The sequence below is a fragment of the Carassius gibelio genome, chromosome B16 (genome assembly GCF_023724105.1).
Source record: "Carassius gibelio isolate Cgi1373 ecotype wild population from Czech Republic chromosome B16, carGib1.2-hapl.c, whole genome shotgun sequence".
In the NCBI taxonomy this organism is placed as follows: domain Eukaryota; kingdom Metazoa; phylum Chordata; class Actinopteri; order Cypriniformes; family Cyprinidae; genus Carassius; species Carassius gibelio.
The window spans coordinates 14,828,055-15,063,607 of NC_068411.1; the positions used below are offsets into that span (position 1 = coordinate 14,828,055).

Consider the following 235,553-nt stretch of genomic DNA (forward strand, 5'->3'; position numbering starts at 1 on the left):
ATTAAACCCCATGTTGATGTGATTTCTAAGTCTTTGATTGGATCATGTATTGAAACAACACTTGTCCTGCCTTTGGGAGGGTATGAGTTATTCAAACGCACCTATTACCAAAGAGCATTTTTCGCATTCTCCACTTTCTGTGGTCCGTGAGGGTTCCAAGGTATACTACGTCAGCGTAACCCAAGCTTCTGATTGGCCATAGTGATTTAATTGTTGAGCACGTGCAATGCTTCTCAGACTCTGATTGGTTACTCCTCTTTCGAACCGCTTCTTAGACGAATTGTATTTTTGTTCCTGTGTCAAAAAGACAAGCTAGCTGGTAACAGTCTACGGCAGCTATCGAGCAAACTAACTTTATCAGACGAAACAGACAACACATTGGACTTTAAAACTTTTAGACTGCACGTTTCATCTGAAAACAACCTCGGATAGTAGTTTCTTAAAGGAAAGCTCTGGAGAGTAGTTAGATATTTTCATTTCTCGGGAAGCCCGTCGTTAGCTTAGCCTGGTTTGGTAGCCACAGCAAACCGACCGACATTACAGTGAGAAAGTGGTTTTGATAACTTGTAAATTCTTTAAACCTCTTGGTATATTTCGCTGTCTTGATTGATTTGCAAATTTTAGATCCGTTTCCGGTGGTTTCCGTCGGTTGTCGTTGTGGTGGATCACCGGATCGGTTGGGTAACGTTAGCAGTTAGCCAAGTTTTCTGATTTAAGACAAATTTGCTGGCTATTATAAAACCCAACACAACTGGAAATGGTACGTTTAATCTGAATGGTGCTTCTAACCGTTTGATTTAATGTAATTTTTTTCATTACTTTTTAGCAGTTTAGGTTTTAACTGTTATATTATTAGAAGGTACAAGCTGTAACTTAATTAACGACTAAAACTTTATCATTCACATAAAGTTGATTACATTTTTTCGTTCTGTTTTAACTCAGATTTTTACCTTTTTTTCTGTCTTGAGTTAATAGAACAGATTGTACTTCTGATGTTTGAACTAGCAGTCATGTGCCATTCGTTCAAGTAAATGGTATTAAATAACTCTGTTGATGAAAATAAGTGTATTTTCAGGATTATTGCTTTCCTAAACCTGCCATGAAACAAGACAGAAATTGATTTTTAGTAAAGTTTTTTTTTTTTTTTTTTTTTTTGTCATGAACATGCGCAGATTCACCAGCAAATGTCACTTTGTAGCTACTAATGCTGTTCGTGCTTGTGACTTTTTTTTTTTTTTATTTTTTTTTTTAGAATTCAAACGTGGAGAACTTGCCGCCTCAAGTGTTGAGACTCGTGTATAAAGAGGTTTCAGCCTTGGCAGCAGACCCTCCAGAGGGGATCAAGATCTACCCCAGTGAAGAGGACATCACAGAGCTACACACTGCTATTGAGGGCCCAGGTAAATAGTGCATATTAGTTCTCCTTTTAAAGGACCTTAGCGAAGTTAACAATTAACCTTTTCCCCTGTTTCTCAACAGAAGGAACTCCGTATGCGGGAGGGGTATTCCGGATGCGTTTGGTCCTTGGGAAGGATTTTCCTGCTGCACCTCCCAGAGGCTATTTCCTCACAAAGATTTTCCATCCTAATGTTGGGCACAAGGGTGAGATCTGTGTCAATGTGCTGAAAAGAGACTGGAAGGCAGAGCTGGGCCTGAGACATGTATTGCTAGTAAGTAATATTTTTACTTGTATTTAGTTTTTTTTTTTTTTTACTGTCCTGGTAAACCTAGAGTTAAATGCAGGTAAAAACGCCCTAAATATATATACATTTGTACACTTTTTTTTTTTTTTCATTACTGTAAAACAATAAATCACCTATTTTGTTTAAAACAGTTTTTAGTTGAGTAATTGAATAACCATTACCAAGCAGAATCCCTGTAAAAGATAATGAACTCAAAGGCAAACATATTCTATTATGTATGCTAATATGCCTGTCCTATCATATTTAAATGACCATATTTTAGTTTTTTAGTTTTCATAGTAACACTGATTTTAATTGTTAGTCTATAGGTTTTAAACTGAGAAAAAATTTAAATGTGCATTTCATTGAAGCTACTGTAACGCCATGAGTTACAGTAAGGATTTAAATGATACTAGTAACAATTTGCTACAAGACAACAAAAATAAAAATTGGCCAATTCTAATGAAGCATCTTACTCCAAGGGTTTACATGAATTTTTTTTTAACCTAATGTATATATATGTGTGTGTGTATGTATGCAGGGATGGGTAGTATTTAGGCCTGGGCGAAAAATCGATTGAATGAATTCGAATTTTTTGTTACAGGAGATTTAAAAAATAAGTAAATCGAGTTTTTGTGTAATGGCGCATTTTGGGCTCCCTGGAGCTTCCGTAGCGTTAGTTTCACATGGCAATGGCAAGCGACAACAACAACATAGCACACACGAAACAGCAAGCGATAACATGGCTACCGGTCAGAGTTGGAAGTTTGTTCCAAAGAAAGGAATAAAATCATCTGTTGTTTGGAACTGGTATGGGTTTGCTGCGACTAGGGGTGTGATGGTTAGTATTTAACCGTGAGACCGGCGGTTATAGTTGAACACCGTCATTAGAACTCTATAACCGCCAAAACCGTGTCATTAAAATATTTTTTACAAACATTTTTTATCAAATTATTTTCATTTTTTAGATAGGATCATAAGATATATATATCGGGAGACATGGTTTTTACCACTTAATGAAGTTTTGTAAATCGTCAGACATGATATTTACCACTTCATAAATTTTGCTTTGTAGAAAACCTTTCTTAAAAACGAATTTCGTTTTGTACTAATTTTATCTTAATTTTAATAAATGTTTCATCAACCAATTGCATGTATTTTAATAAATAAAAAGCAAATATAGCAGACAATGATAACCGTGACATGTAAGCACCAGCGCGCGTCGCGTTCACTTGCACTGCACTGTAAACTAGAGTACATCTCATCGTAAATGAAACTCAGCGTAGGCCTATGCCTCATACATTAGCATTAAATATCTTTGCTGCATCCTTTCTAGAACAGACAAGGGCTTTTTTTTTTGTGGCTCGTATCAGCAAAGCATTGCATTGCCATAGACCGCAAAACAATCAGCGGATGGTGGGCGGGTGCGGCTTTGAAATTTGCTCAAAAAACGTTGGCGTGGATGAGTTTTGTGACAGATCTCCTTAATAATAAACGGAGGTCTGAAATCTCTGCCCCTTTACAGATCAGAGCGCGCGCTGACACGTAGTTAACCCGCTATCTCCAAGAACAACCAATTGACTCTACGGCAGATCCACTGCCCCCCCACCCCCTCTCGACGGTTATGTTATGAACCGTCACATTAGACTCACGTCATAACCGTCATCACCAATTCTAAAACCGGCACACCACTAGCTGCGACAGACGTGCGTGATTTCACATCGAGCAGCTGTTACTTCACAGAGCCATTGTTAACTGAGAAGATGCGCAAATCCACTTCATTTTCAGCGTTTATTTGCGCATCTTCTCTATTAACAAACGGCTCTATGTGAACTGTAACAGCTGCTCTATGTGAAATCACGCACCTGAGGGAATTTACCGCAGATTAGAAAACCGGCTTTTACTGACAAGATGCGCATAACGATCGGCCGATCGTGATCGGAGCAGCCCTACTTTTGATTAAATTAAAGCAAAATTTGCTTTAAGTTGTCTGCTGTTTGTACTTGTTGCTTTCCTTAAGTAGGGGGGAAATCGGAAAGAAATCGAATTTAAAAAAATTAAATCGGAGATTTTCATATAAAATACTATTTTGTATTTAAATACCTTTTGAAAAAAAATCGAATGTATTTTGAATTTAAACATTTTAATCTGAGTTTTTTTTTTTTTTATCTTCAAAATACATAAGGTATCTGTCTCCTTATTAGACTGCTGATTTCCTGCAGGGATGGGCATTATTTAAAATACTATTTTGTATCTAAATACATTTAATCTTAGTATTTCTGGATTTAGTATTTTTGACTATACATGTTAATACAGGAAATCGGCAGTCTAATTAAAAGGTTGGATGGCAAAAAGTATTAGGTATTTTGAAACCACAAAAATACTACGATTAAATTTATTTAAATGCAAAGTAGTATTATACTGCCCATCCCTGTATGTGTTAATATATATATTAGACCTGCAACTAACGACTATTTTTTTCTTTCGATTAATCTAACGATTATTTTTATAACAATAAATAATTAGTTCTTTTTTTTATTAGCTAATGAATCCTTTGGATAACTTTACCAAAAAAAAAAGTAAAACTTCTAATATAATATTTCAATCTTTTATTAATTTTCAACTTATGTGGTTGAAGTTTTTACAGTATAAAATAAATAAGAGGCAAAGAAAATTATTTTACTATGGTAAATATGAGCTTATGTTAGCATTTATAATTAAACCACAGTAGCCATAAATTTACTGTTGTCTGAGACGTCATGAAATGTTCTTTAGCATCACAAACCATAAAATGTAGTCAGGGTTTGCTATGGTTTAGCATGGTTTCCAGAGATCTAGAGCTGATGCGGGGTGGCTCGGTGGTTTGTGACTGTTGTCTCGCGGCGCGCTGTCTTTTAGGGGGCCGTTCACATATCACGTCTATTGCGCGCTCAAGTTCGTTATTTCCAATGTAGGCACGCGATAAGCGCGCTCATAATGGAAGCGACGCGCACGCGATGCGACGCGCTCGTTTTTTCCAGGCGAGTCCGCACCGCATCGAGTTATTAAAAACATCTTAACTTTTCAGAATGCCGCAAGCGCAAGAATATCAGACCTGAACCAGGAAGTTGGTCACCAGATCACACGGTAACCAGTTAAACCTTAACACCGGAGAGCGCCAAGATGTTTTCCTCTGAGGTGCTCGCGCATCGCAGTTGTGCTGCCGTGGTACACCATATCGGTTTTACAAAGGGAACAAACAAAGGGCCATTTTATTTGTGCTGTGTTTAAAGTATTCACATACTTTTGTGATAGAATGCAACTTTCTCCATTCACATTAAGCCATTACGCGAGATGTAAACAAACAGTGTGACGCGTCGACGCATTTCACGCACGTCGACGTATTTTTGTAGTCGACGTAATCGATGACGTCGACGCGTTGTTGCAGCACTATATATATATATATATATATATAACAGTGCTGTCAAATGATTAATCGTATCCAAAATTTTGTTTACATGTGTACTGTGTATATTATATATGTATGAAGAGTTTCATTTTACTCAATGCGATATTCACAGAGTAATTAAGTCATGTTTTCTCCCCTTTTTTTCTAAATTGCGTCAAACACCAGTCTCCCTTTTTAATAGAATGTTATATCGGCTCAATCAATCACAGTGCACCATTCTACACACTCTAGACAGTAATGGCGGCGCTCTGAATATATCCGGTATCATAATTTCATCAGCTCATTTGTACTCTGTGATCAACAGACAAGGGGTGCTTGATAAATCGTAAATTTTTACTTCAATTAATCTATCTATTGCATTTTAGAACAAAGTATGTGTAATTTATTTTAAATAATGAAACCATTCATTTTCATTCCAAAAATCTGAAAACCTTGTGGCCACAAATTTATTTTTTGCACTAACAAACACACATAAACCTTATGCAACACATCCATTTTGATTGGAGTAAAAATGTTTTCTTTATTAAGAAAATGGGAAGATGAAAACCACTATTTGTTTCAAACTTTCACATAGCATCTTTAGATTATTATAACAAAAAATTCTAATCCAGGTTTTGACATTCGAAGATTTATTATAATATAGTTTTTTTTTTTTTTTTTTTTATAAATCCATTGAATCAATATGAAAGTTATTTTTCATAGTGAAAATTATGAAAATACACAACATAGTAAGTTGATCCACATATCACAGCCTCTGAACTTGGTCAATACTAATCTTGTATACAGGGACTGGACTAAAGATACATCCATCAGTCATCGCCTCCAAAATGAATTCAACAGGTCATCTTAATAATGCTATTAATTAATTACAGCAGTAAAATAAAATTTCCTCATGAACAATATCACGTTAGATGACAGAAATTCCAAAATAACATTTCCCTTACATATAACTTGTGTATGTGTACATTCATTTAGTTAATTAAGTGCTATGTGCTGTATTACCAAAAACATAAATGGCATTAATAAAAACACTAACACTGACAAGCTACACTATCACATTCATAATCGAAAGTGATTGATCTAATGAATGCGATTATAGTGCAGCTTGTCAGTGATCTACTGCTCTGTGTATTAAATGCATCTGAATAACTTCTGAATAATTTACCGGTGTTATTGATCACAGAAGCAGCTTTACTGATGAGCTGTGCATGGGAAACTATAATGCCTGGTGTATTTAGAGCACCACCATTACGGTCTACGCTGCGTGGAATGGTGTGCTGTGATTGGTTTAGCGAATAGATTGCATTTTGCAAAAAAGGGAGACTGGTGTTTGTCATGGTTTTGGAAAAAAAGGGAGAAAATATGACCTAATGAATCTGCGAATATCGCATTTTGCATAAAAGTGTTTTGTACTTTTTTAATACCGACCAGATATAATACTGATTTTGGCGCAAAAAAAAGGCGTTTATCGCATTTTGGTACCAAACTATTCATATTTGTCTGTGTGTGTGTGTATATATGTGTGTGTGTGTGAGCATAAAACAATATATTGTCATGGATCACAATGCCCTACTTCCCCACTTTTTTTTTTTTCTCTTAGGGCTGCACGATAAAGCGCATGCGCTATTTAATGCGCATCTTGTCAATAAATGCGCATTAATATCGCATGCGCTTTATTGTGGAGTAAATGTGGTTACAACTAGGCATGGGCCGATTACCGGTTTCAAGGTATACCGCGATTTTGAAAATGTCACCCTATCAAAACCACTAGTTTTCAGTTATACCGTTCCTGGGGAATGCGCTGTTTTCCATTTCTCCTCAAAGACTGAAAGAGTAGGAATCCCTCAGGCTGGGTGCAGAGTAACACTGACCCCCTCCTCCTCCTGTTGGTGCCCATGCCTAGTTGCAACAGAGCTTGTACCTCATGACTGGTGTATGTATTTTAAAAAAAGTATCTATTTCAAGTGTACCTGTATTGTACAACTATGACCAGGGGTGCATAAGTGGTCCGCATGCGCAACCAAAATAAAAAATGCGTAATGTAAATGTTCTTATGGCGCATTTGCGCACCGACATGGTTGACCGCTGTTAATGCACAAATACCATTTTAGATCACAAACTGTACTATGTTTTATTTTCAACCTGAAAGCATTGGGGATTACATAAAGCGATTCTCCTTAAAGAGGCAAACAAACAAAGTACCGGTAGTAGTAAATATTAGCATTTTATTTTTACGTTTATTTACTATAAAATAAATGCATTTGTATTTTATACTAGGACTGATTTTTATTTTTAATATAATATTTTATATATTTAATAAAAATTAATATATTTAATAAAAAAAAAACTAAATAGTGTAATAATATTATAACTATTATTAATTCATTTTTTTTATATAGTTGCATTTAATGGGTCATGCTATATGCAGTGTGAGGACCAAACCAAATCTCCAGATTCTCTTCTGAGAACCAGGCTGTAAAAATTATTATTATAATTCTTGACTTGCAAAATGGTACCTTTTTCTGTACTGTATTATGTAATTCACATTTATAATCCAAATCCTTCTAAATCTTTCTTTCACAGACTATCAAGTGCCTTCTGATCCATCCTAACCCAGAGTCGGCCTTGAACGAAGAGGCTGGGAAGTTACTTTTGGAGGACTATAAGGAGTATGCATCCCGTGCTCACCTTCTAACAGAGATCCATGCTATGGGAGGCACATCAGGGGCCCCTCAAGAGCCTGCTGATGGACCCCAACCCAAAAAGCATGCAGGAGACCCAAACAAACGTGTAGTCGGTGCTGCTTTGGTAACAAATGGGGTTGCCACCAACAATTTAAGTAACAGCAGCTCCAGTGGCAATACTAATATAGTTGCAAAGAAGAAAACTGATAAAAAACGAGCTCTGAGGCGGCTATAAAAGTGAATGAGTCTGTGCTTTTTGTGTACATAATATAAATATTGAAGTGTGCAGACCACCTTTTCTCCTTCTTAATCTGTCTTACCATTTTAGGATAACACATTCATTTTGTCATGCTCCTACCAGATCACTCATCTCCTTTTTGTTTCCTTGTCTCTTTCACCTTGTTCTCAGGACTTGAACTGTCTTTGTGACAATTCTCTCTGTTTCATTCACGTAAGGGGTTTTCATCTGTGTTTTACAATTGGTTGGAGTATGAAAACGTTAGTCAAATTTTTTACAGTTCATTTGTGGCCTCAAGAGTTATCATGACCATAAGCAGGAGTTTGGTGTGTAATGTCAGAACAGAATTTATAATATATTTAGATTACAGGTGTGATGGGACAGTTACTGTAATGCTGTCCCGTTGTAGTTGGACTGAACGCAGTAAGTTTTTGTTTTTTCGGGGGTTTAATGACGAATAATACACTGCACAGAATATGACCGTTGTGTGTTTGTGGTGAAAGAGATGCAGGATCAGGAATAACAGAGGGGGAGTTAAAATGTGGTCTAAACATTAGTTATATGAATATTAGTTTTTTTTTTTTTTTTTTTTTTTTTTTTTTTTTTTTATGTGTGGTGGTATTTTAATTGTTTCCAGTTTTTAATAAATTTGTCAGTTTATTTCTATTTTGTACTTCACTTTTCAAAAGGCCTATATTTTTTTTTTTTTTTTTTTTGTGCGTGTGAACCGCTATATTTCCCCGACAGTGATTGAGTCCTTAAAGCCTTTAGGCCAGTCAGGGTCGAGCAAAGGGGCTGATAGTTAATCATGAAATATGAGCCAAAAGTGCTGTTCAGTCTCATCTTTGAAATGAAGTAGTTTGGTTATACTTTTCAATAAGAACATTAATCCCTGTTTATATGACCATACAGCTGCAATTTTCACTGTCTCTACTGGTCTCTCAATCAAAAGGCTGTTGAGGAATCTTCTCTGGTAGGCTGTTGATGCCCATTGTTACATTTATATGGGGCCTTCAGTTCCCAAAGATCCTCTCTTAACAAAGTGATATGAACTTTGGACAAGATGTGTTTGGAGAAACAATTTACCCATATTTAAAAGTTTGTGGATGAACAATAGGGTATTTTGTGGCCATTATTTAAGTTATTTAAATTAATAAGAAATAAAGGAATTTTAGGGAGCAATTTGATTCTATCTTTTATTTATTAAAGAAAAACTGTGTTTGTCTATATTCTGTTCTTGGCTGTGTTTGTTGGAAAATTGAACTGGGCAACGGAATTATTTTAGCTTTTAATATTGTGTGTTGGGGGTTTTTTTTGGGGGGGGTTTTTTTTTTTTTTTTTTTTTAATTAATTTGCCAGTTAAGGGAATAGTTCGCACAGAAATGAAAATGAACTCTGTATGGTTTTATTTCTTCAAAATTATTTTTAGATTTTTAGCATTACATCACTTCGCTAATGATTCCAATGGAGTGAATGGGTGCCGAGTGAATAGCTAATTAAAAACAAAACCATTATTCCAAAAAATTTAAAAGCTGTGTTTGTAAAAAAAAAAAAAAAAAAAAGCAAAATTGTTTCTTGCTAAAATGTGCGTTCTTTATGCATGACATTACTTTCTCCAGTTAAAGTTGCCTTGTCTGAATCAGGAGAGAAATATGCACTAGTCAAGTGGAAATGGTTCTGAACAAATTTGCTGGTTGTTTTTGGTGGGAGCGGATATCCATGATAGACTTTTTCCACTGGAGGAAGTGTTATTATGGATTGTGTCCAGAAGCGATGGTTTAATGGTAAAAAAAAAAAAACTGATAGATTTGTTTTATTGCTTCACAAGATGTTAGTTGATAGACTGGCATTGCGTGGAGTATTGTGATGCTTTTATCAGCTGTTTGACTAATTCTGATGGAACCCATTAACAGCAGATGATCTGTTGGGGAGCAAAAGATGCTGAAATGCTACATTTCTCCAAATCTGTTCTGATAAATAAATCTAGGACGGCCTGAAGGTATGTACTTTTTCAACAAATCTTCAAGTATGGGTGAGCTATTCCATTAAGTGATCTGTACATGTTCTCCAAGTCTGTATTTACATCTGCCCAGTAGTGGCATCTTACTAAACAGGCTGCTTTCACCCAGCACTCGCCGGTATTTCCTTTTGTAACATTGCATAATGATGGACAGTGCAGATGACTAAAAAGAAGCTGTTCAGTCCCCCCCCCCCCCCCCCCCGTAATTTGTGCGGGTTATGAACGGATGATCGGTTCTCGTCGCAGGTTTCCTGAGTGCCCAAAACAGCGGCCCACCTACCTGTATAGGAATGGCTAAGTGCATACCGCCTAATTGCTGTCTGTAGGAAAGAAAGCAGATGAGGGGGAAGATATGAGTCTGAAGTACATATACGTTAATGAAAAAAAAATACACAATAGGCCTAAACTAGTCTGCAGAACGGCTTGCACTTTTCACCTGTGAGAATCACAGTATCAAGAAAAACAAATGAATTGTTCCACTAGCACAGATTGGTTAATATTTGATGCCCTCGGTGCACTGTGTGCTGATTGCATCGCTCTCCATGGTGCTGAAATGGCGAGTGACGGCTGTCGGTTAGCCGGAGGCGCCGGTACGGGCTGCTCGTCTCCATCGCCACAGAGGACATGCGATGATTAACCCGAGCTCATGTGTTTGATATTAGATGAGGTGCAGATTAATTAAAAGAAATGTTTAGCACCGATTTAATCAAGCATGCAATTGCCTAGATGATTAACCTTGGATAACTAAGGACTTATTTTAATGCAAGTTGTATTTATTGCAAAGAAGAGTATTTTAATGCAGATTAAATCAATGAAAATGTACATCGTGCAGTACCTAATTCGTTATGCGCGTACTTACACAAGTACTTATGTGAATGTAAGCCTTTTTTTATAGGCTGTGCCAAATAATAGGCAATGGCTGTGTCATCATGCAGGGTTGTTGTTTTCTTCCTTTTTTCGTATTCTTATTCATTTTGTTTACTAAACTCCTCGCTGCCACATCGAGCAACCGCTATACGTCTTTATTTCGATGCCTTGTTGTTTTTCTGCAACCCATTCTTGTTCTTTAAGGAATCAAGATTATTAGAGTCACAAACAAAATGACATCGTTGCCATGGCAACCGATCAGTGTGTCTCCCTTCAGCACACACACACACACACTCACTCACTCACTCACGCACCATATTGCTTAGCCAGCCATAATCGTGGCAAGGATGAGAAGTAGTTTGAGAATCGAAGCACTTGAAGCGGTCTGGAATCGACGTATCAAGCCCTCATCAGCACCGTCTCGCGAAACCAATAAACGCACTATTCAGCGCAGCGGACCTCTGTGAGAACACGCGCCTCATTCCACCGGTGTTTCGTGACAGAGTCGGAATGTTCCCGTGCGCACACTTTGCAGGCGGCGTCGATTAACGGCAACACAGATAAAAAACGCATGGCATCGGTGCCGTCCGTTTTTCTGAGCGGTGTTAAAAATATAGGAGGGACTTAGGAAAAGGTTCTCTCACCTGGAATACTTTCACAGTACAGAACGTTTACACGCAAATAAGTTGTACACGATCTGTTGCCTATCGCTAACAATCGATGCTTTATCTGTAGTACGAACATGGAAACAACTGGGGTAGGTGAGAGAAAATCCTGGAAGGCAATTAGTGACTATAACTGTTGTTCTGTTAGCACAAGACGAGACTGCCAGCAGTAGGAAAGTGCTGCAACAGTTTGTGGAAATAACTGCATTTCTCAGCCATCGTCGTCGCTCAGGGTTGTCCTGAGGAGCGGCAGAAATCAGCACAGGTAAGTCGCTCAACTGTGTTTCTGCAAGTCATCTAATTAACTGATCAGACGTCTATGTTTGGTTCTCTAAGTTTCGTGATTTGCGCTAAAAAATAAAATAAATAAATAAATGTTACTAGTTCGACATGCTCATGTCACAATTTATGTTTGTAATCTATTGCAAGCGACCGGAGCAAGATGTTCACAGGTATGAAAGTGTAAGGTGGCTCCACATCACCTTTCGTGCAAACATGCATTCACGCCTACGCAGACGGCCATTCAATGCGCTCGCGCTGCTTGTTATGTCCACCTACTCACCCGCGTGCGAATTACAGGTCCACAATCCGCAAGAGACACGGCGATGTACGATAGTTTCACCTACAGCTATCAGAAATGTATCAAACCCTGTTATTATTGGGGAATATGACTATAGCGAGAGCAACAAAAGTCCGATTTGTCAGGTGGGTTGCGCAGAGGACTTTTCATGCGTTATAACTCTCTACAGGTATGACGTTCGGTGATTTTTATTTTATTTTTTATTTATTTATGTCAACTTATGTTATGCCAAGTTGACAAAATGAACAGAACAGAAATAACAGGCATTTATTTCTTCTTATTTTTTATTTTTATTATATAACCTTTTAGTTAAATAACTGCAGGTGAAAAGCAAATACTGCATCACTATTGGAAATTAGCCTACTACAAATCTGAGGCTTCTGAAATAGGATTTTGAATTGGGCTACATTTATATACAACATCATCTGGTTTTGTTTAGTTTCAAAGAAAACAAAAAATGCCAAAGCCCTGCAAATAGAGTTCAGTAGCTTATTTGAACTGGTTTCATTATCCCAGCTCTTGAATAAAGCGGTTTTTCGAGTTTGAAAGTAAAAAAACATCCTGTCAAGAAGCACCAAGCAGAATCTGTGCTTGCCAAATGGCACATTTTGGTGCTTTGCAACACATTGTACTGATTTTTTGGGGGGGTCTGCACATATGACAGAAGCCTTACTCACTCTCATTCTGTCCTATGTGAAAATGACTCATGTCATTCCTTCAGATCTAATGACGCTTTTTTTTGTCTTTCACTTCTCATTGCATTTATTTAACAGACCAGCCCTTTCCAGAACAAGGCAGTGCATTTATAAATATGCATTTTTAATATGAGTGTATGTTATAGGATGTGATGGACTGCTATAGTCAAGTCCAAGAGTAGCCTGGAGTGGCACGGTGGGGGGTATGAAGGAAAAGGGCAAACTGTTTGTCTTTCATGAGAACAGCAGTTTTAGAGGAGAGAAAAAGGTCTATTCATCCCATCTATCATTCTCTTTATCCTTCTCTCCTTCTATACAAGTCTGAACTACTGCAGTGCTATTCTGAGGGAGAGTGAGCTGCCTCAACCCACGCACTGAATATCACCGAGAGAGAGAGGGAAATGCAGGGAGGGAGATAAAAAGAAGTCAAGAGAACATCCAAAACAGACATGTTTTGCAACAGAAATACAATTAAATACAAGGAGAATGGCACGATTTCCCAAAATCAGATTAAAAGCGGACGAATCGTCCGTGATTCCTCTGTGAACTCACGTTCTAGAAACTGTTTGTGAATGCGCCACATCTTCAGTGTCACATCTCTCAGAAGTCGCCCACAGAGCCTTGCTGATTGGGTGCCGTGTTCAGGAAAAGCTAATCCAGTTTGTAGAGGCGCATACTGTTTGACATAGACGAGAAGGTGTCGAAATGGCCTACGCTTTATTACAGATATGCAAATGAGAGGTTACTGTTTTTAATGTTATGGGCTGTTCTTAGGTTTGCTTCTGTGGAAACTGTGAATGGCCCACATGAATCACTCAATGCCACACCTGTTCAGATCAGTGATCCGTGACTAAAATGTCTTCTCTTGCTGCTTAGTGCTTGCAGCTGAACTTCTCATGGGTGTGCGCAAAATACAATGGTGAAAAAAGGAAAAACATTTTTCCCACGTAGGCTGCTTGTATGTGCAAAATCCGTTATTGCATCTGTAAATGCAAAGTCTTTTCTAAAAGCACTTTGGCCATTTAATGCTTCTATATTAATTATGCACAAAATGGGGGCAAAACCACAAGCAGGTTATGTTCTGCTAATTATTAAAGCGTTATTAGCAGAAGTGTTGAAGTCATTTTGCAGCATTCATCAAGTTCCCACCATTACTTAAATAAGTGAATATATTCTGACCATTCAAATAATTATTTTGTAATATATCGAAATGTTGTATAATATTTCAATCATTACTTTTATTGTGGAATATATTATCAAATTCAGCCATGGTAATTTTAAACATTTGCCAAACATCTTTATTGCATCATAATATAATATAATGTAATGTAAAGTAATACACTGAAATACACTTTCTCAGAAACTGCCTATACATTTAATAAACAATTACAAAGAAATGGCAAATAACACATTGAATGTGAAAAAAGTAAATGATTCTAATTATGTAATTGTGTACATTACTGAATCGGTATATAATCAGTCTGTAATATTAATAGTATATTCTTTTAAAAAAATAATCATTGTTTTATTTACAATTAAAAAAAACATTGATAGTGTATATAATATAACATACCTTTTTCTTTACATTATTTGCTTGAACTTTATTACAAGCAGTCATTGTCCCCAGATTTATTATACCTGATTTTGTTGTAGTATTTTCTTTTAAAACATACTCAAATAAAAAATGGTTTATTTACAGCTTTTTGTTTATTAAGACTAAGACTAAGGCTTGTAAACAAATGTATGGCTTTTATATTATGCTCATGACTTTTAAAATACTTAAAAGAATAATTAGCCTATATTTGTTTTTTATTTAGCATTGAAATATTTAATATATATAGAATATATATAATATAATATTTATTTATTTTTTGTGTGTGTGAATTTGAGCCGGTGCACTTTTTGTATTTTCTTTGTATTTCTATCCTTAATTATTTAAAAGTGTGTATATAATATATATTTTTTTATTTCTAAGATCAGACAATATTCCATAGTTCATTATGTTAGCTGATGTACAGAACCAGCTTGATGGCACGACGCCACTGTAGACGTGCTGTATAGCTGCTATACCTCAGATGAGAGCACAGCCTGCAGCAGAGACTCAAGTATTATTTTCCTGGTCAATGCTGTATTTCCTGCAGACTTGTGTGGCTCCTCTCTGAGCAGTTTTCCTTAGTGGTATCTGTGTCTCATTACATCAAAGCCGTGCTGTTTTGTTGTCCCTTATGGCATTAACCTGTTGATCTGCGACAACAGATTTTGAATATTCACTCTTTTTCGGAAGACTATACGCAGTTTTTATACCTGTAAAAAGTGCATTTTGTGAGCCAGGATACTGTCTGCATGTGTTGCAGTCTCTACGTCTGGTGTTAGCACTGTATGTTCCCGGTGTTGTGTACACTGTGTGCGTATGTGTGTTAGTAAGTGGTGTCACTGAACGCTCTCCATTCTCTTCCACCCACACACTGAACTCCCACATACACACACACACACACACTAACAAACACACAAAGCACCTCTCCTCTGTCATACCTCTGGCTCTGTGCACTTCTGCTATGCTGTGCTCATATTTAAACCTCTACCCTGCATTTATCTCGTTTTTCTTTCGTACTTTACCCAACCTCCTTTTATCTGCTCAACGGTTTTCCACAGGCCCCTACAATTGTGACAAATAATGCATATAGGTATTGATTACAGAATAACACTGACTGTTTCACTTCCTCCCAAACATTCTGACACACAGACCTACAGTGTCAGGAAAGCAGCATCTCTCTCTTGCTTTACCCCCTCCTTCGTGTCATGCATCATGCTATGCTCTCTGAAAAGCACTGATCACTATTTGTTCAGATCATTGCTACTATTCACTTCTTTCAATGCTTCTGATTCATAGTGACTTTTTGTAACACATTAGACAAACGGTCATCACATCAGCCCTTCTTTTCAGCGTCATGAGCTGGAATCTGCAGCTGTACTGCACGTACTTAGTATAAATTTTAGATTAAGGTTTAAGGACAGATTTAAAGGATAAATATTAAATCTGTATAAAAAGGCTAAAATGTTGCTGTAGTTAAGTTTGTTTTTCCAAGTATCAGTTCTATCTTTATCTATCTATCTATCTATCTATCTATCTATCTATCTATCTATCTATCTATCTATCTATCTATCTATCTATCTATCTATCTATCTATCTAACTATCTAACTATCTATCTATCTATCTATCTATCTATCATTATTGTCATTTTTGCAGAAACAATATTACACACAATAAGTTAACGCACAAAAAAAAATAAAAAATGTTTTGATTTCTATAGACTTTCTATTTGGCTTTTAAAAATTTTTGAAGAATCACAACTAGTACAATTATCAGAGCATGCACGTCGATTTTACCGTAGGGCTAAAGCAAGTTAGCTATTGTAATGATGAGTTTTGCTTAGTTTATTGCAAATGGAAATCATACATAGATTATACACGACTATACAATGCTTATTTGATAAAATAATAATTCAATGAGCAAGTTATTAAGAGTTCATGTTAATGTTCAAGAGTCATTTCATGGTCATATTTTGCATTTGTTTCCATTTTTCACATACTTCTCAGCAGCATTGATTGAAAAAGTTTAATGTTTTGAATGTGTGCAGCAATTTGTTAAATGTTTGCTTAATTTTAGATATGTGTATTTAATGTCTGCATTTACTAATATTTCTTATGAACAAGCTCCAGCTAGTAATGCATGGTCTCCTTGAATAAACCTTTTTCTTGTTTTTATTGTAGACAATGTGTATAGACATACAGTCCAACCCCATAAAAAACTCTTTTGTGTTGAAATCTGTGGATTCTATATTGATCGCATTATTTGCTGCATACCTTATTTGCCTGTCACATGCCATACGTGTCACAATGAAAATAATAGGCTGCCATGCAGATGACAAGCTAACTATGATCTTTCAAAAACTTTCACAGATGTCTGTGTGTGTGTGTGTGAGCGCATGTAGGATGTAACATCAATGTGTTAATTTCTTTTCAGAGGCACATCGCTTGATAACCGAACACTTCATAACTGCCAGTGGATTCCAAGATCAACCCTGCTAAATTAATGAGGAGACAGCCATGTCCACACCATGGGATTATTAACAGTTTCACTGAGAGCTTCAACAAACCATTTCAAATGTTTCTCGGTGGGCTTATCTGGGCTTATCTTAAAAGCAAATCTGCTGCGTGAACCATAAGAAACTGGAAAGCGGCTGCAAGGTTTACACACAGTCCCTCTCCTTGGAAACTTCTATTGTGAAGACAATCAGCCTTGAAAACGTTTTACGTCTTTTCTGCCACCATCATCATTTTTTGTGTGTCTGTGTCAACGGTTTATTATACATTTTCAATACACACTTAAAATAGGTGTAGATAGGGCGTACATTTTATATCCAACATGACAGATGACTCGATTCATATCTGATCTCTTTTAACTATTTTAAATTTACACCGGTTTATCCATTTGGTAATTCTGCACATGCTGAGTGAGGAAACACAAATTCATTTTAGTTGAGTAACGTATAGGCCATGAATGAAATACTGCACAGAATCTAAATGATCCCTCACATTACTGCCCTTAAACCAAGTTCAACATTTGGAGTAGTCCTGTTCACACGTAAACAAGTGCAGTCGAAAAAGATTCATTTCTGAGGTTATTATTTATTATTTCACCAAGTGTATGGAAATTGATTATATTTGTTCTAACTAGTAAACATTCAGGGAGCATTACAGGTCAGGGAAATCTGCTTGAAGACTAAGTGCCATTGCTGAATGTAAGGAGTGCCCAAAAAAAGTAAAACATTAATTGTGGCGAGAAGCAAAACATTAGTTTACATTTTAAAGATGTTTACAGTTGCCCCTTTCTCTTAAATGAATAATTAATTCTGATAAGTGCCAAAACGGGGAATTAAACCTAAATACTTTTAATGTACACAGTTGTACTACAACATAATTGCCTTCATGTGTCATTAAAACACTAGCTACTGAAGTAAAGGACAGTAACGAGAAGCCATTTGTTTGTCTGCGGAAATCCACAAAAGGGAATATTTGCCTTGTTAATACATTCAAAACTGACAATTTGTTATATAGTCTTTCATTTTCTGTTCATACATGAACTAGCAAATTGTATTGTTACCTGCACAGAATATTGTCAGAGTTTGGATTGTTTTACATATTGTTCAGGTTTTTCAGCTATAAGTTGGACAGAAGCGCCGCATGATGAGCAAATATGTGTTGTGTAACTCACCTTGAAGCTCAAAGCACTTCAAAATAGTTCTTTTTCTCTCACACCAACTCAGATTGTGACCGTTCACAGCACACACTTTAACAGACTTTGAGAACAGAATTTTCTTTCGAGACTGTTTTGGTATATACTCAGATTTCATACGTCGGAGGGCTGCTACAAGTATATTTTACATACAGTGCAATCAGGCTGTTTTTACAAAAGTCGTATTGTGCGGTGGGTTGAGTCAGCGAGAGAAAATAGCAGCGTTAGTCATGTAAAGATGATGCCCACCTTGGAAGCTCGAATGCGTGTCATCATTCTCTTCCTGCTAATCGCTGTCCCACTTAACGCTTCCTCTGCGAGCGTCCCGGGCCCTACCAGAAACACACCAAATGGGCCTATCACCATTACCCCAACGCCCAACCCCAGATCTCAGGGTAGGGGCTTTCTGTATCCCCTTTCTAAAAACGTTGGGGGTATGCGAGGGAAGTCCATGAATCGTCGGCCAAAGCAGCCAGCTGGAGCGGCAGAAATGCCCCCCAGGCCGCTGCCTCAGATAATGCTGCCAAAGAATGTAACGACTGATGCACTGAAGGCCCCTTTCGGAGCAGCGCAGGTAGCTCCGCCCCCTCGCAAACTGGTGGAAGTGGACGTGTGTCGGGGCTATTATGATGTCATGGGGCAGTATGACCTCACCTTTAACTGCTCCAAGGATGACTTCATCTACTGCTGTGGCACCTGCCACTATCGGTTTTGTTGTCCGGACCGCTCTCAAAGGTTGGATCAGAACATCTGCCACAACTACCATTCCCCTGTGTGGGCCAATACGGCCCCTCCTGCGACCAGATCAACACTGCCTGACCATCCGGACCTCAGCCGCATCGAACAAAGCAACAACACGGTCTATGTCATCGGCGGAGTCATCTCGTTTACAGTGGCAGTGGCAGTGGCCATTAAAGTGGCATTCCACAAGGCTTCACGACAGCCTCGGAACAGAGAACTCAATATGCCCAGGTGAGAGTTCATGAGTCTTGTTTAAAAGGGATGTTTGATCTACCTTAAATTGTATTCTATTGACTAATGATTCCTACTTGCTCCCCTGTCAGGGCTCTTGTGGAAATGTTGCGTCACCAGTCGAGTCCAGTTCAAGAGGGAGAGAGGAACAACAGTGTAGCCTTGGGTACTGGAGGAGGAGAGGGTACTCTTGGACGACCCCCGAAAAATCACTATCCAACGCTACAGAATAAAGATAACCGACGTAAGTGGAAAGCTCCATAATCTCCATATGCAAGGGTGATTCCCCCCTTAAAGGGTTAGTTTACCCAAAAATGAAAATTAGTCCATGTTTTACTCACCCTCAAGATATTCTAAGTTTATATGACTTTCTTCTTTCAGACGAATCCAATCAAAGTGAAAAAAAGCCATACTCAGAATTCGTGCTCTGCATTTAACCCATCCAAAGTACACACACACAGCAGTGAACACACACCCGGAGCAGTGGGCAGCCATTTATGCTGACTGAATATGCCTTGCTCAAGGGCACTTCAGTCATGGTATTGCCAGCCCGAGACTCGAACCCACAACCTTAGGGTTAGGAGTCTTTAAGTCTTTAAACACTAGGTCACAACTTCCCCCTCTCATCAATCAAGAGTTATATTAAAAATGTTCCTGGGTCTTTCAAGCTTTATAATGGGATGGGCGGGTGTTTTTGTTCAACAATTTAAAATTAGTAAAATAAAGCGCATCCATCCATATTAAAACATGCATCACACGACTCCGGGAGGTGAAAAAAAGCCTCCTGTAGTGAATCAATGCATTTTTTAAAGAAAAATATTCATATTTAAAACTATATAAACAGTTTTGTGTAATTTCCGCTGACTGTCGCATTCATGAGAGACTGCCTTTCAGGCAGATGATGTAGGTGCAGCACATGCACATGTGAGTCTCGTGAAAACCAACGTTTGTTTACAGGAGCAAAGGAAGCAAAGTTTTTCTTTACCAAAGGACAACCAGTCTCTGGCCAATTCTCCAAAATTTTCCTTTACAAATTAGAAGCACTTTGTTTTGTGCTTCTAATTTTTGACTGGCATTTTGGTTTGTTCTCTCTCTGTTGCACTTCTGCGTTCGTCACTAATAACCAATGCTTATGCCATGCATATGTCCTATGTTATCTGCTGGAATGGCTTATGCCTACGACAGTTAACAGATATGAGAAAAAGGTGTTTATACGGTTTCAAATATGGATATTTGTCTAAAAAAACACATTGATTCAATAGAGGAAGCCTTTTTTCACCCCCTGGAGCTGTGTTTTATTATGGATGCGTGCACTTCATTTGACTACTTTCAGACTGTCGAAAAAAAAAAAAAAAAAAAAAAAAACTGCCCACTGCCATTATTAAACTTGAAAGAGCCAAGACAATTTTTAATATAACTCCAAATGGTTTAATCTGAAAGAAGAAAGTCAAATACACCAAGGATGCCTTGAGGGTGCATAATACATGGACTAATTTTCATTTTTGGGTGAACTAACCCTTTAAGAACAGTGTGCATTTAGTTTAGCAAGATGAGTTTATAATGTTAAAGATAGTATCACTATTTAATATATCATTAAACATTTTATTATAATTTATTATTATTAGAAATTAATAGAAACATTAATTGGTAGCACAAAATTAATAGGGGACAATCTTGCGTCACTGGAGTGAAATGATCCCTTCCCTTGGGCTATTTTTTCGAAAGTTTTTATTTATTTGTTGTCGAAAATGTAAAAATATTAAATTAATGTGATGATAGCAATAATCTATGGATGCAGTTTATTTAGCCTATATAAGGAATAATGAAGATATTTGAAATGTACATACAATACTACACTAATTATGATATTATTAAAAGATATTAATAATTATTATTATTAATCAATCAAAATAATACTAATTATTGAAGAAGCCACAACATTCCACTGGGGACCTTCTGCCCCATTTCTGATGGGGGCATCTCTTTAACTTTTTATTTTAAAGAAAAAAAGAAAATTAATATTTGTTATCATACAAATCATAATAATATTTGTTTTGGGTCCACAGATCCTCCATTAACAAAAAGACATAGAAGGCTTTAATATGAAACTTAAATTCAGCTCACTGTAATCTAATGACAAAAATGTTATGTTCTAACCTCAAAACTGTTCAAATGGAATAAATATCACAAATGTTAATGTGTAGATGAAAAGTCAAGATTAATGATTGTGTAGCCATCCACTAAATGTACTGAGATTTATTGACATCATGGTCAAGAAGAAAATTAAAAGTCCATTATTTCCTTATAAAATTTTCATATATTAAAATCCATTATTTCAACATCGACAAAGTGTCATGGGTCAAATATTCATGAATATTAAATTATTTTTTAACTGTGAACTAATGTTATCCTCATGGACCAGGTTGCAGTTGGCTGGTATTATTGCATTATATGTCATACAGAGTTCCTTTCATGTTTCCATCTCAGCTTGAGCCTTGTGAACGGCCAACTGTATAAATTCAGGACAAAGAAGGAACCCAGGGAAAAAGCAATAGCCAAATGATGAAAGGGCATTTGTGAATTATTTAGCACAGAGCTGTATATGATGGCGTTAGAATGAACAGACGGTGTAAAATTTTCAACACATTGTGGAGCTAGAAAGAGCTTAATAGGGCAACATTTACAGTAGATGGATAAATGTACTTTTTGAATTCATACTAAGTGTAATTTGTCACAAAGACAAGAAGGCAGAAATCTCTAAAGCACATGTCTTTGTTCTGTTTCACAGTGGGGAATCTACAGCATAACTTCATCCACACCACAGGCTCCAGTCCCAAACATACAGCTACCATTGGTAGGTAAAGCCCACAGCTCTACAATTGTTTGTTCTGAGTTTGAAATGACCTCAATGTCCATCACTGTGTTTAAAGAGCGTGCACAGCGTATGAACAACATGCAGCTGGCCACTGGTGGAACATTGAAGCCCAGTAAACATACTAACGCCATGAAGCCCCAGCCGTCCTTCCATCAATCTCTACATAACCTGGCTCAGCTGCCGCCCTCGTATGAAGCTGCCATGAAGCCTGAGATCAACAGATACTCCTCTCTCAAACGTCTGGGTGAGTGCTTTATTACCAGTAGAGAGGAAGATTCTAATCTTAAGTAAATTATGTTTTGTAGGAATTGCATAAAAGGTGAGTGGTTGATTGCTTTCTAATTATAACCCTCATCATTTCAAAGACATTCAGCAAATGTATAAGCAACAAGGAGAAATAGATGGACGAACATCAATAACAGCGTGACTTTTAGTACATTTGTGTTTTGAAGGAGAAATTACCTGCTTGATGATGAGGACACAAGTCTCATATGGAGCTTGGAGCGTTGCATAAAAATATCTGTACGCTTGGATTTTTATTTAAAGTTTCAGATTTAGTGTTTCACTGGAATGCTTGGGAGATATAAATGTTTTGTGAAGGTCATTTTAATGAGGGCAAACCATTGCAAAGCGCCCACAATCTTGTACAGACGTATACAGCCTTAAGGCCTCTCTCTCAGCTAGACATCAAACCTCCTGGGAAGTGTGAGTTACAGTTGGAGGACAAGAAAGTTCTGCACAGGCGAAGGTTATACAGGCTGATACAATGACTCAGACTTAATCAGCCAAAATATGAAATGGCTCAGGGTTGAGGATAAAACAGGATTGTAATAATATTTCTGTAGTAATGAAATAAAGTTTAAAGCATTAATGAAATCAAGTGTTAAGCATGCAGTCCATAGTTGGAGGTTAAAGAATTTATATTATGAGTTAAATTTATATTAAAATTTTGATTGAATTTCTAGCTTGTATATTGACGTATTAACATATTGGTTATTGCCTGATATTAGAGATGACTTATTTAAAAGTGTTAGTAATTGCTAATTTTCCATCTAGATAACATTTGCTATCATCTAATTCTTACCTAAAGATACATTTAAAAACACTTATAATTTAATAACACCATTATATTTAATCTGATGAATCCCATTAAATGTGATGTGAAATGTAAATTCACTTTTTACATTTTTTATCATTTTTTGGTTTTAGTGTTTTATTGTTAACTTTTGTAGTCCAAATTTTATAGAATCGTAATGTCATCTATTAATTGTTATTCATTGGCCATAGATAGATAGATTGAACAGAATTTGGATTTGGTAAAATAAATATCTATATTTATTTATTTTATTATTATTTTTTTCATAGCGGGCAGATTTTTTATATCGGTGTATCCCTAAATGGTTTTTTTTTCTCACCCAATTTTCTGATCTTTTCAAACATATTTTCCTCCACCTACAGAGAAAGGAGGATTGGAGGAATATTCAGGTTACTGTACCACCAAACGGAGACCCAACAACGCTCCTCCCACCTTTCATTCCTCCCAGCATCACCTTCCCTGGGGTGGAGACTACACGATGGGGGGAAGAGGCACGCTTCCCAACCGTGGAACTCGTCCTCGAATACCTCATCCACAGTCTGCTCCAAGCCACACCCCAAATCCTTACCCTCTGGATCCACCGGAGTCGAAGCAAAACCAGAACTATGATACGCTTTCCAAACCGCCACGCCGCGTCAAATCCACGGACCAGCTCCTTGCCCTTGTTGACGGCAGCACCTTGTCAAGGATGTCGAAGAACCAGCAGCACCAGTACCACAAAGCCATGGCCACTTCCTCAAAGAACTCCAATACGAACACCCTGAAGAAGTCCAAGGACAGGCTGTTGATGTCCCCAGAACACCTAGAGGAGGAGGAGGTAGACAGGGTTGAGTACGATGGAAGCAGGATGGGTATGGGAATGGTCGACTACACATCTGGAGGGGGAGGTGGAATGGTACCCACCCTGCCCCGCGTTAGCCACCAGAAAGCTCAATCGCAACAGAATGTTTGCGCCACGCCGTCGCTCGACCGTCACCACATGATCAAGATGAACTCGCACCCGACCTCGGGGCGAGAGCAGGAGCGCAATTCAGCGGCTATGTCAGGTCACCTGGGAGGAGGCGGGGCTGGAGGAGTGGGATGGGGCGACATGCCAGGAACCGGAGTTGTCATGGGAACAGGGACTCTTGGTGGACACAGTGCCAGGAGGCTTGCATTTGCAGCTAAAAGGCAAAATACCATTGAACAACTTCACTTCATCCCCGGTGGAGGGGGAAGTGGAGGAGTGGCATCCAACCAAGGGGTTAGAACAGGAAGCAAGACTGAGGTTACTGTGTGAGCAAGAGGCTGGAACGGGTATGAAGGGAATGAAGAAGATGGGAATGGATAGACTGTGTGAAGAGCTGGAGGATGGTAGAGGGACTGTGGGAGAGAGAGAGAGTGGGCGGAAGAGGGAGAGAAATAACAAGAGAAGAGAGAAAAGGAGTAGGAGGATGGTAAAGGAATAAGAGAAGCAGATTTTGAAGTAGGGGGCCACGAAAAGGGAGAAACTCGACACAAGAGTAAAGTGGCACCATCTTTTTACAGATATACAATGTACATAGTGGCAAATTCACAAGATTAGATTAGATAACAGTTATAAGCAAGGTTTAATAGAGCTTCAGAGTTGTCCTGCTTTTTATGTTCATGAAATTGCCGCTATAATTATGATCGAAGCTGCCATATACAACCATTTATTTGCGTACAGTTTGCCTATAAACCTATTGCATAGAATTTCAGTAGAGTGTAATATAAATTCCACATGATGTGAAAGATGAACTGAGACATTTTTCATATCTTTGTCATGTTTTTATCCTCAGATATTTTACATTGTTACACATGACAGATATAGCTGCTATGGAGCCATATATTTCAGAGAACGGCTTTCATCTTATAACTATGATGGAACTACTGGGAGACTAATATAGTAATTAATGTCTGCATTAAGAGGAACCAGTTGAATATGAGTTGAGTGCTTATCCCAAATGATGAATTGTTAAGCTACTTACAGATGGACAAACGTAATGCTGGATCTTATCTCTTTTTAAACCCTAATCCACTTCAGCATAATGAAGAAGTGCGCTAGGGTTTTTACAACGTATTACAAAATGAATGAAGGTGGAACAATTTGAGGAGCATGTCCATAAACTCTTAAGAATCTGATGGACTCTTTTGAATACTGCGAGACAGAGAAAGCAAACCTTACCATTGTTTTGCCTGCATCTTATTCTTATTCAGTGTGAATTTAACATGGATGTACCAAGTGAGTTTCTGTTCAATTTGTTTTTATTTAGGAATCCTGAAAATAGTACACAATTTTTAAATTCTCAAGTCTACCCTTCAGTACATAACTGGAGATCGTTTTGAACTATCGATGAAAGCCATTCTGGGACACAATTGGGCAGAAAAGCCCAGACGAAAACCAAGAGAAATGTCTGACAATCATCTTTTATCTCCATTTAAAAAGACTCATAAATGATCAATGGCACTTTGTTTGGATTCTGAGCCACCACTTTCTACAATGTCCAAGTGCTGGGATTTGTAAGGAAGATTGACCATAAGGGACGCTGGACTACCAAAAGCACAAGAATAATACATTAGATCCCTGTAATGCTGGGTACTTACCCGTCAATGTTCCTCTTAGGTATAAGGTGTAGACAAATGGTTCACCTTAAGCTATTAAATATGGATCTGAGACGAAGAAAACGACTCAAGAGTAAGGGCACTCATCAACACATGTATATGTTTTGATATTCTGGCATTAAAATTAGCGTGTAACATGGCAGTATCATTATCTCGCTCAGGTGTGGGTTGCCATTCGCATAAAGACGAACCTTCTGGACTGCTTTTTAAATCTCCATGTTGAAGCCATGTGTTTATGCTGTTAAAACCGAGACTCTACGAACAGTCTGAGTATATGGGCATGCCAAAACAGCTTACCTGTATTTTGAATCTGCTGTTACTGAGATATGAACACAAGAAGTCATACCTGATATCTTCATAACCAATAACGCTTATCAATATTAAGGGCTATACAACACACATGCGTTAGTGGTACAGATGTTACCCACAGCTTACTCATTATTCAGTGATAGTAATCTCATTATTTACAAAAAAGATATTAATGTAATAAGTAAATATTACAACGAAAAATGTAAATGTGAGATTGTTTGCAAACAAGCCAGAATCATTTAGGCTACTGTATGGTTCTGATCTCTGAGAAATAGCACAGGTGTCAGGAACTCATTTTACCAATGAAAACTAATGAATTTATATTGTAAAACCACCAAATGGTCTTTTTTTTTTTTTGGTAATAGTCAGTGTAATGAAATGGAATGTTATAAGTTACGGACTATTTGAATATATATGCCTCCCAGTAAAAGTGTTAAGGAGTAGTTTATATCACATCAGCATCAGGAGGATTGGTGGTAACACATTCATTTAACTTTTCACTGGAACTAGTGTGTATCTTAATGAATTATGAATACAACTTAAAGACAATCTTCCTAACAGCTCTGTAATACATTGGTGTTTGTTATTGTCATTACTATGACAGTTAATATTATGGTTATTGGTGAAATTTCTTCTTGTTGTTATGGTTATATTATGATTATGATGGTGATTTTTTTCCTCTGTGGTTTTAGTGTTAACTTGTTTTAGATATCTTTCTCATGAAATTCTTTTGAAATTATGAGTAGAAAATAGAAGCACAAACTTCAAAGCCACTCATTGTTTGCCAATCCTTCATGCATTCCTAATGATGAGGAGTGCCTTCGAAAATCTCTCAGTGTGATGTCACGTAGTAATTGTTCTAGGCCTGCAAATGCCATTACTTGTTGCAGAGACATCACAATGGGTTTATAAATGATGTCATAGGATGTATGTTGTATGTATGTAACAGAATGTCTTCTTTTTGTTATCAAGTGAAATTTCAACTTTTTAATGTTTCTTTCAGGGACAATTAGAGCAGTTGAATCTATTTAGTATTTTCTTTGTCATAAAAAGTCTGTAGCAATGTCTGTTTTGTATCCACAAGCCATAATTCTGAAAATGTTTATGGAATTTATTAACAAGGCATATTACTGCAGAAAATAACGAACATTGGATGTGCAAATAAAGCCCTGAAGCATTTTAAAAAGTTGGTAGCCTACAATGGAATGTGCATTGGTTGCACGCAAGCAAATCAGGACAATGAAGACTGAAACCCTGGGAATAATGAGCTCATGTCTTGAAATATTTAAACACAGAAGCAGAATGAATGTTTGGGTAAATCAAGCATTACCCCAATTATGTTTACATATATTTTACTATCATAACTTATGATATATATATATATAGCTCTCATCCTTCCATACAGGTTAAAATTCACCTTTGTAAAATAAAGTAAACTGATGAAACTGTTGCCTCGAATGTCTGGTGACACAAATAGAGGGAGGAGAGAAAGAAAATGTAAATAACGTTAATTCGTGTCGGCATTTACTATACAATGTTTACAATATTATTTTCCATTAAGCATCAGACTGGGAATAAGACTAGAAATTCCAAGGCAGCCATTTTGATAAGGACCAGCCTTTGAATTTGAGCTGTCAGAATGTAATAAAATGGCCACTACACGAGCTTCTAAGATACAGACATAGTGCTAAAGGAATCATATAATAAATGAATAACACATCTCGTATATTACATCTGATTCATAGTCGCCGAGTTGTAATTCGGATTTACCTCAGAATTACCTATTGAGAGCTCGCTAACATGTCAAATTCGACTGCACAACAACAACACTTGGAAGCTAACCGTAATACAGCTAAAAAGCAAACGAACCCTATCGTTTAGTAACTTTATAATAAAACCGCTAACATTCGAAGTACACAACACAAACGCCTTCTTGGCCACAAATAATAATAATAATAAACCATAACGGACAGATAACGGAGTAGCCGGAAGTGTTCCAAGGTCCGGAAACGACCGATGTTAAAATCTCACACGTCACTCGTTCTTTCTAAAACACCAACATAGACCGTCCAAAATATTTTAGCCGACAAAAAAAAAACAAAAAAAAACAAACGCAAAATAAAAAGTCTTCGGTCGTAATACCGTTTGATGCTTTTTCCACGGGAAATAATTGCGAAAAGTGCATCTGTGCCACAGTCTGTTCTGCATAAGAGACGTGCGGTCTCATGCTATCGCTGCTCGGGTGCAGTGGAAACAAGAGTCTGCTAACTAGCTGTAGCTAGAAGGCTAACCACTGGAAAACAGCGCAGAGCTGCTGGGGTACATGAACGAGGGGGCAGGGTGGGAGAGAGTAAAGCAGGCCCTGTTCATCTTGACCAGGCTAAAAGATGGATGCGTAGGTAAAAAAGGCCTATTTTATTGTCTCGACTGTGATTTAATTATGATTAATTTACTTGCACAATAAGAGCGTTTTGCTCCTGCATTATCTGGCTTGCTGTTAGGTCGCGCATCATGACTGCAAGCTAAGCGGTCCCTTTGCTGATTGTGTAGTATTAGCCAGCTGTTTTGCATGCTAACATGTTACACATAGTCCCAACGCTAAAATATTTCGCGACCATTAATACTTTGAAGACCATTTTAGAAGCACTATTGCAAATAGAAGTGCATTTTCCCCATCGTATACTATTTTTCCATTACTCCCAGGGAGTCTGTCGAAATTGACATTTTCTTTTCTTTAGCGATACCCGATGCATTCGAAAGATGTAATAATTACATGAAATTCACCTCTAGCCCTGACGATTCACTCCGCACTCAGCATCTTTTCAGCACAATGCCAACTGCTCAGAATGTAAGACAAAGTGATTGAAAACAGTCGCGACGTTTAAATATAAGAACATTTTGTACATATTTGAAAATGTGTTATCTCACTGTTTATATCCCGCTTATCGTCTGAGAACGTATTTCACACTACTTTTGTTTTGTATCGCGTTGTGATTGTAAAATGACATTCGTTAAATGCATCTGCGACATATCAGTTAAATGTCTGTTAATTTCTGTGATTTTGATGATGCTAATAATAGATAAGACGAACCAATGTAATACATTTATTATGTAGTATTTCAGAGTGAATTATGAATGTTATTGTAATAATTTGTTTTAAGATATATTGATCAATAAAAGATACTCAGTTTTTGTTATTGTTTTGTTATTCTAAGTTATTTAATTTCGTTAAGAATACAACTGAGCAAAAATTAAATCATTTCTCGGATATGTGTCCATACTCCCATAATCATTTACACACATAAGTTACATTTTCTATGTATTTAAATAAACAAACATTAAAATGCCTGCTGTAATAAACAGTCTGTCTGTTGTTCTTTCTTTCTTTCATTCTTTCTTTCTTTCTTTTTCTTTCTTACAATCAAATTATTTTGTTGTCATTGGGGTTTTAATGGTTCATATATGTAATTTTTAGAATTGTATTAGAGTGTTTGTATAAATTCAATTGTTTAATATGTTCCTCCCTTTTTTTCCTCTCACCAGTGAGAAGAGTGGCATTACAACATCACAGCCCCCAAGAATGATATTAGAGGATTTTTCTTCCAGCTATGGAAAAAAGAAAAATATATTAATTGAAACTTGGAAATGGAGATGTAAGCCACTTTTGTCAGAGTGGATTACAAATGAATAGATACTGAATGTAATGAAACCAACCCATGGGATTTGGAGGGATCCATCCGACTGTGGGGTGGCCTTGAACTAAAAAAATGTAACAAAGGAAGTGGACATTTTTTAATGAACTCAGACAAAATTAAGCACTTATAGTGCACCTCCCAAAATATGAAAACGTAAATGCATCTAGTTCTTTTACCAGTCTTTGCACTCTTATGGAACATTCAGACTGAAATACTGATATCAAAGTTGAACTATCCAAAATAACTGTGATTACATGGAATCCAATGTGAAGCAAAAATTTTGATCACGTCATAAGTGACAAATCCCATTGAAAAACAGCTTTTTGCAAAGACAACAAATCCATGTTACAGTCGATAAAAAATTGCCTAAAGAGACAGTATGTGGCTTCCAACTTTTAATGAAACCACACAAGTAGCATAAGGAAAATGTGAGGTATCGCTCTTTGCTTTTTCTGACTACAATTTAGTAGAAAAGCATCATAGAGATTTTGTTGCTGCTCAAAGAGCAGAAGGTGTTGCCACTGCGCACCATGTTTCAGTAACTGGGAGATGTTCCAGTTTGGAAAATACAATGTGGACATCATAGAGATGCTGAGTGGACACCAATCCCACCAGTTCAAAGGTCTTGGATTAGAGCGACAACTTCAACACCAACAGCAAGTGCAGCTTCACCAACACCAGTTACAGCAGCAGCAACAGCAGCAAGGTGAGACATCAGGGTCAATTTTGTCTGGACTTGGCTTAGGCCCACTACAAGCATCTAGAGGCAGTGCCTTTACAGATTCTGCATCGATTTTTGCAAAAATGAGTGCACCTCCCCCACCTCTGCAACAACAATCCCTCTCTTCATCATCTCAAAGTTTGAGGAAATCCAGCAAAATGTCTGGAAGCAGTAGCAGTGGTGGAAGTCATGTGAGTGGATACCCCCAGTTTTTGCGCTCATTCCACCCAACTGAGGCAACTCTTGCACAAGAGCAGTTACATTCAGGAGTAGGGCGATTTGATCATTTTGCCAGCAGTAGTGGAAGTGGAGGAACTGTAGGGGCAATTGGAGGTCTAGTCTCATCTGTTCCACCACCACCCCCGTTGCATCCTGGCCTGTCAGTACCTCAGGCTTCTCCTGGTCCGTCGTCCTCCTCCCCATCTCCTTCAAGTTCTGTTTCAACTTCCAATAACCCTCCCAGCAGTAGTGCAGTAACTACCTTTAGTCATCAGTTGGCAGGATCTCAGTCTGACGCCCGAAGCCTACATCAACAGTTTAGCTGCATGTTAGCTGCAAATCAGTATTTTCTTTCTGGAGTTCCAGCCAATTCCAGTCTAGAACAATTTTTAGTTCAGCAAGGCAGTCATAACCATCTTGGTCTTGGTTTGGGCCAAGCTGCAGGAGAAACAAGTTCAGCCCTTGCGCCACCCCCTGCTCTCCATTCTTCACACACTCATGGTCACTTAACTACATTATCACAGCCTCAACAGCCACAATCACAACAGCAGCAACTACCACCTCATACTTTGTCTCACCCTCACGCACATCCACACCATCCACTGCACTCCTCATCGCAACCTTCTTCGCTTGGAGGTTTTGATTTTCAAGGAATCCCAGTACTCTCCTCCAACCAGCTAGCATCTCTGATGCAGCAGGAAGCCGGTTTGCCACTTCCTCTTCCTCTACATCTGTCTTTATCAAAAGATGATGGAAAAGGGGACAGTGCTGTCGGAGGAAGTGGTGGAGGTGGTGGTAGGAGAAAGAAAGCCATGGCTGGCTACCTGCCACAGAGAAAGTCTGAAAGCAGCAACAACAATAGCAGCAATCCTACAAACCCCAACAGTAGCACTTCAGGGGGACTCAACCAGGAGAACACACCAGGCTTAGATGGAGGTGGGGGTGTTAGTTTGTCTGGTATTGGTGGAGACCCTTCTTCCCTTCTAACCTCATCATCCTCTACTTCTGTTGTCTCATCATCTTCTTCTGCACCTTCTTCTACATCAGCATCAGTTTTGGTGACAAATGGCTCTAAAACAGACAGCCATGTTTCCATGCAACCTCAGTCTCATCCTGAACAAGAACCCCTTTATCATTGTGGTGAGTGTGGCAAAACTTTCACACATCTCTCTAGTCTGCGCAGGCACCTACGTAGCCATGAATTAACTACAGCTGGCACAAGCGGCACGAGAAGTAGCATTATAAACCCTGTTCTGCATCCTTCTGATCCAAGTATTCCCCACTCTCCACAAGAGAGTGCAGCCTCATCTTCGTGTGGCAGTCCTGACAAGACTTTTCATTGTTCTGAGTGTGGAAAAGGTTTCAAGAAAAAGGGGCACCTACTTCAACATGGTGTCATCCACTCTGGCGCACGACCCTATGCCTGCAGTACTTGTAGTCGTGCTTTCAATCGTCGTGAGTCACTCACCCGCCATGAAAAAATACATGAAGAGAAACCTTTTCGCTGTCCAGCCTGTGGTCGTTGTTTTCGGGAAAGTACATCCCTTTTGAACCATGCAGCCTCTGGCACCTGTGGCAAGTCAGGCCGTACACCAAGATCTAAGCATGAAAGTAATATAGAAAGCAAGAGCAATAAAGCTGGGAGCTCCCAAGGTGGAATAGCGACTAATACAGCGGGTGAGTAACGTCTAGTGTAGTGCATATTTTTACTAAACCCACTGAAAAGTCAAAAATGTTTCATAGGCACTGTGAAATTTGTGTGCATAGCATTATTACTGTTTAGTCTGTTGTGCAGGTTCTTACCGGAGTGATGATTTCACTGATGACTACAAGGACCAGCGCTCTCAAAGTAACTTGTATTCTGGAACAACAACATGTGGTGGTGGCAGCATGACAGGGACTGCACTTCGGAAGGCACCATTAGCTCCTACTTTGCATCCACACCCACAAAACCAAAGCCAGCAGCATCATCAACAGCCACATTTTCCACTTTCATCTCTGTTAGAGGAATCTGAAGATGATGTCACCAGCTCTGTCAACAGTGCCATTTCTGCTATCACTGCTGCAGCTGCTAATTGTATGAGTGGTGATCTTGCCCATAACGGAGGTAGAGGGGATGATCGAAGGGATATCATTGGTGGATTGCTTGGAGGTCTGGGTCTAGGACCTCTTGCCACACCTAGTGGTCCATTGTCAACATCTGTCATGGAAAAGTCCTTTAGAGGAACTATTAACCCAAGTGCATTGGCCCTCAACCAGCAACCAAATCAGCAGACACCTGGTGGAAAGCCCAAGCGCCCTCGTAAGCCCCGCAAGAAGAAGGAGCCTGGTGTGGTTGGTGTTGAGCCCCCTAAAAGAAGGCAGTCCACTCACAGACCAGGAGGACCAGGTGGTGATGTTAGACCTTATTTGTGCAGCGTCTGTGGTCGAGGATTTGCAAGAAGAGAGACCTTGCGGAGGCATGACAGAATACACACTGGAGAAAAGCCTCACCATTGTACTGTGTGTGGCAAGTACTTCAGAGAGGCATTTCATCTTAGCAAGCACCACACGGTGCATTCTGGAGAGAAAAACTACAAATGCATCCTGTGTGGAAAGGACTTTGGATACGCTCAGAGCCTTAAAAGACATGGCAAGCTACACCAGAAAGGAGAAATGGAAGAAGTGCCAACCACGCCAGGTGGGGAAAACCTTAACAGCTATCCATCCTCTGGTGGCAGCTTGATTCAAGGGGGTCAAAGCAGCTCTTCTTCATTCTATTCGTATGCTCAAGATGTCAAACCACAGACATCAACCACTCAGCCCCCTCCTAGACTGTACACATGTGCGATATGCTGGAAATCGTTCCGCCATCACTTTCACTTGACGGCACATCATCAAACTGTTCATGAGGGTGGTGGAGAAAAGCTGTTCTCTTGTGAAGTGTGTGGTAAGGCATTTGCATACTCCAACAGCCTTACACGACACAGGCTTTCTCAGCATGGCTTAACACGGACTGGACAGCCAGTTGCTCAAAGGAGCACAGGGGAAGATAACAGTGTAGGTGTTTCGATATCGGAAAGCGAAGCTGCTACAAATGCTTTGCTTCAGCTCGCACCATCTAGTGGCACACATGCTGAACAACATGGAATTCTTCATAGCCAGCAGGGTCCTCTCCAAACACAAGCTGGCTACTCCCCTCTGTTCTATATACCTGATACCAATGCTGCACACCCTTCTTCATCTAATGCCTCCTCTTATTCTCATTCTCTGCCGTCAACTTCCTCAGGACCTCTTCTTTTTAACCATCAGCAACAACACACTGGGATAAAGGGTGAACCCATTTATCACACTGGTCATGTGCATACTCTTACTCCAAACATACCAGTGCATTCCCTCGCATTGCCTCCATCAGAGCCACATCAGCAACACCACAATTCCCAGCAGCATTCAGCCGAGTTCCAATCTACACAACACCATGCTTTTCAAAGCCAAGAGGAGTTGAGGAGACGGAAGAAAAAAAAAAAAAGACGGCAAGAGAGAGAGGAGATAGGCTACAATTGGACCCCGGCTGCAAAAGTAGAGAGAGAACAGGTGGAGGCCTCCCTTGGGGAAAAGCAGAGAAATGAGAGAAGAAAACTTGTTAAAAGAAAAAGGAGAGCAATTCACAGGACGCAACATAAAATTAAAAAGCGCATGGCTGTGCTCGTGAGAATCAGACGTGGAAGTGGAGGAAGTGCTGTGTATGAACTGGGCCTTCCAGGTGGACTGAAGCTTAACAGGCTTCGTTCTCTCAAAGTTCCTCTGAAACGAAAGTCCTGTCCCCTTTGCCTTGGTGCTACCTTCTCCCAACAGGTAGCCCTTAAAGTTCACATAGCAGCTAGACATTGTCCCAAAGTGAGAGGCCTTCAGCATCGTTTGAAATGTCCCGTTTGTGGAAAACAGTCTCGCAAGTTCCTCTCAGCTCTCATTCACAGAAGCTCTCATTTAGCCAACAGAGCATTTTCTTGTAAACATTGTCCCTGTCGTTTCTGGAATGCAATGCTCCTCACACGTCATAAGAAGGTGTGTCGTGGGACGTTGGCTAAGTTTCAACGAGATAGGGCTCTTTGTGTTAAATTAGTCATGGGATCAACATACAGGAGGTTTGAGTGTAAAGGGAACTCTTCATCCTTGCATATGGAATATAGTCACTAAGTTTCAGCATTCAACTAATTTTCATATGCACTTTTAGAAGAGAAGTGTTGCGATTTTCATGAGAAGAACTGAGATATCTGACTGAATACATCTTGTGCTTATGTAGGCATTGACTTTGTTATGAGAGATTTTTCTTTTCACTCTCATTCATATTAAATGTCCTCTTGTAACTTGGACCCCTAAAAATGAACACCTTCAACAAACTCACAAATGTATCAAAGACATTTGTTTCAATGAAATGCTTAGCCTACCCATATATTCAATACCACACCAGTCTTCTAAGAGGAAACTCTTGTTCATATTGAAATTATCCTTAGCTGGCAATAGATGAAGTTTCAGTGATTTGGCGAATATTGTATTGTGCCCTAACAGTAGGTTATTGCTCACCTCAACAGATGCTCTGTAGAATTATTCTGTCTCTGATATATATTGTGTTGTTGGTGTTCACTTAGAGCAAGTGTGGAGATGTGATTTTGTTAATGTAAAAAGTGCATTCAGTATCAGGAGAAAAAAGGGTCCTGCTAGGAAGATGAGTATTTTATTTTAAGGAGTATTTAAATTACTGCATGTTGGACATTTCTGTCCATGTGTTGAAAGGTAAATGCGAGTAATGAGACTTTGCACTTCTGATGGTGTCATGACAAATCCAACTGAAAATGTATCTTAACTCTTAATAGAGGAACCATAACAAAATGAATGCATACTAATACATGCTGATTAACAATTCTTAAAATCAATTGTGAGCCCTGTTTTGATTTATTTACTTAAAGAAAACTATACCATGAAGATGGTAATGCCAGCACTTAAAATGGAAAAATATGATTTTTCACATAACCATAAAGGACAAAAAATTTAATACCCACAGATTATTGCCCTAAAGGCAAAAGCCTTACCAAATTGATACTGTTAAAACAACACATTTTATGGTTAATACAATGTAGCGTCTATGTATAGAGCTTACTGGAGGAATGGAAAGAAACATGTGTACTGTAATGTAAATTGTGTCAATATTTTATTATGTTTTTTAAGCAAAAGTCAATCTTTTTATCATAGCTACACTTCAGTTAGTTGGAAGAGTGATTGTAAGTTAACACTTTAGATCAGGTCTTGATTAAGTGTATTAATGTGTGACACAGTCTGTCCACTTGCCAACTATGAACGTATCCCATGTACTTTTCTCACCTTTCATGTAGTGATCCCATACTACTTCTAGCCTCTTTTTCTTTAAAAGAAGAAAAGTAATAAGTATGTTTCTATCACTTTATTTACTTATGATAAGCTGGTTGTTGATGATACCCAAGCATTTAATAAAATTTTAAAAGGTTATATCCTCATTAATTCCATGTAAACATTTCTTGTCACCACAGTATTTCATATTTATTGCATTTGTATTAAAATATGCCAAATATGCATTTTGCATACAACTGTATTTTCTATGGTTTAATCAATTCCTGAAATTGTTTTATTGTTAATTAACATTTGTTATTTATTTATTGCCTCTGTTATGTCTTTGTCACAAAGTTTAAACATTTATCATTACATTATTATGTTGCTATAAGATCACTTTGGTACCTATATTTTATATATATAATTTTTTTATTTATTTTCATTTTTTTGTAGAATTATAGTTGACTGATAGGTGTTGAGGCGGTGAAACGGACTAAAAAGGTTTTAGAACATTTGAGAGTGCTATTTTCCATGTTGATCAGTTGGTGGCAGCAAGGATCCTACAACCTATGATATGAAGCGAAGCTGGGAGCACAGCTGTCACATGGATTTAAACGCCGATAGTGGGTGGAAAACAAGTACCCTGAGCCCTCGGGTGTGTATGAGTGTGTGTGTGTGCTCACGAGGTAGACTTCAAATGAATGCGTGTCTAAGAGAAAAAAAGAAGGAATGTGAGGGGAAATTATTTATTTTCGCAGTCTTTTCGCAGAAAACATTCTGTTCTCTCTTTTGTATGTCGACCATGTCTTTGCATTCTCATTATTTAGTTTAATTATATCTTTCAAAGCAGATACAGTAGTTTAAATTGTGAAATCGTAAGAACTGCATTGAGAATCACAATAATTTGATACGCTCGTGAGGTTGGGTTCATCAGGTTCAACCCCAGCAAATCTATTTCCTTTATTTCTGAATCTTTTGTGGGTGTGCACTACTCTTCCCCTGGATTCGTGCAGTTTCTGTATTCTCACGCGGCTGTGGCATGGGTGGGATGAATGGGCGGGGCGCAGTTCTCCACGGTAGCCAGTTACTGTGCGCGCGGGGAGGAGCCTCTTTTCTCTCAGCCAATGGCAGAAAAAGGACAGACAGGCTCAGCCGCGTCTCCGCGTGCGGACACCATGTGCACTGGAGAGCGCGTCTGTGTTTCTGAGACGCAACGTGTATTTGCCATCTCCTCTCACATGATGCTCACGTTTCCCGCGGATTACTAGTGAACTGAAAAAGTGTGTCCATTCGCTTGACAGTTTTTTTTCTTTTGGATTTTGGCGAAAGGTAGCGCCCTGATAGGACTGAGTGTAAAAACTTGACAGATTGTTAAATAAATAATTATATTGTTAATAAATCATAATTCTGATGCACTTTAAAACTGTTCACTTTCCAGCTTAGTAAGTGGCCACGTGTTTATGCGTTTTCTATGTGCCAAACATAGGCGTTATCGGGACAGCTGGGAGAGAAATTATCGACCAATTTGTTTTTAATCAGTGCTACTAACCCCCGAGGAGCGTGCCTGTCACGAGGGGGCGTGCCTCATTAATAATAAACAGCGCTGAGCTTTCTCTCTGGGAGGTGTGACGTCACGCGAGCGGCCCGTGTTCGTTCCAGCTGAGCGAAAAGCTCGGAGGGCTCAGCTCAAAGTGTGCGGTAACACACATGCAGAGAGAACTGAACAGAAGGGCTGACCACAAGGGGAAAAGGCGATTGAGCGACTGAACGAAAAAAACGTCAACATCCCTCCAATCGCACTACGCAGCAGTCTCGGCAATACTTTCTTCGTGCTGTTTTCATTTGTTATTTTGGAGACGACGCACGTTTCGCGCATTGAAGAGTTGAGCGCGCATTCACGTTATCGTTTGCACTATTGGATTTCCTAATCTCCGAGATTTTTCTATTCAGTGCTGTTTTCTACTCAAACCGTTGTATCCGGTTAATTTTTCTTTTTTCTTTCTACGTTGTTCTTGGACATAACATCGCAATTTTTGACATTGGCCTGTATTAATAAAAGTTCAGCAGAAGATAAACTGTCAACATTTTCTGGAATTACTGGGAAAGCATATTTTTATCCACTCGACTAATCTACAATCAAATGCAAGCAGAATGGCTCTCTTTGTTTAAAACCTTTTTTTCCAAATACAGGTAAATTCACGTTAATCTTCTTTGATCTCAGATGCTGTGGTGCACGTGAGCTGCGCAGGTCGTTCCTCCTCCTCTGTCTAAAGTAAACGCGGTCTCGTGTTGCAGCACTAAACAACTTTGTTTACTTGAATGCTACTCTGAGGATTCGAATTTAATTCACATACATCATATGTTATTATATGTGCTTTTTATTACGAATTAATGCTTATATTTTGTTGTTTTTCCACTATGAATCGTCATGTGATTGATTTCTCGGCTACACAACAGTATTGAATCAACGAAACATCTAGCGGTCAAGGGAGCTCGATCCGGCTGACGTTGGATGATGGCCAGGCCGCTTTCACAGCTCCTTCCCCCGGACCTTCCCTCCGCCGGAGCCAGTCCTCAGTTTGGCAACAGTAGCCAGGCGGGAGGCTCACTTAACGGAGGACACTTAAACTCCACTGCGAACTTAAAGTCGCTCCTGCAGCTCCCAGTGAAGGGCGACCAGCGCGTCAAAGACTGTAGTGAAATGAAGGGTGAGGAAACGCACCTGCTTCCCTGACACTCAGTGTTTATTATAACGAGCTCCCTCTCAACCTTTTCTTTGTTCCCCTTTGGAATGCGTAAATAATGTGTTAACAGTCACAAGGACAGTTGTTTCCTGATTAGTGTGATTTACTGGTGATTTAAAAAGTGTGGTTGAACATGTCAAATGACAGGGTCATGTGCGACTATGCATATATCACGGTGAGCTTCAAGACAGGACATCACATGGGACTTAGTTGAAGAGATAAACAAGGCCAGGCCTTTCAGCCACTTAGCTTTCTACCCAGGTACTTTGAGGTCAGCTGTTGGCTAAGCCATTTTGTTTACAGGTTTGTGCAATGCACAGCATAATCACACCAACCGACGACGTCCATTGCCTGTGAATACAACCGTGTGAATATTAGAAAAGCTTATTTATGGATTGCTGTCAGTAGCATTGTTTTGTAATGATTATCTGGTTAACATTAATAGAAACTGACCCTAAATAGGTGAGGGAAAAACTCTTAAACCAGAGTCAGTCCAGTTTTCATGCACACAGCTTTTGAAAACTCTTTTATTGATAAAGCACTTTTGGTGTAGTTAATTGTTTTTAAGCTTGAGTATTTATTCAGTGACACTACTGTGTTATTGTTTTGTAAAGAAAATAATTTAAAATGTGTTGCAGTTACATTTTTATGGTTCGTTTTTATACAATATAGCTAAACCAGAAAAGTCTCAATTCAATCTCTGCACCGCAAAATGCCTAATTTAGCCTAACTAGTGTTGTTAAGATTTTAGACCCCACCCTAGAGTGTCCCAGACCCCACCTAAATGCTTTAAGATGGAAAGCTTCAGATTTAAGACCTTCAGATGCCATGTCCACTTTCACATTGTTTTTATTTTTTATAGTTTTTTATTGCATTGCTCCTGTAGATTAGAAGTGGTTTAATACCAAATAAATATAACCAGTAACCACTTAGCTCAATATACTCTACACTAAACTAGAGCACCATTGTAGTATTGCTATGTTACACTACTGTAATATTGTGTTAAACAATACACGTCTGACTTTGTGTTTCACCTGTTGCCTTTTGCGTCATGGTTTTGGCTCGGCCATAATACCATATATCTGTAACATGTAGCCATTGTTCAACTGTATTGTTGCTGAGCCACAGAGTTAAGCAGTGTCACTGCGGTGTGACATTGTAATCGCTTTACCATGTATTTTTCTGGAATGTCAAAACGCATTAATCTTTTGCCAGTTTAAAGGAAAGTATTTCAAAGGCTCTTCATTTTGCATTGATGCACCGGCTTTTCACGTGTTGACATTGCAGAGGTAGTTTTCCCAGAGGGATGTGAAAGTTGCTGGGAAGTGTTATTCTAACTACGTAATCTGAGCACCATCAGAAATACTGCTCTCTTGAAATCTACAAAAGTCAATATATGTGTTCCTAAGAATAGTTAGAATGGTTTGAGAGAGTTTAGCCCCATTCACACCAAGAACGATAACCATAATGGCATCCAATATCGTCTGCTTATTCGAAGGGCACACTCATCTGCCGCTTTAAATTCTCGAGCTCGTTATAGCAAGATGGATTCTGATTGGGTGTCAATGTTAGTATCGTTCTATCTTTTCTTTAGTATTGAGAATGATATTTAGAACTATATCTTTCTTTTCATAGGTAAGGACAGGTTGGACATCGATGAAGACTCTCTCGGTCGTTGTCCTCTGCGCAATGGCTGCAGCAATGGACTTGTCGCTGACAGCAACGGTGCAGGCACGGGCAGCTTTTCTAACAGCAATAACAGTTCCTTCCTGGGCCCATTGCTATGGGAACGAACATTGCCATGTGATGGCGGGCTGTTCCAGTTGCAGTACATGGACCTCGAGGAGTTTCTGACAGAGAACGGGATGAGCAGCATGCACAGTACCTCCAACTCCACCTCGGCTCAGATACCTTCCCAAAGCTCTCAGTCTGCCGTCCCCAACCAGGGCTCCCAGTGCCTCCCCACCTCGCCCCCACACTGCTCCTCATCCTCCTCACCGACATCCACCACCGCCTCGTCCTCGCCCTCTCTGCTCGGGCTGGACATGCACACGCCGCAAAGCATGCTGGGAGCTGCAGACTGCTTGCACGGTGAGTTTGCCTTCGCAGTTCCGAGTTTTAACTAGTAGTGAAAGATAAGCTAGAGAGGATGTTAGGAACTGTCTGGAGGCAAGCCGTGGAGATGAAGAAAGGAAGCTCTGAGGGCCGAAAATGAAGTCTACACTTCCCCCGTTTTGCTTACAAGAAATTCCCCTGGATTTCGTTCTGTTTGCGAGTCGTGAAAAGCACCAGACTGTCCCTTGGGTGTGTGTTACGGTGTAGTTTCAGAGTATTAATGGTTTGGGTGTGTGTGTTGTTATGAGTGTGTATGGATGCTCATGGTGTGTGTTTGTAAGCTTCACTGTCAAGGTTTGAGCGGTTTTTGGGAGTGAGTGTTACAGGGTGTGCAGCTGTTCATGCTTTTGTGAAGACGTGAGTTGTGTTTTATAGGTACATGTTAACATTGCACATTTTTTGTGTCATCAAACCTATTTACAGGCTGTTTAAGAGGTGAGTGGGAAGTTTGCGTGGGTGTTATTTAAAAAAAAAATGAGCCAGTTAGAAATATACAAAAAAAGAAAACTGCAGTCCGTCTTGCAGGACTGACAAAAGGGATATACAAATATAAATGGTGATGACAGCGAGTGAAAAGAGAGGAAAAGATTTTGATATAGAGCTGAGAACAAGACGGCGAATGAAAGGCCGGTAAGTAAACAGTGGGGGACACACAGGTTAACCAGGAGCGAAGAATGAAAGGCAGAGACGGCATGTGTGCGATTGTGCTCGCATGTTTTTAAATCTCTTCCTCTTCTCACACGCTTGGTCCATGTGCAGTCGCTCAATCACGTGCCGAGGCAGGCAGAGCGAGAGCGAGGACGGGGGAGGAGCAGAGGAGAGGAGGCATGTGTGGGAGTGTGTGTGAGTAACAGACAGGGAGAGATTGAAAGATTGAGATGGAATGACTCAGTGCGAGCTGATACTGTTCTTCCGATTAGATGTTTGTTTACATGTCTAGATGGCTAAAGAGAGAGAGAGAGAGAGAAAGATTAAATGTGCTACTGGTAAATATTTGGAATGTTCTGTGTGATTAAAAAGCACATGCAGAAGCAATCACATCACATATTTGTACAGATTTTATCAAGCCGTCTCGAAAAAAAAAACTGTCAGTGCATGTGCATCTGTGGACCTAAAGAGAGGATCAATGCTAAATGTGGTTAAAGTTACTCTTAAAGGTATACTACTCCCCAAAATGGAAATGTTGTCATTAATCACGTACCCCCATGTCATTTCAAACCTGTAAAAGCTTTGTTTGTCTTCGGGAACACAATTTAAGATATTTTGGATGCAGAGATTATTTTATTATTTATTTAAAATAGGAAAAAAGTAGAAAGCCAATGTAGAAAAATAATCTTTGAAAACAAGTCTTCATAACGTTCCTTCTCATTAAATTGATCTTGATCTATATATTTTATTAAATATAAAGATCTATTATATATCTTGATTGAATATATATATATATATATATATATATATATATATATATATATATATATATATATATATATATATATATATATATATATATATATATATATATATTGTGTGTGTTTTTTTTTTTTCAGTTTTATTATTTATTAGTAGTGTGATCATTGTTTTTTGCCATTGTGGAAGTAGACATAACCATGTCTGTTTTTGTCTGTATGTTCAAGCAATCTGCCAGGCAGGAAAACCCCATTATTATGAATTTCCCATAGGAGAAAAACAACTAAAATATAAGTAAAAAAAAATACATGCACGCATACATTAACGAACAAATAGTTTGCTTGCATTAACATAAATTCACTATCAAAGTATTAGTGTAGTGAAACCACGAGTTAAAAAATTCGGGAATAGAGCTTAGGGGAGAGATATTGGAAAATGGAAAAACAAGAGAAGGATTAATGGATTGTGTTGTTGTCTGCTGCCTGTTACTGCCCCCTTGTGTGTCTTCTGGGTAATGTTTTAAGAGTTCCATCATTCTGAATGCATGCACACAGCAGCATGAGTTAATCGAAGCATCCACTTTATGTACCATCAGGCACTCCGCCAGGCAGCTTGGAGCCAACGCCCTCACCGTCCTCCACCACATGTCCACCACTCCCTACTCCACCCAGCGCTAACTGCAACAACATGGTGGCGCCCTTTGACCCTGATCCTGCGGATGTTGCCCTGTCGAGTGTGCCTGGACAGGAGGCGTTTGACCCCCGCAGGCATCGGTTCAGTGAGGAAGAGCTCAAACCTCAGCCCATGATTAAAAAGGCTCGCAAGATGCTTGTCCCTAATGACCTAAAGGTGAGAAGTTAATGCAGCAGCATGCTATGGACATATAACATTTAATATAAATACTTGGGATGGTAATACAATAAGGAGTTCCTAACAGAACTATAAGTGGAGCATGTGCCTTCATCATATAAACATTGGATTTTGTAAAGAGAGTTTATTTATTTTTTTATAGACCTAATAGCTTACAGTCAATATTATTGTGTAACTGTCTATACAGGTTTCAGTAGTCATCTGTCACTGTGCAGATTTCTCTCACTGATTATTTGGCAAAGAATTACAATTAGTTTATTTTGTCCTGCACATTATAAAAGTTGGCTGGAAAATTCAATTTTCCATTTTGTTCAAAAGGTCTGACATTCTTAATTCTTATTTCTAAGCAAATTCAGTAATGCAGATACCAGGCATGTTTTAATCTGTTGTGACCGTGACACTGTAACATTGCCATTTATTAATAACGGTAACAGATTTAAAAATATAGATATGAAAAGGTAATTTGTTACCAAAACCTGATACTAGAATGGTTTTGGTTTTATAAAGTAACAGAGTGATTTATAAAGCATGTCACATTGACTTTTGGGGAATGGGTGGTAGCATAGCGTATGTGGTCAAGTCTCAAGACTAAGGCAGATGTCTTGGAAACCAAGGGTCTCGGATATGTGCGCTTTTTTGTTATAAAGGGCACAGCAGTCAAAAGGGAGAATTCCTTTAGCACAATGACCTCTCTTCTGGGAGCAATTGGATGTTTTGAATAATTGGAAACATTCTTAATGTTTTGGGCTTTTTTTTTTTTTAAAGGTATAGTTCACCCAGAAAAGAAAATTTGTCATTTACTCACCCTACTGGGATTCCAAACATATGGAATTGGATCTGTGGAACAAAAAATACACATTATATATGTATTTACACACACACACACACATTTTTTTTTTTTTTTTTTTATTATTATTATTTTATTTTTTTTTGGTCCACAGATGAGTCCAAATGTTTTTATTTTATTTATTATTATTATTATTATTATTAATCCGCATCCAGTGAGTAGTACACAAGTCATATTAAAAACCAGGTTCACAAAAAAGAAAAAATACAGACAAATGGTTACTCGAACTTGTGTGTTATATTATATATTAGTTTTAATGCATTAATTATGCATTGTACATTTGAATAGCACACATTTAACATTAAATTGAGCACCTTGTAAAGTTACTGCTATTAACATATTTCAGATGATAAGTATTATTAAATTTTTAATTTTTTTCTGCAACAAATAAAATTTTGGTTTTGACTAATGGTTAGTTGACTATTAAGGGGCAGCCCTAATAATACATAAAGGCTTTAGGTACACTCTTAAAAATAAAGGTGCTTCAAAAGGTTCTTCACAGCTTTGCCATAGAAGAACCATTTTTGGTTCTACAAAGAATCATTCAGTCAAAGGTTCTTTCAAAGAACCATCTCTTTCTTACCTTTTTATAATCTGAAGAACCTTCTTTCACCACAGAGAACTTTTTTGGAAACAGAAAGGTTCTCCAGATGCTAAAGGTTCTTTACGGAACCATATAGACAAAAAGGTTCTTCTATGGCCTCGTGAAGCACCTTTATTTTTAAGAGTGTAAAGTGTTACCAAATTAACATTTTTGGATGAACTGTCCTTTTAAATAATGGAGGATTGTGCAAAGTAAATGCACTTGATAGAAGAGACAAGTGAATATGGTTGGTAAATACCAAGTTTTAAATAAATTAACAAATTATTATTTGAAATGTAGAAAACTGAATGAAAGAAATGATATCATGGGTACTGCCAGTCAGATTTATGAGCATGTATTTAGTATTTTTAACACATGGTTTGTAACTGGCTTTCTCAAGAAAAAAAATAAGAAAAAAAATTACTGTTTCTCACTACTACTGACAGAGTGGCGTGAACCACAACCTTATGTCTGGCACTTTGAGGAAAGCCACTCAACCACAGCAGTAGTTTATGTGCAGTCAAATCTCAGACGTTTCTCACTGGAATGTCACTCAAAGTCTTCTCAAACAGTTCCATACGAACACACACAAAGCCCAGTCACACATCTGGCAAGGCTCCCCACCTGCAACTGCAGACAACCAGCATGTTCTAATATGTTCTCTTATTTCTTTTTTTTTAAAGGATGACAAGTATTGGAGTCGTCGTTGTAAGAACAACGAAGCAGCCAAGCGTTCTCGTGATGCGCGTCGACTGAAGGAGAACCAGATCTCGGTGCGCGCCGCCTTTCTGGAGCGTGAGAACGCTGCACTCAGACAGGAAGTAGCCGACATGCGCAAAGAGCTCGGCCGGTGCCGTAACATCCTGAACAAATACGAGAGCCATCACGTGGATCAATAAGGAGATGAAGAAAAAGTGTTATGAGATGATGGATGGAATGGAGAATGCAATGAATATGATAGCTGAAAGACAGACAAAAGTGCATCAAATATATGAAATGATGTATGAAGACTGCACAAGAGCTCGAGTTCTTAACTGGAGTGAGAGAGCATGTCATCTCTCATGATTATTATTATTTTTTCTTCAGTAGGTACTACGGCAAGATTTTAATTATGGAGAGAATTGTATATTTTTATATGATAGAAATATGCTTGAGGGGGAAAGGAAATTTTTGAAAATAATTTTTGTATATTTTCTATATCTTTTGGAGAGCTGTAAAGTAGTGGCAGAGGGAACTGGTTGAGGTATCACTGTAATGTAAAATCAGGTTCATATGGTATTTTTGAACTTTTGATCTCGTGAAGGAAAACAAATGAGGGGCAGAATTAAGCTTAGAAAAAAAATTATAAAACAACTTTCTAGAGAAATTCAACTGTAAAATATATGCATTTTAAATTTGTATAGAAATGTTAATATAGATTTATTCAAGCACTTAAGTTGTGATAAACCTGTGGTGACCAACAACAACCACTGATGAGGGGAATGACAGGTTGCATCTCAACTCTTTGGGGACGAACATTGTTTATCAGTCTGCTGCTGATATTTATTTGTCATTCTCAAAGGAAAACTGAACATGTAATGATGAGACGGTAAAGAAAGACATGCATTAATTATCACATTTTATCTGCTTTTTTTTTGTTTCATTCATTTAATGGTGAACTCCGTAGGAATCTTTTCTTCTTAAAGTTGGTGTCTCGTCTACAGTGTACTCATCTTTTTATAGGAATCTGACTCACAGTTGCAAACAAAAAAGCAGCTTTTTAGCAGCAGCATATATCCACAGTGTGCAGATCTTAAGTGAACTTGCAGAGGCTGTTCTTGCTGTGCAAAAACACAATTTGGACCTCTATGGATTGAATATATGGGACACGACTCTCATCTGATTGTACAGAAAGATTCCTTGCATTGGAAATTGCATTTCAAAACAGGTTGACATCTTTTGAACCTGTATATGCACTTGCTTTTATTGGGACAATATTGCATTTTTACAACCTGACTAGCGGTGTCAGTACAAATGTTTCGAAATCTATTAGTTTCGTGGTTCCTTGTTATTTCTCCAGTCATGTCTGTTTCTTTACTTAATGACCATTAAAGTAACTTCACTTATTATGAATTATTATTGATCTGATGATTATTACTATTGTTGTTAATACTACAAATTATTTTTGTTGTTTTGTTTCCTTGATATTGTCTATTTTAATGCAAATCTCCTCTCAGCTGTAGAGATTTTCACTTCCTGTTTGTTAAAGCATTAATCGTCAACACCAGCTTTAGAAGAAGTGTTGCTGGGACAGCCAGGTCAATATATGTGTCAGAGGAATGCTGGGGAAAAAACTGGTGCCCTTGGTGATCACAAACTCTGCTTTCCCAAAATCAATAAAACATTTTTTTTTCCTGTACACTAGCATTATAAAGAACCGTCATACCATTTGTGCTGTCTTTCTCTTTTTTGCATGTAGGTGTTTAAAGCTAACTGCCTTTTTTGCCCAGTAATTTGCCTCCTCCTTAACCATATACTTTTGCAGATGGATTTTGGGTAATGTAGTCTTTACGTTTCTGCACTTCCACATGTGGATGATTATGAACATTTTGTGTTGTGACTCTTGTTTTGTTTTCTTTGATGTACAAATGCCCTAATGCATCAGTGTTCACACTGCACCTAGCCAAAGTAATGCAGGGGAATGTAGTCTTTTTCTCCAAGACCACAAATAAACTATTGTTCTTACTCACTAAACACTAAGGTTGATTATTTTGCATGTCATGTGTGCCTATCATGTGTGCTACCACATGTAGTATCTTCAACTTCCTTTTTTTTCATAAATAAAATGGCAAAATGTTATTTTTGAATTTGAACAGAATGAATGAAAACCACAGATGTGCTTGTAGAAAACCTTTCAACTATCCAGCTCACATGTTGTCATAGACTGAAGTTTATAAAAGGCTATGGCCTTTAATATAAATATTAAAACTATTTAATTAAACATTAAGTAAAAAAAAATGTATAGCATAAATTATATTTAAAAATGTGTAATGCAATATAAATGAATAGTATCACAAGTATTGCAGATTGAATGCATCAGTTGGAAAAGCAACATATTGCAACAGTGGCTTGCACATTGAGGATGGAGCACCAGTAGATGTTTGGGATTGTTTTTGTTTAGACAGAATTCTCCTTTTACTTTGAGGAATATAATGTGCTGACATTTTGTACAGAATGTTTGCAGCTCTGCCTACACTGCAGAGATGAAAAGATGCTCAAGGCACTATTTGATTCCTTCAATTTCTGCAGAACCCAGTGCTTCCTGACACACAGGGCTGCAAGATGGTTTCAAATGATTTAAAATAAGACTAAATGAGCTTAAAAAAATAAAGCTAAAATTTCATATGACATAATTATTATTTTAATTTATTCCCTCGAATGTTGAATTTAATTAAGAACCAGGGTTCTCACATCTTGTAAAAAAAAAAAAAAAAAAAAAAGATGCATGAAAATTTATATGAAGGAATTTCAAAAGTGTGATTTCTAGACCTCAGAAAGTTATGGAAGATAATAAAATGTTAAAAAGGAAATTTATAATGAATATAGTATATTTTGATAACCCTTTAGGGACCAATGCTCACTATTAACTAGTTGCATAATAGAATGTCTGTTCTGTGATTAACATTGGCTGATTATTAGTACTTATAAAGCACATATGCTGCATGACCATATTCTGCATTAATCCTACCCAATACCTAAACTTAACAACTACCTTAATAACTATTAATAAGCAGCAAATTAGTAGTTTAATTAGGCAAAAGTAATAGTTAATATAAAATATAAAATTAATATAAAATAATTAACTGTGTAAGAATTGCTATAGTGCCCTTCACTGATATTGGCACCCTTGGTAAATATGAGCAAAGGCGTCTGTGAAAATAAATCTGCATCGTTTATCCTTTTGATCTTTCATTCAAAAAATGCACAAAATTCTAACCTATCCTTGAAATAAAACAACTAAAAGTGGGGAGAAAATCTCTCAATGAAACAAATGTTTCTCTTCCTGGAAATTCTTGTGAGTAAAACATCTCTGAAATATGTTCCCATTCATATTTAATTTTTTTTTTTTAGCACAACAGGGTGACTATATGAGCATGAAATTTCACAACTTCCTGTACCACCTGATTATAAAAACGAAAAGGCCAAATTCTCTTAATCATCCATCATCACAAGGAATAAAACCAAAGAATAGTGTTCTAATGTGCAGAGCAAGATTGCTGAGCTTCACAAAATAGAAAGTGGCTGTAAGAAAAGAGCTATGAAAATCCCCATTTCCATTACCAGGGCAATAATTAAGAGATTACAATCAATGAAAAATGTTACAAATCTTTCTGGAAGAGGATGTGTGTCTATGTCGTGCTAATAGATGCTGAGGAGGACAGTTTGAGTGGCTAAAGACTCTCCAAGTAGCTGAAGAATTGCCGAGATTAGTTGAGTCTAAACAAACTCCTGCATATTCAGTTGTCAGACACGACTGGAGCTTCACATGGCACTGGTTTCTATGGTCAGATTAAACTAAGACAAAAAGAGCTTTTTGGCAGCAAACCCACCAGATTGGTTTAGTACAAACAGGGATTAAAAGTACCCCGTGCCCAGGGTTAAATATACTGCTGGATCTTTAACCCTGTGGGGTTGTTTTTATGCTGGAGGTCCTAGATGTCTTGTTCAGAAACATAGCATCATGGATTCTATCAAATACCAACAGATAAAAAATCTAAACCTGACTGCCTCTGTTAGAAACCTTATAATGGGCCGTGGTTGGATCTTCTATCAGGACAATAATCCAAAACGAACATCAAAATCAACACAAAAATGTGTCACTGAGCACAAAATTAATCTTCTGCCATTGCTTTCCCAGACCTCTGCCCTGAACCCTGTAGAAAATGAGTGTGGTGAACTCAAGAGAAGAAGCACCGTCATGGAGCTGTGAACCTGAAAGATCTGGAGTGAGTCTGGATGAAGGAACAGTCTCTGACCTCTTATCAGGTGTTCTTCAAACTCTTTGGGCATTACAGGAGAAAACTCAGAGCTGTTATCTTAGGATAGGACGTAGTAATAATTGGGTGCAAATTATTGTTGCCAATATGAACTAGAGAAAGCATTTATTTCACAATGAAATAAATCCCCCCCCCCCACCACTTTCAATTGTTTTATTTCAGGGTTAGGTTAGAATTTTGTGATTTTTTTTGATTGAAAGATCAAAAGTATAAACAATGCAGATTTATTTTCCCAGCCGCCTTTGCTCATATTTATCAGGGGTGCCAATATTAGTGGAGGGCACTGTGTATATGTGTAAAGACTCTCTAATCAGACTAGAAAAGTCATATAAATTCATTGGTAATAAAATGTGTAGACCTTGAAGAACCTTCAGTTATTGAAACCTACAGAATGTAACAACTTTCATTATTTACAATTATTTCATTTTATTCTTTTAGATATTTTTTTAATTAATATTTTAAAATAAATTGCTAAACTATCAATTAAACTAATTTAAATCTCCACATTTATGGTTTCTGTTAATGAAAAAGTTTGACTGTGAGTTGAAGAACCAGAAATATCTTGTGGGTGCTTCTCTCAGAACCATTGTCTGTTTTGTGACACATCAGAAGGCGTTAGATCCATTTGCAGCTTTATTGAGAATAGTCAGACAATACAGGGTCAGATACCAGCAAGGCAGAACAATGGAGACAAGGCTTAGACAGAACCTTAACAAGGCGAGAGATCAGGGCAGGCGGCAGACAGACAGACTTCAGAGAAGGCAATCCAAGTCGGGGCAGGCAGACAACAATCAGGGAATCGAGAAACAGTCCAAGGTCAATACACTAGAAAACAAACACAGGTAATAATGCTCAGAAAAGACCAGCCAGGGGCAAACTCTGGATAGGGATGCCGATGTCGATTGGCTTGCTGCTCCTGTTGTCTGAAGTAGGGGAGTATGAGCTCGATCCCAGACCTCCTTGCCATGTTGCAACCAGTCTGTGACGGAGGGTAGGTCGGTGGGTTCGCCAGACCAGGGAAACAACTGTGGTTGAAAACCCAGAATGCATTTGAATGGGGTCATGACGGTGGCTGTTTTCACAAGTGAGTTTTGTGTATATTCTGCCCAAAATAAATATCTGCTCCAGTCTGCTTGATTCAATTCAATTTAATTCAATTAATGTTTATTAGCATAGCACTTTTTACGTTACAAATCATTGCAAAGCAATTTTACCGAAAATTAAGTTTCTACAATATTTAGTAGTAGCTTATAAGTGGTGACTGTCAGTTTGTGCGCATATGACAGGAATTTGCAGAAAAATGAATACAAAACATAGTCAACATGACGATGAACACTATTAACAGCGATTATAATGTGATTGCACAGTAAGTAGCAATTTTTGGTAGTTCTGAATGTTGTTTCAGGGTTAGCATAATCTGGGGTCCTCTGAGAGGTTGGCGTCATTCAATTCAATTTTATCAATTTAAGTTTATTTGTTTAGTGCTTTTTACAATACAAATCGTTACAAAGCAACTTTACAGAAAATTATGTTTCTACAATATTTAGTAGTAGCTTATAAGTGGTGACTGTCAGTTTGTGCACGTATGCAGTGGTGTCAAAAGTACTGGCATTCATTACTCAAGTAGAAGTATAGATACTAGGGTTTAAAAAGACTTTTGTAGAAGTTGAAGTATCAACTCAAGCTTTTTACTCAAGTAAAAGTGTAAAAGTACTGGTTTAAAAAACTACTTAAAGTATAAAAAGTAAAACTAATGTAAGGGGAAAAAAATGCCATTAAGAACAAAAGCTTAGGCCGCACCACAGGGGCCTATTGTGTACTACCCCACCGCCTCAAAAAACATTTTTCTAAAGGCCATAGGCCATAATGACTATAATGTTCATGTTGAAAAATTTGGGATGCACTAGGCTTCCTGTTTCAGCTGCATATATAAAAATACAAAAATGGTGTGCACATCCCAAACATCCAATTAGGACACAGGTGCAAGACAACTAAATGATATAGACAAATAAAGAAGTGAAGTCTGAACACTGAAAACTACTGCTCCAGAGGAATTTAATTAAACAACGTTTCGACCTTCAGGTCTTCCTCAGCCGCATATATGCCCATTTAAAATGAACGCACTTTAGTACAATGCAAATACATTAAAGGACTAGAGATATGATGACTAGTTGCCAATAAGTATTGTTATGGTGCAAAAAGTCAAACTTCAGAGGCTTGTCATCAATAACTTTTAATGGAATGTTTATGTACATCCAAGCGTAGCTGCAGGAATCTGCGAGGGCAATGGACAAGAACATTGGTGCAGGCTTAGTAACAATTACACTTGTATGGTGGTCTATTTACAGTGAACATTATAGTGCTGTCAAAATGAATGATTAATCCAAGAGATTGATCAAAGACTAAAACTGAAAAAGAAATCATAATCCTGATACTTTCTTGATTGATAGCTTCTTGTATTTGGTACATACGTCTGCTATGTCCAGTGTTCGGGGGGTAACGAGTTACAAAGTTGGTATAGCCTACTTATCACAACATTGTCAATCGCATCGTCAATCGAAAACGCTAATTTATTAAAACATCTCGCTACCGAACTACCTACAGTAGCTTAATTTGTGGAGGACGAAGAAAAAGCACTCATTTGGTAAATGAGCCAGTGAGAAATAATAACTTTTAAATAGGGTCCAGTGCCTTTTCAATGCTTTTAAAATGGTACCGGCTCCTAAACGGTGCCTGAACCGATACTTTAAAAAAAAGAAACACAAAAAAACTATGGATAACTTTAAAGAACATTACAAATATTTAAAATAAATCCATAGCTTGTTGTGCAAGTTGTGCTTCCCTTAATCTAAGGCTAATAAATGTATTTCACAATCTGGGTCATTATTTAATACAAAAGCACACATAATGTTTCTACTGTATCTCTGTCACTCACTCTGATATAAAAGTTAACATGAGTGCTGTCTGTCACTGTTTTAAATCAGTTCTGTGAATTACTGTATGGTCATTCTTTATAACGTAGCAACAATGTCGTTTTTAAAATACAGTACTGTGCAAAAGTCTTATGGAAAAATTAGTATTTTCTCCCCAAAAAGGGTTTTAAGCCAGTTATTTATATCTTTTGCTGTAGTGTGTCAGAAATATCAGTTGGTCATTAATTTTAGTAATAATCTAGTGCGATTTCGAATGCACAAGCAGTCTGACAACGGGAAAATTAATGTTTGGAAATGTAAACTGATATTTTATACTGACATACTACAGCAAAATATATAAATTACTGTCCGAACACCATTCTTTTAAGTGAAAATACTAAAGTGTCTAAGACTTTTGCACAGTAGTGTATGTATAAAGTACGTATGATTAAATTAAGTATATTTAAGTAAGTGTAATTAAAGTATGTGTTCGTTCATATGTGTTAAGGGCTAGATTTTCGCTGGAGGAAACGGCTGTGGTGTGATGAGCGAAAACTTTACAGATGAGAAACCGACTGCTACCTCGTGACTTTTTGTAAACTGTATTTATGACAAAGAACTGCACAGATATGGATATTCTAACAATCTATCGATAAACACATACCTTGTGTCCTTTGTTTGTTTAAGTGCGCATGCACTGCTCCGTTCGCGGTCTGCGCCTCTGCGGATTGAAGAGCGCGCTCAAAGACGGGAGGAGACCGGTCTGACGCTGGTTTCATGTGAAATTTAAGCGGACTGACTCTGAGGCGATCGGATACCGGTTCCATACACAACCCTACTTTTAAGAAATATATATTTTGATAAACGAACCCAAAACTGTCTATGTCCTGGCTGGACTGTGATGTGATTTGTGTCACGTGCAGGTGCGATGGATCGCGTAAAGACCAATAGGGTGTCGGAATGGTATATGTTTATACTTCTCATCCAACCACAATCAAATTCACTCCATCCGGATGGCGCGATTTATCTGGATAGGTTTTTTTTTTTTTTTGAATGATGACAAGCCGGAATGAAAACAAGCCGAAATGAAATAGCAGTAACGAAGCTATTTTTAAAATGTAAGGAGTAGAAAGTACAGATACTTGCCTGAAAATGTAAGGAATAGAAGTAAAAAGTCGGCTGAAAAATAATCACTCAAGTAAAGTATAGATACCCCAAACTTCTACTTAAGTACAGTAACGAAGTATTTGTACTTCGTTACTTGACACCTCTGCACGTATGACAGGATTTTTAGAAAAATTAATATAAGACGATGTCAGCCAGACGATGAACATTATTAATATTATTAATTAATAATTATTATATGATGCAGTCACACTTATAGCAATATTTGTTAGTTCTGTTTGTTGATTCAGGGTTAGCATCATCTGGGGTCCTCTGAGGGTCAGCCTCATCTCTTCTCAGATGTTCTGGATCCAGACTAGAGTTGTGTAAATCCTAGTTACCATGGGTTGTAATTCCCATGGCAAAATCCCATGGATTTATGATTGTGAGTATTGTTGTGTAACCTTGGGAATTGGGAAAGTTGGTGATGAAGTCAATGTTGATGTGAGACCAAGGTCATAGTGGCGAAGGCAGAGGATTCAGCAGACCGGCTGGAAGTTGTCTGAGTGTCTTTGATATATGACAGGTGATACAGTCCCGGATGAACCTAGTGGTGTCAGCTGGCATAGTGGGTTGCATACCACTAGTATCGATTCTTTAGCAAGTGCACTGTGGCAGTGATTCCAGGATGGCCTGAACTGGGCATACCACAAACTTGTGAGAGTACTCGTTGACGTAGGAGCTTGGGAACATAAGTGAGGCCCTCAGGGCATTCAACAGGCGGTAGATCCTGGAGGTTCAGATGTTCGTTCTCCGTCATTATATCCCACTGAACCGGTGCCACGAGAAGATTCTCAGGAAGGATAGTGTCATTAGTAGGGAGTTGAACATTTTCACCAGTGTGGTGAGAGAGAGTGTCAGCCTTGGTGTTCTTTGTACCTGGCCTGTATGTGACAGAGAATCGAAATCTTGTGAAGAATTGTGCCCATCTGGCCTTTCTGGGATTGAGATCTTTAGCTGAACATAGATACTCCAGGTTCTTGTGATCGCTTAAGACAGTAAACGGGTGAGTTGTTCATTCCAGCCAATGCCGCCATTCCTTCAATGCCAGTTTCATGGCCAGGAGTTCACGGTTGCCCACGTCGTAGCTCCATTCAGTGGCCGTCAGTTTCCAAGAGAAGAAGGCACATGGAATCTTCTTGGCTGGCGAACCATGGTGTTGAGACAGCATATCACCTACTCCGGTGTTGGAAGCATCAACCTCCACATTGAATGGTCGTTCTGGGTCTGGATGTCAGAGGACCGGGGCAGTAGTGAACCGAGTCTTTAGTTCGTCGAAAGCTAAGCGAGACTCTGGGGACCAACTCAGTCTGTTTGTGTGTCGTTTAGTCTAACAAATCATCTGTAGAAGTTTGCAAACCCCTGGAAACGTTGTAACTCCTTCACCGTCTGAGGGTGTGGCCAAACCAACACTGCCTTGACTTTTCTTGTCCATGGCTACTCCCTCCTGACTGATAATGTACCCAAGGAATGAAGTGCTGGTTTGATGGAACTCACAATTCTCAACCTTGGTGTAGAGTTGATACTGGACAAGGTGTGTCAGCACTGACCTCACATGGTGGACTTGTTCCTCCAGAGAACTTGAATACATCAGGATGTCTTCTATGTATACGATTATCCATTTGTCAAGCATGTTGCGGTATGTCATTCATGAAGGATTGGAAAACTGATGGACCGTTTGCTAGGCTCATAGTGCCCACAAGTAGTGGAGAAAGCAATCTTCTATTCATCTCTCTCACAGATGCGAATCAGATTGTAAGCATTATGGAAATTCAACTTGGTGTAGTATTTGGCCCACTGAAGCTGTTCTAGAGTGGCTGGAATTAGGGGCAATGGGTAACGGAACTTATCACTGAGGCCTGGGTAATCAATGCATGGCTGTAACCCACCATCCTTCTTCTTAACAAAGAAAAACCCAGCGGAGGCAGGAGAAGTGGAGGGCCAAATGAATCCCTTGCAGAGTTCTTCATCAATGTAACATTTCATGGCTTCGGATTCAGGTTGAGATAACCAGGCATCAGATCGATGGCGCAATTGACAAAGCGATTAGTGGGACATTGTGATGCTTTCTTCTTACTGAAGGCATTGCGAGGCGAGTATTCTGGGACCAGAGTATTCTCGGAGCAGATGTGAAGTATTAGTGTCGGAAGCTGAAGTGAGAAAGGAAAGGCATTACTGGAGGTTTGCGTAAATCTTGATTGTTCTTGATGTTCTTGACACATGGTGCCCCATTAAGTGATCTGTCCTTCACTCCAATAGATGAGTGGATTGTGTGTCCGTAACCATGGTAGTCCAAGGATGATGGTATGATTGGGTAAGAGGATGACGTAGAATCGAATGAGTTCTGAGTGCAAGGTCCCAACGTGCAGTTTGACCTCCTCAGTGATGCTGAGAATTCTCCCCTCTCCCAGGGGGCGTCCATCTAGCACCTCCACTGCCAAGGGAGAGTTACAAGGGGTCAATTTCAGTTTATGGTGCTGAGTGAATTCATGTGATATAAAGTTACCCACTGCTACTGAGTCTAAGAGAGCGGTGGTGGTAATTGCAACATCATTGACAAAGATTTTAACAGGTAAATTTATGCTTGATATAGAGGTCATAATGCAAGTCTTTGCACTCACTCTTCTGGTACTGGATGATGGTCGAACTGGGGAGGAGATTTTCAGGTGACCCAACTGAACAGAGTAGAGACACAGTTGATTCTGCCTAGGGTGTTTTCGTTCTTCAGGTGTGAGGTGAGTGTATCCCAATTGCATGGGTTCATCTCTGCTGATGGCTTAATTAGCGTAACAAGGTATGTTTCAAGCTAAATATCGAGAACAGATCAAATTGTAAATTTGAAGGCCAGATCAATGAACTCACTCAGACTCCTTCCTTCATCTCCGCAGACCAATTCTGACCTTAAGCTCTGCGTTCAATCCTCTCCAAAACAAGATAATTAATGTGTCCTCAACCCACACAATCTGGGCCACAAGAGTGCAAAATGACAGAGCATACTCAGCTGCATAACCGGTCACCCATGCCTCTTCTCTCAGCTGGGTGTTCGAAAACCTTGGGCTAGCTGGGGGTGTCAAAACCGGGAGTGAGTTGCTAGGAACAGGTGGTGAATTAGAGCCAGCTCCAGGTGGTGACAGACTGAGGCCTTGCAATGCTCTGACCAGGTCCTTGGTTAGTGCGGTGAGCCAGTTTAACTGGTGTTGGTGCAACGAGAGCTGAGATGCCTGAGCAGAGAGTAGATAGTTGCATGATCTCCACTGGATTGCTATGTAGCAAAGTCTTCTGTTGTGACACATCAGAAGGCGTTAGATCCATTTGCAGATTTATTGAGAATAGTCAGACAATACAGGGTCAGATCATTGCAATACAGGGTCAGATCTTGGCAAGGAAAAACAATGGAGACAAGACTTAGACAGAACCTTAACCAGGTGAGAGATCAGGCAGACAGACAGAATTCAAGTGAGTGAAGTGCCATTCAGCCAAGTATGGTGACCCATACTCAGAATTTGTGCTCTGCATTTAACCCATCCGAACGCAGTGAACACACACACACACACTGTGAGCACACACCCGGAGCAGTGGGCAGCCATTTATGCTGCGGCGCCCGGGGAGCAGTTGGGGGTTCGATGCCTTGCTCAAGGGCACCTAAGTCGTGGTATTGAAGGTGGAGAGAGAACTGTACATGCACTACCCCCACCCACAATTCCGTCCGGCCCGAGACTAGAACCCACAACCCTTCGATTGGGAGTCCGACCCTCTAACCATTAGGCCACGACTTCCCCTAAAAAGGCAATCCAAGTAGGGGCACGTAGAGAACAGTCGGGGAATTGAGAAACAGTCCAAGGTCAATACACTAGAAAACAAACACAAGTAATAATGCTCAGAAAAGACAGCCGGGGCAAATCAAGACTTCACAGTGACTGAGCGTTTGGTGGCTGCTTATATGTGTGTGTGTGTTGGTGTGCAAAAACACTTTTCTGTGATGAGTTATATGATGAGGTCTTTAGACAGAGAGCTTAGGAGTTATAGCATGAAAAGGTGCCTTACGGTTCTTCAAAGGTTTCTGCTTCTCCAGATTACCCACATGTTTACAGTGTAATTTATTGCTCAGGTATATAAGCACCTGCAGACCTGTATCACCTTGGTGTCCTCACCCTGGACATGAAACATACATCAACATACAGTACATTTATGAAGGCCTCTCCTATCAATACAGATGGTCCAGTCCAATATACTCTTCAAAGTACTTTCATTCTTAGTTTTAAATTTTGGTACTGAAGACCAGTAAACTGAAAATGAACATAATATTGTGGTTGTACATACATTTTTTGAGAGATTTGGTGAGATAAAGAGGTATGTTTCTCTTACTGAGTGTGACATTCATCAAAAGGGTGAGATCTAGAAATGAATCAGTAAGCTTAACTTGAATGTGATTGTTTGTTGGTTTAGCTGTTCACTCTGTGTGGAAGCACATCGCGTTTATCTGTCAAAGTGTGTGTTTACTGTTGCTATAGGAAGCAGGGTCCTTCCATGCTTAGTTTAACTGTGGTGTGTTGAGAAGAGTCTATATCAGGAGGGTCACTTTGCTACAGTATTCAGCTTGGCACGGTGCGTGTGTATGTGGAGAAGAGTGTATCCACGAGGCCTGTCATTTGATGTGGGGGTGAGTGTTTGTGCTCATTTGGCATCAGTGGAATTGGGTGAAAGGTCTTTTTTCTGGGGAATTCTACCCAGCATTCAAAACACTCAATACGATCCAGATGTGTGTGTTCTTACATGTACCCTGACTCCACTCCTCCCTCACCATCACACCATCACAAAACCCCCTCCTCCATACTCACCCCCATCTTTATATCCCCTCTCCTGTCTCGCTACCTCTTTCAAAACATCTGCAGTGAATGTCAGGGAAAGATGGAGCGATCTCTGCTTGTGTCTCTTCTGTGTGTGTGGGCCCTCAGAAGCCTGTCTGCAGTATCAGGTGAGCGCGTTTGTGTGTGTGGGTGACTGAGAGAAAATGAAAGGATTAAAGGTTTCCAAGTAAAAATAAATAAAGTATGTGATAATGAATAATGAACAAATGAGAGATCATATATGATGGATATTTGCCTTGTTGGACAAATAAAAAAAAGGCAAAATTTTCTGAATGTATTTTTTTTATGTAAAGAAAATATGATCATTTGTATTGTCTCCATTTCATTACTCAAAAAAAAAGAAAAAAAAATGTATTTTTTCTACCTTACTTCATGTTGCTCCAAACCTATATGACTTTCTTTTTTCTGCTGAAAACACTTAGAAGAATATTTTAATTATTTTTGTTTTGTTTTGCCTATACAGTAAAAGTCATTTGGGTCCAAAACAGTTTTGTAGGAACTATTTAAAAAAAAAAAAAATAGTACATTTGAGAGTGCGTAAATGATTAAAGAATTTTTATTTTTGAGGAAACTCTGTGCCCGATGTGCGATTTTGTCATTTACTACTACAATTCCCTCCATTTCACATATTGCCTTGAGAATCTATTTCTTAGAGCTAGTTTTTCATGAAATTTGGAACACACAAACTGTATGTATGCAGTGTATCATCTTCTGTTTCTGTTCAAAATCATTGCATAATCAGAAATGCATAATTGTGTTAAGCTTCATTCTACTTCCAACATTCTGTTCTGTTATGAGCTTGTAACATTTAAATGTTACATCCTGTTTATGGGTGGGCTACATTTATCACTGCCTGGTTTGTGTGGATAAATTGTGTTAAACACCTGGTTCAGTTCACAGAACAGTGTCTTGGGCAGACAGCCAGACATTTAACACCCTGCTATTTTATGGCACAGATTAAATAGTTGGACAGATAAAATACATTGTATTTAAAGCAATGCTTGTAGGTACGCTACTGGGCATTCAGACTTGAAAAATATTTTCAAAAAATGCAATATGCTCACCAAAGCTGCATTAATTTGATTTTAAAAATACAGTAAAAACAGTGATATTGTGCAGTACTGTTACAAATTAAAAGAAGGATCAAGTGATACTGAAGACTGCAGTAATGACTGCTGAAAATCTGGCTTTGCCACCACAGGAATAAATTATATTTTAAAATATAGTCAAATATGAAACCATTATTTTACTTCATTGTAAACTGTACTATATTTTTACTGCTTTGGTGAGCATAAGAGATTTCTTTCATTTAAAAAAAAAAAAAAAAAACATAATTATTAAAGACTTTTTTTTTTTGGTAGTGTATGTATGTCAGCCTGCTTGTATTTGAAACTGATCTGCGCATTGTCTTATTTCTTCACATTTTTTATGTTTCTGTGCATGCCTATCTTGAAGTGGACACAACAGATCAGTGTCCAGAGAGGATACTGGGTAACGAGAGAAGACAAGTGTGCCCAAAAAAGTGTCAGCAAGATAAAGACTGTGGCAACAAACGTCAGTGTCTCTGTGACGGCCAGTGTGGACTCAGCTGTGTGGCCCCAGGTCAGAGCTTGAAACCCCATGATGCTTCAAAAAACACATTATAACAAAACTTAAAAAGCAAAAAACCAAAACACTCTATGATATATCATTAAGCAGTGCTCCCAGTTTTTCTGAGATTGTTCTGTGTGAACAGGTCGTACGTGTCCATGGCCTCTCCCACCTGGAAAGTATTTTGATGTAGCTCTCCTTTCCCCTTCACCCTCATTTTCCGGTCTGCTTGAGGTTCGCTGTAAGCCTGGGTTCACCATGCATAACGGACTGGACACTACAATACGCCGTTGCCAAGGTGACCGGCAGTGGAGTGGAGATGAGCCTGTTTGTACAGGTAAGAAGGAGAAAATATTTAAACTGTTATGTATTGTTTTCTTCAGTACATTTTACTTATCTATAATCTATCAGTCTATTATTCTATTGCTCAATCCTTCTGTCTTTGGTATATAGGCTATATATACAATATATGTAAAAAAATACTTTTTTTCTAATGGTTTAAGTTGTATCTTAGGTTTAACAAAGAACACTTCTCTTATGGAATAGTTCTCCCATGAAAATGAAAATTATGTCAGTAATGACTCACCCTCATGTTTTTCCAAACCCATAAGACCTTCATTCATCTTCGGAACACAAAGATATTTTTGATGAATTCCTAGAGCTTTCTGAACCTCCATATAGACAGCAATGCAACTGACATGTTCAAGGCGCAGAAAGCTAGGAAGGACATCGATAAAATAGTCTATTTGACATCAGTGGTTCATCTGTAATTTTATAAAACTATGTTTGTGTGCAATGCAAAACAAAAATAATGACTTCATTTAAAAATATGTCTCTTCTATTACAGCTTGTTTACAATCAGAGGCATGTACACACATGCACGGTGGTACACTAGTGAACGTGCATTGAAAACAATGATGTTGAATAAAGTAATTATTTTTGTTTTCTTTACACTCAAACAGTATTCTCATAGCTTTATAAAATTATGGATGAACCACTGATGTTGCATGGACTATTATAACAATGTCCTTACTACCTTTCTGGGCCTTGACCTAGTTGTATTGCTGTCGTTCATTGTCAGAAAGCTCTAGGATTTCATCAAAAATATCTTAAAATCGTAATGTTCCGAAGATGAACCAATGTCTTACAGGTTTGGGACGACATGAGGGTGAATTTTTATTTTTGGGTGAGCTATCCTATTAAAGCCATTCTTTATAAAGGGATGTGAAATCGGTTTATGTTTCTTTGGAGATCAGAAAAAAAAACTTCTTGATATTGGATTATAGGTCTGTATTGGTATAAACTATAGCAAGACAAAAGAAGCCCTCCTGGGTTCTTTGAAACATTAGAACATAAATTGATTCCTAAATAACCATAAAACATAAAACCGTTCTACTATGGCCAGATTTTCAACCGGGATCTGAAGAACGTCTTGCAGTTATAGTCCATCTGCTAGAACAGATTCAAAATAAATAAAGATTGTAAACATAAAAATGGCTCAACTGTTAAGAATTATTGAAGGCATTTTTTTTGGTATATGACTGTACATTACTATAAAGTGTAATTTTGTAATAAAAAAAGTGAAAAGTAAAAAATTGTGGTTTTGTAATAAAGAGTTGATATGGGGGTCCCTGGGTCTGTAACATTTAAAAATCTGATATTGCATAAATACCTTTGTTGGGTCCGGTTGCCCTCATCTTGTTCACAAACCATTCAGTTAATGTCAATATTATGCAATTCAGGTGGAATGCCTTCATAGCAGTAATATTATGGTGGTGATATTGAGTGCAACCGACCATGAATGCAGGAAGAAATTAGAAATATGTGTCAGTGTCTGCATAATAATGCTTTTTTTTGGTTGCATGAGTAATAAAAGCTTAGAGCTTGTGGACCTGGGTCACCGCTTGCTTCTGGGCTATGGGGATTTAGTCTTTAGACTCCAGCTCCGTGAAGAGGAGGCGTGAATCGGCAGAGCTCCAGGCTGCAGCATTCCCAGTATCACCCCCTCTGTAACACATGCATACATTCACACACACATTTCCTGGAGTAACATGAGAGGTATTTCTAGGAATGAGCTGTCAAAAGAGCCGGGGTGTGGGCGTTTGGGGTCTGTGAGAACCGTCCTGCAGTACTCTATTATCGGCAGATCAGTGGCATGGAATATCTAACAAGCAGAGACAGGCATGTAGATACGCCGGATTCACACACAAAGTTCAAGTGCATTCAAAGCTGAACTGATGTACAATGGAAGTTTGGTGTGTGTGCATGTTGACTGTGTGATTTCCTCCCCCTTCATTAATCAGTCATCCTCACAAAAGGGGGAGAGATTTGATACATAACTGCATGAGTCAACTGCTCAAGAGGGAATGTGAGAACAGCTTGTTCCAGATGGATATTTTCTGATAAAACTACAAAATGTAGCTACACATTCTGTCCATCCATCATCTGGGTACCCGCTTAGCCACACGTTGACCTGTGAATCCATTTGCCAGCCCTACATATCCATCTGTCCATTCACTCAGTCATATATTTGTGCTCACGCTACCTCATCTAATGTAGTGGACAAAAGCTCCAGGCCAATATCCACAGGGTCATCCATTTGAATTCCTGTTAGACCATGAACCAAAAGCCCTGGAAGCTGAATAACGGAGGGCTTTTTGTCGTAATATCTCTGCTCTTAAGGCCCGTTCATACCAAGAATGATGATTAAATATAACTATATTTTCGTCCACACAAGGGATAACAAACGTCTGTTGATTTTAAGAGTGTCTTGCAGTTTTTTCATCTGCTGCTTTAAATTCTCCATCTCTTTAAAGTCTAGTGGAATCTGGCTGGCTGATTTTATCATTCATCACATTCTGAAAGTGATTCCATCAATATTGTAACTCTGTGTTATTATTGTTCTAGTGTGAACATCCCTATATATCCCTATATCGAGAGAGAGAGAGAGAGAGAGAGAGAGAGAGAGAGAGAAAAGGCATTATCATTAAATGTATCACTCTTGGTATAAACAGGCCTTAACAATGTCCAGGCTCTTCAACATTTGAACCTTTTAGAGTTAATATCCTCCCATGTGACCAGTTTTAATATGACTCTAATTTTAGTATATTTATTCAGTAATACACAAAAATGCAGTGCGGTGACTTGAATGTACTTCTGATTTCTAGATTAAAACTTTTGCATTGCAAAACTGGATTCTTCCTAGAAACTTTGCATTTACTTGCAAATATTTTGAGTTTCCCCAAGATAATTTACTTTTGCACTTTTATTTATTTTTTTGCTGAAGCATTTCTTTTCATAAAGAATCTTTGCACAAAATAATTGAATATATATATATATATATATATATATATATATATATATATATATATGTATATATATTTGTTCAATCTCATTGTATTGCCGTTAGCAGTTTTTTAATTGCTCAAAAAAAAAATGCCAGTGTACACGAATTACTAGGGAAGTGCAAAAGTTTTACAAAACCATTGTAACATTTTTGTTTTCACCTCATGTTTTTCCATCACTGTGTCCCCATAGCGGCTCAAATTTTGTATATATTATAAAATCAAAGAAATACAGAAAAATACTGGATGATTTACTAGTAGAAATTATATTATAAAGAGGACCACTGCAGACCCTCATGACTGTGCATCAAGGTCAAGTCTTTTGCAATATCCTTTTATTTTAATGACTAAGACGTGTACACAAGGTGTCAGGAAATTATTAATTTCTTCCTGTTTGATTGATTTTCACTAGCCTACATTTATTTATTAAGTTAAATTGAAACTTTAAATTGAAAAGTATTTTTCTAAAACAATAAGAAACATGAATAAGGGTACAATGCTAACAACTTTGCACATGTGTTGCAACCAAGCATTTTAGCGCATACTCAAGTCAAGATGATTTTTGTTTTTCACCAGCCTCCCCGGGAGGAGGTTTTGCAGCGGAGCCGGTTCTGGTCCCTGAGGTGTCCTGTTCATTGCCTGATGATGATGATCTGCTCTCTGTGCAGGGCAGTGCCATCGTGGGATCCACCATCCGGTACCAATGTGCAGCTGGGTGAGACTTATGACAAAGAGAGAGAACTGTGACTGATATAAACAGAATATCTATTTTTATAATGCTTATTTGATCTACACACCTCATCTTCTTTCTCATGCAGATCTGTGCTGACTGGAAATAGTGAGAATATCTGTCGTGAGAACCAGACGTGGCAAAACCCTCATCCCATCTGTCGCCGTAAGTGTGTGCATGTTTGTGTGTATATGCACTCATCAACATGGGAATGACTGAGACAAAGATCTGTCTAAAAGGAAATAGCAGCTGTATTAGAATGTGCTTGAGTGGAAAATGTTAATCCAAACTGCTAATGAGATCTCAGTTTGCCTGCTCTTGCACACCATGAAGCAAAGTAATGAGAGAGAGGGACAGCGGGAGAGAGAAGAGCAACGAAGACTTGTGTGGGTTTGTGAGTAGGTGGATAGGGCTCTATGTAAATGAATTTGTGAGTGTGCAGCACTATTGCAGCCGATGCAGGTTTAACTAATATATGCTGGTGCAGTGCTGCCCCCTGCTGGATCAATCCAGGCTTTTTGTGGGTTTAATACAAGTTAAAGGAATAGTTCACCCAAAAATGAGAATTCTGTCATCATTTGCTCATCCTCAAGTTATTCTGTAACCACCGATGGTAGCCATTGAGTTCCACGGTATTTTGTTTTTCAAAACTATGAAAGTCAATGGCTACCGTTAACTGTTTGGTATTACTTTAGGTTTGGAAAGAGCTTGAGGTTGAGTAAATGATGACAGAATTATTATTATCTTTTTTTTTTTTTTTTTTACAGTAATTTACTTTTGGGTGACCTATCCCTTACTACAACCTATTATTTTCTTTGTAAAGTTATATTAATTTTTTGCAACTTGATTGCTATGAAAACCTAGCCCCCATTGTAAAAAAAATAAAATGAACAAAAACTCTACAGCTAAAATAATACATATTACACAAAAAGTATATATCTATTTACAAAAGCATTATCTTTCGCCTTTTAAAACATTAACATTAAGCTTTTATTTTTAATTCTGCAGTGTACTTAGATGTTAAGTATTGTTCAAAATAATAGTACAATATGACTAACCAGAATAATCCAGGTTTATAGTATATTTTTTAATTGCTACGTGGCAAACAAGTTACCAGTAGGTGCAGTAGATTCTCAGAAAACAAACAAGACCCAGCATCCATGATATATGCAGGCTCTTAAGGCTGTGCAATTGGGCAATTAGTTGAAAAGGGTGTGTTAAAAAAAAATTGCAGTGTCTGCCGTTGACTGTACAAACTCAAAACTATTTTATACAAACGTTTTTGTTTTTTAGGATTTAGCAATCCTGTGAATCATTAAACTAATATTTAGTTGTATGACCAGTTTTTTTTAAACTGCTTCACATCTGTGTGGCATGGAGTCAACCAACTTGTGGCACCTCTCAGCTGTTATTCCACTCCATGATTCTTTAAACAACATTTCACAATTGGTTTTGGTTTTTTGTTATCACCCCACAAATTCTCAATTGGGCTTGCCACTCAATAACATTAATTTTTCTGGTTTGGAACCAAGACTTTGCTCGTTTACTAGTGTGTTTGGGGTCATTGTCTTGTTGAAACAACCATTTCAAGAGCATGTCCTCTTCAGCATAAGACAACATGACCTCTTCAAGTATTTTGACATATGCAATCTGATCCATGATCCCTGGTATGCGATAAATAAGCCCAACACCATAGTAGGAGAAACATGCCCCTATCATGATGCTTGCACCTCCATGCTTCACTGTCTTCACTGTGTACTGTGGCTTAAATTCAGAGTTTGGGGGTCATCTCACAAACTGTCTGTGGCCCCTGGACCCAAAAATAATTTTACTCATTTCATCAGTCCACAAAATGTTCCTCTATTTCTCTTTAGGCCAGTTGATGTGTTCTTTGGCAAATTGTAACCTCTTCTGCACATGCCTTTTTTTTAACAGAGGCACTTTGCAGGAGATTCTTGAAAATAGATTAGCTTCACACAGACGTCTTCTAACTGTCACAGTACTTACAGGTAACTCCAGGCTGTCTTTGATCATCCTGGAGCTGATCATTGGCTGAGCCTTTGCCATTCTGGTTATTCTTCTATCCATTTTGATGGTTGTCTTCCGTTTTCTTCCACGTCTCTCTGGTTTTGCTCTCCATTTTAAGGCAATGGAGATCATTTTAGCTGAACAGCCTATCATTTTTTGCACCTCTTTATAGGTTTTCCCCTCTCCAATCAACTTTTTAATCAAAGTACGCTGTTCTTCTGAACAATGTCTTGAACGACCCATTTTCCTCAAGCTTTCAAATGCATGTTCAAGTGCTGGCTTCATCCTTAAATAGGGGCCACCTGACTCACACCTGTTTTTTCACAAAATTGATGACCTCAGTGATTGAATGCAACACTGCTATTTTTTTTAACATTCCCCTATCAACTAATTGCCCAATTGCACAGCCTTAAGAGCCTGCATATCATGAATGCTGCGTCTTTTTTCGTTTTCTGAGAATCTACTGCACCTACTGGTAACTTGTTTGCCACGTAGCAATAAAAAATATCCAAAAAATCTGGATTATTCTGGTTAGTCACATTCTAACTACTATTATTTTGAAAAATACTGTAAATTTAAGTGTGTGCTTATGTATGTTATCAGGTGTGGTTTGTCCTCCTCCTAAGGAGGTTGAACGTGGACATCTGGTGGCTGTCCAGAGAACTGAATATGAAGTTGGCGATATAATCTATTACCTCTGCAAAAAGAACTTCTTGCTGGATGGTCCAAATCAAGTGACTTGTTTACCTAATGGGACATGGAGTGCAGAGCCTGCCTGCCGGGGTAAATAAAGCTCTTAAAAAAACAATGCATCCAGTCATCATGACTGTGTTGAACATTTGCATTGAAAATGTAATGTGCATAAATATAAGGTTTGCAATGTTTTGGTTTCAAGCCATGAATCATCTCCTTTTTGTCACGACAAATAGCATCATTCTCTTTACCATATCTTCCCATCTTTTCGATCAGCCCACTGTCCAGTCCCAGCTCAACGCAGCAGGGTGATCGTGGGAGGAGTAAAGCGTTGGCCATATGATCTGACGGGTGGTGTGGTTGCTCATGGAGAGAATGTGACATTTTTCTGTAAACATCCAGAAAAACTGTGCAGCTTCACTGCTACAGAGGTCTGCGTAGATGGACAGCTCAAACAACCTAGCTGCTATCTCGGTACACAATTCACACCACATTAATGCGCATAATATAATAGGTGTACATTACACTCAAAAATAACCGTGCATCACCTTCGTCTCCCTCTTTTCTCTTTAGACCCTACCTGGCTGCAGTTCAAGCTCTTTCCTCATCGGCTGGTGTCAGAGATTGATCCATGTGATCCTGCTGACCTTCAGTGAACTCATCAGATTTTGACAAGACATTTTGCATGTGGGCACACACCGCTCTCTCTTCACTCTGACACCATGACCTTTAGTCTGGATCAACGTAAACTGTATTATTAACATGCCAACTAAATTTGTTTTTGGATGGATCTCAGTAGGATCTCGCCATAATGCCTCATTTAACTCTTCTCTTTTCTTTGTTGTTATGTTGCATTGACAAAGTTTCCTTAAACAGAATTTGTGTCATATTTGATATATGCAGACACCCTCATACTTGCCTGAGGTTATGGTTGCTATAAGCTGCTCTCTTTTCATGTATTTTATTGTCATACAAAGTGTAAAAAATGTTTGAGGTAGCGTTGGTGTTTATCATGCTATAATATTTTATTTCATTGTTAAAAAGTGATTTTCTGTGAAGCAGTTTTATGATATGTTTAACTGTTAACTGTTCTTTAACTGGACTTATTACTTGATAGGATTGGATTACATAATACTTAAGACATAAGAACTTAAGACATATTATAGCATAAAGCCTTGCTTAATTATTGCTGTTATACAGATTCAGTTTTGCATTGTGTAAACTTCACAGTGAATCATCTTTAAATGTTTTTTTTTTCTTCTTGTAAAATCATGATTATTCAATTAAGAAACTGGAGTGTTTGTTGTCATTTAAAACAATGATTTTATTAGAGCTGGTTAGACTGTTTAAATGATTTTGGCAACACTTGAAACATTTATACTAGTGTTACCATGATTGACTGTAGGTTAGTGTACAAATAACTGTTTGAGTGTTGAATTCCATCTCCAAACATAAAAATACAAAGTAACAGGCCTACAAAATATTCTCCTTAAAGAAAATGTATACATTTTAGAATATTTTAAAGTTAATAATGATATCATTGTTAGATTCTAAATAGATTTTTATATTAATGATGTGCCACCATTAACTAAACGTGTTATTATCATGAAAATAATGCGAACATATTAGCTAAAGCTCAACTGAAGTTTTAAAGCATGTTCAGGTCGGACGCAGAAAACTGCAACACCACGACCCCCCGCCCTCCCCTTTCGCTCGCGCTCAGCCTCTCCGCCCAGTCATTCATTCATATTTGGTCTTCCGGAAGTATCTCAGGGTCGGCCCAGTCAGTGCCTGCGCGAGCTGACTCGTGGGGTGAGAACAGTTTTATATTCAACATTTCAGTTACAAAGAGGCGATGCACGCGAGTGGTTGTAAGCGTTTGGGAAGAAATGTGAGTTCTTGTTAGTAGCAGTTCAAGAGCGCGTGTTGTCTTAGAAAGTTTGAAATTGGGTTTCCAAGGCAGCAGTGTCTCTGAGCGCTGTCATCGGCTCGAACCCTCGGTACGGATAAAATGGCTGGTCGCAGGTTCGAGCACAGTCAGTGTTTTGACCAAAATATGTGAATAATTCAAATGTATTTGCATTACGCAGGCTATGGGGAAGGTATATCCTTCAGACAGATACTTTTGGGGATGTAATGGCACTGGTTCGACTCGCTGTCTGGACCTCACAGACATCAAACGCGATGTTTGGTTTGATATTTTTCGTCTTTAAACGGTCCTCCGGCGCGTAATGGCGTCGAATGTCCCCGTGTTGATACCTAACTCTCCCACAGTGCTGCATGGCTGAGTGCACGGACAAAGGCATCAGTGTCAAACCTTTAACCATGCTCGTTGACAGTTAATCTGTGATGAAAACCACGGGAAGGAGGAGTGGACCTGCTACCATGACAGCGCGCCGTTCGAGCTCATTGCACTGCATTCCTGCTAACTGCAAGGCATTTGTGTACTTGTGCGAATATTACACACACATCCTATCATGCTTTTCATTCCCAAAGAATTGGTCTGTTTTTAGTGTTTTTATATAGATGAATGTGATTACTTATTCACTACTAAACACATAGAATTTTTAGAACTTTAACAACAAATTGCAAATTATATTGCTGCATTCATAAAAAAAAAAAAGTAATAACATGCAGGTGTGTTTCTTGGTTTAAATATACTGTTTATAAAAAAAACACATGCCATAATAAAATATAATAATTCTGTTTATAAAATAATAAATGGTTTATTGTTTTGATTTGTCATCAAAAATTTTAGGTTGTTATCATATAGGGCAGTGGTTCCCAACCCTGGTGCCTGTTCTTCGTATGTCGCTAATTCAGTTAGCTGGATTTGATTGTTGACGGTTTGGCAAGATCTTGGATTGTTTGGTTCTTCGAAGTTCATCCTGGAATTGCTGCCATAGCAACAAGTCCATAAACTTAATTCTGCTTGAGAAGCTTATTTAAATGTAAACAGGATTGGATTGCATATTTTTAAACATAACTGTTACTTAAAATTTGTCCACTGCCACCACTACCTTATTACAAGAGTATCCTACTGATCCAGGGACAATAATTTAAAATAATTAAAAGATAATATAATGTGTAGTCCTTAATACTACAGACATAGGCAATTGTTATTAATATTTATATTCGAGTCTTACAGACATGCTATATACAGATAATCAAGAGTCGTGCATTAATTTGAGTTATGACAGCTATTATGGGAGTGTCTTGATGGAGTGCAGGAGATGCAGATAACATGAACTTGACCCTTAAGAAACTTTAATTAATGCTGTCACATAATAAATGTTCAAACATTAAATTAAATGAATTGCTAATTACTACATTGAAATAAAAATGTAAAGCCTGTAAAAATATTAGAAATTTTGAATAATTGGGAATCATGTAACTTTTTTTTTTTAATAAAAAGTGTACATTTCATTTATCTATTATAACATGTTTGTAGTTTTGTTAATTTGGCTGTTTCCTTATAAAAGTAAAAAAAAAATATTTTTTTAAATTATTAATTATATGATGTCATTACATTGCTGTCTTGCCTCCAGCCAATGGCTGCATTACTGATCGTGGTTTCGAGTATCAATACACAGCCCCTTTTAAACCAAACCATGAATGCACAATTATTTCAGATAACTTAATCCAGCCATACTAATCATCAACAATAAGGGCATTCGAAGAACCGACTTATGGGGCGGTCACACTGCACTTTTCTCTCCATTGACTTCCATTCATACGCATGCGAATGCGTCAGACCGGAAACGCAAGCTCATGCGAAAAATTTCGCATTTCGCTGCGTTCCAAAGTTCAAGTTTGGTGAACTCTGACCTGCGAATTCGCATCACATGAAGATGTGGGACCAGTAGAAGATCGATACGTCACTGCGAAATTTCACACAGAAATTCAAAAATGAAGGAAGCAATATATAACTTTAGCTGTAGCCGGCGTATTTTATGTAATAAATATTTAAAAGATTATACAAATAAAATAAAAAAGAATCTGCATAGTTCGTAGTGTCAGTGGAAACAGGAACAGATGGTACATTTGAATGAGGACATTTTATATTTTTTTCATTGCTTAGGGCGTATATATTTATATAGAGAGAGATACAGAGAGTGCAATAATAAGACATTTTCGATGCTGTACACAGTACAAGCACATATTAATCCATGTTGTTATAACTGTGGAGAGACCGTTTCATCTGGCTCCCGCCCATTCGCATCGGCGTCCGAAATAATTTCGCATGTTTAAAGTCTAGTGTGACCGCCCCTTTAGCCAGATCCTGATTTGCGTGATGATTTCATCTCGGATGTGATAAGCGATTTACCAAGAACCACTGCTGAAACATGATTTTCCAGCAGTATCCACCAGACTCGTTTGAAATGTGTTCAAAGGTTTCAAGATTTATCAAGAGTAGTTTTGTTGACCTATCGGACCAAAACAATGCATCTACAGTCATGGGCAAAAGTTTTGTCAGTGACATAAATTTTGTGTTTTGCAGAGTGTGCTGCTAAAGCTGTTGTGGTATTCATTCACATTGTTTCTAGATAATTGTGTATCAGATGTGATCAGAGGCATTTTAAATAATTGCTAAAAACGTAATTGGCAAAAAATCAAGTTCCTCTTCAGGAACTCGAGCTACGTCGAGAACGTTTGGGGAACGCGTCCAGCGTGGCGTCTCAATAACGTGTATAATCAGCCCAAAGGAAGGGCGAGACGTCATAGGCGGGCGATGTCAGAGACCAGGAAGCATAAAAGCATGAGTTGCGAAGCCGGTTATCAGCCTTGTGTCTTCAGCAAGCGCTCTGTATGTGTGTGTCAATTGCAATCTGTTTGTGAGTCTTATTTAGTGTCGTTTGTCCACTGATAAACTCCATTGTCAAAGCTTCAATCAAGAGAAGTTTTGGGCTAGTGCAGGCAGCGTTCAGGCTGTGTGTTTTCCCTGCCAAAAAAAAAAAAAGGGTAGGGACACCCGCAGATCGTGTGTTGACTGCTATAGAGTGAAGCACGCAGTGTCAGCTCTCGAGGGAGTTGACGGCTGCGATGCGAGCCTTTGCTTCACTCTCAGAAGGCTCTCTTTGAGGAGAGAGCTTTCACTGGTGTTTCTCGCGGTGCCAGCCCCACTTTTGACAAGGTCGAGCGGTGGTTGTGCTCGCGGGGTTCGCTTTTGGATCTGCTGGAAGGAATGTAAGACGGGCAAGTCCCTATCTTCTTTCTTAGCCAACAGATCCGGCGCCCGCTCTCGGGGGTCGGAAGCCCGCGTTTGCGGTACTTTCTCCCCGATGAGAGGGCGCGACGCGCTGCCCGTCTTTCTCTGAGGAGATTGATGTGGAATGGCGTCGATGAGCTCGCCAGTTGCACAAGCACCAGTCACACAAGCATATTATGACCTAATATTAACATAAGCAGCATTAATGAAGAGCGGAACTCGCGCAGTCAGCTCTCGGGGGGCTGATTGTGCTTTTCTCGCTGTTAAGTGCTCTGCTCTCGCCGGGCAAGCTCCGAGGAGTGTGTCCGTGCATGCGATCTTGCGGTCGCGGTCTTGCTGGTGCTGAGGCACGGCGGCGAGAGCGATAGTGGGAATCGCACATGATCTGGCGAACGGGTTGGAGACGGCTTGTCCTGTCTCCACCCGTGTTCACTAGATCTAGAGCTCGTTCTCGAGGCTTGGAAACCAGCACTGCGGTTTCTTCGCCCTCTGAGACAGCTCGCCGCAGCATCCATCTTTCTCTGAGGAGATTAATTTTGTTTGTGTGACTGAGTAGCATAAAAAAAATATATATATAAAAGACATGTGCGCTGCCGAGGCAATGTTTGTATTACATTGTTTCATTTTTATGTGAGTTTTTTCTACACCAGATCGTGTTGTCTAGTCTGGTTGCTGACTACATTTAATTCTAAGGAATAAAATTACATTTATCTGACTATGTGAAGTTAGATGTACAGGGGCTCTAGGGATTTAATGTCTTGTGTGAGAACACGTGTGTACCGCTCTTCCTCTGAGGAGGTTGAGGTGGTCAGGGGCTGCTGGGCGGAGCAGTCCCAGCCATGTTCCAGCCCCTCGTGCCGGGGGTGTCACTTTTGTACTCTGCAGACGCTAGAGTCAAAGTGGCGCTCCCAGGCCGAAGGCTTCTAGTGGAAAGCAGTTCTACGGACCGTTGTTTTCGCTGGATAGCCTTCATCATAATGCTTTGAGGGCCAGCTCCCTCTGGGAAAGAGTGGTGTACACCGCATTACACAGTGCCCATCTCTCCTCAGTGCCCTCAGGAGATCGTTCTGCCAACCCTGCCGGTGTTCCAGGGCGCAGCGATCTCCAGCGAGCGCTTCTCTCAGTTACCGCCCAGAAACGTAGCAGTGCCAAGAGGCTCGCAACCTCCTGAGAGTTTTCCAGAGCAGCTAGTTCGGCCATCTCCTGCCGGTGCGCCGCTTCAGGGCACCGAGCTAATTGCTCTGATGCCACCAGAGATGAGTCTTGAGAGGCTGATTCCCTTAGTAGACTATTTTGCAGCATGAAAACTACTGCCAAATGTGTCTCAGTGGGTCCTGCAAACTGTAGTGAGAGGCCACAGAATCCAGTTCTGGTGGGCCCCAAGCAGGCTTTGGTAATGGAACAGAAGTAGACTCTCTCTGAGGACGGAGACCATCGAGGTGGTCCCTCCTTGGGTTGCAGAGTCCGGGTCCTACAGCCGGTACTTCACTGTTCCGAGGAAGGATGAGGTGTTGTGTCCTTTTCTAGATCTGTGCTTTTTGAACCTCTCAGTCAGGGGATTGAAGTTTAGCAAGCCTGCACAGGCCAAGTCCGAGGACTGGTGTGTCACGATCTATCAAATGTTGCACTTATCTCTATCCTTCTTCATCGGAAGTTCCTGAGGTTTGCTTTTGGGGGCAAAAGCCTACCAATACGGTTCTTCCACTGGCCTTGCACTCTCACCCCACACTTTCATGACTCAACTACATTGACGTTTGGTTGATTTCAGCTCAATATGAGCAGATGACGGTTCGGTACCGAGGTGTCGTTCTCGCTCACATTAAAGAGCTGGGGTTAAGACTTAACGCCAAGGAAAGTGTGCTTTCTCCAGTTCAGGGAACCACTTATCTGGGCATGGTGTGGGATTCGACCCTGATGCAGGCACGTATGTCACCTGCTCGGGTCGAGTCGATCCTCACTGCAGTCGTGAGAGTGAGAAAAGGCTGGTCACTCACTGTCAAGCAGTCATGGAGATTGCTGGGCTAATGGCAGTATGGAATGGAATACCAATGGAATACCATTGGCCTGTTGTACATGAGACCCTACAGTGGTGGCTCAAGACCAAGGGGTTCTCCCTGAGGGGAAACCCACTTCACATACTAAAGGTCATGCGGCGCTGCCTACGTGCCTTGGATATGTGGAGGAAGCCTTGGTTCTTGTCTCAGGGCCCGGTGCTGGGAGCTCCTTGTCTCCGCGGGATGCTAGCGACAGACACATCCCTCACCGGCTGGGGTGCAGTCATGAGTGGCCACCCTGCCCAGCAGTCTGTGGAGTGGTTGCCATCTGACATGGCACATCAACTGCATGGTGATTCTGGCCGTGCTTCGTACACTTTGTTATTTTCTCCCAGACCTAAGATGTGTTGGTTCGCACCGACAACACGATGGTGGTCTCTTACATCAACCACCAAGGAGGTCTGCACTCACGCCGTTTGTACAACTAGCGTACCAGATCCTTGTGTTGGCCCAGGATGAATTCCTCTCACTCAGAGTAGTTCACATTCCTGGGCATCTTAATATGGGAGCAGACATCCTGTTGAGGCAGGGGCCGAGGCCCGGGGAATGGCGGCTTCACACCGAGGTGATGAAGCAGAGTTGAGGAGGTTGGTCAGACTCGGGTGGATCTGTTTGCGACTCCAGAGACATCGCACTGTCCCCTCTGGCTTCCTCTGACTCATCCAGCTCCACTGGGGCTGGACGCCATGGTACAGACGTGGCCGAGGCTTCATCTGTACATTTTTCCCCTGATTGCTCTGCTCTCAGGAGTTCTGGAAAGAGTGCGCCAGGACAGAGTCCAGCTGCTGTTAGTAGCCCTGTTCTGGCCGGGCCGGGAATGGTTGATCCACTCCACCCTGAAGGTCTACGTGGTGGCCATGGTGGCCTACCGCGCCCCTCTCGGTGGCCAGTCAGTGAGCAGAAACCCTCTGGTTCATCTCTTGCTTTAGCTGTGCTCTTCCACACTATGCAGAGATTTGAAAGTCTGGCAGCATGGGCATTCTCGTTCCCCAAACGTTCTGGACGCAGCTCGAGTTCCTGAAGAGGAACGTCTAAGGTTAAGTATGTAACCCTGGTTCCTCGAAGGAACGAGACTAAAACTAAAATGACCAACTAAAATTAATTGACTTATTATTTCAGCAGATCATGTGAAAATCTGAATGAGTACTAGTCAGGTAAAATCCCTATCACACTAAAATAGATTGTAAGAACAGACTGATGGAGGGAAGAAGCATTTCAAATCATTGTGTTCTTGTTAACAAGGTCGATGTGAGAGCATCTGCCGAAGCCGAAGACTTTTGGACAACGGACTGGTGTCAAGAACGGCAGCAAAGAAGCCACTTCTCTCCAAGAAAAATGTCAAGGACAGACTGAAATTCTGCAGGAAGTACAAGTACTGGACGGCAGAAGACTGGTGCAAAGTGTTTCTTTGATGAAGCTCCCTTCCGACTGTTTGGGACATCTGGAAAATCAATTATTCAGAGAATAAAAGGTGAACGCTACCGTGAGTCCTGTGATGTGCCAACAGTGAAGCATCTTGAGAGCACCAATGTGTGAGGTTGCTTTTCTGCCCCAAAACACTACCTTGAATAAAAAATGGTATCGAAACATCCTGCAAGAGCAACTTTTTCCAATGATCCATGAGCAATTTGATGATGAACCATGCATTTTCTAGCATGATGGAGCACCATGTCACAAAGCAAGAGTGATAAAATAGTGGAAATTTTGGATCCGTGACCAGGCCACTCCCCCGATCTCAATACCATAGAGAAGCTGTGGTCAGTTCTCAAAAAGCAAGTGGACAAGCAGAAGTCCACAAATTGGGATCAATACCGAAAACAAATAAGGCAAGAAAGGATCCCCATAAGTCAGGATTTTGCCCAGAAGCTAATATCCAGCATGGCAGAGTGAATTGCAGAGGTTATGAAGAACAAGGCTCAACACTGTAAATATTGACTCAAATTTTTTTTTTAGCCAATAAACATCTTTAAAAATAATGATATGCTTATTATTGTTTTTCAGTATACCATAGAAATAATAATCTGCAAATACTGAAGCAGCAAACTTCAAAACATAAAATTGATGTTACTGCCAAAACTTTTGGCCATGACTGTCGTGAAAGTTGATAATGACAGTATTTGTGCTCAGAATGAGCCTAAGAAAGTAATGCATTGAAGCAATTGCTAAAAAGTAAATTTCTCTAATAGTGTATAAAGAATTTAAATATAATACTAATGACAGTATGTTGGTAATGTAAGAAAAAAAAAAAAGGACAGGTCCTATTATGCTTTTTCACTTTTTCAGCTTTAGTTAGCCTGTAATGTTGCTGTTTGAGCATAAAAAAGATCTGCAAAGTTACAAAGCTCAAAGTCCACTTCAAAAGGAGATCACAGTTCAAAAACTACAACGAACGACTTGTTTGGACTAAAATACATATTTTCCGGGATTTGTGATATCACAAATACTGATGAATAGGACAAGACCTGGTTGAGCTGCGCTAGAGAAGGCAACAAGTGTTCTCACTATGCTGGAGACACTCTAGCTTTCCCAAGGAAGACAAACTTAGAGTGGTTACAATCATCCGGGTTCAAATCGCGCTCAAATTGATTTGATTTTGACAAAATATTTACACTGAAGCTCACAGTCGGCTATGGTAAGGGGCCTGACATTTCCCAACCATGTGCAGAGTGGAGCCAATCACAATACACACTGGCCCAGCTAACCAACACATTTTGTATTTCACAAGGCGGGCTTTCATTTGATACAGGACATATTCAAGTTGTTCATGCCAGACTGGGGAGAGAGGTGTTGTAATAATGTAAAATATATGAAATATAATGTGTTTTTCGAAAAACCTAGTATGAGAGCCTGTTCTAATACACCCCAAAAACAAAATCAAGACTTTGTAAAAGAGCATAATAGAACCCCTTTAAAGGCTTCTAAAATAATTGATTAAAAAGGTTGTTTTTGTATTATTATTATTTTTTTTCTGTGAGGCGTTGCTCATGGATGTCATCAGGTTCTGCTGTTGAATGTATGTATTTAGTAGGCATCAATATTAAATGAAAATAACCTGAAATTTAGTAATGTTGTTATGAAATAGGAAGACTAGATCATATATATATATATATATATATATATATATATATATATATATATATATATATATATATATATATATATATTAATGATCGATCCCTAGATTAAATATACTTTTTTTTAAATATTTTTTTTTTAATCAACCCTATATTGCCTCCTCTGTTCTGTTTAACTACAATATCTGTTATGGTTTTGTTTGTAATGGTTGTGAATATAAGTACTTCATAAATACTTGTAAACAAACCCCCTTTGTTCAAAAAATGAACAAATTATTGTACAATTGTTTTCCAAGTCGCATCAAAACTTCCTCAGCATCGATTTTTATGTACTATGTGATACTGTCTTTTTGTATGTAAATACACACCTATAACAAACTGAAATAATGTGGCAGTGTTAAATATTGAATAATTAAGAATATACAAAGTGACTTCAAAAAGATGATTTCTAGTAAATTTGCACATTTTAATAACTCTGTACATTTTGACAACACTAATATTTTATAAAGGATTGTTTCCTTAATGCATTATTTGAGATTTCTCTTTGTAACTTTAATTCTGTTATTTCTTTACAGAATGTAGAATCTTGTTATTTGTCTTATGTTTTTTTTTTTTTTTGCTTGTTTGTTCTAGACTAATGCCTTAGATGAGTAGACGGTCCTGACTGATGGCAGTAGCAGAGACATGGGGGAAAATCAGCAGTTACATCAGATGGGAAAGGAACAGACAATGGTGCCATTACATGGATTATGCAAGATTGTGTGGCACTGTCAGGCAATATTTCAGTATTCTCTCAGGTTATAATGAACAGACTTACTCCATGAGTATTGAACAATAAGATTTCTTCTCTACTGCTGAATGTACAGAAGTTGCTATGCGCAAACAACAAACATTGGACAGGATAGGTGAGACCATTCCACATATTTAGTGGACTGATCTTACTGCCACCAAAGAAAGCCAAATGTCTCTGGGTCAGGAAAGTGAGTTATCAGATGAGGGACTCTCATTGAGGACTGAGTATAAGGACAAAGTGACCCCAGGTGTGTTTCTTGTTCCACCACAAGATCAGACGGAAGTTATAAAGGATTACAGCAAGCAGATCTCGCCCAAAAATGAATCAGACCAGACGAGTCTTCATGAAAACCAGACTGTTGAAGATAAATTAGCCCATTTTCATGAGAACACAAGGAGTCTACCAACAAACAAGCAGCTGATATCCGAGATACAGTCTGATAACTCTATGACAGAAGCTTGTGAGGTAACAACCAAAGCTACAAACATTGATAACATCTCATCCAATGATTTACTAGAGATTAAGGTTCAACGACAATCTATTTTAAATAAAGGTTTTCATAATGACGAACTACTCTCACCTGGTGGAGGCAATCACACAAGCAAGGAGTTGTGTATTGAGAATAAAACACAGGTTGTTGATGTGGCACATGCAAGAGGGAGTAAACTTATGATGGACCTAAATGCAAAAAAAGAAAAATTAGAATATAATAAAGACTGCATTGAAGATCATAACACACACATTTTATGTAATGTAAGAGAGGAGATACTTGATATAGGAAGTAACATGGCCGTGACAAGTTCTTTGGGACAATATGAAGAAGACCTGGTATTAGATTTAAGCCTACCAAAAAATAAAGACCGAAATAAGGAGATGAAGTGTGAATGGGTTGTAGACCCTGAATATGAAGGTTCACTTCATATGGAAGTTGATGAAATTGAGGAGGAGCCTCAACATGTAGAAGTGGAGCAGGAGGATGATAATGAAATTCGCTGCATTTCATCAGCAAGTGACACTCATACATATCTGCCTCAGCATTGGGATGGACCTCTTTCCTCCTCTTCGCTTGAAGCTATGCCAACTACATCGTATCCCAACATCAAAACCCCAGATCCGATGGATACACTACTTATAGATGATCAGGGCATTCCTTACACACTTACAGCAGATGGACAGAAAGTTCCACAAATTGATAATATGCAACATGCAGAGGACCTCTCTACACAAACAGATCTAAGCCCAGGACAAGCTGAGGATAAGCCCTTATTCACTGCTGATGTACAGGATATTGCAGACTCCAGACTACAAACACTAACCAATTCACTGTGTCCAAATATGTCTATAGGCCATGTCTCAGTGGAAACCTCACAAGTTGCCCCAAACCAGGAGCCAAAATCTTCTTACAGTTCTGTAGCTCTTGATAAACCCTCCAACATGCCTGCTATGTCTGACTTGACATCAGTTCCCATTCAGATTGTGGCTAATACTACTGGGTCAAACACTCCCATTCTTCTTCTTCCTCCATCTCAGCTTCAGTCTCTTTCCTCACAGGCCTCCAAAACTAACCCAGGGCTAATTACCCTTTCCTTACCACTTCCTCTGAGTCAGAACACTCAGTCCTCCCCCATGTTCTTAGTTTTGTCATCTCCTCAGGTGTCCTCAACTCAGAATTCGTCTTCGCCTGGGCAGTTATCTCAAATTTCCTCTTCTTCCACTGTTGCACTTCCCATAGGATCTTGTCCACTTGATTTGGGATCTACATTAAGTTCACGTCCGTCACTTCTCAGCCTCAGTACAGTATCCTCTGCCATAGCTACAGAGATCTCAGGACTGAATAACCCTTCTAATCTTCCCGTTAGCCCTACCTCAGATTCCTCTAGCACTTCCACAGTGACCTCTACAAGTCCAACTAAGCAATTCAGCACTGATGCCTACTCCGACACATCAGTGCCCACTTCCTTTCGGGAAGCCCTTCTCAGATTGGCTGTGTCTGTGGAGAAGAAACAAGAAAACCCGCCTGAGACACATTTGGTCACTACTCATTCATGTTCTGAAGCCACCAAGCCGGATTCCTCTGCCATAGTCCATGAAAGTAAAAATAAAGAGACAGAGGTAAACTGTGATGGTGAGACTGAGTCTACCTCGGTAGACCAAACAGACTCATTAGATACCACCTCTTCTACGTCACCCATTCGTCCCGTATCACCCGGAGTTTTAATCAGTGACCCAAAGAACCAAGAATTAGGCCCTCGTCGCATTCTTTACTGTCAGTACTGTCCGCGGATCTTTTACTATCTTTCGGACCTTGAGCGCCATTCCATCACACACTCCCAAAGCAAACCCCATGTATGTCACCTTTGTGGCAAGGCGTTCAAAAGATCAAGCCATCTTGAGCGACACAAACACATCCATACAGGTCAGAGAAACTTTGTGTGCCAGCTTTGCCCAAGGCGTTTTCGTGAATCAGGGGAACTAATGAGGCACCAGAGAGTACACACCGGTGAGAAACCCTTCCAGTGCTTAATATGCCACATGCGTTTTGCAGAGCGCAACACACTGAGACGTCACACGAAGCGCAAGCACCAAGGCCAGCAGCTGGAGGCGATAGACATGAAGGCAAAGCCAGAAAGTGGAGGGATTTCCCTTGCTGGTATACAAGGAGAGCCAGAAGAAAATGCAGAGTGGTACAGTTCAACAGTTCCCGAAATGGAGTCTGACAGTGACACAGGGGGAGAATGAGAACTACATGGAAGGCATATTATTGTCTATATTTCATTCCATTAACTCTCGAGACCTTTACTGGTGATGACTGAACTAGGCAATATTTAACTTTGGATTCATTCTAATAAGCTTCAGTTATTGAGTTAGACTCTTGATGAAATACATTTGTTTTGATTCTTTACTTTGAATAGCCTTGAAATACCCTTATTTGCTTATTTATTGTTCTCATTTCAGTTTTTCGCATATGCAGCATCTTTCTTCAAGGGTGTGATGTAGTTACTGTAAAAGACTAAGAGGCTCATTATTGTTATTTATAATTTTGTATTATGATCTCTTGAAGTCAAGGATTATTGCATCAGTATATCTAGGTCCATTAATGACTAGGCCCACAAGAAATTTGCAGCCACAAAAATCCACATAATTGGAACATACTTAATTCTCAAAGTTCTACACATCTTCCTCTCTTTTCATTGTGATACTCCACCTGACCTGCAGGGGACAGTATGGGGTTGTGTCCTCTTTAAACTTTCAAACTTGCATCATACAGATCTTCTGACCTGGCATAGCCAGTGTTGTCATTTACACATTTGTTTGGCATTCTTCACCATTTAGTTGTAGAGTTTACAGGATAGCACATTGTCTTGTTTTCATATGTTCTGTAGAATTCTCCAGATTCCCTTCAAAATGGAGAGGAAAGAAAACTTGCTTGATAAAAAGGTTTAAAGGTTCAGACACTGATTAATTTTGCTGATTAATTCTGTTTATGTAATTTGCCATGTAAATAACAAAACATTGTGCACGGACTGGACACCTTGGGCTAATCTAAAGTTCTGTTGGTTAAATTTCAGATTTGATTAAGAATCGGAATATTTGCACACACTAATTAAAGCTTGTCAAGCCCTTCTGTTTTCCAGTGGTTCTCATGCTTAATTAACTTTGCTCTAGGCTCACGGCACAGCACATATTCTGCATGCAGTGGAACTGTTTCCAGCTGCTGAATGATATCACTAAATTTGGTTTGCACACTTGTTTACATATTACTTCATTCATATACAGATTGGTTTAGTGTTTTTATTAAGATCATTTTACAATATATTTAAAACACATTAAAAAATATTCAGTTCCTTCTTACAAATTAATGATGAATGCTCAGAATGTGTTTAACTAACTTAGAATAATCTTGCACCAATGAGAATTATTTATTTATTGTGGAAATGTATATATCCGAAATGGTGTGCTCTGTCGCAGAACACTTATATATTTAATACACAATTTCAAAACAAGACTGTGGATATTTAAATATCCTAATTTCTGAAACCTGTCACAGGATTTTGAATAAAATGAATCAAATTTAAATGCTTCCAAGCCATCTTTTTTGCCCTCTTTTATTTTCTTTATGTTAATTCTATTATGAAAAGTATTATATACAGACACACACACACACACACACACACACACACACAATTGCCACAAAACCAGTCACTAGTAGCAATATTTGTAGGTATATTTGTAGCAGTACATTTGGTCTCATTCATGAAACATTCGTAAATATACGAGTAAATATGTGAGTGATTTGCGCGTAAAGAGAACTTCCCGAAAACTGTTCTCCTGATTCACAAATACTTCGTAAACGTCAGATGTGATAGTGAAATGTGTGTGTGTGTTAATGAATTCCAATCAGTCATAAATGGGACGCGCGTGCACGCTCATTCTCAATTACCATAAATCCCGCCTATTAAATCCGACTGACAACTATATATGAGCATCATATTATGACACCAAATGAAGGATTTCAACATCTCAAACATCTCTTTTCTCAAAAGCGACTGAAAAAGAAACATTTCTCAGCTGCACAAATTGAAGTTTTATTATCAGAAGTTCATTCAAAACGCCACATTTTATTTTCAAGCGTACATAGTGGCGTATCAGGTCCTAAAAAAAGGAAGCTTGGCAGCATATTACAGATCCTATTACTGGCTCTCATAATGGAAGTAAAACCGTATGTAATTACTATATTTAATATTTTTTTCAAAATGCTGTGTAAATATGTACCCGATTAAGGTGAATTAAAATGCAGCTGTATTAATGAGCAAAACGTTCAGATGTTAAACGCACTATTTACGCGTGGCTGGGAGCAGGTGTAGATTTCTTTCGTACCAACTAACATTTGGAAAATACGAACGTTTTAATGAATCCGAAAATTTATGCCAGAACCACTTTACACACGATTTACACACAAATTCGTTCTTCTCGTGTTTCATTTTTCTTTTATGCCAAAAATCAGGATATTAAGTATCATGTTCCATGAAGATATTTTGTAAATTTCCTACCGTAAATATATGAAAACTTAATTTTTGATTAGTAATATGCATTGGTAAGAACTTAATTTGGACAACTTTAAAGGTGATTTTCTCAATATTTCGATTTTTTTTACACCCTCAGATTCCAAATTCTCAAATAGTTGCAACTCAGCCAAATATTGTCCTATCCCTGCAAACCATACCTCAATAGAAAGCTTATTCAGCTTTCAGATGATGTATAAATTAAATTGACCCTTATAACTGGTTTTGTGGTTCAGGGTCTCTCTCTCTCTCTTTCTCTCTCACACACACACACACACACACATATATATAGGCCTAAAATATATATGGACTGTGTAAGTCATACATTCATTCAGTGTTATGCTGTATTACAATGAATTAATAAAAGATTGTTTAATATTACTGGTACATATTAATGATAATACAGTTTTAAAGTGTTTATCTTTGGATGTGCTTTGCCTGCTTTAACCTTACAAGCTGTGCTAGACGGAGTTGTCTGTGTACGTCTGAGTGACAGCTCAGATGTGCTCAGAGGGTCGCTGTTCCATTTGGCAGCATCAAGGAGAGTGACTCCCACAATCAAGCTGACAGCAGGTGTATATAAGTGTTGAGTGCGAAAGTGTGTGTTTGTGTGTGTGTGTGTGTGAGAGCAAGAAAGAGAGGAACTGTAAGAAATGTAGGAGACTTGCTCTTTTCTGTGAGACTGTGCTTGTCACATTGATGGCTGGTACTTGCCATTATGTGCAAAAAAATCAGTCTCAGTGTATACCTGCAATAGTCTCTTCAAATGGATTCTCAGGCAGTATAATGTGAAAGAATTTCCAGATAATATCATTTTGGACACAATGCAGATGGTTTGTTGGCAAGGGGAGGCTTGCTTTAGTGTGGCAATGAAATGCTTGGGGAAAGGCGTTTTTTATTATGGAGGGCATGGATATATTCCGAGATGCAGATGGGTTTCTGAGGCATGATGGGTTAGTAGCTCTGCAGTTGAGTGTTGTTAGCATAGCAGTGGCGATAAGAAGCTGCATGATTGGATGAACGGCCTGAATGACTTGCTGTAGATGGAGATGATTAGTGTTTCGAGCACAGAGACTAATGGAACTGTAGTGATGTGGGAACTGAATGAGGAGTGTGAGCATTTTTACATGTAGGGAAGCACAATGTAGGACAGAACTTAGCATAATATGTTATTACTAATTTATGCCACCAGATGGCAAACTCACTCCATGTTATGCATGGCCTCATCAACCTGTGTACAGTAATTAGCCTTACAACATTTAGAGTTGTCCATTTTTAGCACAGTGGTTCTCAACTAATGGGGCACAATATGTTGGCCTGATGAAGGCAATTTATAAAATGCAGCTAACTATATGATCATGTATACTGTAAGCTTGGTAACATTGCTAATGCTAATACAATATTTGACCCTTTTTAAAAAATCAAATTAAGCCCAAGTCATGTAAATAGTGCTGCTGATTGTTAATACATGTTAATGTTTGATTTTTAAGCATATCCCTGTTTACACGTGTACAATACACAATTCTGGTAATGTGTATTTGATGTACATTGTTTAAAAAAAAAAAGTGTCCTGAAGTCCATTTTGCACTGTTTGTTTTAAATGCATTTTTGTTTATTACCTTTATTAGGACAGAACAGTAATATGGTCAAGAAGAGAAAGGGTGACGGGATAAGGTAAGGCCTGAAAGCTGGGACTCGAACTCGGGATGCCTGAAGCACAATAGCACTAAATGTCACCCCTCTGCCCACGTGACTATTGGCGCAGACTTCACTTCTTTTGGATTGTTTCATATTTATATTTATATATATATATTTTTTAATGCAGATTAGCGGAATCATTTTGTAATGATAGTTTTGACAAGATTAGCAGTTTTAACCTATTTTCTGCATATCAGTTGCCTGAAGAATGGCATGAGATGATAGAGGTTCCCACCTTGTGTGCACAGATATTTGTCATTTTGACATTCTTTCTTGCATCTATCAAAGCCACTGAGAAACATGGCATCATTAGAATGTAGGCCCATAGAATGTGTTGTTGTTTCAGTTAAGCTACTCATGCTGTGCCACAAAATGACACAAGCTAATTAAGGTGAGTAGGGAGGGATGACAAGCAAGTGACAAAGATGGACAGTAACAGGTGCTAATCATAGAGAGGTTCCCAAAAGGGGGGCTCAGTGGAATCACTTTTCCCCCAGTAGTACCTCATGGCATCATTTGTGCGTCACACATAATAAAGGGATCCATTTTTTTCAATGTTGTCATTCACAGCCTTCATGCTCATAATGGTTCCTATAGTTATATTCAGTTGTAAGGTTGAGACAATTCAGATGGCTAATACTGGTTTAACCAGCTGCTCAGTGCTGCCATGATCAGAATTCCTGTGTCTCTCTTCTATCTTCTTCATGTCTGTCTTAGCCATGTTGTTGTGCACTCAACTTGTATCTCTTGTTTTGGACCATTTTGCCTTTTTTCCGTCTCTTGTATCCCTCGCTGTCAGTCTCTGACCTGCTGATACAGCAGCACACACCGACCTGTCTGTCAAAGCCACCAAACAGGTGGTGCAGTAATGACCTCCCTTACCCAACCCCCTCCACTCCCCCCAGCCCCTGTCACTTACTCATAAGCCAATATATTTGCATGTTTGTGGATTTCAATTGAATTAATTGGCTACTGTGGCATGTTTTATGTCATATGTATCTTTATAGATAAAAGCAGAGAATTTTTAGAGAGTAGAGTAGTAGAGATTTTTTTTGTGTGTATGTGCTAATGCATTCCATACCTCACCTTATTAAAATACATGCATCTCAACCACAATAATAAAAAAAAAAAAATGTTTTAAGTACAAATTTAAAATTGAAGGCAGCAAATTACAGTTCCTTTCTGATCCAGCAGAGTTTTTTTTTCTAGCTTCTATACAGTATATGATGAGCCGCTGAAGGTCACCAGCTTTTACAAACTTCTACAGGTAGCTTTTGGGGAAGGTTTGGCATTGTCACTCCTGAGAAAGAGATAAAGAGGATATAGGGAACACCGCAAGTTACCCACCCAGTAGTGTCACCCCCAATGAATCTATCAGCAAATGTGTGTGTGTGAGGATCCTGAGGGGGTAGGGGCAGGGTGTCAGGGTCCTCTTTTGATAGCCCAACACAGTTGGCTCAACTCCTCTGTGTGGGGGTAGAGAGAGAGAGAGAGAGAGAGAGAACGAGGTGTACAGGGTGAATTCTGAGGAAGAGGAAGAAACAGTGGGCCTTTTTCTCCCTAGATTCACTTGTGGAAGGGAATTAACAAACAGGCGATAAGAAGATAAGGAACAACCTTTTCATTGAGCGTTGCTTCGGTTTAACGTGCATCAAGTTCTGCCCTCGTTCTCCACCTCGATCACAAATCTCTCTCTCTCTCCACTTTAATCTCTGTTCAACGCCACTCTGACAAAACTCGGGGGAGTTCAGTCTGACTGTGAGTATTCATTTCCATTCATCCTATTGTGTTTATACATTTATCTATGAATATATATGTTCTTTTGTGAAGGCATCTGGGTGCTTATGTCTGTAAAGACTTTGACACTAGAAGTTTCTGTGATCTTCATCTAAGGCCAATTTGTTGCTTCAGTACTTGTAGTCAGTGGGTGCTGTTCTGATTATCACTGAAGAGAGATGTACAGTTTGAAAAAACATTGAAGTACTTGAAATCCAGCTCTAGGGCACATATATAAAACCAATTATTTCTGTAACTCAAGCCTCTGTACATGCACTTACTCTCATCTGCTCCAACAGGCCACTTTATCCTTGGCTAGTTGAGCAAAAATCCCTCCCACTTGAATAGTTTAAAAAAGATAGTTCATCCAAAAATGAAAACTGTATCATTATTTACTCACCCTCATGTTGTTTCAAACCTGTATGTCTTACTTTCATCTGTGGAACACACACACACACACACAAATGTTATTTTGTATGTACTAGTCATTATTTCTTTTATTAAACAGTGTTTCAAGATTTATAGGGAAAGTAAATCAAAAAATGAAAATGATCATCATTTACTTACCGTCATATCATTCTTTTGTTGATCTTTGATTGAAATCTGAGAGATATATGCCCCTCCATTGTCAATTGTCCAGGTCCATTCCACTAAAACTGTAACACTTCAAGAAGTAATCCTTAAGAGTCAAAGTAATCCTTATGAATCAGATGAACCAAAGTCTTGTGCATATGGGACAACATGAAAGAAAAATGAGAATCTTCATTTTTGTGTGAACTAACACTTTAAAGCTTCAAAAAGTGTTTGAAAGCACTATAGAAGTATTGCATATCTCATCTCATCTGCACTGTATTCCAAGTCTTCTAAAGCCGTGTGATAGCTTTGTTTGTGGAACAGACCAAAATGGACCATTATTCAATCCTCTGTTGAACTCTGATTCATGGACAACTCATTGTGAATCAGTCTGGCTCAATAGAATGATTTGTTTATGAATCGTGCCACGGACTGCTAGGGTGGACATTGTTTTCTTGATTTAAAACTTAAATTTTTTTATTTTTCTTGTTCTTAAACCGTAAAAATCACATGGCTTCAGAAGGCTTGTAATACAGTTCAATGGCCACTCGTATGGTGTTTCTGCTTTCTGTTTTAAGCTTGAAAGCTCTAGTCACTATTCGTTGCATAAAGAAATAAGGAAATCTGCTGTGTTTTATTAAGCGGTGGTGTTTACTGCCTCTTAGTTTAGCAGAATAGCGTTAGATTCCGATTCCTCCTGTTTCTGTCAGTCATACACAGACAACACCAGTTGCTTGTGTTCCTGTGTTTTTCCCTCTCTGTCTTGATGGCAAATAGGATACGTTCAGGCCTGCTGTGACTCCCCTTTGCTTTCCTTTTCTTCAGTGAGAGGAAAGGGCATTAGAAACCATCATAAGTATCTGCCCTGCAGGAGGAAGACGTATCTTTAAAGCCCCCACCCCTTCTTCCCCTGCTGTCTCTCCAATATGACCTTGCTGGCGTCTGAGAGGTCACTGCTCATCCGCAATAAGTTTCGCTCAGGTAAGAAGAAAGGAAGGAACACAATCTGTATTCAAGCTGGTTTTGAAAGCCTATATGTGTAGCTGTCTGTCCACTCTGGTTGATGATGTGAGTCCTGATGATGCTCCTAGTGGCTATTTTGATGGTGGAGTCTGAAAATCTGTGCAGCTTGGAAACCTTGGTGAATGTAGCTGGTCTTACAGAGTACAGTGTTGGGGGTAATGCATTGCAATTTAGTTAAGTTACATAATCAGATTACTTTTTAAGTAACTAGTAAAGTTACGCATTACTTTTAAATGTATAAGAAAATATGTATGTTACTTTTTCAAATGAATGTATGGCAAGTTTCTTTGTTTTCCAAATTAGTCACTGACACCTTTCCTGGCCCCGTGTTGAGAGAAATAGGGAGTAGCAGAGGCAGAAGCACTTCCATCAGGTTAAGGCTTTTTAAGGCTATTAATTTCACCTTTGTTGTGAAAGTGCCTGTACAGTTGCCAAAAATATAAACTTTGGGTTTTTTGTTATGAAAAATGTTCAAGTCTAGCTTAGGTGACTGAAAGTAACATCCACAACATGCTGCTGTGAGCATGTAAAAAATACTGATCTATACAGGTGGAGCTGGGGAAGATGGAGGGTTTCTGAAGTACGCTGCTACTGCTACAGCTAACACTAGCCAAGTATTTTAATGTTTAACAGCCAGCTCATTGGCTACCAATACATGAGAGAACCAGTCAGCTGTTTCATGTGATAATGATGTAATTATGTCATACTGAGTTAGATCTATTGGACTGCGCCATCTAGAGTTTCATGCCAGAACTTTGCATTTACTGCTAATTCAGTTTATATGAATTTCAATTGATTATCATTGGAATTTAAAAGTATTCTCTAATGAATTCTGAATGGCTGATATGATATGGACCTCCAAATTTTACCAACCAACCCATCTTCATGAGGTTCAACAATATCTCATACTTCCCCATATTGTACAAATGTGGCCAGCAGAACGGTCCTCCCTGAAGGACATGTGGACAGTGGACAGATTGTCTTTGTTGGTTCCCATCTGTGGTTGGAACCCCTTCAAAAGCGCTGCCCTCTCTTCTTGGGTTCCCTATAAACATCCTGCTGGCAAGATTCTCAGACAAATGTCCAGCAGCACTCTTTGGTAATGACAAGACTCTGCCATCAAAAATGCATTGAATTGACACTAAAAAACAAACAAACAAAAAAACAGTACAGCTAGTATTAAAAAAAAGGGACTGTCATTTTAAAAAGGAAGATCACATCCATGGACAGCAAGAAAAATGTAATGCAATCTTGTTCTGCTCTGGTACTGATCCTGAAATCAGCTGTGACCTTGGATAGACAAAGATGGCTGCCTGTCTGACAAATCCATGGTGTAAACAAAGAGTAAATGAATAAAACAGATTTGGAAAACAATGTAACTTTTAAGATTTCTAACTAAATTTTAAGGTCAATTATTTCATATGGGCTTTAAATTAGTCTTTATGCTTTAACAATTCATCATCATAGATATAATGCATCTTCTTGTATTTGTATGTAATGATCAGCATTTATAAGAATACAGACTTTTTAGAAAATCACTATATAGTAGCAATATATATAAAAAATATATATATACTTAAATCTTACCCTGTGTTGTTTTCATTTCTAAACACTGAAGTTTGTTTGAAAAATTTTATTTGATTTATTATTGTATTTGATTGTTTGTTCTTTTTTAATATCACACTTGAAAAGTTCCAACAAATCTGAAACATATCAACTAAATAGCTATCCTGAGAAATAACCCTGGTCTCTGTGGCAGCCTTATTGCAGATTTTTTTTTTTTTTTATCTTTCAGGATTAAATGAAAAACCTAATTGTAATACAATAAAACTACAGACACACACACACACACAGATATTATTATTATATTATTCAGGTTGTGAATCCAAAAGGCAAGCTGTTAAAATGAATAATCAAAAACATTTCTAAGATGCCAGTGATAATGTTAAACAAATGCATAAATTAGAAAAAGGGTACAAAACCATATCCCAGAGTCTGGGTGTCTCAGGGGACACAGGGACACTTTTGGCTCAATTATCAGGAAACGGAGGCTTCATCACACCACCCAGACTCTGCCTTAGAAAAGGTCACCCTCTAAACTTTCTGCACAAATAAGAAGGATACTTACAGAAGCTCCAGAGAAGCCAACAATCACTTTGAAAGAGTTCAGTAGCTGAGAATGGAGTAAAATCGCACTTTTTAATGTAGATAAATACTGCAAAAGGAACTGCTGAAAGATGCCAGGATTTATGCTATGGTAATACATATTTAGGCCAAAATATATAATATATATTAATGCTGTCATTTCTGCCCAAAATAGCTTTACTCAATATCAAAATGCTGGGATCAAATATGCAGTTAATGGTTTAAGTGAAGTGTTGAACTTCAGAATGTTTTAGTATTTGGTTGTTCTTGGTTTGTTCATTTTAGTGTAACTTTTCTTCGTTGTTCATGATTAGATTATATATTGGAAATTTTCCCAGATTATACAGTGAATTTAGAAAATATTAAAATATGGGGATATTTCTGAGAACATGTATGATTCATCATGAGGGAAGTAACATAAGACGTGGTAGCAATAAAACATTTCAAACATTGTATAGAATAGTATAATCTAGTACAGCAAGGGATATACAAAATACAAAACTAATTGAATTTAAAACATAAAATATATATTAGGTTGTTTTTAATGTGTATATAATCTAGCCATTTTTGATAGTGATATACAGGTGGTACAGTAAGTAGTATATCATAAAACTTGAACTATCATTATGCATCTATGCCATTGTGTTATCAGAGCACACCAGTCATTGTCATTACTATAAGTTGCTGTGACACTCAGTGAATTTTTTATCCCAGTATTCTAACCTGATTTGGTTTGATGCCACTCAGTATGTCATTCTCTTCCAGAGTAAAGTAAAATCAGGAAGAATTTACTTAGCACGACTGACAGCGAGAGAGGGAGTGAAAGACCGAGAAAGAGAGGGAGAGAGCGAGAGAGCAGGACAGCTGGATGGGGGATGGGAAGGTGACAGAAATAGACATTCAGAGGGATAAATAGTTACCCCCCCCCCAACTTCCTCTCACGTCCACTCTCAGATCTCAAAACTCAGCACAGAGGTGCATCATGGGATAAGCCACCATACCTCATGACTCCTCCCACCTCTGACCTAGCTGTAATTCACCTGCTGATTAAAGCATTTGTTTGTTTGTGAAGAAGTGTAGTACTTCTTTATAAGTGCCACAAACAGTGTTGGTGAACAATGTAAGTTTGCAGTGCCTAATTCATATCCATCATTTATGATCATCCGAATGGTGAAATTTACTTGTAATATATTGGGTTTACAGTCATAAATTAAGCTATATGATTCACAGAGAAAATCTGCACTTTCCTTAAGGTGGGAAACTCAGGCTTGAGAGTTTTCTGCAATACAAAAAGGATTGCAAATATTGTTTTCGGTGCATAATAATACATATACCATTTTCAGTTCTGCAGTTGAGAATACAGAACCGCAGACAGCAGAATGAACTTAATGCAGAGTCTGGTGAGTCTGTGTGTGTGTGTTTATTTTGATTGTGCTTAGCCACAGGCAGTCTATGAAATTTCCCTTTACGGGGCAGGAAAATCATATTAGATTTGATTCACACTTTTCAAACCCGCTGGATTGCTCTGTTTATGCATTTCAACTCTACATATTAGCTTTATAACAGCTTGTCTCCTCCTTTTGTTTATTCTCCCATTCTCTGCCCTTTATAGGTACAAAGGCCTCCGTCCCTGATAAAGTTAGGGAGAAAGAAGCCAGCAGTGGTTTGGTGAGTCATTATTTATCTGTGTCCATGGAGAAATAGTAAAATATAGAGCTAGCAGCAACCAAAACTAAAATAAATGTCTCCTTGAAACAACTGATTAATTAGGGAGGAGGGGGGAGTTCCAAAATAAAACATACTAGGGTTGGATCGAATAGCTTCCTCTCTTGACACACTCCAGTAACAGTATGTGTGTGCCTTTGGTTTATCTGAAAACGGACTGACGTGAAACAGGGTGCCAGTGTAGATAAGCAAACTACTCAGCGATGCCAAAACAGTCTGATAACTGACAGGAGTTGGTCTTCAACCTCTTTAGCATAATTTAATGTTTGTAATTACATGTCTAGTTACTGTCGTAAACTATTAGTATTAGCCGTGAAACAGTGTTAGCACTGTTAATTGTGTTTAGTAAGACAGTAAACAGCAGCTGGTTCAAGATAATTACTGTCAGGAGGGAAAAAAAATTCTTACAGGAGAATATTACCATCCAATTGTTTTTTTATTGTTTTTTAACAGCTTCACCTTTGTGCTATCTTTCAGTAACTATTGGAGAAATTAAGGTTTGCTGTTTTTGTTGACATTTGCTGATGTTGATTTGACTGGGCTGTTTCTCATTGCAGCGTCAGACTGAAGATGGTGCCACTCAGAAGTCGCCCCCTAGTGGTCTGACTGCTCAAACTGAACCAGGTGATGCATGATCCATGGCCATTGAGAGTTTGCCAATAGTTCCTCCTGACCTTCAGTCATAAAAGAATATCCCAGTACCAGTACTGAACAGAGCTGTAACCTTAAAGCTTTAAAGCTGGAATGAGCGGTCTGTCCTTTAGCCATGCACACATCCATCAGTCCCCATTCATCAAACAGCTCTTTGTGTTTGCAAAGTCATTCAGCTGAAGGTCCTTATGCACTTATTATCAGTAGCTTTCTGAATGAATGAAAATGGATTACCCCAACAACAAATTATTTTGTGAAAAATCGTTCACATCTGTCTTTAAAATATTCTTCCTCTTCTCCTCTCTTATTATAAAGCAGAGCAATTGATCTGCCATTCACATTGCCCATCTTTCACCATTCATTTTGTTCTCTCTCTGATTCTAGTTTCTCGTTCTCACTTTCTCTTTCCGTATGTCTCTCGCTCACAGACAGGGGTTATAGAGGAGCTCACAGGCAAAAGAAGGCCCGTCTGGCTGAGGATCTGAGTAAGAAAATCCAGAGTCAGCCTGGACCACTTGAACTCTTGCAGAGGCATATTCTGCCTCTAGAGAACAGTGAGTTCTTGAAAATAACTGAAAACGATGCCTCACAAACTCAGCACAAACTCAAGCTAAATATGTTATATACATAGACGAACAAATACACAAGCACGCGCAGACAAACACTCTATTATAGTTTTATTACTACTTATTACTATTTTTTTTATACTTTTTTATTTTTTATTTATTCATATATAAATTCGTGTAGTTGTAACATGGTTGACATGTTAACAGTCAGTTGCTTTTTAAACAGAAAATTAAATAATGTTAGCAGAATTTACACGGTTCAGCTATTTGTGTGACAGTATACAGTATTGTTCAAAATAATAGCAGTACAATGTGACTAACCAGAATAATCAAGGTTTTTAGTATATTTTTTATTGCTACGTGGCAAACAAGTTACCAGTAGGTTCAGTAGATTGTCAGAAAACAAACAAGACCCAGCATTCATGATATGCACGCTCTTAAGGCTGTGCAATTGGGCAATTAGTTGAAAGGGGTGTGTTCAAAAAAATAGCAGTGTCTACCTTTGACTGTACAAACTCAAAACTATTTTGTACAAACATTTTTTTTTTTCTGGGATTTAGCAATCCTGTGAATCACTAAACTAATATTTAGTTGTATGACCACAGTTTTTTAAAACTGCTTGACATCTGTGTGGCATGGAGTCAACCAACTTGTGGCACCTCTCAGCTGTTATTCCACTCCATGATTCTTTAACAACATTCCACAATTCATTCACATTTCTTGGTTTTGCTTCAGAAACAGCATTTTTGATATCACCCCACAAGTTCTCAATTGGATTAAGGTCTGGAGATTGGGCTGGCCACTCCATAACATTAATTTTGTTGGTTTGGAACCAAGACTTTGCCCGTTTACTAGTGTGTTTTGGGTCATTGTCTTGTTGAAACAACCATTTCAAGGGCATGTCCTCTTCAGCATAGGGCAAAATGACCTCTTCAAGTATTTTAACATATGCAAACTGATCCATGATCCCTGGTATGCGATAAATAGGCCCAACACCATAGTAGGAGAAACATGCCCATATCATGATGCTTGCACCTCCATGCTTCACTGTCTTCACTGTGTACTGTGGCTTGAATTCAGAGTTTGGGGGTCGTCTCACAAACTACCTGTGGCCCTTGGACCCAAAAAGAACAATTTTACTCTCATCAGTCCACAAAATGTTCCTCCATTTCTCTTTAGGCCAGTTGATGTGTTCTTTGGCAAATTGTAACCTCTTCTGCACATGCCTTTTTTTTAACAGAGGGACTTTGCGGGGGATTCTTGAAAATAGATTAGCTTCACACAGACGTCTTCTAACTGTCACAGTACTTACAGGTAACTCCAGACTGTCTTTGATCATCCTGGAGGTGATCATTGGCTGAGCCTTTGCCATTCTGGTTATTCTTCTATCCATTTTGATGGTTGTCTTCCGTTTTCTTCCACGTCTCTCTGGTTTTGCTCTCCATTTTAAGGCATTGGAGATCATTTTAGCTGAACAGCCTATCATTTTTTGCACCTCTTTATAGGTTTTCCCCTCTCTAATCAACTTTTTAATCAAAGTACGCTGTTCTTCTGAACAATGTCTTGAACGACCCATTTTCCTCAGCTTTCAAATGCATGTTCAACAAGTGTTGGCTTCATCCTTAAATAGGGGCCACCTGATTCACACCTGTTTCTTCACAAAATTGATGACCTCAGTGATTGAATGCCACACTGCTATTTTTTTGAACACACCCCTTTCAACTAATTCAACTAATTGCCCAATTGCACAGCCTTAAGAGCGTGCATATCATGAATGCTGGGTCTCATTTGTTTTCTGAGAATCTACTGAACCTACTGGTAACTTGTTTGCCACGTAGCAATAAAAAAATATACGAAAAACCTTGATTATTCTGGTTAGTCACATTGTACTGCTATTATTTTGAACAATACTGTATAAACACCTGATATACAGTAAAGACACCAGACAGAGGTAAATGAACAGTAACAAAGAGTCACAGTATATAAAAATTACAAAAACAAAACATGGAATATTTCAGAGTAAAGGCTAAGCTAGAAGGTTAATTAGTTAGCAATATATGCTAAACTTGTATGCTAAGTGGTTATTTTGTAAACATAAGCCAGAAATTAAATTTCACAGTTTATAGTTTGGGTTATGTAGTATTATATGTAACATAATTTAAAAGTCATAATAAATTAATATATATATATTAATTTAGAGGTTTAATATATATATATATATATATATATATATATATATATATATATATATATATATATATATATATATATATATATATATATATATATATATATATATATATATATATGCATTGCTATTACAGATAAAGTTTCAATTATCTACTTTCATCAGTGGTTTAACCATTAATTTTATGTAGATACCAGAACCATTTTTGTGTATGTGTGCACAGAAAAATAATTACTTCATTTGACAATTTCTTCTCTTCTTTGGAATGACATTAGGGTGAGTATGACAAAATTTACATTTTTGGGTGAACTATCCCTTACGCTTGTGGACATTTTCAATCTGGCCCCCTCTCTTCCTCCCACTTTGCTTAGAAACTTATCAATGAATACTTCTGACAAGGTATCATTGTTTAAACAAACCTTGTATTACCGTTACACATTTCCACAAATAGCAGCATTTAACGTACATAGAGAATTTTTCAGAAAAGCCAACATTTCTATTTTCCTTTGCCTCAGCTGCTTCATTGCCATCAGATGTCTTTGAAGATGACAACTACTCGTCTGCCTCTGCATCTCCCGAGCAACTCGGGATGCACCAGTCTCCTGGCTTATCATCATCACCTGGGCAAGGAGGTGACCAATCGCTGAGTGATGTGTCATCTGTTGCTACGCCCATCAGCCCAAACAGTGTACAGGTATAAGAGGCATAAAACACCTACTGTACACAATATTAGGCTGTGCTCACACTAGCCAATCTTAACCAAGCCAGAGTGTGTTTGAACACTAAAACCCATCGCTCCAGACTTCCACTTGGGCACGGTTCGTTTAGACATCCCTGGCCTGGTTGGAAGAGTTGGGCCAGAGCACAGTTCAGTTGCACTCGGGCGCAGTACCCATGTAGTGTGAGCGCTAAATAGCTTCTATTTGTGTGATCTACTGTCATCATTATGACCACAAACATATAATATTACTACTACACTACATTTTTCAATTAATTTAATTCACTAAAGTATATTTATAATATAAAAAGAGTAGTGAGCAATTTTGTGAACAATGTGGCACTATCAAAATAATTCTAGTATGCTACCAGCCTAACATACAGCAGCAGCAGTAGTAATCTGTGATATGATATTGAGTACCATCTGTCCTGTGCTACTAGTAACGAAGACATCACGCATTACACGTTTACATTCAGGTTAGAAAGCTGGAAAATTGTTGTTTTCGAATTTTCACCAAAATCAACTCATCTTTTAAAAGCAGTGTAGATTGGCATTGCTCCCGGGAACCGAGGGCATCAGCCAACCAATGACCATGACTGTAACAGGGTCAAACTCCATATCAACAACTGGGAGACCCAAAGGGATGTACATGCCCTCCCAGACACCACCACTGCTGCCAAAGGTACGCACTCACACAGAGATGTGAATAAATAATTTGATTAACTCATCGCCTCATTGCATTCCTCATTATTTCTCTCATCCACTTGCTCATATCATTTGTCGAAATTATATTGCTCCCATTCTCTCTTCGTATGCCTCAAGACAGCACAGCCTTCAGCTCCACCTTCTCATTCCATTCTGGGTGGGTCCTTAACTTCATCCCGCCCTCCGCGGCCACGAAAGCCTCGCGATTCAAAACCTAAAATGAGGAAGTTGAAATATCATCAGTACATTCCCCCAGATCAAAGGACGGGGACTGGAAGCGGAGCAGGAAGTGCTTCACAAAAGAATAATAGTAGTCAGTCTCCACCCACTGACTCCTCTCAGTCCCACCTCTTGCAAAAACAGCAGGTGTTCTTACAACTACAAGTTCTTAACCAGCAACAACAGCTCCCTGTGACAAACAGGTAAACCTGCAAACAAAGCACTAAAGAAGTAAACATGATTAGTACAACTAAGTCTGGGTTCACGTGTAAAGTTTTTGCAGATTCAGGTATTATCACATTGACATCTTAAGAAAAAGCCATGGCACATCAAGAACATAATTCTTTTATGTCTGTAATGTGTATTTTGCTCAGTTGATCCCCCAGGTAGATGAGATTACACAGATTGTTCCAATCACAACAACCTCACTCTGAAACATATGCCTTCCTATTGAAAGTAGATGCATAATAAATAAGATGTAAACAAATATGGATGTAGAGAAGCTGCCTGCCATAGTTGATGGTGCAGCTCTGGCATCATAGTCTGATGGTAAAATATTAGTCTGTACACATCAAATAAATTGTGAAATCAACTCCCAACACTTGAACTCCAAAAATCTCCAGGCTGGCTCTAATGGGAGACAACTAGCACAGACTTACCTCAACTGCAAATCGAGGAGAAAGTCAGGGCTACAGTTGAGTAGTGCAATTCAGTCCTGTGTGATGAAAGACTGATGGTTTTTGCACTATAATGATAAATCTTTTGCGTTCATGACATTTTTCCCAGGCAGCAAAATCATAGTTAAATTTATACAGTGCAAACCTGGCTTTAGAGATGCTAGTCTGTGATCTAAATGGTAAAAATCTACTTAAAGAGAGTTATCCCAAAAGACTAATTTTTATACTCATATTATACATCCAAACAATAGTGAGAACCATCAGAAGATTTCTGGAACTACGCCTCAAAGTTCCCCTAAATCTGGAACACCATCAACAAACCCGTCTACTCCTGATACAAGTCCCATTCACCAGGCAGAGTTACTGCCCTTAAACCTTGATGACTTAACAGTAAGAATCTCATTAAGATGACTCACTCTAGATCAGGGGTGTCCAATTCTACTCTTGGAGGTTTACTTTTTCTGCAGATTTCAATTCCAACACACCTGCCTGTTATTTTTAAGTAGGCTACATCCGAATTGTCCTAGCTTCCCTTATCAGGCAATGACTTGCACATAAAGATACTTCCAAAAACTGAAGGGACTGCAGTAGACAGGATATCATAATAAATTGTTTTTAGATATGCCTTTTTGCCTTCCTACCTCCTTACTTTTCAGCTCTCAGACACAACCGTAATCCTGAACACCTTGATTACCGAGTTCAAGTGTGTTTGATTAGGGTTGGAACTAAACTCTGCAGGACAGGGGCATTCCAGGAGTAGGTTTGGATACCCCTGCTTTAGATTTTCTGGTTATCTATTTGTAAGAACAAGCTTTGTACAAAACATTGAATTTTTTTGTTCTCCTTCTCAGGTGTCAGTTCTTCGGCAGCAGTTGCGGAAACGTGGACTCCCAGTTTCTGGCACTAAGCCTGCATTATTAGAGAGACTTCGTCCTTTCCAGATGCCTCGTCCCTCATTAACACCTGCGCCGCTTTGCCAGCTAGGGGCCAAGCTAGAGTCAACCCACCCTGCCAGCCTCAAACAACTCCCTACCAGCTTAGACCCCTCCGCCAACCCTGCACCAATGTACATCAACCCTTCGGGTTTAGCAGAGCAAAGCCTAGGTAGTGATAGTTACCTCACTTCTCCTTCATCTGCTGGCTCCAGCCCAAACTTACATAGATCCTCCCCTCCAATGCCCTCTGGTACTACTTGGAGGCCAGGCCAGGCAGTAGATGAACTTAGTGTGGAGCTGGAAATGAGAGAGAGGATTAGGAGCAGACCAAGAGGAGGAGCAAAGGACACTCAGGTGTGTTTGAATACTTGGCTAAGAGGTGAAGTTTTTGCAATTTGTAGCATTTCTTAATATTGGAACTTTTTATTTTCTTTATTTGTGGTGGCTCTATTTAGTTACAAGTACTTATAGCATTTAATGTACTATTTCATTTCTTCTGTTTCCTCCAGCTGTGCGAAAGTTCCCTTCATCCCTTCCTGCAACAGGAGACAGGATGCACCAGAGGGAAACCAGACACAGGTGGACAGGAACTGCTCTTTTCGTACTGTGCTGGTGATGGAAAAGTATGCACTTTGAGAATTTAGTAAGACAGAATGGGGACATAGTATATCAACATATATATATTTCACCATTTCACATCAAACAAGAAAGTAATTCTTTGTATTTATCCCTAATATTAGGTGAACTGCTGCCAGCTTTGTGATGTGATTGGTCAAGACTTCGATTTGCCCATGCAGATCACTGCCAGTCCAGCACAAGCATCACCCACTGTTCGGAGTCTGGAAGAGGAACTACAGGAGGCCATTCAAAGAGTGCAGGTGAGTGTTTTTGAGTTTGTGTGCTATTGATGTACTGATTGCTGTTAATCAACAATGAGCACTGAGCGTTCGACTTCCTGTCCACTCTTTCTTTCACCATGTAAGATGGACCCTAATCAATCCATAGATGACATTTTGGACGAGACTATTAGTTGTTCAGGTGAGTGAAATTTGACTAGAGCCAGCTGAAGCTTTTTAGGACAGAGGAAGCAAATATATTGCTTACTAATGGCAAAACAGGTACTAAGCTGTCATTTTAGGTTGGCCAGGCTACTGCTGCTCACACTTTGCAAATAGGTTATATCTATATATATATTCAAACACCATGAATTCACCATAAAATCATGTCTTTATATTTCAGATAACTCTTCACTGATCACAGACTTCCAGTCAGCCACTACCATCCTTTCAGGCTCTTCCCCTGCCCCACAGCCTGACCAATCACAGTCCACCAAGCGCCAAAAAGACTACAACTTCCTGTCCTCTCCTCTGTGCTCTTCGCTTCTTTTAGAGCTTCCTCCCTCACCTAACAATGGTCCACCCCTCAGTTCAACACCAGCTCCCCTTCCTCCTCCCCCCATCTGCACCACTCCACCATCCAGCTCACTGTCCAGGAAAAGAAGGTCAGAGGTTCCTGATTTTGACCCCGCTGATTGGCTGGAGTCCTTGACCTCTGGCCTGCAACCGCTAACGCCCCCCACCGCCCCATTTCTAGAGAGCAATTTTGGCCTTGACTCAGACCTGAACGTCAACAGAGTCCTTGACCTGATGGTGGAGCAATGGTGAGGAAGGGGGCGTAGTGTGTGTCTGTATGTGCGTAAGGCTAATTGGATGCATGATTGGAAATTAACCACCTTTCAAATCGTCTGCCCTCAAGAGAAGTCTCCCTTATCCTTTCAGTCGTTCCCCTGTTTTTGCATCCATTCATCTCTGTCAATTGATGTGACCAAACAGATCTGACTGGTGTTGACTGCTAACCTCTACTCCACGCAATGTCGAGAGAAAGAGGGAAATGGAAAAACAGATATGCTTTGGTAACTCATACAGAAAGATCCTCAAAGAGCATGTGCACATACGCCACACTTTCACAATGATTTGTATTTTTTATAAAAGCTTAAAAGAGAAAAAAGAATATATTATGCAAAAACGCGGGTTTTCCCATTGATTTGCCTCTTGCTTCAGCGCCAGACAAACTGTCGGCATGTGGCAAGTGTGTGGAGCAGTGGGAGCTTCAAACAATCTGTGTGTATTTGCAGGGAAGTGTATGCGCTCCCTGTATGTGTGAGTATGCTTCTCTTGGCTGCTTTATCTGCGTGTGTGTGTGTTTGTGTTGGTGCAAACACGCTTGCCAGCATATTCTGTATTTATAATTTCAATGCACCATAAATGAGGTGCCTAAAGCATCCATATGCACTTGTTTCTGTTTATACTGGTGTACATTTTTCCATTTAGTGTTGAGTTATGTTATGCTTTGTCTGGACTACTGCATTATGGGACTGATGTTCACTCAAAACCATTGACCCAACAACCAATCCTCTAAAGATTTTGGGGCAGAATAACTCATGCTACCTTTAGGCACCAATATAGTACAAATTAATGCTGGTCTGAGGCCAGTATGCACCTTCAGCGGGATTGAAACCACAAATTAGGTTGGGACCTTAGGAGAAAATGTGTTTTAAAAAAGCCTAACGTAATTAAATCAGAAAATCTAAAGGCTTTTGAGCTGATTGAGCTGGCTTTTTCAGCCTGCCCAGAAAACACTGTGTCAAGTTAAAGAAGTCATCTCTCAACCGTTACTCTTTAAATTTTCTTAATGGTACCCATATAACATCTTCTACTATTGTTGTTTAACAGACATTTGGCTTTTTGACTGGCCATTGCTTTTATGCATTTCTCTGGACAATGCAGTACATTACTCAGTGCAATATGCTTCCAAGAAAGGGCACAGGAAAACAAGACATTTAAATGTCCAAAGAAATTGAAACGTGAACTGTTTATTCTGTCCTAGTCTTATATGTGAAAGTGTATGTGTAAAAAGGACAATGTGTTTGATAATCAAATATATTGCCCTGAGTTCAGTATGCAGACAGGTGCTGGAGAATCGCAGCATTTGTACAGCTGGACTTTGTTCTCAAATGAGGTTTTTTTATGTAACCCTAAATCAATAGTTTTTTTTAAATGTAACCCTAAATCATTTGTTTCTAAGCCGCATGACCAACCAACCAACCAATCAACCAAAAAACTAACATATTAAGTATTTGATCTGATATATTTATTGAGTAATTTATTAAAGCTCTGTCAACTATCCATGTACAAGTCATATAGTAAACTTAAAATAGTATAATTAAAGTCTTAATTGATTTCCCACCTGTGTCTGTTTCATTTTTTGTTTGTGCAGTAAAAGCATTTAAAAGGGATAGTACACTCCAAAATGAAAATTGCCTTATTAATTTCTCATCCTCATGGCGTTTCAAATGCATAAGAACTTTGTTCATCTTCAGAACACAAATTAAGATATTTCTGATAAAATCTGAGAGCTCTCTGATCCTGCACAGACAGCAGCAGAACTGAAAGGTAGTAAGGACATCATTAAAATAATCCATGTCCACAACAGTGGTTCAACTGTAATTTTATGAACCTACGAGAATATTTGCATCAGCAGCAACACGCATGCATTGTGGTATTCTCCTGAGCATGGGGCGAAGATTGACAAAGAAGAGAGGAAATTGTCCTATAAAGTCGTTATTTTTTTCTTTGAGCACAAAAAGTGTTCTCGTAGCTTCATAAAATTACAGTTGACCCACAGATGTCACATGGAATATTTGAACAATGTCCTTACTATCTTTCTGGGCCTTGGACGTGTCAGTTGCGCTGCTGTCTGTGCAGGTTCAGAAAGCTCTCGGATTTCATCAAAAATATCTTAATTTGTGTTCCGAAGATGAACAAAATTCCTTATGCATTTGAAATGACACGAGAGTGAGTAATTAATGACAGAATTTTCATTTTTGGGTGAACTATCCCTTTAAGATATCAGATGAATTCAGTTTTAACAGAAATTCTCTAAGACTTATTATTAAATATCTTTGGTAAATTTAGTATATCTTTTATGAAATTACTCTAAGCTGTCATGGTGATCACTGAGCTTTCATTTTATTTTAAACATCCCTTAGGCTGCCTCAGTGAATCATTTCACTGCCCATAATGTTCCTGTAGTGTGGTGTCAGCAATAAAGTCCTTCTACGCAGTTTCAGTCTAGCCGCCTTTGCTCATGCTAGAAATGTGCTGAGCCTCTGTGATGTTCATTTAACTTCCAACATTTTAAATCTGCATTTGTAGACATTTGGAACTTAGCTGGAGCTTGATTGCTTTTCTGTCTAGATCATGGTTAGTGTTAAACTACTCTGTAAATCATTTGAGCAGAGATGCTTTTTGAAGATGCTGGTTGGTAAAAATTAAACATACATCAGGCAACCCTTTTGAAAAACCCTTCACATAGATTTGAAACACTTCACACCAATCATATTAATTCATACCAACTGATTAGCTATTCAGTGATCCTAATAAATACTGTTTTCACAACCATGCATTATTCATGTGTTACCTTTCACAAAGCTGAATTTCAGCTTCTCTGTGCTTTAATTACTTGAATGTATTAATTAGATCGCTCAGAATGTTTGACACGGGGTGTGAGCTCACTAACACAACATGACAAATTCAATATACATCTTGATCAAAGAAAATATGTCAAATTGTTGGCAGCTTATAAGAAGCATTGACTGATAATATTATGATTTATTATAGGTAAGAATCTGTGTCCTTTTTTGATAGGATCCAATATTCATTACTTTGCAGCATATTGATTTAAAAAAAAACATATTTTTATATTTTATTACACAGCTTTCTGTAATACTTGAATTTGTTTGGTCAGTCATAGCATTGAGTTGTCAGATTTTTCTCTATAATACTGATATCAACATATCACTCTTTTCATACCATTGCCACTTAAAATAGGTTTCAAAATGGTTTCTACAGCTACCAACTGAATTAAAAATGCAATATTAATTATAGGATAAACAGGGTTTTGCAAATGATAACCATTTAGCTGTTTAACTGTCCAATGGTGAAAATAGAGTATAGCTTTAAATTAAAGTTATGCATTTATCAGACACTTTTATCTAAAGCGATTTCATGCAATCATGCAAACATTTTTCTTTTAGCTAATATGTGTTCCCTGGGAATTGAACCCACAACCTTATGAGCCACAGGAACACTTTAGTGTTTGACCTCTTGACAGACTATATTCTTTAGTAGAATCTTTAGGTCTACAGGTAAGATAATTTTAAAGTCATGATTTCATATTCATTGGTATTAGCCATACTGTGCATTAAACCCTAAAAAGCACTGATACTCATGTCTGACATGTCTGTCTGTAGTAGTGACTTTACAAATGAGTGTTGAAAGAGAAGCCTTTCCTCAAATTTCACAGCATGGAAACACCTCTTGCAATTACCAACAAATTCAGTCTGACATACTCAGGCAAATTCATCAAATTAAGATGAATAACGTAGTACAGGGATTTTGTTTTTGAGCTGTATTTGAAAAGTCGGAGCTTCAGAGAGATGAAAGGCTTTTAAACACGTGAGCAGTGCAAAACGAAGATAACCATCAAACAAGCAGTCTAATCCAACATAAATCAAGCATGCATTCATCCGTCTCCATACTGAAGGCCTTGCACAAGCCAATCCAGCGATTTAACGCTCTGCTCACGTGAATGGTATGTAATGAGTTTCCGAATAATGACTTCTGCTGTCACGGATAACCAGCTTTCTTCCTTGGTGCTGAGTTTTACTCATGCTTCATGGAAATTAACAACTAAAAGGGACATTTTATGTGAAAAGCAGCCAAGTAGAGTCGAGGTGGGGTCTGTGTGCATGTTTTGTATTTTAGTTCTTACCCTGCGTGGACCCCCCGGGACCCACAGTGGGTGATTAGATCACTGGAAGAAGGTCAGGTTAGTTCGATAGCACACGAGACCCTGATCAAACCCCCTCAGGTGCACGAGTGGAAGGAGCGTTTAATTGCTTGGATTTGAAGCAACAGAGCGTAATCAGACACTTGTAGCATGGTTTTCAGGGGTCCAGTAAAGAACAACATGGGTCCATAGAATGCTATTTAAAACAAATAGAAATGTAATTATATATACACTATAGCTGGCAGTCAAGTGTTGGAATAATGATATATTTTAAATGTTTTTAAAGAAAAAATGGATGCATTTATGATCAAAGCACCTACTGAAATTATTCTAATATACTAATTTGGTGCTCAAGAAACATTTCTTATTATGCTTTTTCTTATTTTCAGCACTGATGATAATAAGAAATGTTTCTTAACAGCATATTAAAATGATTTCTGAAGGATCATGTGACACTTAATCATATTAAGTATATCTATCCAATCAGCCAATCACATGACACAAATTTGGTGCACTTAGGCATGTATACATGGTCAAGATCAAGTTCAAACATCAGAATGGGGAAGAATGGGGGTTTAAGTGACAAGGACTTAATTAAGTGATGTTAGACGGCTGGTCTGAATATTTTAAAATCTGCTCATCAACTGGAATTTTCATGCGCAACCTTCTCTACAGATTTCAGAGACTGATTTGAAAATATCCAGTGAGCAGCAGTTCTGTGGGCGAAAATCCCTTGTTGATGCCAGAGGTCAGAGGAGAATGGCCAGACTGGTTTGAGCTGAGAAAAAGGCGTATTCAAGTAACTCAAATAACCAATCCTACAAATGAAGTATGAGGAGCATCTCTGAATGCACAACAAAGGCTCACCAAAGAAGATTGGGAAAAGGTTTCCTGGTCTGATGATTCTTGATTTTTGCTGAGACATTCGGATCTGAACATCAGTTAAATTCCACAGCCTACCTCAGTATTGTTGTCTCCATCCCTTTATGACAACAGTGTACCATCTTGTGATGGCTACTTCCAGCAGGATAAAACACTAACATAAGTAAGTAAGTAAGTAAGTACATTTTATTTATATAGCACATTTAAACACAGCATAGCTGACCAAAGTGCTGAACAGAGTATTAAAAAAATAAAATAAAAATAAAATAAGAATAACACAACATGAAAGACAATATAATAAAAACACAGTACTAAGATTAGATTAAAACGCCTGAGAGAAAATATATGTTTTCAACCTCTTTTTTAAAAATGATAATAGAAGGTGCAAGGTGAACATCCAGTGGCAGCTGATTCCATAAGCGAGGGGCAGCAACTGAAAAAGCTCTGTCGCCCTTGGTTTTTAAATGTGATCGAGGGACATATAAAAGATACTGATCAGCAGACCTTAAGGATCTACTAGATAAATATGGGATAATAAGATCTTTTAAATAAGAGGGGCCTTGATCATTAAGAGCTTTAAAAACAAACAAAAGAATTTTAAACTGAATTCTGAAATGGACTGGGAGCCAAAGGAGCGATGTTAAGATCGTGGTGACATGGTCAAATTTCTTTGCTCTGGTTAACATCCTTGCAGCTGCATTTTGAACCATATGGAGGCGAGAAATGGTTGACCAAGGAAGGCCCAAATACAAGGAGTTGCAATAATCTAAACGTGATGTGATAAAAGCATCAATGAGCTTCTCCAAATCTTGAAATGACAAGAATGATTTAAGTTTAGAAATAATCCGTAGTTGATAAAAACTATTTTTAACAACCAAATTTATTTGCTTGGTTAAGCATAATTTAGGGTCTAAGATGACACCTAGGTTCCTAACCTGAGAAGAAACTGAGGGTAAATGATTGGCAAGTTCCTTAATAAGCTCGTTTCTCAATTTCGGTGGACCAAAAACAATAATTTCAGTTTTGGCTTCATTTATTTGGAGAAAGTTATGTTTTAACCGTTTCTTGACATCATCAAGACAGTCCAAAAACTGTTGAATGGAATCAGCAGCTTTCAATGCGATATACAACTGGGTATCATCAGCGTATAGATGAAATGAAACATTTCCCTAAAGGAAGCATATGTAAGTTAAAAAGGAGCGGGCCCAAAATGGAACCCTGAGGGACAACGCTAATAATAGGAGCTGAAGAAGAGAAAAATTTGCCCAATGATACAGAAAAGGACCTGTCTCTAAGATATGATGTGAACCACTGTAAGGCGGTACCCTTAATACCAATCAAATGCTCTAAACGCCAAAGAAGTACATCATGATCACAGTACATTGAAGTACATTGATGCATTTTTACCAGCATCAACTGCAAGTAAAATATCATTAGATACCTTTAACAAAGCAGACTCTGTGCTGTGATAAGCAGTGAAGCCAGATTGGAAAGGTTCCAATAAATTTGCTGAATTTAAAAACAGGATCGATTGTGATTGCACAACTTTTGCTAACAACTTTGACAAGAACTTTGACATTCTCTGAGGACTGTTTTAAGCACCAGGTAATTGGCTTGTATTCATAGAGGACAACTTTGAGTACTAAATAGCACTCATCTTTAAAGGTGCGATACAGCACCTTTATCAAATAGTGCTATGTACATAGAACTTTAAGAGGAACCCCAGTCTCCACATAAAATTTTAGGTGTTATTTCAGTCTCAGATTTTTGCTATGAATTTGGCAAAAGCTTTTTTGAATCACTTTTATGCTTTGCTGAAGTCAAACATTCTTGTGTGGAATACTTCCTTATAGAGGAAATGTTTTAATGTTTTTAAATCCTTTTCCCAACTAAACTAAAAGAGAGTTAAATGGGCTTAACAGGTTCTTTATATGGTAATGGTAGTATATAGCACCTTAACCGTCCTAAAGAACCACTGAAAAACCTTTTGCCTGTGTGTGTGTGTGTGTACTGGCATGGCATGCAAAATACAGTATTTTTAATACTGTATCCATGTGAACGGCGATCATTTTGACAAAAAATTAATTAAAACTTCTGTAAATTAAACTTTTCAAGAGCACAAAGGAAAAACTTTTCAGTTCTAAGTACAATTCTTTCTTGTAAACAGACCCTTAGTGAGACTCATCCAGTAAACACAAAAACTGTGAGTATATCAATCAATCATCCACTCAATCTCTGATTATGTTTGTGTGTGTATGAGAGGGAGAGAAACCATGAGGAGCTCATGATCCATGCTGCCTGCCTGAGCTTTTATCGATCCCTTTAGATTCTCTTACCTTGACCGATCATAATTTGTACAACTGTCATATTCACTCCATTACACACTGAAGACAGACCACACATCAGTACTATATTAGAGCCCTGCTGGAAACTTTTATATATTGAATATATAAAAAACTCAGCAGTCTAGTGTGATTTTGATGATATTTTTGTTAAAACTTTGCCTTTATAAGATCTAATAAAAGTTGCAGTCTAATATCTTTGAAAGGTATTTCAAGATATTTTTTTAAATGAAGAGGAGATACGGGGGGGGGGGGGGGGGGGGGGGTTACTTCAATGCCTCCAAAAATGAGGACAGTCTATCTAACCCTTTCTTACTGAGCAGTTAATTAAAATGTTAAATCAAAGAATGTCAGTGTGTATATATATATATATATATATATATATATATATATATATATATATATATATATATATAAAGCCTTCTAAAATATGATTTTCTCAAATTTCGCATTGAGCATGTCCAAATTGAGGCCAGCCTCCTCCTCCTAACTGACTCATATATGAAACTGTGGTAAAATTGTTGTTTTTGGAAAGGGTTATCAAATTATGATTACCCAGGCTGCGTTCCAGGAGATAAATAGATACATTTATATATTCAAGAGCTCATCATGCATGTATTATGTAAATGAAAGTTGCTACCTGATCTACCAGCACTTCGCAACCACCTCACATTACTGCCATTTTCAGAGAAAGTGCAATAATGGTTATTTGTCGTGTTAAACAGCTTCTTTTCAACTGTCTATGGGCCGTGTTACTGTGTCTTTCCCTAATGGTCAAAAGTCTCAGAGAGTCCATTTATAAATCAGCCACTAAAGATAAAAGAATTGATGGGTTAGTTATAATAACCAATTAGAACAGTGCTGGAAAACCCAAAGCAATTACACTCTTAATCAGCTGCTCTCCCTGATCCTCAGTTCCTCTCAGGTTGATGAGTCATCAGCACCATTGTAAAGAAGTGGCCCATGGGGGAATGAGCTGCCCTGACCTCCTTTGACACTGATAAACACACACAGGAAGACTGGAGACTGGTTCAACTAACATTTAGTGTCTGCGTCTGCAACTCCATCGTCTGTAACAGGATTTTTCCCCTTTGTGTGACTTATATGTATCTGCTATAAATTAACTAAGAAATGTACTGTACTTTGGATGGAATGTGTTGTTTTGAATAAAATTATTTGTCAAATTAATTTAATATAAATGTTAAATGAAAGATCTAATACCTTGACATAAATTTATTGTAGTAATAAAATTTTTTGGTGCTAAATAATTGCCAAAACCCCTATCCCAATCCTGCAAGTTTCATTAAAACATTATTGATATATGGTAAATGTACAGAAAACATTTTGATTCCAAATACTTATTTTTTTTTTTGGAAAGAATGCTCACAAAGGCAGCATTTAAAAAAAATATAGTAAAAGAGTAACATTGTAAGAAAAATGTTTTAGTCATTCAGATTGTAATAATATGTCTTAATTTTACCATATGTTTAATGTTTTGCTCAAACAAACTGAAAATAAATTGAAATTTGATTAATTTTAAGTAGCCATTACTCCAGTCAAAAAACAAGTGAACCTGTTGATTCCGATTTTGTCATTAACATCATTGATATCATCTCAAATGAATTTATAAAACATTCATGTTTTGCCTCCTAACCAAAAAATGTGTTTTGAACTTTAAAAAAAAAATCCTTTATTATTTTTGCATTTTCAGACAGATGATGTCATGTCAAGAGGATGGCAATAATGTGAAATTATTTCATAATAATCATTGCCCCGTAGTTTATTTTTAATTGTTCCAAGATATACATGAACAAGCAATATGAGTAAAATACTCTTAATATAATTGCAGCTTACAATGTCACTAAGATACTGTTGTTAATACACTGGCTGGATGACTTATTATTCAAATGACAGAAACCCACATGCTGTCAAAATAACAGGATATTGAGCACCTTGTACTTGTTCCTTTAAAAAATAAAAACACAAAGGATATATGTAATCATTGGCCAGCAATCAGTATCAAGCCCAACTGTTTACCCCAGCCTCTTACTTTGAGTAGTATGAAGCTGCAGACTCGGAGCCTGCTGCATCTACAGTCCCGCACCCAGAGTCCCACATTCTCAGACCCCTTGCAACCCAATCTCACAGCAATTCGTACATATTTTAGGAGGTATGAATTTGTACAAATGACCTACACCTAACCCCGCCCCTAAACCTAACCGACACAGGGGTTTAGACGTATTTTACCAGTTGCAAAAATCGTATGAATTTGTATGAATTACCTACACTTAACCCCGCCCCTAAACCTAACCGACACAGGGGTTTAGACGTATTTTACCAGTTGCAAAAATCGTATGAATTTGTATGAATTACCTACACTTAACCCCAACCCTAAACCTAACTGATGCAGGGGTTTAGACAAATCGTATAAAATCGTACAAATTATTAGCCACCTTGTAAAATACATATGAATTGGTCGTGAGATAGCGTTGTGTATCGTTCTCAAAAAACGAGGGGACTGTAGATGCAGTAGGCTTCGAGTCTTTAGCTTCATAATATTGCTTACTTTAAATTTTCATCACCCAAGTCTCCAGGTTCAAACAAATGTATTATAGTCAGTTAGTGATCAATTACATGAGATTTAGAGCACACATTCTAAAATGCATTTTAGAACGAGCTTATAGGAATCACATTTAACTCGTTCAAATGAGTTCATTGTGACATTTCTTGTTGGCTATGTTGTTATATAGTCATTTGTCATGTAAACTGAAACTCTTAAAGTGGCAATAAACATTCAGATTAATCAAATATGGTTTGCTGTTGATATTCTACACCATTTATGCTGAGGTGCAAGTGAACGATGCAGTGGAACCTATACATAATAGCTCATTTGTCCTTTCATAATGATCTAAAAAAACAAAAACAAGACATTGATCTTTCGTGTGACATTGAATCTGGAAAGAGGTGAGAGTAGGATTACCTACAAGTGGTTACAGCTGTGGGACAGCAGGATGCACCTGACCCGTCCTTACAACTTTCACTTCGTCCTTTTTTGTCTAAAGCACGGTGAATCACAGAGCAGAGGTCAACATATGAATCAGACACACGTATATGAGCTGTGTATCAGTGTTTGAGCGTTAGCTGAGTAGAAACACATTGTGGTGGATCTGTTGTCCCTGCTGGATGCCTGTTTGAACAGGTGGAACCATGGGGGCCCAATGAACCCAGAGAAAATGATTACATAATCATCATTACCTTACATCTGTCAACACCGCCAAGCATACAAGGTCAATACAGCTTTGAATCTCTCCTTATGTCCAGCCGATCACTTCCATTCAGCAGGGTTGTTGTATTCGGGTTTCAATTGAAATGTTCTGATCCACAGTCAAAGACTTAACGCTCAGTTAAGCGCAGTCGTGTTTAATATGATTAAGCTTTTTTAAGCTCTGAAATGATGTAATGGATGGTGTTTGAATGCAACAAAGTGCAGCAGAGCCGGGGTGTGAGTTTGTAGGTCAGACGGAGAGGAAAGGAGGGATAGAGACGAGAGAAGAGGTATAAAAGACTCTTTAGAGTAGAGAGGGGAGGAGAGAAAGTGAGAGGGCTCTCTAAGTCTCAGGAGCTGTGCCTCTTGAGTTAGTGATTATAAGCTCTTTCAGTATGTAGATAACAATCTGAACAGTATGGTGGGAGAGAGAGAGATAGATAGAGAGAGAGAGAGAGAGAGAGAGAGAGAGAGAGAGAGAGAGAGAGAGAGTAATTACAACCTCAATTAAACAAGAGAATCTGAGATTAGGGTCAAGAGCCCTATCACACTACATCACTGATACAACTCTGCCACTTCATCTCTCCGTTTGTCTTTTCTGTCTGTTTTTCAAAGCGTTTTTCAAACTGTTTCTCTGTTTCCCCTTTCGCCCATGTGCTCCATTTGCGCCATCTCTGGTTTTTGTTGCTTGTCGTTTTTAGTTTCATAGTAATGAAACTTTTGATATGAGCTGCAGTATTAAGCCCGTGGGGAGATCACCCCTCTCTGCTGATAAATATTCATGAGTGCACAGTCAACCATCTCCCCCATCTACTGAAGGTCAGCCCTTCTGTTTTGTCCACGAGGGCCCTGACTTATCTGAGAATCTGTACATTGGAAAACCGCTTCAGGGCCCTTTGTATCCTATGGGAGATGTTTCAAGATTATATAAACAGCTATGCATTACCTGTTTAAATTTACAATTGGGTTTACTCAGTACATTCCATAAAGCGTGTTCTATATTCTGTATTTTTGGAAAATGGGTTTATGTGAGTTTATGAACTATGGACTAATTATTTAATAATTCATTTTATAATTACTTACACGCTGCTGTAAGCTTTTTTTTTTTTTTTTTTTATGGAATGGCACTTGGAATTAAATTATTACCTAAAGCCTGGCTCACACTACAGGATTTTTAGCCCAATTTAGCCCCGATTTCCCCCATTCCCCAGAATCGGAGCAAAAATATTGTTGAGCACCTCAATCCGTCCCAATGTTCGACGCAGATTATCTGGTAATGTGAAGCATTCACTGATCGAATCTTGCACCTCCCAATCTGCTCACACACAAATCAGGGCCACCCCAATCAATATCGAACATGTCTGATATTTAGGATTTAAATCGGGATGATGATGGCTATATTTTTACATCAGTACTTTGACAACAGCCAATGCATGACTGCAAAACTGTTGCTGTACGGCTCCGTTGGATAGTGGAGATACAGGAAATTTTTTCTTCACATTTTGTAGTCTTTATAGTGTGTCGAAAACATATCACAACCATAAGGAAAAATAGAAGAGCTGGGAGCTGCTAGCACGCTAGAGAACATATGTTACCATCCCTGAAATATCATGTGAGGCTCTACCTTGGTTGATAATCTTAATATCTGATGTTAGCAAAGTCCACTAAAGGAGGTAGAGCCTTCTCACATTTGGCTCCCAAACTCTGGAATAGCCTTCCTGATAATGTTCGGGGTTCAGACACACTCTCTCTGTTTAAATCTAGATTAAAAACACATCTCTTTCGCCAAGCATTCGAATAATGTATCTTTTTAATTGTGAGTGTAGTTGCATCTGATCAAAGGTGCATTTTTATTCATTAGCTTGGGTTAAACTAATTTTACTTTGTTGGATCAGCAGCTATGCTAATGATGTCTGTATTTTGTTTCTATGTTTTGCCACGGGATTCACATCCCGTGGTAACTAGGATTTACACAAGCTCCAGTCTGGATCCAGAACACCTGAGAAGAGATGATGCTGACCCTCAGAGGACCTCAGATGATGCTAACCCTGAATGAACAAACAGAACTAACAATTATTCCTAAATGTGTGACTTAATCATATAATAACTTAATTAATAATATTGATAGTTCATCGTCTAGCTGACTACGTCTTGTATTATTATTATTTTTTAGTTTTTCTAAAATCCTGTCAAATGTGCACAAACTACTAGCTACTACTAAATATTGTAGAAACATAATTTTCTGTAAAGTTGCTTTGTAACGATTTGTTTTGTAAAAAGCGCTATACAAATAAACTTGAATTGAATTGAATTGAAGTGTGCGATGTGCCACCATTTTCAAATCTTGTAGTGTGTGCATGTTTAAGATTTGAGGGAAGATTCTCCTTATATGTGAGCTGCAACCAGATTTCAAATAATCGGTTAGTGAGCCAGATTTAAGAGATTTTACTGAATTAGGTGTCATACAACAGAGTGGTGTAACTATGATGTCACTTTGTGGGCAAAAACCAGGAAGTGAGTTAGCATTTTAGCACTTCTGGTTCCATCTTGTAATAAATTAAATATATAATTTGTCTTTATACATATAGATAATAAATATACACAGTACACAAACATATATCATATAACAAAATGTTTTATTTTGGATGCGATTAATCGTTTGGCAGCACTAAAATAAATAAAAGTATATAATAGAAAAGTGACTGCATGCTATCCAGCTAGTTGGCGTTATAAAAGTGGCCGCGTTACCTGTCAGTCTTTTTACACATTCACAGTAAACTAAGTGCATAATACTGTAAGTTAGTACTACATTGTCAGCAATTGCAACCAGGGGTTATTGATTTTTGATGCTAGCAGGAGTAACACGCGACTGCCAGCGGTTTTAATCACTGTCATCGGTCTTACATTTATTTTTAAGGGTCAGGGCTTCTGAAGCAGTGGGCGTTATCTAATTCTGCATCTTTGTTTTGGCAGAAGTTACAAAACTGCAAATGGCTGACAACGCTTTTCATTATTAATTCATGAATAAATGATATTGATTGTAGTGATGTCAAAGCTCTCAAGGCCTTCAACAAATCACGCAGAGATGTCCTGATGGAGTAGGACAAGGGATTCGACAGCAATCCCAAGGCAGCCAGGTACATCATGCAAACTGGTGCAGTTATTTAACAGCAGCTCTTTCTTTCTCACCTAAAGATGAATGGAGAAGTGGTGGAGGTTTACAGCTTTGATGATGTAATGATTGCATCATTTGTTTATTTATAGTCCTCAAGTTTGCAATGATCCTTTGTTAAATATTTAATATTTAGAATAAATGACAGGCTTGTGTCATATTTTGGGGACAAATTTGTATCCATCCATCAGAACCTCACAACATCTCCTTTTGGGGACGTCCTCATTTCTAACAGTGGTATAAAATCTATCTATCTATCTATCTATCTATCTATCTATCTATCTATCTATCTATCTATCTATCTATCTATCTATCTATCTATCTATCTATCTATCTATCTATCTATCTATCTATCTATCTATCTATCTATCTTAGATACTTCATCTTACTTCATCTCTCTATCATTTATCAATCTATAATCTGTTTATTTATTTAGTGTAACATTACAGAGAATTTCTAGAATCTAGAGTAAAAAGGAATGAACAATGCGGAATAAATTAGAGATACAAATGAAAAAGAAGTCATAGGCAGAGTTGTCTATGTTTTTTATAAAAGCCAAATGCCGGTAAGGATGAAAATGGTGATTTTCTGGTTTTCTGGATATGATCTCATTACTATTACGGTCGTGTTTAGGGTGAAGAGGCTTTTTGGCTGCTTGTTGGTGATGTCTCATTATGTAATGACATATTTTGACCCTTGTATGTCACGGCCTGTGTGTTTGTGTGTGTGTATCCACATAATGTCCATATAATGACCATCTAACTGTTTTCTACCTATATTTGTGTCCATGAGTATATATGTGTAACTTTATGTTAATACATATGTGTAAGAGTATATAGTTATCTCAATGTGCGCTCTATGGGTTCTCTGCTTATATGGAAAAGTTTAATTCCACCTTTGTGAATCAATAATATATCTCCATTAAGATCTATCGGCTTTATTAGGAAACATATGCTGTGTTGCAGTGCAGTTCTGGCTATGTAATTAATGGGCTGGGTGGGCCAATTAAATTTGGGTCCTTTATGGTTGTGCTGATTGCTGTGTTTAGGGCCTGAATTTCAATGAATGCCTCCCAAACATTCCCACCCTCTTGGGGGAGTATGTGCGTGCATGCGTGACTCTACATTTGCTTGCATGAGGGGATGCTTGTGTGTGTGCCCGTGTGTCGGCTGGAGGTGGCTTCAGCGATATAATTACTGCTCATAAATTACCCTTGAGATCTTTTTAACCCACCTATATTATTATGATAATAATGATTAGAGACAGACAAAAAGGCATTGGTATCTGGGTTAGTTTGCAGGGCTTGGGTCAGTCTTCTGTCTTTAATCCAGCACATCTTTTTTCACAGTGAAATCCAATTTGCAGTTTACAGTGATTTCTATGTGAAACTAAGTGATTTTTACTGTAGTCAGGTAGGTCTAGTGTTAAATATGCCTTTTCTGTTGACATTTAACAGCTGTGGGACACAATGCAGATGAATGTTCTTTATCAATGCAGTTTATCTCTTTGAGATAATGTGGTCGTTCAGGTATGAATGACATTTATGAAGCTGCAGATGGGTCGAAAATGAGATGTCCCATTTTGAGGAGTCCACATCAAATTAAATTGACTAAAATGACTTTATATACATAGAAAGTGAATAAACATAGTTATATAGTTGTGCTGCAGTTAATTTATTGCTCTTAAATTAAGTTGCAAAAACCACGTCATTTGGTGAAATGCCCCCCAAAAAACTTGTTATATTTATTTTGAAAAATATGTAGATGTTGTGAATAAATGATTAACTGTACTAGTCAAGCAGTATTTGATCTAGGTTGATAGCCTGCAATATATATGCTAAGATATTTTCGTCTTTCAGTATCACTCTAGCAATCTGATAAATGAGGAATGTATAATTAATGTTTTAAGGCATTGTTTATTTGTCTGTGTGTTATTTTTATTTTTTTAGTTTCTAGGCACTGGCAAAAAGTAGATGCAAAGCCAGTAGCAAGTGGCACTTTTAGAAAATAGACGGGAAAGGTTTGAAATTGTCAGAATAATAGCTTACCGGTGTTTCTGAAAAAAAAAAAAGTCCATAAAGAGTCCATATAGTAACAAGATACCATACAAGATACCAGTGCTTTTTATTTTTCAAAATCTGCTCCTGCTCTCATTTACTCAGGAATGTTATTAAAAATAAGTTTATTGATAAAGACCGAAACTAAAAACATTTCAACACCAATATTCTGTCCCTTTTTGGCAAAACATCACTGAGTGTAACAAAAAAATGTCATTCAGCATATTATATATATATATATATATATATATATAGATATATATATCTATATATATATAGATATATATATCTATATATATATATATATATATATATATATATATATATAGATATATATATCTATATATATATAGATATATATATCTCTATATATATATATATATATATATATATATATATATCTATATATATATATATATCTATATAGATATATATATATATCTATATATATCTATATAGATATATATATATATCTATATATATCGATATATATATATATATATATATATATATATATATATATATATATATATATATATATAATTAAACAAAAGTTCATACAAATCAAATCATGCACAATATTAGTGTTTAATTGAAATGATTATTGTCTAAGTCCAACAAACTGAAGACATGATATCATTTGTGCTGTTTATTCTATTGTGGTAGAGAGAGCTGATCTTTTACACTCCCTGCACCAGTGCTACTGCCTTAGCTTTCTTCTAATGGAGTTTATACATCAGAAATGTTCTCCTGAGAGAGATAGAAACTGGGATGTGAAGGAGGGGCAGCAAGGGAAAGCAAGAGTGTGAGAAGATAGTGAGAAATTGAAAGAAAGAGAGAGCCCGAGCTGTAACAGAAGTGCCTGGAGTCTTTTGAGCGCTGCTTGAAGACTTCAGGAAACATGGATTCAATCTTTGCCTTCCACATCCCTTCGTCAGAAAGATAAAAAGAACCAAATAAAATGCTAGGAATGAATGAATACAGTAAAAGCCACAGGAGGAAGCAGCAAGGATTTTTGCAATTATATGCGAGGAGAAAAGGTGAATATGACAGCAAAAATGCAGTTCCTAGAACGCTTAAAGCTTGCAAGATGCCTATGCTCAGACTTTTGTTTATGAAGTCACTTTTTAGTGATGCTTTTTGGGGGCTTTTACCCCACAAAGTGAGTTATTAACAAGTATACTTGCTGTTAAGTAAACTTTTAACCTATTGGGATGCAGTGTTATTAAAAAGTTATTAAAAGTTATTCAAAGTTTGGGGTCAGTGAGTTTTATTTTGTTTTGTTTTTTTGGGAAAGAAACTGATACTATAATTCAGGAGGAATGGACTACATTTCAAATAATTACTGTTCTTTTGAACTTATTAAAATAAATGTATCAAAGGATCCTGAAAAAAAAAATTTATAAAGGTTCCCATAAACATTTAGTGTCAAATTATTGTTTAGGACATTTTAAAGAATCATCTGACACTGGAGAGTAATGACTGTTGAGAATTCAGATTTGCCATCACAGAAATAAATGGTATTTTTTTATATATAAAAAATAGAACATTTTAATATTTCAAATATGATTTGTTTATTTACTCTATATACAAACGCATGTAGGTAAAATAAGACACTAACAACTTAAATGAGCCTAATTGATTTATAAATGTGACAAGTGAACTCAGGGACCACAATATTATGTTCATTATGAAAAAAATATATACATTCATTTTCAGAATTGTTAAAGTTATTACATTTTATTCAACAGTCTTATTAAATTATTTGTGTATTTAAAGATGAACTCTAAGTGAGTGTTGGATGATGGCAAAGATCTTAATGTAAAAATAGAGCAAATGAGTATTTGATATACTGAAACTGATAAATAAGAAGTCCTTGAAAAAAATTGTCTGATAGCACCAGAGCATCATGCATTCCTTAAGTTTATTGTTAAAAAAACATTTAAAGAAATGGCACTTTCAACATTCTTCGGCCTGTTTGAATGGCTTGAAATAACAACGTTGTCTTATTAATCAATGATATAAAGACAGGTGTCAAATAACACACAATGCTTCATTCATTTTAGTCTTTCATCTGATCACCCAGAGTACTACTGCTAGTGTTCTCGCTATGTGCTGCACGACTAAACAATCAATTGTGTTCCGTCAATGTATTGACACAGGGTCAGAGGTTAGTCTCAATAACCCATAACCCACTAAAGAATTCAGCTAGTCACTTATGATTGCCATAATCCATATGATCAGGATTCACTGAAACAGTCTACTGATCATGTCAATAGAGGCTTTTCATCTCCATCCTGTGGTCCCCTTCATATTCATAGGCAGTGGAATAGATCATTTGTTCAATGCATTTTGGTGAGGTCTGTGTGAAACGTGAATTAAGGCACTATGTTTTCAGTACATGAGAAGCTAGAGTCTTTTTACATAATATCTACAATTCTTCAGTAAAAGATGCATGGTTCCTCTGCATGGAACACAAGCATGCAAATCCAGATGGAACGGAGAGCTGAGAGTGACAATGTGTATGGTGTTTCTAGTTTTGGTTAGAAGAGAATGTCCAAGTCCAGAATTTTGTTAAATGGAGGTACTGGCAGGGGACGATGTGGTGTTATTCTGGTGTAGAGTTTAATCTCATGGGGTTTTTGAGGGAGGAAGGGCTTGGCATGTCTACAGTCTTTATCCCCATCTTTTTCAGTGACGATTCATCCGTAACAGAGATGGAGCGAGTAAGGCCGGGTCGCACTGGAGGAGCAGAGTCTGCGAAGAAGAAAAGAAAAGCCTTCTGATTTAGCGTATCATTTTGCAACAGTGTTTTTATGAGTCATGATGACTTCCTTATTAATAATGAAGTTGCATCACAGTGCTGACTAAACTGTACCAGTTGTGATGCAGTATAAAACCTTCACCAATAGAGGGCAGTGTGGACAGAGAGAGATGTTCACATTGAAAATTGCATTAAATAAAAGCTCTGCCACGTGAATAAATGTGTATGTGTATGTGTGTATTCAAATGTATTCAGCATATATTTTACCAGTCGTTTGCTTTGCTTGGGAATCGAACCCATGACCTTGGCGTTGCTAGGGCCCTGCTCTATTGTTGAGCCTCAGGAAAGCTAAAATCTATTTAAGCTCTAACATGAATCTGGAAGCATTATAAAAATCTGGTAAAATATTTATTTCAGATTCCAGGTTTTCTAATAGATGTATCTCAGCCAAATATCGCCCTACCCTAACAAACCATACATCAATGCAAAGCTTATTCAGCTTTCAGATGATGTAAAAATCTAAATGTCATAAAACTGACCCTTATGACTGGTTTTGTGGTCCAGGATCACAAATAAGTAAGTAAATTCCAAATGTTTTTTTAATTTCAGCGTACCTGTGCAGGTTATGTCACTCTTGAGTTTGCTGTTGGTTTCCTCCTGCTGTTTTCTCTCATACTCTCTCACCTGCTCGAGTGTCATTCCTGCAAGCACAAATATTTGTTACGCATTTGAGTGTGTATTTGCGAAGAATTAAGATAGATGACGTACAGCAATCCAGTGCCAAACGAGGGATCAGGATTCTTATGGGTACTTAACAGAGCATGTGGTTAATTATGGTAATGAAGCATTGCAACACATCTCATTTACCATGCCACTCGTCAATCCATGCCACCGCCTGTCTGTGTCCCACCAACAGAATGTCACGAATGTTCTATGATGAATCACAACATGCCGTAATATGACACATGATGGGATTACATGACTAGACAGCATGATGCAATGCATGGGATGTTATGGTCAGTACCCTGTGAATGAAGTCCTCTGTTCGCCCCTGGAAGCCGTAGACCTCAAAGCTACAGGTGACTCTCTTGTAAGAGCACATGATGGGTTTAGTGGTGTTCCTCCAGCCATCCACAAGGGGTCCCCGGCCTGTTTTCTGTGACACCCAGTTGCTCAGATCCTGTTTGTTTTAAGTAAGTACACATTACCTGCTGAGTGAGCAGATCATTGCTTGCTCTTGTGTGTGAGTGTGTGTGTTGCATGCTGTGCATGAATTACTGTACAGGGGTGACATTACATTTCACAGTCGATCATGTGCTGTCCCTTTTCTAAAGCGTTAGAGGCACAAATCTCATGCTTTTGGTTGTGAGACATAGATGTTTGATTAACTATAATCTAATGTTAACCTAAATTAACCTAGCATGCAAAGTATCTGGTATTACATTTTGGTATCAGCACTGTTTTAAAACAGTGTCTGTTTTTATCAGTTAAAATCTTTTAGTACATGATCCGTGGAGTTAATATTCAGTGAACTGTCATACAAGCTGTTATGAATAATTAACTCATTTTAATGAGCAGAAATGTAATATTTAGCTGCACTCCTGTTGGTGCATACATGATTCCTGTTACAAAAAATATTATTATTATTTTAAATAGGAACGTAAGATATTTTTAAAGTTTTAAAGACCCTTTTAAAGTTTGACCAGTGAATAATCTTTTTCCTTTTTTCAATATTTATGCAAACTGAAATTTTGACTATCTGTCATAAACTAATTTGTTCCAAATTTTTCCTATTTAGCATTGATTTTTATTTAATGCAAATTATGTATTAATACAATAAAAAACTGATTATTGGGTCTATTGATAGCCTTTTCCTTATTATTTTATTAATTGTATTATTTTATAAATGTCATTTTGTCTCCATTAAATGGAAAGTTTTTATTTTTATTTTTGATGATAAAATGGAAATTAAATCCATCATTTATATTTGAAAGCCATTATTAACAATGATTAGGCCTATTCTGTGGATTATCAGGATTGTTTTTTTTTATTAATTTATCACATTAATTATCAGTTACAGAAAATAATAATTTTTTTAACAACTTGTTATAATATAATATAATACTGCAACATTGGTTCAGCCATGGATACTCTATAAAGTTTAGTTTTGGTCCCTTTTGCCTGTAGAAGTGATATAATAGTTTGTTTGTTTGACTGCCTTTTGTCAACAAGTCTGAGCTTGTCTCTGTGTCTCTCAGCTGTTTTTTCTTATTGAAAACTGTAATCCTTTTGGATTTGTCTTATTCCTAACTCGGCATATGACAGCTATGGATTTGAGGTTGCGCATGACTGAATATGTGAGTGTAACATGGAAACATGCTTTCCTCTGATGTATTATTTGTCCACTTAAAAGGCAACAGATTCCAATGAACTGCATCACTAAGTAGAGAGCATTGAGGAATGTGTTTTTATGTAATGCTTGTCTTGCGGTTTTTGCTTCTGTGCTTGTGTGCACACACATTACTTATGTCTCTCTTGTGTGCTTTAAATGCTAGCTCTGAAGACCTTTGCACTGCAGTGAGGCCACAGAGACCTAAAGAACACAGATGCTTATTTGTGAGTCAAAGTTGTTCCCCATTCCGAACCCAACTCCAATTCAAATCTTGATTTTTGAATGTGGTACAAATTTACAATTTAAATTTAAAGGGTTAGTTCACCCGAGAATGAAAATTTGTCCATCTCATCTACTCACCCCTCGAAGCATCCTAGGACCTAGGTGTATGTGACTTTCTTCTTTCAGAATAATCCAATCAAAGTTATATTAAATATTGTCCTAGCTCTTCCAAACCTTTTAATGGGGGTAAGTGGGTGTTTGTTGTCAACAGTTCAGAAGACGTGAAATAAAGTGTGCACGTCTGTAATAAAACGTCCCTCACATGGCTCCGGGGAGTGCAGTGCATATGTCTTTCATCTTCCGTGTCCCACAGTCAGCAGATGTTAGGAAAAAAGTGTTTATTACATTTAAAATCTGGATATGAATTTGCTGAATTATTCTGAAAGAAGAAAGTCACATACACCTAGATCCTAGGATGCTTCGAGGGTGACTAAAAGAGATGGACGAATTATCCTTCTCGGGTGCACTAGCCCTTTAAGTACAAACAATTATATTTGTTGTAAGTGTTTATATGAATTAGCTAGAAATGTCATAAACCAAAAAAATGGGCTTATTGTTTCCAGAAACATTAAATTATATTAATAAACAGTGTTTGAAATGCTACTTAGGCTGCTGACTGAAAAATTGTAATAGGGATTTTTAAACAAAACGTGATTTTGAACTTGTACTTTTTGATTCTGCCCTTTATTTCTACTTTTCTGTTGATTTTTAAAACACTGACAATATAAAGCCAGTTAATTATTTTATATAAAACAATGTGATGTTTTTAATAATTCTATTTTTTAATTATAATCTGACTTTTATACATAAAAATTCATAATTGCTTTATGTTTTAGGAAAAGTGTCTCTCTCAGGGCGATCATTATATTTAGGGGGTCCTTTGTATCAAATGTTTAAAACCCCCTGCCGAATGTCAAATAAAGCATGTTTTGATGTTAGTTTTAATGTGACAGCACTCCGTTTAGTCTAATGAGCTGATCATTTTTTTAGCCTACGTACAGGGAGATAAATAGGCATAATTATGCAAAATTAATTATTTATTTATGTTTTGACAAAACTTGTGTTGGACTAATGAAATTCCTCTTATGTAGATTGCAGTTCCATACATTCCTCTTCCTGCCATTCCAATTCAAATCATTCAAGTCATGAATTGAAAATAAGCCGCTCTTAAATTCTGAATTTCACCCAGACCTGATTTTGTTTTGCCGTGTACAGTACTTATGCATATATGAATGCGTATGTACCTCTGACTTCTTATAATGCTTGTCAGGGATTGGATCACTCAAAATATCCAAAAAGCAGACATTGTCCTTTAGAGTGGGGTCATCACCAAACACCTGCACAGGAAACATCAGACAGCACGGTCAGACAAATCCAACAATATATCAAAGAACACACTGCTTTCTTATTCCAGCAAGTCCCTAATGCCCAAATGAAAAATGACATCGCAGCTGCAAGTACTGTAAACACAGAGGCCTACAAATGCACCAGCTTCTGCATCTGATTGAAGACACTGGGAATGTGTTGCAGTGCTCAGAGCGATCCTCATACCACACAATGCAACCGGTTAAACATTCTGTAGCCCATTACAGAACCTTGACACACTCCATAACACAAGACTCTAGGGCGTAGGAAGAGCCTCAGAATTAATGCAAAAAACATGGAAACAAAGAGTGCAAAATCAAGCCTACTATAGGCAGAAGTACTGAATTATGCAAACTACTGCAGGCCAGTGGAAAAAGAAAGCAGATAACAAGTCTTAACTTAAAGGAAGGCTGCTTTGACTGTGCAGCATTGCAGGTGCTTTTTGCACCTGCTGGAATCTGAGAACGAAGGAAAAATAAGCAATTAAGAAAATAAGTGGTGCTCTCTTTTTTTGTCTCTCTGCTTCAGACACTCTTTAGTCTTTTTTATGTTGTTTATGGTTAAAAGCAATGCAAGTATTTTGCAAATGACTGCTCTTTTTCTGCTCCGTTCTTTCCTCTCTCTGTCTTTTATCTCGGGCTCCTTGTTGAAAAGCTGTTGTAATGTTTACTGTCGTTCCTCTCATCTGATGTGTTGACAGTATTATTTTCATTTGTTTGATTGTGCTGGATTTGTAAAACTTGCTATGTGTATGTGCCTGTATGCAAAACAGATTTCTTGTTTTTCATTTAGTGTTTATGTAATACACTCCCAGAAAAAAAAGGTACAAAAGATGGAACGCCCTTGTACTGTAACTTCTTTACCTCTAGATAGTGCATACCCCAGTCTTTTCTTTTTTTACTTAGAATGTCGTTTCAATTTAGGTGTAAATGTGAGTGTATGTGAATGAGGGAGTGTGTCTGCTGTTTTATGTGGAGAGAAAGTTGGGTCAGGAATCTGTAACAATTACAAAGTATCAATAACAAAACTCTCCCGCCATCTCCCTCTCTCTTTGTTTCCACAGGCACACTCGCTCATAAATCTTTGAGTCGCTTTGTGGCAGGTTGGATCTTGTTTAAGTCGTATTTTTCATTTCTTAATAACAGAGAGCACTCCGGGGCAAATACCTCTCTCTCTTTCATTCACTGTATGCAAACAAACACACTGGAAACCAGTAATAACTCAACTCATCACGGTAATTACTAAAAACTCTGAATGACAGCATGGCTAAATAAATTGTCTGTTTGTTCACTTTTAAAGCAGGAGACTCTCATTACCTGCAGGCCAGTTGAAAAAATGTTTTTAAAATCTAAAACCTTGGAGTGACTCATGAGGTTGAATTTTCTGAGCACTGCAATTTTCCCCATTAAGCTCCATCAAGAAACCAAAAACATTTGATGTCATGGTGAGAAGTTATTTAAAACAGATGCACAGATTATTTAAATGTTATTTTAATGTCTTATTTATTTTAATGTCTTTGGCCGTTATTAAAATTCTGCTGTTTTTTTTTTTGTCTTAATAAATAAATAAAAAAAGACTAAAAATAAAATTGTTAAATTATTTGTGTTTTTAAAGATTAGCATTGGGTAAAAATCTAAAAGTAAAAATTTGAGAAATGAACATGTCTGCTACAATATCTAATTATGTAAAATATTGAACAGTAGTTGATATTACTCATATAGCATCTTTTTTTTTGTTTTTTTTTTTGTATGCTCACCAAGGCTGCATTCAATTGATCACAGTATTATTGCAATTATAACACTTAAAAATTACTGTTTTTTATTTTATTATATTTCAAAATGTAATTTATTCCTGTGATGGTAAAGCTGAATTTCCACATCATAACTCTAGTCTTCGGTGTCACATGATCCTTCAGAAATCATTCTAATATGCTCCTGTGGTGCTCAACCTGGTTCTTCTTATTAATGTTAAAATAATTACCATTATTTACAGTAAAATTAACAGTTGAGCTGCTTAATAATAAAAGATAAAAGATAATAAAGAAGCATAGAGAATTCAAAAGAAGAATTTATGTCATTTATTTATTTATTTATTTGTATTTTGTAACAAGTGTTTACTGTCACTTTTCAGCAATTTAATGCATCATTGTTGAATGGGGGAATTTGTTTTACTAAGTCGTGAACTCAAACTTTTGAATGGTAGTGAGCTGTGCAGGGCACCAAAAATAAAAATGTGGGATCCATTAACTTAAGACATGTCACAGTGAGTTCTGGTTGTCTTAAATACAAGAGACCTAGATTTTCTACACGTCTGAACAAAATCTTTTTGACCCACACCAGTAGTTTGAGGCCCTGCTTTAACGGCATTGGTGTCATATGTCACAGGAGGAAGGCGGAAGGAGGAGTGTTTGGATCTTGCCTGACTGTTACTACTGAGTGCTTCAGAGACAGACACAAGCACAATGGCCTTTACAAGGACGATGAAGCTACGTGTGCCGCTGATGAATCGTCCTCCCTTAAGAGGATTATCTCCTGTGTGAGAGAGTTTGTGAGTGTGTGTCTATGTGTGTTGCCAACTCTCACTCACATTTTCATCGCAGCCGTTGTCATTCTCAAAGTGTGTCTCTATCTTGACATGGAACCTCGGCAGGAAGGAACACTTTTGGATAGAGCAAAGAAGAGAGAGAGAGAAACACGAGAAGGAGAGAGTGAGGTGATTATGTTGAGCCCAGAGCAAACTGCATGAGTCTGAGCTGACATATGAGAATACTTACCGTGTACTCTATAGCAAAACACCAGTGGATGGAGAAAAAGAAGGGTATGCAGAAGAGAAATAGGGTGTTACTGTAGGTCACAGCTGGTTGCATTGAATAGACAACTAGATGTGCATGCCATGTGGTGATACTTTCATATTCAATCACTCTTGTATTTATTGTAATCAAAATGTTTAAACTCACCTGTTACAGTGTAAGGGTAGAAGTTCCAGGCAGTTTCTGTGATATAAAAAATCATGGGGACAAACTTTCTTATCCAGGTTGGCAGTTTGCTGAACGGAGACATAAAGGGAAACATGAGAAAATGTTGGGACACAACAGACCTATTAAACAAAAGACAAAAACAGCCCTCAGCTTAAACCACCATGAATTTCCATGTGGGTGTATGTTAGTTAGGTACTGAAATGCACCATGCAGTTCAACAGTTGACCTTGTGATCACGAGTGAAACTGTTAAAATTTATCATCTAGCACAATCTTTCTGGTGAAGCTGGATGACAAATTCCATTAGTTCATTAGTTTATAGTTGTACGAAAGCCAAGCGGAGTGTTTTATGTTTCTCTTCACAGACACTTCTGTTATACTTTAAGATGCCTTTCAAAGTATGTTATAAATAATGTTCATAATGTTTGTTACCTTTAATGTTTTTCTGTATAATTTGTGTCATGAACTACTGTAACAATGAACAATACTTTCACAAAATTTATTAATCTAAATTTATGTTAATTTCCAATGTCAATTTTCCACATTTTAAATAGTATGAATTAACATTAGTACACTATGGAAAAATTGTCATTAACAATTCATGATTGTAAAAGTTAACATAAACCTCGACAACAAATTCACAATTAAACAAATTAGGCCTTGATGTGTTAAAATATTAACTAGAATAATATTATATAATACAAAAATATGTATTACTATATGAAAGGATCAACTTTTAGGTTTTAAATGATTAAATATATAGAGTATTATTCCAAACGTTGGGGGCGGTACGATTTCTTTGAACAGAAAATAAGGAAACTAATACATTTATTCAGCAAGGACACATTAAATCAATCAAAAGACATTTAATTAGTTACAAAAGATTTTTATTTTATGAAATAAATGTTTTTTTTTTATTATCACAGAATCTTGAAAAAATATTATATTTCCACAAAAAATAATAACTAGCACAACTGATAAATAGCACAAATGTTTCTTGAGCAGAAATTTGACATATTAGAATAATAGGACTGAATGGCTGCTAAAAATTCAGCTTTGCCATCACAGAAATAGAAGACATTTTAAAATGTATTCAAATGCAACAAGTTATATTAAATTTGAAAGTTAATATATAATAGAAATGCCTTGCTGAGTGTAAAAGATTTAAAAAAAAAGAACAATAGTATTGTTTAATGGTCAACTAACTGAAAATGTCTTCCATAATATGTTTGTTTTGATATTTTCGGTCATTTAAAGTTAAGTGTGCAAATACTTTTTAGGCCACTTTAGAGGTGCATGTGTGTTTGTGTTTTGGGTCAAAAGGTCAAACGACTGTCACAATAGCTACAAGTCTCACTTCCAGAAGAGTCTGGTGCCATCTGTCCCTTACAAAAACACAGTCAGAGACCAAGAAAACCCCACTACCGAGCGAGAGAGATTATGAACTCTGCACTGTAAGATAAGGCAGCACAGACAGCGCTTGAGATTTACAGCCTGAGGACTTGAGTGATGGATGGATGGACAGAGGATGAGTAGAGAGGGGTGGAGAAGAGAAGATGTAGATCATTCATGGTCAGCCAGCTGTGTCGGGCGCGTTCTCACACTCTCTCTTTCCCATTCCTGAAGTGACAGACATTTCCACAGCGTGTTCCAGCGGTACAGCACATTCCCACCCCAAAACTGCCATTACATTACGATCCTTTGCCGCTCGTGTCTTGATGCTACAAGTTAAATTATTCATAATTACAATGCAGCGGTTCAGCGTGCTGTACTTGTAAACAGCATATAATGATCTCGTCTGCGGTAATATCAGCATTTGGATTAGACTCACATGCTCCACGATAAGATTTATTTGACCATTAGGAACTTAATGCTCTGCCCTTTTGGTCTTTGCTAACACATTAATGGCTTGAAAAATGTGTTTTACTGCTAGAGGTGCAGTAATTCATATTCACAACAGCATCTAATGACTGAGTGTGTGTGTGTGTGTTTTGTCCTTGTAGGGTGAGAGTGTAAGGAACACAAGAAAACAGGCAATTACAATAAGTGTGTGTGCATGTTCACGGCGTGGGATGATATCTGACTGAATGTGTACGTGATCTTCTGTGGGACGCTTATGCTGATGTGTGGTTCTGCTTGGAGCCCGACAGGAAAATAGAAGGTGTTTTTGGAGGGAAAGTGAGTGATGGACGGAGCTGTACTGCATTCATAAAGGTGTTAGCTGCAGTCATCAATAATAGCTGATCGCTGGCACGTTGGCAGGTGGGTGATGTAAACCGTGAAAGAAACAGGATCACTTATGCGTGCACGTGTGTGTGTGTGTGTGTGTGTGTGTGTGCGCACGGCTTCACCTGTTGAGGTAGATGCGTTTCTCTGTGATCTGTCCGGCTCCGTGTTTGGGGTCTGTGCAGGGCTCATTGCGGACGACCTCCACCCCTTCGCCCCCTCCGCTCTGCTCACTGCTGTGCTTGCTGATCATGTATAACTGGCCGATCTTGTACTGAGGAAGAGAGAAAGAAATTGTTGACCTCTGTTTGTGATCTCATATGTTTCATTTCCTCCTTCTTCTTCTTTTTTTTTTTTTGGACTTGTTCTGAGTTCTAGATTCAAGAAATGGCTCGTTTTTAGCTCATAAGGTGGAGTGTGAATTGAATTGGAATTTAAATTGGAATGACAGAAAGTTGAATTTACAGAATTCAGTCAGGGAAATTAGTTTAATGTAAGTTTTGAGACAAAACATAAATATTTTCATTGTTTTTAACTAATTTTGACACTTTATTTACCGATCTGTATGAAAAAAATGTCTAATAGCCTATGTAATTTCTCTCTCTCTCTATGTATACACACACACACATAATAAATATACATAGTACACACACATATATTATGGAAACTAAACTTTTTTGGAAACTTCATGTTTATTTATGAATTATATAATATAATATTATATGATATATTATTAGTAATTATTATAATTTAATGCATTATTAAGTAAATTGGAGCTTTATAGGAAATTGTGTTCTTCCATAATGATACATAAATTGTGATCTATAAACAAATACTTAAATTAAATAACATTTCTGTAGGTGATGCTTTGCTATCAGAGTTTGATTATTAATGTAATATAAAAATTTTGGAAATATGTTGATGATATGTGCTAACATGATAACGTAAAAATGCTTATGGGAAATTTTTTTTAACAATAAAAAGTAATATCAGCAATATAAAAATGGTTTTGAGAATGTCTTCTTCCATGATCCATCAAATGAAAATTAATGTAATTATATTTCAATCAAATATTTACATTGTTTTAATTGAATATATGTATATTATTTAATCAATCTAATATAATACATATTTTAATAACTACATATGTGTGGAATTTGTTGATAATATATAATGTAATATAAATATTAATATATATTTACATGGTATGTTTTTTAAAATCAGTTTGATTTACATATTTAAATTAAGTGTTTACATATTTGTAAAGAATTATTAACAAAATCAAGAATGTCATGATGGAATTTTTGGCAGTTTGAAACTCAGTTTGAAACTCCCATAAATACTAAACCCTTCCACTTAAACATCATTGTTTATCATAGTGCTTGATCTCTCATCTGCCATATGTTTTGTTTTTGTTTTGTTCTCTAAATACTAAAGTGTTCTGGATACAAAAAACAGTTTCCGCATATTCTCCTGAAAAGCTGTGTTGGCAGCACTGACAGGGTTCCCACTTTTTTTTTTCTGAGGACTAATTCTTTTGAAATCCGTTAATGTGAAAACTCACTCCAACAATCATTGTCACCGATGATGACGACAGAGACCTTGTGAAGTCTTGGAGAAAAATGCTGCCTGTTTGCACAACAGAGCTTCTCCAGAAAAAGGGGGCGGTGCTCCTGTCTGGAAACTATTCGGTCTAGTGCTGATGTAGACCATAGACGGATTCTGAGGCAGACTTTTACAGTAGGTCAGGTGTGCTTGTGAGGACTTGTGTGATCTGAACGAGCACAAGCTGGCTACTTGAAGGTGAAACAGAGACAGACTAAACAATCCCTGACCCTCTTGTAGAAATCCCAAGCCGTTTGTGGCAAAAGGCCTTTGTGTTTCGCTCCTAGCCTTGAGGTGAATAACTCACTCCTGCCTTCAGAATAAAATCACGTAACTGGTCAGACCCGTTTAGGTAAAGAAAACGGCTGAAATGGAGAGATTATGTAATACAACCCACAGACATATACACAGGACGACAAGATTTCATCTGCATAAACAGAGTGGAATAGAGATCCTGTTAACCTTTACTTTTATACACACTAATCACGAGGACAGCTGCTGTACACCCAAACATATGGACACAAACCCAAACACACGTAAAAAGTTACAAACTTACCTCGTCGACAGTGAGCGGCATGCATATCCGGTATTCTTTCATCAACATGGTTTGGCTTAAATGGGCTTTATTTTATCCTTTTATCACTCTTTCCCTTTCTGTTTGTCTTAAGCGTCTGTTTCCTATTTTCAGACTGTGTCAGCATGAAACTGTCAAGCGGTTTCCGTAAAGCAAAGTTGCACCCTTCTTCCTCTCTCACTTCACTGATGTCAGAGCTGGTCCTGTAAACTCTGCCAATGTAGCCGCCGTGTTTATTTGATTGTTCTCATAGTCTCTCTGTCTTTCCTTCTTTCCTTTGGCTCTCTGTATCATGAATGCACTAGTTTCCTTAGCATTCAGTTCTTCCGTTCTGTTTTTATTATGGTTTAATGAGATATTACAGAGGTAAGAGTAAAACTGAAGCTTCCCCTTTCTACTTCTTTCTTTCTGTGAGTGTGAAAGAAGAAAACAGACTGCAGTTTTCATGTGTAACCTTGCCATGTTCTTTGCCCCTCCCTCTTCCCTCCCCTTGTGTCCGTTGTGTGCATTCTTTTCTTGTGTGCTCTTTTTTATTTTGCTCTCCTCCCTCACTCAGTCCACGACTTCCCTCCTCCACCTGACTTTACTTTCCTCTGCTGATTTCCCGCACATCTACTTCATCTCTTGTACTCACAGTCCTAGTTTCATTTTCTCTCTCTGCTTTTTTGCCTGCTATCTTTATATACAGTATCAGTATAACTCCACTTTGCCCCAGATTAAACAAACTCTGTTTACAATACAAAATGCACTGACCTGTAGACTGCAATGTCCTTTCTGCCAGACAGAAAGTCTCTCTCTCTGTGTGTGTGTGAGAGAGGTTCACAGTACTGTCTCAAAGTCAGTGCATTTTTTCAATGAATACTTTTATTCAGAAAGGATGCATTAAATTTATCAAAATTGACTCTGAAGACTTCAATTAATGCTGTTCTTTTGAACTTGTTCTTCAAAAAATAAACAATACAAATGTTTCCAAAAAAAGTATTAAGCAGCCCAACTGTTTTCATTGATGGATTGTGTAACACCTAAGGACTGGATTAATGGCTGTTGAAAATTTAGCTTTAAAATCACAGGAACAAACTACGTCGTAAAATATTTTAAAGGAGTTATCGGATGCCCGTTTTCCACAAGTTGGTATGATTCTTTAGGGTCGTAATGAAAAGTCTATAACATACCTTGGGTTAAATTTCTCAATGGTAGTGTAGAACAACAAAATCAGTGCTGTTTTCAGCAAGCCGTCTTAGTCCATGATCCTTTAAATGATAATGAGCTGTGCTGACCCCGCCCCTCTCTTCCGTGGGGAAATCAGTCATTCTCATGATACTGTTTACTTTCACTGCGGAACTTGCTTACTAATATATTATTGGGAAAGACGATTTGCAAAGATTCATAAAAGAACCTTATACTCACTTCTTTTGTAGGTGAGGCTTGATCCCGAATGATGTACCTAAATACGATAAACGCATTTAGGTAGATCGGGGGACACATTCTCTTCAAAAACAAAGGTAATCCACTGCGTCTTCAGTGGCTCAGATGTTGGGAGCAAATGATGACTGCTATGTTCATGATTGCATCCAACAACAAAAGATCTCAATTGCTTGGAAGACATTCTTGTCTACATTTGCTCCAACTTCGAAACAATGGCGGACTCATGATGTCACACAGACAGGCATCTGAGATCGGCTCGATTTGAGAAAGGGGAAATGATTTAACAAGATAATTTTTTTTTTTAAAACACAGGGTGGATCTTTATCATTATAAGGGTGTATGTGTACACACTGCCAACACACATTTCAGTTCAAACAACTTAAAAAGTGACAAGTAAAAGTACATGTCAAATCCGAAGACCCCTTTAAAATAGAAAACGGTTATTTTAAATTGTAATAATATTTCACATTATTAGTGTTTTTACTGTATTTTTGGACGTGTGAACACGAGATACTTATTTCAAAAAATCTTACCGCCCCCAAACAGTTGAACTACATTATATGTTGTATAAAAATGCAAAAGTTTGAATGAAATGACATAAAAGTATAAATGTCGGACAACTTCCATGATATTGTAATGAAGAGAAAAGCCTTCTTGGAAAGTAATTTGGCATAATCATTCATTATTTATTTATTATTCTCAAGAAACTGCTTCGCTGGTATTATATTTGAAATAGATTTGTCTGCAAAATAGAAGTCATGTGGTGCAACTGACATGTACAAACATGTATAAAAAAATGGAAATAATACAGAGGATATGATTGTGTCAAGGTCAACAAGTCTATTAAAGGGGGGGGGGGGGGTGAAATGCTCGTTTTCACTCAATATCCTGTTAATCTTGAGTACCTATAGAGTAGTACTGCATCCTTCATAACTTCAAAAAGTCTTTAGTTTTATTATATCCATAAGAGAAAGATAGTCTGTACCGATTTTTCCCGGAAAAACACGACCGGCTGGAGGCGTGACATGTGGGCGGAGCTAAAGAATCACGAGCGCCAGTAGGCTTTTGTGTTGAGAGGAAGTGGAAGCTGTGACATTACCGTGAGGGAAAACCCATCATCCAAAACAAACCATGGCTTACAGTCAGATTCAGCCGTTTATTTATGTTTATGCAATCAGATCCAGAGGCTGAAACTGAACGAGAGCTGCAGCAGCAACGACTCGCTCTGAGCGGGGCTCGAACCTGGGTCTCCGGCATGGGAGGCGGATGCACTAACAAGGAAGCAGAGATATTTGAAGCAGTTTTACTCACCGCCTGCGGTTCCAACACACGATCGTGACCCTATTTCATTGGGATTGCATCATCCTTAAGAAATAAAATATATGCAAATCCGTCGTCAAACTGGGCCTTGTTTGTAAAACAAGCATCTTCGAAATGCAGGGAACAAACACAAACACTTGCACAACTCCGTTGATGCTCTGTAAAAATAAACTCCATCCACTGGTCCCTTAATGCTGTTTTTTTTTTTTTTGGTAATCTGTGCAGGGTTGTCTTGCCCTGGCAACCAAAAACACTTCTTTTGTAACTTTTCGCGAAGCTCTTGCTCTGATCAGTGAATCGCTCTGATCAGTGAAATGTCTGTGCTCAGCCTCGCTTTACGGGAGCGCGTGCTCTTCCGGCAGAACTTCCCTTAGGACCCATATAAGGAAATTCCGCTCCATCTAACGTCACACAGACCCATACTCGAAAAAAACTTTCCGAAACTTGTGACAAACCGGAAGGAGTATTTTGGGAACAAAAATACTCCTTCAAACATACAACTTAATTTTTGAAACTTTGTCCATGTTTAGCATGGGAATCCAACTCTTTAACAGTGTAAAAAACTCAGTATGCATGAAATAGCATTTCACCCCCCCTTTAAATTATCAGATCATTTGATCTTTAAATGACAAGACATGGCACTTTTGTAAAGTGTCATGTTGGTGTGACTCCTTAAAAACTTATCTTACTTTAAGTACAATACTTTGTATTGAAAAATAAATGTAAAGACATTTTGTGTACCATTGCAAATGCTCAAAAAGGTGTGAATAATAGGGAATCAGAAATGTCCTTAGCTCAGTACGAAAACAAAGTCTATAGAAATTCTCCACTATGATGGAAAAACAAACCTGTGTGTGAATATTATCAGAAGTGGTTGCAGGGCACTCACGCACCCGCTTGGAGTCCATGGTGCTCATCTGATTAAAGATTACCTCAAGTACAGGAGAGAGGTAATTAAGCAGTACAGGAGGAGAAATTCCTCATCTCCCCACCATACTCTAACTCTGCACATCCAGCCCCCACTTGCACTTTAAACGCCCCCAGCAAAGCATAATCGTTTTCTGCTCTGTTGATTTTGGTTTCACTGTGAACTGCCCTGTTTTCTTTCCTTAGCATAACTATGTTGTGTTCTCAAAGCACAATAGTTTTACACCTTCAATCCTCTAACAAAAGGAACCGGCTCGGCTTCCGAGTGAATGGTAATGTTTTTGGTTTCTGTTCTGTTCAATTGTTTTATCAGCTTAACCGGATCTGGCTAAACTAAACCCTGTCATCTTGCAGTCAGCGGCAGAGTCGTTATGTTTTATTTTCAGTAGAGATATACCAGTTGCCTGTGCACAGTAACTGGTATTAGGTTAGAATGGAAACCATGAGAAAGAAAACTCAGGGGGAACGAGGGAGAACGGAACACAAACTAGCCTGCTGTGTTCTGAATGAATCTCCGAGAGCTGGTTGGACAACTGTATCAGTAGAGTGTGCAGACATTTTCAATTTTTTATTTATAATGTATTTTTTACACCTGAGATGGCACTTCAACTTCTCTACATCTGCTGCCCTCGATCCTGGGATTTTGTAAGGCAAAGGATTGATTAATAGTAGATACCAAGTTCAGCAAGACACAGTCAGTCGGAACATATTAGTCTTATTTTCACTTTCTGTTTTTTGTTTTGTTTTACTGTAAAATACCAAAATTGTAGTAAATGTATGAGGAGGACTATGTGTGTCTGCATTCTAGCACTGGATTGCATAACACAAACCTGTTTGACGATTGTAAATTCTTTCTTAGTTGTACTTACACATTTGTGTGAATGCAAATGAATGTCCAGAACTGTCATTTCTTGACAAGGCTCCCTTTTCCAAGTTTTTTTGTACCTCACATAAGGCCACTCATAGTTTAGAATGGTGGCATCTAGACTGACCAGACATGTTTTTTTAGTATGTACTAATCTTTTCTTCTGTATTTTGATGAAAGGCTTGCCACAAAAAAAAAAAAAAAATGCAGGGCGTAACTTGTTCTTTGCATCGGTTGTTGATTGGATTTGGGATGTGGGTGTTGTGCTCAAAAAAGGCAGATGAGCGTGAGTGTGCAGGGGCAGGGTTTGATTGGAAAGGTCCAATATATGGCACCAGAAAAGTCATTGAAAAGTTTTCATTCTTCCACATCAATCTATAACATTTTGTTAAAACAGTATGAGGTAAAATAACGTGTCCTTGTTACAGTGTAATTCTACATTTAAGTACATAGTAAAATAAAATAATTCCTCTACATCTACTTACTACAGTGCATGGTTAGGGTTAGGATTAGGGTTTGATTTAGTGTTACTTGCATTACGCTTTTTTTTTTTTTGCTGTTATAATAGTAAAATGACACTTTATTGAAATTTAAATGAAATATATGCATGGAAAAATCATTCACTTAAAGATTTATAACATGCATTAGGAAAACAGGTGAGTTTTAATTTCATGCAGACTTACTGATATAGTTTGTCAATTGTCAAGTCTTAAAAGATTATTATGGGATAAATTCAAGTTAAGCCCAATCAACTCCTTCCTTGTTTTCCTAAAAAATAAGCAAAAATCAAGGTTAGGTTGAGGTTGCTGTATTTTTTAAATTCGGTATTTTCATGTTTATGTATTGGCACCATTCACTTCCATTGTAAACTTTTTTTTTGTAAGCCAGATTTTTTTTTGTTTTCAAGAAAAAGCGAAATTCATTTTTATGACAGCATTATGCCACAAATATTGTGGATTGATCTTAACTAGCACCGAAACCTGAATATTTCTTAAACATGATAAAGTAGAGCAGACAGAACATTGTACATTTCGTAATGGCTGGAGGGCTGGATTCTTTGCCAGCTGAGAGCACTGATTGGTTGGGCCTTTTAATGATATATCTGAGAACTTAGCACACACTGGGATAAAGCCCAAACCCCCAGTGTTCTGGATGATGAAGGGCTTTTCAATCTTCTCATCGAATCTCTATCTGACCCTGTTGAATACCTCTCGAGAAGGAGAAAGAGGGGTCTTGAAACATGCGGCATCATGCCATCATTAGCAGTGGATGAAGCTGTTCGGTGAGAGTAATACTGTTTAAATGGAATTATAAGCGATCAGAGAAATGACCTCAGGGACTGAAGGCTCTCATGGCTTCCATCAGCTCTGTCTGAACCCTCCAACTATGCCATACAAACACAAGCGAGGAGCCTTAAAAAAGAATTATTCATACAAAGTCTTTAGATATTCACAAATGCGGATACTTGAAAACGGTGATGTGCTTTTGCGCTTGTTACGTTAATTAGCTCGGGATTACAATGCCCATCATTTTATCATCTGTGAAAACGAATGTGACGTACTGTAGCTTTTTTTCTTTGCTGAAAGCCTAATTGCGTGTCTTCGTTTAACACGAGCCCAGTCAGAGACAGGGTTCAGTCTCACTGTAAGGAAAAAAAATCTTTAAGAGGAAGAAAATTTATTCAAGAAATCAAATGTAGCGGATTTAAACAGAGTCGTTCTGCGAGGGCACCGTAAAGGATTAGCCCTATTCTTCTCAGAAGGTCGCTGACAGCTATTGCGCAAAAGTACTTGGTTATTTTCTATTATAGCTCGGACCGAGAAAAAATTCAATCGTCGTCGAGGTCTCCCAGTGCGAAAAGAAAGTCTGTGTGGCACTGCTGAACAGGGCTCTCACTCTCTCTATCTTCCCTCAGGCAGTCTCTCTCTTAAGTTCTCCTGTTAGCTTCTTCTGCTCTTCTCCCTCGCGTCTTCTTGTTTTATCCAACACTAATGCCAGATGCCATGTCGTAGTCCGTATTATCCCAAGGCCTTTATGAACCTTTAATATGATTCCTATAAGGCCCTGCGCATGCCTCCGGGAATGCTGCTCAATCCTCCATCTACTATTTACTTGATTAAATGGGATTTTTCTTTATGAACTCTAATAAATCTTGGTGAGTAGACGAAGAGAGAATGAAAGAAACGCCAACAGAGAGCGAAAAAAAAGGAGTCAAGAGCGAGGGCAGGAGGAAGCGTAGCCTTTGCATTCCCCAATCTGATTTGATGGGATTTACTTGTGACTATCAATGTTTACTCATCTGTTGTGCTCTGAGCTACAACTCAAACAACAGGACACATATACATAGAGAGCGAGCGAGAGAGAGGGTGCAAAGGGTGTGAACATAAATTCCACTGAATGAAAATTGTTAACATGCCCTCACTTCAAAATCACACTCATTCGCTTTGACAGTTTATGTGGCAAACCATTCAATTGACATCTGTCACTGCCCAATGGGAATCAGACTGATGAATGATACGTGGGTATGTGCAACCTGACAACTAGAACACTGGTCCCCTTGCTCTCTCACAAAAATCACTGTGGTGATTGAGTAGGTTGCACCAAGCCATATAAATGGCATTAATGGCACATGTAAACTGTAATTAGTCTTTGGTCTCATTAATTTATTATTTGTTCCATGCAAATACATGCGGAAGGCCAAGGAGACCCGCACCAAACTCCTCTCAAACAAAAATCGCCGATTTTGAACCCCCCCCATCCCCAACCCCGCAGTCACAATGGTTTCACCCATCACCAGCACGGAAGCGATCCCTGCGAAATTTCACCAGTCAGTGCAACCGGGCAGCCTGGGCACGCTGCACAGTGCATCTGTCTGCAGTACGCAGTGTCTCGGAGAAGAGAGGTTGATAAGCAGTTATCAGTGAGTTTAGAGGTAAGTTTAACACCAAGTCGAAAAAAAGCCAATAAACAGACAGTTAACCCTGCAACAACCACATACAGGGTTGCCACCTTCAATACAGAAAAATAAGGGACGCCTGGGGGCGTGACTTCAATTTTGAGAAATGGTCGACATGCCAAATTAAACAGACATATCTAAGCGGTGTCATAAACTGGTGATGCACAAGCACTGCACGTTTGACTCACATGGACACCTGTTATCAACAAAATGAACGTTTTCTCTTTGGTTGACCACGTATTTTTCAGTTAGCCCTACATGACTGAAATTCTACACAATCACAACAAGTAAAAGTAGCCCACTACTTTTAAACCCTATTCAGAGTAGGCTACTAGTCTAGACATTTGAAGCAGACTGTTGATAGTGATTACACAGAGAAAGGGTCTCAAATTAAGACCCACACCATCCAAAAACCCAGCTACTTTACATCTCTGATATCAGATATTTATATTTTATATATATGATTTTTAACTCCCACTCCGTGTAATGTAGTGTGGAGAACAAAACACATTCAATGAAATCCATAGCATTTTAAATAATGATTAATATCCATGGTTCCCCTCCTGAAACCTCATGCCACCCCAGGAAAAAATCTCTAGACCCCCCACTGTCATATGTGTGCTTCTGCAATTATTTAGATAGGGTCAGGTTACAACTATGTTTACTGTTGCAAACCTTAGAGGGTTTTGTAGTGTATTACGCAGTGCATATCCTATAACTTTACACTGGCCTCTGTTTTATTAAGGACCTAATAATAAAACGAATACGTATGAAATGGATATGAATGAACTTTTATTAAACGACTAAGTGTTTTGATTGTTATTTGCAATCCAAACCCGATTCCAAAAAAATTGGGACACTGTACAAATTGTGAATAAAAACAGAATGCAATGATGTGGAAGTTTCAAATTTCAATATTTTATTAAGAATACAACATAGATGAAATATCAAATGTTTAAACTGAGAAAATATATATTTTTAAGGGAAAAATAAGTTGATTTTAAATTTCATGGCATCAACACATCTCAAAAAAGTTGGGACAAGGCCATGTTTACCACTGTGTGGCATCCCTTCTTCTTTTTATAACAGCTTGCAAACGTCTGGGGACTGAGGAAAAGTTGCTCATGTTTAGGAGGAATGTCGTCCCATTCTTGTCTAATACAGGCTTCTAGTTGCTCAACTGTCTTAGGTCTTCTTTGTCTTTATGATGCGCCACATGTTTTCTATGGGTGAAAGATCTGGACTGCAGGCTGGCCATTTCAGTATCTGGATCCTTCTTCTACGCAGCCATGATGTTGTAATCATTGCAGTATGTGGTCAGGCATTGTCATGTTGGAAAATGCAAGGTCTTCCCTGAAGAGACGACATCTGGATGGGAGCATATGTTCTAGAACTTGGATATACCTTTCAACATTGGTGGTGCCTTTCCAGATGTGTAAGATGACCATGCCACACACACTCATGCAACCCCATACCATCAGAGATGCAGGCTTCAGAACTGAGCGCTGATAACAACTTGGGTTGTCCTTGTCCTCTTTAGTCTGGATGACATGGCGTCCCAGGTTTACAAAAAGAACTTCAAATTTTGATTCGTCTGACCACAGAACAGTTTTCTACTTTGCCACAGTCCATTTTAAATGAGCCTTGGCCCAGAGAAAACGGCTGAGCTTCTGGATCGTTAAGATATGGCTTCTTTTTTGACCTATAGAGTTTTAGCCGGCAACGGCGAATGTCACGGTGGATTGTGTTCGCCGACGATGTTTTCTGGAAGTATTCCTGAGCCCATGTTGTGATTTCCATTACAGTAGCAGTCCTGTATGTGATGCAGTGCCATCTAAGGGCCCGAAGATCACGGGCATCCAGTGTGGTTTTCCGGCCTTGACTCTTACGAACAGAGATTGTTCCATATTCTCTGAATCTTTGATAATATGCGCTGTAGAGGATGATAACTTCAAACTCTTTGCAATATTTCTTGGAGAAACTCCTCTCTGATATTGCTTCACTATTTTTCCTTTGCAGCATTGGGGGAAATGGTAATCCTCTACACATCTTGACTTCTGAGACACACCACCACTCTGAGAGGCTCTTTTTATACCCGATCAGGTTGCCAATTGACCTAATAAGTTGCAAATTGGTCTTTTCCGGCCTATTATTGCTACCTGTCCCAAATGTTTTGGAATGTGTAACTCTAATGAAATCCAAAATGAGCCACTATTTGGCATGACATTTCAAAATGTCTCACTTTCAACATTTGATATGTTATCTATATTCTGTTGTGAATAAAACATAAATTTATGAAATTTGTAAATTATTCCATTCTTTTTTTACTCACAATTTGCACAGTGTCCCAACTTTTTTTGGAATCGGGTTTGTAGATACTCCCTGCACAGACATGATGCTGGGAGGAGATGAGGAAACAGATCAGTAGTTTATGCTTTAAAACACAGGATTCCAACCCTGTTCCTGGAGGGCCCCCAACAGTATTCACTTTGGATGTCTCCCAAATCAAACACACCTGATTAAACTCGTCAGCTCATTAGTAGAGTACTCCATGACTTTAAATGGATATGTTAGATGAGGGAGAGAACCAAAATGTGTAGCATTGGGGGCCCTCCAGGAACAGGGTTGGAAACGACCGTGCTTTAAACGGCTGAATGGTATTTCATCAATAGCGCTGCGTCACGCTGGGATTCAGTAAGGAGTGACCTTCTGCCAAAAACATTGACCATTTATCATCTGAGCTCACTAAATGAAACACACAGAGTGTCAGTATTAATCACAGGCTATTGAGTTATTGGTTTATTAATCGATTGACGAGTCACAGGATCTACAGGACCACAGATTAAAAAAAAAGAGCTCAACACAGCAAGAACATTTTTTTTTCAATAAATAAAATAAAAGCACTTGAATTAACAATTATAAGACAGGTTGATGCTCCATTGATAGCCCTACTGTAGCTCAAGCTACTTACTCCATCCAACGATCATTTTCCCAGCATGAGGAACGCTAGCTCACTCTCCAGGACACGCGCACGCACACGGCCTGTGAGTATTTTCACCTGTGTCTTTGCTGCATGATACACGCGTGTCTAGTGACACGGATGGACGGCCTGACGGACAAACACCTCTCTGTTTTGCTCGGAGAAGGAGAAGTGGCGATACGGCACCATTGATTCGCAGCACGGGATGATGGAAGGGGAAAGAGGCGCGGAAGGGGGCTGCGGGGGGCATGCAACAGAGGACTGAGTGGCTCTAGTAAATATTTATATTGCATGATGATATGCGCGAGCAAAAGGAGGAGGTGTGTGCGCGCCAGCGTGTGTGGGGAGGAAGAGGGCTGAGAGAGAGAGAGGAGAGGAAGAGACCTCGAGCCAACCAGTTATTAATATTATTCCACATCGCTAAGTTTAGCATTCAACACGTGTCGCAAGTGATGGAGAGAGAGCGCGGGAGAGAGAGGCGGCCGGCGCGCGCGCGCGAAGGAGGGAGGGAGGTTGACGGTTGACGGTTGCTAGGTGACGAGGCGCATATACTGAATTTTAACAAAAGAGCGGAGAAAGAGGGGGAGAGAGAGAGAGGAGCGAGAGAGAGAGAGAGAGAGAGAGAGAGAGAGAGAGAGAGAGAGAGAGAGAGAGAGAGGAGGGAGCGGGAGATAGGTGGAGAGAGAGCTCGCGAAAATTGAATACATGTAGAATATATATATTTCTATGTGTATTTTCCCCGGAGAAGCCGCAAAAAGGATACCTCGAGGGGAATGATGTGAAGAGAATGGAGGGCCGAAAGGAGAGAGGGGGGACAGGCGCGTGAAAAACACAGTAAGTAACAGTTTAATGAATGCTGCTGTGTTTCTGCACCGACTTGACTGCGTGGAGAGAGGAGACATGGCACTGACAGTGCACTGCCGGCTCCGGGTGAGGGGACTTTGATGCGCTATATGTGGAAAAGATGGATGGCACGAGACAGAGAGATGGATACGACCGGCGCGCGCGGGGGTTTGACCCTTCTGTCATTGCTGCACGCGCACACATATGCCAGCGCTTACAAGCCCACTTGTTCCTCAGCGAAACGGCACATACTTCGACTTTTCTTGCACTCTCACTGCACAGATATACACGAGCAGAGGTTACAGCAACATGCGAAGACGCACGCACGCGCCTGGAAACGGCACTGAGACGAGCAGTCTGCGGCCACAATTAGTGATTTTTCATAAAAACAACAACTGCGAAGGGGCTGAATTTTAAAACGTGTTTAAAATGCTGCTTCGGTGCGGTTAATGATCGCGTCGCTGTGCCGCGCTGTTAGGCTGCTCGTCTCCAGTTGTGAATGTAAACTGCGGATTTATCAATTTTCCTGAGCACAGTTATCAGTGTCTCGTAGTGCATGTGTGTTTGATGCTCTTGGTGTTTCAGTGCCATGCGAGCTTATTTAGATAAGCATAGCTTGTTCATTTTCCAGTATTTGTTTTTTTGTATTTATAAAAATTTAAATGAGATGGAGACTTGAAATATCTCAAAACACCTATTGCTGTCATTTCTCAAAGTCTGGCCATTTGGTTCTTTAATAGTTGGGTAAGAAATCAGCGAGATTCATGAGCAGGGCTCATTATGTTAATTTCATATGGAGCCCATCATAGGCCCACTGTTTTCCTCCTGCGATATGAATCAAACCGTTGGCGTTTAGATGAAGTCATTAATGTGGGGCTTCTGCTTCATATTCCGTAATAAGTTTTACTCCCTGCTTGCGCCAAACTTATTAAAGCTGTTATGAAGGAGTCCTGCAGAGGGAATGTGAGGTCTTAATGTCCAACAAGACAGGACTAGGATCAGTGCTGGCATATATCATACATTTTTTTGTACAATTATATGATTTAGTACACTAACGGCATGTTGTGAAACGTGACCTTTCGTAAGATTCGACCCTGTACGATTTTCACATCTTCTGAGATAGATACATGTGTGGTCTCGCAGGTGAAAAGAGAGAGATGAAGAAAGATTATGACCTCCAAAAAAAAGCACATTTATTGAACAAGGCATGTTGTGGATACTGGGCACGCAAATCACCAAGGACTGCACACACACACTGCAGTACTGTAATGCGCACGGTAATGTTAATGTGTTGCCTTCAGTGTCAATATAGCTTCACTCCAGCGGTCTGTCTTACAGCTGCTCTCCAGGCTTTACTGTAGAGGGAAGGGGAGTGCACTTATTAAAAAAAAAAAGGAAGGAGAGTGAAAGAATGAAAGAGTATAGAATGAAAGAAGGCGAGAGACTATAATGCACTGAAGAGGAGGATAAAGCAGAGGTGAGGATACAGATGAAGCTGGATGTGGAGGAGAAGTCTCACAGCCACAGAAATACAGTGAAGGATGAGGAAAAGAGAAATACAGTGCAAACAGAATGAGGGAGTGAGAGGAGGAAATGAAGGAGAGGAAGAAAGCGAAAAGAGGAATTGAATATCTGAGACTGAACATGGTTGGAGGGCTCAGACAGAGAGATGAGAGCAGCTTGAATCAACGTTTGCATTTCTCTTTTCCTCTTTCTCCTCTTCTGTTTCGGCGCATTGATTCTTTATCTTCTCCTTTACCTTTGCTCTCTATCCTCTCTATCGTTCCCTCCCTTGGGCTTTCAGACTCTAGAGTGTTGCTTCTTTTTTAACATCTCTTTTTTTCCCGCCGGATCCCTCTCCAGCATTTTTATATCAGTCTCTTCATCTGATTACTTCCCTCTCTCTTATTTTTTGTTTGCATAGCTGTGTTGATGAGTCCAGCTTGCCCAAACTGCATCCAACTCTCCTCTCAGTATCCCCGTTCACTTAAATGTGACTAATTAAGGTAAAGCTCGTTAACACAGAACATCAATTAGTCTTTAACGAGATCATAGGCTGGTGTTTGTAAGAGATTACATTGCTCCCTTCTCCCTCGACTCCCCAGTGGTTACACTGGCTCGCTATTGATAAAGGCCACGCTAATTTACATTAGACCTCAGACGCAGTTTGGGTGCTTTGGTCAGATGGAGAAAGGGAAGCACATGGGACCCCACAGGCGCTCAGACATTCTGACCCATATACTACAGCCCACCCAGTCTCGCACAGAGCTATTGCTATTTTAGGGGCACAGAACACATTTTTGTGTTATAAATGGGATGCTGGGCAGTGTTTTAATATAAAAAAAAAAAACAAAGTCTAAAGACACACTTTTTAAAAGTTAAACTTCTTATCCCATTTCTGCAGCATAAAAAATACATAATTAAAATATAAAATATAAATTATGAAATTCTGCCATAATTATGAGATAAAAAGCTGAAATTTTGAAATTCATAGAAAATTATTAAAAGTCATAAAATTACATCATAATCATTAGATAAAAAGTCATAACTTTGACACAAAAAGTCTAAATTGACATAAGGAAAAAGATTATTGCAAAGTCATGAATATGAGATGAAAAGTCAAAATTAGCACATACTAAGTCACAAGTATGAGACCAAATTAGTCAAAATTGACAGTTAAAATTGTAATGGAAAAAATACTATTATAACAAGTCATTTTATCTCATCATTTTGATTTTGATATTAATTTAGACTCTTACTATTTCATTATTATAACTTCTTATGTTGTAATTATGATTTATCAAAGTTTTTTTTTTTTTTAATGTGGCTGAAATAAGCCTCCACATTAAGAATTTATAGGCGGAAGTAGTGTTGTCAAAAGACCCGGTACTTTGGTACCAAGTCGGTACTAAAAAAATGAAAATGTTACGGTACCAGGTTTTTTTTAAATAGTACTGAGTACGCAGTCAACACAGTTCTTGCGCAGATGCGTTCTCTTTATAAAAGCAGTGAGAGATGGTGACATCAAAAGGAGGAAACACACCAAACTACAATATCAAAACTCACCACCACAAATAGATTTTACAAAAGACTTTGACTTCATTGAATAGACATGAGCACGTGTGTCTAAGTCGAAACCCAGTGCGGGTGTTTTTATATCACTGTATTTTTGAAGGAATCCGGCTTTCTTCAGAAAATTATGGATGCCATTTTTATTTTATCTTTTACAAGTGCCTCCTGCTGACAGAGAGTGAACTTGCATATATGACGACACAAATAGAGTGCAAGGCATTTTTGTAATAAGCGTGTTTTTGCATTTTGCTTTGGTACTGAAACTGGTACCGATAACTGTGGATTTGGTACTGGTATTGGTACCGAAAACTGAAATTTTGGTACCGTGACAACACTAAGCAGAAGGTAGGGTGAAAATCTCCTCATTTTCTCCTCCAACTTTCAAATTGTTTTAGCTTTATTTTTTGTAAAGGGCACTTGACTTGATCTTTGCATGTTCACTTTATAAACCCTGGGTTGGTACTTCTGCTTCTTTGAAGCTGCATTGATATTACAATTTGGATCTTCAACCCCTTGGTCCCTGTTGAAGTCCACTATATAGAGAAAAATCCTGAAATGTTTCCAGTCTTTTTTGCATGTGATGCTGCAGATGAAGAGAAAACTTGGGTGCAATGGTCAAAACGTGTTTTTCTAGCATGTTTATGTAGAAAATAATTAAAAACCATGCAGAGAAAAGCAAAAGTCCATTCTGTGTGCACGCCACCTTATAGTTATGCAGCTGATGTCAAGTGGTAGTGAAGGAGCAATGGAAAAAGTAGGAGGAGGAGGAAAAAAAGAAAGAGAGTGTTTCTATGATCCATTGTGGCGATGAAGAAGCTCTAAAAACAGAAATGTAAGTGATTTTTAACAACAAGCCGGAAATGTTAGCATATTAAGAGGAAACGTTAACACAGAAAGTGTAGCACTCACTGGCATCCTGTTCTAATCAGCCATGAGTTTCCACAGGAAGCTGAGCCCTCTTTTTCACCCATCTCCACGGTTACCGTAACCACGGATATTTCCGTCTAACTACAACTGCGGTCCTGTACAGTTACCACGGAAATCCCTGAAAGACTTCCCTCGCTTCCAAACACAATTCACCTGACAGCTTAACGTGAGCTCGCTGACGCTCTGCAGGCTCGCAGCCTCTCTGACTCATTCGTCTCTGATATCCAATCAAACACAAGTCCATAAAATGCTACTGACAGATGTAAACTAGCACTGGCTGAAGATCAAGCCAGTGAGGCCATTTTCCCCCCTGGGGAGGTCTCTAGTGCTAAAACAGGTATTGTGATGCAGTTTCTGTGAAGTGGAGAGGTGCAGCGATGTGTACAGCAGCTGCTGGATGAAACGAGATGAGATTCGGGGACAGTGAAATGACACGGATAATGGTGGACCAAACTGAGGAGACATTTTGGGGTGCCGATTGATCACACTGACAGACTTCTGTCCAGTATGTTAATGGAAAAAAAGGAGGAAAAGAACGACGTGTGCTTTTACCCTGACACAGATCTAGAGCAGATATAGCTGAATTACTTTTGTTTAGATCAAAACAAGAACAGAAATGGTTCTTTGGTAACTTTTAATTTCACAGATGTGTCTGAAATGGAATACATCCTGGTGAAGTTGTTTTCTTAATGCGCCTAATAGCGTGCACTTTTTCAGCAGCCTTGATTCCAGAAGTTCTTTTTTTTTCATTGGGATTTTCTAAGAAAAAGTCTTCTTTACAGACTAATAAGCCATGGACTAAACCAACCAGATGAATCTCAGCATTACAAACTTTGATTTGAAGCAAAAAAAAAAAAAAAAAATACAAAGATTGACAAGACTGTGTACCTATTGCCTTTAAGTGAATGAATAAATAGCATTGTGAATTACATGAATTAAAAACTATTGATTTAAAGATATTATATATTTAGGTTTATTTCAAAATAAGCTTAGAGATATTTTAGTAGTTTGAGAGCATAGGGAGACTGACTCTGTTACAGCATTCGCAGTGCTTCATGGGAGTTGGTGGGCTCTAAAGAGGTTTTGTGGCACAGTTTGCTTGTCATGATTTTCTGATTTGTGGAGACGTGTTTACAAAATTATAGATAATGTAGTGTTTCCAATGCACACTGACAGTTTCAACAGATGCACGCACCATTTATTAACAACATCGTAGCTCACAGTAGGTCTGTCTGTAACGTTTGTTAAGTAATTGTTAAAATTCAGTTTCCTTATGGATTAAATGAATGGAATTTATACTTTTGAAACCTGGCTGTTACACTGTAGTCTAAGTGCCTGTGTGACTTTGTACAAAGGCACTCCAGCAACGGTTGCTGAGATATCATGCTCCATTGTCATTTATGAGCCTATATGGTACTTTGTGTAAGTTATCTTGATGTTTTTGTGTCTGGATTTTTTATGTTTGTGAGATTTATTATTTTTTTTAGAGAGAGTAATCATTTTATCATTAACTGTATCATTAACACAAAATATTGCTTGTTTACTTGTGTTTCTATGTCTGTTTGTGATGTATTGACATCAAGATAACATTATTGAGCTGGCTGACATAACTGATGTTTCTGTTGACTTGTGATGATCTTAGAAGTTAGGACAGGATTAATATAAGCAAAACCGCATACAATCAGTTCTGTGTTTATAGCTGTCTGCATTGTATAATTTTAAACTATTATTACAAATTGAAAACTAAAAATTACTTTGTGGACATTTAAAGTTTAGTTCACCAAAACAAAGTAAAATTCTTATCATCATTTACTCATCCTTATGTCGACTATTCTATGAACAACAACAACAACAAAAATTCTTTCTTACACAGAAGACAGAAAGTCAAGCAGGTTTGGAACAACGGGATGGTGAGTATATGATGACAGAATATTCATTTTTGGGGGGTGACTATCCCTTCAAATAAAAAGTATGAGAATTATGTTTTCTGACCTGCATAAAAATATGTTTCTTAATATTAAATGTATATATGATGGAAAAAATCTAAACCAGTTGGACCAACAAAAAATATTTGAACCCTCAAAATACAGTAAAAAAAAAAGTGAGAAATGTAGTTATGACGTACTAATATCTATGTTGTGTAGATTGTTTGTTCAAAGTACTTGTTGTTCAAAGTTCAGTGCAGCTGTGTGTGTGTGTGTGTGTGTGTGTGTGAGAGAGAGAGAGAGAGAGAAAGAAGGAGAGATGGGAGATTGTAAGTGTAATCAAGCATGTGATGCACAGGTGTGCATGTTGGTGCGTCAGTAATGTTGCTGTAGGCATATATGAGCAGTGCTTTTACATCCAAGTGTGTATCTGTGCATCCCCATCTGATTGTAACAACTGTTTGCCATGTAGATTCAATCTCATGAATTATTCATATCTGAAATATGCATTTATGCCATGAGACCAAGTAGGAAATATGGTATGTGCTTTAGGGTCTGGCATTTCAGTTATGTTTACCTATGCTGTTTATCCTTTGTACATGTGTGTAAGGAATGCATGCTGCGTTTAGTTTTTAACTATCTATAGATACGCTGTCTCAGTGATTGAAGAGAGGAGGGCGTTCTTGCATTATTACAGCCATAATTTGCTGGTTAACTCACAGCATGGTGTGCTGAGCACGAGAGAAACAGTCTCATTGGGCAACAACTGTCATCTGTTTCAAAGAAATAGGACAACGCTAGGCTGTATTCATGAAATGATGCATTAATTTAAACTCTGTGCTACTCTGACACAGAGCATTTTTTTGCTTAGTTGCCTCAGTGAAGTTTTCCCAACAACTTTCATTAAAAGTTCTGGAATTATGAACTCTCTCCTGTGCTTTGTCGGACACCTCTCTCTCTTTCATCTGTTCTTTTTTCCTACCGCACGTGGTAAATAGGGGCAACTGCACAAAAAGGTACCTAGAGAGATTACCTTGAGTCTAATATACATGCTAATAGCATAGTACTTTACATGCTTAATAAGCCCATCCAAAGGGCTCAATACGCAATCTTCAGACAACCGTAGGACAATGGGATTCTGACCAATCAAACTGAATTCATCATAAATATACTTTCAGATTTAGCATTTAAAGGAAAAGCGCATCCAAAAATCAGAAGTCTTGTCATCATTTACTCACCCTCATATTGTTCTAAACCCATAAGACTGACACCCAAATGAAGGCTTTTTGAATGAAACGGGAATTCTTGTTCCTTTGTTGAAAGCCCATGCAACCATAAACTTTCAAACTTCAAAAAGTTAATGAATGTGTAAAAGAAATCAATATGAATCGAGCAGTTCAATTTAAGGATCTGAATAGGCACTATCACTTTATATGATGAACAGATTTAATTTATTCATATAATCACTGATCAACGCACATACAAAGCCTTCTGAAAATGAAGTAGGGTGAATTCAGGTAAAGTGGGCTGTTTAAGATTGATTGTGTTGTGCTCAATGGGTTTACACTTTCAGAGCATAACAATGGTCCTTAATTAAAGGACACTTTAAAGATAAAATAGTTTTGGCTGATGCAATATAACCTTACACCTCAAAGAAGGACTTGCTCATCATGAAAGATAGTGTAAGACCTGCTTTGACATTCAGAATTTCATTTCTAAATTATACGGTTGCTCACAAAATGTAAACAAATGTTATTGTGACAATACTTGTATTATTTGTTACAGAAATCAACAAGGACTAAAATGCAAAGAATACATCTGTTTAAAAAGTTTGTTTTTTATTTTAAGTTGGTTAAATATTTCTGGCACACTGCTGACTTTAGAAAACTAAAATAAGTGTCTGGTCAGGATATTCAAGCCAGATATGCAAGGAAGAAAAGAGCAGAATGGGAGATAAGGCATGAAGTTGAATCTGCAGTTACAAAAAAAAAAAAAAAAAGGGTCATAGAAGCAAAATGTACATGAAACATAGTCACAATTACAGTTTAAGTGTTTTGAGAAAACACATGAGGTTTTACAATATTACATTTCAAATGATCATTTTATTTAATGTTTTTCATTAGTATTGTGTTAGATTTAGAACAATGTGCTAAAATACAAATATTTAAAGTACACTAAAACTGTACATACATTACAGTTAAGCACGCTTCTTTTTCACAAGGATAGAGCACATCAAATATGATAAATGGAAGCTCAAAGGTGGCTTTTATACTGTAGGAAAAAATGAGGTTTGTTCTTTTGACAAGAAATATGGTTGAGCTTCCTTGTTTATATTTGATGTACTCCATGTCTGTAAACTAAATGATCATCATTATATAAATTGATCACATCTCTTTAGAAGATTCATATGCATTACTTTTGATATTCTGATCTGAGAATTTAAATTGGCTTTCAATGGATAAACAGAAATCTCTCGGGCTTTAATAAAGATATCTCCATTTGTGTTTCAAAGAAGAATGAAAGTTGACATGAGGGTGACCAATTGATGAAAGAATTTCCATTCGAGGGTGAACTGTCCCTTCAATATTCCATTTTCCTCTTTTATCAAGTCATGATGATTTTTAATTCATACCAGTTCCCATGTCTCCCTGTGTCTTCATTAATGATGATTCACAAGCAAACAGACATTACCACGACAGCACAAATGATATAAAGCCACACGGCGGGAGTCGGTGTCACCTGTAAAGCAATTCAAACTGTGCATGCATTTCGAAGGCAGTCATGTCAAAGATTGAACGTCTACGACAGGCTTTTTGTCATGTTAACAACATTCCCATTGACCTTTAATAATGACTATGTCAAACAAAGAGTCACGGCACTTGTACAGCGGAGGGCAGATGAGGCCACTAACACCACCATTTCCGATTACATTTACATTTATTTTCTTGGCAGACGCTTTCCTACCAAAGCGATTTGCAAGAGGCTGCGTGCGCTGCATTGGCGCTAAAGGCAGTGTGTTTGTGTGCTGGGGTGCACATGAGTGTAAGTGTCATTAAACATATGCCATGTGAGCATGTGCTCCCTATCACTGATTTTATGGTCTGTGTCTGTGTACGAGCGTATGTGTGTGTGGCCACCCTGCGCATCTGTGCCTGAAATTACACGTTAGTGGGTAAAGCCAAGTGTCCACTTGCAAGTGTATGTGTGTGTGTATGTTGAGGCGGGCACGGGAGGAAGCTGACAGCTGGGAGAGTGTATCAGTGTCCATGAAGATTGTGTTGATGTGCACAGTGTGTATCCGGCTTCTTTTCTGGCACCCAGTGCGTGTGAGGACAGGCCAGATGTGGTGTGAAAGCACGTGTGTGTGACTGATTGAGAGAGTGTAATTTGATGTGTGTCCTTTTTTCCAGTCCAAGTTGTCAATGTGGATATGTAGACAAAACTTCACAAAGGATTTGCTCTGTTTTAAGAGTGCAGGTTAGTTCCTGAGCGTCACTGTTTGTGGATCAGTTTACACTGAAAAAATTAAACGACCATGTCATTTAAAGTGTATTTTCATAGTGGCCTAATCAAAAAATTGGGGTTTCTGGTTTAAACCTGTTTCGTTCAGTTTGTCTAAAACTACAAACAGAAATTTGGTTAAAATAATTTTTTCACTGAGTGTTGGTGTGCAGAACAAATACTGGCTACTTTTACTGATGGCAAACATTATTTTGGATTATTTGTGTGTGTGTGTGTGTGTGTAACAGAGAATATGTTATATATTTTAAGAAGACATTAGAAAACACAATTTCTTTAGAAGGGGTCTTTATATTTTCATATATTTTATATATTTTCATCCATATTATAGCTACTTTAGTCTTTTTATGTTAAAATTAAGTTGTAAAAAAGCAATAAATTATAAATTCTGTATTGACTTGTAATAAAATTTTGGCTTATGTCAAAAGAATTTTCTGAATATATACTCACTCTCAGGCAATCCAATATGTACTGTAGATTAGTTTGTTTCTTCATTTGAACAGATTTGGAGAAATTTAGCATTGGATCAAATGCTCACCCATGGATTTATCTGCAATGAATGGGTGCCATCAGAATGAGAGTCCAAACAGCTGATGAAAACCTTATAATAATCGACTCCAGTCCATGATTTTATGCTGCTTCTGGCCAAATATTATGACCATAATAATGCGTCCTCCAGTGAAAAAGTTCCTCTCACATCTACAGCCACCAACATATTTGTTTAGAACTGTTTTCGCGTGTAAACAGTGATTAATCTGTGCATATTTCTCTCCTGATTCAGAGTAGACTTTTTCACAGGGGAAAGTAATATTATGGATAAAGGACTCATATTTTAGCTCATATATATATATATATATATATATATATATATATATATATATATATATATATATATATATATATATTTTTTTTTTTTTTTTTTTTTTTTTTTTTTTTTTTTTTGCATGAACTATTTCTTTATATTTGGTTTTATAATAATTAGGAAAAAATGGCATTGTATGTTTTTGTCTTTGCAAAAAAGAATATTTTTGGTTAATATTTAATTCTTATGTAATGTTCAAACCAAACCAGAAATATAGTTTGAGAGAAACTAATACATTTGGCTTTGACAAATTCGATTTTTTTATAAGTTGGTCCAAAGTCATTTTTACAGTAGGCTACACAGATGTGTTATGTGTGTGTGTTGAGTGTTATTATGCAGCTCTTGTCAGTGAAGCTCACTCCTCACAGCGGTGTGTGTCTGAGAGGTGTGAGTAGGGATGCTGTAAGCGTGCTGTGTTTCAGCTCTACCTCTCCTCCTCCTTCATCTCCTCTCATCAGCACCTCCCACTCATCCTGTGCCACTCCACTGGCTCCCGATCCATTCACTCCCCACCGCACTGAACAGATAGGAGCACTACATTTACTTTTGCTCATGTAGAACTGTAACCGCTTTTCAGTTTTGGATGCTCATCAGATGCTTCATTAGGTTTTTTGAAAGCCTTCATTCTCGATTTGCCAAAAATATAAAACAATACGCTTGTTTGGGCTGCCCTCTGAAGAAAACCACATACCGTGGCATGACGTGCATTCCTTTACCTGAGACAAAAAACACTTTAGCTGTGTCATACTGTAGATAAGATGACTCAGCCAATGAGATAATGACTTTTTTGTTTGTACATAACATTTCTTATTTATGGTGTAAACCACATTTTTAAGATATGTTTTTAAGGTAGCTTTTTTTTTTTTTTTTTTTAAATATCATGAATTATTCATTCAAAAATATTATGTTTTTGCTAAGTCACACCACATGATGTTACAATTTGACCTTTGCTTTTTTTTTTCAAATATCATGAATCATTCATTCATAAATATTATGTTTTTGCTAAGTCACACCACATGATGTTAAAATTTGACCTTTTTCATAAAAAGGTCAAATCATTTTAAGACGCTTATAATTACATTTAATTAGAGAAAACGTGCAAAAATCCTTAAGGTCTTTTTTTTATTGAAGCTTTTTTTCTTCATAATAGCATCAGCACAGTAATAACACCCTGACGTTTATTTTCTTTAAACAAACAGGAAATTTCAATAGCCTATACATTATATACTGCAGTTGTAAGTGTAGACAGCAGGGTTTATACAGTCAATGTTTGAGAATATTGTATACAAAGGGATCAGCTAACTAATTAACTGACTAAATATGACTTGTAGATGTATGTATATACCCTTAGACACACATTCATACTGTATAACATACATCCAAACACCTATATATATATATATATATATATATATATATATATATATATATATATATATATATATATATATATATACACACACACACACATATATATATATATATATATATATATATATATATATATACACACACACATATATATATATATATATATATATATACATACACACATATTATAAACATACCAATACATAAAAAGATACATAACGCATACAAACAAATGAATTGCATTTTTTGCATATGCATACTGTTTGAGTCAATTTATAGATCCAGACAAAAAATGGGTGCAGCTTTGTTGATCCAACCATTGTGTTATCATTGCATCTAAATCTGTGTGTTTTTGCTGGATAATGGTCTTTTTGCACTGTAGCGCTCAGTGAGCAGGCCACTCTCCCTGATGGATTGCATCTCCTGGCTTGCTTATTTCCCCCACTGTCAGGAAGTCAGGTCTCTTTCTCCAGGGCAATTTCCACTTTAAATCTCAATCATATTCAAATGGTAGAGTGGCACAACACAAGGCAACTGCTTTTTTTTTTTTATTATTAAACCCCAAAACAAGTTGATGAGGTTTTTCAGGTTTTTTTTTTTTTTTTAATGAAACTCTGCGATTAATCTAGGCAACCAATGAATAGCTAATGCTCATGGTGGGCAGTCAATTATCTGTGGATAGAGGCAGGAGGAGGCCGTTCCTGGTCATTTATAATTAAATTTTAGTTAAGAGTCAGTTTGAGCACTCTGTATCTTTGGAGGAGCTTATATTCAGCAGCAGAAGCTTGACTTAAACACATCATTTACATTGTTCAGTGCTAACAATCTTTTAAAGATGCAATAAATTAGCTTCTCTAGTTGAATCCACCTGTACAATAAAAAAAAAAAAATGTCCATTCCAGTTAAAGAAATCCATATCCATCCTTGAGGTGCTCTGTACCTTTTTGCATTATACAGACGATCGGATCTTCTGAGGACTGGTGTTGTTATGGAGGGTGAAGGCTGATCTTTGGGCAGATGCTGCCCAGGGGCTCAGAGATTTTGGATGGTTTATGATCCAAGTTGACTCACGGCATTTCCCCCGGTGTGTCCTTAGAACGGCTCTAATCCTTAAAACACTCCATTGTGCTTGACAGAAAGGCAGGATGCAGGATCTCAGTGGGGACTGGAAGCTTAAGGGATGTGCTGGTTGAGCCAACCCCAGGCAGGGCATCATGTAGAGACCGCCACGAAGGTTCATGGTACTGAACTCCTACTCGAGGGTCCTCGGAGCCAGCTGCAGGCTGGTAGAAGTTTCCAGGAGTACATTTATCAATGCCAAGCCTCTGAATAGCAGCCAGATATTAAACCTAGGCTCTTTTAAAAAATCTGACTCTACCTATATTTGTGCAAAATGTTCTTTTACGTACAGTTCACTGCAGTTTTCAGATGAAATGACAGCTAGTGATATTAAAAGTCCAACAATTTATTTTCAGACAAATTATCATTGCAGGGACCGATTATCAATTAATAAAGACTTAGGGCCCTATTTTAACGATCTAAACGCAAAGTGTAAAGCAGACGGCGCAGGTGCACTCAGGGTGTGTCCAAAAACACTTTTGTTAATTTAACGACGGAAAAACTGTGCGTGCGCCGGGGCGCATTTTTGGAATGGGTTGTCCCTATTCTCTTAATGAGAGTAATGGGCGTAACGTTCAATAAACCAGCCAGAGTGTTATCTCCCATTCCCTTTAAGAGAGAGATGCGCTCTCCGCAGAGTGGACCGCTATTTACATGGTGGAATTTGTTGCCCGAAAAGCTGAACGCTGCTCAAGCGAAGAAACCGATCTGCTCGTGCGTGAAGTTAAAGCGTGTGAGCAGATCATCTATGGGACAAGCAGGCATCCACCAAAGCTCCACGCGATGAGTCAGTTAATATGTGTATAATATTGCATTCATTATTATAAGAAGTACTAATAGGCTGAATTGCAAATAGATAGCCTAATTCTAATACATGCAATGATTATCCATCATTAAATTTTTTAATTCATGTAGCCTAATATTATTTTACACTGTAATTTGTTTTTAAAATTTGGCATGTTTGTGTGATGCGCATCCCTGTGTGTAATAAGCAAAGTCAACGCACACTGTGGACCCTCCAAGAGGCGCATTTTCTACCAACGCGCTCTTTAAATAACAACAAAAAAAATTATTTTGGTTTGAGTTGGTCTTTGGCGCAGTCAATTTTCAGCTCTTTAAAATAGCAATGCGCCTGAACACACCTCTTTTTTAGACCTGCGCAAATGCGTTTGCTAATTAAACGATGTGGCGCTGGACAGGAAAATGTGAACGGCGCCGGACAGAAACTAGCAAACACACTTGCGTCACATCATACACATGCCGGGTGTATGATAGGGCCTTTAGGGTCAAAGTACCTAATAAGCTTACTAAAATCTACATTGAGTCATTTGTAGTGCACAAGACATTGGGTTTAATACAAGACGTTATGTTAAAATAAAATATTATTCTCTCATACAATAATATTAAATTTTATTTTAAATGACAAAGCATTTCAATTAAGATCTACATCATTAAATGGCTGTGCTTAATGGGCATATTTTGCACTCTTTAAGCAAACCCCTGTTACCTTTAAGCTCACATCATGTTTTATTAAAAGTAAATTTTTTATTTTAAACAACCTTTTTAAAGAATAATTGAAAACAAAGTATTTGAAGGTACAAAGTCAAAGGCATTTAATTTTATCATATAGAAGTGTCATTAAAGCACACTGCAACATCTAGACTAGTCCATGAAGTTGCACATTAAAAAAATTAAAAAACAAACTATTTACAAAGTCGGTAAGTGTATGAAGCTTAGTGTTTTAAAAATCTGATCACATTTTAAAAGTTGTACTGTATTCCAGCCTTTAAGTAGCTTTTTTTCCTAGACCGATATAATGGGTTTCTAATAGGGATGCTCTGGTTAGGATTTTTGCAGCCGATACAAAATATCGATTTCTTGTCATCAGCCATTATCGATACAGATTTTGATGCTTCAAGGCAAGCTTTCAGGGCTACAGACTGCGACCAAATGGTCACATTTTGCCACCATTTTTTCTGCCGATATGAACAATTTTTGTGAGCGGTGGCACTGGCGCGACCACTGCGTTGCCTGACTCATAAGCTCTGCCATTTCTGCTGCATTTGAGAAACATTTCAGGTGCACAGAACGGACCGTTTATCAGCTCAGACCACAACCCAAACAAACTTGTCTGAGCTCAGAACAGCTTTACTCTGCAGCCAGTGTTGATTTTGCGACACTGTTACTGCACAGATGCAACAGTGCTGCGAGATCTAGTGAGAATCATTCAAATTCTGCACAGAATTCTCTGTTATAAACAATGCTGACATACATCAGAAAATCAGAAGCTGTAACATTAACTGAAACCATGGTGTTGTGGTAGACATAGTCTAATGCAATATACTGTATCATTCATTTCAGGGTTTGTACAACCTTTTGAGAGAGAAATTCAAGCACTTTTCAATGACTTTCAAGCATTTCACACAACTATTTCCAGCACTTTAAAGCTTTATTGTTATTTTTAATGGAATGAACAAAATAGCCTACTTTGTGGTAAACAAACACTTATGGAAAATTTAAAAAATACATAAAATCACAATTGCAACAAGTAGACAGCAGCAGAGGAGCACTTATTGGCTTATTAGTCATTCATTTCTACTTTTTATACATATTATGAAATGATAAATTCGCTATTATAAAGTATTAATTGTACACTTTTTCTGTGCATGAAGTAAGAAAAGTCTCAAATTTTCTTCAATATGCTACTAAATCACACATAATCACAGAAGTTCCATATGTAAGAAAAATAAAGGTACATTTAATAAGAGTGGAATATATATATTTTCTGTAAATGAAAAGTAGATCATGTTACTGTTACTGTTGTTAATAAAAGTATATTTTGTATGCATCTTAACTCAAGTTTAGTGCTTTGCTGTCAAATCTGTACAAAAAGGAAACAAAAGAAAAATAAAGAAGAAATGAACATGAAATATTATTAGTAAATGCACTCATTAATGAAAAACCACAGTCATTTTATGATTAAATAATCTTTATTCTGAATACTCCAACATACCACCCCCAGCACTACCAAATCTGCTCCAGCACCACCATCTGTTGAACTTAGTGGCGCTGGTGCCACTGCTCTCAAATGTTAGTCTGGAGCCCTGGCTTTATATAGCATACAGTGGGGATCGAAAGTTTGGGCACCCCTTGCAGAATCTGTGAAAATATGAGTAATTTTCAAAAAATAAGAGAGATCATACTAAATGCATGTTATTTTTTATTTAGTACTATCCTGAGTAAGATATTGTACATAAAAGATATTAACATGTAGTCCACAAGACAAAAACATTGCTGAAATTATTAAAATAACCTCACTCAAAAGTTTGGGAACCCTTGGTTCTTAGTACTGTGTTCTGTTACCTGATGATCCACGACTGTCTTTCTGTTTTGTGATGGTTGTGCATGAGTCCCTTGTTTGTTCTGAACTAGGGATGTCAACGATTAATCGATGATCGATTAACTGTCGATAAGAGATGCAATCGATTAAGGCTATAGATGGTCGGTTAACCGATTCAATGTTGGGCTGCGTGCGGCTCATGCGCACTCAACACGTGCGAGCGGCTGTGAGTGACGGTGACGATATATAAAAGCATCATCATTCATTCACAATGTACAAATTAAGCTTTTAATGTGATTTAAACTTTAAAGTACATTAAAATAGAAACAACATAAAAGTTCTTCAACATTAAATGCAATAGAAATGTAGTTACTAATCATTTCATCGGATAACTGTTTTATATCGTGCGCTTTGCAGGGCTGCGGGACACAGTGACAGGACAGGTAGTCTATTCATTCCTACAACTTGTTAATTCATTCCTACGAATTATTAATGTGGCAATTGTCCATGTTTCATTAATTTTGTTCCCTAAATAACCCATGATTTAAGTGAAATAAGGGAACAAATTAATAAATCGAACGAATTCTTAATTCATGAAATCTTTAATTTCCCTTCCCATGTTTACCACAGTAAGAGATGCGAAAACAGTTATTAAAAGCGAAAGATAATAAAATAAACCTGGGAAATTAGAGGGTTAGACTATGAAGATTTAGGAAAAGAAACAATGCCTAAATATACTGAATTTGTGGAAATTCGTGACCAACCGGCAAACCAGAACAAAGCCGCGTAAATGAAGACTATGGGGTCCAAAAGCATGGTCGCGATCTAACATTTTCCAGTTAACCTATTATTCCTCTAATAAACAAAGCTTTTATACCACACTTGTCATAATCAGATCTTATCATTTCTAAATAAATAATTGCTGGATTCAAAACAGCGATTAATAGGCGCTGTGACCGACACATTCCTGGAGCATTCACTGCTGTCACTAAACGGTGACGCCGAGCATCGTTCACAAGTTTCTGCATGGACCTGACTAGGGCACAGGTTCTAAGCCCTGGGACAAAATGGGATGCTTTAAGGAAAATTTATAGCCTACTAAGTAATAGGCCCAAAATAAAAATAACAATTTGTTTTCATGTTTTTTTTTTTGTTTTTTTTTAAATCGGCTATGCGAAATATATCCGACTTAAATAGGCTAATTAAGATTAACGGATTTAAAACAGAAGTGTGGGCGCGTTTTTGCTCATATGAAGAGGATCATCTTTTCCGTCTATATGCGAATGCGTGTTAAGTACAAGCCTAGTTTACATTATAAATAATAGTTTAACATTCAAATACATTGCGAATATGGAAACATTTCGATTTGTGCCGAATGAGACATGAGCAATAACCTCCAAATAAATCTAGCGAAGCCGCGCTCGCTCATCCTCGTGTGCACGCATGCACTGTCACGATCTAATGCGCTGTATGCCTGATTTTTAAAAATCTGACATTTTCTAGGACAGAATCCAGCAGGATCAAATTAATGTGAGCAACTGTGTTTTGGTGCAGCAGCGCCGATGTAGTTCCCTTAATGTGCAGCGCAGTCACACGCGCTCCACATTTCGGATAATTTTATACAATAATGTCAGTTGAAAACATTGCAATTGTGCTTTAAAATACAACAACGAGCACCACAAAACCATTTAAAGAGGTGCGTTCAGCGTTCTCCGTGCGGGATTGGAAACTGTCAACAAAGTAAAATGACCTCAAAAGTATGGCGCGCTCTCTTCATTTTATCAAATGATCATAATCGCATCTATTCATTTAATAATCCTGCTACTAGCATTTTATTCAGACTAAAACCTCTTTAATTCAAGCGAGAAAGCGTTTTGTGTGTGGCTTTTGCAAATCCTGTCATACCGTTGACTGCGTGCCTGCAATAGACACATTTTGCAGTATTATGGTTAACGATTAATCGATTAATTGATCGTTAATTTAAACGACGATCGATCATGGAAATAATCGAAATTTGACATCCCTATTCTGAACAGTTAAACTGAGCAACGTTCTTCAGAAAAATCTTTAAGGTCCGGCAGATTCTTCAGTTTTCCAGCATCTTTACATATTTGAACCTTTACATATTCACCCCCCATTAAGAGCTGGGGGGGTGAAAACTTTTGAACACGATGAAGATGGCCAAATTTGTCTTATTTTGTTGAAATATAATTTTTTCCATTTAGTTCTGCCCTTCGTAAGCAACAGAAGATACGCGTATGTTTCCCGGTACACAAATTAAGTACAATTTACCTTGATCTTCAAATGCAAAAGTTTTCACCCCCCAGCTCTTAATGCATCTTGTTTCCTTCTGGAGCATCAGTGAATGTTTGAATCTTTTTAAATAGTTGTGTCTGAGTCCCTCAAATGTCCTCAGTGTGATAAGATGTATCTCAAAATCATACAGTCACTGCTTGAAAGGGTTCAAATATGTAAAGATGCCGGAAAACTGAAGAATCTGCAGGACCTTAAAGATTTTTCTGAAGAACGTTGCTCAGTTTAACTGTTCAGAACAAACAAGGGACTCATGCACAACCATCACAAAACAGAAAGACAGTCGTGGATCATCAGGTAACAGAACACAGTACTAAGAACCAAGGGTTCCCAAACTTTTGAGTGAGGTTATTTTAATAATTTCAGCAATGTTTTTGTCTTGTGGACTACATGTTAATATCTTTTATGTACAATATCTTACTCAGGATAGTACTAAATAAAAAATAACATGCATTTAGTATGATCTCTCTTATTTTTTGAAAATTACTCATATTTTCACAGATTCTGCAAGGGGTGCCCAAACTTTCGAGCCCCACTGTATATAATAACGTTATATATATAATCACAAAAATTCCTTATACAGTGAACATTTTAATATGCCTTTAAAAATGGGGTTTATGTATAACATTATGTATGTATGTCAGGATACTTAATATAACACAAAAATAAATACAGACAGAGCCATCTGATATTTAAACATTATACAGTAGTAAACTGTGAAGGACAACATAAACATTTAATCTCATAAAATCTAGGAGTCTGATGTGACATAAACATTGTTCAATATAATCCTGAGCAGGAAAAACAAAAAACTAAAATTAACTCCTAAAATAATTAATTGGAGCAATTAATTTGTGGGTGGATAAAATAAATCTTAAATAATGCAAATATTAACTAAATTTTTTTAAACACATTTTTTCATCAGGCAGACTTGTGTGTGTGTGTGTGTGTGCATTCGCCTGATTGAGAAGTTGCAATGACAGATACGGTGACATTCCAAATAAAGTTTGAAAGTAGTAAAACCTGTGTTAATGCTATTGAGTAGGCTAATATGCCCAAAGAATGTTCATTTAAAAGCAGCCCACGATGAACTATTATGTTACCGTAACACCTTACGGCTCCGACAAGATTTTGCTTCGTCCTCCATACGGTGCCAACTCACAAAACACTATTTTTAGCCAAGCAGCTATGTGTCGCGCATGCGCCTCTGCAACATGCTAGTCTCACAAGTTTGTTTACAGGAGCAAAGGAAGCTAATTTTCCATACTTTAGTAAAGGAAAACCAGTCTCCTCTTGGCTTATATTGAAATCCTCCGACATTTTTCTTTACATATCCTCAGTTCGTACTTCTAATTCGCGACCAGTGTTTTGTTTCTCTTGGAATACAGTTTAATAATGCATTTAATGGATTCTCGTTCAAGGAATGCGCCACTTCGAGTATTATGCCGGACACAGGCAAACTGCAGTCGAGGATTTTGTTAAAAATCGAGTGCTCAAATATGATATAATGATAATAGATGGATGCATGACATGGTGTTATGGCGTATAAAAAAATAAAAATCAAGATTATAGTAGTCCTATGATTTCAGAAGGAAAAAAAAGCGGGGTATTTTGTAAATGCAGTGAATGAATTGCAGGGGATCTTTTTTGTTTGCTTTTGTGGCTTGTGAAATTGTTCTTTCCTTATAGATGGAAAACCTGTTTTCTCAGCATGGATAAATTGGGCAAATTAACGTCGTTGGGGGTTGTTTTTAGGGAATGGAAGTTATAAGGGTGCTGATTTATGAATAGGAGGATTCATAGGTGTTTTTTGTTTTGTGAATGGGGACAGAAGAGGCCGCTGGATTGAATCGACTCTGCATAGCCGCGGAAATGTGCACATTTGATGCAAAGGCACGGTGTGATCGGCTGGTACGCTACACAAGAACATACACACTAAAAAATCCTGGGTTATTTTTTCTACCCAAGTGCTGGGTTGAGCCATTTGGGTAAATTTTTTGGGTTATTTTCTCAGTCTTGGGTAGTTTTTGGGTAGTTCTATGTAACCCAACCGCTGGGTTATTTTCTGGGTCGTTTTCACTGAGAGCTGAATCAATGCACCCCCTCCCCCACTCGGACGCAATAACCCAGCTCATTGGGTCAAATCAACTCCGTGCAGGATCAGCGCAGCGCGGGCTGACTGAATTCGAGGTGGAGGTGGATGCCACACACACGCTGTAATATTTGGAGAAATAAGGTTCGTATCAATATATTTATACATTTGACATGTATTTTTAAACATATTTACACACATAACATAATAATGAGCGAACGAGCGATAAAAAGGCAAAGAAATGTGCGACAACAGTCATGTTTACATGATATTAAATGCACCGCCAGATCGCTCGTTTTGGTTTGCTGGTAATGCCTGCTGGATAGTAAATACGTTTTCTTCAGTTTTTATGTGTTAAACGACCCTTTTGTCAAATTCTTACGTTTTTCTTAACTGTTAAATGACATAATTTACTTCAAAGTCCATTAAGTCAATTAATTTCAATGCCACGAGATCAATGTGATGTAAACGTGCATTCCTTGCCTTGCCCATCCCCCATCTTACTGCATGCAGTGCTAAGTCAAAACAACACAATTTTTGGGTCATCTGTCGCGGGCATATTTTGGATCGTTACAGGAGAAAATATTTTAAAAACAAACTGACTTCAGCATTTTTTTCTGGTGAAATAAAGGTTTGTATTGGTCTTTTTATCATTGAATCGTTACCGATTGGCAAAAATGTCCCATTCTGATTTTAAAATATCACTTAACGTGATATGATAGATCATAAAGCATCCTGCATTTGCGAGCACCAGAGATAACGTTACCTATTTCTTTTCTGTCTGGTGCGTTTCGTTTTTTTTCCACAATAAAAATAAATTTCTAATCATTTATTCATTAAATAAATGTATTATTATTTGAAATCCAGGTAAGTGTGAATTAATCTTGGACTAAAATATATAGTTTTTTTCCCACAGACCCGCTCTTGACTGTCCGTGGTGGCAAATCCACAGCCTTTCGTTGGAGGTGACACTTTTATCTCATCTAATTTGAATGATTGCCATACATTGATCATAATAAAATTACCATAAACCATAAAAAACAGCTGTTACTATTATTAAAAAGATCCGGTAACGTTATTGTGGTTATACCCGTTTAGTTAAAGGGTTAACGTTACTTCACCCAATAATCAAAATTATGTCATTAATAAGTCACCCTCATGTTGTTCCAAACCCGTGAGACCGTGAAACTGTCTTCCGAAGATGAACGGAGGTCTTACTGGTTTGGAACGACTTGTGAGCAAATTATGAGCAAAGTGAAATGTTAAGCAGTATAATTCAGGAATCAGTTTGCATGGAGTTTAGAAACATCCAGGATTTACTAGTTAAAGTGTTGAAAAGCTCTGAAGAGTATTTCTGTTTTTATGGAAACTAATCCTTTTACATGTAAAAAATGTTCATAAGCCTCTATTTGATTAACAGCATTGTTATTTCTTTGTCCAGTAGAATCAACCGTATCTGAAGAGAGAGCTGAGGAAATTAAACAATGGCTGAGAAACAACACACAGCCCATCAGCCAGGTGGAACAGTACATCTGAAAAATATGTTTGAGGTCCTCCATGAGTTTCCTCGGCTAACTACCTCAGGCATGGTATGTTTACATAATGTCTTTGTCATATGGTAACATGAGTTATATTAAGTCTTTTTTGAGAAGTTTTTTTTTGTAATTTTTGCTTTTAGATTGCACAGGACTTTCACATTTTACATCAAGATGAACCCCAAAACTGTTTGAAAAATGGCGGGTATACTGACAGGATCTTGCTTTTTGTGAGCGAGAAGCAAAGCTTTCATGTACAGCTGAAGAAATGACAGAAGGTTAAAATGTTTCTACAATATTTTGATATTATGGGCCAGATTTACTAATAGCTTGCACCATAGTACTGTCAGGATTACTAAAGAAATGCAGTGATGAAAAATTGGTCACATTTTTTTTGCAACTAACATTACTGCATATTTGTGGTAGTTTATATATTTTAACCCATTTTTGTGCTTGGCAATAATTGCTGCTAGAAAATGCAGCATTTTCTCCTCTCATCTAATTTATTTAGAATGCCAGACAAAGATGTTATAACGTTGCTTTTAATTTCTGCTGCTCTTGGTAGGATATGTTGGTCATTATGTGTCTGTGTTTTTTTTTATTTGCATATTGTCAGTGGATCAACAGCAGAACTTTACACTTCAGTCTACACTTTTATGGGATTTTGGACTCCAAAGCAAAAAAGCTTTCATTGACATTCAGCCTGTAAGTACGACTTTACAGAAATTTACTTCAATCATTTAATGACTTCAATGACTTCAGGTTGAATACACTACCATTCAAAAGTTTGGGATCGGTATGATTTTTTAAATGTTTTTAAATTAAGTCTCTTCTGCTTACAAAGGCATTTATTTGATCCAAATACAGCAAAAATAGTAATGTTGTGAAATATTGTTACAATAAATTAATATTTGCTATTTGAATATATTAAAAACATTTTTTTTGTGATCAAAGCTGAATGTCCAACATCGTTATTCCAGTCTTATATATAGTAACATGTTGACAAGATATGCTCCATAAGAACTTTGTAATTTAATTTATAATGTATCTTGGATAAATAAGTCTGAGCTCACAATTTTTTTTCTGTAGATAATGTTCATTACTAAAACATCTTACTGGCAAATTTCTAGTGTCCTAGCTATAATTAATTTTACTAGACAAATAAATACTAGACAAATTTTTTTTTTTTTCAGTTTCACACTCTAGCAAGTTAAGGTCTTTTGCTTTTGTAGGGCAGAATATTAAATGTAGAAATTAAAAGTGTTAAATTAAAGTATTTCAAGTGTTACCAAAACTCTTTTGACTTGCTTTGCATCCCTGTCAGTGGCTCTGTCAAAGTGGGCCAGATCAAGCTGTAATAATTTTCAGGTATTTTGCCTCATCCAAAGCTCTGGCTATACAAGACCTACTGTTTCTAAAGACTGCTTGATTGAATAAACAGTTTCGAATTAATCCCCAACCCACCACCCATACCCACACCCCTGACACTCCCTTTCTGTTTCACCTTTATTCATTTGCATTATCTGTCCTTTAGGTTGGAACAAATATGGTGGAGTACCTCCAGCAGGCTGAAGCATCAAGACCTTACCCTTATGTCCTGTAACTTGAAAATGGACACACTGCATCGCGGGCATTTGTCATCCTCGCAGGAGAAGCTTTGGAACAAAGAACTATTGTTTAAGGGGAAGTCGAGGCCTAATGGTTAGAGAGTTGGACTCGCAATTTAAGGGTTGTGTGTTCGAGTCTCGGGCCGACAGGAATTGTAGGTGAGGGGAGTGCATGTACAGTTCTCTCTCCACCTTCAATACCACGACTTAGGTGCCCTTGAGCAAGGCATCGAACCCCCAACTGCTCCCCGGGCGCCGCAGCATAAATGGCTGCCCACTGCTCTGTGTGTGTGTTCACTGTGTTTGTGTGTGTGTTCACTGCTGTGTGTGTGCACTTCGGATGGGTTAAATGCAGAGCGTGAATTCTGAGTATGGGTCACCATACTTGGCTGAATGTCACATCACTTTCACTTCACTTCATTGGGACTGTAAATGTATGAAAATTGTTTTAAATACTGTTTATAAATGGAATTTTATTTTTTTCGTTTTGTATGATCTCTTGAATTTTTGGTTGAGGTAAAGTGTAATTACAAAGTGTAATATGCTGAAAGAAAAATAAAGATAATACAATGTTGTCCTGTTTGTTTATTATGTGGTATATTTAATGTTAAAAGGAATAAAAATTCCTTTGAAAATATAACCCATTTATGAAATCAAATTAACCCATTATTTTTGTAAAAATAACCAATTTTTGGGTAGAAAAAACAACCCATTTGCTGGGTTAAAATTAATAACCCAATTTCTTGGGTTAGTTTAACCCCATATGGGTTCTGTCCTATATTTACCCAGCAGTTGTGTTAAAAACAACCCAATTTGGGTTGTTTTTAACCCAGTGTTTTTTAGAGTGTAGTGTTCTTCAACCTCTAAAGCAGTTCAGGACCTCCAAACATAAGGTAGAAGGAGAGTGGGAAAATGTGAGCGAGAGAGAGAAAGTGAGCAAAAATGCTGCATAGAGTGCTGTGTGGAAAGGCCAGCTCACAGATTTCTCATTTCAGCTCTCAGGTTATCCAGAATGAATTGAGAAAAATGATTCACACTGAGAGTTTTTTTCTGTAATGTTGTTCTTGTTTATTTGTTCAGATATGGCTGCTCTTTCAAACATCTCTGCTTCCTGCCTTCATCAGTAAAATAAATTACGAGATAATGAGAAAGAGGTTGCCATCGAGGTCCTGCTATTTCTGACAGTGAATGTTTGTGGCGGTTTTGAGCCACAGTGAAGGCAAGGGGATTGGTTATTATTTAAGGCCAATATCAACATACGGAAGATTTCTGATTTGTAGGGCTCTACAAGAAATGTCCGTGTGTCAACTGGTTGTTCATTTTTCAGTTGTTTGTATTGCATTTATTTGAAATGAATTCTGTACTAATATAAAATCTATGCATTTGATAACGTACACACAAATGCTTTATCTGAAAACACAGACTAAGCAGGTTCTACATTTGATGTAGAACTTCCTGCGCTACGCATATGTTAACTTTTCTTTTGAACACTTTTTATACATAAAACTCTTTTATTATACTGTTTTTCTGTCTTTTTGTTGTTTTTTTGTTAATGCTGTACAGGGAAGTGCTTTTGACCAAATTCTAAAGGTGTATTGCATAAATTCTACCGAGAAAGCAATTGCATAATCCACTGGGATGAGCTCAATAAAATAAATTCAAGATTGCAGAGAGGCAAGAGAAATGCTAAACAATCGATATTTTTATATATTCAAATATTATAACTGTAATTCAATACTGACAATAAAAGAAATAAATTACATTATTCAGTGTTTATTTTACATTTCTTACATTTTACTAATGTATGTGTGCCATCTATATTTATCCATGTTAGTTAGTTGATGCACAATGTGTCCAATAATTTCAATATCAGGATTTTAGAGTAAAACCTGTATCAGTCTTACTAGAGAGTAAATTACTTGTTTCTCAATAATATTTTCATTTAGCTTTATTATGTTTTTAATAACCTTTTTAGCTGTATTAGTTCATTTCAAATGGTTCTCCGATGTGACAAATGAATTTTAAATGTACTGTAGAAATATTTCATGTAGTCTTTTAAATAATAAAAGGCATTAAAGCTGTATGTATAACAGTTATGAAATAATTAGCAAGTTTTAAATAGTACAGCATGTCATACTGTAGGTGAACAGCTCTATCAGAGTATTGCATCACTCCTCCCGTGCCGCCTGTATTAAAATCCTGAGTTAAGTCTCCCACACTCTAGTATAAATAGCTTTTTTTTTGTATGGTTATGTATGTGTACATGCATATGTACAGTTGTATATATGTACACCTGTAAGTTTCATGCTTTCCTGTGCAAAATTATGCAAATGGAATTTTGCTTGTTGACCAAAAAATAAACAAATAAAAATAGATTTCTCTCAAACATATGCATTGTGCTGTGTTCGAAAGAAAGAATTTTAAAAAGGTGGGAATAAAGCCAAATGAGAACTGCATTTTGTGTATTGCAGAAATGTGAAGTCTTTGAGATGAAGCCCCAGGAGTGCACTTACCGCTCTTTCTCAAAGACCTCTGTCAGGGCCTAACAGTGCTGTATTTGGAAAAATATAAGCTGGGAGCACTTTTGCTATTTTATCATTTAGCTGACACTTTTATCCAAAGAGTACACTTATTACAGGGACCATCCACCTGGAGAAGCCTGGGGTTAAGTTTCTTGCTCAAAGATGCAATTATTATAATTCATGAATCGCTCCTTGTGGGATTCAAACCTACCATCGTTATTTATCAGCCTACAATAGATCTGCAACATTCTTGCTCCTTATGTTACCTGCTAAGTTTCTGGTTTAAACAATTCACCAATCGGTGGAGAGCTTTGCACAATGTTTCATTTTGTGAAATGCCATGTAGAGTTCTATAAAATCTGTTAGATTTTTTTTCCCCCTGAAATTATTATTTTTTAATAGTTATTTAAAATGTTGGCAATAAAAAAAGCATGTTTTATTAATTGAAATCATGAAACCTTCATGAAGAGGAATCATGAATCAATTTAACAACAACTTACTAAAATGAATGAAATATGTTTTATATTCCATTTGAATGTTTTGATTACATTTTAATAATTGAAAGGCATAATCAACTTAATTAACAAAAAAAGCTTAGTTATATATAATTGTGATTATTCCTTAAAAATAAAGTTTGATATATTATAGTTTGAGTATTGGTATCACATTGAGACATGCATTCTACTGTATAGCAGTAATATAATTCTGTAATAAATTAAACTTTTTTGCTCATGAAGTGAACGTAGTGAGACTGCAGTTGTCGTCATTGATTCACGCAGAGACACACAAACCATGCAGACTTCATATTAAAACTATATTTTACAGTTTTATATTTGTGGAAAATAGTCCATATTGCATTTTGATTTAAGTATATGGATCTATTTTGGAATTTTTCATCCAAAATTTGACATTCCTCATTACACAGTAATTGTTTTTGGGATTCTGCGATTCATAGAACACTAGATGTGTTGTACAAACCCTACAGAATAGAAACATTTGATTTTCTTAATTTTGTCGAGGCATACATTAATAGCCTGCATGTTGTTTCATGCTGATGAGAGAATTAGGGGATACAGCTTGTTTTCTTTTAGTCCGCTGAGATTGAAGGTGAAAATCAGGTAAAGGAGGAAGATAAGGCAGCTATTGTCTTGTGGATAAGATTACTTTAAACTGCACTCTTGAAGTAGAGATCTTAGAAGTGAACTAGATTAAACTCACTGCTTTATGGTGATACAGCATCTCTGTTAAGCGCTATTAACACACTCATGGTATCTAAATAGTGTCCTGATGTTTTTGTGCAGTGCAGCGTTGGCTTTGTTTTTGTGACGAGGATCTGCGCCTGTGTGGAAGGTTGATGGATGACGTGGTCATTTGTCAGCTAAAGTGCTTTCGATAGCGTCGGTCATCACGGTGCATGCAAAGCATTTTACGAGCTGTGTTTACAGCCGTGCAGTAAAGAGACGCACACTCTCACAGCCAGCGCGGTGCAGGAAATGCAGCCATGAGCTCAGCCATAATGATCACGAGCTGTCAATGCATATGGCCCCAGATCCAGCCAGTGTGAGTGAATGCAGTCCATCTCATGTCTGGTGCATTCTGTTGTCCATTTGTTTGGATTTTCGGGAAATGAGGAGAAGGCGAGCAAAGCGTTAGTTCACCCAAAAATGAAAATGATGTCATTTTCAACCACATGTCTTTCCAAGCTGTATGACTTTCTTCTGTAGAACACAAAAGGCGGTTTATTTATCTATTCATTTAATTGTTATATATTTTTATGAATGTCTTAACCTTCCCTATAAGACCCATAAAGTACAGGTTTTTTTTTTTTGTAATAAAAAAAAAAAAAGAATGAACTTTGGATGTATGAATTGTGTAAGGATACATTTTATTCTGTAAATCATGAGCTTTTAATCATTTAATTGTAAATAAACTGAACTGAACATCTCTGAATGTCTCTGAAAATAAAGTGTTCGCAGCATATTTAAAAAACTAGTCAGGGACACTAGAGATTTATGTAAATTTATATGGAGAGCCGTTATAGTAATGTACTCTGTAGTATTTTAGAATCGCCCGGGGGTCTGTAAGCAACAGCGAAGCACGAGTCCTTTCCTTTGTGGATGATATATTGTTGAGTGTTTTTGGCTCTCTTTGATGAATTCAGGGCTGCGTGTGCACTTCCCACGTCTCCTACTGTACAATGCAACCTGTGGAAGCAGCAGTAAATTACTGCTTTTGCACAACATTAGCACAGTGGGTTCCCAAATGACAAGCCCAGGCTATCATTACTCCAGGTTAATTTGAAGTGACTCAAAAACAGTAATATGCTGTTGTGGAATGTGCTTCGATGCTCTTTCGTGCATTCCAACCCCCCGACCTCCCTTTTCCCACCAACCTTTCACATAACACACACACACACACACTCTCATACTATACTGTCCCTTGTCTGTCAAAACTGGAGGATTGCCAGCATGTTTGTTCAGGCCAAACACGTACACACACCCCAGTAATCAATATTTCTCTCTTTCCCTCTATTCCGCCATATTTCATCCCTCTTTCTCATTCTCCATTCCCTCCATTTTCCCTCCTCCCCATCTCTGTTCTCATCTTAGTCATTAGGACTATATTTACCTCTTCCAGCCAAACAATTCCAACGTCTGTCCGTCTCTCTCTCTCTCTCTCTCTCTGTATCTGTCTCCATCCCTCCCATATTCTGATCATTGCTTCTTCGTCTTTGGCTTCTTAATTCGTTCTCTCATTCATCTGAAGGACTCGTCAGGGTCAACAGACCAACAGGCTTAGAGACGGATAAATAGAACAGAGCGAGAAAGAGAATGCAACAAAAAGAGAACAAACCCAGAAAGAGGTGACAGAATTGGGAGAGGGGGAACATTATGTCAGAGAGCCTGGTGATTCCAAGCAATTGCATTAGCACCTGAAGTCATGAAACAGAGAAGAGAAGGCAGGAGGAGGCTGCCACGAAAGTAAATTGAAAATGATTTGCTTGTATTGTGTGTGTGTGTGTGTGTAACTGAGATGGAAAGGAGCGTAATACAGCATGGAGGTACTTTCTTACATCAGCTGCACTAACCTCTAACACTCCAAATAGTTTTATTGGTGCGTGTGTTCAGTCATGTTGGTATGTGAGTGTGGTTATGAAGAATTTGTGTGGGTGATTATATTTTAATCTTTGTTATTTTTCATTCACCTAACAATAAGCACATCCATTCCTTGACTCTGTTTTTATTAGTGTGCTCATACACATACTTTATTAAAGATCCTTTACTAAAGAAAGAAAAAATACACACAAGAATATAAACTAAACAAGTGTTTTAGATTAGAGTGCAAAATATTGTTCAAATGAATGACAGAACAATAGGTAACACTTTACAATAAGATCCCATATAGTTAAAGCGTATTAACATTAACTAACAATGTGCAATAGCTAAATGTTAATATTCTTTATTACACGGCTCTGAATACTTGATTCTAATTGGTCAGTCGCACCATCCAGGGGTATGTTATTCCCAGATAACAACCACCAAATTGAATAAAACACCGTTCATGCTGGCACTACGAGTTATCTTTACCGGTACTAATTGTATGCTTAACGAGTCACTCCGCTATAGTTTACTCTCTGGCACTACCTTGTGACTGAAAACACTCAACCACCGCATGTTACAATGAAAGACTTAAGCATTAATTTCAACATATGGTATAAATAAATATTTTTGGCCGTGTAATAAGTGTAATAATAAGGGATAATTATTCCTCTGCGACACATCAGGGTCCAGATCACCCTGTCTGGGTTTATTCTGAGATAACAACTGGCTGGATGTACATTATCCCTTACTTAAAAAGTGACGTGACATAGAGCCAAGTATGGTGACCAGTACTCAGAATTCAAGCCCTGTATTTTACCCATCCAAAGTGCACACACAGCAGTGGGCAACTATTTATGCTTCAGAACCTGGGAAGCAGTTGAGGGTTCGGTGCCTCCTTCAATCCTTCTATTGTCATCCTCAGACTTGAACCCACAACCTTAGGGTTAGGAGTCAAACTCTCTAACCACTAGGCCACAACTTCCCAACTTAATGCTGATTAATACAAATGTTCGTTCATGTTAGCTCCATTGAATAATATTAGAAGACTCAACTTTTGATTTTATGTTATTAAAAGAATTACAACTTACAATTGCTATATATATGTGTGTGTCAGAGGTCATATACCTCTGGAGCAACTAGGAGTTAAGTGTCTTGCTCAGGGACACATTGATGTTTCACAGTGGATTTGAACCCAGGTCTCTCACACTAAAGGCATGTGTCTTATCCTCTGCGCCAACACCACACCAACACCTTGCAAACAATAATAGCGAATCAGTCAATATACATATATGCCCACTGTTCTCTATTGTAGACCAGTGGATGGGTCATGTTTTAGGTTAGAATATATACATATATATATATATATATATATATATATATATTTAAATAAATAGCTCAATTACGTATTAATTATTTGGCTCTATTGTGTAGAAAAGTGAATGTAAACATCTAAATGACTGTGAAATATTATTTACACAGTTAGGAATGTATATATACATACATACATATATGGTTAGGGCAGCTGCTATGTTTACAGGTTTACCGGGGTAACTGCAGCATTTCTGCCTCCATCAGCGCCCCAGTGGCGAATGTGCGTTTCATCTCCTTCACTCCCTTCACCTTTCTTCTGTTTTGTATTTGTATTGTATTCACACTCATGCTCCTAAATACATTTTCCAGTTTGCACACATCTATTTTTAGTCGCAAATGTTAGTGAAATGCTCACACTGTCGTGCCCTGCTCTCTCTTTTTTTTCTTAATATTGCTCTTTTGATTTTGTTTTAATCAGAGTTTACCCTCTTGCTTTTTCTTCCTGGTTTCACTCAGGCTTTCTTCATACCCTCTCATTTGGCCTCCTCGTTTTTTGCCATGGTCACAGTACCCACACTCTCTCTGCTATTGGCCCTGGTAGAATGGGTGGGTCAGACTAGCTCCTCCCCTCATCTCTTGCTCCGGCCCAGAGAGCGTGAACGGGACCCGGTGGCATCAATGCACTTCAACATCGCAGTGATCCACGCAGGCTCAACGGTTCAACAAGGGGAAGCAGGGGCTGCAGCAGCTGCGGGTAGGGTGCCATACCCGGGGTTCGGACGTGTGCACAGCAGCTTCGGTGAGAGCGTCGTCACCCAGTGGGGATCCGCAAATGTAATCTGGCTCCAGGTCAGTCCGATAGAGGTCATTCAAATTAAACTGAATTGATTGCTCAAAGGGTCGAAACAGTGGTGGATTAAAATTTAGAGTAGCCTGAATACCTGAATGCTTTGCTGATTGTGAACTGATGTGTGAATACAAAAGTAGAGTAAAATACAAGCACTTAAGCAAGAGTATTCATTCATAACTACAGAAGTTAATGTGGTGTGAATGTGAACACAAATGTGAAGTGAATGTGAATTACCTACAGGTGAATGACAGCAGCCCCAGGACGCTGCTCTCTCAGCTGTGTGACTTGCTGGCAGCCAGACCCCTTCAGGGACTCGTGTATGAAGATGAGAGACCCCTCCCGCTGGTCTCTGGGCCCCTGGCCCCCATGCTGGAGTTCGTTTCGGCCCAGACCGGCCTCCCCATTGTTGCTGTGGGAGGGGGAGCTGGTCTGGGCAGGGTACCACAGGTATGATTCTTTAGGGAATTCAGGCGACACATTAAATTCCATAATTTAATGCAATTGAGAGCTTTGCGAAGTTTCCCATAAAGATCTCACTTATGTTCAATTTGGTCATGCAAATTTGCCACATTGTCCAACTGAAACCAGCTTCATACATTTCTACACTATTGACAAAGGACTTTTCATTGATCTACCTTTATACCATGGAAACCTCCAAATACAGAATGGTGCAGACTGACATAATGATTTTAAATACAGAACCGAGGTCTACAGACAGAAACCTCCCAGACAGATAGAGATGTCCTGTTTGAAGCATTTCCTGTAACCCTGGGAGGTTTAAGCTAGTGTCAGCAGTTTGACTCAGCTAAGTAAAATTCCTCTTAAAAGTGATTGTACCCAGCAAGTACAATTGATTTTGATTCTGAAGTATAGCTGTCTTGAAATTAATAGTGTTTTTTTTTTCTTATTAACTGTACTGTCTATGCAATTTAATAGGACAATAAAACTAGGCCACTGAGGATTTCTAAGTCCTTTCTGAAGATGCACTTCAGCAGCACTGAATTATTTGACAGTGTTGTTGTTTCTGAAAAAAAAACAAAAAAAAAAACAATGTTGTATGAGTTTCTTTGGACTTTGGAAATTCCTCACAAACATCTCTATCTGCAAGCTCTTGGTGTTAATGAGCTCTAACACTTGCTAGATAGTGTTTGGCTTGCTGCAGTGCTATAAGGGCATTGTTTGTTAATGGTACCGCCTTAGGAGGACCGTTAAATGGACAGAGATAGGGCTGCCATCGTCTCTGTCGAGGCCTGATCGGAGCGCACCAATAACCGTAGGAAGGGATGGCATTACTAACATCCATTTGGATAAATAGCAAGGGCAAGGGTCATGCATTACTGCTGCGGGCCATACGGTCTGCTCTTTTTTTCCCTCTTATTTTCACTGAAGTGCTTCGGTTCTAGGTTTTGCAATTTCAGCTGCTAGTCTCGCCATTTATAACATGTTCTCCCTAGCACAAAATGAAAACTACAAAGGTAAAAATACATTTTCAATCACAAATGTTTAGTTTTTTATTATCATTATTTACTCTGTACACTCAACGCCATCGCAAATTAAATTTAAAGCTGTGCCATGTACTCCAGTGACGATTAGAGACCCTGAAGTACCTCCCTCATGTTCCTAACGTGGCTGCATATCTCAGAAACTCTTTACGAGAAATTTAATTCCTATGATGCTTTATGGAGGCAATAAATACTCTTCAGTCACAGGAAACGTAGTTATTTTTTCCCCTTAATTGCACTGCAGAAGACAAGCTCTGTCTGCTGTTATGATTAGTGAATGTCACATTAGAAACAGTTCCGAAGAAATGTAGTTCCCATGATGCCTTATGCAAGGAATGAATCAGCTGTCTTCAGTCTTGGGGAAATGTAGTCGTTTACCTTCTTAATTACTCTGCAGGAGACCGGCTCAATCTTCCTGCAGTTCAGCTCTTCCACTGCACTCCAATTGGAGGTGATCTTTGAGGTGCTGGAGGAGTATGATTGGACGGCCTTCTCGGTGGTGTCCACACGTCACCATGGCTACCAGGACTTCCTGTCAGTAGTGGAAGGTTTGACCGATGGGTCATTCATCGGCTGGGAGAAGAAGAGCGTAGTGATGTTGAATTTAACCGATGATCCGGGAGGAGCGCGCACACGGCGGCTGCTGAAAGAGAATGAAGCACAGGTAGAGAGGGAAGGTCATTACGTTTCTATCTCGCTCATTCGCTCATTTAATCATTCATTTACTCTGACATCACTTCCTGTCCTTAACCATTTGTTTGACTTTTCCTTTTGGCTGTCGTCTCCACCATCTTTCTCTGACCTCTCGCTGTCCTTTCTCCGTTCTCCTCTCATTCTCATTACCTTTCCCATCTCTTCCTATATTTGTGTAATGTGTGTGTGTTTGTGTGTGTGTGTGTGTGTGTGTGTGTCGCAGGTTGTCCTCTGTCTCCCCCTGGCTCCAGGCTGTTATTGTTCTGTGTATGTGTGTTTTAGAGGGTGTTATTGTGCCTTGTGGGTCCCAGTACACTGATGTCAGTGTTAATATAACACAGAGCCTGTGGCGGTGCAGCCCAATGCCATATGCATTAGATTCAGTATGCAGTGCTTCTGCTCAATTACACACACTCACATACACACAAACCCAAATAAATATTGCACACATACATTAAGTATGCATTTATATACACACACAGAAAGTTGCTTAGTAGCACATACAGTATAGAGTGCAAATGCAATCTTAGATTACAATGGGCGGTATGACACTAGTAGAAATATGTCAGTTGGTAGAGATCCTATGCCGTTTATAGTACTGCATTGTATCTGCTATGCAATGTAAAAAAAATAATAATAATTCCAACACTAAGCAAAAAGTTACAGTCTACTCTTCACACTGTGTTGCAAAGTTGTTTTCAGTGTAGACAACTTTGTTGATTGAAATGGGAGAGAGTCTGATTGTGTGATGTTCTAATGCAAGAATGGATATATATTGACCTATTTTGGATATTTTATTCTGCATGCTAATTTCTAATTTTATATTTAAATTATGTTTATTATTGGAAGAACACTACAAGTTAACATAGAAAAAATAGAATCATTTTATAAAAATAAAATAATGTAATATTAAAATTGTATTTTGTTTCTAAAATGTTTTTAAATTATTTTAAATTAAAAGGGTTGTGGTCAGTCTCATGTTTTCATACTTTTATAATGCACACTCTAAGTTAATATTTAAAAACAGTAAATAATTGTAATCATTTTATTAAATAGTAGTGTTTTTTATTGGAGTTTTTAATGTTTTATTTATTATTATATTATTTATAATTATATATATTAGGAAAAATAATGAAGGAAAATTTATTTTATTATCAGCTGTATTATACTGTATTTATTGGTTATCAGAGGACACATAAAATACTTATTGGCATATTGGCATAATATATTATTAGTTAGATCCCTAAAAATAACTGCATTTGGTACAAGAGGTAAGTAATGCACAGTGTAGCATTCACAAGACCTTCAGCTGTGTACATATTCACTTATTACTAAACATTATCAAGTGGCATTCTTCAGCTGAAAAATATAGTCCCTGACAGTATTGCTATGTAGCGAAAATATCTGCTATGGGAGCTGTGCAGTGATGTGATAAAATGATGTTTTCCACTGTGAATTTTAGCACGACTGGGACACAGTGTTGACCAATCAAAAATTCAGGACCAGTTTAATTATACCATGATTTTCAATACTGTATACACAGGCAGGTTATACTGTATACTCTACATAAACACACACACACATGCAGAGAAAAAGAGCAAGAACATAATTTCATCATTTAATCTGTACTGTTCAGGGCTGGTGAGTTCAGATACGAGTTGGATTTTCTATCTATTTATTCTATCTTTTGTTCTTTTCCCAGTTCTCTAGCCCTCTTCTCCTGTTCTATCTTACAGTCTGTCTCTCTTGGGTTTTTCTCTCTCATGCATTGTAAAGGTGAAATCTTTAGTCTCTCTATCAGTTTCTGCTTTTTTACTGTTCTTTCCTTCTTTCCTTTCTCTCTCTCCCTCCTAGATATGCCAGTTTCCTTTCTTTCCTTTTTCTCTCCTTCTCTTTCCATCCATCCAGTATCTGTCTTCCTTCATTAAGGCATGTCCCAGCACCATTACTTCAAAGCTGTTCCTCTTCTTAAAATAATTTCAGTCTGTTCTGGAATAAATCTTCATACATTAGGGCTGTAACTAATAACTGTTTTTATAATCAATAAAATTTTGGTTAGCTCTTTGATTGATTAATCAGATATCTTAATAATGTTCTAATATTGTTCTTCTAAAAAATATGCACATTGAAGTATGCCCTATTATATGCTATACAAATTTTAAGAAAAAGGTAGTTAGTGAACATGTCTTAACAATCTAAATGCAGCAGAATAAATAGCATGATTTAACTGACATACAGTAGACAGTAGAATGTGTGACTGCAGGAACACACATATTCTGCCCTCTGAACATTCTGTAGTACATCAATCTACAGTAATCAGTTTATTAATTCCTTAATGAAGTCTTAATTTTTCAATAATCCATTTAAAGTTAGTTTTCATATATCATTAATTAGAGTGCATAAATGATTTTAAGTTTCAATCCAAATTCACTGATCCAAGTGGATGCACTCCCTTTCTGTTGTGCTCCATTTAATTGACGTGAATGTTCTATGAAATATCTGAAATGTAATAGCAAGAGCGACATTTTAATTGCTCTTTTGATATTGGGACTGTTAGGCTCTGTTTTGTAAATTGGAAATACTCTCATTATAAGAAATCAACAGTAAAATGTCATTACATTACAGTTTCAATACAGTTTTTCAGCTACTGAAGGACTTATTTTCATGATCCGTTATTATACCACTCCTGTCCTCTCTTCCATTTCCTCTTCTCATTCCACTCATGGTCTCTTCCTCCCCTTTGACCTCTGTGTTCTATTTTGCACTCTCTTTTGTTTCCTCTCTTGCTCCTGCTCTCTGGTTTTCATCTTGGTCCCCTCTGTCCTCTGTGCCCCACTCCCACTGTAGGTGCGGTTGTTGTACTGCTCTCAGGAGGAAGCAGAACAGGTGTTCCATGCTGCTTGGGCAGCTGGTCAGGCCAGCGCCTCTCACATATGGTTTGTGGTGGGTCCAGCTTTGTCCGAGCTGGGCCTGACCGGACTACCCAGTCGGCTGTTTGCGGTCAGACCCCAGGGCTGGAGGGACGAGCCCCGCAGACGTATCGCCCGTGGGGTGTCCATTCTTACCCATGGAGCTGTCGCGTTGCGTAAGGACTACGGAGCCACAGGAGGGCCGCACTTTGTTACTAACTGTCAGACGGATGGCAACAGAACACAGAGGATCCGCGGTAGAATAAAGTAAGAAACAGTTCTTTCTGCCGATACAAATGTTATGTTTTGCACAGAGAGATACAACATGTCTTACAAACGGCACAACACTTTCGCTGTGTTGTTCCAAACCCGTGAGACCTCCGTTCATCTTCGGAAAACAGTTTAAGATATTTTAGATTTAGTCCGAGAGCTCTCACTAAACTGCAGTGTTTTGAGCTCTCTCACAACAGACACGGAAGAGAAGACAATGATGAATAAAGTTGTAGTTTTTGTTATTTTTGGACCAAAATTTATTTTCAATGCTTCAAAAAATTCTAACTGACCCTCTGATGTCACGTGGACTACTTTGATGATGTTTTTTATTATCTTTCTGGACATGGACAGTATACTGTACACACATTTTCAATGGAGGAACAGAAAGCTCTCGGACTAAATCTAAAAAGTCTTAAACTGTGTTCCAAAGATGAACGGAGGTCTACGGGTTTGGAGTCATTTAGACATATTTTAGATTTTTGGGTGAACTAACCATTTAAGGGAAATTGAATATTTAGTGGGACATAATGTAGGGTGGGATTAGATTTTTGTCAAATGAGATTTCAATGGGTAGAGAAAGAAGACTGTAACATTCAATTCAATTCAAGTTTATTTGTATAGCGCTTTTTACGATACAAATAATTGCAAAGCAACTTTACAGAAAATTAAGTTTCTACAATATTTAGTAATAGTTGGTTAATTTATCTTAAAAAAAGGTTTTAGTACAATAAAACGTATATTTATTGCTGTCAAACAATTAATTGCGATAAATCACACCCAAAATAAATGTTTTTGTTTGCATACTATATGTGTGTGTACTGTGTATATATATTATGTATATATATATATATATAAACATACATGCATTTATATATTTAAGAAAAAAAATATTTTTATATATTACATATATGTATACATGATATAAATTATATGAATATAAATAAAATCTATATTTAAATATATAAATATATCTATATATAAATATAAATCTATATACATAAACTCAACTGGCCATTTTATTTGGTACACCTTGCTAGTACCGGGTTGGACCCACTTTTGCCTTTAGAACTGCCTTAATTCTTCATGGCATAGATTCAAAAAGGTGTTGGAAACATTGCTCAGAGATTTTGGTCCATATTGACATGATAGCATAACGCAGTAGCTGAAGATATGTCGGCGGCACATCCATGATTTGAATCTCCCGCTCCACCACATCCCAAAGCTGCTGTATTGAGGACCTTGGAGGCCATTTGAGTAAAGTGAATTCATTGTCATGTTCAAGAAACCAGTTTGAGAGGATTTGAGCTTAGTGACGTGGTGCATTATCCTGCTGGAAGTAGCCTCAGAGAATGGGTACACTGTAGTCATAAAGGGATGGACATGGTCAGCAACAATACTCAGGTAGGCTGTGGCATTTAAACGATGGTCAATTGGTAATAGAGGCCAAAGTGTGCCAAGAAAATATCCCCACAACATTACACCACCACCACCAGCATGAACCGACGAGACAAGGCAGGATGGATCCATGCTTTCATGTTCTTTACGCCAAGTTCTCACCCTAACATCTGAATGTCACAGCAGAAAAGTTCATTTTAACTTCATGTTAACTGGAGTAGCTTAGTGGTTATAGCTGCCATGATTTAGATATTCTCATAGGAGCAAATTAAATAATTAACTAAATAATTAAATCATCTCTGTCCATGGTATCGCAGCATAAAAATCTGCATCTTATTCACTAACCACTCACAAACTTATTTTTAGCAGGTGCAATCAGAGTATTTAAATTAAGTAATTAGCATTAATTTCAACACAAACACGGCTCCTTTATTAGACTCATTGTACTGTATATTGCACTGTATTCACAATAAAATGAAAGCAGGTGACAAATTAATCTGAAAGGGATGTTTGTGTGCACTTTCTAGCAATCATGACAGCAGTAAATCAGCTGATTATTATCAAATGATAGAGGAGAGTGTTGTAACCGGGCATTTATCCAGATTCAAGTGCATTTTTAAGAGATCATTTATGTGTCTGGATGTCTATGGTGGGACTGTGCTATTCAGTTTCACAGGTTTTGTGAATGGGCATTTGTGAAATTGCCTGCCTAATTCATTTAGTGAATCAAGTGCTAAACTAGCACATGCAAATAAATGCTGCTTTCAGCATAGTTTAAAAGTGTTATTATACTGATCTTGAATATCTTTAAAAAGCCCTCTATTTATGTTCACCCTGAGAACTGTGTTTAAAGCTCATCTCGTTAGGCATTAACCTTCAACTTTTCTGCTTTGTTGCATTTATAGAAAGTCTATTTATCCGTAATGACACACTCTAATGAGAGTGAAAGTGTTGCACCTTTGGGGCATGAATGTCCTTTACTCCCCCACCACAGGGTTTGCAGGGAGAGGCGTTCAACACGCCCCTGTATTTAAGAAGACAACATGGGTGGGAGGGGATAAACAATAGCAGCATGCTTGATGCTGTGTTTGCCCTGAAAGCATGCAATGCAGCAAAACTAGCAGAGGCCCATTATAATCGACAAGCATGTGCCAGTTTCATTTATTATAATTGGAAGATTACCCACCTTATTTTTAACACAAGAGCAAGCCAAGCCATTTTTAACTTCCGTTATCAGCTGCTTACTTATGTTCAGTAATTTAGTCCATTAAGCTGCTTTTTTTTTTGAACTGGTTTTGTTAACATATTATTTTAGTGTAATCATAAACAATGCTTATATTGCAAATAGTTTTTATTTATTATTGATTTATTCCATTGGAAATCTCAAAGGATTCACAGGAAATATCATACTTCTGCATTGAAAAATTAAGTGGATAATTTTTTGGCGAAACTTTTATAATTTAGTTAGTATTTTGTCATTAAATGTTCGTTAATTTTAGTTGAATTTCATTAAAATGACATCTGACTTTAGTGGACGAAAGAACTTAGATGAAATTTTCAAACAGTTTATACCCCTGAAATTGACTATGATGAGATTCTTTGAACAATCAGCATTTTTGTCTCATATTTTCATCAGCAAAATGTTTTAATTCAGATCACTGCATTTCGTCGCATCTTAATTTTCATTGAAAAATGCTTCAAAGAAATGGACTCACTGAGCAGAAACTCTCAACGTAACCCCATCGCTGTGACTCACACTCATTACACATCAGAAGAGGATTGATGGGGAGAAGCGATTCACCTGTTTAGTGCTGCTGATGTAATTACGGTTTGCTAAATAGGCTTCTACATAATGGTTTTGCATGTATTTATCAAAGAGATCTTTGTAGGAACTGTGTGAGGATTATTCACAAAAGCCTCATAAGAACAGAGCGGAGGAAACTTTGCTCCTTCGAACTTGTGCACCCAGTCAAATTTTTAAATGTGCACACTTCATTTTGCCAAAAGCATATTGGATTTAAGATAAAAAGATTCATTTGAAGCAGTCACAAAGAATGTCACATTTAGGCACCGTTCTGGGTATTTTACTGGTTTAGATTAAGTGCTCGAAATAGAGTGACTGCCTCTTTTGATTCCACTGCTGAAGGAAATAAAATGGTTACCTTCACCACAGTCTCACAATCTGACCTAATTAGGATGTTTGTGAAGTGCTCCATGCGAGATTTCCTCTTTGACGTGTCCTCGGAGTCTTTCATACTAATTCTTTCTGGGTCTCTTCCATCTCAACAGACTGTTTCTGCTTTGTTCTCTCTGCTCTGCAGGTATTTCAGTAACATCACGCTCGGTGGGCGGGACTATTCTTTCAATAACGAGGGCTACCTGGCCAATCCCTTTCTGGATGTCATCTCCTACACGCCTGGGAGTGGCTGGGAAGACGTAAGAACTAATCAGAATTCTATTTCTGTTCGTTCTTGTGTAACCGCTGTTATGGATTGGTAATGTCCAGGATGAAAAGCAGCATTGCAGTAGCCATGCTGAGCACTGCAGCAGGAATGCGCTGGAATGGATTTTGAAAGGGGATCACATATCATTCGAGGTGTCTGTTTATGACACGGACGGCTTTTTAATTACAAATATGAGCGATTGCAGTACATATTGGGATTTAAAGGTAACGACAGCCCATTGCTCTAATAAAATGTGCGATTTACTTCATCATGATGACTATCATAATGATGCACTTGCTGTCTAAGAGCTTCAAGTCTAATGTTCCAGTTTGTAGCAGTAAGACATATAGATTGAAAGCAGGTTTAAAATGATATACAACTTGACACTACGCTAATTTCGAAAACCATTTCCCATGACAGTCCATGGCAGAAAAACCCATTACAATTAACTCTGAACAATGCATCACATTGAGCAGCAGAGAGAGTGTTTTGGTGTTGACTGTGCACTTCTGCCATACTGCACAGAACCGTTAAAGCCTCAATGATATAAACATATAATTAGGGTTTCAAGAGGATGTACATAATTTACAACTAGCTCATGTTTAAATTTGGCCCTGTTTCTACACATATCCATGATGCCCACAGTATGTTATTAAGATTAGCAAGGCGTTCCAACATTATTAGCCTGCGTTATGTGAAGAACAATAACCGGAAAATAATTAATTGTGAAATGTTTTTAGAAAGCCGATTTGATTTCCTCTTTTCCCTCTCCCCCTTCCTTCACTAGTTATGTTTGTGTTTAGTATGTCTGAGCGGAGAAGGAATAAATAAATAAATGAATTAAAAACTCCCTTAAATTTATTGGCTTCTCGTATATCAGGGCATCGTTGGTGCCACATGGGACATTGTGGTTCTTCATTTCTCCCGCAGAGCACTGATGTCGTGAGACAAAATAACCAATCCCAAACCCAGCTGAGTAAATATAGCCTCGGAGAAAGTCATATACATGAAGGTGCCACTCAAACTAGTGCCTTAAAACAGAATTATTAATATTAAGATGTCACAAAGACAAGCGTAGAGACTGAAAATTGTAATCCCTGGCAGCGCTTGTGTTCCCCACCTCTACAATCTGTTAACAGAGAAAATGACAGCGGATTATGTACTTGGGAGAAATTCTAATTCCTTCGGGCCAAATTCACTGACATTGAGACATAAGAGCAAAAAAAAAAATTATATAGACTGGGGGATATTTTCTGCTGATCCCCATAGCTTGTGACAGTCTATTTTTGTGCATTATATACTGAACACAACAGTATATAGCTTATAATCAATGGCTTTTCATGCATTGGACCAATGATTGCAGTTCGAGCTGCAGCACATTCTGTTGCGCGACAGGCTCATGTTAACTGGCTCTGGTAGGAGAGTGAAAGGATGCATGGGGATTGTGTTGCCCTGGGCGTCTTGAAAGGTCGAGTGTTGATCGTTTGTTCTGTCGATGTTCTTGTGTAGGCTTTGTTTAGGTGCCAACGAATGAGTTCCTCCTTGCTGTCTGTTCTACATTTAGTCTATTCTGAATCAGGCCAGTCTTTCATTTCCTTAAAATCGTTCTTTTCTTCTGTATAAAAGGGATCGTTCAACCAAAAACAGAATTTTGTCATCATTTACTTTCACGTTGTTCCAAAACCGAATGATTTTCTTTCTTCAGTTAATCATAAAATGAAACGCTAGACAGTACGTTAATGATGCTCTTTTCTATGGCATGAAAGTGAATGGTGACTACTGGGGCTGTCAAGCTACAAAAACAAAAGCGTAAGTGTCATAATGGAGGTCCATATAACTCATGCTATGTTTTAAGTCTTCATAAATCATATCATAGCTCAACCCATGTTCAAGAGAAAATGTAACAATGCGAGTCCAATTTTTCATATGCATTCTTGATTTGTGGTGTGATTTAATAAAAAAGATTGTAAGATTCATAGATTGTACAAAAAGGTATTAATGAGATGATAAATTCTAACTATTTAGCCACTGATTCGCCAAAATATAAAATAATTAAAAATAATTAAAATGAGATGGGGTAAATGAGAATATTATTGAAAAAACTGATAAATCTTGTTTTTTTCCAGACACAAATGTATTGTATGGCTCAACCATGGAGCTGGGACCCACCTGGGGGCCCCAGCACAATTCCAAGGGGGTCATAAAATGGCCAAAAGTTATTTAAAATAAGACAAAATATGTTTGGAAGAAAGGTAAAAAAAATGTAGGCTGACATATTTCTTATTATAATTTGTTACCTCTACAACTGTCATAATTAAATAAGAATCAGTGTTTTCACAGTATTGGAAAACCCGGATATATGAGGGAATGAAGTGTCATGGAAATTATATATATATAAAACAGAAGTCTAAATAATAAAAAAAATAGTTAGCTCAATCTTAAAAAAATACTTTATTATTCAAAAGTATTCAAAATTGCTATTTGTATATAATAAAATCATGTAATAATGTACTGAAATGAATTTTTTTGTCATTATTATTGTGTAAAATGATTTTATAAATTTTTTAATTTAAAAAAATATTACTACTCCTAGTTTCTATAAATGAAAAAGTTTGAAAACTACAGGTTTGAAATGACATGAGTAAATATTCAGAGAAGTTTAAGTTTTCTGTAATGGCACACTCTATAAAAGACAGTGGTATTTTGTTGTTTTTTAAATCTGTCAATGGAATAACTCCTAAAAAGCCATCAAACGGTGCAACAGTCTGTTAAGGGTTGCATGGCGCTGGTTCTGGCTTTGGCGCCTTCGTCTCATTCGCAGATATGGAGAAAAGTGCTGTTAGAGACATCTGGATGCTTTTGTACTTCAGAGTCACAGAGTCTTTGTCATTCACATAAAATATTTAATGGGGCGCCATAATGTACTTTTAAAAGGCTTCCACGCTGACTATAGGAGGTTTTCAATTTCCATTTGTTTTAGGAGGGCGCTTTATTAAAACACGACGCTCGCTGTCTTTGTCTTTGCTCCATTTTGTCTCTGGTTCTCGTAAATGCCTTCTAACACAGAGTAGACAATGGACATGTATGACTCAACTTCTAGAAGCCGTGGTGCACAAGAAACTTCATGTGACGCCTTTCACATGCGGCATTTATATCGTTTTAACAAACTAGCTGCTACAGTGCTTTTGATCCCATTTGTCCGCGCTGTTCTCATAAATCGATACGTATCGGGGGGAAACGTTTAAGAAATGAAATGCCAAGCACATTTCTCCAAACCCTCTTTGTACCTGTCAGGATGTGTCCATGTGTGTTTATGCCGTGTAAATCTGCTAGTGGATTTGTAAGGATCGCACTGTGGTAAAAGTGGCTCGTTTTATCCTCCTCTCACAGGGACGTTCACAGGGACGGGGGTGTCATGGCAGCATGTTTGTGTTTCACCCTGTGAAAGTATTATCTGTTCCCGGGGGAGACTGTGTTTGATCGGGCCCCTGCTCTACCTCTGCCTGCGTGAGGTTCTGCCCTCTCAGCTTGGGCCCAGATCTCTGCTACTCCGGCTCTTTGTTATGCACCGCAGGATCTCTGGTTCTCCACACATGCTCTCATACTCCTATTTCGGTGGTTTTGTCGGCCCACATTCCAACGTCGAAAAGAGTTAAGACATCTCGCTGCCGCTGACATGGATCGGCCCTGAGAACTACATTTTGCAGGTGGAAGAGAGTAGGAAATGGGGGGGGGGGGATCAGAGAAGAGAGAGGGAGAAACCCAACAGCACGTTCAAAGACATTAAAGAGTATTATAAGGACATGACACTAAACACTGTGCATCATTAGCATTTCTATCCCTCAAGCAGCTGCAAAAAGCCACTCGGATCCAACACAGACCTACCTTGCCTGGCTGTGCTACTTTGTGACACGCCATGCATATTTTATTAAGCTGTTCAGACATCCTTAATACAAGACAGTGTCACCTGTTGAGATGTGTGGCTGGATTTCTTTCCGTGGCGGATTCCGTGCTGACGCTGTCTGTCAGATGCAGACACAAGCCAGCAAACTCAACATTCCCTTCCTGTTCCCTTCTCTTCCCGTCAGTGCCGCTCAGAGAAAATGGATCTTGGGTTAACAGACTGTGAAGACCTGTTCACACCAAGAACGATTACTATAAAGATAACTACGGCACCAATCCATAATAAAGGTGCAGTTACATTCAGAAAATTTTTGCGGGAAATTCAATAGGAATCCATGTGATTGGGGATTTTGCATAAGGGCAAAAGATTTCCCCACTGGTTCAAGTTGTTCAAGTAGATTTGCCCCTTACAGTAACAGGAGGCTGCTTGGCTTGAAAGTTACTTTTTTGTTAGATATGCCTCATTAAGTACATCACTACCGGAGAATAGAGGCAATGGATAACGTGACCAAAAAATGGCTCACCCAAAAATGTTGTCATCAATTACTCACCCTCAACTCGTAAGACCTTCATTCATCTTTGGAACACAAATGAATATATTTTTGATGAAATCCAAGATCTTTCTGACCTTGCATAGGCAATAATGGAACTGACTTGTTTTAGGTCCAGAAAGGTAGTAAGCAAATTGTTAAAATAGGCCATGTGACATCAGTGGTTAATCCGTAATTATATGAAGCTACAAATTAACTTTTTGTGCTCAAAGAAAACAAAAATAACTTTATTTATCTTCTGTGTCAGTCTCCGTGGCGCATTCATGAAAGCACCATGATACATGTGTGATGCAGAAGCTGGTGTTCTGATGAAGAACCTGGATACACTGAACATTATTTACAAGCCGTAAACACAAATCCAATGACATGGAAGAGAAGAAATTCCAGGTGTTCGGTCATTTCAGCGTGCAAAGTTATTCAATTTAGGTTCAATTCAAATCTCCATTTTATTATCTAATCTGTCTCCATTTTATTATGACCTCGAATGTCAATTATTCTTGATCATTTATAGGATTATTTAACTAGACATCTGATTATTCTAGTTATTCTTTAATATTATTGAACTCGTTCATTCGGGTGCTCATGTCGCTCAAAGATATTGCTTCGACCCTTCTCATTCTTGTCAGTCTTGGTTATTAGACAGAGGTAATTGGCTAATAGTTTAGACAGCCACTCCTATGTGTGCTCATTCAAAAAGTACTTTTAATTAGCTCCCATACATTTGTGCACACTTGAATAAAGCAACAATATTTCTAGTCAGAGGTCAGGACCACAACTATAAATATAAGCTGACCAGCATTACTTTCCCTGATAGAAGCTTTGGTATGGTCATGCCATGGCTACGCCAGGCACACTAGAATAATATTAATCAACAGATGTTAGACTAACCCTATTTAACCCTATTTTGACCTAAATGGAAATTCCCTATAAGCTCTTACAATCTAAGTAAATTTGAACTACTGTAATACCAAGTGTTAGTCGTATCTCTGAAGATGCAGTTGGTGTGCCCTATGCTCCATATCAACTGAATTTAACTCCATTACTAACTTGATACAGGAAAAGTGGTAACAATGATACAACAAAATAAAAACAGAATAATCAAATGTAACAATTTATTATCAGTCAGGTAAATATGTATTATGTCAATTACATAGCCAATTCATAGATAACAAATCATATAAATAAAAACTAAGATAAATCTAAGAGTAGAAGATGCAGTGTGGATTGTAGAGCCACACACCACACAACAGGCTTTCTGGCTACAGAATCGCCCTATCTTTTTGCACGATGTCCTTAAAGCCCGGGACACACCAAGCCGACGATTGGCCGTAAGCCATTGTCGGGCTGATGGCGAGCGACGGTTGGGCTAGTTTTGGTGTGTTCCACTTACTTGTTGGCCTTCGTCTGGCTTACATTGGCGGCACTTTGTTGAATATGACTATGGGGCCATCGGCAAGAATTAGAGCTCTGATTGGATGTTCAGTTTAGCGAATGAGTCAGAGAATTAAACCAAAGTTATGACAGCATGATAACAGCATGAGCAGCTTAAAATGATTCAAGTTATTAACGTTACTGATATCCAAAACGGTAAGCAAGTGCTGCTTTGTTTACATTTCATATATCTGCATTTATCTCATATATCTTTGTTTTGGTTTCTCCTTTTGAATGACGAATATATACTACTAATAGCTGCCGATATGAATAGCCCTTACTTTTGTAAAAATATTGAATGCCTCCTACTTTTGTAAGATTGAGGCCATTGTACCACTCGCCCGAGACTATTGATATGATACCAAACATGACTGTAAATATCACTTGCATTCATGTAGAGCATTATACTATTGGCCATTGTGAGTGAACCAAGTGGAGGGAGGATAGGTAAGGGAAAGAGAAAGGAATAGGATAAAAAAGCAACTAATGCATGTGTGAGAGAGATGTGTTTTCCCGCATTTTCTCTCAGTGGGATTTGGAGACAGGTGTATGAATGTTAAGGCTGATATATACTTCTGCATCGGAATGCCATAGGATGTGCTTCAGTTTTCATTTATACTTCTGTGTTTTTGTCTGCGTCGACGTGCGGTACACATATAAACCACTAGTGTCCACGGGTATGTTGCTTGTGTAACCTGCAAACCGCTGCAAAAGCTGAAGAAGAAGCAGCTTGCCAGAGAAGCATCAGCCATGATGGCGGCAAATAAATATCAAAGAACAGATCATTTATTTAAACTACAAAAAAGAGACGACAACAGAACAGCCATAGATGGCATTCTTTCAATCTCCACAAGGACTTGTACCATGGCAGAACAATTGTTTGTCGTGGCCAACAAAGTGATGTAATGCTACATTTTATAATAAAAAAGACACTTTTTCTTTGCTATGTTTTATTTTGTTACTTTAAAATATATTAAAGTGCAAAACACAAGTCTCAAATGCAAAGAGATATTTATTTTCAAAGTTAAGACTCGCCCCCCTATAACGGCTGAAACACGCCCCACGTCTACGTCACTATGTGGAAAGTTTCACTGATGCCGCCCAAATATTCACGCAAAGAAAGAAGGCGTGGTTTCAGTAACCACAGTAAGTGTTGAAGCAGCCATGTTAGCGAGATGCTGTGTGTATCTAGGCAAAAGCAAAAGCATTTTTATTTGGTTTTCCATAAGCAGATCCATTTAGGAATCTTTAAGATTACAGAACAGCAACGCATTTTATGAATCTCCATTTTGTGAACCTAGGAGAGGAGGTTATTCTGACTTTGCTACGACAATCTGGCGCTTCTGAATCAGCTACTGTAAGTATGTTTTGTTATTAGTTTAAGTATTTGCTATTGAATGTTTAAATACAGAGATTTGTGCGTCGTGTGTGTGTGTGTGTGTGTGTGTGTGCATGCGCTAGCACATCTGTGAGAGAGAAGAGAGAGAGAGAGACGGTCATACAGTGGAGTCAGCAGTCTTAACCGTCCATGGCTTGTATACTGCAAAGGCATACGAGCATTATCACTGTGTCTGTCACGCGATTCTGTTTCCCCTTTTGAGCTTGAACTGATGGTAAAGCTAAGGACATTATTAACTGTCGTTTCATTTATTTTGAAAAAAGAAACTCGCGATTATGGAAAGGGATGTTACATTTCTGATGAGTGTTTGCGGTTTCCCGCCAAACACAATGCACTGGGTCAGTTGGCCAATCAGAGCAGACTGTGCTTGTCAGAAGGAGGGACAATGCGTTTGAGAGTGTCGGAGCATAGTGGAACTACAATAATGTACAGTATTTGAACAATCATGTTTTTTGAACATTAAAGCATGCCAACATATTCTGTTACACCAAATATACAAAATAATGATCTTTAAAAAAAGCATCATATGACCCCTTTAATGTTCTTTAAAGCATGAAGATTGATTGGCCAATATGCCTCATTGTCAATATGTTTATCATACATTAGCTTGAAAAAAAGTTCTAAAAGTGTTTCCAACAATATTTTTTCTTTGTTATCCTTATAGTTGTAATGTGGACACCCCTATTATTTTTAAAATTATCATTACGGTTATCACCCTTGGTGTGAATAGAAATTTAAGGTGGAAGAGAGAAAGAAAGCTGACAAATGGACAGTCAAACTGAGCCAAGCAGACAGATTGATGAACAGAGAACGAGACAGGGACCAGGTGAGCCGATGTCACAGAATCTGCTTTTTGTTATTTCCGAGCCTTTGTGACACCACAGCCTCAGTTACTGAACATTTTAGAAGTGGAATAACTAGCCCAATGAGACCAGTGCTTGCAGGAATCTAGATGCTGACTGTTGCCATTTCCTGCTCGATTCCTTTCAATTAGATGCCTCTTCCATGATCCTGTGCTAATATGCAAAGTCTTTTAGCTGCCAGCCACTGACTGATATCTCAGAGTCATATGCGTGCACATACACAGCTTATGAGAGGTATATTTATTCTCTGTACCACTGAGTCTTGTAACATTTTTTTAAGATCTTTTGCTGTATCTGAATGGCTCTCGAGGGTTGCTTTGGTGCTGATAGCTGCCACTCTCCGCTGGTGTGTAGGGGAGAGTCCTACGGCTCAGTGCAGCTAGCAAACTTTGAGTGTTGGGACTGGGATAAGACAGTAATATGTGAAGTGTGTGCTGCTTACAAACTGCTGAGAGGTTGCTGTGTCCTATAGGAATAGTTCTGAAAATGGAAAAATGTATTTTATTTATTTATTCTCCCTCATGTTGTTCCAAAACTGTAAGTTATTTTTTGATGATTCATTTTTTAAGTAGATGCACATGACCTTGCCGCTGGTTTGATGTTTTGCCTTAGATATCTGATGTCATGACCTCATTCTGTTTGTTTATGAGAAAATTAGACTTGAATTTTAGTCTACTTTTATGGTGCTTTTGTACTACTTTTTAGCCATTTCGGAGCTTGACAAACCTTGGTCACTGTGATCTGTCATATGAAAAGATCTCTCTGAAGACTCAGATAATTCTTCTTTTGTGGTTTATGGAAATAATAATAGCATACAGGAATGGAATGACGGGAGGGTAAGTAAATAATGACAGAATTGTTCATTTTTAGGTGAAATATGAAACTGAACTGATGCTTTGTATCACAGCTCTTCTTTTATTGCTGTCTCTTCTTATGATGAATTGCTTGTGTTATAGCATTTCTCGTTTGTGTTTTTACTTTGGATAAAATTCCATAATTAGTTTTACATCAACTTTTCTCTGACCTGTGATGCACTCTGAACTGCATTTTGTGTTTAAGAAGAATAAGATAATTTATTATTGTAATTCTTCTTTACTTTCTCCTTCTCATTTTCCTTTTTTTTCTTCTTCTTCTTCATTTCTGCCAATAGTAGCACTATTAAAATAAAAAGATTAAATATGAAATTAAATTAGTATTAATTAATATTAATTAGTGTTGTCAATCAATTAAAAAATAACCAGTTTATCACACTTTTTTTCTAAAATGAATCGCGATTAATCCCACATAACATCACATTTTTTTAAATATATTTTTATATTGCAATAATTTCACATTCAATCCTCAAATTAATGTATAAACAACATATTTTTTATATTTGGTGAAGTGTAAGGTGAGTATCACTGATACCAAAACTACTGATGTGTCTAGGGAATTGTTTTTCCTAATATTTACCCATTGACTATAGCCATTCAACATTACAGTAAAATTTGGAGAGCCATCAATTTTAACATTTAAGACTTTAAAAAACTTCTATTTAAGTAATCGTAAATCAATGTTTACATAAACCCATTATAATAAATATAATATTTACCTGTGCACTTCATCAAGTAAATGGCTGCTATGACTTTAAGAGCTGCCGCTGCCAAAATGTGATGCAGATTTGACACGCATGCTTGTAATTTTATTCACGATTTAATATGAAATGATACAGGCTACAGCATGCACCTTTTTTGTGCATGCAATTAAAGATCACCTGCTACAAGTACAGTATAACAGCCGACAGGACAGAAAAAAATACATACAGTAGACACCAGACAACATCTCATCTGACTGCTGAAGCTTATTGGACGGCTGGTGCTGAGGTGAAAACTCATGTAGATGGTTGTAAAGACGTTAAATAAATACAATTCTTGACAAGAAAAAAAAGAGACAGAAGCAGCAGTTATGAGTGGGGTGACCAACCCTAGCTTCTCCACTATGTTAATGGCATTCAATATTTTTAACGCCTAAAAAATTAATCGCCTGCGTTAGCGTGCTAATTTTGACAACACTGATATTAAAACATGTAGATTATAAGTTGTATAAAAACTTATGTATATTAATATTATGATTATTAAGTTTATATAAAAAGTATAATATACATGTCATTAATCATATTTGTATTACTATTAATAATAATAATAATAATAATGATAATAATAATAATAATAATACATGGAAACAATACTTACAATAATACTTTTAAATAAAAGCATGCTTTTTGTTTTGGTATATTTTCTGTGAAGTACTCTGATTCCTACAGTTCTACGGGTCTTTATCTTCTGTATATGGATTATGAGCTCAGTTGTACTGTCATAGCCTATCTTGACACATTTTACCCCTCTGCTGTTTTTTCTCAGGCTCGTAACCTTTTCCTCTGTGGCCCGTCACTTAGCTAAAAATCTGTCTTTTTTTTTCTGTAAAGAAAAATCCACTCCTTCCCCAATGAATAAAAAGGGCACAGGACTGTTTTTAGAGAGCCCTCAGCTATAAGCTCACAGAGGAACATAGAGGAGATAGTCTTTCATTTTTCACTATCCTTCCTCACTTTACAGGCTTAACCTGAGAAAAGAAAGCCATTCCTGTCTGTAATCCAGCCTCAATGACTCTATTAGAATAAACCGTTTTAAAAAGCTAAAACGGCTAAAAAAGACCTTTGACTTCCATGTTTTATTGATTTATGAATTGGATTCCTAATGAGAAGTAGTCATATTTAAACAGCTTTTGTCACGGTCATTATAAGCACAGCCTATTAAATTGATATATCCGTTTATTAGCCTCATTTCTGCAACTGCAAAGACACAGATGACCTCTGACCCTCGACCATGTACTGTATGTGTGGTCTTAGGTAGGATGGTGGGAGAATGGGGTGTTACGTCTGAGGTACCCTGCTTGGTCTCGATATGGTCCATTCCTGCAGCCGCCCGATGATGCTCAGCACCTGAGGGTTGTGACCCTGGAGGAGCGGCCCTTCGTTATCGTGGAGCTTGCAGACCCTGCCTCTGGAACCTGCATTAGAGACTCTGTGCCATGCAGACGGCCTCTCAATGCCAGGTTAGTACTGATCTGACCACCTCGTCTGCCTTTTAACATGGCTTTTCTTTATGGGGGAAAAGGAACATTGTTGTAAAATTGTTCCAGTGGATCCCAAGAAACCAAAGTTAAATTAGAAAGTTGTATGTTTCAGGTTAGGAACTAGATTTTCTTCCCTTCACTGGTCAATGACCTTTCAGCGAGACAGGCTTTGCAGTGTCATTCCACATTTTGCCAAATCTTTTGTCTAGTGTTGTCAAAAGTATCAGCCGCGATACCATTCGGTACTGAAAAAAAAAAAAAAAAACATCCATTTCCAACTAAGATTTGAGCACTGTTGAGCAGATTATTAAACAGCACTGATTGGTCATTGTTTTCACATGCTCAATGTCTGTGATTGGCTTCAATGCAAATCGCTTCATGCTCTTCACCAAGCGCAAACACAGAAACACACAATACTGTTTAAAATCCACGTCTATCAGCGGATCAGTCTATGTGCAGATATATTAGGGATTCGCTGATGGTAACGGACCCATTTTTGTATTTATTTCAGTAATGAATGGTCTTGCAGTCGGCACTTTTAACAACACTACTTCTGTCAGAGATCAAATACAGGTGTTAGAGGAGAAATGCAGTTATGCATCTATTGCAGCCAAATTTGTATTAGTAATGCAGTCCCTCAGATGCCAACACTACAATCTTTATATTCACTACTTTAGCTTGATAATTGTTTGGTCAAAAGAATAGTTTTAATGTCATAAATATTTTACGTTTGGTGCCGAATTTCAATCATTTCAATTAAATCTTTAGTGTTTTGCAAGCATTTTTTTTTTTATTATTATTTATTTTATTTTTTATTACTGGCAGCATTTATTACAAGACGTTTATTTCAATTGATTTTATTTTATCACAACTTAAATACTATAATTATTAAACCAACATTTTGACCATCAACCCTTTTTAGATATTCAAATATATTATGACATCACTTTATTTTGATATTGTTTTCTACAGAGTGTTTTGCAAGCATTGCTTAAATTTGATTTGTTAATTGAAAAGCAATATTTGGCATACCAATGAAGTACTTACAGCAGAAATCGTAATTTGAGGTTGCAAGCATGTCCTGTTTTTTCTTCCTCCAAAGAGTTCAGTTCGGAAGCTTTGATCAGCTTCCTCCGGTCATTTGTCACATTCTTTCAATTTAATCTTTATCTCTGTGTATCTTTTTTCCTCCCCAGCATATCACTATGAAGTTCCAGAGGCTATACTCACCTGCCTTCGCTTTGCAATCGATCACTCGTTTCCTCTCTCTTTTTTCTCGCTTCCCCTCTCATTTTGGCTTTGCCTTGTGGCGATCTCTGTTCATACTTAGCCATCATGTTGCTTGTCAATCTGCTTGAGCTCTAGCCTGTACACGTTTCTCTGCAGATACTGCTTCGCTGCTTCCACACCAGAAATATGGATGCCTGTGTTTCATCTAATTATATCATTTTTAGCTATATCTCAGAAAATGTACCAAGATAGTATACTTCTGAAAAACCATTCCCATTCTTGTGTATTTGTTTATTTCACATTCCCTCTGTAACTCTCAGTCCTTTTGGTAACACTATTTCTCTTGTTTTCTGTCTTCAGGTGTATACTGTGTGTGTGTGTGTGTGTGTATAACACTCATATTTTAAAATAAATATAGTAAAATATTATTACAAATTAAAACAAAATTCTGTTTCAATTATTATATTATATTATATTATATTATATTATATTATATTATATTATATTATATTATATTATATTATATTATATTATATTATATTATATATTTTTGATTGTTATTATATGATTGATTTTATAGACACATGCAATGACGCATAACTAAGCACTTTCTCTTTGATTACAGTACAATTCAGGAAGGGGTGGCACCCATGAAACAGTGCTGCAAGGGATTCTGCATCGACATCCTTAAGCGACTGGCCAAAATTGTCGGCTTCACCTATGACCTCTACTTGGTGACCAATGGGAAACATGGCAAAAAGATTGATGGAGTTTGGAACGGGATGGTGGGAGAGGTGAGGGAAGCTTTTTGTTTCTTTCCCCTACTTTAAACCGGCCGAGCTTGTTGTATTCCCATCAGTGCCTCTCCTTATTCACTGGGCTGATGAGGTCAGCAATATCACTGAGAAGACTTCACTTACATATGTAAATTCAGGCATTAGGTGGAGAGAGGACTACAGATTAAAGGCAAGGCTGCTATTCCCTTTAGTATCAGTAGTCATGATGATCAAACACTGTGATTATGGGATAGTTAAGGTCATGGTGCAGTGTTTTTGAAGAAGTTGCAGGAAGGAATTAATGTGAGCTTATAACATATGTCCATGTTCTGTTGAAGGAAGTGGATGTGTGACACTCTGTGGTCACCAGAGTGTCTTACCCAGGGGTTTCAACACTAAGGCAGGGGTTTGCAAACCTTTTCATTCTAAGGACCTTCAGAAATGTTGCTTTGCTTGAGAGGGTCCCCATCCCTAAAATGTAAAAGCAGCTATACTGTATTTTCAGGCATAAAGACTCATTTGCATAAAGACTCAAAATAGATTAAAATATTAAAATATCTGAAAAAATATTTATAAGCAATAATTAAATTTATTTTAATTATATTTAAAAGGAAAGTAACAAAATATTAATTTCTATATCTTTTTTTTCTACCAGTACAATTAGATTTTCAAATAGCATAAATATTGCTCTAGAGCAACTTTAGACTCCATACTGCCATAAAACCATCAGTGAGCAAGGTAAAGGTCACAAAAGGCAGGAAATATTTCCAAGAAAGTTACAAGAAGAAATATTTGTTTACCACGAACCTATACACAGGTTTTCTTTTCATTTGTAACTATTAAAAATTATAGCTATATAATATTATAAAAAAACAGACGGTAAATTTGTGAAATATTATTACAATTTAAAATAACATTTCTAGTTTAAAATGTGATTTTTGTCTGTGATGATGAAGCTGCATTTTTTATTTATTTATTTATTTTTATTAAATTATTTTGTTTAATGATCTTAATGAAAGTTAAGGGTTTGCTGAAGATATCAAAGGTTTTTTTTTAAACTGGGGGTCCTTGAGGGTCTGAGTGCAGGAGGTTGAACACCCCTGCTCTTTGTAAAGAGTTTGACCGTATAATTCCAGTACAGTGCGTGATGTAACAGAGGAGTCACTTGTTGCCCTGTTTGATGACTAAATTCCCACCAGTATCAGCAAGCCTCCAGGAATACTGAAACACTCTGAAACCTTTTAACACAGCGCCAAGGGAATCGGCTAATGGGTCACACGCACATACAAAGAGGTATCCAAGACAGAGGCCTGAAACCAGCCAAAAACGAGTTGTGAATGGCAGACAGGAGGGTTGTTGTTTTGAGAGCGAGACCCTGCTGTGGCGCTCACATCCTGGAGTGATGCCTGTTCGAGACAGTTGCTAGGGAATGGAGACAGCTCTTTTCAACGTCTCATTTCCATTCTTCTGCTCTTATTATTTCTCACGGTATCCTATGCATTTTTTACCCTTCTCACTGCTCCTCGGTTTTCAGCATATCGCTTTTTCTGTGACCACGTCGTTTTCTTTTTCTCAGTCTTTTCCTTTCCCTCTCTCTCTCTCGCTCGCTTTTGGTCTCTTCACTGCATATTTTGATGCTCAGCCAATCAGCTGTCAGCACGGCCCCTGTAGGCGCAGTGCTTAGGGTTATTTTCTCAGGCTGCAAGTGTGTGTGTGCGTGAACAGCTTTGATCTTCTATCTACGACAGGTCCACATTTCCCCTGTGCGGCATGCCGGCCTGCAGCAGGACTGGGGCTGCGGCGCGCTCACGAGGAAACAACTTCATCGATGTTCTTTCCACAGTCTCTGCAGACCAAGAAACGTGCAGGCTCACTAGCAACAAGGATGCACTAGCTCTCGCTGCACACTGGAAATTATACTACCTAAACAATCCCTTCTCCCCCACACACACACAGGCAGGTGCGTGTCTTTTTGGAATCAATGCAGCGTTCAAGCTGTCAGAGGAGATTTGGGAAAGCTTGTAACCTGCATGACTTTAGGCAGTGACTCAACTCTGCACCGTCACCATAAATCCCGTTCCTCTGCATCACAAGCTTTTCACACCATTCAGGAATATAAAACAGAATGCAAAGTGAGAAAAGAGCTGCACTGGAAAGTAAAGATGTTAATGTTGTCCCTCCTTTTTGGTATTCCTAGGCATGCTTTCTCTCTGTATGGGGTTTACTGTCTCGAGATGGATAACCTGCCTCCTGTAGTGTCTATGTTTGCAGGCTTCTTACTACACTATCTGCCCGGCCAAATTATGGATACTGGAATGCAGCCAGTACGTGGATTGAATATTAATTAGAGATAGAGGTTCTCTGAATTTGCAGATAGGCCACCTGTTACTCACCACATATGGCTCCTGTGTTCAGGCAAAATGCTGAGGACTCACCTCCATATCACCAGTTCTTTGACTGTCTAGGTTTGGTTCACAGTGAATGCTTTGATCAGTAAAGTGTAGAGGAAATTCTGTTAGGGCCGTAGTCTAGCGATTGAGCCTTGGTGCTCATGCGGGCAACACGAGTTTGATTCATCTTTGTGTCAATTCCCAAGCTTGTTCCACTCTTTTCTCCCCAACGTTTCATAGCCTCTTTCCAGTGGCATTGCTGGTGCTTCTCCACATCAAGTAAAAAAAGTGCACCTTTATTTTCTAGGGGGCCTGGGGGTAGAGTTCAAAGAACCAAAGTGTTTCAGTTCTGGCCATTTTTGTTTTAGCAGCAGTTTTACATTTTTTGTAACACTATTATGTGGCATAAATGTAACTACAGGTTGCAGATGATCACTAGTTCAGTTTATTATTTGCATAATTCTAACCTGCAAATATTTGTACCCTATCTATGACCCAGAAAATGAAAACTAAATAAATTCTGTAGTTTACTTTTTAAATACTGGCGATCAATCATCCTACATTTATTCACAGCATGTTGAGTGACCTTTGGCTTGCTAAACTTAAGATAGGCCTCATGATTCTATTTTTTGTTCGGTCACATAAAAAGTTCTTTATTTTTATAATTTGTTTAAAAACATGTTATTCCACAAATCTATAAATGGCCATGCTGTATATACTGTGATGAAAAAAATATACACTAGCCTTCAAAAGTTTATGTTTTCTCTAATCATGTAGGCTACATTTATTTGATCAAAAATGCAGTATAGCAAAACATTGGAAAATATTATTTATCTTTTTATAAATACAATTTAAAAAACAGTTTTGTCTTCAGTGTCACATGATCCGTCAGATATCATTGCTGATATATGTTGAAATATGCTGATTTGGTTCTCGAAACATTTATTATGTTCAAGAAACACAATTATCTGACAAGTGAATAAATGTATTAACAACGGAATTTATTTGATATATATATATATATATATATATATATATATATATATATATATATATATATATATTTTTTTTTTTTTTTTAATAGTGTAAAATTAATTTGTGTTCCCTTTTGATAAATTGAATGCATCCTTGCTTAATAAAATTTATAATTCTTTTAAAAGAAAATAAATTACTGACCCAAACTTTTGAATGGCAGTGTAAAGTACAGAACAGTACATATAAAAAAACTGTTTGCAGCTTGAAGTAGCATGACTGCTGTTAAATAACTAAATTATATATAATAAACTAATACAAAACCAGTCTTAACTGTTCGCCTGCAGGAATGTACATTCTATTTATCTAAAAAATAAAAAATAAATAAAAAATCTGATAAAAAAAAGACCACACCAGCACTAAGGTGTTGAAATTTCACAGCACTTTATATTAAAGTCTGCATGAAATCAAAATTGACTTTATTTACTATACTAGCTTACATTGCTAGTCTTGAAGTGAACAATTGATCCGTGCAAGTGCATCTGTTTGTTTTGCTAATCTTTAATCAAAATCTGAACATTTACTTCCGCTCTTGAATAGCATTCCTTCTCTGAGGACGTCAGTTTGACAGCTTGAGCAGAATATTCTTAAAACACACCTCTCCAACCATTAGGTTGCTATCATTATCTTGATCCATAATGCATTTTTCATGTCAGAGCTGTGGCACTGAGGGTAGTTGTTCCAGACAAATGCATTCCTGTTGCGCTCATTGGGACCTGGGTTCGAGTCATGTCCCAGTGCCCCTCTCTCTTCCTGTACTTCTTTGTTGCTTCTTCCCTATCCTATTAAATATAGTGATTGCAATAGCTACTCATTCAGAAATTTGCATATTTTAGCTCAGTAGCTAGCTACCTTTCAGTCTCTCATTTCTGTGCAAATTACAGTGGCCACATGATCTCAGGGCAAACCTAAGGTTCCCTAGAAGATCTAAATTAAGGAAATGTACACCTCGACTAGCCTGTGATGTTTTGGATGTGATCAAATCCTTTGAGTAGTCTATCATGTTTCTTAGGTCGGTATACGGTAATTGTATCCCTTGTCAAACAAGGATTAATCAGTAAAAGTTTACTGGGGCAAAGCAGAATTTTACTAGGTCTAATGCTCCTGTAAAATGAGTCCCTATAAATCCTGTAAATAAAACCTTCCTGCTACTAATAAAAGTGGCAAAAGGGCAAAAATACAATCTTCCACTTCCTCCTGTTCACTAGGTTGTGTACAAGCGGGCAGACATGGCGATCGGCTCTCTCACTATCAACGAGGAGAGGTCAGAGGTTGTGGACTTCTCTGTGCCCTTCGTGGAAACGGGCATCAGCGTCATGGTCTCTCGCAGTAACGGAACCGTCTCTCCCTCTGCTTTCCTTGGTGAGTTTGAGTCTCGTGCGGGCCATAATGCTTCATCATATTTGACTTTAATCAGTCTCTGCTGCATGTGATTATGATGTATGACTTTCCAGGTACTGGTGCGTATCATTTCAGAGCTCATCAATCAGACTTACAGTTCTCTTTCAAAACAAACTATTTATCACACTTCAGTGAGAAGCACTAAATCAACATTTTTCAGACAAACTCAGTGCTGTACATTTATTTTATTTTAATTTATAATTTATTTTACATTTTATTTTACTTCAGAGCATGGCACTAGCTGCATCAAATTCATGACTTCAATTCCTGGAGACTGCATGAACGGATAAAAATACTGTACATTGAAGTTAGGGCAGTGCAATTAATCGAAATACATTTTTTATTTTGATTTCGGCTTCCAACTATTATGAAAATGCAATAATCGAGATAAAATGATTAATGTGCCCCATTCCATCCTTTTCCAGTCAGTGTGGCACTCCTCCTTAAAAGCCCAAACTTAACATGCAAAACAGTAAATGGGAAGTGCTTGATTTATGAATGTTTATTAGATTTGTGTAATGTTTCTAAAAGTGTGAAAAAGAACTTGTGATGATCTCTGCATGCTCTCTGACACGAAGCAGACATGTAAAGTAAACTTTTAGCTTAAACTGCATGCCTAAACAGTCAAATACACTAAAAGACATAGCTTGGTGATTATTCATATAAACACTCGTCAGTTATGTCTTAAGTGAACGTAAACAGTTGAGAATGAAAATACAGTATGTGTGTAACAGTATACTGGATCCGTACAGCTCTTAAAGCAACAGCGGGTAATATTCCTTGTGTCATATCAAACAACAAAAGACCGAGAAAACCACTCTCTGCTGTTGACTGAAGGACTTTTGTGACTTTAATAAGAAACAGAGCACGTGTAATTCTTACATCGAAGATTATGCTGTTTAATTTTACATTTGATTATTTAATTGCTGTAGTATGCTGTTTGCTGAATACTTTAGACTTGCTTAAAAATAACAAAGCACTGTTTGTTTCATTTTTAAAATTTTTTCTATTGTTTTTGACCTTTGCTTTTTGTTTTTATTGTATTACTGAAAGTTTAATTATTTTCATTAATTTTTGAGGACTTTTATCACTAATATAACGTTTTGTTCATGACCCACTAATAATCGTGTTAAAGGTGCCATGGAATGCAAAAATCAATTTTATAAGGTGTTTGAGCACAGTTGTGTGGCCACAGTGTGTGAAAACAACCAGAATATAATGGTAAATCCACTCACTCATTGTTTTATAATTCTCAAAAAATTATAAACAGTCTCTCCAGACAAGCAGTTCCAGACTATGACGACATAGTCAGTGAAAGTCCCACCCATTTGTGAGGCTCTCTGCCCTGTTAGCATATACACAGCTACAGTCCACCATTCTCTAGCTGTAGCTGCTGAAGATATAATGTCAGCACCAAAAAACCATTAAAAGTGTCTATGTTGGGATGCACCAACAAACATTGGAGTCTTCATAGACTGCTGAGGACACGTTGGTTATCTTGCATTTTCGAAAGGAAATGTCCCGGAAAAAATGGAAAAGTTTGTGCTAACATTTTACACTGGACTGCCTCACAAACGAGGATCAGTTCAGAGCTGGAGTTGTGCAAAGATTGCTTCTGAAAGAGGGATCAATGCCAACGCCTCGAGCGCAAATGTCCAGACTCCGGACAAAGTAAGAATCACGCATCATATTTTGTTTTCCAAAAAAGCTTCTTGGCTCTCTGTAAGGCTAATGTTGCTAAAGCTACCATTGTCTCTGCCTGTTCACTAATGCTGCCTTCACATGCTACCAGAATGATGGTGAATAGGAATGTGGTAGTTAAAATTTGCGTTTGGAAGCAATGTGTGAGGTCAATACTTGCGAGGTGAGCATGATTTCACCAAGCAAAACATGTTCCTGGATCAACATCCTTGATGATCCTAGAACAACATTCCAATCAACCAATCAGAATTGAGATATAACTTTTCAAGAAATATCTGTTTTAGGCTTAAATCAGGGTTAGGTGTTTCTACACTCTTGTTAATTAGCCATCATTTTCCATTGATTTTAGGAATACATTATGGGTAGGGTTAGGTTTAGGGGCAGGGATTTTTGCCATAACTGAGCAGCCCCTAATTGAAGCTACATTTAAGTCGCTTTGAATAGTCGCTAGTAAAAGTCTTTTGAAGTGTCTGCCAAATGTCAAGTTTTGTTTTGTTTTACTTTAAAATGCAGTTAAAATTGCTTTTTAATACAGGTGTAAGCCAGTTGTAAATGTGTTTTGTTTTATTTTGTTTTGAGCATAGCACTAGCAAAGTCAAGGTGATGGGACCAATTTCCCAAAAAATATATATTGCACTTTTAACATTTTATTTTATTTTATTTTAAAGTTGTTTTTAATACAGGTGTCTTCCACATGTAAATGTGTTTTTTGTTTTGATTTGTTTTGGTTTTTTGTTTTGCATGTCACTAGCAAGAATCATGAGTTCAGTTCCCAGAAAATGCATGAACAAATAAAAATGTATTGTTTCGGCAAATATAATGGCATTTTAAATTAATAGTTAAGTTAAAAAGTTAATTTAATTTAACATAATTTAGTCATTTCCAAAGGTCACATCCAGTTCTTATGGTTGCTAAACCCCGGGTATTAATTTCGGCTCTGTTGTGTACAAACCAAGTAAATAACAAAAAAACAGTAATACTAATGGTTCTGATTTCTCTCTGTCCTCTCCTCTTTCTCTGTGCCCTCTCTCAGAGCCGTACAGCCCTGCTGTGTGGGTGATGATGTTTGTAATGTGCCTGACTGTGGTGGCAGTGACGGTTTTCATCTTTGAGTTTTTCAGTCCAGTGGGGTACAACCGTAGCCTTCAGAGTGGCAAGAGTGAGTCCAATTTGCTCTTAGTCCTGCATTTAACCTTTTGATAAGGTCAAACTTTGGTAGTTTCAAGTGTTATTTGAATGGACATAAATGTGCAGAGTTGCTTGTGACTGAGTTTATTCAGGAATCCTAATGGCTGAGTTCACCTCTGTTCTTTATCGGCCTGGACATGGGTTTGATATTTGTGGTGCAGGCAGTTTCGCAGACACTCATGTATAATAAAGGACTGCAGATTTGTGCTCTGTATACCTCTCCTTCCTCTGCTCTCTTCTCTATCCTCTGGCGCCGGCACCCCTTTCTCACCTCATCATCTGCATAGGGGAAGTTTAGAAAGCCTTTTTTATCAGTTTATCAGTTTTGATATCTTTTAGTTTGTTTGGAGCTGATAAATAATTAAAGTGCCTTTAAGATTCAAGTCAGTGCTAAAAGTCTTTCTTTCTCTGTTTCACTTGCTCTTCTCTGTCAGAGGCCAGAGGTTCTAAGTTCACAATAGGGAAGTCAATCTGGCTTCTTTGGGCTCTGGTCTTTAATAACTCCGTTCCAGTGGAGAACCCCAAAGGAACCACTAGCAAGATCATGGTTCTTGTCTGGGCTTTCTTTGCTGTCATCTTCCTGGCCAGCTACACTGCCAACCTGGCTGCCTTCATGATCCAAGAGGAATACATTGACACGGTGTCTGGCCTCAGTGATAAAAAGGTAAGGGAATAGGGGTTTCAGGGCTTCTGTAGATGCAGAGAAAACTTGTGTTTATCAGTACGTGTAGATGGGCAAACGGTATTAAGTTTTCATAATTTGAATTCATCATAGGTAAGTCACAATGGCAATGCATTAGAGCTTATCCGAGGATAGTGTAAGAAGGATTTGACAGATTACATGCACCTGCAAAGCTTCTGAGAATGGAGAAAACAAAATTAAAACTATATGCTTAACTAAAACGAACAGCCTATATTGGCCTACACAAAATGTATTTAACTTAAATCATTGACAGATTAACAAAAGAAAATAAACATTTTCTTATTTTAGATTTATTTTGATGTGATCCAAAGTTCACGGAAAGGAAAATGGGACAGCAGAAAATAGTTTTCTTTTGTTTTGCAAAAGCTTTACAGTTTTATTTATTTTACAGTTTTATTTATTTAGCAAATCTTGACAGTCTTGAATGATGTTTTGCTTCTGTCTGGATTACCAGCCAGCGTTGGTATGACCAGATCATGCCAGCGCCTCACGCGGACACAGACACAATGTATTTTCCGATATTGCAGCATGTTCATTATTAAAAATTAAATACAGTTAAAGAAACATAAAACGTTGCACTGCTCCATTGTACAATCTGTTGCAGTCAGTGTGACCACCACCTTCCTGTGCTGATATAGCTGATGTGAAGGATGATGTCGATTCGAGTGAAGTACGAAGCCTATTACATAATAAATAGTATTTAACATACAGATACGTTGGGAATATGGAAAATTTGGATTGGTACCAGTCAAGGGTAGGCATCAGTTTCACCTTAAATTAATTTGCTTTTGGATTGACTTGGAATTGTTGTGGAGAGTAGGAAACAAATAACTGTGTTTATCATAGATAGCCTATTATATGGTTAACCATACAGTATATGTGGTGTTTATAATGTTTGTAAACATTTTGCTTTACTGGCATTTTAGCACCTTATTTGTGAATTACTATTTGTGAAATATTTGTGAAGCCTATGTGACTTAGGGTTTTTTTCCCCCTCTCAAATCAAAATTTTCTTTCTGTTTTTCCTTTTTCTTTTTTTTCTTTTTTGAGTTGACAACTCTGCACAGTATTATTATTATTATTATTAGGCTATTACTGTTATTACTATTATAGGCAAAGAAAAAGTAAAAAAAAAAAAAAAAAATATCTTTAATAACCAGTATTTTTTTTCTAGGCAAACCGGTTTCAGAACGATAATAATTCAGAGGAATGCAGGAACAGAAACATTAAAATCGATTCTGCTCTGAGTGAACCAATTAAATTAAATTTTTATTTTTTTCAAGACCAAATTGGCTACTAAGTGGATGAACAGCATGAAGTAGCGTTTTCTCACTATTTGTCTTTTGAAGTACTGGATGCTATTATGTTGCATTTCATATGTAATTAAGTATGTATCTGTGAGATCAGTAATTTGGCATTCTAGCATGAAAATGTTCCTTTGCCTTTTGCGCCCAGTGTCAACCTTGAAGAATCTGGAAGGATATTTGGAGGAAAAAAAAAAATCACTGTTTTGCTGTCATGCCAAATGAATGTACTTATGTACACCAAATGAAATGTATTTGTGTTTCCATTGTGTTTGTTTCATTTTCAGAAAAGAAGCTACATCAAATCTGGATACTTAGAGCCATTTAACTTTTGTTGGTTCTTTTTTTCTAAGTGCCTCGTGTTCATTTTGTAATCCCTTTTTAAATGGAAATAGTTTCCCCCATCTGCTTCACTATTGTTCTCTTTTGTTAAAAGCAGAATGAACACAATGTGCATGTCAGCACTGCTGCTTTGTATATTGTTCTGTGTTTATGATGTATTATACTTGGTTTTGACAGCTGCAGTAGCTCTAGACTCTTTCTAACATGCATTCACCGTCACATGTCATTCATGTTGAAGCTTACAGTATTTTTCATCTGACTCTATTGTTAGTCCTCTAATTACTTTGAAAAAACAAATGCAACATCAATTTCAATCACAAACTGTGTTCCCCTCTCTTAGTTTCAGCACCCCACGGAGCAGTACCCCCCTCTGAAATTTGGAACGGTCCCTAACGGAAGCACAGAGAAAAACATCCGCAGTAACTATCCAGACATGCACCAGTATATGATCAAATACAACCAGAAAAGTGTGGAGGATGCCATCTCTCACCTCAAGTCTGGGTCTGTGTTGGCTTTCTTACTCTCACTGCCTTCCTATATCCTTTCTCATGCAGTTTTGAATTGCGTTTTGTTTTGTATTATGCTTTTTAGTTTTAATGGTGCACAGATCATACTTTTTTGTAATTTAGAAAATTATCACATAGTTTTTCAGCATTTAAAATCAATAACTTCCTTGACTTTTTTCAGCTAAGCAATAATATGAAAAATAGTGACATTTTTAAATAATTATGTTTAGATTTGATTTGCATTGCTTGTAAAGCACATTTATAGTTCAAGGGAACAAGTGATAGTGTTTGGTAAGGTCTTTTTTCACGACTAAAGCTATATAATATATGTTGTAGTATATAATACTTCAAGAGTCAAGACAAATGCAATGTTTATCTTACATTGAATTTATTTTGGCCCATTTTTCTCAAAAATCTATAACAACAAAATGTCAGATTTTCATAAAATTTAAATTGTTCTGAAAAAACTGACCATCTGGAAAAAGTTTTATATCTTGAAAAAAAAAAGGTAATTAAGTTGCTGCTTGCATCTCAGTTTAGCATTCATTCCTTTGCTGGCTCATTTTCAGTTAACGGAAACACTTGTGTTTATTTAGTTTCTGTCTCTGTAATAGTTTTCATATCAACAATAATAACCTTGTTTCCAACACGTTATCTAACATCTCTCGCTCTTTACACCTCCCAGCCCCATGTTGCATATATAACAGGAGTTCCTTTACGATGTGTTTGCACTTTTTCCCCTTCTCCCACACTTCTTCTTTTCAACCCTGTACACCTCACACACTCATCCTCTATTTATCATGAGTTGTTAACCCACACCATAGTTTTCCAGAGCCTGTCATTTCCTTTCCATTTTTAGCAAAAGTGATAATATAATGCTGGCACACGACAGATTTCCTCTCTGCTCTCTTTCTGTCTGTCACCCTACTCCATCTCACGCTCTGTCTCCCCTGAATCCTATTCTTCCTTTCTGTGTTTGCAGTAAACTGGATGCCTTAATCTATGATGCGGCTGTATTAAACTACATGGCCCGTAAAGATGAAGGCTGTAAAGTAATGACCATCGGCTCAGGGAAAGTATTCGCCACCACTGGTTATGGCATCGCCCTGATCAAGAACTCCCGCTGGAAACGGCCATTGGACCTGGCCTTACTGCAGCTGGTGGGCGACGGTGAGAGTCTGAAGGTTATGCAGTATCAAAGTGCTAAAATTAGGGGAATGTATATTAGTGCATTTATGCTGTTGGGCTGGAGAAGATAAAAGCCTTTGGGAGATTAAAGTCTATTTTATGCATATTTAACAAGACTTCATTCATTAGTCTGTACTGCTAGCTTCAAGCCATCTTCCCAGCCATCTTGGTGTAATCAAGTTTCCTTCACATGACGCAATATGTATCTTTGTTGTCTAGCAGGTGATATTTTTCTTTGTGCTAGCAGGCTGCTTACTGATTTAAAGGAGATGATAGCAACCTACTGATGCATAAAAGAGATGGGCATGTATCAGTTTCAGTCTTGGGAATGACAGAAGTGGTGTGCGGGAGAGAGAAATGGAGAAAGAAAGACTGTGTTGTGTTCCAAAACCCATTGAGCTGCCTAAGAGGCAGGGTTTTAAAGCATCAAGCTGTGTCAACTGCACTGTGTTTTTTAGAGAAATCCAATTATTTGAATAGGGATCTACTTGATCAGGAATTTCCTGTGAGATTGAAAAATGTACCCATGCAGATTTCCCAGCTGGTTCAAGTTGTTCAAGGCAACATCACATGTACATTTATAAGAATGAACACTTTAGAATGCACTGCAACAAGCTTGGTGAAAAAAGAAATTCAAAATGACGCACAAGGCAGGAGAAATGTTGAATATAAATCCCCTTATTCATCTTTAATTGCAAAAAAGTGTCAATAAAACTACATAAAGGGATAGTTCACCCCAAAATAAAAATTCCCTCATGTCGTTCCAAAACCATAAGACTTTCGTCTTTGGAACACAATTTTTTTTTTATGAAAACCAAGAACTTTCGGACAATGCATATACAGCAATGCAACTGAAAGAGCTAGTAAGGGCATGTTAAAATAGTGCATGCGACATCAGTGGTTCAACCCTAATTTTCTGAAGCTACGAGAATACTTTTTGTGTGCAAAAAAATAAAAAAATAAAATAAAGACTTTATTCAACAATTTCTTCTCTTCCGTGTCAGTATTCAACGCGTGTTCACAAGAATAGACTTATTTTTGTTGAGGGCATTATTTTTGCTTTGCTTGCACACAAAAAGTATTCTCGTAGCTTCATAACATTACAGTTCAACCACACATGTCACATGGACTATTTTAACAATGTCCTTACTACCTTTTTGTTCCTTGAACTTGTCAGTTACGTTGCTATCAATGCAAGATCAGAAAGCTCTCAGTTTTCATCAAAAATATCTTAATTTGTGTTTTGAATGATGGTCTTACAGGTTTGGGGTGACATGATCGAAGATGAGTAATTAATGTAATAACTTTCATTTTGGGGTGAATATATCCCTTTAACTATCATTTTAAAATGCATTTAAAATATAAATGTATGTATTTTTAAAATGCATTTTAAATGCATTTTAGCATTATGTGCTGTGTATCGTTATTCTTATTAGTGCATCAAATCATTATCTTAGCAACATGCTAAACGATTGTGAGTTGTTTATCCTGTGCTGTTTCAATAGTGTACACAAAGCATTCTAGAGTATGACAGTTGGGATGTTGTGTTTGAAGGCAGTTGCCTGTGTAGGCAACAGCTCACTAGGTTTTGGAACCGAGCTATTGTGTGCCATGAGTAAGATGTGTGTATTGAGTCACTGTCCATTCTCACACTCCTTAGAGGATTAGCTGTTACGGATTTGCGATGTCAGCGTGGAACGCATCTGATTCATATGCGCTTGTCCAAGTACTAATTCTTTAATTGTCATTTATACACCCTCCTCCTTGCCTTCTCCCAACACACACATACACAAACACAAATACATATACACACTAGCTATCTAACAGTGTTTTGTTTCAACTGGATGGTTTATTTGATTGCTGTTTAAATCCTCTTTGGCTGTTGGTGTGTCAGAGAGAGAGAGACTGAAAGAATGTGTGTGTACGCCAGGTTTCCACAGTGAGATCATCACACTGGTGCCAGGTTCCATTAGCTAACACCACTGTTTAACAGCTGAGATGCTTTACATGTGAAAAGAACGTGACTTTTTTATTTTATTATTCATCTGGTTGTTGTATGTTGAGGCGTGGGTGATTTATCTGATGTTATTTTCTGAATCCTGTCCTTGTTTTACCTTTAAAGTGTTAAAAAGCAGTTTTGGGGGGATAATGAGCTACTATTATCAAAATATTTTAGTGTCGTATAACAGATTTCTGCTATTATAGACCATTTCAATGCATTGATGTCATTGACCCTGCTGGTCATGAAACTATTTTAAAATGTCAACTGGAGGTCATTCAGTTGTAACTAAGGTTAACAGCTATCGTAGCATGTCATTATCAAAAAGTGGACCTTTTTGTATTCACAGAAAATATGAAAAACAAAAATGTTAAACCAGAAATGTGATAGGACCATTGGACTAGATTATTTATAATTTACATGCCTCAAAATGGTCTATAATTGGCAGCACAACATGTAATCACTCTCTTTTTTCAGGTTGTTTCATTGGACAATCATGAAAGACATTGTGAGTGTTTTTGTTTGAGTGGGCAATAGATTGCAAATATAGTAGTCATTGTACAACCAACAACTACAGTGTTACTTTTATGTTTCCATAGAGCCACAGGAAACCACTTGTCCATCTACAGCCTTTTCATGTCTTTTAAACACTGCAGGTAACCTTATTGGTCAGTGCCATGCAAAATAATTTGTTACCTGCTTAAAGCCTCTGTTATTTTATCTCAGCGCCAGCAGCTTTCTTTGCACTGGTCATCTCGAATAGAAGTCCTTTCGCCTACTAACAATTCAGAGGACTTATTACAGTGGTCAGAGATGTTGTGGCACTTCCAATCTGTTTATAAAAGTGTTGACCTTTAATGCTGATCCAATTGCAGTGTTTGCTTTAGCGTGATAGTGGTTTGGGTCAGGGCAGGATCAGAGGGGGCTGTGCAGGGAACGTTGTTGGAGGTCACACAGATGGCACACACTGGCTGTCTGCCTGAGCTTAAAGACCTTGCTAAAGCATTAACTGTTCAAATGTGCCCACTTAACCATGCCAGCCCTGAGCTCCGTTGCCAAACAGAAGCTGCTATGGCAAGAGCAAAGGTGTGAAAATATGTGTACGTGTGTTAGAATTTTTACTATATGTGTGGGTGTGTATTTGTAAAGTGTGTGAATGGTGTCTGTGTGTTAGCATATACTGTAGCTCTGTGTATATGTATGTTTCCAGCATGACACACCTGCTGCGTTTGGCTGTGGTCAGGGAAGTGGTTTGCCAGAGCCACTGGCAGGAGTCAGAAGGAGGTGAATGGACAGTGTCAACAGAGTGAGGCAGTGCTCGGATCCGAGCCGGGCTTGTTCTGTTATCTGTTCAAGTCCCATGTGGAATTCAGCCTGCGTTTCTTCGTCCTGCTTGACTGCATTTTCTTTTGTGAAATGCTTTATGTGATGTGTCTGCGGCATCTCATCTACATTGTGATTAATGCCGGCAGGTTGTGCTTGCTGGATAGTTTGTTTTGATAGCATAAAAGACAGACGCCATATTTCAACCTTTGTGAGAACAACGGAACTGTCATTTCTAGTGTGATGGGTGATGATGTGCTTTTATAATGTTACACAGCACTGTTTTGAGATGGCCCAAGCAGAGATAACGTGGTGCTGTTGTCCAGTCCTCATCAAAGCGGTAAATGCTGCAGTACATGCCTCTATCTAGTAAGTTTTGGGGTAATTCACAAGCCCGTCTTTCTGTAGATAGAAGGTGAGATTCTGATTTTCTCTCGAGTTTGCTGCAGGCCTGACCATCTTCCGGCACAATTAAATGATTATGATCTGACCCTTTCACCGTTCTGTCTCCTTGTCTGTCCTCTTGTTTTTCCCGCCGTCTGCCTGTCACTCTGTTGCTCCTTCTATCTTATTTAATATTCCCTTTTCTGTTTCATCTTTCACATCCTCATGCACACACTGAGACCAACATAAACAATGAACATATACTGTTGTTTCCCCCTGTTGCCATCTGTCTTCATCCCACTTTTTGTTAACTTCCCCCTCTCTGAATAGAATAGGTGCTTCTGCTATTTGTCATAATGACAAAGTCACTCTCTTCTTCTTTTCCACCAGCCTTTTACTTATTTCTCCACATTCTCTCATTTCCCATGATACAATGCAGCATTAAAAAGACAAAGAACTTTGTTCTTCTTCCTTTCTTGTCTTCTAATTTCCCCTCTGAGGAAAAGACGATATGGGTAGACCATTACACAGGACCTAGCCTTTGCTAGCCTATAGGCCTCTTGCTCTCTTCCTCTTCCTTTCACTCTCTCAGTATTAACAGTCTGCTCTTTTTGATTGGCTTCTAAACAGACCTTCACAGTAATGTTTCTTTTACCCACTGGGACCTGACATCTGATCTGAAATGTTTTCAATATCATACTCTAAAGATCTCAGAATAGCACCTGACATACTATAGGTTTACACATGTTTAGTTTTAGCATCTGTTTCCTGCTACAACAGGCATGTGGTAGAGGCAAGTCACTACCATACTGCATTCATACATGTTTTATTGAAGCATCTGTGCCAAGTAGTTGTATCACATATTAACAGAGAAAGCGAGTAATGCTGATGCTTTGTCTTTTCTCTTCCCTTTCCACTCAGATGAGATTGAGATGCTAGAGCGTCTCTGGCTCTCAGGGATCTGTCATAATGATAAAATTGAGGTGATGAGCTCCAAACTAGACATAGACAATATGGCTGGTGTCTTCTACATGCTATTGGTGGCCATGGGCCTAAGTCTGCTGGTCTTCGCCTGGGAACACCTGGTTTACTGGAGGCTACGGCACTGCATGAGCAAAATGGGCCAGTCTGGCAAACTGGACTTCCTACTCGCCTTCAGCAGGGTGAGAAAGAGTGTGACGTGAGAGAGTGACTGATTATTAGTCTCTAGAAATTTATTTGGGAGTGTTTGTTTAAATTGAGAAGGACTGTTACATGGGCTTTGCCTGTGGTATTACAGATGAGATGAGAATGATGCTTATGTAACTGACACTGATTTTCCCATATCATCAGAATATGACTTATTTCACTATTATATCTTTGTTGTTTGTACATTTAGGGAATGTATAGCTGCTGCAGTTTTGAAGATGAAACTGCAAAAGGTGGGGTTAAAGTCACAGTTCCTGGCCACCATCATACTGCCATGGTTCCTACTTCTTCCTCACATGTGGTCACTTCAGCTGTATCCACTCCAGCCATTGCCATGGTGCAGCAACAGCAGCAACCACAACAGCCTCAACCTCCTCAGTCTTACAAAACACCACTTCCTGGCTCCCCTCCCACAATTGTTCATTCTGGAGCAGCTTTGGGTCCCTCAAATACTCAACTTGTAGGAGCACCACTACCATGCACTACTTTCTTACCACGGCCAGATCGCAGGTTAGCAGTTGTGGACCGCTGGAGACTTCCCAAAACTGCTAGTGCCACGACCGCCATTGGTGTTAGAGGAGCAATTGGAGAAACAGGACCCCTGCCTCAAAAGGTGGCACCTACCTGGGCAGGTGGTGGAGGTGCAGGTAGTGGTCTAGATGGATATAAGCGCTACTATGGACCTATTGATCCAGAGGGACTTGGGCCATGTGTGGACCAACAGACAGGGTCTCAAACTCCCAAAACAGTCCCCAGAGCCCACCAACAACCCCCACCAACTAGTGTGGTTTTCTACCAGGAGAAGGGCATGGACCATGGCATGGGGAAGAAGGTGGGAGCGGGTACTGGTGGAGGGGGTCAGGGTAGAGGGGTTAAATCTCTGGGGACTCCCAGGCTTCCTCCTAAAAGCCAGACCCCAGCCTCGCTGACACCTAACCCCCCGCTGCAGCACCCCTCTCCCCCTCTCCCTTCATCCTTCTGGAGAAAACGGCGACCAAAAAAACCCAAAGAACCTGGTGGCCCATTGTACGAGAACATCCTGCCACTGGGCCGGAGAGGTGGAGGAAGGGAAGCAAGTCGAAGACCGAGACCCTCTCCTCCTCTCCCCATCCCGGTCACACTTTCCCCAAGCTACACTCCTCCATCCCCCTCTCCCTCACTCCCCTACACCTCCACATCATCCTCCTCATCTACCACCAGCTCCTCAACCACATCTTCAGCCACATCCTCACGCTCCACCTCTCCTTCATCTACTTCCACAGCTTCATCTCGTAGCACCCGAGACAGAGAGGCTGAGGAAGAGGATGAGGAGGATTTGGATGAGCTGACCGAAGAGTCTAGTCTTCTACAGGGCCACAACAGAACCAGGGACCGAGAGCGGTCCATACTTTCCCCTAGATCTCTCACTCATGGACTTCCCCCTCCTATACCCCCACGCAAACCATGGGGCACATTTGGAGATAGGGAGCATAAAAAGGACAGAGAGAGAGAAAGGGGTGGTAGTCAACTAGGACAGCTCCAGGAATGGTGGGCAGGATGGGCGGAGAGAGAGAGGGACAGGGAAAGAAGTGGCGGAGACCAGGGAGCTACAGAAAGGAAAAGAGAGAGGAAACGAAGGAAAGAGAGGGAAAAGGAGAAAAAGAAAAAGAAGAAGAAAAACAAAAAACGAAAAAAGAGGGAGGAGCGTGAAAGAGAAAGAGAAAGAGAAAGAAAGCGTCGTAAGGTGAAAAAGAAGAAAAAGAAAGCAATGAAAACAAAAAAGAAGAAGTTGTCATCCGGCAAGCGGTCAGAGCCAGAGGAGGGTGACGTTGAGGCAGAGAGAGATGGAGAGGGGGATGGGGATAGAGAGGGAGAGTACTCGTCATTTTCCACTCAATATCGGAGTGCATTTGCAGACAAAGGCGGCCTTTCAGCTTGGGAGGGAGAGAGAGAAAGAGGGAGGAGAGATGGAGGTGAGGATGACAGGGACGAACGAGAGGATGAGAGTGGGGGAGGTAGAGGCCGAGAGAGAAGACCCAAAAGCTCCCATTCACGACACCAACCGTCCAGTAAACGCTATGCCAACCTCAACAAACTCCCCTCTTCAGTTAAATTCTGGGTCAGTGGAGGCGAAACAGGTGGCACGGAGGCCTCCGGACCCTCCCCTCCCTCCTCTTTACATACACTCCTCTCCTTGTCCAAGAGACGGAGGAGTAGTGGGGTAGAGAGAGAGGAAGAAGGGAGAGTAGGAGAACGCAGGCCACTGCTTCTCCGCTATGAAAGGGGGCGAGTTAACACAAGAGAAGGCTTGTCCTTCCATGAGTGGGACTCTGAGGATGAGGAGGAAGAAGGAAAAGAAGAGGAGAGAGCGAGAGAAAGAGAGAGAATAGAAGAGAGAGCGCGGCGGGCAGGGAGAGGGGCAGTGTCAGAGTCTGAACGGGATAGAATCAGAGCAGAAGAAAGCTTTTCTGATGAGGGGTCCTCAGGAGAGTTTGGCCATTTTGAGAGATACTGGGAAGGAACTGGAGCAGGTGGAGCTAGTGGAATTGGGGGAGGGGGGTGGTTTTTTGGAACGTACCCTGCTCGAGAGAAAGGTGGAAGTGTCAACAGCAGAGATGACTCTATTTTGGGTCGGGCAGAAGGATGGGGATTGGCAGGTGATTTTTGGGGTTCAGGTCCAGGGATTGGATGGGGATCTGGAGGAGGCAGTGGAGGGCTAGGTTCACAGTGGCCACCCCCTCCCACTTCCCTGCCACCACCACGACGCTACTGGTCAGTCGACAAACTGCAGATGAAGGGTGAGAAGCGAAGCCGCAGTGGGTCAAAGAGCAAAGGTCAGAGGTCTCGGGATAGGATGCAAGATGCTGCATCATGTACATGTACACAGTATAGGCACGGTAGGCCCCACATACATCACAAACACAGCAGCACTCAGTCTCACAGCCAGGAAGATCTGCTTCCCCACTGCCACAGCTTCAGTGGAAGCTCTCGACCTAAACCACCCCCTAAACCTGACAAATCCAAATCTGGAAGCCAGTCCAACCTTAGCTCCCAGCAAGCCCAGCTCTCCGAACACATACCCCAGCCATCACCCTCCCCACCTCAGCCACTCCTGCCCACATTACCTGTACCTTCTGCTCCCAACTCCCTACCCATGCCCATTCCTCCACCTCCATCCTCTGCATCCATGTCCCCTCCACCTGTGCTCTCCCCTGGGGGTGCTTCCTGCTCCTCACAGGCAGCCAGCGCTAAGCTTCAGTACCAGAGACTTCGGTCTGTGCCCCAGCCAAGGCGATTCTACTCACCACACCTGCCACTCAAAGCCAAGAGCTTGTGCTCACGTCGTGGTTCTGCCCATTTCTCCAGCCTAGAAAGTGAAGTATGACACGGGGCTTCACTGCTGCGCGTATGTGTGAGCTCTACTGTGAAGCGCAGCTGGAGTGTGATGCACATACATGTGCCACACCAAGATGAGGAAAACATCCACGACAGTGACCAGAGCAACAAAGAATCACCGGTCAAAGCAGGGAATGGCTCAACAAATTCCGCCACGGTCACAATGGATACTCCAGCCGTGCTCCATCTTCGGTCTGAGTTGAGTATTACGATGTCCTCCATGCTACTCTCCTCCAATGAGAACAGTGGATAGCAATTGTCTGGAATTTTTCTGTGAGTAATGATGTCATGTTTACACATATACACTCCTTCAAACAAGGAAAAGACATTTTTGCATCCTGCACATATGACATGTGACGACAGACATCAAATACTGCAGCGGCTCAAACTGACTATTCAGTTAATTTACAGATGACTTAGAATTAATCTATATTCAATCTGAATGCATTCTTGGAAAGGCTCAGATGATCAGCACCAATCCACTGACTGAAAAAGTGTCTCCATGGCAACCTGATGCACATAAATACAGATATGTCCTTTTTTTGACACTTGCAACATTGATGTTATGCCATCACCCTTTGGCTTCCTCTTTCAAGGCCATGCTGGAAAATTATATATTGAAATTTGACCTCAAAGTAAACAAGAGTAAACTGTCACTCTTTGTGTATTTTTGATTCCAACCTAATCAGAACTTACATGGAGCCATTTCACTCATCAGAACTTTGGTTGTCCTATCAAAACTCCAATGCCATGTTGTCACTTTGAGATCAAATATAGATGACATTGTGTTCTAAAGTGACAAAAGAAAAACAATAAGAACACAAACAAAAATGTAGCAATTTTTCCTGTATAATTTTTTTTCCCTTCAGGTTTTCTTTTCTTTTAAAGCTGTTTATTGCTCTCACTGTGGTCGTATTTTAACTAAAGGGTAAACCAGCTGTGTCTGATGTTAAATAGTGGAATTATAGATGCGAGGGCAATTTTTACAAAGTTATTTATTTGTTTTGATAGCAGAATTTTAAAATTGTCACAACTAGATCCACGGCACTGCCCAATACAATGGTCCTTTCTTTGCATAAAAGCAATACTTGTCTTTCATCAAACGATGATGGGTTGCAATATTTATGATTGGCACTAGATGGCTACATAATATTAAAAACTGTACGTTAGCGATTACAAATGGTGGACCATGAGTGGATTGTGCCTGTTGTTTTGTTCCTTAATCATCATCACATGTTAGAACTGGAACAGACAGCTTACATTGTTTCTGGGATGGTTAAGGACATTGTTTAGAAGAGCTGAGGCTGTCATTTTCACTGTGCATTTTCAAGGGAAGCCTACTTCCAATGCAGAGTTGCATGTATTAAAGCACAAGTTGCTGACCCTCGTCAGTGCCACTGTTAACATATGATAATGAGGAGTCAAGGACAAACACAATACTGATCGATTTTGAGCCAAAAGCATCCTCCACCATTTATTTTTGGCAAAAGAATTGATGTCAGTCACACAGAGATTCAGTTTCTGAATACCTATTTGACGTCAGGCACCGCTTATTTGCCCATGTTGTAGTTGAATGTAGCTTTGAAATGATTTAGCAAAAAGTTGACATGCGGTAGATTTTGTAGCATTCTGGATGCAGTTATTCATAACAAGAAGTGACAATTACACTTTTATTATGGGGAGCATAGAGGGCTTGTACATGTCGTCACAGATCAACAGATTCAATTGCCCTTTATTTGATACACCTGTTCATGCGGAAATAAGTGATGTTTGTCTCCCTTTCTTATCTTGTTCATTTAAACAAGACCACCTGGGGAAGGTTCGCCATCATTTGCAGTGAAATTTAGGGCTTTTCCACTTTTTAAAGACCCATGTGTCATCACACGAGTCAAGAAATAACAAGCTCAGGTATTGAATTGCGTGTTGTGTAAACCGAATCACACACAGCCGCTTAATCCCCTCGGTCAGCGGTTCTTCCAATGCCATGAATATTGGTGCGTCAGCAGAAAGGCCACCACACACGGCATGGAAGCGCGGCGGGGGGCAGGGAGATGGATGTAGAATGATTGAATTAATATAGTGTGCCATGAGTACACTTGATCTGTCATTGACCCTTACTGAGTCAGAAGGCGCTAACACAGTATTCTGTGACTGCATGTACAGAATGGACTTATAATTCTCATATAGCTTTTTTCTTGAGAACAAAAATAAATATTATCTCTATATACTATGTTTTTGATAATGTATCATGTTATACTGTGAACTGACTTAGATATTTTATTGCCCATTGTATTCAGTTTTCATTTCCATCAGATCATTTATCTATACAAAATATATATGTACAAATAAATATATACATATATATATATATATACAGACAGGTATATATAATGAGTTAAATTTAATATACTTGGAGGAAGTGGTAGATATAGTTTTAAATGTTTTAGCTTTGTAGCAATTCTAGACTCTGGAGACATTTTTGAATTTTGATTCCTCCTATATGACTGTGAAAACATTAGTGCCTGTAAAGAAAAAACAAGAAACAAGTCTAATATCCTTCCGTCCATCCTTCTGTCCATCTTTTCATTTATTTATAGCAAATCTTCACAATTACTCTGATACTACCTAAATAGCTTTCAGATCATGTGTGTTTTATGCCCTTTGCTCATGTTGCTGTGTCCTTATCGCTGCATCTGTCCTTTTGACATTCTGCCATTCCAGCTTTCCATCTAGCCAGTTAGTATTCCATCCATCAGTCCGACCATCCATCCATTCAATCACCCATCAGTCCATCAGTCTAACTGCTGATTTCTTCTTATTCTGTAGTTGTCTCATGATCTTTTTTTCCACAGAGCCATTGATTAGGAAACTTAAACAATGTACCTCTGGCGTTTTACTTTTTTAGATATTTTTTAATCTCTCTGTTTATCCCTCTGTATGTTCTCTCAGTTAGCAAAAAAAACAAAACCAGAAAAAAACAGAGACCAGTAGCTACTGTGTTCCTGCTCCTATCAGTTGATTACTGAAGATGATCAATTAAAGTTATGATGTAATTGATAAACGACTGAAAATGTGACTGGAGAGTACCTGATGACCATGACACTGTAGTGAGAGTCTGGGCTGTACTGGACACAACTCACTGTTACTGTGCTGACTAGATGGGGTAATGTGTGTTAACTAACTGTAAAATAATGTTGGTGCACTCATGTTGTTTAGGAGGTACATATCATATTGGCAATAGATAAGTCATCCCATCGCCAAACAAACACTCACCAAAGGCTTCATCCTCTTCCCTCATCTGTTTAGACTGGTGACCTGATTGTGAAATAGACAAAGTAAAGGGTTGGATATTGTTGCTAGAATTGTCAGTGGTGGTCAATATTTGGCTGAGAAATTAAAGTCACATATTGTGTTAAGGGCTGGTCAGCTGCTATTTTATATTAAGTGTGACCGTTTGTTTGCATGTTTAATTTTCAGCACATGAGAGAAGTTTTCTTTTTTCTACAGTGTTGCAACCACTCTGATGCATTATCTGTGTGCTTCTCATTTGCTGTCAGTAATTCTAGGTTCTGCTATTTATTTCCTACACAGAATCTGTGCCCAAAGTTCAGAAACAGCATCCTTTAAAAAGTTATGCATGTCTGATACATCTTGTATGCTAATTTACACTATTGTTAAAGTTTGGAGTCTTTCATACTTTAATTCAGTATTGATCAAAAGGGACATTAAAGGCATTTATAATGTTAGAAAAATCTATTTCAGATAAATGCTGCGGTTTTGAACTTTTATCAGAGATTCTCAGAGAATATGTAAGTATTGATAATAATAATAACTATTTCTTGAGTACCAAATCAGCATACTGGAATGATTTCTGATTAAAAATTCAGCTTTGCAATCGCAGTAATAAATTATATTTTAGAATAGATATAGAAAATTGTGCTTAGGCACCTACTGTATCTGTTAATTTTCTTCATCTTCTTCCACTCTGGGAGTCTATGGCAGCCTATACAAACACTTGTGGGAAAGTTATGAAAAATGGCACAAAGATAAAGGACAGTCTAAATATTAACCATAGCAAATTTAGAATGTCTTTCTCAAACTCTCTAGCACCACCAACAGGCCAAATTGCACTCATGTTTCTGCTAATAACTTTTGATCTGTAAGTCTAAAAGCAAATAAAATAAATAAAAATAAATAGTCCCTCTGATTCCATGGCTAATGTACTCCAAATGTGACATATCTATGGATCAAGATTTTTCGCAATTTAGAATTTTGCTAAAAAATCTTGTCCTCTACTGTTCGTCAAATTTTCACCAAAACAATTAAACCATTAAAATGTTATTGACCTCAGACGTTTGAATGGTAGTGTATTAAATGATAAGCTTTCAGCAACCAATAGGTATTTAGACCTTTTCATTTCACCTTTAAATTCAGTGCAAAAACTTCAAGTCCTCATATTAAATGCTTGCTAATGAGTGACGTAATGAATTTAAGGGTCTGTACTCGGTGAGTAAACAAACAGGTTTGTACTGCACAAACTGTAAAGCTTTGTAAGTGTTTCATTATTTATGTGTTGATTGTGCATGTTAAGGAGAGTGTGTTGTGGTGCACACGCATTATATATACACATCAACACAAAGTATCTGCTCTCTTTTTCCTCTGTACCTCTCTACCAGATTACTCAGCCGTTTCCTCACTATTCTCTCACTCATTGGGCTGCTATAATACATAATTGACTCACTCAGGACAGACATACACACACACACACTTGCTGCAGCTTCATGGATACCGAATCCTGCAGGTGATCTAGAACTTTCTCTTGCTCTCTCTCCCCCTCAGGAGCTTGAGGCTCAGAGTAGCTCCAGGTAGCTGTTGGCACCATGATGTGAGGCATTACTTGACAGGCTCGATGGATAAAAGTGCAGCTCTTCCCTCTTGATCACAGCTGAGCAGAGATCCATGTGTGTGTATGTGTGTGAAAGCAGGTCAGTCCCTGTGATAGACCTCTACATGTTTTACTTAGCCTACCCTTATTCCACAACAGCAGCTGTACACCAACAATAACGTCTGAGACTCAAGAAACTCACTCTAGTGTTGCTTCCTCATGCAATGAAAGTGCTTTTTACATCTTACATGTTGTGAAACCCATATTTGAACAGGGTCATCCATGGCACATCACATTCATAATCATGGAATCTCATCTCCCATTCCAAATGCTGAAGGAAAATAATGAAATAATAACTGCTTCACCTTTTCTTAACAGCTAAAATTAATTTACTTTGAGCATTTTATTATTGTTTTTTATGACCTATTTTGGATATGTTTTTAGCTTGCTTACTATTTTTTACATGGATTGATGCGGCATTGTGTAAACTGCACTGTGACTAAAGGCAATGTGAGTGTGAATGTGTGTGACAGGAATCAGTTGAGGATGTTTATTGCCTTGTACTGTACAGTCCAGACAGAATTCCTCCACCAATCAGATTTTGTTTGGTTATGACATCATGTCCTGGAAAGGGATTTGAAGGGATCAGTGCTAAAAATTGCTTCATAAAGAATACTCTCTTTAAAATACTCATTGCCTTTTCTTATTTATCTTGTAACTGTATTTGTGTGCGTGTCTGTGCAGATGAGAATGAGTGTCTTGCCTTCCACAAATGCCTGCAGAGGGGATAAAGTAAATTCTCTTCTATCTCGATAAGAACTTTCTTCCTTTTATTGGTACGCGTCTCTCTGAACCCCCCCCCCCCCCCCTTCTTTTGACCAATGTGATCTGAGCTTTGATCTTTGAAGACCAGACCTGACCTTACGTAAGCCACCATCTCTGTACGCAGAGCCATGATGAGCTGTGATCTTCCTCTCCTTGTCAGTTAACATGACAAATACAAACTGCACATAGTCATGCACAATATTAATACAAATCCCCTTTTGTGATACAAAAGATATTAATGAGTTATATGTGCAAGCCGACATGCTTATAAGTGCTTTAATACAATTTCTCTTTTCTAAAACTTAGTCTAGATAGTTAGATGGGTAGTTAGATAATTAATATAATATTTTACTATTAGCCCTGGTCCAAAATTGCAATATTATATGAAAAGCATATTAAATGAAATATTGCAAAAACAAACAAAATGGCATTTCCATTGTTTTGAATAAACAAAACCATAAACTGACATAAAATAAAGGACACAGAAGTTAGCCACTGGGGTCTTTTAGAAGCAAATTATTCAATAACAAGACTTTTTTTTCTGCATCTAGGAATTTATTCAGGGATTTATTTACCTTAGGCAAACCTATAAATATTTTAAGCACATTTTGGAAATTTGATTCGATTCTTAGTGTTTTCTCAGCATTTTTTATGCAATATTCCAAAATTCACAATAAAACTTACTTGAAAGAAAACCTATTGCCTATTGATGGTACTGTTTCTTTTGTGAAACATTTTTTGGCATTTTAATGACACTTCTGGTGCTTAATAAAGTAAAAAAAAAATCCAAAACTAAAGCGTAAAAGTAGTTGGGAAATATACCTAAATACAAATAAGTGCAGTCACATTTAGAAATTATGTTGCATTGCTGACAAAAATCTACATTTTTCACATATGCTTCACAGCTCACATGAATGTCACTTTCCAACCAAGCAGCCTTTTGTTGGTAAATTCATCAAAATTAATTAACCAACTTGCACCTGCTACAAAATCTGCATGTGGAAATCTTACTCAAAATTCTACATGTTGATTGGATTTTTATAGAAATGGATGGATTTCAAATAATGAAATCCATTTGTCAAATAATGTTGAATGTGATTGAACCTTCAGTGTCATCCCAACCAAGCTAAAATTAAAACTATATTTCACCCCCAAATGAAATTTGTCATCATTTAGCTACTTTTTCTTCTGTGAAATATAGTGAAGATATTTTGAGAAATCAGTTTGTCCATACAGTGGAAGTCAGTAGTTACCAAAACGGTTTTCTTACCAACATTTCTTCAAAAATATATTTGAGTTCCACAGAAAAAAAACAGATTTGGAACAGCATAAGGGTGAATAAAATAATAACTGAATTTTCATTTCTGGGTGAACTATCCTTTAAAAAAAAAAACATTATTAAAACACAAGCATATAGTAACCAAAAAAATAACCTTTGATGTTGGAATTCAACCCTTATTCTACTCGTCCTCGTTTACCCTAGAGCCGCATGTGTATGTGTGCCCGCTGGAGCAAAAAAAAAAAAAAAAGAGATTGCCGGATATCTTGTGTTTTATGCATATGCTGTGTGAAGCAGATAGCTGGAGTGCACTATATCTAGTATTATCGCTATGATGGCGGAGAGCTTTTAGCCTCGTCTTGGGAGTGTTTTCAGCCGCTGTAGATGATCCATCTCTGGGGTGTGCTGATGTGTGTGCATCGATCAACACTGAGCCGTGTTTATGTCACTCAAAAGCCACACGGGTATGAAGAGTTCTGCCACGGCACAGCAGAATCCGAGTCCTCACTTATCCTCTCACCATAGCATCAATGCTCAGATTAACACCGCACGTGTCCGCGAGCAAGCGAAGAAAGTGTTAGTAACGTTAGCTGGATTCCAAGCTGATTTACACACGCTCAAACATTCACGTTTGCACACATACAGCACATGATAGAAGCGGCAATGTTCTCTCTTTCATCATTAGCCCAGCGTGCCGCAGGGTGCACCAGCGCATCGACTTGATCTCTCAATAAAAAAATAAAAAATAAAGAACAGGGGAAAGACTGAGAGAGATAGTGAGCATCTTTTCATCCACAAAGCAAATCCTGTCAGATCTCCTTTTTTTTCCCCGCTCACATTACCGCGCTGGGACTGAACGACAAATTACCCAGAATCCACGGGGGCATACTCCAACTTCACACGACATAGCGTTCGTCTCTCATCATTATTGACATTAACGTTAATATCAGTTTGTCTTGCAGGACTTAGCTGTTGCTTTTATAGATAAAACCACTGTGAGCAAAAGCTGCAAATAGCGCAGAGGCGATTAAAGAGGCTTGTTTTTGCCAGTTATTTTTGTCTGTTTAAAGACCTTTGGATTCTCTGCAGCTGTTTGTGATGTTCACTATGCACCTGAAACAAGCTCTGAGTTCTCAAAAAGTAAACCCCCTTTAAAGTTAATAAAGATGAAAATTTAATAATAATAACCGACACGTTTATTTCAAACTAGATCATTATGAGATGCCACATTTGAATACATTACCGTGGGAAAGCAGAAGCAATACACAAGTGCCTTTGGGTTTCCAGAAGCAATGTTTCTGAAATGTAACTTGTGCCTAATTTCATTTTGAAAGTTGGAAAAGCAAGACCAGACACAAGCACATTTGGATGTTTTAATTTTGCTGTAATAGATTCGTGTAATTGGTCAGATTCTGGTCGGCGAGAGAGAGGGCAGACAAAAAAAAAAAAGAAGGCTGGGGATTGTATAGATGCAGAATTTTTCCTCTTCATTAGTGCAATGTCAGGACTAATAAGCTGATGGCTTGTGGCCAGTATGAACTCTGTCCGCTTTTTACAGTAGAGAGAGAGAGAGAAAAAAGATGCACTTTGATGTTAATCATCTGAATCTACCTTTATCTTTCTGTAAACAAATATTTCATAAGTGTATATCATAAGCCGCTTACAAAGCTCTCTAAGCCACTAATGTGGTGTGGTTGAACAATGGTGTCAGAAAATAATTAAACAACGGCAAATCTGAATAATTTGTTATGCATTTTATGGTTTCTGACCACATAGCTGCCAGTTACATAGCTTCCCTTTGAGAAAGGAATCCTTGTTGTTTGGAAGAGATATTTATTTAGCTTAGTGTTACCGTGATGGATGTGAAATTTCCTAATGTTGAGAAACAGTAGAGCATTTTATGGCTTAGAAGACTGAAACGGATGGATCTTTATTCTTTTGACCTTCGTTTATCTGGATTCTTGAGGGGTATTGTATTCTGCAACTTGTTATACAATTAGCTGCTGTACCTGAGCAGCTAATTCAGTAATTAAGCTATTTAGAGTGATTAGTTGGCCAGACAGTGCACTCAACTGGGATGGCCGAATTTCATCAGCGTCTGAATGAGAGTTCCTACAAATCCACCCTGCAGTTAAGATCAACAAGCCGGAAATAAAGCATGCTGCTAATTTTACTACAGTATGTGTGTTTGGCTTCTTGGTGGGAGTCTAACTGCTTGTTTGCCTGTCTGTGTTGGAATAGTTTACCAAAACATGAAAATGAACTGAAAATGTACTCAATCCCAGGCCATCCAAGATGTACTAGGGTTTGTTTCTTCATCAGAACAAAAAATGAAGGAAATTTTGCATTAATTACTTGCTCACCAATGGATACCCTGCAGTGAATGGGTGCCATCAGAATGAGAGCTCAAACAGCTGATCAAAACATAACAATAATCTGCACGACTCCAGTCTATCAGTTAATGTCTAAAGGAAAGCTGCATATCTGTAAGAAACAAATGCCTTATTTGGCTGTTGTAGCTTTAAACCTAGCTTATGTTTGTATTTATCTGCTGTTTGTATTTATTTATCAGACAAGGTAACTTTATGCACTGAGAAAGCAATATTATGGCTAAAGGACTCTAAATGTCTATTAAATGTTTATTGTTTGATAAATGGCAGCCCAACCGTAAGGCCTAGCCATTTTTTGGCCTGATTGGAACCAAACCACTGCAGAAATATTCAGTGGACATTGAATATCAATAATTATTAAAACAAATGTTAAAATTTAGATTTTTCGCATGAAACAGTATGCCTAAAAGTGTCTATGCTAACGTTAGCCAAATGTTAATTGAAGTATAATTCTTGAACAGAATTTTTTACTTTTACCAAACTCAGTATACATATGTAGGAGTATAAATATGTAAAAAAATAAAATTGGGCATAAGACAGAACAACATAAATTCAGCTATAACTAGGCAACTTTTGGTTTGATCGGCTTGAAAATTGGTATGCAGTGTCTTGGTCGAATGTGGCACAAGCATCTATAAGGACATTCGCATATCTCAGGAAATATGGCCGCCATTGACCATGTCAATCAAATAATTCATTAATTATTCACAAATATGTACCTACTTTTGCGAGCTAGTCCAAGGATTTTTGCCCAATTGGAACCAAACCACTGCAGTAATATTTCTGGACTCTCTATATCCAAAAGCCTATAAAACCTAAACGAAAACTCAAAACTTTATGAAACTTGATGAAAACGTGTCAGATGACTCTGAGCAAGCAGGTGTTTCATTGAGATTGGACCATAAGTGGCACTAAAACAGTTAAAAAGGCCTCAAAAACACAAAATGTCTATAGAAAATAACCTCAAACTGTAGAACAAGATTTTCATTTAATATAATAGATCTCCTCATTATGAACAACTTTGCCTCTGGGACTAATGCTGTCAATGAAATAATTAATTAAATATTCTCAGTTATGTTAAAAACCTACTTTTGCAAACTAGTGCTAGGTTTTTGCTTACTCTCAATCAAACCACTGCAGAAATATTCTCTGGACTCTGTAGAACAATAATTATCAAAAACATGTTGAAACATTTTGTCCTTTGGTTAGCTAAAATCTAACCTCAAAATCTCAAAACGTTATGAAACTTTTTTTAAACTATTTTAAAGTAGTTTAAGAGTGCCTGACGAAAAACATGCATGGACTTGATGGAGTAACTGTGGTCAGATGAGATGTTGACAGGTTTAATGTCAATGTCATTATTTTATTGTTATTTTCGTAACTTGTTATGAAATATAAAGTCTCTCACCTCAGAAAAACGAACTATCCTGTCCTGCCAGATGTTATACTGTTCTCGTAGCGCATACCCTTCAATGCCACGCGCAAATGTGGCGCCACCCTTTATGTCACTTCACTAAAGCAAAGAAACTACTTGATGACCACTGGGAAATGTGGGTCCCAAGGCTAACCAGTTGCAAACCACTGGTATAAAGTCTATTTGAAATAATCAAGGTGGTCTTTAATTGCAATTGATAGAGGTGTTTATGTCAGTCATCTGAGCCGTACATGTCATGTGACTGATCAGCTGCAGCTGAAATGAAAATGCTGATTGACTAATGCCACTGTCCCAAGCTATTTACTAATGACTGTCCCATTGGTACATGAGCTGTGACGCCAAAGGCAGCAGACAGGGATAAATATGAGCCCATTTCATGCTTTTAAGCTTATTCCAAAGAAAATGGGCACTGACAAAATCTACTATAAAATAATTAAATATTTACATAATACACTACCATTTTAAGATCAATAAGGAGAGATGCTTTTTGGCAGGAGACTGGTGTAGTTATAGCATCTATTAGCAGGTCTTACTAGTCCATGCCAAGAAGCAAATGTCTGACTCCTTGGAAATATTAAATATATGTCATATAATTGTGTATTTTGTAATAAGGTTGTGTAATAAAATGTGCTGTTTTTAATCAGTATTTTTAATCATACTCATTAATAATAATAGGCTGATTATTCTTATAGATTGCAACAATAGTACTTCACCAGGATAAAGAATATGAAAAGTGCTCAGAGTTAACAGAAAACAGAAAAAAAGAGTGAGCAACAACAAAAACGTTGCTGAAGACAGGCTTATTGAAAATGCAAACTCATTTTCTGCCAGCAGGAGGCACTTTTGGAGCAGCAGAAACAGTGGTTTCCCCGATAACAGCTGATAACAAAGCAGCGCTAGCTTATGAACCCTGCTTTATCAGATAAAATGAAATGCCTGAAGACAGTCTAGTCTGCACCCTAGTTTTGATTTTGAAATGTGCAGTGCTCATGTTTATTCAACGAAGTCAACCTCCTCAAATAAATCAATGCATGGGAAACACTGGTAATGTATACTGAAATATCGGAATGTGTTCATATCAGCGTTATTGAAAAAAATAATATTGTGATATATTGATATTGAATAATTGTCCAGCCTTATTTTTTTTTCTTTTTATTATTATTATTTTCTTTAGCAAATGTACATTTGTGTCCCAGTCACATTTTCATGTTTAAATAAATATTTCTTCACTACAGTTATTATTTTGGAATAAATTTATATATATAAATATATATCATACAGTATATATTTGAACTCATGTTCAGCCATTCATTTAATAGTTAACATTTTTTTCAGAGAAAAAGATTTACTTAAAACTTCACAAGCTGATTATTCACTAAAAACTCCTAAAAATCATGTTTTTACACCATTTCAAGTCTTATTTTGACGTAACAAAGTGGTTATATATCCAAGTATGTTAAGCCCTGTTCAGACTACATGACTTCTGTCATATACACCAGTCACTGTGCCAGATTACACAGTTTTTGTCTCCTAAAATCTTATGTTGTGAATAAGAAACATGTCAGACTACAGGTTTCTTACTGAACATTCTTCGCTTGTGGTCTTTAACAATGTGCATGCTGTCATTATGAAAACCATTAAACTATTTCCTTATGTTGTATTAAGGGGCTTTCATTTCGAGCTACAAGCTAATGAAAGTTTTCAAACAAAAATTCCTGACCTTGGCCGTTGGTCCATTGTACAAGCATGCATATTAACGTGTACAAGGCTGCACGTTCATGAGACTTCATTCACATCGAAATTTACTCTGACTCACACCATAAAAAAAAAAAAAAATAGGTTGTGAGTAATCAAGAATAATAGACTAAAACTGGGACATGAAAAACTAGAAATCGTACAAAAAGTAGGATATAAACTTGGGATGTTTAGATTATATTTAAGGATGTGTGCATAATGCCACAAAACAAAAACAAAAAAAAGATTGAAAAGGTGGCTTATTGTTGTTGTCAAGCTGTCTGGTCTCTGTTTCCCTCAGTCTCCACTAGTGGTCTCACTTCCCCATAGGCACCTCACCGTAGGCACTACAATTCCCACAAAGCCTTGTCCCTTCATCACAGTAATTGCACTCCTGTTAATTGCACTCAGGTGTCTTCACTTGTTAGTCATTATCCTCCCTATATTAACCAGTCCTTTTCTGTTTATCTGCATGGAGTCCTTTTCTTCTGTGACCCAGTTTCCTCGCATTCTGAGTTTCTAGGTTCTAATCATGTTTCCGTTCCTGTTCCTATTCCTTTTCCTGTTTGTTTGTTTGGATGGATTTTTGGTTTTGACCCCTGCTTGTTGATTTGTCTTTGGATTACCCATTAAAACCCTACTGCGATTGGATCTCTCATCTCCTGCGTTTCACTGGGTCTCCGATCGTAACAAAAGGACTCCATCCATGTCGAGATCCAGCGGTGTGGGACTTCATACCCGTTCCCCAGCCAGTATGGTGGAACGAAGGGTACGCTACATCAAATTGACCACCCTCCGCCAAGAGGGGATTGTGGTGGGTGCTATGACACAAATGTTCTGGACCCTAGCTGAGGGGATGGGATATAATGATGCGGCCCTGAAGGACACTTTCAACACCGGGCTCGATGACCCGGTTCCTCGAATTGAAGTGGAGCAGTTGGACGCCTATAATTTCTGGGAGTTTGTATTTTATTTACAATATTGATCTCCGTGGAATAACCCAGCCACACCTGTCTCTCCCGGTGGGATGGCCGATTCTAGACCGGGGTCTACAGACAGGAGGACCGCTAGCCCAGTGCCACTGCCCAAAATGGCCGCCAGCCCAGCGCAACTGCCCAATATGGCCGCCGGTCCAGAGTCATGGCACAAGATGGCTGCTTGTCCAGCGCCTCTGCACAGGATGACAGCCACAGTTGACCCTCCAGAGTCGAGTCAGGTTCCCGTTGACCCTCCAGAGTCGAGTCAGGGCCAGTCACCAGTGTTCTTCATGGGCAGAGGCAAGTCACTGGTGCTCTTCATGGGCAGAGTCAAGTCGCCAATGATCCTCATGGGCAGAGTCAAGTCGCCAATGATCCTCATGGGCAGAGGCAAGTCGCCAATGATCCTCATGGGCAGAGGCAAGTCGCCAATGATCCTCATGGGCAGAGGCAAGTCGCCAATGATCCTCATGGGCAGAGGCAAGTCGCCAATGATCCTCATGGGCAGAGGCAAGTCGCCATTGATCCTCATGGGCAGAGGCAAGTCGCCAATGATCCTCATGGGCAGAGGCAAGTCGCCATTGATCCTCATGGGCAGAGGCAAGTCGCCATTGATCTTCATGGGCAGAGGCAAGTCGCCATTGATCTTCATGGGCAGAGGCAAGTCGCCATTGATCTTCATGGGCAGAGGCAAGTCGCCATTGATCTTCATGGGCAGAGGCAAGTCGCCATTGATCTTCATGGGCAGAGGCAAGTCGCCATTGATCTTCATGGGCAGAGGCAAGTCGCCATTGATCTTCTTGGGCAGAGGCAAGTCGCCATTGATCTTTATGAGCAGAGTCAAATCACCATTGATCTTCATGAGCAGAGTCAAATCACCAATGATCTTCATGAGCAGAGTCAAGTCACCATTGATCTTCCTGAATCCAGTGGTGGTCTTCTGCGCCACCTTGGTGGGCTTCTATCTCGACCGCAGGGCTCCAATTCCACCTTGCTCCTCTCTGGATTCCTGCCCTGTCGGTTCGGCCCTGGAACACTGAACGTTATGTCCTTCCTGGACGTTTTGTTGTTTTGTTTTTTTGTTTTTGTTTTTTGTTTTTGCTCTTCTTCTCTCTGTTTCCATCTATGGACCTGGCCCTCCGTCCCTCCCCCTGATCCTCAGCCGGTCCATCTCCCTCCTGGGCTCCTTGTTTTTGTTTTTCTCTCTGTTTCCCTCTATGGGCCTGGCCCTCCATCCCTCCCCCTGATCCTCCGCCGGTCCACCTCCCTCCTGGTCTCTGTGTTCCTTGGTCTCTTTTCGGGTTCGGGTGGAGCACCTGGTAGCTGCTCCGTGGAAGAGGGGGTAATGCCATGACAAGGGCAAAAATTATGTCCATGCATTAAGAAATGTATCACTTTTTATTGATTCTTTGTATTAATTAAAACCTGCTTAAATAACAATTAATCCATTTAAAATAAATAAATAAATAAATAAATATGGTTTCCTATACAGAGTTGGGTCGCGTGGGAGATTGGGGGAATCCATAAAATGTAAATAATAATAATAAATAAATAAATTAGTCAACACAATGCAACTTTTAATTAAGATTGATTAGTGGAACTCATGGAGGAAAAAAAATCTAAAATATGTCCCATTTAATCTGTTTCCAAGAAAACTGTACAGGTGCATGCATCAAATCAAGTGTATAAATGTACTTCTCAGATTTGAATCTGCACATTCATGAAAACCTTTCAGATGAGAATCACTACAGAAAGCCTGCAAAAGCTTTAAGGAAAATCCTGTAAAAAGGAAGCTATTAATATCCTCCTGCCATTCCTCAGACTCATTTAGACAGCCTCATCATCCCCATATCTGTCAAAAGTCACACAGGAGGTGTCAGTGACTCACTGATGATTTAATGAATGCACAGCTTTTTCGGAAAATAGGCTGCCGTGTTTCAGGTTAGTTTAACACTGCTTTTGTGCCTGAAGTAAAAGTGCCTGCGTTATCAATGCTCTCTGGATTTAAACTGCCTCAAACTTTATCAGCAAACGAAGAGGAAGAAATTACAGTAGCTATGAAATGCAGGAGCTTATAGGAGTATTATGCAGTCAGAATTAAAAAGACTCAGTCAGCAAAACAACTGAAATAATGGCAAATAAAAATGTGAATATCTGAAGGTTATTTTATAATGATCCACACTTATGAATTAAGTTATGCTGCTTTTGTGTACTGGATATTTTACTGTTGGAATGCACTGTCATGACATATCTAACTCTGTATGTCTATCTGTCTGTATGCGCAATTTTTCTATGTGTATAACATAGGTGTTTTAACACAATTATGGCCCCCAAAGAGGTAATGAAGGATTTTTATGGCTTTTCTAAAGGTGTTTGAGTTGTGGATGTCTCCAACTCTGAACTACCTTCCCTCCATCCCTAACAAGCCTCCAGATAGTCAGTGACTATTGCCTTTGTTTCATTTTATCACAGCCCCTCTGCTTTCTAGCAACTAATCAGCAACCAAACAGTCTCTCTCTCTTGTTCTATGTGAGAGAGGTGTGTTCCCAGAGTACTGCAGGCGTGGTAGAGTGCTTTATGACGGTAATGTATTTCCACTCAGCATTGACATAGTTCATTTTTACGAGCAGGAGTGGGGCATTGTAAAGCAGGCAGAGATAGCACTGTGATATATTCCTCCCTGTGTTCACAGCATGACCGCTACTCTTGTAATTTCAGCTGCATTCTACCAAAATGAAACAACGAAGTGTGTGTATATGTGTGTGTATACACACACACACACATTGTAAGAGAAATCTGCTTTTTTAAAACTAAATTCATAAGAGATTCATTGAATTATTCACTCAACCGAAATGTTCAGAAAAAACTTGCTGTGTTTGAAATCGCCTCCTATAACTTTATTTAGTGCACTATTCAAAGGAACAGTCATTTGTAGTGGTGTCAAAAAATATAATGAACATTATGAAGTGCACTCATGAAGTTATGAAGTGCACTCAATTCAATCCCATAATGCAACTTGGTAACAAGTGTGCAACCCATGTACTGTATTCAACAGCTGTTTGCCCACTGCTTCCCAATCCTGTCCTGGAGGCCCCCCTGCCCTGCTCTTTTTGTATGTCTCTTTGTATATCTAACTTATCTTATCAGCTCATTAGTAGAGACTGCAAGAGCTAAACTGGGTGTGTCTGATTAGCGAGACATACAAAATGTGCAGGGCAGGGGGGTCTCCAGGACAGGTTTGGGAACCACTGCGAGAATATAAATGCACTGTGTGGGCCGCACTGAATTAATTCCTGCTTTTCGCCAGAAGATGTCATTTACAGTTTTTCAACACACTAAGTGTTTAAATTTGCATAGTCATTTTCAGTAACATCTTAAAGCAGACTATGTTAAAGGGTTAGTTCACCCAAAATTTTTAATTTGTCTGTGTTTTACTCACCCTCGAGTCATCCGAGGTGTATAAGACTTTTTATTATATATATTAGTTATATATATATAAAAATAAAAAAAATGCTGGCTATTCCAACTATTTTCATTGCAGTCGGCAGGGGTTTCTGTGGAACAGTCCACATAGGATGTTAGTGTTGCGTGTTTAGTGATGAACACGGAGAGAGAACAAAACAAAACTCTGGTCAAGAATTAGAGGCACAAAACGAGGATTTGTAAAGAAAAATGTCAGAGGATTTTGACAAAATCCAAGAGGAAACTGGTTTTCCTTTGCTAAAGTTAGGAAACTTAGAGGTACATGCTCGTCGCATACGTCCTTCATCATCCGCTGGAGTGGCACCCGCGTATGACAGATAGCAGAAGTGAGAGAAAAGTGTTTATTACATTTGTAATATGAATATTTTTCTTACAACATGGATTCGCTACAGGAGGCCTTTATTCACCCCCTAGAACCATGTGATGCACATTTTATTATGGATGCGTGCACTTTATTTGACTTGTTTTGGACTGTTGAACAGAAACACCCTCCCACTGCAATTATAATGATTTGAATAGACAAGGGTGAGTAAAACAGGCTAATTGTCATTTTGGGTGAACTAACCCTTTAATGGTCTGTAAAGGGATTATATCGAAAACAGTAGTTAAACTGAATAGATTTGAAGCACTACAGTAGTTAGCACTACATGTATTTTCAGTCTATACAGAGTAAGTTACAGGGGAAAAACTGGACACCATACACTACACAACTTAGGATTTCACACACAGACTTTTAAAACAATGCATTAAAAAAAATAACAGCTCAATATATTGAACATGTTTGATGTATTTATTTATTTATTGTGAAATCTTTCAACTTAAATCTGTATTTATTTGCAGCTATTTTCGATGGCTAAGAAAAAAAAAAGCATAATTAGTATGAGTGCTGTTTCAGTGATTTATTCTCTGATTCTCTGAGGTGAGAAATCTGTTTTTGAAGTTTTGTGTCTTTCTTATTATGTGAAATTGTTTGGATGTTTGTTCTAGCAAGGTGAAGATATAAAAAAAGCTCCCCTTTAAAGATGACAGGTGTGAAAAGGCTAAACATGATGCATATCTGTGATTTGCCTCATGGCCACATTTGTAACATGATACTGAAAGCCTGTCATACTTTGGCATCACATACCAACAGATATGCTGTTCACGTGTTTAGAGGTTAAATGGATTTTGTCCTCTTTTCCCATCACCTTTTCATTCTGTCTGCACAAATTATTCATTGATTAGTTTGTCATTTTATTCTTCTTTTTTATAGATGTCTTTTTATACTACAGAAGCCCAGTAATGCAATGAATCTTCTAGTATTAACCCACCCAAAAATGAAAATTCTGTTGTCATTTACTAACCCTCATGTCCTTTCAAATCTGTTTCAGTAGAACACACACAAAAAATAATAATAATTATTGTGTCACTTTTTTTCTCTGCAACTGTGATAAATAGGGATTGGGGCTCCCTGCTGATAAAAAAAACACACACACACACATTAGGAACCATCAAATAATTTATAATAGTTTAAATGGTTATAATGGAAAATGTATTGGTTTTAATAGAAACTATAATCGTCCCTGTGGATCTCTAGAGATAATTTGTTGCCTTCTATTCATGGCATGTTAAAACTACTAAATCCTAACGGAATATCGCCCAAAATACACCACTGCACAGGGTTGCCAGATCTGTATAACAAAAACCAGCCTAGAGGCCAATCAAAAATAGCCCAAAACAAGCCCAAAGACCCTATCCAGATATTAAAACTCAACATATGCCATTCCCATACATATAATACATATTTTATACTGTATGCATTGTCGCTGTTATGCATTGTACACAATTCCATTTTGAAAACGACTAGTAGAAATCATAAACAGTATGTGTAATGTGTTTTCTGAATTAATATGCAAGCATTGTTTGAGGAACATATATTCTGTAACTTATTCAATGATAATATTCTCCTCCAAGCTTGTTTGGGCACTTGATAAGTTCTGACTTAGATTGTATCTCACATTTCTGATTTTTTTCTTGCAATTTCTTAAAAAAAAGTTTGAATTGTGAGATAAAAAGTTGCATTTCCCTTTTTATTATTTAATTATTTGGCAGAAACAAGCTTTCATAGTTAACTGCTGCGATCCCCAGTGAGATGAAACAGTTTGATCCGTGAATGAATCTTTCAGGCTGCTTTTGTGAACCGAATCAACTGATTCATTGGCAATATCTAACTCAAGAAAGATTTGTTCATATAGCACACTAAATAGCATCTGGACTGTTCCACACACAAAGCTTATTATAATGTTCTTAGACGATTTGGAATTAAGGAAATGAGTTATGTGGCGCTCTTTTATGATACTATGATACTCTGTTGGTGCATTCATTGTAAATTCATGGAAAAGAAAGACCAGTACAATTTCTCAAAATACTTCTCTTGTATTCCGCAGATTTAGAAGGTCACACAGGTTTTGTATGAAATGAGGATCAATAAATAAGGGAATTTTCATTTTAGGATGAACGTTCCCTGCATGAATTTCTCCTCTCCACATAACAATATTGATGACTATAGATAAGTGCACAGGCCCTTCACTTATGTAAAGCCCATCTATATTCTGCATTATAATGCTATTACGGCATGAAGAGACATGAAGCTGGCATTGATTTATCACTGCAGACATTACACACTGAAGCTCTGAAATCATTGCTGCAGCATGTGCCTCTATCTGAAATTAAGATATAAAACACGCTGACCTACACACCCTCCCTCTCAAAGAC

The 235,553-nt window shown here is 38.1% G+C and overlaps 9 protein-coding genes and 1 long non-coding RNA gene across 15 annotated transcripts; 8 read left to right on the forward strand and 2 right to left on the reverse strand.

Annotated features, from left to right (window-relative positions):
- Positions 1–278: 278 nt before the first annotated feature.
- Positions 279–8,107, forward strand: ube2s (ubiquitin-conjugating enzyme E2S). The gene is made up of 5 exons (XM_052578399.1): positions 279–542; positions 625–760; positions 1,253–1,400; positions 1,480–1,670; positions 7,714–8,107. The coding sequence occupies exons 2-5, from the start codon at positions 758–760 to the stop codon at positions 8,047–8,049; spliced, it is 678 nt and encodes a 225-aa protein (XP_052434359.1). The 5' UTR covers positions 279–542; positions 625–757; the 3' UTR covers positions 8,050–8,107.
- A 3,112-nt stretch (positions 8,108–11,219) lies between these two features.
- On the forward strand, positions 11,220–27,236 carry LOC127974834 (protein shisa-7). Its single transcript, XM_052578375.1, has 6 exons — positions 11,220–11,869; positions 16,905–19,148; positions 19,241–19,392; positions 21,937–22,002; positions 22,079–22,267; positions 23,482–27,236. The coding sequence occupies exons 2-6, from the start codon at positions 18,415–18,417 to the stop codon at positions 24,396–24,398; spliced, it is 2,058 nt and encodes a 685-aa protein (XP_052434335.1). The 5' UTR covers positions 11,220–11,869; positions 16,905–18,414; the 3' UTR covers positions 24,399–27,236.
- An 818-nt stretch (positions 27,237–28,054) lies between these two features.
- On the forward strand, positions 28,055–36,187 carry si:dkeyp-69b9.6 (uncharacterized). The gene is made up of 3 exons (XM_052578374.1): positions 28,055–28,449; positions 29,594–32,362; positions 32,481–36,187. Exons 2-3 carry the CDS (start codon positions 30,295–30,297, stop codon positions 34,859–34,861), a joined length of 4,449 nt encoding a protein of 1,482 aa, XP_052434334.1. The 5' UTR covers positions 28,055–28,449; positions 29,594–30,294; the 3' UTR covers positions 34,862–36,187.
- A 1,056-nt stretch (positions 36,188–37,243) lies between these two features.
- LOC127974839 (hepatic leukemia factor) lies at positions 37,244–47,327 on the forward strand. The gene is made up of 5 exons (XM_052578389.1): positions 37,244–38,218; positions 38,486–38,736; positions 40,408–40,863; positions 42,890–43,143; positions 45,278–47,327. The coding sequence occupies exons 2-5, from the start codon at positions 38,541–38,543 to the stop codon at positions 45,491–45,493; spliced, it is 1,122 nt and encodes a 373-aa protein (XP_052434349.1). The 5' UTR covers positions 37,244–38,218; positions 38,486–38,540; the 3' UTR covers positions 45,494–47,327.
- An 11,187-nt stretch (positions 47,328–58,514) lies between these two features.
- Positions 58,515–68,250, forward strand: LOC127975265 (beta-2-glycoprotein 1-like). Its single transcript, XM_052579178.1, has 8 exons — positions 58,515–58,681; positions 60,030–60,176; positions 60,310–60,501; positions 64,085–64,223; positions 64,327–64,403; positions 66,870–67,049; positions 67,236–67,433; positions 67,533–68,250. The coding sequence occupies exons 1-8, from the start codon at positions 58,615–58,617 to the stop codon at positions 67,613–67,615; spliced, it is 1,083 nt and encodes a 360-aa protein (XP_052435138.1). The 5' UTR covers positions 58,515–58,614; the 3' UTR covers positions 67,616–68,250.
- Positions 64,082–78,772, reverse strand: LOC127975266 (uncharacterized). Its single transcript, XR_008157462.1, has 3 exons — positions 78,670–78,772; positions 64,306–64,470; positions 64,082–64,229 (listed from the first exon to the last, which is right to left on the reverse strand). It is a non-coding gene; the product is annotated as an uncharacterized LOC127975266 (long non-coding RNA).
- Positions 68,708–82,071, forward strand: LOC127975263 (transcription factor Sp2-like). 3 transcript variants are annotated; one of them, XM_052579175.1, is made up of 2 exons: positions 68,708–68,771; positions 77,930–82,071. In XM_052579175.1, exon 2 carries the CDS (start codon positions 78,258–78,260, stop codon positions 80,826–80,828), a length of 2,571 nt encoding a protein of 856 aa, XP_052435135.1. In that variant the 5' UTR covers positions 68,708–68,771; positions 77,930–78,257; the 3' UTR covers positions 80,829–82,071. The 3 variants fall into 3 exon arrangements, with proteins under 3 accessions (XP_052435135.1, XP_052435136.1, XP_052435137.1); XM_052579176.1 differs by having other exon boundaries at positions 68,718–68,850; XM_052579177.1 differs by lacking the exon at positions 68,708–68,771 and adding an exon at positions 72,909–76,146.
- Positions 82,072–86,286: 4,215 nt separating this feature from the next.
- si:dkeyp-69b9.3 (myocardin) lies at positions 86,287–101,994 on the forward strand. 4 transcript variants are annotated; one of them, XM_052579382.1, is made up of 15 exons: positions 86,287–86,608; positions 88,025–88,180; positions 91,711–91,767; positions 91,980–92,035; positions 92,650–92,716; positions 93,172–93,297; positions 96,013–96,191; positions 96,754–96,897; positions 97,038–97,342; positions 98,068–98,206; positions 98,668–99,105; positions 99,261–99,374; positions 99,492–99,629; positions 99,735–99,789; positions 99,991–101,994. In XM_052579382.1, exons 2-15 carry the CDS (start codon positions 88,126–88,128, stop codon positions 100,413–100,415), a joined length of 2,298 nt encoding a protein of 765 aa, XP_052435342.1. In that variant the 5' UTR covers positions 86,287–86,608; positions 88,025–88,125; the 3' UTR covers positions 100,416–101,994. The 4 variants fall into 4 exon arrangements, with proteins under 4 accessions (XP_052435342.1, XP_052435343.1, XP_052435345.1 ...); XM_052579383.1 differs by having other exon boundaries at positions 96,757–96,897; XM_052579385.1 differs by lacking the exons at positions 86,287–86,608; positions 88,025–88,180; positions 91,711–91,767; positions 91,980–92,035; positions 92,650–92,716 and adding an exon at positions 95,721–95,773 and having other exon boundaries at positions 93,235–93,297.
- Positions 101,995–118,223: 16,229 nt separating this feature from the next.
- On the reverse strand, positions 118,224–130,945 carry pitpnc1b (phosphatidylinositol transfer protein cytoplasmic 1b). Its single transcript, XM_052579404.1, has 10 exons — positions 130,485–130,945; positions 128,449–128,597; positions 126,078–126,166; positions 125,895–125,902; positions 125,708–125,779; positions 123,001–123,093; positions 120,107–120,262; positions 119,950–120,013; positions 119,697–119,783; positions 118,224–119,075 (listed from the first exon to the last, which is right to left on the reverse strand). Exons 1-10 carry the CDS (start codon positions 130,530–130,532, stop codon positions 118,927–118,929), a joined length of 915 nt encoding a protein of 304 aa, XP_052435364.1. The 5' UTR covers positions 130,533–130,945; the 3' UTR covers positions 118,224–118,926.
- Positions 130,946–141,613: 10,668 nt separating this feature from the next.
- LOC127975414 (glutamate receptor ionotropic, NMDA 2D) lies at positions 141,614–219,207 on the forward strand. The gene is made up of 15 exons (XM_052579458.1): positions 141,614–141,809; positions 172,951–173,283; positions 173,525–173,731; positions 175,184–175,450; positions 178,327–178,655; positions 182,378–182,492; positions 193,535–193,740; positions 195,617–195,785; positions 200,398–200,551; positions 203,325–203,450; positions 203,914–204,143; positions 206,169–206,329; positions 207,317–207,504; positions 212,150–212,391; positions 212,607–219,207. The coding sequence occupies exons 2-15, from the start codon at positions 172,993–172,995 to the stop codon at positions 215,778–215,780; spliced, it is 5,859 nt and encodes a 1,952-aa protein (XP_052435418.1). The 5' UTR covers positions 141,614–141,809; positions 172,951–172,992; the 3' UTR covers positions 215,781–219,207.
- Positions 219,208–235,553: the final 16,346 nt, after the last annotated feature.

Bases quoted from the DNA above. Each gene is read 5' to 3' on its own strand.
- ube2s (XM_052578399.1), top strand. The intron at 1,401-1,479 runs GTAAATAGTGCA...GTTTCTCAACAG, and splicing joins CACTGCTATTGAGGGCCCAG to AAGGAACTCCGTATGCGGGA. The intron at 1,671-7,713 runs GTAAGTAATATT...TTTCTTTCACAG, and splicing joins GCCTGAGACATGTATTGCTA to ACTATCAAGTGCCTTCTGAT.
- LOC127975263 (XM_052579175.1), top strand. From the start codon at position 78,258: ATGTCTCTGGGTCAGGAAAGTGAGTTATCAGATGAGGGACTCTCATTG.
- LOC127975414 (XM_052579458.1), top strand. From the start codon at position 172,993: ATGGTCACAGTACCCACACTCTCTCTGCTATTGGCCCTGGTAGAATGG. The intron at 200,552-203,324 runs GTGAGTTTGAGT...GCCCTCTCTCAG, and splicing joins CTCTCCCTCTGCTTTCCTTG to AGCCGTACAGCCCTGCTGTG. The intron at 203,451-203,913 runs GTGAGTCCAATT...CTTCTCTGTCAG, and splicing joins TAGCCTTCAGAGTGGCAAGA to AGGCCAGAGGTTCTAAGTTC.
- LOC127974834 (XM_052578375.1), top strand. From the start codon at position 18,415: ATGATGCCCACCTTGGAAGCTCGAATGCGTGTCATCATTCTCTTCCTG. The intron at 19,393-21,936 runs GTAAGTGGAAAG...TCTGTTTCACAG, and splicing joins ACAGAATAAAGATAACCGAC to TGGGGAATCTACAGCATAAC. The intron at 22,268-23,481 runs GTGAGTGCTTTA...CTCCACCTACAG, and splicing joins CTCCTCTCTCAAACGTCTGG to AGAAAGGAGGATTGGAGGAA.
- si:dkeyp-69b9.3 (XM_052579382.1), top strand. From the start codon at position 88,126: ATGACCTTGCTGGCGTCTGAGAGGTCACTGCTCATCCGCAATAAGTTT. The intron at 91,768-91,979 runs GTGAGTCTGTGT...TGCCCTTTATAG, and splicing joins TGAACTTAATGCAGAGTCTG to GTACAAAGGCCTCCGTCCCT. The intron at 92,717-93,171 runs GTGATGCATGAT...TCTCGCTCACAG, and splicing joins GACTGCTCAAACTGAACCAG to ACAGGGGTTATAGAGGAGCT.
- pitpnc1b (XM_052579404.1), bottom strand. From the start codon at position 130,532: ATGTTGATGAAAGAATACCGGATATGCATGCCGCTCACTGTCGACGAG. The intron at 126,167-128,448 runs GTGAAGCCGTGC...GTCTCCGTTCAG, and splicing joins AAACGCATCTACCTCAACAG to CAAACTGCCAACCTGGATAA. The intron at 119,076-119,696 runs GTACGCTGAAAT...TCTTCTTCGCAG, and splicing joins GAGTGACATAACCTGCACAG to ACTCTGCTCCTCCAGTGCGA.
- si:dkeyp-69b9.6 (XM_052578374.1), top strand. From the start codon at position 30,295: ATGTTCCAGTTTGGAAAATACAATGTGGACATCATAGAGATGCTGAGT. The intron at 32,363-32,480 runs GTGAGTAACGTC...TCTGTTGTGCAG, and splicing joins AATAGCGACTAATACAGCGG to GTTCTTACCGGAGTGATGAT.
- LOC127974839 (XM_052578389.1), top strand. From the start codon at position 38,541: ATGATGGCCAGGCCGCTTTCACAGCTCCTTCCCCCGGACCTTCCCTCC. The intron at 38,737-40,407 runs GTGAGGAAACGC...TTCTTTTCATAG, and splicing joins AGACTGTAGTGAAATGAAGG to GTAAGGACAGGTTGGACATC. The intron at 43,144-45,277 runs GTGAGAAGTTAA...TTTTTTTTAAAG, and splicing joins TTGTCCCTAATGACCTAAAG to GATGACAAGTATTGGAGTCG.
- LOC127975265 (XM_052579178.1), top strand. From the start codon at position 58,615: ATGGAGCGATCTCTGCTTGTGTCTCTTCTGTGTGTGTGGGCCCTCAGA. The intron at 58,682-60,029 runs GTGAGCGCGTTT...CCTATCTTGAAG, and splicing joins AAGCCTGTCTGCAGTATCAG to TGGACACAACAGATCAGTGT. The intron at 60,502-64,084 runs GTAAGAAGGAGA...GTTTTTCACCAG, and splicing joins AGATGAGCCTGTTTGTACAG to CCTCCCCGGGAGGAGGTTTT.